Source organism: Taudactylus pleione, unplaced genomic scaffold (assembly GCF_031769625.1).
Source record: "Taudactylus pleione unplaced genomic scaffold, aTauple2 ptg000276l, whole genome shotgun sequence".
Classification (NCBI taxonomy): Eukaryota; Metazoa; Chordata; class Amphibia; order Anura; family Myobatrachidae; genus Taudactylus; species Taudactylus pleione.
In genome coordinates this window covers 1,172,594-1,460,951 of record NW_028284678.1, presented here as the reverse complement: position 1 = coordinate 1,460,951, position 288,358 = coordinate 1,172,594, and the positions used below count along the sequence as shown (strand labels likewise).

Below are 288,358 nucleotides of genomic sequence, written 5' to 3'. Positions count from 1 at the left end.
TGTAGTATAAGGGCTTCCTCTCTTTATAATGTGTGATTCAGCTAAGACAAGGAAACATGAACTTCTGCATTTAGTTCTTCTGCGATGTGACTGACCATCGATTCTGAGCATCATAAGTGAGGATGATGGATTCCCTTCAGATGATGTGCAGATATGAAGGACATATTTAAAGATCTTCACATTTAAAAGCTGAGTATTAACTTATTATTGATTCTTGTGACTTTCATGCTGTTTGGTCAATATCACTTATACAGTATGCACCAATAAATTGTATTTCTATATTTTTAATACTGAGTCTCAGAGTGTATTTACTAATTGACATAGAATCATATAATGACAAAGGATTACAATTGGCGTAGTCGTCAGGATGTCATTGTGCTGAAAGTTTGATCATTTTGGTGCAGTGTTGATGTTTGTTTTTGGCAATCTTTGGTATATGTTTTGCAATTTTCAAAAGTCTATGCAAAGTTGATAATTGCATTGTTCAGCGAAAGTAATAATGTATGAAAATATGTCTATCGGGGTAGATGGGCAGATTGAAATGATAATTCCATTGTTTTGTTGTGACACAGAACCACACAGGGGGCCTTATTCAGACCCGGTCGCAAGCGCTGAACGCTCGCAACCGGGTCGATGTTTGCCCACTGGGCATGCGCACGTCGGAGCCGGCTCCAACGTGCGCATGCACGAGACCCAGCTAGCGACGGGTGCTCCGTCGCTACGGGTCTTGCACCACTGGGGGCGAGCTGTTGATGGTGATTGACAGCTCGCCCCGTTTGGGAGGCGGGCAGGGGGGGTGGCCGGCCAAACGGAGGTGTTCCCGACGGAACGCTTGCAGTTTGAGGGCGGCCCCACTGACTTCAGCAATGATGTCAGTGGGGAGCTTCCTGCTCGATCAGAGCAAGAAGCTCCCTGGGGCTTGCGCTTGCCGAGGCCCAACCTTAGGGTCTCGTCGCAAACCCCAATGGTCGCGATGGTCCCGACCATCGCGACCGTCAACCTGGTCACTCGCTAGAGCTGTGGGTGGTAACCCACAGCTTAGCTAGTGACCAGGAGGCCGCACATCACACCACAAGCGGCCGCCCTCATACAGAGCGACCGCTTGTATCTAGCGATCAACTCTGAATGAGGGCCAGGATCTCCTTTATCAAGAGTGTGTTAGTTTGGTTAACCATGAGTTAAAGTGTAAATTGTTTTAGGAGCTGAAGTGCTTTAATTACTTGCAATGGATGTATAATTTTATAGGCACTCCAAAGAGACACAGAATTTAAGAATAATATCATGTTTGATTTTCAACAGGTGAAAGAGTTGCTATTACATTGAGAAATGAAGAATATAGAAAGCAGAAAGAAAAAGCATACTGATAGTAAGAATCTTATGCTGGGTACATGCTGGCCGATATATTGGGCAGTCAATTGATCGGCCAATATATTGTGCCCCCGTCAGCCAGTGTGTACAGACGTCTTTCACAGACATATCGCATTGGCTGTGCTGCACAACCAATGAACAGACATGTTGCAGACATATCTGTCCATCAGCAAGTGTGTGCGGGCGATCAGCTGATCGTCCATACACAGGGCCGCCAAGAGGGAGGGAGAGCCGTGAGTGGGTACTACTTATCCGGGTCCATCATAGCTCCCCATCCACAGCAGCACACATTGCTGTGTGCTGGGCTGCACTGGGAGACTGTCCGAGGCTGCTAAAGCAGCAGCCTGAGCAGTCTCCTATGCCAAAGGGGGGGAGGGATCATGCTGATCACGGCCCCCATTGGCTGTGCGCCTGGCTGAGGGGCACACAGCACCCCCTCCCCAGTGCAAAGCGCCACATCGCAAATGTGTTTCTTTTTCGAAGGGGGCATGGCCACGCCTCCTGCGGTTAGGCCGCGCACCCTACCCGCCTCCAGTCTGGCCCGACCCGCTGCTGCATGCAGATGACGGTCGTTCAGTGTGTATGAATGACCATCATCTGCAGATATATCTGCAGATCACTCGATCTGCAGATATATCGCTATAGTGTGTACCCACCTTTACTCAGTATGTTTGCTCTGACTGTGTGCAAACAACATTAGATGATAATAACAGAGTTGAAACTGAATTCTACTTACAGGACAATGAAGTTTTAGCAGAGAGAGAGGGGGGGTCCTGAAATACATAGACAAGAGTGTAAAGTTTCAGCATACCCAAATAGATGCAGCCCAGCAGATACAGATGGGGGAGACAATCCCTTCTCCCTTCCCCATTCAGACTCTCACAGACACAGAGTTAGGGGTTACAGTCCAAGCTGTGAGAAAAAAAATTATGAGAAGCAATTACACTGATAATAACAATGAATATGAGCCGGTGTGTGAACCCATATTGAATGATTTATCACAGACTTTTTTATTTCAAGTATCAGATGAATTGAAAAAATGTGAGCAAAATGTTAAAAAGCAAAATTGCAAGAGACCACAGTTAATGTTGCATGCAGATTTGGTTTCTGACAATATTCCATTGGTTTATGAGATGAACAGCTGTGCTTCCAAGATAAATGGGTTACCAGGAACTGTCCAGTTTGCAATGTGTTTAGAACTGAAGCAGAATCAGGAAGTGCATGAGAGTTTATTCAAAGGGGTGGTGCTAAGTGATGATGTCATGGGACTAGTATCACATTCTGTTCCTCCCATGGACCAGCCACGTCTCGATCCCGGCCTCTACCCCCAAAAACTGTAGCAAATTTTGCGTTTCGCTCCACAGAATAGGGGCTTTATCAAAAAGTCTTTGATAAAGCCCCTATTCTGTGGAGCGAAATGCGTCAGAGAATTGTCTGTGGACCCGCTGGGATAAGCTACATACCCACTCACCTTATTGCACTTGACGAGGAGAAACTGAGAAATTTGCTGCAGTTTTTGGAGATAGAGGCCAGGATCAAGATGATGCTGGAGCTCCATTCATCTGCTGTTTGCAATAATTGCATTGGGTCTCTCCCAGAAGTGTGCTTCCCCTCTTCTGCTAGTCTATCTACATTCATGTGGGCTTCTAAGCCCTCTGGGGAGATCATCATCTACATCTACTTGGTGATATGAAGCTCCACGGAGCTCTATACAATTAACTTTGTTATTTATTGTTTCCATTGAGCGCTCAGACACAATTGACTACATTCCTATCTGCAAGTGTGGACACGCTTATTATCCCTGTTCCCAACAGACTGGGTTCTTATATGACTGTATAAATCAGATCCACCTTTTTAAGTGTGCATATATTCACACATTAGACAGTCAGTTTTTAATTAGATTTATTGATTATATGTATTTGTTTTTTATATATATCATGACCGGTCATTTACGCTTTTTTTGATATGCATTTATATTAAATGTGTTTATTATCACCTATTCAGTGCATGATTCATTCCATACCGCTCTTTAATTTGGCAGATCATAGCGCAAAGATACACCCTCTAGTTTCCTCTTGTTACATCTTTTCAGGTGATTATTGTGCACCCACAGACACATTTTTTCTTTTGCTACTGCAAAATTATTATTTGGAATAGTTTAATATTTGTTTTTCATTTTTATAAAGCGCTGGGTTATAGATACTACCAAATACACTATTGGCCAAAGTCGCAAGTACTTTCCATAGGATACCATACAACTCACAAATATCCCAAGAATCGAGTTTTGAAACTTGCATGTGAAATGACCAAACACTCAACAAAATAGACTTTTCAAATAGACAACGTCCTGAGGTGAGCGTTTGCATGAGTTTGGATGTGTTTGCATGTGTTCACAGGTGTTTCAAGTTGCAATTAGTGGGAAAACAGTGATGATGGTTTTTAAAGGTGCTAAATCAGATGCATTGATTTGTGTGAAGCAAACATGGCAATATATACTACCATTGGTATTCATTGCATGTGGCTGGGATTTCATGACCTCCTGCACAAGGACCATGTTCTGCTCAAGAGAAAAATTCACTTTGTGCCCCATCTTGGTCTTGCCCCTCTGCCTGGGCACCTCATATTGCCTGTACTGCCCTATAGGGCTTCTTGAGATGCAACCTCCTCCACCTCACTCTCTCCCTGCCTTTCCTCTGCCCTGGAGATATTCATGACCCTGTCCTATACAAATGCGAAACAAATACGAAAAAAGAGACAAACTAAAACAAACCTCTTCTCCTACTACCCACACACATGCCACACACACACAAAACAAACTGACAGGACAAAAGAAAAAAAATCAAGAATGACAAAAAAAATTAGACAAACAGATATATGACAAGTAAATAAATAAGTACAAAACAATTTCCACATACCAACCAGCAATCTATTCCAGTAGCCAAAATCTCTCCTACACCACTAAACACACTCATCATTGACCATCTGCTACCTACAACCAACAAAACCCTCAAATGATGGGCTGTTTGTGGTGTTTTTATATGCTTAGTCAGTGTGTGCATGATGTGACTGCTTTAATCAGAACATGTTTCTAGGATGATGCATTCATTCTCCTGTGTGTTTTCTTAACACAACCATTCTCCTGTGTATTTTCTAAACAAAACTATTCTCCTGTGTGTTTTATATAATCACATCCATTCTCACACGTGTTTTATAAACACATCCATTCTCACGCATGTTTTGTCTAAAAACACGTTTGCATTCACGATCAAAAAACACAATTTTATAAAGCTCACTTCTTGATAAATTTGTGAGTTTGGAATGGGAAAAGGTTCGCGTGTTTGTGGGAACGTATTGGAGTTTAAACCCGCCTGAACACGATTCTTAGTAAATTTACCCCACTGACTGGGGGTTATTTTGTGCAGATTTTTTGCTTGGCAATGAAACAAAGATCCAAGTGTATTTCCTGGCAAAACCTTAGCAGTCAATGGTTTTGAAACAGCTGAAAGACACAAAGTTACCAATGGAAATGGCAGAGAAAATGAATGTGCATTACAAAGCTACACAGAAAAAGATTTTGATAAATAGTATATGTTACCCACAAGAAAGGAGATGCATTAAAGGTGTACCGCAGCCACTTGTTAAATTTAAATGGCCAGAGATACCAGAGCCATCTGTATTGGATTTCACTCTGAGCAAATCTCCAAGGTGGGAGGGTCAATTTGAAGATGTGGAGAAGGATGACTATGCCACATTGATAGATGAAGATCAAGTGTAGATTTCTGCTGCAGTGCTGCAACTATTTTTACAGACTGTCCAACATCAGACAGAAGCAAGCCAAGTCATTGCAAAGGCAAAAGGCACATTGAATCTTTGTGCCGAAAACTGGACAACTGTCAAGCCTAAACTGTATGTACTGTTGCTGACATGAGGCATACTGATAAACATGACTATAACTTGAATGGCACTCAAACAAAATAAATGAGTGCAAAACATGGTGTATGAGTCACCACAGAGACATCACTGATGGTGCCAGGATGCTGACACCATCAATGTACTGTATTGTCCAGTCATGAAACAGTTGAAGCTTCATTCTAGCAAGCTCACATCAAAGGGATTGCCTGTATTCAAACTGTGGTTAATGTTATGGAGAACTTTCGAGTTTGCCAGCAGTTTAAAATGTGGACTATCTTGTCTTACACTGAAAAAGGCCATATGAACTTTGAAATAAGAGCTGCACAAGTATGGCAATTTGAATTCATTGTTTGCATCAAGAAGATGGAAGAATATTGCTATATTGAATAGCTACAGAACACCATCATTTAGGAGTGAAGTTATATCAAGCAGAGTGATACAACATAAGAGACTATCCTGAAATTTTGACAAAGACTTAAAGACTTGTTGTTATTATTACAGTGATTCACAGATATTGCAGACAGCCAGCAATAATCATGCAGAAATAATTAAGTTCATTTTTGTGACACAAATATGATGTTGAAACAAAGTGCAAAATATAGAAATGTCTGCCTTAATTTCATAATATATTATTGAAAGTTTATTTATTTTTATATCACTTATCATTGTAAAGCAAATCCTTGGTAGTGCTGACGCATTTCCCGCTGACGCATTTCCCCACAGAGGTGTAATGGCTTCATCAGAGGTGAAAATCACTGCAGATCCCTATATAGGGTGATAGGATCCTACTAGGGAGGGATGCTTACCAGGTTTTGCCAACACAATAATTTTAACCTCATTAAAATGAAGCGGGGTTTCTATAGAAGTGAGAATATGAAGAAACGAAACTGGATCAGAACCTTTGTATACCCCTGCCTATACCTTCTAAAATCCTTCCTATAAACCTCTAAGAATAACGCTAATTTGCGTACGCAGTCTGACGGCAAATAAAGACAGGAGTGGTATCTGTGGTTCAAACTCATAAGTATTATTCAGGTAAAGGTACAGTCAGTTACACGCAATTGATACATACAAAATTTAGGCGTAAAAGGAAATATTACAGACCCAAGTACAGTATACATACACTGCGCCTCAGGACCCAGAGATAGACCTCAGAATAGAGACCCTCAGTTCATACAGCATTCAGCATGATCTCAAAAACCAGTATATGGGCACACATATTTATCCCCCTCAGACTAAAACAGGACAAAGGGGAAGTTTCTTGCTGATGTCATTGGTTCCCAGAGGAGAAGCATATGCTACAGCACATTTAACAGGCTGGTTCAAATAGACTCTCCCTGCCTCTAACAGAAGGGGATCTTTCTAGTAACGCCTTCTGTACAACAGTTAAACATTTTGTTGCGTGTAGGTTCTGCGATCCCTAACTTGAGATTGCATGATGCGATCTCTCCACCGATAAAACCGGAATGCTGTAAAAAGCGTACGCATCAGAACAAGACCAAACACAATTTGCTTATCATGTATAATACCTTAGTTATCAAAAACCTTTATTTCTCAGCATTGAAACTAACTTAACCGACTTAAATCATACATTTTGATGCTTATGGAACCTTATGTGTGAATATGGAATGTGTGGGTATTCAGGGTTTGATATAAGGACGCTAGTTAACTTGGGGCAGATGCGTGCGCATAAAGCTACTTTTACAGCGGTTTCATTCAAAGTCTTATGCATTCGCTAATATGCGACTAGTTAATAGCGCTCTTGTGGGTATGATTGTGTGTATGAGAAATTATGAAAGAAGCGATCACATAGTGCTAACATAAATATCGCCACATGTACTATACTGTGAGTTTACCTAAAATGGCGCTTAGGCGGCCATTCGCAAAATGGCATCTTGCGATCTCATTTCTAAAATGGAGTCTTGCGGCCATTCGCAAGATGGCATCGCTGCGATTAAATTTTAAACCGAACTTGTCACAGCCAATTATTCAGCTTCGACAAGTCCACCCTTTTATAGCAAACAACATGCTATCACAATTTGCTATTTAAATTTATTTTAGGCTTACATTTACATATTATTTAGTGTTATTATGGGATGGCACAAGGTGGTTCTTAGTCCATCAATAACTACTATTATACGCACACCGCGGATCTTGGAAGATCATGTGACAGGTGTGGGAATGCACCAGTCTTATAACAGCAGTCTTGAAGGGGAATTTGAGACTTTACATTGTCTGAGGTGTTCTATAAATAACATTTCAATAACATCTTCTATGCATGTCTAAATATTATACATTTAAATGATGGTACTTCCTAGCTCAGGGTTGTAATGTAGTTCTGTATCTACCTCAGTATATATATTATCATTTCTGACCACCATCATAGTTTCATTCTTTCGTTTTACTCTGTTTTTACATTTTCCACACTTCAACACAATAGGAACACACCGGACGTATATGTCAATTACTATGATGACAATCAGTATAAGGATCAAGAATTTGCCTATGCTGGCAATCACTTCCTGGACCCATTCCCCTAGACCTGAGAACCATTTCACTGGGTTCAGCCATGACACCCATCCTTCTATCTTTTTCCCAGCTTCAGCCACTGATGCGTTATGGTTCTTACGAAATTCCCACTTTAGCTGCAGAATCTCATCCATCTTCTGGTCTATCACCTCCTTAGGGTCGCTGGTATCATTGGTGACATAAGTGCAACATTTTACTCAAAATTGGGTGGCTAACGTTACGCAATACCCTCCAGTAACAGCAGTTAAATAATTCAACACTAGCCTGTGTTGCACTAGTTCTTTCTTGTATGCTTACAATTCTCTCCCTGTGTACCTGAATGTGTCATCGTACATCTTGGTGATATTATCAATTAATTTAGCAAGTTCCTGGATATATCTAAAATTTTATGTACCCCTAGCAATCCTAGTGGGATCCAGGGCGACTAAAACTTGGAAGCCAGTTGTCTCACTGATTAACTGAGCGGCTTTATGCATATCACCAGGTATCATATTTCTCTTGCCTCTGTGTTCATATTGTGTGTGAACACTTTGCCTACCATGCTGTGATAATCCTCTAAAGGATACCCTCCCCAGTACAGGTTATATTTGGGTTGGCACCATTGGATACAGTTCTCATCAACTAGGGACCCACAAAACTCACAAATACAGGAATCTTCAGATGATAAAATTCCACACCTTCCCCGAGTATCCGGAATGACAGCTCTCTTAACAATAACAGTACTAAGATTGGTCAGACACTCCCCTGATTGGCATTGCACTCCTCCTGATTCCACTCCATCAGCACTGCTCCCGTTTCCTCAATCGGTCCCCCATCACAGACACTGGATATTCCCGAACTGACCAGGATGGTGAACACTCTAAATGAGAATATGAGAATGAACACAGCAGGCCCGTCCATGTTAACAACAAGTCCTGCAAAATTTCTCTCGGTTCAGGTATCTCACTACGACCTTTTCAATCCTCCCGGAACAAGCTCGCGAGCGACAGGTCCACACTATCAGCCTTGTCTCCGCCTTGTTTCTCCACCGGTTGATTGACCTTTTTGCAGTGAGTGGAATGGACCCAGGTATCTCTCTCGGCCACCTTCAAAGATGTAGTACTCGTCAGCAGCACCTGGTATGGACCTTCCCACCGATCAGTCAAACAACCTGAACGCAAGAAATTTCTGATCATTACATATTCTCCTGGTTCAACATCATGACAGTTAGTTTCAGGCATATCATTAGACAACAATTTCAGTTTCTGCTACTGTTGCTTTAACTGCCTACTCATTGATATAAGATACTTTACAGTTACCTCGTTGTTACCCTTCAAGTCTTCCTGGGGACTTATAATCAAATGAGGTTGTCAGCCGAATAGTATTTCAAATCGGGACAGATTCAGAGGAAGTCTAGGAGTGGTCCTTATGCTATGCAGGACCAAAGGTAACGCTTTTGGCCATCCTAGTCCAGTTTCTGCCATAATTTTACTTAATTTATTTTTATTAGTCCAGTTCATTCTCTCCACCTTGGCACTTGCTTGCGGCGGTAGGGGGTATGAAGTCGGCTATTAATACCCATCAGCTTACACATATTTTGGAACACATCACCTGTGAAATGAGTATCCCTGTCACTCTGGATGATCTTAGGGATACCGTACCTGCATTCAAATTCCTGGAGTATTTTCTTGGAAGTAAATGCAGCAGTATTAGTGGCCACTGGGTAGGCCTCAACCCAGTTGGAAAATACATCTGTGCACACTAGTACATACTTAAGTTTCCTGAAGGTTGGTAATTGGATGAAATCAATTTGTATCACCTGGAAAGGTCCATCAGTAGGTGGAATGTGGGAAGGTTCGGTAGGGATCGCTTTCCCTATGTTCTTTCTCAAGTAGGTCAGACAGGACATTGCCATCTTCTCTGCTTGTGAAGAAAAACCTGGTGCGCACCAGTATGCCCTCACCAACTTGCACATACCCTGTTTACCTAGGTGAGTTAGACCGTGTGCTGCCTCAGCCAGGCTGGGGTAATATGCCTTGGGGGCTACTGGCTTACCATGTCCTCCCTCCAGAGCCCAGAGGACTCTGGCCCACATCCCTTGGACTTCCAAATGGATTTTTCCTGAATTGAACACAAACTTTGCATCTCAATTAATTTCAGCATATCAATGGTTTGGAATGACATAATTGTTTCAATTGTGGAAGACATTTTTAACCCTGCTGCCCATTTTGCAGCTTCATCAGCTCTGTTGTTGCCCAGTGACACCGGGTCATCCTCACATGTGTGGGCTTTGCATTTAATTACTCCCACTGCTTTAGGCAGTTGGATTGCTTCTAAAAGATGTTTTATATGTCGGGAATGTGCAACTGGTGTGCCTGTTGCTGTCATAAAATTTCTCAGACACCATAGAGCCCCAAAATCGTGCATCACCCCGAACGCGTACCTCGAGTCAGTGTAAATGTTAGCAGATTTGCCTGCTGCCAGTTCACTTGCTCTAGTCAGTGTTACTAACTCTGCCACCTGGGCTGAGTGAGGAGGACCGAGAGGTTTAGCTTCCATGATGTCTGTATCATTTACAACAGCATAACCTGTACATAATTCACCTGTGTCTGTTTGTCTATGACAGCTCCCATCCATATAGAAAGTTACATCCACATACTCTAAAGGTGTGTCTTGTATGTCAGGTCTAGCAGTAAAGGTCTGATTCAGATATGTCATACAATCGTGAGTATCATCATGTCTGCCGAACTCACCTCCTGCCAGCAACTTTTCTCCTTCCACCCTTTGTACATCATGTTGTACATATGGTAGGTATGTTGCTGGATTCAGCAACGTTTGACAGTAATATTTGCAGGAGCGATTAGAGCTAGTTCCCATTTGGTGAACCTAGCCAAGGAGATGTGTCTGGTTTGAGCTGAGTTCAACAGAGCAGATACAGCATGGGGAGTGTAGACAATCATATCATGGCCCAATACTACATTCTCACTTTTACTCACCAATAAAGCGGTAGCTGCTACACTTCTCAAACAGGTGTGGAGTGATCTTGCTACCGTCGCACTGTAGTATGCTACGGGCCTACTGGCATCACCATGTTTTTGTGTAAGGACACCTGCAGCACAACCATCAGCTTCCGTAGAATATAAATCAAAAGATTTTTCATAATCGGGTATTCCCAATGCAGGAGCTTTTGTCAGACTATCCTTAAGATTAAGAAAAGCCTGTTCTGATTCCTCAGTGTTTATGACGCGATCAGGCTTTGAGGAAGAGACTAGTTCCTGTAAAGGCAAGGCCAAAATATAAAAACCTGGGATCCACATTCGGCAGTATCCACACATTCCCAAGAAGGTACGAATTTGCTGTTGATTCTGTGGCAGTGTCATGTTTTGTAAGGCCTGGATTCTATCATTTGTAAGATGTCTTAACCCCTGGGTTAGGCAGTGTCCCAAATGTTTTACTCTGATTGGCACGGTTGTAACTTGTCCTTAGCCACTTTGTGTCCTGTATGCGAGAGATGAAGTAACAAAAGTTTAGTATCATTCAAACATGACATAAACGAGTCAGAACATAGCAATAAATCATCCACATATTGAATTAGAACTGATCCATTGGCAGGTTGAAAAGCTTGTAAACAATCATGCAATGCCTGGGAGAAAATACTGGGGCTGTCTATGAAACCTTGGGGCAATCGTGTCCATGTATATTGCACACCTCTGTATGTGAATGCGAATAGATACTGACAGTCAGGGTGGAGAGGCACAGAGAAGAAAGCAGAACAGAGGTCAATGACAGTGAAATGGGTTGCATTTGGTGGGATCTGCATCAGGATGACAGCTGGATTTGGCACAACAGGGAATTGGCTCTCTACTACCTTATTAACACCTCTAAGGTCTTGCACCAGCCTATAACCCCTCCCACCACTCTTCTTTACTGGAAAGATGGGACTGTTGGCTACACTAGCTGTACGAACTAAAATTCCCTGTTGCAATAATCGCTCAATTATTGGAAACACCCCTAGTTCTACTTCCTGTTTTAGTGGGTACTGGGGAATTTTTGGAGCTTGCCTACCGCCTTTTAAGTTTACCATTACTGGGCTTATGTTTGCCATTAATCCTGTGTCCTGTCCATCTTTTGTCCAAAAGGAATCTGGAATTTGGGACAACATTTCATCTACTTGTGATGGATTTTCTTTTAAAACGGTAGAGTGATACATTATCCTTTGAGGAGTGTCTAACATATCCCGCACCTCGTATGCCATTCTCTCTGGGATATCTAAAAATACACCATCAGGGGTGCAATATATAACACATCCCATCTTACATAACAAGTCTCTGCCCAGTAGGGTAGTAGGAGCCACAGCAGCCAGGAGAAAAGAATGCCTGGTATGCAATGGCCCAATAGTAACCTCTGTGGACTTTGTTAAAGGATAATGTTCCACTTTACCTGTTACACCCATTGTTGGTACTGACTCATTGGTCACCTGCAAATTAACGGGAGATTTTATCACCGACCTGGTCGCCCCTGTGTCTACAAGAAAAGGATATTCAGTACTAGCTACATCAACCATCAAGACTGGTTCTTCCCTAGTACTTCCCGTTAACCTGACTATCTGTAGACCACAGGTATGACCTCACCCCTAGCGTTGGCTAGCATTCTCCAATAAAGCATTTACGGCTACAATTGGAGCTGGTGTTTGCTGAACATTTGCTGGTCTCTGTGCATATCCCTTATGGGGGTATCCAGGTTTCCCTTGATGTGGGGTCCATACTCTTTTTACTGTACAGTTTCTACTTAAGTGTCCTGTTTGTTTACAATTAAAACATGTCCGTGATTCAGGTGAAAGCATGTGTTGTTGTGAAGTTTGAGCAGAGGGTAAAGGTGGTGGATATGGGTAAGGATAGGGAGGGTAAGGGTATTGTGGGGGGTAAGAAGTAGGTGGATATCCTGGGACCTGTGGTTGCATTGGGTTAGTGGGATAGAGTTGTGTTTGTTGTTGAGTGGGGTTAGTGAGAGAAACTTGTTCTGACATGAGTGTGTGTGCAAGTGCAAGCCTGTCTGTTGGCTGTGATGTTACCGTCATTCCCTCCAGAGCTTGTATACTGACAGCCATTAATTTTTCTCTCTGGGTCTCCCTCTTTTTTGAGATGTTTTTATCATGTTCTATGGCAGACTCTATGAGGTTATCTATTGTAAGTCCCCTCCAGCCAGGCTGTGAGGTCTGAACCCGAGTTTTTAAATTCTCTTTTAAACCGTCCATCAATATTGTGACTATCATTACCCTGTGGTGAATGCTATCTTTAATATCTTCTATCCCAGTGTACTGGGTGATAGCCTGCAGAGCCCGGTCGCAATAGTCTTCTGCAGTTTCACTCTCCATTTGTTTGATTGTGAAGATTTTGTTCCAGTTAACTACTACTGGAAAATATACACCCAATTGAGTCACAATGCGGGAAATGTTACCTTGGTTTACTTGGTCTGTTAAGGGAACGTCGCTATCCAATACACAATCCGTGATAAATTTTGTCATGTCGGTATTGCATGGTAGACAGGCCCTTAACACCACACGCCAATCTTTATTAGTGGGCTCATGAGAACTACCCAAATTTCTCAAAAATCTTTGACATTTGGCTAATTCCTTTTTTGGATCAGGGAAATCATTTATGATGGAATTTAGTTCTGCTCTTGTCCATGGACAATGCATTACTACTTCCCTCGTGGGCACTACACCGTTTGCATCTGCATTTCCATTCGGAACAGTTATTGTCCGAATGGGATGCAGACCTTCAGCGTTGCTACCTCTGACCTGGTTACCTGGCTGGGGGTTTAATCTGCTGCTGCTACGTATGGTATTAACAACTTCCTCAATGGGTGCAGAGTGTGTTAACACTTCCCTTGCTGTTACCAATGGAGATGGCGGCACCACCCGTGATTGTGGTGATGCAGCATCTGTCATCTGCACAGCATGGGAAATGGCAGACATTACAGTAGGCTCATCATCTACATCATAAACATTTTCTTTATGGTTACTTAAGAGGGGGTACAAATTACTTGTTACATTTTTATGGGTATTTTTGGTAACTGTACTTGCACCTCCATCCACATAAGGTGGGGGAGGTGAGCGTGAACTGCTGGCAATACTCTCCACTGCGCTACCTTGCCGCACGTGTGCGCCAATTTGCGGCTCGCCCGTATTGCAACTCAGTGTCGCGGATGTATTTTCTGGCAATGTGCTCGCAACGCTAGTTTGCATCGTTTGCACATTTTTAAGCCAAGCATCCCCTTCATGCTGCCATAGTTTTACACATTCAAAATACTTAATCTTTTTCTCTCTGGATCGCACCATACTGATGTGATCCTGGACATTGTTTAACACATTTTTGTCAAAACTACCAATTCTGGGAAATGGTCTAACACTCTTCCTCGTCATATTAAACCATAAATCACAATACCTTATTGCATAAGTACCATACTTAGTATGCATAATACAACGGGCCGATCCAATCGGAGCCTCCATTAGCAGCACATCATTGCCTAACATCTCTACTGTTTGCGTGGCTCCCATTCTGAGACAACTCCTATGCTTTTCAATAAAAATTTAAACTGGTGTCACAATCAAGATACTTTCACTTACCTGTGGATGATTTAAGTTGGCGGCGCCCACACACCTGGATAAGATTTAGTAAGGCAACTTCCACACCTAGATAAGATTTGAAACAGGCAACTTCCACACCCGGATAAGTTTTAGTAAGGCAACTTCCAAACCTATGAGAGTTTATATGTCGGCTGCTCTCACGCACCTCTATACAACAAAGACAACATGTACACCTGCTACTGTGTATAGAACGATAAAGCTGCTTACCGGGTGACTAGGCTAACCCTTGCACCTAGCCCTTAAGGATCATACGATACCCTTAACTTTGTTCAACAAGTATTCACTGTTACACACTTTTTTCCTGCGCAGAAAAATACACGTTTAACCCAGATATTGGTAATAGAAAAAAAATGTAAACCTCAATGGCTTTGTTCAAACACGTGGCAGCAGAACCGGAAGAGCGTATACGATATTGTGCGACCATCCGCATACACATTAATGCGACTACCACACAACCGTATAATGACTTTTTAACTGCGTATGCAAAAATGCGTTTTAGCTGCGTATGCAATACTGCGGCACCCCTCTAAACGCAAGGTTCTATCAACAGAGGAAAACAAACTTTTTCCTCTCTTGTCCCTGGATTCTAGTAAGCTTCCTTAATTCACACGGAGATGGATAGCGATCTTTCAACACAAAGCGGTTGCAGGCAAACCCTGCATGTGGGCACTCCACCCTTTGATGAAATATCGATGATCGTATGTACCGTGTGAGCAGGTAAGTGACTTCTTTACGAGCCCCCAACTAACGAAACTGGATCAGAACCTTTATATACCCCTGCCTATACCTTCTAAAATCCTTCCTATAAACCTCTAAGAATAACACTAATTTGCGTACGCAGTCTGACCGCAAATAAAGACAGGAGTGGAATCTGTGGTTCCAACGCACAAGTATTATTCAGGTAAAAGTACAGTCAGTTACACGCAATTGATAAATACACAATTTAGGCGTAAAAGGAAATATTACAGACCCAAGTACAGTATACATACGCTGTGCCTCTGGACCCAGAGATAGACCTCAGAATAGAGACCCTCAGTTCATACAGCATTCAGCATGGACTCAAAAACCAGTATACGGGCACACATATTTATCCCCCTCAGACTAAAACAGGAGAAAGGGGAAGTTTCTTGCTGATGTCATTGGTTCCCAGAGGAGAAGCATATGCTACAGCACATTTAACAGGCTGGTTCAAATAGACTCTCCCTGCCTCTAACAGCAGGGGAATCTTTCTAGTAACGCCTTCTGTACATTCCAACAGTTAAACATTTTGTTGCTTGCAGGTTCTGCGATCCATAACTTGAGTTGCATGATTCGATCTCTCCACCAATAATACCGGAATGCTGTAAAAAGCGTACACATCACAACAAGACCAAACACAATTTGCTTATCATGTATAATACCTTAGTTATCAAAAACCTTTATTTCTCAGCATTGAAACTAACTTAACCGACTTAAATCATACATTTTGATGCTTATGGAACCTTATGTGTGAATATGGAATGTGTGGGTATTCAGGGTTTGATATAAGGATGCTAGTTAACTTGGGGCAGATGCGTGCGCATAAAGCTACTTTTACAGCGGTTTATGCGACTAGTTAATAGCGCTCTTGTGGGTATGATTGTGTGTATGAGAAATGATGAAAGAAGCGATCGCATAGTGCTAACATAAATATCGCCACATGTAATATACAGTGAGTTTACCTAAAATGGCGCTTAGGTGGCCATTTGCAAAATGGCGTCTTGCGATCTCATTTCTAAAATGGAGTCTTGCGGCCATTCGCAAGATGGCGTCGCTGCGATTAAATTTTAAACCAAACTTGTCTCAGCCAATTATTCAGGTTTGTCAGATTATAAAGCTTTGTTAGGGTAGGAGTCAATTCGCCACTGAACAGCTTATAAAATTCATCTCCAAAGCCGTCAGGACCGGGACTCTTCCTAATTTGTAAAGATGTAATGGTTTTGAGAACCTCCTCCTAAGTGATGGGGTTGTCCCTCTCCTCCTGAGAAAGTCTGGGAAAATGGGACTCCTATAAAGAGGAATAACCTTCTTTATCATTATCCGGGCCTACAGTATACAAAGATTTGTAAAAATGCATAAATTCTGAACAAATAGTAGTTGGATCAGAGAGGATAGTACCAGAGCTATTTATGGCATCTACCCATGTCCGAGAGCAGGGTCCCTTAATGAGATTGCCAGTAACCTTCCTGATTTATTTCCCCACCTATGATACTTATTCCTTTGATAGTCATATATAGTCTGTGCCTGTTCTATAAGAAAGCTGTCATAGACTTGTTTAGCAGAAAGGTAGGCCTCTTCATAGGCTGGATTGTCATGCCGCTTGTAAGCACGATAAGCTGACATGAGCGTGGTGCTCAATTCTTGTAATCTGGAAGTGAATTGATTACGTTTTCAGTGAATATAAGACATAATATGACCTCTAAGGATGGCTTTGGAGGCCCCCAAAACAGTGGTGTATCCACCTCCTGCTCCAAATTGTCATTAACATAATTATGCCATGTTTGCCTAAGATGTAAAATAAAATCATTTGCATGGTTAAGGTATGCAGGGAAATGCCAACATTTAGAAAAACATTGAGGTAAATCTAATTGAATAGTCATAACTATAGGAGCATGATCAGATATAATAATGTTCTTGATGGAAGTGTGGGTGACTTTAGAAAAAAGGTGTCTGGATATGAAAAGGTATATGGGAATGAGTAGAATGTGGGTGGAATTAAAATAAATATTCCTTTTGGATGGTGTATATGGCAAAGATCTAACAGGGCAAGCATCTCCCCTAACAGATAGTTGAGGGGGAGTATGGTCTGTTACACTAACCAACTCCCACAGATGGAATCAATCATAGGGGTCAATTTACTAAGCAGTGTTAGGAGACACAGTGAAAAGTGATAAGGTACCAGCCAATCAGCTCCCAACTATCATCTCACAGGCTGTGTTTGAAAAATGACAGTTGGGAGCTGATTGGCTGGCACCTTATCACTTTCACTCTGTCTCCTAACACTGCTTAGTTAATAGACCACTCTGTGTCAAAATAGGGCCTCACCCCATCCCAGTGAGTGATTAAAGGGTCTCTATCAAGATTTTAAAATTGCCTTACATGCGACCTACAGTGCTGCCAGCAGAGGTGACATAAGCCAGGTTTGAAACCCATATCATGATTTGCCTGAAATAAAAGAAGAAAAATTGTAACATTCTTCCATACATATAGTTAAACTTAGATGTAATTACATTCTTAAAGGTTACACAAATTTTACATTCTTTACTTTTTTTAAGATACATAACAATAACAATTACAATTACATTACACTACATATGCCAGATACAAATGTGTCCACATACACCTTTCTGAAAATTGTGCCATGGCACTCAATTTGGCATGACATCAATTCTCATATGTTGTTGTGTCGTGCTGTCTGCAGTGCAGCAAAGGTGCAATTCATACTTTCACCACTGGGTGGCCAGTGTATCATGTAATGTAGCACTTAATAGTGTTCCACCTATGTAGGAAAGATACAGTAGTGGTCTCCTTTGGATTTTAATAGAGGGCAAATGAGGAGTGTTGAGTAGTGTTTATGTTAAGGTGCAATATGCATTTGCGGCTCAATCACTGTACTAGCCGCTGAAACTCTGTACTAGCACCAAAAAAACTGTCACTATGAAACTGTCATTAGTTCCTGAAAAGACATAGTTGAAGCTGGTTTAGTGGCTGAGACAGAATCAGTGTAAAATTAGCTTGGAGCGATGCCATCTTGCGAATGTAAACCAGACTCCATCTTAAAAATAAGAATCTGCACTATGCCATTTTGCGAATGGCCGTCCAATGCCATTTTAAGTTACAACTCACGAGCTAAGTACAGATGGCAATGTTTTTAGTAATCCTTTTAGAAGCCATGACAGGCCCATTCTGGGGACAACCTTGCATAGATAAATACCAAAACAACTAGAAAAACAGCCTCCTGAGAAAAGTAATTAGAAAAGACTATACATCAGGAACTGTGGGTGTTTTTGCATGTAAAGGGAGAGACCCCACATGTGGACAGGTGTAGCTGTGGCAATTGTAATATGGCCCAGACACTTGAATTTGACTGAATGAACAATGGTAAGAAATCTGCTTGAAAAGAACTGACACAGGTATCCTAATTAGGAAGAAAAAAGCTTTTAAACTCTCTGTCAGACAGGATGGCACCAGCAATCGGCGGGGGGTCTCCTCCCTGTTTGAGAGTGAAGCTCACTGCCCATAACACATTGCATTGCAGTTTAAAAATGTTAGTAAGGGATGATATATATATATATATGTGTGTATATATATATATATATATATATATAAAGCCATCCTATATAGAATCACATGCATAAACACCGCACATTATGCACAGTTGCTCTGTTAACATGTCGCACATTAGTGAATGTATAATACCCCGCATGCGAACACTGTTTATTAGCTTTGTGCATACGCATCTGCCCCAAGTTAACTAGCATCTTTTCCCAAACCCCTAATACTTACACACTGCACATTTATGTAAAAGGTTCCACAGCTTCAAAGTATAAGATTCAAGTTTTATCCATTTATTACTAAAGCTGTGAAATAAAGGATATTTGGTATCTAAGGTTTAATACATGATAAGTAAACCATGTTTGGTGTTGTACTGATCTGCACTTTCTCAACAGCTTCCTGGTATCATCAGTGAGAAGACCGCAACCCGCATTCTCAACTTATGAACAGCAGAGAGTAAAATGTAACTTTCTAAAATTAACAGCTTAGATTTGCATGCAGGGGGAATAGAGGAGACAATAGGCTGTCGGAGGCTGACCTGTGTCCATTTGAATCAACCTGTTAAATATCCTGTAACAGATGCACCCGCACTGGGAACCAATGAAACCATGCCAAACTTTTCTATTGTATAGTCTATTTCTGTAAGGGTTTATATATGTGTGTTCTGACCCCAATCTGGAGTCTTAATGCTGATGCTGTTGATGGAGGTTTCTTGTTCATGCCGGAATCTGGTCCCAGAGTGTGTGCGTATGTATAACTGTACCTTGGGGCTGTATAATTTCTTTGCGCTAAATTGTATTTAGATCACAGCATGTAACTATCTGAACTTTGCTTGAATAATAACCTTTGTGCATTTGGAAACACATTTTCTCAAAGTCTGAAAGCATTTATTTACTGTATGACTGCGTACGCAAATAGTGTCAATTTTAGAAGGTATAGGCAGGTTTTTAGAAGGTATAGGCAGGAGCGTATAGAGGTTTAAATTCAGTATCCTTAACAAATTCTGTACTTCCCATCCACCGGTATTGTAGTTCAGTGGTAAAGTCACTGCACATCACACTTGGCAGTTAGGGTTTGAATCCCAGTGTAAACATTTTTTTTTGCTCCAAAAATGAATTTATATTATTCAATAATATAATATCAATAATATTATTGTAATAACAATAAAACTTTTTAGAATAATATCATATTTCATTTAGAGGGTGTGAACACGGCAAGTGTGTGTAGTGATTTCTTAGTGTAGAAATATACCCTTGAAAATATGGCTCCATATTTCATATACTGAGCCATAAAATCACATTATAGATAAACATAGAAAATAATGTTTGTAAATATGGCTCCATATTTCATATACAGTACTGGTTCTAGATATACATTATAATTCAAAAACTGGCCATCAGTAATTTACAGTTTGTTCATGTCCTTTTTCAGAATAACCCTGCCCATTGTTTGCCTCAACACAGAGGGGGAGGGAGGAGGAATTAATTTGTAAAGGCTGCACATTTTACGCAGACAATAAATCAAGTTTTCATTAGCCCTCCCCCTGTGTTTTGTTACTACTCATTAATGTTGCCTTAGAGACACTTTTACACTTTCGGTCCCTCCCTTCCTCCCAAAACTGTACTCATTTTCCATGGTTATATTGTACATTCATTGACCAGTAATGTAGCTGGAAGCACAATGTTTTGTTTTCCACTTTGTTATTACAGTAAAGTATACACAGTATGTCAGTTGCTATATATATAGAAAGAGAGAGAGAGATGTGCGCCCACCCTCGTGTTTTGGTTTTGGATCTGGATCTCCCCTGGTTTTGGATCTGAATCTGGTTTTGGATTTTTTTCCTTGGTGTTTTGTGTTTTGGTTTTGGTTTTGGATCTGGATTTTTTCTTAAAATATCATAAAAACAGTTAAAAATCACAAAATGGGCCTGTTTTTGTTCCTACAGTATTATTAACCTCAATAACATTTATTTACAGTAATTTCCAATCAATTTTGACCACCTCACAATATTATTTTTTTCATCTAGTTAAGGCCAAAAGGTTGCATCCAGCTAGCTGGCTGACTAAGCTAAGTGACACAGTGGGCGGCACTAACATGTGGCAGTTCTGCTTCCAATTTCCAACACAGATACAGTGTGTTATACAGTGTGGGTTGGATACACCAATAGTGCACTTACTGTGACAGCAGTGTCGGAATAGCGGGGTTGCTGACGGTGTCCTCAGTACATGGAATGGCAGTGCTGTGGTGCTGGCAGTGTCCTCAGTGCAGGGTACAGGTGGTGTCAGCAGAGCGGGGGTGCCAGTGGTGTCTTAATTGCAGATTTGATGCCTGTGTCAGCAGTGTGGGGTTGCTGATGGTGTCCTCAGTACATGGGATTGCAGTGCTGGGGTGCTGGCAGTGTCCTCAGTGAAGGGTACCGGCAGTGTAGGCAGTGCAGGGGTGCCAGCGGTGTCTTCAGTGCAGGTTTGCTGGCTGTGTCGGCAGTGCAGGGGTTGCTGATGGTGTCCTCAGTACATGGAATGGCAGTTCTGCAGTGCTGGCAGTGTCCTCATCAGAGTGTCCTCGCCCATGGTGAGATTTTTCAACTACCTCCTCTTCAGACATAATATAATGACTAGATTTAAGGATATACTGATTAATGACAAATAAATATTTTATTTATTTATTTTATGGAAAAAATGTTCTGCCAGTCTGTGGACTGGTTTCTGTTAGGGGTGTGCATCGGGCATGTTTTGTGTTTTGGATTTGGATCTGGATCTTTCTTCTTGTTTTGGATCTGGATAGGTTTTGCCAAAACCACCCTTCCGTGTTTTGGGTTCTAGGTTTTGTGTTTTTTTGTTCCTACGCTATTATTAACCTCAATAGCATTAATTTCCACTCATTTCCAGTCTATTTTGAACAACTCACACCTCATAATATTGTTTTTAGGCTGAAAGGTTGCACCAAGGTAGCTGGATGACTATGCTAAGTGACACAAGTGGGTGGCACAAACACATGGCCCATCTAGGAGTGGCACTGCAGTGGCAGACAGGATGGCAGCTTGAAGAACTAGGCCCCAGAGAGTACATACTGCAAAGAAAAAAAAGAGGTGTAATATGGATTTGTCCTTGGGCCCTCCCACCCACCTTATGTTGAATAAACAGGACATGCACACTTTAACAAACCAATCATTTCAGCGCCAGGGTCTGCCACATGACTGTGGCTGAAATTATTGTTTTGTTTGGGCCCCCACAAAACAAGCTGGCAATTAATAATAATTAATATGTCCCTGCACAAACTGGCTCTACAGAGGCAAGTTGTCATCCTCATCCTCCTCATCCACCGATTTCTCACCCTCCTCAGTGTTGTGTACATCCTCATCCTCACAGAGTATTAATTCTTCCCCGCTGGAATCCACCACCACAGTTCCCTCTGTACTTTTTGGAGGCTGGTGTTCCTGGAAGAATTGATAATTCATTTTGATGAACATCATCTTCTCCACATTATGTGGAAGCGACCTTTCGCTGACAAGGTTCCCGGCTGCACTAAAAACTCTTTCGGAGTACACACTGGAGGGGGAGCAAATTAGGTAAAATAGAGCCAGTTTGTACAGTGGCCTCCAAATTGCCTCTTTTTCTTGCCAGTAGAGATACGGACTGTCTGACATGCCTACTTGGAGGCTGTCACTGATGTAATCCTCCACCATTCTGTCAATGGTGACAGTATCATATGCAGTGACAGTAGACATGTCATAAATTGTTGTCCTTCAGTCTGGACACGATGTCCAAACTTAGTCCTGCCTGCCCTGCATCACTGCCAGCAAGTTACTTAGGATATCTAAGTTGCTTCCTGGCAGCCCCAGTTGTGGGAGAAAATGAAGAAGGAGCTGTTGATGTGCCACGTTCCGCTTCAGCTGACAGTGTTTTCACCAGCAGGTCTTTGCACCTCTGCAGGCTTGTGTCCACCGGAAAGAGAGACACCACGTAGGCTTTAAATCTAGGATCGAGCACGGTGGCCAAAATGTAGTGGTCTGATTTCAACAGATTGACCACCCTCGAATCCTGGCAAAGCAAATGAAGGGCTTCATCCACAAGTCCAAGAATTGCTCCGTCTTAGCTCCTCCTTCACTTTCTCCAGCTGCTTCTGCAAAAGCCTGATGAGGGGAATGATCTGACTTAAGCTGGCAGTGTCTGAACTGACTTACGTGTGGCAAGTTCGAAGGGCTGGAGAACCTTGCACAACATGGAAATCATTCTCCACTGCGCTTGAGTCAGGTGCATACCCCTTCCTTTGCCTATGTCATAGGTGGATGTACAGGCTTGAATGGCATTTTGCTGCTCCTCCATCCTCTAAAGCATATAGAGGGTTGAGTTCCACCATGTCACAACCTCTTGCTTTAGGTGATGCCATGGCAAATTCAAGAGTGTTTGCTCGTGCTCCAGTGTTCAGCAATTCTTCGGGCCACCAAAAGCATCTCCTGCAAGCCCTTGTCGTTTATCAGACGTGCTGGAATTTGCCCAGATGTAATGCCCGCACAATATTGGTGGCGTTGTCAGATATCAGAAATCCCCAGGAGAGTCTAAGTGGGGTAAGCCATTGGGTGATGATTTCCCTCAGTTTCTCTAAGAGGTTGTCAGTGGTGTGCCTCTTACTGAAACCGGTGATACACAGCGTAGTCTGCCTTGTACGAGCTGGGGTTTCTGAGATGCTGCTACTGGTGACGCTGCTGTTGTTGCTGCATAAGGTGATACATCTACCCAGTGGGCTGTCACAGTCATATATTCCTCAGTCTGCCTTGTTCCACTTGTCCAGATATCCGTGATTAAGTGGACATTGGGTACAACCACATTTTTTAGGTCACTGAGGACACTTTTTCTGACATCTCTGTACATTCTCGGTATTGCCTGCCTAGTGAAGTGGAACCTAGATGGGATTTGGTACCAGGGACACACTACCTCCATCAATTGTCTAAATCCCACTGCACTAATGGTGGATACCGGACCCACGTCTAACAACAACATAGCAGTCAAGGCCTCAGTTATCCATTTTGCAACAGGATGACTGCTGGTGTACTTTATCCTCCTCACTAAGGACTGTTGGAAGGTCAATTGCTTAGTAAAAATAAGTAGTGGTGTTCCTACTTCATCCCTGGGATGATGAATGACTCCCAGCAGCAACAGCAGCAGCAGTAGGCATAGCAATGCAGGATCCTCCGGAGGAATCCCGGATAGGAGAGGAGTTAGTCATGCCAGTGAAATGGCCTGCAGGACTACTTCCGATCCTGACTGAGGAGGAAATTGACGAGGAGGGAGTTGACAGTGTGGTTTGCAGGCGCTTGGATACAACAGAACAAAGGGATTTAGGTGTCCCTGGACTTCATACGGTCTTAGCCACAGTTTCTGAACTTAACATTAACTTATGAATGCCCTGCAGGTGACGTATAAGGGAAGATGTTCCTAGGTGGTTAACGTCCCTACCCCTACTTATTCCACCTTTACATAAGCTACATATGACAAGACAGTAGTTGTCTGGATTTGGACTGAAATATTTCCAGACCAAAGAGGTAGAATTTTTGGTCTTCTGCCCAGGCATGATGATGACGGGCTTTTTCATGCCGCAGATAACAACTGTCTCCCCCGGTGCCTGATTTATTCAAACTACATCACCATCAGAATCCTCCTTGTCAACTTCCTCCTCAGCGCCAGCTACACCAATATCCTCATCCTGTTGTACTTCAATAGTGACATCTTCAATTTGAATATCAGCAACTGGACTGTGGGTGCTCCTTTCAGCACTCGCAGAGGGATTGCAAATGGTGGAAGGAGCTAGCTCTTCCCGTCTAGTGTTGGGAAGGTCAGGCATCGCAACCGCCACCACACTTGAACTCTCCTTGGGGATTTGTGCTATCTCCTTAGAATTGGAATGCACAGTTCTTTGCTGTGCTTTTGCCAGCTTAACTCGTTTCATTTTTCTAGTGGGAGGAGGAGGGCTTCCATCATCATGTGAAGCTGAACCACTAGTCATGAACAAAGGGAAGTACCTTAGCTGTTCCTTGCCACTCCGTGTCATAAATGGCATATTGGCAAGTTTACGTTTCTCCTCAGATGATTGAAAATTATTTTTTAAGGTAATTTTACTGAACTTTGGCTTTTTGGATTTTACATGCCCTCTACTATGACATTGGGCATCGGCCTTGGCAGTCGATGTTGATGGCACTTCATCGTCTATGTCATGATTAGTGGCAGCAGCTTCAGCACTAGGAGTAAGTGGTTCTTGATCTTGCTTTATTTTATCCTCCAAATTTTTGTCCTCCATTTATGTGATATTGATACGTGCTGCTAAGGTGCACACAAACACAGAAAAAAACACTTTATTTATTTGGGCACTTGGGGTTACACCGCCCTTCAACAGACCAGCCGGCTATTGACTTATGACACAGGTGCACGCTTGGCGCTGCTACTTTGTTGATGCACATGCGGCTAACGCGCACACAAACACAGAAAAATATACACTTTTTAAATGTTTTAATTTTTGGGGGCACTTTGGGGGTTACATCACCCTTCAACAGACCAACCGGCCCTTGTCTAATGACAAAGGGGCACGCTTGGCGCTGCTACTTTGTTGATGCATGTGCGGCTAATGCACACACAAACACAGAAAAAAATATATTATTTTTTTGCACTTGGGGGGAGCACCCCTGATGGACAGATCACACCCTGGACAACACTACAGCACCCCTTTAGGACTACAGTGACACAGGAGCCACTGAAGCCCCTCCTCTTCTATCTGCACACAGCTCCTATGGACAACACAGCCTTTATGGGACAACACAGCCCAGCCAGCCCCTCTGGACTTTGGACACAGCCCCTATGGACAACAGCAGCACCAGCACAGCAACCCCCACCCTCCATCTTCACTGTCCACAGCCGGAGTGAAAAATGGCGTCCTTTTATAGAATCCAAAACCCGCGAGAAACCGACAGCGCGAGGATGACATTTTGCCTAGTTCCGGGAACCGAGTCTGCTGGGAAAACCCGAGCCGGACTCTGTTCCAGGCTCGGATTGGGGGGGGTTCGTATTTCTAAAATCCGAACCCGCTTATGCCTAGTTTCTGTAGGCTTGTAATGTGTGGAAAGTGGCCACATATGTGAGTTCAATAGACTTAAATGCCAGAATTCATGCATCTTGCTGGGCTGAGACTAATCTATTGTTTGGCGAGTTATTCTGGCCAGTTTCCAGCGGCTTTACAACTCGCTGACTATTACATCCCATGAGTTGTATGCTTAACATTAGGAACATCTGTAGGGCATGAAGTGGCATGGAGAGAACGGTTGTGGCAAGATTCTGCCGACTTTGGCTATAGTGGCATTTTATTACATACTGCACCTGGAAATTCACTGGAATCACACCACTGTACTAACCCAGACCCTGTTACTTTTCCTCCAAAGTTACATATCCCTTGTTTTTATGGAAGCTGAGTTTGTCTCTTCGCTTACAAACAAGTTTATACAGGCAAGGTTATCCATGGTACAATCTAATGAGAAAGACTGAAAGGTTTGATGTTATATTTCATTCTCACACAACAGTTTTCCTATGTGCAGAGTTTGCCTGCAATAATGCTCTACATTCTTCATCGGGCAATTCTCCATTCTCTTACATATATGGTCAATACCCGAAAGTCACATCTTTTTCTGATACTGTACAGTCAGGTGTACCAGAAATAAGGAATGTCACGGGGTTTATTTATCAAGCAGTGAAAAATTTGGTGAAGTGGACCAGTGGAGAAGTTGCCCATGGCAACCAATCAGCTCCAACCTATTATTTCATAGACTGTACTTAATAAATGTTACTTCAAAGCTGATTGGTTGACATGGGCAATTTCTACACTGGTCCGCTTCACTAAGTTTTCACTGCTTGATAAATAAACAGAGCTTAAAGGACATTGGCCATGAGATGTACTAAGCTCCGGTAAGTGATACATTAGAAAGTGATAAACCACCAGCCACTCAGCTCTTAACTGTCATGTTACAGGCTGTGTTTGAAAAATGACAGTTAGGTGCTGATTGGTTGGTACTTTTTCTCTATCCTTTTTATCTCTCTCCAATGCTTAGTACATCTGCCCCTTTGAGAGGTGCTCATGTGACTCTCTCCAAGTAGACTATGCAATTTTTTTAACACAACTGTCAGATATGTACATTTAAATTGGTTGCAGAGTTTGGCTTTCAAAAAATAATTTTAGGTTGGAACAGCCATCTAACAAATTGGGAGTCAAGTTCATTGAGCCATTTAAGATGGTCAGAAAAATCAATGTTGTATGTTTCCAGTTAGGATTGTTATGGTTATTATTACAAATTCCCAGAACAATTCAATGTTCATTCCTGAAACCAGCCTTCCTTTCAAGTAAATCTCCTGCTAGAGGGATTCCCAAATTGCCAGGGGTGAGGGTAGATGGTTAACCTGAATATGAGATAGGTAGAATTCTATATTCTAAGATAGATCAGAGACAGCTTCTGATGCTTTGGAATTGGCATGACCAAGAGGAGAGGTTCTGGATCCCTGCGAGCAATATATGCTGACAGATTAAGAAAGGCATTCCTTATGGCTCACCCTCTAAAACATCTTCATTGGGGTCATTTGACACCAGCACAATAGAGGGGTAGGTGTAATGTTATTGTGCCTGTTGCCAAGTTACCAGAAAGTTAGGCAATCATTCTACAGGTCGTCACTTGTCAGCCACACTGATTAGTGCAGCTGTAGTCATTGGTGCAGGAGTATTTTCAATTGGGATCCTTCAGTATAAAAAAGCAGAAGGTGCCTCAGTTCAGAAGAAATTGCTGCAATTCTTTCCTGCTCTCGTATAAGCTTGTTTTTCTCTATTGAATTTTGTTCTTTGCTTGTCTTTGGATTTTGCTTATTTGCTTCTTGCCCTGACCTTTTGCTATTATCTCTGAAAATTGTATTACTTGTTCCATATACGGTTACTGTTTGTTTGTTATTTAATATCTGTTTAACCACATTATTATAGGGGCTAGATTTACTAAAGCTTCTAAAACAGACAAGTGGTGATGTTGCCCATAGCAACCAGATTATTGCTATCATTTCTATATTGTATTCTAGAAAATGATACACAAAAACTGATTAGTTGATATATTTTAGAAACTTTAGTAAATATAATCCCTAATGGATATATGGTGCTGTGCATTTTGCTGGATATCTGCATTCTGCACTCACTTTACTGGGGAGTTATATTTAAGATGTTTTTGTTACTGTATGTCTTGTCTAGTTAGGTCGCCGATTACCACTTGCAGTATATTTATCATAATATGCTTTAACTAACCTCGCTGAAGTCCTGGGGATAAGTGACTACCAAGTATTTTAAGAATGATAGGAAAAGTGACTGCTATAGGTGAAGTTATTGGTCCTGGTTATGAAAACTCATCAAATGTGATAAACTGTTTATGACAATCTGGAATGTAACTAGGGGTGTCCCACAGTCCTTATTTCTGGCTAGCAAGGTGCCTGGAACGACACCCTGCAGCCAATATTGCTGCGGCAGTGCCACCCATAGTATCCTTTGGACACTACAGACAAGAACCCTGCCATGTGTACAGCTGCACTACTACTTGCAGCATTGCCCCTTAAACTCCATAATGTCATGCTCAAAGGGGCCAGGGCAAACCCAGGGAGCTGTTAAAGCCTGCTATGGCCCTGATGGCAATAAAAATAAATGCTATGCAATCACAACAAAACACTACGTATCACCGTGTATACTTTTAATTACCTAAAATTACTTTACAGTTTTAGCATAAAAGACAGTCATGCAAATATTTCTAATAAAGTAAATTAAAAATGAAATAAACATAATATATTGATAGAAACCTATTTTAACAAAACAACCAAAGAATCCATTAGATTTTTATTAAACAAATTGATCCTGATAAGTGTATGAAATAAATCTCTAATAAGAATGAAACACTTATAAGTATGAACAAAAACACTAACCATGAACTCAGTCAGGACCTCGTATTAAATATATAACTTCGAGTTCATTAAAAAGCTGTGGGCTAGTAACAAAATAATAAATTATAAGGAAAGAGCAAACCAAAATTTGTTAAAATTGATGTTCTTAGTCAAACCTTCTGGAAATGGAATATTACAGTATATGAATAATCCATTAAGCTTCTCTCTTAGGGGTAAATTTACTAAGAATAGTGTCTGGTCCAAGATGAAACACTCACAGCATTGCTGAAACACGAGAGATTTTTGACAGCTGAAACACTCGAACTTACCAAGAATTGTGTTTTTCGATGGTTATGTGATCGTGCTTATACCTGAGTTCCCTGTGTCTGACTGCAGGCAAACTCACCCGAACATGGAGCCTGCACATATCAGTGAGGGAAGCAATCGGGAAGCCGACTGCCTAAATACCGGCAGCCGGCTTCCCGACTGTCATTTCCCGGTAAGGGTGAAATGCCAGGCATCTAGATGTAGACGCCCGCATTTCCCCGACACCTGGAGACCGGCGCCCGGCATCACGATCATAGTGATGCCGGGCGCCGCGAGCGGACAGCCGCGGGGGGGAGGGTTAGGTTTAGGGCTCCCGGGGGGGACTTAGGGTTAGGCACCCCCCCGGGAGGGTTAGGGTTAGGCTAGGGGAAGGGAGGGTTAGGGTTAGGCACCCCCGGGGGGGACTTAGGGTTAGGCACCCCCCCGGGGGACTTAGGTTTAGGCAGCGGGGAAGGGGGTGGTTAGGGTTAGGCACTTAGAGGGGGGATTAGGGTTAGGCACTTGGGGGGGAAGTTAGGGTTAGGCACCCCTAAGGAGGGTTAGGGTTAGGGGGGTTAGGTTAGGTTAGTCTATACTTACCTATCCACGATCGGGATTTCCAGCGCTGTCGGGCTTCCGCTGCTTCGAACTCTGCTCCTGTCGGGCTGCCGCTGATGGGAATCGAACCGCCGGCCGGCGGTATTTCATACCCATTCCATCAGTGAGATACGTGCAGGCTGCATGTGTGTATTTTGGGCCTGATTCAGAGCCGCTTGTAAGCGGCCGCTCGTCCATTCCGAGCGATGTTTGCCCAACTGCGCATGCGTACGGATCATAATACGCATGCACGAACCAGTCAGTGCGGCCGAAAATCATTTGTTCGCTAAATAGTGAATGCCTGCTATTATGAGTGACAGGAGGAGGCATATGTGGGTGTTAACAGGGGAAGGTGCTTGAAAACGGGGAGTGGAGATCAGAACACAGGTGTGCTTAAAGGTCAAAACGGGCGTTTTATGGGTGTACATAATTAATACAGCAGCGTCACTGACCACGTCACTGGGTTATTTTATAGTCAGAACTGCTCGCAAATTTGTGGTAGCAAAAACCATCCACAAGAATTGCGCGCAGTTCATACGCTGGTTGATGTACTCGATTAATCTAATAAATAGCGGACATGACGTAGGATGCGAGCGGCCAGGGGGCGTAGTTATCCAAAAAACGACCACAAGTTTTGTTCGCTCGTTCAGACATAGAGGTGTGAACAGACCGCAAAGAGCGAACGGTTCATTTGAATAGCCACCCCTTTTTTTGGAACGAATGACCACAAATTGCGACCGGCTCTGAATCAGGCCCTTTGTGTGAAAATATGTTAAAAAATAGAAAAAAAATGACATGGGGCTTCCCCCAAAATCCTAACTACGCCTGGGCTCCAGGAGCCAGCCCTGGTTCTAAAAATATGGGGGACAAAATGTGTAGGTTCCCCCATATTTTATGAACCAGCACTGGGTTCTGTGAGCCGGTCCTGGTTTTAAAAATATGGGGGGGAAATGGTGTGGCGGTCATCATATTTTCAAAACCAGCACCAGCAGGAGCGTATTAAGAAAGGAGGTGCATTCCTGTCCGGGGCCCCTCCACTCTCCCCGGAGGCCGGCAGCAGACTGACCGGCGACCGCAGCATCAGTAGACTCTGGGCACTAGTCTGTTCCCAGAGTTTACTGCGCATGCGCAGATAGCCGGGAAAATGGCACTGCCCATTTTCCCAGCAATGTTCTCGCTGCGCTTGCGTAAAACCCCAGAAAAATGGCCACGGCGGCCATTTTCTGGCATTTTGTGCAGGGCTGAGACACCTTATGCGGGACCTCGGAGAGTTAAGTATTAGATAATATGGGTGCAGGCTGTGCAGTGCGGGACCCTCTGTACCCAGGGGCCCATGTGTAACACTCACCCTGCACCCATTATAGATACGTCCCTGATGTAAAGTAACACTGCCGGGATTGGTGGTAATGTTAGGGTTCACGTGGCTTTTTGTAGCACTGGTAAATTGCTCCAGTAGATTTGGATCTTTGATTTGCACGTGTCCATTGTGATTATTGATGAATAGGCACCTTAGAGAAGAGCTGAAATGTATCTCCTCCTCTTATAGTAAGTTAAATGTGCTACATTCCTATTTAGAACAATTCTAAATCAGTTTTAACTTTAATATCAGTATTAGTAATTATATGATGATGGCAGTAAAACATAAGTGAGGTTATATGAACAGTATTTTAAAAGAAGAAAAGTTGTAAGTATTTAACTGGGTGGTCCTAATGTACTACAATCCATAGTAAACTGCATTAGCGTCCATCTCTGAATCCATAGCAGCCTATTGACATTTAATGCTAGGTATGTGAATTAGGAGTTTTCTTTGTTACAAAAGAAATATCAAGACTTTCAGCACTAACATGTGCTTCTGCTGACCTTGTGCTAGTAATTAGATTCATGAGTTAAAATAATTTCTCTAGAACACTTTCCTGAATATTCTCTCACAATAAGAATAGTTTAAGCATGTAGCTGATATGATTGGCATCTAGTATATTAGATATTCTATGCCTTTGTACAAAGACTCAAATTCAATCTTTTCAGTTATACTCAAAGTGCATTTGTTCTGTTATGATATGACGTTGTTCAGAGAAACATTTATACAGAATAATATCTTGCTTTCAGGAAAAGGTAACATTGGGCCAAGGTATTTTTTTTTAAAAAGACACAGGGCCTGATTCAGCAAGGATCGCTATTCTGCTAATACGCACGCAACACAGTTGCTAATATCAGCGGTGATATGCAAATGATTGCATTCACATTGCGATCGCAGCCTAACATAAGGACACCCACTTCCCCTTACTCACATCAGTTTACTTTAGCAACATAGCGAAATATTCAGTAACATCGAGTAACATCGGACCCATACACTCACTCGCACAAGTCCACACCTTAATCAGAACTTGATAACTTCCACACATGCTATGAGACCTCACACTGCGTATGGCATCGCAGTGGCTAATTTATGCACGCCCCTGCAACGGTGTGCGAACCAGGTGGCACGGCTGTATTTCCCCGACCACCCCCTATCACCACCCACAAATGGTGCTTCCTGTCAATCACTCTGCGAGGGATCTGCGTAGCCTCAGCGATCGCAGTCTCGATTGCAATAGTTAGTTCGCGCAATTGCCCTGCAATGCATACACATGTGCAGAACGCAACAATCGGCCGATTGCGTGCATATTAGCAACTGCGATAGTTGCTGAATCAGGCCCTCAATGGGGTATATTTACTAAAGATCGATTTTAATCGCTGTCGATGTTGTATTTCTGGGGCTAAATCACACTTTATTAATACTTAAAAAAAAAAAATCAAATATTGTCCCTGATTCAGACCCGGACGCAAGTGGCCGTTCGCACGTTCGGCGTACGTGCCGAAAAATGTAAATTCAAGCGCTCGCTCGGAATTTCGTACGCAGCTAATCTTCCGCCCCATAGTCTCCCAACCCCTCCTCTAGCTAACGAGCGAGCCAAATTGCGACCGTACATCTCCAATTTTGCTTGCAGGGAACGCTCGCACAAGTACAAACCGGAAGTGGGCCTGTCAGATTTCGATTACCTGGTCATTCATTCTGCATACCTACTTCAATCGTATCATGCCAATCAATATATCAATTAGCTTAATTGCTCTTCACATGTTTGCAAATCGTTTCTTTTTCTTTTTCAATAAACTTTACTCTTGTCCGTGTTTTTTTTTTCTCGCAGAATACGTACGGTTTAAACAATGGTTTACTTTATCCAAAATACATGTTTTAGCCAATTATCCTATTGTTTTCCGTGTTTTGTCTTACGCATATTTTACTTGTTTCATTTCTTTATTTAAATTAGCTAACGCATGTCACTGCATTAAGCCTATCATAACTCACATTAGATATTTTAGCCTGTAGAACACATGACTCATACACTAATCAATAGAATGGTTCCTGTTAATTTTCCAACTACATTAGCCAATCAAAATTATTATCTGGTCTTTATTAAAACTGATTTTTAAAAAATACAACATTGCCATCATGAGAGCCTCTGCGTTCACCAGGCGGGAGCTTCTGGTACTTACGGAGGTTATGGACCGGCGTATAACCAGCCAGCCTCCCCCCATCAGCAATAGAGAGAAGCGTTCCGCCTATGCGGAGGTTCGCCGCCGCCTGCGCTCCTTTGGCTCATGCTGACAGATCGGCCAGCTGGAGCGCAGGTGGTCCGATCTGCAACGCCGCACGCCACGCTTGCTGGCATGTTTTAGACAGCGTATAGCTGAAAGTAAGTCTATTTTTTTTTGGTTTCCTGTTTTTTTTTGCGGCCCAATCTGCGTGTGCATGTTTTCATTCTTGGCCTGTTTGTTTATTTAGTACATATCTGCGTGTGCATGTTTTCATTCTTGGCCTGTTTGTTTATTTAGTATATATCTGCGTGTGCATGTTTTCATTCTTGGCCTGTTTGTTTATTTAGTACATATCTGCGTGCGCATGTTTTCATTCTTGGCCTGTTTGTTTATTTAGTACATATCTGCGTGTGCATGTTTTCCGTTTTGCCTTTTTTTTTTTTTACGATTTTCTAAAGGAAAAAAATTAAACAAAAGTTAAATTGTTATCTATCATTTAGGGGCAGAGCGCAGACTACGCCGTCATCGCCAGTGATGACATCAGCCTCGTCCCCTATCCCCAACTCCCAGCCAATCCTCCTCTCCCAAACCTTCCCATAATTCACCCTCCACCCCAGCCTGGCCAGACCCGGACGCCCCTCCCTCTCGGATAATTCCCATCCCTCAAAATTCCCCCTCCCCTCAACCCCCCTCTCTCTTTTCATCACCCTCCCCTCCATCCACCCCTCTCTTTTACACACCCTCACCACCTTCCGAAATAACCCCTCCTACATCCGACCTGCATTGGCCTACCTCCGAGGAGGACGATGGTGGGGCTACAGGTCTAGGCGTCATTGTGAATGGTATGTTTCCCTTTTAAACTATGTTTTTTTTTATATTTTTGGATTTTGGGGGATGTTATCCTTTGCCTGTGCATTTTTCAATTTTTAGGTATTTCTAATGTTTGTTATATATATCTTTGTTTAAAAATGTCTATGATGTTTTCCCCTTACACATATCACACACGTCCAAACACTCATACTTGTATCTCTTGTTTACGCTACCAACAAATGTAGTTTTTGGGCGTACTTCTCCATTTTTTATAATTTTATTTTATGAGTCATTTTTTTAAATTTACTTTGGCAAAGAATTTTGGTTTTGATTTGTAATTTTTTTTTAAATTGTCACTTTTTTTAAAGTCCAATTTGCTTTTGAAGTTGTTTGGAAACAAAAATTAAGGTTTCATTTTATTAAGCATCACAATTTTTTAACCCACAGAGGACCAGAGGCGGCTGACGGAGTTAGCAGCTTGTGTGCATAGGCTGAGGGGCCATGTTATAGGCCTGCTGGTGGTCCTCGATCAGATGTCGGGTATCCTGCGCCATTAATTTTTTATTTTTACCCAGATTTTTTCATGTTTTAAAAAAAAATAAAAAAATTTTGGTTTAAAGTCTCATTCCTTCTCTGTAAATATTAGATTGTTTAACCTTACATAAGTCGACTATTGCAGCAAGTTTTTTAAAGTAATACATGCAAATACATGAGCTCGCCACCAGAGCGGTGGAGGCATCTGAATCGGCCTTTTAAAAGGCCAATACAGCGCTCCACCACTTGCCTGGTGGCTGTAAGTGTGGAATTAAAATCACTTTGTGGGCCTGGTGTGGGAGCCAAATAAGGAGTGAGCAGCCAGGGCGTGCAAGGGTAGCCACTGTCTCCTGTGAAAAAGAAGTTGCAAAATCAGGATCACCGTGTATCAAGCTTTGCATTAGTATCTAATAAAGGTCTCCACTTACCCAGAAGCCACGCATCACCAGCTTGTAGGTTGTTTAATTTATGCCAAATCCCTGATTGCCTGATGACGAATGAGTCATGTGTACTCCCGGGTAATTTTGCATTCAGGGACAGGATCTGGAGGGAGGCATCACATACCACCATTACATTCAGTGAGTGATAGTGTTTTTGGTTCCTAAAAATTGCCTCCAGCCGTGCTGGAGGCTGAAGTGGTATGTGAGTACCATCCACAACCCCTATGATGTGTGGGAAGCCAGCTATTTGGTAAAAATTGGCCTTGGCCACACTAAGGGAAGCCATATCCAAAGGAATTTTAATAAAATGATGGAGGTGCTTGAAAAGGGCCTCCATCACTGCCCTCAGGATCCTTGAAAAGGAGGATTGGGAGAATCCCGCAACTATTCCCACCGTGGTTTGGAAAGATTCTGAGGCACAGAAATGTAACACCGACATTAATTGCGTAAGTGGTGGTATTGCTGTAGGACTGTCAATTTGCCGCTCAAGATCACTCTCTATTAATGAGAGAGTGTCTATGATGATTTGTGGCGGAAGACGGTAGCGCCTTAACACCTCATCATCTGGCATTCCAAAAAGGGTGACACATGTTCTATATATCTGGGGCCTTGCACACCTACGATGCCTACGCCTGGGACGAGATTGAGGTTGGTCGGCTTCCGGCAGCATGGCCAAAATAATACGACCAACATCAACCTGAAATGGTAAGTAATGTAGTTAATGTATGTTGAAATTAAAATTAAAAAAAAAATACTTATCTTTCCGTTAAAATCCAAAGATGCTTACATGCCGGGGTATTGTCATGATTGCAACAACCTACATTTCAACATATAAAAATTAGTTTAGAATTTTGGGTGGTAATTTTGTATTCTTCAGAATGTAGAAAATGGGCAAAAATATAGGGGGGGAGCACACATTTCGAAAAATTGAAAACCTACATTGAGAGGACTTACAAAATTTGCAAATACAAATACCCCCAAAAAATTTGAACGAGAATAAGTTCGCATTTTTACAAGGGGGAAGAAGCAAACAAAAGTGCGCTAAATAGATCGCATTTTTAGAAGGGGGAAGAAGGAAACAAAAGTGCGGTAAATAGTTTGCTTTTTTACAAGGGGGAAGAAGGAAACAAAAGTGCGCTAAATAGATCGCATTTTTACAAGGGGGAAGAAGGAAACAAAAGTGCGCTAAATAGTTCGCATTTTAAGATCACAAAAAAACCCCCAAAAAACTTACTGAGTCCAAAATATGCGAAGAACAATACATGAACATTTTAAAATCCAGTTATAATCCAAACTTACCAATACACGATAAATAAGTCACAGTCCAAAAACTTAATTGGGGCACAGCCAAAAAAAAACTACAAAAAAAACAGATTTTAAGAAAAAAATCATCTATTTTGTAGATCCATAATTTAAACAAAGATGACGGGAAAAAACTTACTCCAAAAATAAACCACCAATAAAATAACCACACAAAAAAATGCGAACGGAAAATTTGAAAAATAAAGCGCCTCGAACCAACTCCAAAAAACCGCCTCCAAACACTACTCCCTCCAACAATACACTCCTAACCACGAAACCTCCAACAAACAACACCCGCCACCTCGACTAGAGTCGCCAAAATCCATAAATAGTGTTTAGTTTCCCGCTCAAATTAAGGACGGTTCATAGGAACGCACAATCAATGATGCGGTCGAATAATAAGGACGCATGTATAAATACGTCATGGAAAAACACAAACGGTCTGGTGTAGTTCAAGTTTTTACTTGCAAAATGGCTACAGACCAGCCAAACAATGGCCAAGAGGCGGCCGGTAAGTATTTCTCTCTTTTCTATTCAAGGATTATTTAGACCAGAATATAGTGAAAGATTGACATCTAAATTTTAATACATTTAATGTAAATAGGTGTTGAGGATGACATGGAAGAGGCTCCTGGGCCCAGTATTCCGGCCAAAGCTGGCAAAAAGAAAAGGCCGCCACAATTCACAAGAAAGGAGATGGAGGTTTTGATTCAGAAGTGTGTGGACATCCTGCCACTGGCAGACAGGAATATGGGTGTAAGCCAGAAGTGGAGAATGTGGGAGGAGATAGCCAATGCTGTCAATAGGGTGGGTGATTTTGTCCGTCTAAACCGGGATGTCAAACGCCGGTAAGTAAAAAAAAAAAAAAAAGAAAAAGTGGATACAGGGCCAAATAATGCAGGAATAATGCAAACTTTTTCACCCACAGATGGCAAGACTTCAAATATCGGCTGAAGCAAAAACTGTCTGACAGGGCTAGGCATGCAAGGGGGACAGGTGGGGGTCCCACCCCTGTGTCATTGGAGCTGACTGATTTGGAGGAGCTGGCACAGGGGTGTGTGCAGGCTGTGGAGGTGTTTGGCGTGTCCAACGTGGATACGGACATGCCAGACTTTGCGGCTCCTCATGTTGTCCCAGGTAAATGTTGTGATGTAACCAACTCTGAAATGTTTTTGAGACAATATGTAGATTCTAATGTGACTCTTTTCTCTTTTTTCTCACAGAGACACAGGCGGATGAGTCTGCTCCAGAGGGGAGCCTTGGCCACAGAATTTCTGCTGGCTCTGCAGGGGAGGAACCAGTACATCCTGCTGAGGACCCTGCAGAAGCCAGTCCAGGGCAATCCCCCTCACAGGCAGTGGCACTCCTCACATAACTCAATTTTAAATCGGATTACCATATGGAGATTCTGCAGAGGATGGCCGCCAGTCTGCTACGGGTGGCTGAGGCCCTGGAGCAAAATGCTGCGGCCAACGTGACCATTGGTCAGGCCCTGGCTGAAAATATCAGGGCCAACATCAGAATAGCCAATGCCCTGGAGCAGCTCGTTCGCCAGCACATGGTGGAGCCGACCTCCCTTCCTGCCGGAACATCAGGATCCTCCACCTCTGGCCCAACAACAGCCATTCCTCCAAATGTGCCTAGCCCTGTGCCTAGTCCAGAGGCCACAACATCTGCCTCTGGACAGGCCAGCCAGAGGACATCCCGGACCCGGTCTGGCGCCCACCCTACCCCAGCCAAACGGGGAAAAAAACGATGACAGCACTGACTACTTTTCCCACACTCCTTCTGTGCTTGCCCCATATTCCTTAAGGGCCAAAACTTCCCTCTCCTTTCTTGTGAATTGTTTTTAATGTGTTTTTTTAATTTTGCCAAAACTGGCAATATTTTTGGCATAATTCTTTCAGTTATTATTTGCTAACAATGACCAAAAACTTTATTTGCCAAATCCACATGAAATCTTAAAAAATGTGTTGATGAAATAAAAAAATTGAAAAATGTTCTCCATTGTATTGTGACATTATTTGAAAAATGGTTTAGAGCTAATCCTGGCCCACAAGCCAAAAACGAAATAAAAAAACAAAAAACAAAGGGTTAAAAAAAAAAGGTTTCTTTAAGGAACACTTTGAAATTAAAAAAAGGATGCAAATTCTCCAGGCCAAAGCAAAATGGTAAAATACACACAAACATGATGACATTATTGTTACAATAGCACAAAACCAAAAAAAATTGAAAAGAACTTTCCTAAAAATGTACTCTAATTGATTGTGTAATCCTGAAATTAGGTAGCTGAGATTTTCACCTGCGTACGGTTTTGTGCTAACCAAAAAAACTCTTTTCAAAACACATTACAAGCTGGTTTTCAATTCAAAGTTGATTGTTTTTCTGACAAGCCGTGATAAATCGATGAAACATCGAGGAGGCCTGGCCTCACTGCCGATGTCTGCACAGTGGTGTGATGTTCTTCTAGTACATACGTCTAAGGTCCTGATTCTGAGTCGCACTCACTGCCGATGTCTGCACAGTGGTGTGATGTTCTTCTAGTACATACGTCTAAGGTCCTGATTCTGAGTTGCACTCACTGCCGATGTCTGCACAGTGGTGTGATGTTCTTCTAGTACATACTGTATGTCTAAGGTCCTGATTCTGAGTCGCACTCACTGCCAATGTCAGGCATTGCGGTGTGATGTTCTTCTAGTACATATGTCTAAGGTCCTGATTCTGAGTCGCACTCAATGCTGATGTCTGCACAGTGGTGTGATGTTCTTCTAGTACATACGTCTAAGGTCCTGATTCTGAGTCGCACTCACTGCCGATGTCAGGCACAGTGGTGTGATGTTCTTCTAGTACATATGTCTAAGGTCCTGATTCTGAGTCGCACTCACTACCGATGTCAGGTACAGCGGTGTGATGTTCTTCTAGTACATACGTCTAAGGTCCTGATTCTGAGTCGCACTCACTGCCGATGTCTGCACAGTGGTGTGATGTTCTTCTAGTACATACGTCTAAAGGTCCTGATTCTGAGTCGCACTCACTGCCAATGTCAGGCACTGCGGTGTGATGTTCTTCTAGTACATATGTCTAAGGTCCTGATTCTGAGTCGCACTCACTGCCGATGTCTGCACAGTGGTGTGATGTTCTTCTAGTACATATGTCTAAGGTCCTGATTCTGAGTCACACTCACTGCCGATGTCTACACAGTGGTGTGATGTTCTTCTAGTACATATGTCTAAGGTCCTGATTCTGAGTCGCACTCACTGCCGAGGTCTGCACAGTGGTGTGATGTTCTTCTAGTAGATATGTCTAAGGTCCTGATTCTGAGTCGCACTCAATGCCGATGTCTGTACAGTGGTGTGATGTTCTTCTAGTACATACGTCTAAGGTCCTGATTCTGAGTCGCACTCACTGCCGATGTCAGGCACAGTGGTGTGATGTTCTTTTAGTACATATGTCTAAGGTCCTGATTCTGAGTCGCACTCACTACCGATGTCAGGTACAGCGGTGTGATGTTCTTCTAGTACATACGTCTAAGGTCCTGATTCTGAGTCGCACTCACTACCGATGTAAGGTACAGCGGTGTGATGTTCTTCTAGTACATATGTCTAAGGTCCTGATTCTGAGTCGCACTCACTGCCGATGTCTGCACAGTGGTGTGATGTTCTTCTAGTACATACGTCTAAGGTCCTGATTCTGAGTTTCACTCACTGCCGATATCTGCACAGTGGTGTGATGTTCTTCTAGTACATACGTCTAAGGTCCTGATTCTGAGTCGCACTCACTGCCGATGTCTGCACAGTGGTGTGATGTTCTTCTAGTACATATGTCTAAGGTCCTGATTCTGAGTCGCACTCAGTGGCGATGTCAGGCTCCGCGGTGTGATGTTCTTCTAGTACATATGTCTAAGGTCCTGATTCTGAGTCGCACTCAGTGGCGATGTCAGGCTCCGCTGTGTGATGTTCTTCTAGTACATATGTCTAAGGTCCTGATTCTGAGTCGCACTCACTGCCAATGTCAGGCTCCGCGGTGTGATGTTCTTCTAGTACATATGTCTAAGGTCCTGATTCTGAGTCACACTCACTGCCAATGTCAGGCACAGTGGTGTGATGTTCTTTTAGTACATACGTCTAAGGGCCTAATTCTGAGTCGCACTCACTGCCGATGTCTGCATAGTGGTGTGATGTTCTTCTATTATATATGTCTAAGGTCCTGATTCTGAGTCGCACTCACTGCCGATGTCAGGCACAGTGGTGTGATGTTCTACTAGTACATATGTCTAAGGTCCTGATTCTGAGTCGCACTCACTGCTGATGTCTGCACAGTGGTGTGATGTTCTTCTAGTACATATGTCTAAGGTCCTGATTCTGAGTCGCACTCAGTGGCGATGTCAGGCACAGCGGTGTGATGTTCTTCTAGTACATATGTCTAAGGTCCTGATTCTCAGTCATACTCACTGCCGATGTCTTCACAGTGGTGTGATGCTCTTCTAGTACATATGTATAAGGTCCTGATTCTGAGTCGCACTCAGTGCCAATGTCAGGTACAGCGGTGTGATGTTCTTCTAGTACATATGTCTAAGGTCCTGATTCTGAGTCGCACTCACTGCCAAAGTCAGGCTCCGTGGTGTGATGTTCTTCTAGTACATATGTCCAATGTCCTGATTCTGAGTCGCACTCAGTGGCGATGTCAGGCACAGCGGTTTGATGTTCTTCTAGTACATATGTCTAAGGTCCTGATTCTGAGTCACACTCACTGCCAATGTCAGGCTCCGCGGTGTGATGTTCTTCTAGTATATATGTCTAAGGTCCTGATTCTGAGTCGCACTCAGTGGCGATGTCAGGCACAGCGGTGTTATGTTCTTCTAGTACATATGTCTAAGGTCCTGATTCTGAGTCGCACTCACTGCCAATGTCAGGCACAGCGGTGTGATGTTCTTCTAGTACATACGTCTAAGGTCCTGATTCTGAGTCACACTCACTGCCTATGTCAGGCACAGCGGTGTGATGTTCTTCTAGTACATACGTCTAAGGTCCTGATTCTGAGTAGAGATGTGCGGTTCGGTTCTGCAGAAATCTGAATCCACCCGAATTTCTTGAATCCGGGTAAATCCGAGTTGCGGTTCTAATCTCCTGAGGAGGTCCAGGTAAATCCGGGTCGCGGTTCTGATCTTTTTGCAGTTTGGAATTCGGATTTTAAATCCGAATTTCAGGCTTTGGATTCATAAATAACATGATTTTAGCTGTTTTTAAAACTTTTTATCTATTTTTTATTGAAAAAATCCAGATACAAAACCAAAACCAAAACACTTTAGGGTGGTTTTGCAAAACCGAACCCAGATCCAAAACCTTGAAGTAGTTACAGATCCAAAACCAAAACATGGGGGTCGGCGCACATCCCTAATTCTGAGTCGCACTCACTGCCGATGTCAGACACAGCGGTGTGAAGTTCTTCTAGTACATATGTCTAAGGCAGTGGCGGGCTGGGCTGGGGGCAGGGTGCCATGTGCCCCCTGGGCCGCTGCACCATGTCTCTGTGACACAGGCTGCACCGCGTGCGTAGCGCAGACTGGACGGAGTTTGATCAGCGCTACACTGAATAACACACAGCCACCGACTCCGGCAGCTGTGTGTTTGTTTTGATCAGCAGCCAATGAGAGTCTGACAGACTCTCATTAGCTGCTGCTGCACCCACTGCAGGAGCCGCTCCATCTTCCAGCTCCCGCAGTGGGTAATGGGAGAGAAGTCATGATGTCATATGATGTCTCTCCCATAATGCAGAGCGGTGCGGCCCGGGAGGACAGACGGAGGAGCGGATAGCCACGGCGGGAGCGGTGATTTAGGTAAGTGGGTTTTTTTATCTTTTTTATTATGTGTGTCTACTGGGGGGGGGTGCTGGCACTACAAGGTGGAGACCACTACTTGGGGCACTACAAGGGGGGGGACTGCTACTACTGGGGGCACCACAAGGGGGGGTACTACTACTACTGGGGACTACTACTACTGGGGGCACTACAAGGGGGGGGACTACTACTACTGGGGGCACTACAAGGGGGGGACTACTACTAGGGACACTACAAGGGGGGGACTACTGCTACTGGGAGCTCTAAAAGGTGGGGGCTACTACTACTGGGGGCACTACAAGGGGGGGACTACTACTAGGGGCACTACAAGGGAAGGGGACTACTACTAGGGGTAGTGCATAGGGGGGAGGGGACTACCACTGCGGGCACTGCATCGAGGGACCACTGCTGGGGGCTCTATATGAAGGGCATAAGTGGGGGTACTGCATAGGGGGGAGACTACAACTGGGGCCACTATTTAAGGGGCACTGCATAAGGGTTACCACTATTGGGGGCACTGCATGGGGGGTGGACTGCTACTGGGGGCACTATATAAGGGGCACTGCATAGGGGGTACCACTATTGGGGGCACTATATAAGGGGCTTAATACTGGGGGCAAAAGGGGCACTACACAGGGGGAACCAATACTGGGGACACTATATAAGGGGCTTACTACTCAGGGCACAAGGTGCACTGCACAGGGGGGACCACTACTGGGGGCACTGTATAAGGGGCACTGCATAGGGGTATCACTACTGGGGGCACTACTGGAGTCCTGAATAAGAGTGTCCTCTCCTGGGGCACAGGGGGGAACTGCATATGGGCACTACAACAGGGGGCTGCCCTTAATCTTTATTTTTACTTAACATTAATCCCATATGGACCTGCCTCCTCCCTGGAACACTTGAGGGGGGGAAGCGCCGAAGCACGAACGTTCTTCAGGCACTCTGGCTACACGCTTCTCCTCTGCCAGGGCTGCCTGCATGCATTTGCCCCCAGGCTAAAAGTTGCCAGCCAGCCCCTGGTCTAAGGTCCTGATTCTCTGAGTTGCACTCACTGCCGATGTCTGCACAGCGGTGTGATGTTCTTCTAGTACATACGTCTAAGGTCCTGATTCTGAGTCACACTCACTGCCAATGTCAGGCACAGCGGTGTGATGTTCTTCTAGTACATATGCAGTGTTGGACTGGCCCGCAGGGGTACAGGGGAAAACCCTCGGTGGGCCCCACTGCCTAGGGGACCATCTCCTCCTCTAGGGACCAAGAGCCTGAGTCAGGCCCGTTCGCTAGGCTGGGCGTGCTAATGTCTTGCTAGCGATCGTGGGATTTGCATACTTTGCCTACTGACGGCTGCGTGCGAACGCATCCTAGCGATCTGGTCTGATTTGGGCCCCAGGTTCCAGACTCTGCATTTGAAATTGAATTATATATTATATGTTACATTTTCGTACGCAGCGCAGTTGTGAAAATATGCAAATGTCAGCAAAAATCACCTGAGCTTTAAGACGCCCACTGCTGCCTTCTCACCTGCGTGCGACTATGCATATCTATGTTACCATCGGTAACATCGAAGTACTTCAGCGGCCATCTTACCCTTGCGGCAGGTCTGACCTACTGCAGCCATGGGAGCTTTTCTGACACGCAGAGCTGCATAGGTATTCGCAGTGGCTAACTTATGCACGCCCATGTTACAGCATTTAAGCGGATAGGCACGTCTGCGTTTTTTTGACCACTCCCCATTACCACCCCCAAACGCTGCCAGTCTGTCACTCACTTGGCGATGGTTTCCTGTATGCATGCCTGATCGCAATGCAATCGCAGCGCATGCGCAGTGCATACACATGCGTAACGGCAAACAATCGCTCGATCTGCGAGAAAATTGCATTAGCGTCCATCTCTGAATCAGGCCCTAAGGTACACTTCCCCTCCTCTCCCTATGTCATGGCTCTTTGTGTATATTTGGAAGGCTTGTTGTTTTCCAGTCACTGAAGTACATAAGGGTTGCATTCCACCTGGTTACTACCTCTTGCTTCAGTTGGCGGAACTGTTCTTGCAGGTGCTGCAATCTTTTATATGTGATATACAGTATGAATGCAGAAAGAGCCCAGACATTTTTATGGGCAACAGACAGCTTGTACGGCATGCACCTGTTATTTAAAAAAAAAAAAAATCTGAACCACCAAGTTTGTTGTGTGCGCAGAACATGGTACATGTTCAATTTCCCTCAGTTGTAATGCTCATATAATGTTTCTTGCATTATCAGAAATGACAAATCCTGAGGAGAGTCTTAGCGGTGTAAGCCATTTTGCTTTCACATCTCTGAGTTTTTCCAATAAGTTGATACAGGAATGTTTCTTGGTTAAGTCTGTGATACAGAGACTAGCCTGCCTGTGAATGAGCTAGCTTTGTGTGTTAGATTCTACTGCTTCTGCTGAAGGAGATACACCTGCCCAGTGGCTGTCACAGTCATGTAATCTTTAGTTTGACCAGTACCATATCTGTAGTTAAGTGGACAATGAGTACATTGGCATTTTCTAGGTTAAGAATAAAGCATACTTGCCGACATTCAGCTCCCTCCTTCCGGGAGGGAGCTGAATGTCTGCGCACATCGGGGGCCTGGCTGGCTAATGACGTGGCATTGGCATTGTGATTCACGGGGGGGGGGGTAGGATGACAGGATTCAGCCCAAATTGCATCACTAGCACCCCCTCGCTGCGGGGGTTTCTATGAGTTAGTGGGGGGGCAGGCGGCAGCCAGGTGGTTTGCTTGCCTTTCCGGGGGGTCGGGAGCGGTACCCGATATTCGGGAGGCTGGTCAAATGTAATTAAGATGGTATTTGTTAGCAGGGACACAGGACCTCCATTAACTGTTTAAAAGGAGATGCATTGATGGAGGATATTGGATGCAGATGTAATGCTAGCATATGTGTCATGCAGAGTTTCCGACTTGTAGCTCCCTCCTTCCGGGAGGGAGCTGTCGGGCATCCTCAGCAGGGGGGCGTCTCCCATCAAAAGGGGGCGTGACCCGGACCATGACTATTCAATGGGGGCGGGGCATGGGTGTAACAACGTGATCGCATCATCGCGGCCCTGCCCCCTCTTCACAATGCCAAGATAAAAGGCAGTGTGAAGCAGGGGGCAGGGCCATGATGTCGCGAATCGCGTCATCGGGCCCCCCGCTGCCGGGGATAATACTGTATTCGCGGAGAAAGCCAGATGGATCACTGGGGATGGGAGACTTACCTACCTTTCCGGGGGGCCGGGATCGGCACCCGATTTTCGGGAGGCTCCCGACCAAATTGGGAGGGTAGGTAAGTATGGTGTCATGGCTTCAGTGATCTACTGTGCAACTGGATGGCAGCTTTCATACTTGCTTACTCTTGCAAAGGATTGTTTCACAGTCAATTGTTGTTTGAAACTACTAGTCTTTTTGGTCCCATTCTGTGATGATGATTCACCCCCAGCAGCAGCAGCCCTAGCATGGAAGGATTCTTTATTATTATTATTATAATAATTATTATTATTCATCAAAGGGTTCTGCAGCATCTAACAAAGTACATAAACAATTGAGCAGAACAAGAGAACAGTGACTTACAGTACAAGACCATGCAGGAAAAGAATATGGTATATAAACATTGCTGCAACAGCGGTCATAACACTCAAATAAGTAATACAGTGTCAGAGTCAAGGGTTAGGTTCCATAAGTAATAGTAAAAAAAAAGTAAAGCTCTTGTGAGAGCTTATTTTGTAAAGGGTAAGGGTAGACAAAAAGGGGTTACACAGATGGGGTCGGTGTTAGGATGAGAGATGGAAGGCTTTGATGAAGAAGTGACTCTTGAGAGCCCATTTGAAGTTATGCAGAGAGGTGGAGAGTCTAACAGGGAGATGTAGAGAATTTCAGAGGTAGAGATCAGCACGTGCATAATCTTAGAGGCGCTCGTGGAAAGAAGTAATCAGTTGGCAGAAGATTCGGCAGTCATTAGCAAAGTGCAGAGGGTGGACGAGAGTGTGAAGGGAACTAAAGTCAGAGATGTAACTGGTAGAGGAATGGTGAGGGATTTATAAATGAGTGTCAGAAGCTTGAATTGGGTTCTGAAAGAGAAGGGAGCCAGTGTAGGGCTTGTAGGAGAGGGAGATGAGCCGGGCAGCAGCATTGAGGACAGATTGGAGTGGAGAGAGGTGGGAGTCAGGGAGGCCTGATAGGATGGGGTTACAGTAGTTCAATCTGGAGATGACCAGTGAGTGGATGAGGATCTTGGCAGCATCAAGTGTGAGAAAGTGTCTGATTCTGGAAATATTTTCGAGATGGAAATGGCAGAACTGCGAAAGGTATACTGAAAGTGTGGTTTGAAGGTGAGAGAGTAGATAACTCCAAGACAGTGCACTTGGAGGCTAGAGGAGATGGTTGTGCCATCAATAGATAATGAAATTATGGGAAGTGAGATTATGCAGGAGGGTGGGAAGATGATCAATTCAGTCTTAGACTTATTAAGTTTAAGAAAGTTCTGGGACATCCAGGAAGAGATAGCAGAGAGACAGTTAGAGATATGAGTGAGGAGAGATTGGGAGAGGCAAGGTGAGTAGAGATAGATCTGAGTATCATCAGCATAGAGATAATATTGGAAGACATATAGCTCATAAGCTCACTTAAATAGTATGTATAGAGTGAGAATAGCAGAGGTCCAAGAACAGAACCTCGGGGGATCACTACTGCAAGTGGAAGTGTGGGAGAAGTAGAATCATGAGAAGATACAGAGAAGAAGCAGTCAGAGAGGAAGGAAGACAGCCAGAAGAGGGTAGTATCACAAAGGCCAAGGGATTAAAGGATAAAGCGTGATCCACAGTGTCAAAAGCAGCAGAGAGATTGAGAGGAATGAGCAGAGAGTAACGGAGCAGGAGATGACTTACTCATTGTAGTGTCTTCTCTCTGCAAAACTCTCCCGAGTAAGCAACCTGCACATATCAGTGAGATATGTGTAAGCTGCTTGTGTTGTATCTGTAAAAAAATGGGTTAAAAGTAAAAAAAAAAAAGACATAGGGCCCCCCCCCCCTAAAGCCTAACTAGCCCCAGGCTTGCCAGCCTGTCCTGGTCTCTAAAATTACGGGGAACAAAATGTGTAGGGTTCCACCATAATTTAGAAACCAACACCTGGCTACAGGACCAATCCTTGTTCTAAATTTTATATTTAAAACCTGACTGGCCCTGCAGCCTGGTGTTGGTTTCTAAATTACGGTGGAACCCTGTAATTTTAGAAAAAGGACAGGCTGGTTAGGTTTTTTTGGGGGGGGGACCCTATGTCATTTTTTTTCAGATATTTACATTTATTTTCTATATTTACAGGCAGAAACATACATGGATCACATGGATCTGTGTATGTTTCTGCCAAACACTCAGATCACAGGCAGGTGTATTTTTTTCACGAGTTTTTACAGGAGAGTTTTCGCATCTTATGAGAGTTTAGAAACTCTCTGCTTGTTAAATTCCAGAATACTATCTTCACCAGTGAAAAGGTTCTCGAGTTTTGCCGATGGTGAAGTGAAGAGAGTTTGCTAACTCACCAGTATTTTCCTGTAGCAAAGGAGATCTCTCTTCCGAGTTTGACATTAGTAAATTTGAGAGTGGGAAAAAATGCCCAAACTCTCCAGAGTTTGCAAACTCTCCCAAACTCTCAGCTTAGTAAATGTACCCCTTATTGTACCCTGATGGCATGCTAATTTTTTTTAAACACAGTGCTCCAGCCCACTCTCCCACACTCTCTCCCTCCACTCTCCTGTGTGAATTGGTGTCTGATTACAAGGGAGGGACTTTTATATGTAATACAAAACACGCGATACCCAACGCCGGGAAGATGACATTTTGCCTCGTTTTGGGATCCGAACTTGATGGGAAGCCCCGAGCCGGGGCTTGGATTCACTCGTGACCACTAAGTTTGGGTATGTTCGGATTTCAGTAAACCTAACTTGCACATCTTTAATTTAAGGGTTAAGACAAAAATCAGATTTGAATGAACAGTATTTTAGGAAGAAAATTAAAGTTGTAAGTATTAAACTGGGTGGTCCAAAAAGTTATTTAATCCATAGCAATCTATTGACATTTAATGCCAAGTATGTGATTAGCCTCTTTAAGATTTTTCTCTGTTACAAATCAAATATCACAAAGATTTTTATCACTAACATTTGCTGCTGGACTGGTAATTACATCCGTGAGTTAGGGTATAACGGTAGAAATTTAGTTTTAGTAGAACATTTTTCTTAATGTTCTCTAACAATAGGAACTAAATGATATGAATGACATCTGGTATATTATATATGCTACGTCTTTGTACAAGGACTCCTAGTCACTCTTTTCAGTTATTCACAAAGTGCATTTGTTCTGAAAGGATATGACAGTGTATAAAGGATATGACAGTGTATAAAGAAACATTTATATGGAATAATGTCCCTTGCTTGCAGGGAAAATGTAACAATAGATCAAAGCAACATTTCTAATGTGTTTACATGTTCTTAACTATGTGGTGCGCTATTCATGTGATGGTTGATAGTGGCGAGTGAGATGAGACCTTCAACTGAAATGAGGCCCCACTTGATACTTTTAAACAAAGGATATTAATTATTAGGTACTATGGCAGTGTTGGCCTTGACACTCCAGATGTTGTGGAACTATATATCCCAGCATGGCCTGCCACAGTTTTAGCATGCCCTAATAGCAAAACTGTAGCAGTGCATGCTGGGTTATGTAGTTCCATAACAGCTGGAGTGTCAAGGTTAGCCATCACTGTACTATGGAAAAGGGGGAGAGAGTGGGTGATGTCAAAGCTATTCTCAATCCAAATGTAATGGTTGGCAATGATTCTATTTTCTGTAACGGTCTATGGGCCTGATTCAGCTTGGATCGCAGTTGCTAATACGTGTGTACGCATTGCAGTGCGCAAGTACGAACCAGCCGCTGCTATCACAGTGGCTACGCAGACCCATTGCTGAGTGATTGATAGGAAGTGCTGTTTGTGGGTGGTAACGGGGGGGGGGGTTGTTGGGCAAACGCAGGCGTGTCAGTGCATTTCAACTGCGTTGTGGGGGCATGCATAAATTATCGACTGTGATACCAGACGCAGCCTGAGGACTCATAGCGTGCGCTGAGGTCTGACCTACCTTAACTGTGCATATGGGTCCGATGGTACTCAATGTTACAGATTGTTTCGCTATGTAAGTGTATAGATGTGAGTATGGGGAAGTGGGCGTCCTTATGTCAGGCTGCAATCGCAATGCGAAAGCAATCATTTGCTTATCACCACTGATATTAGCAACTGTGTTGAATGCGTATCAGCGAATAGTGGCCCTGATTCAGTGCCAGATGCTCTGACAGAGCGCTCGCCCACCCACAGATATAGCGAGCGGCCAGGAAGATGGTCGCGATGGTCAAGACCATCGCGACCATCGGGCTTGCGATGAGACCCGTGTGGTAGGGTCTCGTTGCCGCTAGCCCTGGAGTGCTTTTGGCTCTTATGATGTCAGTGGGGCCGGCCCCAGACGGTAGGCGTTCCCATGGGAATGCCTCTGTCTCGGCAGCCATGCCCCGGTACGCCCACCAAAGGGGGCGTGCTATCACTCACCATCGACAGCACGCCCCCTTTGGTACGAGACCCATAGCGACGGTTTGCCCGTCGCTATCCGGGTCTCGCACATGCGCACGACGGAGCTGGCTCCATCGTGCACATGCGCACTGGACCATCATCGACCCGCTTGCAAGCGCTCAGCGCTCATGAGCGGGTCTGAATCAGGCCCAGTGATCCTTGCTGAATCAGGCCCTATGTTATCGGTGAGTAAGGTTTGTAGGTCCTTTAAAAGTACAGATTATCAGGAATGAAGTAGGATACTCTGGGGTATATTTACCAAACTGCGGGTTTTTATAATAATAATAATAATAATAATAATAATAATAATAATAATTTTATTTATATAGTGCTTTTCTCCTAAAGGACTCAAAGTACTTTACATTTACAGTACAAAATACAAAATAAGCTTAAACAAGGGACATTAGTGAAATGCTTGGGTGAATAGGTGAGTCTTGAGTCTATTTTTGAAGGATTCTAGAGTGGAGGCCTCTCAAACTGTGCGGGGAAGTGAGTTCCAAAAGGTTGGAGCCACAAAACTGAAAGCTCGACCCCCAGACGAATTCCGTGAGATTCTAGGTACTGTTAATAGTCCTTCGTCAATGGATCGCAGTAATCGAGTGGGACAGTAAGGAATCAGAAGCTGTTTCAGGTACCCTGGGCAATGGTCATGAAGGGCTTTGTAAGTTATTAATCCAATCTTGAAAGCAATTCGCCATCTGACAGGCAGCCAGTGAAGGGAGTAGAGAATGGGTGTTATGTGGCTGGAACGGGGCTGGGTGGTTAATAGCCTGGCAGCTGCATTTTGTACCATCTGCAAGCGGTGTAATTTTAGAAGTGGAGATGTTGCCTATAGAAACCAATCAGATTCTAGCTATTATCTTCTACCACCATGATTTTTTTCCAAAAATTGGCAAAAAAAATAAAATCACATAATTTGTTTTGTTCCTATAGTATTATTAACCTCAATAACATGAATTTCCACTCATTTCCAGTCAATTTTGGCCACCTCACAGCTCACAATATTGTTTTCAATATTCAATTTTGTGACTGGGTGAGAGCTGTCATATTTGCTTCCACTTGCAAAGGATTGTTTCGCAGTCAGTTGTTTTTTTTAAAATAGTAGTCTTCACCATCCCCAGCATCAGCAGCTGCAGCAGGCCTAGCACTGATGGATTCTTTTGAGGAATCGTGGATAGGTAAGGCGTCACCTAGCCTTAGCAAATCAGATGCAGGACTACCTCTGATCATTACTGTGGATATTAAGGATAAAGGTGTTGGCAGTAGAGATTGCAGGTACTGGGATCTAGTTAAAGTTGAGATAAGGGAGCTAGCTGATGCAAACTACTCTATGCAATCGCAGCCCGCTCCCTCATCCAGCAAAGACAGCCCAATGAAATGAGTAACAGGAGAGGCCATGTGTGGGTGGTAACATGGGCAGGACACTAATAACGGGGATGTGAAGGTGCGAACGCAGGCGTGCCTCAGTGTTTCAATGCCGTTTTTAAGGCATACATAATTAACAGGCAGCGTCATAGTACGTCACATGCCTGTTTTTTACACTGAAGTTCTCACAGTGCTTGCGGTGGGGTAAGGCAACCACAAGCACTGCGTTTGCTAGCGATGGTGCTCGATGTACCAATGTTTTAATACACTTCCTGGAGATGACGTGCGCTAGTGGGTGTCTCAACATATGCTTATGGGTGTTTGCATACACAGAGCGATTGCTCGCACAGCCAAAGTGGGAGTGCTTATGCCTTGGCGAGCGAGCGCTTCCCATGTCGTCACTTTCTAAAATTTGCATACGCTGGATGCAAGCGATCTCATCTAACGAGCAGCTCTGAATCAGGGCCTTAGACTCTACTCAGGGATTTGTGACATTTCTGTTTCTGAACACACAGTTTGTTCTACTGCCTTAGTGGTTTTAATTTTTTAATACCTCTTTTACACAGAGTGATAAGGTCTTGAATCATCATGAGAGGCAGAGGAAGACGCCTCACTGACACTTGCAGAACCACCTATCATAAATAAAGGCCAAGGCTTCAGTATTTCCTTGCCACTGTGTGTGGTAAATGTTGGCAATTTTATGATTTCTGCACTACACTTTCCCTTTATTAGATGTGTTTTTTTTCTTTAGCACTGTATATTGTTTTATTTTAGATGCCCTGACTTAGACCCTCAAGAATTTTTAGTAGATGACGTTGAAGGACTAGCATCGTCATCATGACTGGCAGCAGCAGCTGCAGCAAAAGTATTTGGTTGCTCTTCTCTAAATTGAACGTTATCCATTATTCAATTTGCAGATCACTGCATTGCTTATATATGCACATAAATAAAGTGCACCAAATAGTACAAACAATACAATTATTTGATTTCTAGTTGCTGCTAATGTCAGGGGTACATTTACTAACATTCGTGTTGGTCCGAGATTGCAGTCTTGGGTGTAAATATCATTTTATTTGTATTGTTATTTATCCCATGCATGCGGTGTGTGCATCAATAAAACACATTTTTTGTCCATAATTTTTGGGTTTTTTGAATCCCATATAATCTCATTCCCAATTTTGGGAGTATGGTGTAAACAGCAGGGAAAGTACTACCAAGCAGGGAGAAGATGATAGAAACCTTTATATGAATATTACACATGAGCAGGGTATGGCCATGTTTGTGACGATACATGTGAATCTCACAAAGAAACCATTATATGTATCAAACAAATTTTACTATAGTGAGAGGGAGACGTTCCTATTGTTTCGGTTGAGTTTTTCAGTGATATGAAGGGAGATACAGGGCCTGATTCAGAGCCGGTCGCTATTTGCGGTCGTTCGTTCAAAAAAAAGGGGTGGCTATTCAAATGAACCGTTCGCTCTTTGCGGGTTGTTCACGCCTCTAGGTCTGAACGAGCGAACAAAACTTGCGGTCGTTTTTTGGGAAACTACGCCCCCTGGCCACTCGCATCCTACGTCATGTCCGCTATTTATTTGATTAATCGAGTACATCGACCAGGGTATGAGCTGCTCGCTATTCTTGTGGTTGGTTTTTGCTACCACAATTTTGCGAGCAGTTCTGGCTATAAAATAACCCAGTGAGGTGGTCAATGACGCTGCTGTTTTAATTATGCACACCTATAAAACGCCCGTTTTGACCTTTAAGCACGCCTGAGATCGGATCTCCACTCCCCGTTTTCAAGCACCTTCCCCTGTTACCACCCACATACGCCTCTTTCTGTCACTCAAATTATCAGGCATTCGCTATTTTGCGAGCACATGAATTTCGGCCGCACTGACTGGTTCGCGCATGCGTATAATGATCCGTACGCATGCGTAGTTGGGCAAACATCGCTCGGAGCGAACGAGCGGCCCCTTACGAGTGGCTCTGAATCAGGCCCACGGTCTTCACAAGAGATAAAGATGCCTTTACTTTATGTGTTCAATATACCAATTTCAAGTGTGAGTGCGGTATGCCCTTTCTCTTTACATATATATGACTGAAGACAGTACTTCTGTTACACACCTGTCTTGCATGTTTTCACACAGGGTGAAGTTTAATCAGGACTGAATGAAGCCATATTACACGTTACTTATATTCATGTTTGTCCCCATATATTGACGAGGAGAAAGAGAAAGAAACAGTCCTAAAGAGGAGGTGGAAGAAGAATTCCATAAAAATAACTTTTCTACTATTCTAAAGACTATATTGAGGGCCTGATTCAGAGCCGGATGCTCTAACCAGAGCGCTCGCTCTGAATCAGGGTCCTCCTACCTTAAAATGGAGTGGCCTCTTGGACGCTCGCATAGCTGTGGGTTACCACCCACAGCTTATGCGAGCGTCCTTGATGATGGTCGCGATGGTCAAGTGATTGACTTGGAGTGATTTTGGCTCTATCAGAGCCAAAATCACTCCCACTGACATCACTAGTGATGTCAGTGGGGCCGGACCCAGACGGTAGGCGTTCCCATGGGAACGCCTCCATCTGGCAGCCACGCCCCCGGTACGCCCACCAAAGGGGGCGTGCTGTCACTCACCATCGACAGCACGCCCCCTTTGGTGCGAGACCCATAACAACAGCTTGGCTGTCGCTATGCAGGTCTCGCGCATGCGCACGACAGAGCTCCCTCCGTAGTGCGCATGTGCATTAGGGCACCATCGACCCACTTGCGAGCATCCTGCGCTCGCGAGCGGTTCTGAATTAGGCCCTGAGATCTCTGTGGTCTGTCTTACACAATACATTTATGTTGAAGCACCTTTGAATTGAGTCATTCCCAATGTCTTATTATTTTCATTGAGTTAATGTGCATACACTCTAGACAATTCGCTCCATGAGCGATATCGTCTAATGTGTCCCCAGCAGTTGTGTGCTCAATGCCATTAGTGACATAATTCAGTGCCAGCATCCCCCCCCTCATCCCTGACCTTGCAGATGATATCATAAGGTTGCCCTGCAAGGACGGCCGATGACAAATATAGTCAATGACCAGCAGGAACACGCATCGCTGGTCGTTGATGGCGTACACACTGGCCGATATACTGAATGACTGAACGATAACAATATCGTTCAGTCATTCAAAATAACGGCAATTGTGTACGCGACTCTACTCTTTCACCCAGTGGGGACTCGGCAATGCCTGTAAGGCTTTGCAAAAGCTGGAAAGGCTGTTGCTGGGTCCCCATTACCGGCAATGGGGATCATATTGCTCTCGCCATCTCTAGATGGCATAAGCAGTAAAGTCACCAACAGTAATAAGCTAAAATTAATATTGAAAGAAGGACATAACCCCTTTAGCGTGTGTTAAAGGGGTTATATCTCATTTTATAATGAGGCCCATAGTTTCCCGGGGTTGGGTATGGGATGCCGGGCATTCGAGATCCTGGCGGTCAGAATCCCTATGCTGGCATCCCGACTAGGTTAGTATCCCTATGGCTGAAGGTAAGTATATCTAACCTAACCCCTATCCCTATCCTAAACCTAACCCACCTCCCCAGTGCCTTAACCTAACCTCCCCCACTAGTGTCTAAACTTAACCCTCCCTTCCCTGGTGCCTAAACCTAACCCTCTCCCCTTAGTGCCTAACCCTAACCCTCCCCCCAATTCTACTACTTAACTTCGGGATTCTGGCGTTCAGGATGCCAGCACCGGTATTCTAATGAGTACCTAGAAACTTCCCCTGACAGACTGGAGAGCAGACACCATTTTCTTAAGCCTCGTCCCAAAATGCCACAATTTGCAGGTTAAATGGGGGGAGGCAGAGCCAATATGACGTGATTCCATTAAAATCACATCATTTGGCTCCACCCCCTCCCAATTGACCAACAAATCATGGCATTTTGTTGCTAGGGGGAGGGACCTAATTATTTGGTGCCAGCCTGCCAGGTCCCATCCTTATCGGATCTACAACCCACAGCTACTGCAAGGTAAGTGTGTATAATGTATGTGTGACTTACAGTAGATGTGTGTGTGTGTAAGGTATGTATACATATATGCAGGGGAGTATCTATAATGGGTGTAGGGCAGGGCCTGACTGGTCATCGGGCACTTATGCATATGCCAGAAGGGCCGATGGCCTAATGACCGGCTCGAGAAGGGGAGAAGCAAAAGACCTCCACCCTCCACCCAACGGCTCCGAAATCATTAAGATTTCACGGAGCCAGAAGGGGTGGAAGCGTGTATGGGCAGGCGGCGGCTGTGCTGACCTGAAAAGAGACAGGGGCGGCCATCTTCCCAGTGATCTGCGCATGCTCAGAAAAGATGTCACTGGGTACAGTGCTCAGTGCTGCTGAGCCGCCATCAGAGAGGAGAGTGCCCAAATGGAGGCTGCACATGGGCCCCCTCCTCTCTTAATGTGTGTGTGTATGTATTATATATATATATGTATATATATATATATATATATATATAAAAAGCACTAATCCACGGCACTCACCATTCCTAGTTTTGGGGTGCAACATGGTATGTGACCACATTTTTTAAATAGAAATCACAGGGCTCTGCACTCACCATAATAACTAATAATAATAATAAACATAATAAACAGTGGGGTTTTGGTTCATGAATTGATCAATGCATTTAAGCTTGCAGCCCATCGTCACGGGACCCCACTTTACTGCAAGTCCCTACTCTATTGCTCAGAATTATAACATGGACATAGCCATCTCATTAGTGTTACACTCAGGTTATGCTATCAAGGTTTAAAGCTCACAGCAACTTTGCTTTTAAATGTGAGACAGTAACCAAGCACACCTGTTGCTAAGCACCTAGGAAAACAGCTGACACAAGTTAGATAACTAGTTAAGAGGGGTGCATGAGAAAATGTGATCACAAAAATGATTAATTATAAAAATTAATCATAATAAACAAAAAGCACTAATCCAAGGCACTCACCATTCCTAGTTTTGGGGTGCAACATGGTATGTAACCACATTGTCTCATGCACCCCTCTTAACTAGTTATCTAACTTGTGTCAGCTGTTTTCCTTGGTGCTTTGCAACAGGTGTGCTTGGTAACTGTCTCACATTTAAAAGCAAAGTTGCTGTGAGCTTTAAACCTTGATAGCATAACCTGAGTTTAACACTAATGTGATGGCAATGTCCATGTTATAATTCTGAGCAATACAGTAGGGACTTGCAGTAAAGTGGGGTCCCGTGACGATGGGCTGCAAGCTTAAATGCATTGATCAATTCATGAACCAAAACCCCACTGTTTATTATGTTTATTATTATTATTATTAGTTATTATGGTGAGTGCAGAGCCCCTGTGATTTATATATATATATATATATATATATATATATATACAGTATATATGTGTGTGTGTAAACGCCCCTGTAAAAAGTCTCCATTTGCCCCTGGGCTATTTTCCGCTAAATTCTCCATTGCTGGACCCTTGTTTGTGTGCAGGTCGATGGCTGGGCATGCGTAATTCAACTGCTGGGTCAGAAACCCGGAAGTCTCAGTATCGCTGGGACAGATGTTTATCACACAGCTGTCCCGGCAAGAAGATCTTCTCTTACATGCCTGAGAAGAAAAAAGCTGCATGTGGCAAGTGTGATTCATTTTTTTAATGTGCTGTGGTGCATGTTCAGTTGTGGTGAGACCGTTGGTGTGATATGGCGTCAGCACATTACTGATGCGCTATGGGATTAGCTGCAATCGCTGGAGCGGGGAGTTTTCTCTAGATGGCATTGCCTAATAGAAGACTTCGGGCTTCATTCAGAGCCGCTCGCTATTTGCGGTCGTTCGTTCCAAAACAAGGGGTGGCTATTCAAATGATCCGTTCGCTCATTGCGGTCTGTTCACGCCTCTAAGTCTGAACGAGCAAGCAAAACTTGCGGTTGTAATTTTGAAAAATACGCCCCCTGGCCGCTCGGAGATACGTCATCTCCGCTATTTATGTGATTAATCGAGTACATCGAACAGCGTATGAACTGCTCGCTATTCTTGTGGTTGGTTTTTCCTACCACTATATTGCGAGCAGTTCTGACTATCAAATAACCAAGTGACGTGGTCAATGATGCTGCTGTATTAATTATGCACACCCTTAAAACGCCCGTTTTGGCTTTAAGCATGCCTGCGTTCTGATCTCCACTCCCCGTTTTCAAGCACCTTCCCCTGTTACCACCCACATACGCCTCCTCCTGTCACTCATATTAGCAGGCATTCGCTATTTAGCGAGCACACGATTTTCGGCCATGGTTCGCGCATGCGTATTACAATCCGTACGCATGCGCAGTTGTGCGAACATCGCTCAGTGCGAACGAGCGGCCGCTCACGAGCGGCTCTGAATCAGGCCCTTTGGGCTTCGTTTTGGATAATTCCCCGAGAGTGAGCCAGTAGGATGCCTCCCCAAGGCTCGCGCATGTGCTGCCGACAACCGTGTATTCGCAGAAGGACTCCTGGGTTATAAACCCGGAAATCCTCATACCGCAAAGGAAGATCTATTCTTTGTGGTTTAATTGCAAATCTACATGTATATGGCGCTAAGAAATCAGGATGTATCGCATTCAAAATGCCATGCTTGGTACATCTCGCCCTTTTTCTTTTAAGTGATCTTCATCTGCATTATTCCTGTCTCTTTCACTCCTTTCTATTCCTTCCCTCTACACCTTGCCTCAGAAATGATAGCGTTTTTCGTTCAGCCCCCTTGCTGCCATCTTACTGTTTTCCCCGCTTCCCCCCTCTGGCATGTCTATTTTCCCCTCACCCCTTCTGTGTTATTTTCTTGTTTCTCCGTTCTGTCACTACTTATTTGGTTTCATTTACAGCTGATTCCCAGTCTCTCACTCCATACGGCTCTCATATCATCAGGAAGACTTGTTTATTTGCACTGCCTGGGGATGTGACACAAATCTGCTGTATGGATAGATACCACTGTAGTCACTGCAGAGAGTCTGTCTTGTATACTAGGGCCTCGGTAATGAATAACTCTATCTGGGGATTTAAAGACATGGATAGAAAGTGCAGCATGGAGTCACAGTCCCTAACTGAGATTACTCTATTTCTTTTCTGTTTTATGATAATACGCATCTCTATGTTGTACTGTTTTTCTACTCTATATTACTTGATTATTATTATTATTATTATTATTATTATTATTATTATCATCATTATTATTATTACTATTATTATTATTATCTTTTAATTTACAATCGACCACAAAGTTAGAGACTAAGGAGTATATTTACTAAAGTGAGAGTTTTTAGAAGTGCAAATGATGCCCATAGCAACCAATCAGATTCTACTTAACATTTAACTAGCTCCTTCTAATAGTTACAATCTGATTGGTTGCTATGGGCAACATCTCCACTTCTAAAAACTCTCACTTTCATAAATTTACCCCTAATACAGACAGTATGTTGACTCTATGGCAGGAATGGCCTACCCAGACCTCGAGATCCCCTAACAGTTAACATTGTCTAGACCACCTAGCTGGTGCATTCATCAGTGCCAGATTAAGGTCCACATGGGCCTGGAGATTAAATTTATGAAGGACCTATTGTGTGTCTTCTCCGGAGATATAATCAGCGCTAGCTCGCAACACTACATCCCCATACTATGGGCTCCAATTACTAATGAACAAAATACCAGCGGCAATTTTCATTTAGTATCACTGTGATACAAACAAAAATGGCACTAGTATTTATTAGAGATGAGCAGGTTCGGATCTCAGAGATCCGAACCCATCCGAACTTAGCGATCCGAGCTGAGATCCGAAAAATCGCGTGCCGCTCCCGGCCCCGCAGAAAGGCAGGCAAGTCTCCCAGCCCAAGCAACCCACCTGCATAAACCCCAGCAGCGGGGTGCCGATGATGTAATTTGCGCTGAATCGCGTCATCGTAGCCCTGCCCCCTGCATCACAATGCCATTAATCTTGGCATTGTGAAGAGAGGGTGGGGCCACGATGACGCAATCGCGCTGTCACTCCCTATGCCCTGCCCCCAATGATGTATCATTATTTGAGCCATGCCCCCTTTTCTCCCTGGGACACACCCCCTTTTTGTCACGAGACTCCCCCAGTGTGGTTGCACGACAGCTCCCTCCTGGAAGGAGGGAGCTAAATGTCGGCAACCCTGGTTTAAGGGGCTGGCTGCTGTTGTCACTTGTCAGGGGTTGGCTGCCTAATGTCCATACTGCATAGGGGCTGGATGGCTGTTGTCACTTGTTGTCATAGGGACAGGCTGGCTGGCTGTTGTCCACTCCATCCATACTAGGGCTAGGTGCTGTGCTGGGCTGTGCTGTGCCTGTTGTCCATAAGGGCTGTGGTACTCTATATACTAAGAGCTGTGCTGCAGACAGAAGAGGGGGGCTTCATTGGCTCCTGTGTCACTGCAGTCAATAAGGGGTGTTGCTGTGTTGTCAAGGGGGTGCTCTGTCCATCAGGGGTGCTCTTTACCCCCTGTATGTGTGCGTGCGTTAGCCACACTTATCAGCAACGTAGCTGTGTAGCTGCGCAGGGGTGCTGCCTGTGTCGTTTATCAAGGGGCTGGTGCCGCGTTCAGGGGTGCTCTCCCCCCAAGTGCAAAAATATATATTTTTTGTTTCTGTGTGTGTGTGCGCATTAGCCACACTTATCAGCAACGTAGGTGTGCAGGAGTGCTGCCTGTGTCTTTATCAAGGGGCTGCTGCCTCATTCAGGGGTGCTCTTCACCCCCAGTGTGAAGAAAATAAAAAATATTTTTTGTGTGTGCATGTTAGCCACACTTATCAGCAACGTAGGTGTGCAGGGGTGCTGCTTATGTCATTTATTAAAGGGCTGCTACCTGTTTCAGGGGCACTCTTCACCCCCAGTGTGAAAAAAATAAAAACAATTTTTTGTGTGTGCGTGTTAGCCACACTTATCAGCATCGTAGGTGCACAGGGGTGCTGCCTTTGTCATTTAACAAGGGGCTGGTGCCTTGCTCAGGGGTGCTCTCCACCCCAAGTGCAAAAAAAAGTGTTTTTTTTCTGTGTGTGCACATTAGTCACACTTTTCAGCAACGTAGCTGCACAGGAGTGCTGCCTGTGTCGTTTATCAAGGGGCTACTGCCTCGTTCAGGGGTGCTCTTCCCCAGTTTTAAAAATATATATATTTTTTTGTGGTTGTGTGCGTTAGCTGCAACTTAGCTGTGCTATTATTGCTTGGTGACACTGCTATAAGACCGCAGTGAGTATGGAGGACAGTCACATGACAGGAGAGCAGAATCCACATACCAGTCTTGTAGCTGCCGGCAGCAGTTATGATGACGATGCAAGGCCATCAACGTTATCTATGAAGGCCGATGCCCCAGTGCTTAAGTCAGGCCATGTATAATCAACTTTTACCCTGTTAAAGAAAAAAAAATCTGAAGCTAAGTCAGGTTTAGAGAAACAATAAATTGGCAATATGCCATTCACTACACAAAGTGGCAAAGAAATGATAAGGTCTTTTCCTTTATTTATGACTGGTGGTTCTAGTTGTGATGATTTAAGCCCTTCTGCTTGTAGGAGAGGTACAAAAAAATTAAAATTGTTAAGACGAGTAAGACACCGGACCAACTGTGTGCTCCGAAAAGTCACAGATCCCCAAGGATAGTCCAAGTGTGTCCATTGTTGCCATGTGTGAGCCTGACATTTCTAATACTGTACTTGAAGAAGATCTTCCTTCCACCATTTGTGTGCCCTCTGCACATGTGGGGATGAGCAGCACAAGTCAACATGCTGACATAGAAATCAAGGATGCTTCTGTGGAATTGCTTGAGGAGGATGAGGAGGATATTTATGTAGTTGGCGATAACAACAAGGATGATGAGGATGTTGATGCTGAGGATGTTTGTGTAAAAACTGTAAATCAGGCAACAGTTGTTGCACATGGTGGGAAAAATCCCATTGTTGCCATGCCAGGGCAAAGGACCAAAAAATCCACTTCTCATGTGTGGAATCATTTCCACCCAAATCTGGACAACCTTTGCCAAGCCATTTGTAACCATTGCCAAGTAATAGTGAGTAGAGGTAAGGACCTTAACCATCTTGGAATCTCCTCCCTGTTATGTTACTTGCAGCGCATTCATCAAATTGGAAAGGCTATAGAACTTTGGGGACAAAAAACTGAAGAACAATTAGTCCAGTGTCACCTAGCTGCTCCCTTCTATCTAGATCCAAACTCCTGCAATCTCCACCACCAACACCTGCATCATCATCAACATCCTCATTCGTGATCGGAAGTAGTCCTGCATCCAATATCAAGGACTGACTCCTCTCCTATCCGTTGTCCCTCAGAAGGATCCTAGAGTGTTACGCCTGCTGCTGCTGTTGCTATGAGTGGATCTTCATCCCAGAAGGGGACCAGGAAGAAGACCACTTTTAGTTGTTCAATTTCAAATAAACAATTGACTGTCACACAATCCTTTGCATTGGTGAACAAGTGCGACAGCAAACACCCAGCTGCACAGCGGATTACTGACGTTATAACAGCTATGCTGGTATTAGATGAGTCCAGTATCCGCCATTAATGCAGTGGGTTTTAGATAGTTAATGGAGGTCCTGTGTCCCCACTATCATGTCCCTTCTAGATTCCACTTTTCTAGAATAGCAATTCCCAGTCTGTACAAGGACATAAAAAAAACATTATTAATTTCCTCTGAATTACCATTGTGCCCACTGTCCACTTAACCACAGATATGTGGACAAGTGGGACAGGGTAAACTAAAGATTACAGGACTGTGACAGCCCACTGGGTAGGTGTATTGCCCCCAACAGCGCAAACAGCAGCAGCAGCATCTAACAAATGCTAGCTCATTCAGAGGCAGGCTACTCTGTGTATCACCGGTTTCAACTAAGAGGCATACCGCTGAGAACCTCTTAGAAAAACTCAGGGAAATCATTGCAAAATGGCTTACCCCACTTGGACTCTCCTCGGGATTTCTGATTTCTGACAATGCCACCAATAATGTGCGAGCATTACATCTTCAAACACATTCCATGTTTTGCTCACACAAGTAATTTGGTGGTGCAACATTTTAAAAAAAAATGTCAGGGACATGCAGGAGATGCTCTCGGTTGCCCGAAAGATTTCGGGACATTTTCAACATTCAGCAACTGTGCGTCAAAGATTGCAACACCAACAAGAACTGTTGAATTTGCCCTGCCATCAGCTGATACAAGAGGTAGTAACTAGGTGAAATTCTACCCTCTATATGCTTCAGCGGATGGAGGAGCAGAAAAAGGTCATCCAAAGCTACACTATGGCCTATGACATAGGGTAAGGAGCTGGAATGCACCTTAGTCAAGCGCAGTGGAGAATAATTTCCGTGTTGTGCAAGGTTCTCAAATCCTTTGAACTTGCCACATGAGTTAGTTCAGACACTGCCAGCTTGAGTCAGGTCATTCCTCTAATCAGACTTTTGCAAAAGCAGCTGGAGAAACTAAAGGAAGAACTGAAATGGAGTGATTCCGCTAAGTATGTCGGACTTGTAGATAAAGCCCTTCATTCGCTTCGGCAGGATCCAAGGGTCGTCAATCTCTTGAAATCAGATCACTATATTTTGGCAACCATACTTGAAACTAGGTTTAAGTCATACCTTGTGTCTTTCTTTCCAACAGACATAAATCTGAAAAGATGCAAAGAGCTGGTGGTGAAAAAATTGTCAGCTCAAGCGGAACGTGACACGTCATCATCTGCTCCTTCAGTTTCTACAGCTGCCAGGAAAAAACTAAATTTTCCTAAGAGACCCACTGCTGGTAGTGATACAGATCAGTCAGCAAAACCTAATGACATCTGGTTGGGTCTGAAAGAACTGGCTACAATGAGTGACATGTCTACCGTGACTTTGTCTGATACAGTCACCATTCAGAGAATGATGGATGATTATTTTAGGGATAGCATCCAAATAGGCATGTCACTCAGGCCCTGATTCAGAGGCGCTCGCTATTTGCTAGCGCTCGCTCTGAATCATGGCGGGCCATTTTTTTTTTCACCCACAGCTTTAGCGGGTGGCCTGGCGATGGTTGCAATTATTGTGACCATCGGGCTTGCGACGAGACCCTTGTGTTAGGGTCTCATCCACCACAAGCCCAAGTGAACTTCCTGCTCTAATTGAGCAGGAAGTTCACTACTGACAACACTGGTGATGTCAGTAGGGACACCCACAAATGGCAGGTGTTCCTTTAGGAACGCCTCTGTTTGTCCAGCCACCCCCTCTGCACACTTACAAAACTGGGTGAGCTGTCAATCACAATCGACAGCCGTCCCGTCTTGTAGTGAGTCCCACAGCGAGTGAAAATTCACTGGCTACGGGGCTCGCGTACGTGCAGTGTGCACGCTGCGCTTGTGCACTGCCTGGTCATCGACCCGCTTGTGAGCACTATGCGCTCGCGAGCTGGTCTGAATCAGGCCCTCAGTCCCTTCACTACTGGCAGGCAAAACAGGCAATTTGGAGTCCCTTCCACAAACTGGCTTTGCTGTACTTAAGTTGCCCACCCTCCAGTGTGTACTCTGAAAGATTTTTCAGCGCAGCCGGGAACCTGGTCAGTGATCGTCATAGGAGGTTACTTCCCCAAAATGTGGAAAAGATGTTCATCAAAATGAATTACAAATTCCATGAGGAAGACCTTTACCAGCACTTAAGTCCAAAAAATACAGAAGCATCTGTAATGGTGTAGTGTGAAGAGGAGGATGAACACACTGATGGGGATGACGATGATGATGCCGACATCTAATCTAATGTATTGTAAAGCCAGTTTGTGTATGGTATCATTGCCAACAAAGTCCAATGCGGATTGGCAGCTTGGTTTGTGGGGCATCCAAACAAACCAATCATTTCAGCCACAAGTGGCAGTCCCTGTCGCTGAAGAGATTGGTTTGTTAAACTGTGAATATTCTGTTTCATATATACAACATAAGGGTGGGTGGGAAGGTCCAAGGACAATTCCATCTTGCACCTTTTTCCTTTCCATTATGTGTTGTTTGGGGCATTGCTGGCTGACATTTTTAATGTTATGGTTTATGAATGTTCAAAAATTGTAATGGCCACAGACAGCATCTCCTGCATGCCCCTTTCATTTTTTTTAAAGAAAATTCTGAACCAACTGCTGCTTGTTGTGTCAACCCGGTGGCACAAGTCACACAACAGTGACATTCGGCAAAGAGTTCTCAGCCCTCAAGGCTGCTACACGGCCCAAAGGCCGCATCCTGCTTGATGGCTCAAAGGCCACATCCTTCTTCATGGCCCAAAGGCCACCTGTCATCACTCTTCACCAGCCCTCAAGGCTGTAACTGCCGCAACTTGCCAAGAGTTCCAGCCCTCAAGGCTGTTGCAAGACTAGTTCCTTCCTTGCTAATCATAAGCATAGCTCCTAATCATAGCTCTGTATTCCACTACTACTAGCCCGGAGGCTGCATCAACAATTAACTATCAACTATCAATTCTTCAGCCAGTGGCTGCACCATTTATCAAGTATCAACTCCTCTTACTTCAGCCAGTGGCTGCACCAATTATCAAGTATCAACTCTTCTTACTTCAGCCAGTGTCTGCGCCAACCATCATCACCACAGGCCTCAACTCTATTTATCACTCAGTTTTGATCCAGCTAGCTGGATGCAACCTTCTGAGCTGTGACGTGGTCAAAATTGAGTGGAAACGAGTGGCAAATAAATGTCATTGAGGTTAATAATACTGTAGGAACAAAAACAGGCCCATTTTATGTGATTTTAGCTGTTTTTATGATTTTCTTAAAAATCCAGATCCAAAACCAAAAACAATAAACAAAACATGGAGGAGAGGTTTTGGCAAAACCAATCCAGATCCAACACCTGGGGAGAGCCAAAACCAAAACATGAGGGTCGGCGCACATCTCTACTTACTAGAGATGACCCCTGTTTTGGTTTTGGCTTTAGTTCTACTTCATCATAATTTTTTAGTTTTGGAAAAACCACCCTCAAGTGTTTTGGTTCGGATTTGGTTCTGGTTCGGTTTTGGATTCCTTTGAAATCGATAAACATTGATAACAAATTGATAAATCACTAAAATCATGTAATTTGGACATGTTTACATGCAATCTAAACCCCGAGTTTGGTTTTTACACCCGAGTTCTGAACTTACAGCAGATGTGAGCCGGAACTCGGTTCTACTCGAGTCGAAACCCCAAAGTGATTCTGAACTGGGACTCGATTCGACTTGAAACCTCTAAGTTCAGCTGTGCTTGCTTTTCAGGAAATACTTACAGTGGGCCTGTATCAACTGTGTATATTAATGCCACCATATATGTAAATGTGTACTGTGCAGCAGGTGTGCGAAAATATGCAAATGTTGCAACCACCAGGATTTGTATTGAGACACCCACCAGCGGCAAATCCTGTTGATATGTGTGTACTATTCTGTGATATATAAAGCTATTAAATAGTAGACACATCAGCTGGATAGACGTAATCAGTAGCTTGGCTTTATTACAGGAAACCAGGTTTATACTCACAGTTATGTATACACCTGCAGCGGGGATGGAGCGGAGCATACAGCGGCTGTCCAGTCATGTATGTAGGACAGGGAACTTTTTTACCTTTTACCCCAAAATATATTTAGATACGTAGTGTAGTGTCCCCATAGTTATGACCCTGTAGTAGTGCCCCCATATAATGCCCCTGTAGTAGTGCCCCCATATAATGCCCTTGTAGTAGTGCCCCATATAATGCCCCTGTAGTAGTGCCCCCATAGTTATGACCCTACAGTAGTGGCCCCATATAATGCCCCTGTAGTAGTGCCCCCATATAATGCCCTTGTAGTAGTGCCCCATATAATGCCCATGTAGTAGTGCCCCCATAGTTATGCCCCTGTAGTAGTGCCCCATATAATGCCCCTGTAGTAGTGCCACCATAGTTATGACCCTACAGTAGTGCCCCCATAGTTATGCCCCTGTAGTAGTGTCCCCATATAATGCCCCTGTAGTAGTGCCCCCATATAATGCCCCTGTAGTGTCGCTTGTACAAAAAAAAAAAAACACGTCCTGTCCTCCCGGCTGCTCCTCGGAACTATGGGAGAGACATCATGACGTCTCTCCCATAGTGCGCATGGAGAGAGAAAGAAGCTGGAGTTCAGAAGAGAACTTCAGCCTCCGGCTGATGCGGCACTGCAGGGAAGGAGCCGGACGCCCGCTGGTAATAACATCTCAGTGGGCGTCCTGCTTAGAGCCTCCCTGCGGCACAGCCGGGCATGCATATGAATCATTCTATATTATAGAATGATTCATATGCATGCCCGGCTGTCCGTCCATTACCCCCAGGAATTACATTTTTACCCCATGTGGGGAAATTTACCCCTGTTCCCTGACCACTGATGTAGGCGGAATAGCGGGTAATGGCTGAGTGCTAATATCAGCCTTGCGTGCGGACTGCGTGCAGCTCTGAATCAAGCTCTATGGCTTTTTGTAAATGGATGTTGTATGGAGGGGACAGTATTTTAATTTTATTTTGCACAATATAAGCCTGAATTTAGTTATTTTAGCTCCTGTGTTTCTCCCAAAGGCAAATGAAAATCTGAAATGGAAAAGAAAATGCAGAAATCCTCAGCACTTCTGGTTTATCCGGAATCAATATTCCTCCATTTACATTCCTCGTTGGGAGATGCCACTCTCAATCAGTTTAGCAGAGTTTAGACAAACAGAGAAAAAGAGAGACATGCAATACATATCTAATGCAATCACAAGATCCATAATACAGGCACGTCTGATAATAACGTTTAAAGGCTTGTCAGTGTTCATCTCACAACCCAGACATGTAGCAATGTTGGTGCCTGTTATCTGGCTCACCAACAGTAGATAACTTATTCAGTCACTCAGGTTTTACATTCATTCCTCAATCTCTCTTGCAATTTAACTAAACACTTGGACTAAGTAACTAATTATATTGATGGTGAAAGGTAGGGATGGAACCGTGTATCACCGGACCCTCCCCCCCTCCCCAGCCTCCTCTCCCGTGTGGGCAAATGAGCTGAATGAGGGATTTTTCTACTGCGAGGCCTGTAGGGAAATGGGGGATTTGGAGCAACCCAACATTGCTGGCTCTCCCTCACCCCTGGGCTTTGCTAGTGGCCTTTTAGTAGTTTTGAATGGGATCTCTAAGAGCCTGTCTTGTAGTAATTGGCAGTCATTGAATCAAGAGAGGAAGACAGTAGTCATACCTTCCATAAGTCCCAAATTTGGTGAAACTGTCCTGATTTGTGAATTCCAAATTGGGCTGAGATAAAGAAAAAATGTGGGAGCAAAAGGGAGGAATATGGAGGAATGAAATGAATGTAGGAGATGTATAAACACATATTGGGCGTGCCGACAATATTGCACTTTTAAATGTTGGAAGTAATGTAGGGGTTACAGTAGAGAGATAGGAGCTCATTCAGAGTCGGTCGTAGCGGCCGCATGGTCGTAAGGGAAAAAGGGCCGGATATGCAAATGATGCACTCGCAAGTTGCGTACTTAAGATCGGATCGTTAGCTGTCTGACCAAGGGGAGGATGCGGCCGTAAGACAAAAAATACGCCCCATTCTCGTACGCATTACACGTCATGTCCGGGCATATAAGGATTAATCGAGACCATCAGGAACCATTGGAACTGGTCGTAGAGCTTAAGGTTGACCATACCCTCTCTTAAGCACTACAATCAGGTCAGTGAACAAACCACCCATGTCACGTGTGCCATGATACTACTTTGTTAATTATGCACTCCCATTAAACGCCGTTCGCATAATTAGGCACGCCTGCGTTTGGATCTCCACTCCCCCGTTTTCAAGCACCTTCCCCTGTTACCACCCACAAACGCCTCAATCTGTCACTCAAACTACCGACCTGGCTGTGTTCAAGGAGAGAGAAATTTCTGATCGTAGCAGCTAGATTGCGCACGCGCATTGCGAACTTTGCGCATGCGCAGTTTAGTGAACATCGGTGGCGTACAACTGTGCGGCCGCTACGACCGAGTCTGAATGAGGTCCATAGTGCTGTGTTGCAGCTCTTCAGTTGATGGAATTTGCCCTATATACAGCTTATATTATTTTATTATTAAAAAAGAAGGGGGCGAGAAGCAGGTGCGCACTATAAGCACTAAGCACCTAATTCAGAGTCGGTCGAAGCGGCCGTACGAACTCTACCGATCAAAAATACTGTCGGTCGTAGGGCTTCCGACACGTAAGTGGATTGCTAAAGTTGATTGACAGGAAAGGCCGTTTGTGAGAGTATACGTGGGTGGTGGTCTGGAAACGGAGGCGTTCTTCAGCGTTTCCAGGCGTTTTAGGGGAGTGCATAAATTACCTGCTTTGTCCGACCAAGAACTGCGGATGCATGAAAACGTCACTCTACGAACAGAATGATCGTCCAGGCTAAGGTAGGCAAGAAGCGTCCGTAAGCCACAACAGTACAATCGTTATTCTGATGTTCCCTGCGATGTTTCGATTTAGAACCACACAAACCAAGCAGCTAAGATTGCTGCATTGTAACTATTAACACTGTTAATTACCTTGTAACTCATTTCACTTGCGTGTGCATTAGGGAATTCCTAAACAAAATGTTTCTTAGTGCTTTTTAAACACTTTTTGGCTCAAACAGTTTTTAAAACATCTAGCATTGTGTTTTGCGTAGCACCCTTTTCAGATAGCATACTTTTTAAACCTTGTATACATTGATATAATTAAAGAAAGACATTTTTGGTGAAATATTTTTTTGTTTTATTTGAAATTTGCCTTTCAGCACACATAACATATTAATTCTGAATGCAAGATTTGCATATAATTAAAATAAATTTATAACCAATAATTTTTTTATAATTTGGTTAAAAAAAAAAAAAAAGAGCTTGAGACATTGGTGACCAGAAATATGGGGACTGGACAACAGGTGAGGGAGGAGATATCAAGGGCTACTTTCGTCATTTGGGACGGCTCAGAGGAAGAGGTAAGCTACGGACAGCCGACTGGCGTGCAAGACTCCGACTGGCCTGGCCAGAGGTAGATGGGATTTCCTCTGGCCTAGGCATAGGGCTCTCCATACTTGCGGGGGTGGCTGTTGGGCTGCCAGAGGTGGTGGTCCTGGGAGGAAGGGAGTCTCGCTCCATCATGGCAGGTGGGTTGGCCTGCTCCTGGGTATTGGCCAAATGAAGTAGGGCCCCAGCAATGGTCTGCAGGGCCACCGCCACCCTCACCAGAGTGGTCTCCATCCTCAGAAGAACACATCTTTGGGAGACCAACATGGTGAGGAGAGGCACTGCTCGGTCTGAAGGTTGCCCTGGAGTAGACTCCACAGGGTCCCCAGATGGAGTACTTGGATCCTCCCCTGCAGAGTCCCCATCTGTGCTGGACCCAGACCTGATCTCAGTAGCAGGCACTACCTCCACTGAGTCTGGAATATAAATTGAGAAATTTTAATTGTTTTTCCCCACCCAAAAAAAAAAAGACGTTTCATCATTATACTTTTTGCCTTACAAAATTAAATTGCCTTCTAGCACATGTGGAGCGTTGAAGTCGGCCATGTCAATGTCCATAGTGGACACGCCGACTATCTCCTCTTCCGTCACACATCCCTGAGCCAGCGTCTCCAACCTTGTCAAGGCCAGCTCCTCAGGGACGGGACCACCACCTGTCCCCGCAGCATGGTCCACCCTACTCCGTAGCTTCCTCTTCAGTTGGTATTTGAAATCCGTCCACCTGTCATTTTTTTTTTAGAAAAATGTATTGTTATTTTTTTTAAATAAGATCAAGCTGTGGCCTTCAGTACACTCACAATATCATTTTCTTACCGTTTTTTGACGACTTTCTGTGTTCTGTAGGTCGTCCCTACATCATTAACAGCCCTGGATATCTCCTCCCAAATCCTGTCTTTGGCTCCAGCCCCCATATTTCGGGGTGCATTGACTAGGTTGTCCATTGTCATGGTCACCAATGTCTCAAGCTTGATTGGGGAAAATGGAGGGTTTTGGGCCTTGGCCTTTGCCTACTTTGGCCCACCTCCTCCTCCTCTACTGCTGGACTTTGAATCCCTGCACCTTCAAAAATTGCAAAAATAGTAAAAAATTTTATCAATTGTATGGGAAAGTTAACCAGTTCTTGTGTTGTGTAAAAAATGTGATTGGAACTTACCTCGCTCAGTTGGCCTCTGCTCACCATGCTCCTCGCTTGCCATTCTGCTAACCTGTGAGAGAGCATGAAGAATACTGCTTCTGTAGAATTCTTTATAGATGTGAGCGCATCCCTAGATTGGCTACCCGTGCATCCTTATTTCCCTAACTACAAATGCACACCTTTCCTGCATTCCCTAATCGCTGCGTGGGTTGGGCTACATGTGAGCGCATCCCTGGATTGGTTACCCGTGCATTCTTATTTCCCTAACTACAAATGCACACCTTTCCTGCATTCCCTAATTGCTGCGTGGGTTGGGCTACATGTGAGTGCATCCCTGGATTGGTTACCCGTGCATCCTTATTTCCCTAACTACAAATGCACACCTTTTCTGCATGTTTCAATAATTGTGTTTTGGTTTCTTTATTTAAGGCAAAGCCAAATGTTCCCTTACTTGTGGGTTTTAGTTGGAGTGTTTGGTGGTGCAGGAGGTGTTGAATATCAGTAAAATATTTTGAATTTGATTGCCAGTTCGTTGTGTGTGTAGTTTGTGAGTTTGTTTGAATTTGATTGCCAGTTGGTTGTGTGTGTAGTTTGTGAGTTTGTTTGAATTTGATTGCCAGTTGGTTGTGTGTGTAGTTTGTGAGTTTGTTTGAATTTGATTGCCAGTTGGTTGTGTGTGTAGTTTGTGAGTTTGTTTGAATTTGATTGCCAGTTGGTTGTGTGTGTAGTTTGTGAGTTTGTTTGAATTTGATTGCCAGTTGGTTTTGTGTGTAGTTTGAGAGTTTGCTTGAATTTGATTGCCAGTTGGTTGTGTGTGTAGTTTGTGTGTTTGTTTTGTTCTTGTGTTTTTTTTGTGTTTGTTTTTTTGTTGTGTTTTTTTGTTGTGTTTTTTTGTGTGTTTGTTTTGTTGTTCTGTTTTTTTGTGTGTTTGTTTTGTTGTAGGGTTTTTTTGTGTGTTTGTTTTGTTCTTGTGTGTTTGTTTTTTTGTTGTTTTTTTGTGTTTTTGTTTTGTTGTTGGTTTTTTTGTGTTTGTTTTGTTCTTGTGTTTTTTTGTGTGGGTTTATTTTTTGGTGATTTTTTTTTTTGTTTATTTTTTGGTGGGTGGGTTTTTTTTGGGTTTAAGTCCTATTTTTTGGCGTTGGAGTTTAAAAACCACCGTTCGTTTTTGGGCTTGTTTCGGAGTTTTTTTTGTGGGTGGTTGTCCAACCTTTTGACTTCATAAATCCAACGTTATTTGACAAATCAAGTAAGTGTGCCAGCCTACTGCATTTTTATATTTTGTTTTGGTTTCATCAATCTGAATCTTCGTTTTTATTTTTTGGGGGAATCTAATATTTTTTAATCATATTTCTTAAAGGTGTTTTACACTCCTTTGTGGTCTGGAATCAGGTAAGTGTTTTTTTTTACAAACCTACACATTTTTTAAAATGTTTTTTTGTTTTTCTAAACCAAATTTTTAAAGAATATTTTAAATTGTTTTTTTTTTTTATTAATTTGGTACATTTAACAACACTTCATATTTGCAATTTTAAAAATTAAGCATGGGTTTAACCCTAAAAGTAGTAATATTGGTTTGTCATTTATATATATTTTTTTTGTTACATATCATTTTTAAAATGAACAACAAATACACATGTAGTGATTTCTGAAGATGGCACTGCCCGACCCTGTAAGAATATGCCCCATTATTATAAAGCTAAATACTTTTGCCCATATTTTCACAATACACTCTGAAGAACCAATTAAAAATTTACATTTAAGTTTACAGAGCGATGTTGGACAGCTAATAGTGGCCATGTTGACCCCCACCAACCTTCCTCAGCCTCCTCCTGGGCATAGGCATAGGAGGCGTGCAAGGGCCTAGATATATAGAACACGTGTCACCCTTTTTGGAATGCCTGATGATGTGGTTGTTTCCACTTATCGCCTGCCTCCTAATATAATAAAGAATGATCTAGAAAGTCAGATTAACATTCCTACAGCAATCTCACCACTTACACAGTTGTTGGTGGTGTTACATTTCTGTGCCTCAGGCTCCTTACAAACCACTGTGGGGCTGGTGGGTGGCCTCTCCCAGCCCTCATTTTCACGGATCCTGAGGCGTGTGGTAGATGCATTTTTTAATCATCTAGCACATTTTATTAGTATTCCTTTGGATCCAGAAGCCCTTGATGTGGTAAAGCAGAAGTTTTTTTAAATTGCAGGCTTTCCACACGTCATAGGGGTAGTGGATGGCACTCACTTAGCACTTCAGCCCTGTGCATGCAGGGAACAAATATATAGGAACCGCAAACATTACCATTCCCTAAATGTAATGGTGCTATGTGATGCCTCCCTCCAGATCCTCTCCCTGAATGCTAAATTCCCAGGCTGCAGCCATGATGCGTATGTGATCCAGCATTCAGGGATTTGGCCCAAATTAAGCACACTGCAAGCTGGTGATGCGTGGATTCTTGGTAAGTTAAAATCCACTATGTCTTTCTGGTAATAGTGTAAACAGGTTCTCATGGTAAATTTATATCTTTTGTTGTCCCATTTCTATCAGGTGACAGTGGATATCCTTGCACGCCCTGGGTGCTGACTCCTTATTTGACTCCCACACCAGGGCCACAAACTCACTATAATGCTGTGTTTACTGCCACAAGGCAGGTGGTGGAGCACTGTATCGGCCTTTTAAAGGGCCGGTTCCGGTGTCTCCATCACTCTGGTGGTGCACTCATGTACTCGCCGGATATGGTTTCTCGCATTGTGGTCCTGTGTGGGATTTTCCACAACATTGCAATAAGGAGTCGAGTACCCATGCAGCCAGAGGAGGCCTTGCCAGTGGAGGGCCCCCCGGAGGAAGGTGTTGTGATGCTGTCGGGGGGGGCCAGAGATTGTTTCTCGTTTTTTTAGGTATGCACATTTATTTATATTTTTAAAGAAAATACATATTTGCAAAATGTATTCTAATGTGTAGCATTTTCTATTGTTTTCTTTTCCAAACAACAAAATCACAACACTTTCAAAAACATGGATAAAAAATGGAACACATTGGCAATACCCTGTATGTTTTTGGACTACTAACACATTTTGCACGGATATCCCCAAACATGTTTAGTTAATTTGCCTTTTGATTTAGTAAATGTTATGTTTTCATTTGCATAATTTTTGTTTATTTTACTATACTTGTTTATGTTTGACTAAGCCAGATGTTTGCCCAAACCATGAGGACATTTGTTATGTGTGAATCTGTAATGTTTTTAATTTTAACATTAAAAGGCTGTGGCCAACATGTTTGTAATGTTACAAATGTTTTTAATGCTGCAAAATGTTTTTTTTTTTATGTTAAAATTTGTAAGCCATTTGGAGTTGTATAACTTATGCAAAACCATAATTGTAAAATAAACAACATTACTGCAAATTTTATTAAGGTTTACTAACACATGTTTTAAATTCTTACACTATGGAAAGGCACCCACCTTTGTTTCCCATATTTTTCACATGCAGAATTACACCCTTTAATGTGTTGCCAAAAAGAGGACAAATGTTGGAAAGAACACAACTTTATTTTTTTAATTTTATATGTATGAAAAATGTTACCAAAATAGAAAAATAAAAAACTACAAATCCTCCAAACGCTCCACGATTCTTTGTAGGCACATGTAGGCCTGCAGTAAGTAGGCAGGTGTATTGCGCAGCTCCTCCCTAATACCCCTTAGGATGTGGGTTAGATCTGTTGAAAAATTGTAAAAAATGCATAATAAATACTTCATTACAATTTGAAAGATTTTATCATTACACATTATTCAATGTACAAAAAAGTGTTTAAACACACTAATGTTACAGTGTGTTTGAAAGTAGCAGACACACAACTTTATTAATAGGTTTCTAGTTTTCTGTTGCTCCAAAAATGTAAAACCCTAACTATGTGGCATAATCCAAAAACCACTATGATGATGTTACAAATAATGGGAGGTGTATTCTTAAGTCATGATGGCCATATCCTTAAAACACAATGCACGTATTCACTTCTAGAATGTTGGTGATAAAGCAAAAACAAACATTTTTTTAGGGCCTAGAAAAAACATCACTTTGCCTAAGTACATTAGTACATTTTAAACACAGTGTACACAACATCAACAAGGGTAGTCTGGTTCCTAGCACCTTGGCAAGTTTGGTGACAGGTTTTTGGACATTGTAAAATACTAAACCAAATATAATCATTAGTTCCTCAAACTACCCAAAAATTTTAAAGTAGATTAAAATAAAAAATTGGGATGATAACAAAAAAAAAGGGCCAGACAATAAACATAATGTTGTAAGTCTGAAAAACAGCATTACTGCGCAATGATGTTAAACCCCATCCAGCATTTTTTAAGCAAATTTTAAAAAAAACATGGCTAACAACAACACCCCAAAAAATTTTTGCAAAAAAACCATACCCTGATAGTGATCAGACACAGCACCAGATGGTGCCGGCGAAGCTTCCGGGGAGGGTGAATATTCGGGAGTGGGGGGAATGGTGGAAGGGGAAATGGAGGCGGAAAGAACACAGGGAGGGGAGATTTGGGACATTTGGGATGAGTGGGCAGGGGAGGGAGGCAGACTTGGGGAGGATTGGAACAGGGAGGGAGGGTTACTGGGGGAGTATGGTGGTGGGGAGGGAGGGCTGGCTTGAGAGGCAGGTGAGGGCTGCACGTTCAAATTTGAACTTTGTAGACGCCATGCCCTTCTCTGTCTCCGCTGAGCTCCTAAAATGTAAACATAAAAACACAAACATAGTTTAGAAATTCAGATACACAATACAAGTACACATTCTGTACAATAGGGACAACATACAGGAGGGTTTTTGAACATTGACTAAAATAATTGGCAAAACAACATACATTTTAAACAGTCCACTAATTAATACTTATAAACAAACGCATACTTACGCAAATAATAAATGAATTTGGCGCCAGAACCTTAAAAAAATATATAAACTGCTGGTGTATTATGCAAATGCAGGTAAAAGCCAAGGCTTAAACCTAGGGCGTCGGCTCCTATGTCAATAGTTTGTAGTGTTGGTGAATACACTACCAATCAAATTAAGAAAGGGAGTTTATTGACTGTGGGCAACCAACCTGCTAGTAATGCATAGTGATATAAATAAATATATACAAAGTGCTAAGTGCAAACGTGCTTAAAAATCAACCTGAGCAAAGAATTAAAATCATAAAGTGCTTTGTGCTTCAAGCAGCCTAAACAAATGAAGTGCTTAGTGCAATATATTTGCTTTTAACAGCATAAACCAGTACAGTGAAAAGAGAAGGCTAATAGCATAAAAATAAATTTAATAGAATTTGACAAAAATAAAATGTACACAATAAAAATAGACACTGTGGTTCCTAATCAGGAGTGACCACCAGAGGCAATAAATAAGCGATAAAAAATAAAATCAATTTCAGAGGTAAAAGAAGAGTTTTAGCTTATCTGAAAAAATGGATTTGAGAGGGTCTGGATGAAGAAGTCAACGGACGAAACGCGTTGGGTCCTTACTATTTGCCCTTGAGACTTACATCCATAGGGCCCATTAGATGTGTGTACTGCAATGCAAGGACCCATACCAAATAAAATCACCTGGGGCAGGTAGGGGGAGTGCTAGCCCAAGAGAAGGGGTCTCACCCTCAAATGTACCTTAAATAAACACACAGGAAAAGGGAGGGGCTGGGCTGCATATCCTAATATTAAACATGATAATAGGTGCTACCGTGCTACAGCAAAAAAGAAGTGGGGGGAGAAGCACTATAAGCACTAAGAATTATTTTAACATAGCAGTGTGTGCTGTAAGAAATGCCTATGTCCCATTACAAAGCTATGGTAGGGTACACTATCATAACATCCCACCACTCCCACATCTGCTCCATCTCCTGTCACTATCTGAAGCTCAGTTAATTTTCACATTAGTATCAATCTGACACATTAGCCTGAATTCGATCTGCACCAGTGCGTATGTGTACTGTATGCTGTAACACTGCTCGTGCGTCTGTGTACCGTATGCTGCAACACTGCTCGGTGCGTCTGTGTACCGTATGCTGCAACACTGCTCGGTGCGTCTGTGTACCGTATGCTGCAACACTGCTCGGTGCGTCTGTGTACCGTATGCTGCAACACTGCTCGGTGCGTCTGTGTACCGTATGCTGTAACACTGCTCGGTGTGTCTGTGTACTGTCTGCTGTAAAACTGCTCGGTGCATCTGTGTACCATATGCTGTAACACTGCTCGGTGCGTCTGTGTACCGTATGCTGTAACACTGCTCAGTGTGTATATGTACTGTATGCTGTAACACTGCTTGGAGCGTCTGTGTACTGTATGCTGTAACACTGCTTGGTGCGTCTGTGTACTGTATGCTGTAACACTCCTCGGTGCATCTGTGTACTGTATGCTGTAACACTGCTCAATGCGTATGTGTACTGTATGCTGTAACACTGCTCGGTGCGTCTGTGTACTGTATGCTGTAACACTGGTCGGTGCTTCTGTAGACTTCACTATCGGACGCATCATCAAAACCTGCTCCAGCCCTATGGTGGATGCAGATTATAGGACTGAATACATGAACAAGTATGCATCTATGAACACAACCACTGTCAGCAACACGCTCGATATACTCCTATAAGACCCAAAATCTATGAGCATCTGATTAGCAAGCCCCGTTACCTCCCAGTCACCGCCCGGGAACAGCCCATACATTTCCAATACACCGGGTGTCTAAGGGCCTGATTCAGAGATGGGTACAAAGCCGATGTTTACACAGTTGAGCGATTATCACTAATCTGCACGTGCATCTTAGTCATTGCGCGCAGTAAGGATATTCGCAAAGTGATGAACAGAGAGAAACCATTTGTGTGAGGCAAAGAGATGGGGAGGTTGGAAACTCAAATGCAACCACGCTGCAACCGTTTTCTGGGCATGTCAGCCTGCGACTGCGATCTCGTGGGTGTTTTGCATAAAGGATCGACAGTAAGAAGGTTGATAGTCAATAGGTTGACACCAATTGGTCAACATGGACAAAAGGTCAACAGGGATAAAGAACGACTGGCAAAAGGTCGACAGGGCATAAAGGTTGACCGATTAAAATGGTCAACACGCATAAAGTCAACATTTTTTTCCTTATTTTAATCCTAATCCTAACCCTCCCTTTAGTCCAGGGATGGGGAACCTCAGGCCCGGGGGCCGTATAAGGCCCCTGGAATCATTTGGTGTGGCCCTCAGAGCATTTTTCTGCTAGCCTCACTTGGCTAGCAGTGTGCCTACAATAGCACCTGCAGCTAAAATCTATGCAGCAGTGCTGCCTGGAGCATCCTTAGGACGCTACAGACGATCACACCGCTGCCCTTACAGCTCCCGGAGCATCCTGAGTATGCTCTAGGCATTGTATTGTGATCACCGGCGATTGAGGCCCCGCCCCTGTGTGACATCACACAGAAGGGGCATCACCTGCACTAGGCCCACGAATAATGTTATATATATAGCAAAATGGCCATTGACAGAATAAAGGTTCCCCACCCCTGCTTTAGTCCCTAACCCTCCCCCTGGTGCCTAACCCTAACCCTCCCCTTAGTGCCTAACCATATCCCTCCCCCTGGTGCCTAACCCTCCCCCTAGTGCCTAACCCACCCCCTGATGCCTAACCATAACCCTCCTCCTAACCCTACCCTTCCTCCTAGTGCCTAACCCTAACCATCCCCCGGATGCCTAACCCTATCCCTCCCCCTAGTGCCTAACCCTAACCCTCCCCCTGATGCCTAACCGTAACCGTCCTCCTAACCGTAACCTTCCTCCTAGTGTCTAACCCTAACCCTCCGCCTGATACTTAACCCTAACCCTCCACCTAGTGCCTAACCCTAACCCTCCCTCTAGTGCCTAACCCTAACCCTGATGCCTAACCATAACCCTCCTCCTAGTGCCTAACCCTAGACCTCCCCTCTGGCAGTCTAATCCTAACTCTCCCTAAAGTGCCTAACCCTAACCTTAAAAATGTTGAAAAAACCTATAAAACATGTGTCAACCATGTTTGTGTTGACCATTTGAACCCGTTGATCTTTAACCATGTCGACCTTTTGCACTGTCGACCTATTGCACATCGACCATCGAGTGTCGACCCATTGACTGTCGATCTATTCATTGTTGACATATCAACCCCTGCAACATCTGCATATTTTCGCACAACCGATGTATAAAAAATTTTTTGCAGTTACTCCAGCATTATGGTACATCTCTGAATCAGGGCCTCTGTATGTAAAAAGGGCTTGATTCAGACATGTACACTAATGTAATCGCAGCTGCTTGGTGACAATACAGTATGCCAATAAATGCAGCCATCTGGAAATGTATTGAGACGCCCACTGGTGACTTCGCAGATCCATGCAAGTGCGTACAAACAGGCAATGGTGGTCGCAGATCCTTCGATAATCAACCATCTGGAGTAATCCTATGGTCACAAAGAATGGCCGGGGGAACGGAGACACTGGTGCCAAGTTTTTGGCATACGGGATAGCAGTAGTATGCTAAGACACACCCCAAAAACGTCTGCGACACCCCTGAATTTTTTCCACCACTACCTGTAACCGTCCCCAAATGGACAATAAATCCTCAAAGAAATCCTGACGGTGATCGGCAAGGCTAAGGTACCTTGACACGTGCACAGTGCGACCACAATACATGCGCAGGTGGCCGATAATCGCTCAACTGCATAAATATCGGTATTCTCTCCACATCTGAATCAGACCCAAAGTTAGGAAGCATGCGCTGTGTGACTCAGACACGTGTGCAGATGAAAAACATCACTTCACTGCATCTGACTCAGAATCAGGCCCTATATGTGGTGCCGTAGAAAGATGATAATAATTGGAGAAACTACCATACTGTCTAAGCAGTAACTTGTTTACCCTTGTAATGCTAACTGTATTCATCTAAAGTTCTCCAGTTTGCCACTAGTATCAGCGGCATGGTGAGTCCATCAATAAATAAGGGTCCCAGACATATAAACCAAGTAGTGAGCTAATGGTGTCCTTCCATAATTACCAGGAATTTCTACAAGAACTGATTAATGTTAAATCCAATCAAAATTAAAATGTAATGTTAAGTTCAGCTATGCGCACTTTATATGTGTTACTTTCCTTGCTACTTCTGTTTGCTCATTATCTGATCCCTGCCTCTGTGATGTATAATGGCTGATGGCTCTTCAATCAGAGAGGGACCCTGAACCCCGAGTACTGAGACCAGTATTGCTTGCCTGTTAAGGACAAGCTGTGACAGAGTAGCAGGAACCTAGTGCTTGGTGACTTTCTGTCGTAGGGATGACCATCAATGGGATAACCATCGATGTTCGATACCTTTTAAACATCAGGAGGGAACCATTGATGGCTGAAACATTGATGACCCCATGTGCAAACCATGGTCATGCTTGCACAGATCACGGCCGCTGTTTGACATTGGATCTCCATGGCTAATGATTACCATCGGTGGACATCCATGGAATGTAAAACCACTTACAATCGGTGTTGATGATTACTAACCATCGATGGTCTTTGGCCAGCCCTATTTTATAGGAGACTCATAGGAAGTGGGCTATACCTGGCATGGAGAATTTTGGATTCAGTATCTTTTTGTTTGAGTGTGATGAACAATTTAGCAACTCAACTTCAGTTTAACAGTAGGGCCCAGATTTATCGACGAGTGATATTCTTGTTATCACTTGTTACTAATCTTAAATGGTGCTCCAACCAATCAGCTCCTTATTGTAATTTTTCATCCACGTGACAGTTAGGAGCTGATTGGTTGGAGCACCATTTAAGATTAGTAACAAGTAATAATAAGAGTATCACTTGTGGATAAATCTGGGACTAAGGCCCTCATTCAGAGCCGTACGCTCTGAGCAGAGCGCACGCTCTGCATGAGGGCCGGGCTCCTTTTTCATGGAGCGTCCTCCTGGACGCTCGTATAGCTGTGGGTCACCACCCACAGGCTATACGAGCGTGCATTTTGATGGCCGCGATGGTCGTGACCATCGCGACCATCGAAATTGCGAGCCGGAGCCTGCGGTTGAGGTTTTCAACCGCAAGCTCCGGAGTGATTTTGGCTCTATCAGAGCCAAAATCACTCCCACTGACATCACTAGTGATGTCAGTGGGCCGGCTTCTGACGGGAGGCGTTCCCGTGGGAACGCCCCCGTCAGGGAGGCACGCCCCCGGCACGCCCACCAAAGGGGGCGTGCTGTCAATCAACATTGACAGCACGCCCCCTTTGATCGGACACAACGAGCGAAGGAAAGTCCTTCGCTCGTCGTGTCTGGCGCATGCGCACGACGGAGCTCCCTCCGTCGTGCGCATGCTCAGTGCAGACCATCGACCCACTTGCGAGCGTACAGCCGCTCGCGAGTGGGTCTGAATCAGGCCCTAAGGCCGGTACCCATGTACACGACGGACAATCTTACTGATGGTCAGGACTAATTTCATTTGCTCTGGACCATCCAAGATTCCCCATACATACTTCTTGCACACCATCTTCTTAAGCCCCGCCCCCTCACGGCAAAATGCTGCGATTTGCGGGTCAATCAGGAGGAGGCGGAGCCAATATAATGTGATTCCATTAGAACTCCCAATTGACCCAAGAATCGCCCCATTTTGTCCCTAAGGGGGGGCTAATGACATGGAGCCAGCCTGCCAGGTCCCATGCTTATCAGGTCTACATCCCGCAGATGCTGCAAGGTAAGTGTGTGTGTATGTAATGTTTGTGTGACACACAGTAGATGTGTGTGTAAGCTATGTGTGACATATGTATGTGTGTATATATATATATATATATATATATTAGGGGTGAGCGGGTTCGGATTTCTGAAATCCGAACCCCCCCGAGCCCCCCCGATCCGAGTCCGATCCGAGTCAGGCTCGACTTTTCCCGCCTGACTCGGATCTGAAATCGAGGCAAAACGTCATCATCCCGCCTTCCGAGTCTCGCGGGTTTTGGATCCTATATAAGGTACCCGCGTCGGCGCCATTTTCTCACTCGGCTGTGGACAGTGAAGAGGGAGGGTGGGAGTTAGGGCTGTGTAGTGTAGTGTAGTGTAGTGTAGTGCTGCTGTTGTCCACTACTTCAAAGTCCATAGGGGCTGGCTGTGTTGTGCTGCTGTTGTTAATAGGGGCTGTGTCCACTACTTCAAAGTCCATAGGGGCTGGCTGGACTGTGTTGTGCAGTCAGTTCTCCATAGGGGCTGTGTCCACTCCAAAGTCCTGTGCAGTGTCCCAGTCCTAAAGGAGTGCTGTAGTGTTGTCCAGGGGGTGCTCTGTCCATCAGGGGTGCTCCCCCCAAGTGCTAAAAAAATAATATATTTTCTGTGTTTGTGAATTGTGTGCGCAGTAGCCGCACGTGCATCAACAAAGTAGTGCCAAGCGTGCGCCTGTGTCATAAGTAAAGGGCCGGCTGGCTTGACCGTTAAAGGGTGCTGTAACCCCCGAAAGTACACTCCAGTCCAAACCAAAAAAAAATTATTTTCTGTGTTTGTGAATTGTGTGCGCAGTAGACGCACGTGCATCAACAAAGTAGTGCCAAGCGTGCGCCTGTGTCATAAGTAAAGGGCCGGCTGGCTTGACCGTTAAGGGTGCTGTAACCCCCGAAAGTACACTCCAGTCCAAACCAAAAAAAAAATTATTTTCTGTGTTTGTGAATTGTGTGCGCAGTAGCCGCACGTGCATCAACAAAGTAGTGCCAAGCGTGCGCCTGTGTCATAAGTAAAGGGCCGGCTGGCTTGACCGTTAAGGGTGCTGTAACCCCCGAAAGTACACTCCAGTCCAAACCAAAAAAAAAATTATTTTCTGTGTTTGTGAATTGTGTGCGCAGTAGCCGCACGTGCATCAACAAAGTAGTGCCAAGCGTGCGCCTGTGTCATAAGTAAAGGGCCGGCTGGCTTGACCGTTAAAGGGTGCTGTAACCCCCAAAGTACACTCCAGTCCAAACCAAAAAAAAAATTATTTTCTGTGTTTGTGAATTGTGTGCGCAGTAGCCGCACGTGCATCAACAAAGTAGTGCCAAGCGTGCGCCTGTGTCATAAGTAAAGGGCCGGCTGGCTTGACCGTTAAAGGGTGCTGTAACCCCCGAAAGTACACTCCAGTCCAAACCAAAAAAAAATTATTTTCTGTGTTTGTGAATTGTGTGCGCAGTAGCCGCACGTGCATCAACAAAGTAGTGCCAAGCGTGCACCTGTGTCATAAGTAAAGGGCCGGCTGGCTTGACCGTTAAGGGTGCTGTAACCCCCGAAAGTACACTCCAGTCTAAACCAAAAAAAAAATTATTTTCTGTGTTTGTGAATTGTGTGCGCAGTAGCCGCACGTGCATCAACAAAGTAGTGCCAAGCGTGCGCCTGTGTCATAAGTAAAGGGCCGGCTGGCTTGACCGTTAAAGGGTGCTGTAACCCCCAAAGTACACTCCAGTCCAAACCAAAAAAAAAATTATTTTCTGTGTTTGTGAATTGTGTGCGCAGTAGCCGCACGTGCATCAACAAAGTAGTGCCAAGCGTGCGCCTGTGTCATAAGTAAAGGGCCGGCTAGCTTGACCGTTAAAGGGTGCTGTAACCCCCGAAAGTACACTCCAGTCCAAACCAAAAAAAAATTATTTTCTGTGTTTGTGAATTGTGTGCGCAGTAGCCGCACGTGCATCATCAAAGTAGTGCCAAGCGTGCGCCTGTGTCATAAGTAAAGGGCCGGCTGGCTTGACCATTAAAGGGTGCTGTAACCCCCGAAAGTACACTCCAGTCCAAACCAAAAAAAAATTATTTTCTGTGTTTGTGAATTGTGTGCGCAGTAGCCGCACGTGCATCAACAAAGTAGTGCCAAGCGTGCGCCTGTGTCATAAGTAAAGGGCCGGCTGGCTTGACCGTTAAAGGGTGCTGTAACCCCCGAAAGTACACTCCAGTCCAAACCAAAAAAAAATTATTTTCTGTGTTTGTGAATTGTGTGCGCAGTAGCCGCACGTGCATCAACAAAGTAGTGCCAAGCGTGCGCCTGTGTCATAAGTAAAGGGCCGGCTGGCTTGACCGTTAAAGGGTGCTGTAACCCCCGAAAGTACACTCCAGTCCAAACCAAAAAAAAAATATTTTCTGTGTTTGTGAATTGTGTGCGCAGTAGCCGCACGTGCATCAACAAAGTAGTGCCAAGCGTGCGCCTGTGTCATAAGTAAAGGGCCGGCTGGCTTGACCGTTAAGGGTGCTGTAACCCCCGAAAGTACACTCCAGTCCAAACCAAAAAAAAATTATTTTCTGTGTTTGTGAATTGTGTGCGCAGTAGCCGCACGTGCATCAACAAAGTAGTGCCAAGCGTGCGCCTGTGTCATAAGTAAAGGGCCGGCTGACTTGACCGTTAAAGGGTGCTGTAACCCCCGAAAGTACACTCCAGTCCAAACCAAAAAAAAAATTATTTTCTGTGTTTGTGAATTGTGTGCGCAGTAGCCGCATGTGCATCAACAAAGTAGTGCCAAGCGTGCGCCTGTGTCATAAGTAAAGGGCCGGCTGGCTTGACAGTTAAAGGGTTCTGTAACCCCCAAAGTACACTCCAAAACAACAAAATATATATTTTCTGTGTTTGTGACTTGTGTGCACTGTGGCTGCACGTGCATCAACAAAGGAGCAGCGCCAAGCGTGCGCCTGTGTCCCATAAGTAAAGAGACGGCTGGCTCATTTCTTTAAGGGTGGTGTAACCCACAAAGTGCACTACTCTCCAGCAAAAATAAAAAAATATTTTCTGTGTTTGTGTGCGCTTTAGCCGCACGTATATATCAATATAACATAAATGGAGGACCAAACTTTCTCTGATAAAAATAAAATAGGGAAAGATCAAGAACCACTTCCTCCTAGTGCTGTTGCTGCTGCTGGGAGTTGTTCATCATCCCAGAGAGGAAGTAGGAACATCACTACTTTTACTAAACAATTGACCCTCCAACAGTCCCTAGTGATGAGGATGAAGTACGACAGCAGTCATCCTGAAGCAAAACGTATAACTGAGGCCTTGACTGCTATGTTGGTGTTAGACGTGCGTCCGGTATCCGCCATTAGTGCAGTGGGATTTAGACAATTGATGGAGGTAGTGTGTCCTCGGTTCCAAATCCCGTGTAGATTCCACCTGCATCCTCAAAGCAGCAGCGACAAGCGTGCGTCTGTCTGTTAAAGGGTGGTGACACCCTCAAAGTGTGCTACACAAACAATTAAAATATTGTTCTTTTTTTTTCTGTCTTTGTGAAATGTGTGGGCTGTAGCCGCACCTGCATCCTTAAAGCAGCAGCGACAAGCGTGCATCTGTCTGTTAAAGGGTGGTGACACCCTCAAAGTGTGCTACACAAACAATTAAAATATTGTTCTTTTTTTTTCTGTCTTTGTGAATTGTGTGGGCTGTAGCCGCACTTGCATCCTCAAAGCAGCAGCGACAAGCGTGCGTCTGTCTGTTAAAGGGTGTTGTAACTCTCAAAGTGCTCCAAAAAAAAAAAAAAATTTTTTATGTGTTTGTGACTTGTGTGCGATGTAGCCGCACTTGCATCCTCAAAGCAGCAGGGACAAGCGTGCGTCTGTCTGTTAAAGGGTGGTGACACCCTCAAAGTGTGCTACACAAACAATAAAAATATTCTTCTTCTTTTTTCTGTCTTTGTGAATTGTGTGGGCTGTAGCCGCACTTGCATCCTCAAAGCAGCAGCGACAAGCGTGCGTCTGTCTGTTAAAGGATTACATCGGTGACAGCATCCAAGTAGGCATGTCAGACAGTCCGTACCTGTACTGGCAGGAAAAAGAAGCAATTTGGAGGTCCCTGTACAAACTGGCTCTATTTTACCTGAGTTGCCCCCCCTCCAGTGTGTACTCCGAAAGAGTGTTTAGTGCAGCCGGGAACCTTGTCAGCGAAAGGCGTAGGAGGTTGCTTCCACAAAATGTGGAGAAGATGATGTTCATAAAATGAATTATCAACTCTTCCAGGCAGACCAGCCTCCTGAACATACAGAGGGACCTGTGGTTCCAGCAGGGACGAATTAATACTCTGTGAGGATGAGGATGTACACACTGAAGAGGGTGAGGAATCGGTGGATGAGGAGGATGAGGATGACATCTTGCCTCCGTAGAGCCAGTTTGTGCAGGGACAGATTAATTGCCAGCTTGTTTTGTGGGGGCCCAAACGAACCAATCATTTCAGCCACAGTTGTGTGGCAGACCCTGGCGCTGAAATGATTGGTTTGTTAAAGTGTGCATGTCCTGTTTATACAACATAAGGGTGGGTGGGAGGGCCCAAGGACAATTCCATCTTGCACCTCTTTTTTTTCTTTGCATTATGTACAGTTTGGGGCCTAGTTTTTCAAACTGCCATCCTGTCTGCCACTGCAGTTTCACGCCTAGATGGGTCACGTGTTTGTGCCACCCACTCGTGTCGCTTAGCATAGTCATCCAGCTACCTCGGTGCAACCTTTTGGACATAAAAACACTATTGTGAGGTGTGAGGTGTTCAGAATAGACTGGAAATGAGTGGAAATTAAGGTTATTGAGGTTAATAAGAGCATAGGAGCAGAAAAACCTACAAATTCTGTGATTTTAGCTGTTTTTATGCTTTTTTTCAAAAAAATACAGATCCAAAACACAAAACCCAGAACCCAAAACACGGAAGGGTGGTTTTGGCAAAACCAATCCAGATCCAAAACACGAAGAAAGATCCAGATCCAAAACCAAAACACAAAACACGAAAAGTGGCCGGTGCACACCCCTAATATATATATATATATGTGTGTGTACATGTATTATATATATATATATAGAGAGAGAGAGAGAGAGAGAGAGAGAGAGAGAGAGAGTATATATGTGTACAGTATGTGTGGAAACCCCCCTGTATAAATCCTGCGTTTGTCCCTGAACACTGTAACAAATTGTATTAGTATATAATAAATATTCTGACAATACTCACTCTTCACATCCTGTAAAGTAATCAAGACAGACAGGTAAACATTAAACGTGTATTTTTCTATCAAACCTTTATGCAAAGATAAATTAGTTTTTAACAATACATATCCATAGCAATACACTTTAATGTACATCAAAAAAGTACAATACAGAAGGACATTTATAGTCAAATCAATCATTCTTATTGCAAACAATGTCAAACATACCTAACATTTCTCCATATAAATTGGAAGAGAAATTGTCCATTTCCTCAATTGCATGGTAATTGAAGAGTTTCAACCAGCAAAATAAGCATAGATTTTTATTTTTTTTTATTTTATTATTTTTCTTAATGTACTGTAGCAAGACACGGATTCCAGTTTACTTATGAATCAAACATGAGTATTACAAAATTGTTCTTAAAATGTGCCTCAAGGGGGAGCCGTTAGTTCTTGTTGCTGCACCGAATGCTGATGCCGTCATTCCAAGCTGAAGCTTTAAAGTTTAGTGATCCAGAAAAAAAAGTCTGATACATTTTTCTTGCATTTTGGAGATAGGTGAAATCATTGTTTTGTTAGACCTCCATAGTTATATCGCTTCTTGGAGCTTTTGAAATCCACAAAGTAGACTGAGTAGGGCTGGTCTTTGAACGTTCTTTGCTATAAATGAAAAACAAATGTTGGGAACATTATACCATACTATACTAGTACTATAATATACAATATACTGTACTATACAATATATTGATATCATTAACAGCTACAATCCCGTATACAGTACTCTTTGATCTAAATGTGTACCTAACATGAAACTGATTCTAAGGGGTATATTTTCTAAAGTGCAGGTTTTTAGAAGTGCAGTTGTTGCCCATAGCAACCAATCAAATTCTACTTTGCATTTATCTAGCACCTTCTAGAAGATAATAGCAAGAATCTGATTGGTTGCTATGAGCAACATCTGCACTTCTAAAAGCCTGCACTTTAGTAATTATACCCTTTATTCTCGCTTTTCTAAAACACTCGATTAAATTGCATAATTCCTTTCTTCGCATCTCGCTCTACCTGCTCTACAGGTGTATAAAATAACCCCTTCTCGAATTAAATATCTTGGGCCCTCATTCAGAGCCACTTGCTAGCGGCAGTACGCTCGTTCCGAGCGATGTTCGCACATCTGCGCATGCGTACGGATCGTTATACGCATGCGCGAACCAGTCAGTGCGTCCGAAATTCATGTGCTCGCAATATAGCGAATGCCTGCTATTTTGAGTGACAGAATGAGGCGTATGTGGGTGGTAACAGGGGAAGGTGCTTGAAAATGGGGAGTGGAGATCCGAACGCAGGCGTGCTTAAAGGTCAAAACGGGCATTTTATGGGTGTGCATAATTAATACAGCAGCGTCATTGACCACGTCACTGGGTTATTTTATAGCCAGAACTGCTCGCAAGATTGTGGTAGCAAAAACCAACCACAAGAATAGCGAGCAGTTCATACGCTGGTCGATGTACTCGATTAATCTAATAAATAGCGGACATGACGTATGGTGCGTGCGGCCAGGGGGCGTTTTTAACAAATAAACGAGCGTATGTTTTGCTCGCTCATTCAGACTTAGAGGTGTGAACAGACTGCAATTTGCGAACTGATCATTTGAATAGCCACCCCTTGTTTTTGAACGAACGACCGCAAATAGCGAACGGCTCTGAATCAGGCCCTTGGTGTCCAAATTCCATCCTACCTCATGGATCTTTACAAATGTACCCCCGTCATCTCCAAGATTACACTTATTTTAGATAATTGGAAACTACTACCTTTATCTTTGTTAGAGAGAGCAGCAGTTTTAAAAAGTGTGATTTTCCCAAATGTTTTTTTACCTTATGCAGATGCTCTATGTCTCTCTACCCAAAGCAGATATCAAGTCACTGACGCGTTTCATGTCCTCTTTTCTATGGCAAGGAAAGAACCCCAGTATTGCCATGTCTGATCTCACTTTATATTCCTCTATGGGGCAATCCATCATTTGAGCCTACTCTCACTAACCCTGCATTCCTTGTTTTGCGGGAAAAAAGTTTATTTATTACCTCCAAGGTGTTTGACCTGGGGGGCAGATTACTTTCCATTTCTGACCTACGGCAACGCTACCATTTCCCATGATAACATTTTTACATGTATTTACAAATGAGGCATTATATGAATTCACTCCACCTGCTCTACCCTCCTCAACCCCTATAAACCTCATCTGTTCCCTTTTGCGATATAATTACAATATCCCTTATAAAACCAAACATTTATATAGCACATTTGTGAACGCCTCGCAAGTTATTCAATGGGGTAAGATATTATCACCATGGTATCACGATCTGCCGCCTTATCCTGGCAACTTATTTTAAACACTATTTTTCTACCTTACGCACTCTATAATCAGCATAACCTGCAAGAGGTCCGTATTCGGTTATTAAATAGAGCATATATAACACCAGCACAGCATAGACATACTGTATAGTTCCTTCTGAGACTGGCGAATGTCAAAAATGTCATATACAAAATGCTGGGTTCATGCATTGCTTCTGATACTGCCGACAAATTAGACGGTTCAGGAACAAGATGATGTCCTTTATAAAAAATATTTTTGGTTTACAATTGATTCCAGAACCACTAGCATGTCTTTGTTCCAACTTCAAATACTGGGATTTAGGCCCCCGAGGAGCTCTGGAGGTGCAGCCAAGTCAAGAGTCACAGTGCTCCATAGCCCAGAGCTCACTTATTGGGTCCTGCTGGCTTCTTCCCTCTCTGTCTGCTGTGCGGCTTTGGCTGCAAGTGGCCGCATCTCCCATAAGGACACTCATGCCGTCCTGTCTGAAATTTAAAGGGGAATGCGTGCCAAACGGGATGACACCTTCAGCGCCAAATTTGAATCACCTACCTATAACAGTGAGTCTCTGAGCACTGACAGGTGCCAGAGTATTAGGCTCCATTCCTCGTTGTTGCATCTGTTCCCTGAGAACCTCCTGAGCTTGTAATTAGTGAATTTCGGGTTCTGACCTTGGCTTTTCTGGGACCTGAAGCTGCCTACTCCCTGGTACCTTATTTCAGTGGCGGAACTAGAGTGGTGGGCCCAGGTGCAAGAATATGCTTTGGGGCCCCCCCACCCATTCCTGGCACCCCGCACCCCAACATTTTTTCACCACCCCTCACCCCCCCAGTAATTAAATCTAGTGTGTCTGTCCTGCTACCCAGCCTTATTTTTTCACCACCCATCCCTGCCCTCCAGTCATTAAATCCAGTCTGTCGAGCTCCAGCATGTCAGCCTCATTCTCCCCCCCAGCCCGAGCGTGTCTGCATGCCATGTCTGCTAACTGAAAGTTAGGAACATGGATGTCCACTATGAGAGGCATCCTGATAGAAGTGTGTACATGTTTAAAGACTATTCGTGACCGTAAATCTAGGGTATCTAGGGTATGGCAGATCATAGAAATAATGGAGAAGATGCACCATACAACCATTAATAATTATACATCATAAACAAGGTTTTTGGCATCAATTTGGACAAAGTTATGAGCTTACCCACCAGTGTCAAGGTAACCTCATCCGGAAAGTCCCTAACATTATGGGACAGCCAAACCACTCCAGGGCACCACAAATAAAAAAATTTAAAATAGCAGTGAACTGCTCTTGTTGGACTTCTTTGGGGCATCACCACTTAACACTTATTTTTAACACTTTATATCACTCTGTGTTTGTTTTTTATTTATGTTACATTTTCACACATTTATTTTTAATTTTTCTAACACTTCAAAAACTAAGCAGCCACTTACACTTACCTAACACTTACCTAACACTTCACTGCTATTTTTTTTAAATTTGTGTGGTGCCCTAGGGTGGTTTGGGGGTGCCCCAGACACGAACCCCCATGATGATAGGGACTTACCCGATGAGGTTACCATTATGCTGGTGGGTAAGCTAATAAATTTGTTCAAATTTATGCCAAAAACCTTGTATATGATTGATAGAGTTAACATTATGTTCTGTATGTCTGGCTGCCATCTTGTATTATCGGCAGCTATCTTGTACCATTTTGTGATAAATGTTATTCATAAACCTATTTCATTGTCAGCTACATGACTTGCAAAAAGACAAGAACTGTTTAGAAGTGTTTAAATACTTTCACTTACTTGCTAGCTATTTCAGTTGCAAGCGGTCGCACTGAATCAGGGTGGCCGCTTGCATCCTGAACGACCGCCTCCTTGTTGATCGCTAAGCTGTGAGTTAACACCCACAGCGCTAGCGACCGAAATGGGTGATGGTCGCGATGGTCAAGACCATCGCGACCATCGGGGCTTACGACCAGACCCTAAAGTTGGGTCTGGGCACTCGTAAGCCCCAGGGAGCTTCCTGCTCTGATCGAGCAGGAAGCTCCCCACTGACATCAGCAATGATGTCAGTGGGGCCGCCCCCAAACGGCAAGCGTTCCGGCGGGAACGCCTCCATTTGGGCAGGCACGCCTCCTGCCCACCTCCCAAATGGGGCGACCTGTCACTCATCATCGACAGCTCGCCCCGTCTGCTGCAAGAAACCTAGCGACGGAGCGTCCGGCGCTAGCCAGGTCTCGCGCATGCGCACGACGGAGCCAGCTCCGTCGTGCGCATGCCCAGTGGGGCAACATCGAGTCGGTTGCGAGCGCTCAGCGCTTGCGACCGACTCTGAATGACCCCCAATGTGTACATACCAAAGCCAGGCTGTGCACATCCAAGAACAATGCTGAATGTTTTCTGCTTCATGCTTATCTTATTGCTAGGCAGAACATCTAGTAGGTGGGGGTTGCAAGGGGGTTGAGAGGCTTTCACCAACTGTTACCAGAGTGCTATACAAATGTATGTGAAACTAATACACGTCAGACAATATTATAAACTACCCATTGCTGTGTGTGTTGCTTATTGCTCTCCGACCGGTCGTAAAAACAACTGATCCCTGATACATATACAGAACTCTCTTTGGGCCCGGTGAAACCCAGAGAACCAGATTCATCACGATGTATAATTATTAATGGTTGTTTGGTGCATCTTTCCCCCCCCCCTTTTTTCTATGTTGTAGTACTAAGTCTCAGCTAGGTAGCACATCCCATTAGAAAGAGATAGGGTATGCAGTCCAGGCCCCCTTCCCCTAAGATTATAGAAATACCATGGAGAGAGGTGATGGCTGGGAATGTAGACGCTGAAAAGAGACAGATTGACAAACCAATAGGCAAACGGCAGCTCCTGGGACAAAGTATATGGGGTGTTTTATGCAAGAAAGAACATTGTAAGAGAGGAGAGATGCCCTGATACCAATCATTTGTTAACTATACGTCTGCTCCACACTGACCTTTAGTGATTTCAAACCTGCATTTGAGCGGTCACCTATCTATGTAAATGACGCACTTTTTCTGGTGAAGAACAGGAATGTGCTAGACCTGGTGGTGTATAATAATATCCCCACAGATAGGGTTCAAGGAGTATTTACGTACAGTGTGTACCACATACATACACCTATCCTCAATTTTTGCCAAATAGCCCCATTTGGAGCTTTGCAATTAAGCCAGAGACTATTGTCACAAGATATGACTGTTATTCACATCACAAGATATGACTGTTATTCACATCACTAATGCAACAAACGTACAATGCACGACTACCCTGAAAACCACGCTGGCATTACATGTGTGTGACTCAGTCACTAATCTGGGTAGAGAGACAAAAGTCAGAGGTCCAATAAAAGTGACCCGCACCATGCATCATTATTTGCAACATAAAAACTAATTCTAAATACCAAGGGCAATGTAAAGAAATTTGTAAGCGGCTATGATGCAAATAAGAACAAAAATTCAGGAAAAAGTATGTAAGTACGATAATCACTACCCATGGCGAAGAGTCTAAGTGGTGCCAGCCATCTCATACCATGTGGCATAAAAAGGATAGGTGTCTATCTATCTATCTATCTATCTATCTAATTTCTATCTACAGTATCTATTTATCTATCTATCTATCTCATATCTATCTATCTAATATCTCTCTATCTCATATCTATCTACATATCTATCTCATATCTTTCGATCTATCTCATATCTATCTATCTATCTATATTATATCTATTTATCTATCTATCTCATATCTATCTATCTATCTATCTATCTAATATCTATCTATATCTATCTATCTATATATATTATATCTATCTATCTATCTAATATCTATCTCTAATCTATCTATCTATCTCATATATATCTAATATCTATCTATCTATCTATCTATCTATCTATCTATCTATCTATCTACCTATCTATCTCATATTTTTCGATCTATCTCATAGCTATCTATATTATATCTATCTATCTATCTATCTATCTCATATCTATCTATCTATTATATCTATTTATCTATCTATCTAATTTCTATCTACAGTATCTATTTATCTATCTATCTATCTATCTCATATCTATCTATCTAATATCTCTCTATCTCATATCTATCTACATATCTATCTCATATCTTTCGATCTATCTCATATCTATCTATCTATCTATATTATATCTATTTATCTATCTATCTCATATCTATCTATCTATCTATCTAATATCTATCTATATCTATCTATCTATATATATTATATCTATTTATCTATCTATCTATCTATCTAATATCTATCTCTAATCTATCTATCTATCTCATATCTATCTAATATCTATCTATCTATCTATCTATCTACCTATCTATCTCATATTTTTCGATCTATCTCATAGCTATCTATATTATATCTATCTATCTATCTATCTCATATCTATCTATCTATTATATCTATTTATCTATCTATCTCATATCTATCTAATATCTATCTATCTATCTATCTATCTATCTATGTCATATCTATCTACCTATCTATCTCATATATTTTGATCTATCTCATACCTATATCATATCTATCTATCTATCTATCTATCTCATATCTATCTTTCTATCCTATATCTATCTATATAATATCTATCTCATATCTATCTATCTCATATCTATCTATCTATCTATCTATCTTTCTATCTCATTCCTATCTCATATCTATCTATCTATCTTTCTATCTCATTCCTATCTCATATCTATCTATCTATCTCATATCTATCTATCTCATATCTATCTATATAATATCTATCTCATATCTATCTCTCATATCTATCTGTCTATCTATCTCATATCTATCTATCTATCTATCTATCTATCTATCTATCATTTATCCATCTAACTGTCATCCATCTATCTATAAATCTATAATTTATCCATAATCCATAATTTATCCATCTAATTGTCATCTATCTGTGGTACCCCAGACCTGGGTGTACTCACTCATGTTGGGACCTATACAGGGCCGCCAGAGTGAAAGGAGGGGGCCTGTGACGTGGGATGCACACGGACCCCCTCCTCTCTAAAGACACCACTGGTCCTATATAAAATATATAAACTGTAAATATAATGTGCACTGGGTATGTGGTGAGTCAGCACTAGTGGAAGCTGCAGCAGGTGGCTTAGGTGGACTGTTACTACAGTTACAGAGGATTTTTCCCCTGAGGTAACAGACAGAGCGGGAGCCCCCAGCGCAAGGGAGAGGAGCTGTGAGGCGCAGCACAAACCGCCAGGCACAGGGGTTCGAGAGAGTGGCAGAGCTCCAGGACTGCAGCATCCAGAGTGTCTATGAAGCATGAGCAGTGAAAATAGATCTCCCGTCCCCCTGGTTGTTACTGACAGCGGCTGCAGACGAATGCAGCACTGGGGAGGCTGGTGTCGGTTAGATAAACAGGAGCTGTCCATGGGGCTTAGGTGCAGCACAGAAGACGAACAGAGTGAGGTTAGTGATACCTACACCAATACCCTGTCCCACAGAAAGAGACAAATTGGTACACTAACTTTCTCCAAGTCAGACTAGGAGGGCTGAGAGATACTGTAATTCTGATTAGTTCAGATCTACAGCTGCAAGTGGGTGTGCACCATTAAAGTGTACACTTTCACCGAGCATCATGCTAACAGCCTGCCTCCATTTTCACTTAAGTTATTCTGCTAACTATTTACACTTAATTACCCATTGCCTTTACCAACAGCCATAAATACTGTTCCCCATTTATTAGACTGCTGGGGCCAGTTACAGTGTTCAGCAAAAGGATAAAACTTAAGCGCACCAATGAAAGGGGACTTTGCCAAAGAGTGTGAGCTCCATTCAGTGACTTACTGTACTATTTGTCTTAAGTGTTAGATTGTAATGGTTTATTAGGTTGCAGCAATAGAAATAGGACATAAAAAAAATCTAATCTATCTCACTATAAATCAATCATTTATCCATCTAATTGTTATCTATCTATCTATCTATCTATCTATAATTTATCCATCTGTCATCTATCTATCTATCTATAATTTATCTATCTGTCATCTATGTATCTATCTATTTATAATTTATCCATCTGTCATCTATCTATCTATCTATCTATCTATAATTTATCCATCTGTCATCTACCTATCTATCTATCTATCTATCTATATATAATTTATCCATCTGTCATCTATGTATCTATCTCATATCTATCTATCTATCTATCTATCTATCTATCTATAATTTATCCATCTGTCATCTATGTATCTATCTATCTATAATTTATCCATCTGTCATCTATGTATCTATCTATCTATAATTTATCCATCTGTCATCCATGTATCTATCTCATATCTATCTATAATTTATCCATCTGTCATCTATGTATCTATCTATCTAATATCTATCTATCTATCTATAATTTATCCATCTGTCATCTATCTATCTATCTATCTATTCATCTATCTATCTATAATTTATCCATCTGTCATCTAAGTATCAATCTATCTATCTATCTATCTATCTATCTATCTATCTATCTATAATTTATCCATCTGTCATCTATGTATCTATCTATCTATCTATCTATCTATCTATCTAATATCTATCTATCTATAATTTATCCATCTGTCATCTATGTATCTATCTATCTATAATTTATCCATCTGTCATCTATGTATCTATCCATCTATCTATAATTCATCCATCTGTCATCCATGTATCTATCTCATATCTCTCTATAATTTATCCATCTGTCATCTATGTATCTATCTATCTCATATCTATCTATCTATAATTTATCCATCTGTCATCTATCTATCAATCTATCTATCTATAATTTATCCATCTGTCATCTAAGTATCTATCTATCTATATATAATTTATCCATCTGTCATCTATGTATCTATCTATCTATAATTTATCCATCTGTCATCTATGTATCTATCTGTCTATAATTTATCCATCTGTCATCTATGTATCTATCCATCTATCTCATATCTATCTATCTATAATTTATTCATCTGTCATCTATCTATCTATCTATCCATCTATCTATAATTCATCCATCTGTCATCCATGTATCTATATCATATCTATCTATAATTTATCCATCTGTCATCTATGTATCTATCTATCTCATATCTATCTATCTATAATTTATCCATCTGTCATCTATCTATCTATAATTTATCCATCTGTCATCTAAGTATCTATATATCTATAACTTATCCATCTGTCATCTATGTATCTATCTATCTATTTATAATTTATCCATCTGTCCTCTATCTATCTATCTATAATTTATACATCTGTCATCTATGTATCTATCTATTAATAATTTATCCATCTGTCATCTATCTATCTATCTATAATTAATCCATCTGTCATCTATGTATCTATCTATCTATCATACTGTATCTATCTATAATTTATCCATCTGTCATCTATCTATCTCATATCTATCTATCTAACTATCTATAATTTATCCATTTGTCATCTATGTATATATCTATAATTTATCCGTCATCTATGTATCTATGTATCTATCTATCTATAATTTATCCATCTGTCATCTATCTATCTATAATTTATCCATCTGTCATCTATGTATCTATCTATCTATCTATTTATAATTTATCCATCTGTCATCTATCTATCTATAATGTATCCATCTGTCATCTATGTATCTGTCTATCTATCTATCTATCTATCTATCTATAATTTATCCATCTGTCTTCTATGTATCTATCTCTCATACTGTATCTATCTATAATTTATCCATCTGTCATCTATGTATCTATCTATCTATAACTTATCCATCTGTCATCTATGTATCTATACATCTATCTATAATTCATCCATCTGTCATCCATGTATCTATCTCATATCTATCTATAATTTATCCATCGGTCATCTATGTATCTATCTATCTCATATATATCTATCTATCTATAATTTATCCATTTGTCATCTATGTATATATCTATAATTTATCCGTCATCTATGTATCTATGTATCTATCTATCTATAATTTATCCATCTGTCATCTATCTATCTATCTATCTATATATAATTTATCCAACTGTCATCTATGTATCTATCTCATATCTATCTATCTATCTATCTATCTATCTATAATTTATCCATCTGTCATCTATGTATCTATCTATCTATAATTTATCCATCTGTCATCCATGTATCTATCTCATATCTATCTATAATTTATCCATCTGTCATGTATGTATCTATCTATCTCATATCTATCTATCTATCTATAATTTATCCATCTGTCATCTATCTATCTATTCATCTATCTATCTATAATTGATCCATCTGTCATCTAAGTATCTATCTATCTATCTATCTATCTATCTATAATTTATCCATCTGTCATCCATGTATCTATCTATCTAATATCTATCTATCTATAATTTATCCATCTGTCATCTATGTATCTATCTATCTATAATTTATCCATCTGTCATCTATGTATCTATACATCTATCTATAATTCATCCATCTGTCATCCATGTATCTATCTCATATCTATCTATAATTTATCCATCTGTCATCTATGTATCTATCTATCTCATATCTATCTATCTATAATTTATCCATCTGTCATCTATCTATCAATCTATCTATCTATCTATCTATCTATAATTTATGCATCTGTCATCTAAGTATCTATCTATCTATCTATCTATATATAATTTATCAATCTGTAATCTATGTATCTATCTATCTCATATCTATCTATCTATAATTTATCCATCTGTCATCTATGTATCTATCTGTCTATAATTTATCCATCTGTCATCTATGTATCTATCTATCTATCTATCTATCTATCTATCTCATATCTACCTATCTATAATTTATCCATCTGTCATCTATCTATCTATCTATCTATCTAACCATCTATCTATAATTCATCCATCTGTCATCCATGTATCTATATCATATCTATCTATAATTTATCCATGTGTCATCTATGTATCTATCTATCTCATATCTATCTATCTGTAATTTATCCATCTGTCATCTATGTATCTATCTATCTATTTATAATTTATCCATCTGTCCTCTATCTATCTATCTATCTATCTATAATTTATACATCTGTCATCTATGTATCTATCTTAATAATTTATCCATCTGTCATCTATCTATCTATCTATCTATAATTTATCCATCTGTCATCAATGTATCTATCTATCTATAATTTATCCATCTGTCATCTATGTATCTATCCATCTATCTATAATTCATCCATCTGTCATCCATGTATCTATCTCATATCTATCTATAATTTATCCATCTGTCATCTATGTATCTATCTATCTCATATCTATCTATCTATGATTTATCCATCAGTCATCTATCTATCAATCTATCTATCTATCTATCTATAATTTTTCCATCTGTCATCTAAGTATCTATCTATCTATCTATCTATCTATCTATATATAATTTATCCATCTGTCATCTATGTGTCTATCTATCTCATATCTATCTATCTATAATTTATCCATCTGTCATCTATGTATCTATCTGTCTATAATTTATCCATCTGTCATCTATGTATCTATCTATCTCATATCTATCTATCTATAATTTATCCATCTGTCATCTATCTATCTATCTATCTATCTCATATCTATCTATCCATCTATCTATCTATCTATAATTTAGCCATCTGTCATCTATCCACCTATCTATCTATAATTTATCCATATGTCATCTAAGTATCTATCTCATATCTATCTATCTATCTATCTATAATTTATCCATCTGTCATCTATGTATCTATCTATCTATCATTTATCCATCTGTCATATTTGTGTCTATCAATCTATCTATCTATCTATAATTTATACATCTGTCATCTATGTATCTATCTATCTATTAATAATTTATCCATCTGTCATCTATCTATCTATCTATCTATAATTAATCCATCTGTCATCTATGTATCTATCAGTCTATAATTTATCCATCTGTCTTCTATGTATCTATCTCTCATACTGTATCTATCTATAATTTATCCATCTGTCATCTATGTATCTATGTATCTATCTATCTATCTATCTATCTCATATCTATCTATCTATCTATCTATCTATCTATAATTTAACCATCTGTCATCTATGTATCTATCCATCTATCTATAATATATCCATCTGTCATTTATGTATCTATCTATCTCATATCTATCTATAATTTATCCATCGGTCATCTATGTATCTATCTATCTCATATATATCTATCTATCTATAATTTATCCATTTGTCATCTATGTATATATCTATAATTTATCCGTCATCTATGTATCTATGTATCTATCTATCTATAATTTATCCATCTGTCATCTATCTATCTATCTATCTATCTATATATAATTTATCCAACTGTCATCTATGTATCTATCTCATATCTATCTATCTATATATCTATCTATAATTTATCCATCTGTCATCTATGTATCTATCTATCTATAATTTATCCATCTGTCATCCATGTATCTATCTCATATCTATCTATAATTTATCCATCTGTCATGTATGTATCTATCTATCTCATATCTATCTATCTATCTATAATTTATCCATCTGTCATCTATCTATCTATTCATCTATCTATCTATAATTGATCCCTCTGTCATCTAAGTATCTATCTATCTATCTATCTATCTATAATTTATCCATCTGTCATCTATGTATCTATCTATCTAATATCTATCTATCTATAATTTATCCATCTGTCATCTATGTATATATCTATCTATAATTTATCCATCTGTCATCTATGTATCTATACATCTATCTATAATTCATCCATCTGTCATCCATGTATCTATCTCATATCTATCTATAATTTATCCATCTGTCATCTATGTATCTATCTATCTCATATCTATCTATCTATAATTTATCCATCTGTCATCTATCTATCAATCTATCTATCTATCTATCTATAATTTATGCATCTGTCATCTAAGTATCTATCTATCTATCTATCTATCTATATATAATTTATCAATCTGTAATCTATGTATCTATCTATCTCATATCTATCTATCTATAATTTATCCATCTGTCATCTATGTATCTATCTGTCTATAATTTATCCATCTGTCATCTATGTATCTATCTATCTATCTATCTATCTATCTCATATCTACCTATCTATAATTTATCCATCTGTCATCTATCTATCTATCTAACCATCTATCTATAATTCATCCAACTGTCATCCATGTATCTATATCATATCTATCTATAATTTATCCATGTGTCATCTATGTATCTATCTATCTCATATCTATCTATCTGTAATTTATCCATCTGTCATCTATGTATCTATCTATCTATTTATAATTTATCCATCTGTCCTCTATCTATCTATCTATCTATCTATCTATAATTTATACATCTGTCATCTATGTATCTATCTTAATAATTTATCCATCTGTCATCTATCTATCTATCTATAATGTATCCATCTGTCATCTATGTATCTATCTATCTATAATTTATCCATCTGTCATCTATGTATCTATCCATCTATCTATAATATATCCATCTGTCATCTATGTATCTATCTATCTCATATCTATCTATAATTTATCCATCGGTCATCTATGTATCTATCTATCTCATATATATCTATCTATCTATAATTTATCCATTTGTCATCTATGTATATATCTATAATTTATCCGTCATCTATGTATCTATGTATCTATCTATCTATAATTTATCCATCTGTCATCTATCTATCTATCTATCTATATATAATTTATCCAACTGTCATCTATGTATCTATCTCATATCTATCTATCTATCTATCTATCTATAATTTATCCATCTGTCATCTATGTATCTATCTATCTATAATTTATCCATCTGTCATCCATGTATCTATCTCATATCTATCTATAATTTATCCATCTGTCATGTATGTATCTATCTATCTCATATCTATCTATCTATCTATAATTTATCCATCTGTCATCTATCTATCTATTCATCTATCTATCTATAATTGATCCATCTGTCATCTAAGTATCTATCTATCTATCTATCTATAATTTATCCATCTGTCATCTATGTATCTATCTATCTAATATCTATCTATCTATAATTTATCCATCTGTCATCTATGTATCTATCTATCTATAATTTATCCATCTGTCATCTATGTATCTATACATCTATCTATAATTCATCCATCTGTCATCCATGTATCTATCTCATATCTATCTATAATTTATCCATCTGTCATCTATGTATCTATCTATCTCATATCTATCTATCTATAATTTATCCATCTGTCATCTATCTATCAATCTATCTATCTATCTATCTATCTATAATTTATGCATCTGTCATCTAAGTATCTATCTATCTATCTATCTATATATAATTTATCAATCTGTAATCTATGTATCTATCTATCTCATATCTATCTATCTATAATTTATCCATCTGTCATCTATGTATCTATCTGTCTATAATTTATCCATCTGTCATCTATGTATCTATCTATCTATCTATCTATCTATCTATCTATCTATCTATCTCATATCTACCTATCTATAATTTATCCATCTGTCATCTATCTATCTATCTATCTATCTAACCATCTATCTATAATTCACCCATCTGTCATCCATGTATCTATATCATATCTATCTATAATTTATCCATGTGTCATCTATGTATCTATCTATCTCATATCTATCTATCTGTAATTTATCCATCTGTCATCTATGTATCTATCTATCTATTTATAATTTATCCATCTGTCCTCTATCTATCTATCTATCTATCTATCTATCTATAATTTATACATCTGTCATCTATGTATCTATCTTAATAATTTATCCATCTGTCATCTATCTATCTATCTATCTATAATTTATCCATCTGTCATCTATGTATCTATCTATCTATAATTTATCCATCTGTCATCTATGTATCTATCCATCTATCTATAATTCATCCATCTGTCATCCATGTATCTATCTCATATCTATCTATAATTTATCCATCTGTCATCTATGTATCTATCTATCTCATATCTATCTATCTATAATTTATCCATCTGTCATCTATCTATCTATCTATCTATCTCATATCTATCTATCCATCTATCTATCTATCTATAATTTAGCCATCTGTCATCTATCCACCTATCTATCTATAATTTATCCATATGTCATCTAAGTATCTATCTCATATCTATCTATCTATCTATCTATAATTTATCCATCTGTCATCTATGTATCTATCTATCTATCATTTATCCATCTGTCATATTTGTGTCTATCAATCTATCTATCTATCTATAATTTATACATCTGTCATCTATGTATCTATCTATCTATTAATAATTTATCCATCTGTCATCTATCTATCTATCTATCTATAATTAATCCATCTGTCATCTATGTATCTATCAGTCTATAATTTATCCATCTGTCTTCTATGTATCTATCTCTCATACTGTATCTATCTATAATTTATCCATCTGTCATCTATGTATCTATGTATCTATCTATCTATCTATCTCATATCTATCTATCTATCTATCTATCTATAATTTAACCATCTGTCATCTATGTATCTATCCATCTATCTATAATATATCCATCTGTCATTTATGTATCTATCTATCTCATATCTATCTATAATTTATCCATCGGTCATCTATGTATCTATCTATCTCATATATATCTATCTATCTATAATTTATCCATTTGTCATCTATGTATATATCTATAATTTATCCGTCATCTATGTATCTATGTATCTATCTATCTATAATTTATCCATCTGTCATCTATCTATCTATCTATCTATATATAATTTATCCAACTGTCATCTATGTATCTATCTCATATCTATCTATCTATATATCTATCTATAATTTATCCATCTGTCATCTATGTATCTATCTATCTATAATTTATCCATCTGTCATCCATGTATCTATCTCATATCTATCTATAATTTATCCATCTGTCATGTATGTATCTATCTATCTCATATCTATCTATCTATCTATAATTTATCCATCTGTCATCTATCTATCTATTCATCTATCTATCTATAATTGATCCCTCTGTCATCTAAGTATCTATCTATCTATCTATCTATCTATAATTTATCCATCTGTCATCTATGTATCTATCTATCTAATATCTATCTATCTATAATTTATCCATCTGTCATCTATGTATATATCTATCTATAATTTATCCATCTGTCATCTATGTATCTATACATCTATCTATAATTCATCCATCTGTCATCCATGTATCTATCTCATATCTATCTATAATTTATCCATCTGTCATCTATGTATCTATCTATCTCATATCTATCTATCTATAATTTATCCATCTGTCATCTATCTATCAATCTATCTATCTATCTATCTATCTATAATTTATGCATCTGTCATCTAAGTATCTATCTATCTATCTATCTATCTATATATAATTTATCAATCTGTAATCTATGTATCTATCTATCTCATATCTATCTATCTATAATTTATCCATCTGTCATCTATGTATCTATCTGTCTATAATTTATCCATCTGTCATCTATGTATCTATCTATCTATCTATCTATCTATCTCATATCTACCTATCTATAATTTATCCATCTGTCATCTATCTATCTATCTAACCATCTATCTATAATTCATCCAACTGTCATCCATGTATCTATATCATATCTATCTATAATTTATCCATGTGTCATCTATGTATCTATCTATCTCATATCTATCTATCTGTAATTTATCCATCTGTCATCTATGTATCTATCTATCTATTTATAATTTATCCATCTGTCCTCTATCTATCTATCTATCTATCTATAATTTATACATCTGTCATCTATGTATCTATCTTAATAATTTATCCATCTGTCATCTATCTATCTATCTATAATGTATCCATCTGTCATCTATGTATCTATCTATCTATAATTTATCCATCTGTCATCTATGTATCTATCCATCTATCTATAATTCATCCATCTGTCATCCATGTATCTATCTCATATCTATCTATAATTTATCCATCTGTCATCTATGTATCTATCTATCTCATATCTATCTATCTATCTATGATTTATCCATCAGTCATCTATCTATCAATCTATCTATCTATCTATCTATCTATAATTTTTCCATCTGTCATCTAAGTATCTATCTATCTATCTATCTATATATAATTTATCCATCTGTCATCTATGTATCTATCTATCTCATATCTATCTATCTATAATTTATCCATCTGTCATCTATGTATCTATCTGTCTATAATTTATCCATCTGTCATCTATGTATCTATCTATCTCATATCTATCTATCTATAATTTATCCATCTGTCATCTATCTATCTATCTATCTATCTCATATCTATCTATCCATCTATCTATCTATCTATCTATAATTTAGCCATCTGTCATCTATCTACCTATCTATCTATAATTCATCCATATGTCATCTAAGTATCTATCTCATATCTATCTATCTATCTATAATTTATCCATCTGTCATCTATGTATCTATCTATCTATCATTTATCCATCTGTCATATTTGTGTCTATCTATCTATCTATCTATCTATCTATAATTTATACATCTGTCATCTATGTATCTATCTATCTATTAATAATTTATCCATCTGTCATCTATCTATCTATCTATAATTAATCCATCTGTCATCTATGTATCTATCAGTCTATCTAAAATTTATCCATCTGTCATCTATGTATCTATTTCTCATACTGTATCGATCTATAAATTATCCATCTGTCATCTATCTATCTCATATCTATCTATCTATCTATCTATCTATCTATAATTTATCCATTTGTTATCTATGTATATATCTATAATTTATCCGTAATCTATGTATCTATGTATCTATCTATCTATAATTTATCCATCTGTCATCTATCTATCTATACTTTATCCATCTGTCATCTATGTATCTATCTATCTATCTATCTATCTATTTATAATTTATCCATCTGTCATCTATCTATCTATCTATAATGTATCCATCGGTCATCTATCTATCTATCTATCTATCTATCTATAATTTATCCATCTGTCATCTATCTATCTATAATTTATCCATCTGTCATCTATGTATCTATCTATCTATCTATCTATCTATTTATAATTTATCCATCTGTCATCTATCTATCTATCTATAATTTATCCATCTGCCATCTATGTTTCAATCTATCTATCTATCTATCTCATATCTATCTATCTATCTATCTATCTATCTATCTATAATTTAACCATCTGTCATCTATGTATCTATCCATCTATCTATAATTTATCCATCTGTCATCTATGTATCTATCTATCTATCTATCTATCTCATATATATCTATCTATCTATACTTTATCCACCTGTCATCTATGTATCTATCTATACATTTATCTTTAATTTATCCATCTGTCATCTTTGTATCTATCTATCTATCTCATATCTATCTATAAATCTATCAATTATTAATCTGTCATCTATCTATAAATCTATAATTTATCCATCTGTCATCTATCTATCTATAATTTATCCATCTGTCATCTATGTATATATCTATCTATCTATCTATCTATAATTTATCCATCTGTCATCTAAGTATCTATCTATCTATCTATCTATCTATCTATCTCATATGTATCTATCTATCCATCTATCTATAATTTATCCATCTGTCATCTATCTATCTATCTCATATCTATCTATCTATCTATCTATCTATCTATCTATCATTTATCCACCTGTCATCTATGTATCTATTTATACATTTATCTATATTTTATCCATCTGTCATTTATGTATCTATCTATCTCATATCTATCTATCTATCTATCTATCTAAAAATCTATCAATTATTAATCTGTCATCTATCTATCTAGAAATCTATAATTTATCCATCTGTCATCTATCTATCTATCTATCTATCTATCTATAATTTATCCATCTGTCATCTATGTATCTATCTATCTATCTATAATTTATCCATCTGTCATCTATGTATCTATCTATCTCATATCTATCTATAATTTATCCATCTGTCATCTTTGTATCTATCTATCTCTCTATCTATCTCATATCTATCTATAAATCTATCAATTATTAATCTGTCATCTATCTATAAATCTATAATTTATCCATCTGTCATCAATCTATCTATAATTTATCCATCTGTCATCTATGTATCTATCTATCTATCTATCTATCCATCTGTCTATCTATAATTTATCCATCTGTCATCTAAGTATCTATCTATCTATCTATCTATCTATCTATCTCATATGTATCTATCTATCTATCCATCTATCTATAATTTATCCATCTGTCATCTATCTATCTATCTCATATCTATCTATCTATCAATTATCCACCTGTCATCTATGTATCTATTTATACATTTATAGATATGAGAGATAGATACATAGATGACAGATGGATAAATTATAGATAGATACATAGATGACACATGGATAAATTATAGATAGATATGAGATAGATACATAGATGACAGATGGATAAATTATAGATAGATAGATAGATAGATAGATAGATAGATAGATAGATACATAGATGACAGATGGATAAATTATAGATAGATAGATAGATAGATAGATGACAGATGGATAAATTATAGATTTCTAGATAGATAGATGACATATTAATAATTGATAGATTTAAAGATAGATAGATAGATAGATAGATAGATAAATAGATATGAGATAGATAGATACATAAATGACAGATGGATAAATTATAAATTATCCATCTGTCATCTATGTATCTATCTCTCATATCTATCTATAATTTATCCATCTGTCATCTATGTATCTATCTATCTATCTATCTATCTCATATCTATCTATCTATCTATCTATCTATCTATCTATCTATAATTTATCCATCTGTCATCTATCTATCTATAATTTATCCATCTGTCATCTATGTATCTATCTATCTATCTATCTATCTATCTATCTATCCATCTATATATAATTTATCCATCTGTCATCTATGTATCTATCTCATATCTATCTATAATTTATACATCTGTCATCTATCTATCTATCGATCTCATATCTATCTATCTATAATTTATCCATCTGTCATCTATGTATCTATCTATCTATCTCATATCTATCTATAAAATATCAATCTGTCATCTATATATCTATATATCTCATATCTATCTATCTATCTATCTATCTATCTATCTATCTATCTATAATTTAGCCATGTGTCATCTATCTACCTATCTATCTATAATTTATCCATGTGTCATCTAAGTATCTATCTCATATCTATCTATCTATAATTTATCCATCTGTCATCTATGTATCTATCTATCTATCATTTATCCATCTGTCATATATGTGTCTACCTATCTCATATCTATCTATCTATCATCTATCTATCTATCTATAATTTATCCATCTGTCAACTATGTATGTATGTATGTATGTATGTATGTATGTATCTATCTATCTATAAATCTATCAATTATCCATCTGTCATCTATCTCTCTATAAATGTATAATTTATCCATCTAACTGTCATCTATCTATCTATCTATCTATCTATCTATCTATAATTTATCCATCTGTCAACTATCTATCTATCTATCTATAATTTATCCATCTGTCATCTATCTATCCATCTATCTGTCTATCTATCCGATTGAGCATGCATTTCACTTGATGAAGACAAAACTGAAGGGAAAATGCCCTAAGAACAAGCAGGAACTAAATACATTTGCAGTAGAGGCCTGGCAGAGCATCACCAGGGATGAAACCCAGCGTCTGGTGATGTCTATGCGTTCCAGACTTCAGGCTGTAATTGCCTGCAAAGGATTTGCAACAAAGTATTAAAAAGTGAAAGTTAGATTTAGGATTGTTTCGTTTGTCCCATTACTTTTGGCCCCTTAAAAAGTGGGAGGCACACCGTTCACCTGATTTGGATGTAATTACCCTCAAATTAAATCTGAAAGTCTGCAGTTAAAGCACATCTTGTTTGTTTCATTTCAAAGCCATTGTGGTGGGGAATAGAGGCCAAAATATGAAAATTCTGTCAATGTCCCATATATTTATGCACCTGACTGTATCTATCTATAATTTATCCATCTATCTATCTATCTATCTATTTATTATCTATCTATAATTTATCCATCTGTCATCTATGTATCTATCTATCTCTCTATCCATCTATCTATAATTTATCCATCTGTCATCTATTTATCTATCTCATATCTATCTATCTATAAATCTATCAATTATTAATCTGTCATCTATCTATCTATCTATCTATCTATCTATCTATCTATCTTTCTATAAAACTATAATTTATCCATCTTACTGTTATCTATCTATCTATCTATCTATCTATCTATCTATCTATCTATCATTTATCCATCTGTCATCTATGTATGTATCTATCTATCACACTATAAATCAATCATTTATCCATCTATCTGTTATCTAGCTATCTATCTATCTATTTATCTATCTATAATTTATCCATCTGTCATCTATTTATCTATCAATCTTTCTATCTATCTCATACCTATATATCTATTTAGAAATCTATCATTTATCCATCTGTCATCTATCTATCTATAAATCTATAATTTATCCATCTAACTGTAATCTATCTATAAATCTATCATATATCCCTCTAACTGTCATCTATCTATCTATCTATCTATCTATAAATCTATAATTTATCCATCTAACTGTCATCTATCTGTCTATCTATAAATCTATCATTCAACCATCTAACTGTCATCTAAGTATCTATCTATCTATCTATCTATCTATCTATCTATCTATCTATCTATCTAATATGTATCTATCTATCCATCTATCTATAATTTATCCATCTGTCATCTATCTATCTATCTCATATCTATCTATCTATCTATCTATCTATCTATCATTTATCCACCTGTCATCTATGTATCTATTCATACATTTATCTATAATTTATCCATCTGTCATTTATGTATCTATCTATCTCATATCTATCTATCTATCTATAAATCTATCAATTATTAATCTGTCATCTATCTATCTAGAAATCTATAATTTATCCATCTGACATCTATCTATCTATATATCTATCTATAATTTATCCATCTGTCATCTATGTATCTATCTATCTATTTATAATTTATCCATCTGTCATCTATGTATCTATCTATCTCATATCTATCTATAATTTATCCATCTGTCATCTATGTATCTATCTATCTCATATATATCTATCTATCTATAATTTATCCATCTGTAATCTTTGTATCTATCTATCTATCTATCTATCTTTCTCATATCTATCTATAAATCTATCAATTATTAATCTGTCATCTATCTATAAATCTATAATTTATCCATCTGTCATCTATCTATCTATAATTTATCCATCTGTCATCTATGTATCTATCTATCTATCTATCTATCTATAATTTATCCATCTGTCATCTAAGTATCTATCTATCTATCTATCTCATATGTATCTATCTATCCATCTATCTATAATTTATCCATCTGTCATCTATCTATCTATCTCATATCTATCTATCTATCTATCTATCTATCTATCATTTATCCACCTGTCATCTATGTATCTATTTATACATTTATCTATAATTTATCCAGCTGTCATTTATGTATCTATCTATCTCATATCTATCTATCTATCTATCTATCTATCTATCTATCTATAAATCTATCAATTATTAATCTGTCATCTATCTATCTAGAAATCTATAATTTATCCATCTGTCATCTATCTATATATCTATCTATCTATAATTTATCCATTTGTCATCTATGTATCTATCTATCTATAATTTATCCATCTGTCATCTATGTATCTATCTATAATTTATCCATCTGTCATCTATGTATCTATCTCTCATATCTATCTATAATTTATCCATCTGTCATCTATGTATCTATCTATCTATCTATCTATCTCATATCTATCTATATATCTATCTATCTATCTATCTATAATTTATCCATCTGTCATCTATCTATCTATCTATAATTTATCCATCTGTCATCTATGTATCTATCTATCTATGTATCTATCCATCTATATATAATTTATCCATCTGTCATCTATGTATCTATCTCATATCTATCTATAATTTATCCATCTGTCATCTATCTATCTATCTCATATCTATCTATCTATAATTTATCCATCTGTCATCTATGTATCTATCTATCTCATATCTATCTATAAAATATCCATCTGTCATCTATATATCTATCTATCTATCTATCTCATATCTATCTATCTATCTATCTATCTATAATTTAGCCATCTGTCATCTATCTACCTATCTATCTATAATTTATCCATATGTCATCTAAGTATCTATCTCATATCTATCTATCTATCTATCTATCTATCTATCTATAATTTATCCATCTGTCATCTATGTATCTATCTATCTATCTATCATTTATCCATCTGTCATATATGTGTCTATCTATCTCATATCTATCTATCTATCTATCTATCATCTATCCATCTATCTATCTATCTATCTATCTATAATTTATCCATCTGTCAACTATGTATGTATGTATGTATGTATCTATGTATCTATCTATCTATCTATCTATCTATCTATAAATCTATCAATTATCCATCTATCATCTATCTATCTATAAATGTATAATTTATCCATCTAACTGTCATCTATCTATCTATCTATCTATCTATCTATAATTTATCCATCTGTCAACTATCTATCTATCTATCTATAATGTATCCATCTGTCATCTATCTATCCATCTATCTGTCTATCTCTCCGATTGAGCATGCATTTCACTTGATGAAGGCAAAACTGAAGGGAAAATGCCCTAAGAACAAGCAGGAACTAAATACATTTGCAGTAGAGGCCTGGCAGAGCATCACCAGGGATGAAACCCAGCGTTTGGTGATGTCTATGCGTTCCAGACTTCAGGCTGTAATTGCCTGCAAAGGATTTGCAACAAAGTATTAAAAAGTGAAAGTTAGATTTAGGATTGTTTCGTTTGTCCCATTACTTTTGGCCCCTTAAAAAGTGGGAGGCACACCGTTCACCTGATTTGGATGTAATTACCCTCAAATTAAATCTGAAAGTCTGCAGTTAAAGCACATCTTGTTTGTTTCATTTCAAAGCCATTGTGGTGGGGAATAGAGGCCAAAATATGAAAATTCTGTCAATGTCCCATATATTTATGCACCTGACTGTATCTATCTATAATTTATCCATCTATCTATCTATCTATCTATCTACCTATCTATCTATCTATCTATCTATCTATCTATCTATTTATTATCTATCTATAATTTATCCATCTGTCATCTATGTATCTATCTATCTTTCTATCTCTCTATCCATCTATCTATAATTTATCCATCTGTCATCTATTTATCTATCTCATATCTATCTATCTATAAATCTATCAATTATTAATCTGTCATCTATCTATCTATCTATCTATCTATCTATAAATCTATAATTTATCCATCTTACTGTTATCTATCTATTTATCTATCTATCTATCTATCTATCAATCTATCATTTATCCATCTGTCATCTATGTATGTATCTATCTATCACACTATAAATCAATCATTTATCCATCTATCTGTTATCTATCTATCTATCTATCTATCTATTTATCTATCTATAATTTATCCATCTGTCATCTATCTATCTATCTCATATCTATATATCTATTTAGAAATCTATCATTTATCCATCTGTCATCTATCTATCTATAAATCTATAATTTATCCATCTAACTGTAATCTATCTATAAATCTATCATTTTTCCCTCTAACTGTCATCTATCTATCTATCTATCTATCTATCTATCTATAAATCTATAATTTATCCATCTAACTGTCATCTATCTGTCTATCTATAAATCTATCATTCAACCATCTAACTGTCATCTATCTATCTATCTATATATATATCTATCTATCTGTGACGATTAACCACTTAACTGACAATTTTTTTGTCCAAAAACCGGTCCAAACTTGTCGGGTTTCTTTAAGAGTGAAGTAGGTCAAGAACACCTTTTTAAAACTTATCCAACACTATTTTGTAAAAAAATATATATATTTCTTTTAAACGCTGTGTACCATAAAAATGGCAATTTTTATGGTATATAATAGTGATGGCCATCGATAGAAACAATCGATGGTAACATCTATTGATACCACAGCTGCCGATATTTCGTTAACATCGGCAGCCATGGACAGTGAAGAGGAAGGGTGGGAGCTAGGGCTGGCTGGGCTGTGTTGTGCTGCTGTTGTCCATAGGGGCTGTGTCCACTCAGTCCATAGGGGCTGGCTGGGCTGTGTTGTGCTGCTGTCATAGGGGCTGGCTGGGCTGTGTTGTGCAGTCAGTTGTCCATAGGGGCTGTGTCCACTCCAAAGGCTATAGGGGCTGGCTGGACTGTGTTGTGCAGTGTCCCATAAAGTCTGTAGTCCTAAAGGGGTGCTGTAGTGTTGTCCAGGGGGTGATCTGTCCATCAAGGGTGCTCCACCAAAGTGCACTCCAGAAAAAAAAAAATGTTCTGTGTTTGTGAATTGTGTGCACAGTAGCCACACGTGCATCAACAAAGTAGCGCCAAGCGTGCGCCTGTGTCATAAATCAAGGGGCGCTGGCTTGTCCATTAAAGGGTGCTGTAACCCCCAAAGGGCACTCAAAAAAAAAAATTAATTTGTCTGTGTTTGTGAATTGTGTGCGCAGTAGCCGCACGTGCACCAACAAAGCAGCGCCAAGCGTGCACCTGTGTCATAAATCAAGGGCTGGCTGGCTGGCTCGTCTGTTAAAGGGTGGTGTAACCCCCAAAGTGCACTCCAAACAAATAAAAAAAAAATAGTTTCTGTGTTTGTGAATTGTGTGCGCTGTAGCCGCATGTGCATCAACAAAGGAGTAGCGCCAAGCGTGCGCCTGTGTCCCATAAGTAAAGGGCTGGCTGGCTCATCTCTTTAAGGGTGATGTAACCCCCAAAGTGCACTCAAACAAAAAAAAAATTATTTTTTGTGTTTGTGAATTGTGTGCACTGTGGCCGCACGTGCATCAACAAAGGAGCAGCGCAAGCGTGTGCCTGTGTCCCATAAGTCTGTTAAAGGGTGGTGTAACCCCCAAAGTGCGCTCCATAAAAAATAAACAATTCTTTTTTTTCTGTGTTTGTGTGCGAAATGTATGTGCAGTAGCCGCACAGGCATCAACACAGTAGCAGCGCCAAGCGTGCGCCTGTGTCATAAGTTAAGGGCCGGGTTGGACATTTGGTCCGGACTGAAGGACGTGCCAACAATTTCTGACATGTCTACTGTCACAGCATATGATACTGTCACCACTGACAGAATGGTGGAGGATTACATTGGTGACAGCATCCAAGTAGGGATGTCAGACAGGCCGTACCTGTACTGGCAGGAAAAAGAGGCAATTTGGAGGCCCCTGTACAAACTGGCTCTATTTTACCTGAGTTGCCCCCACTCCAGTGTGTACTCCGAAAGAGTGTTTAGTGCAGCCGGGAACCTTGTCAGTGAAAGGCGTAGGAGGTTGCTTCCACAAAATGTGGAGAAGATGATGTTCATAAAAATTAATTATCAACTCTTCCAGGGAGACCAGCCTCCAGAACGTACAGAGGGACCTGTGGTGGTGAATTCCAGCGGGGACGAATTAATACTCTGTGAGGATGAGGATGTACACAACACTGAAGAGGGTGAAGAATCGGTGGATGAGGAGGATGAGGACAACATCTTGCCTCCGTAGAGCCAGTTTGTGCAGGGACAGATTAATTGCCAGCTTGTTTTGTGGGGGCCCAAACGAACCAATCATTTCAGCCACAGTCGTGTGGCAGACCCTGGCGCTGAAATGATTGGTTTGTTAAAGTGTGCATGTCCTGTTTATACAACATAAGGATGGGTGGGAGGGCCCAAGGACAATTCCATCTTGCACCTCTTTTTTTTCTTTGCATTATATGTACTGTTTGAGGCCTAGTTTTTCAAACTGCCATCCTGTCTGCCACTGCAGTGTCACTCCTAGATGGGCCACGTGTTTGTGCCGCCCACTCGTGTCACTTAGCATAGTCATCCAGCTACCTTGGTGCAACCTTTTGGACTAAAAACAATATTGTGAGGTGTGAGGTGTTCAGAATAGACTGAAAATGAGTGGAAATAAATGTTATTGAGGTTAATAATAGCATAGGAGCAGAAAAACGCACAAATTCTGTGATTTTAGCTGTTTTTATGCTTTTTAAAAAAAAAATACTCAGCTAAAACACAAAACCCAGAACCCAAAACACGGAAGGCTGGTTTTGGCAAAACCAATCCAGATCCAAAACACGAAGAAAGATCCAGATCAAAAACACAAAACATGAAAAGTGGCCGGTGCACACCCCTAATATATATAAAAAAATTTTTTTTGAAGGCAGGGTATTGTCTGATGGGTGGACCTTGCTTGTGGGAGGGAGAGGACCACTGGCTGATCCGCTTGCAGTGTGGTGGGGGTGGCATCAGGCTGCCGCTCGCAGTGGGGCAGACTGAGGGAGCCTGACAGCACTGAGCATTGTGTTATTTATTTTCCCGGCGGCTGCTCTGACCTTTGTGGGGAGTCCTGCCGGGCTGCCACTTGTAGCAGAGCAGGGCAGGGCAGGGCAGGGGGATGGAGGGAGACTGACAGCGCTGAGCGCTCTGTTCTTTATTTTCTTGGCGGCTGCTCTGTTCTTTGCAGCCGCCGGGTGTGGGGAGTCCTGCTGGGCTGCTGCTCATAGCAGAGCAGGGCAGGGGGAGGGAGACTATGACAGCGCTGAAAGCGTGCTGTTAGGGTGTGGGAGCTGTGGGCACCGGGCTCTAGCAGGGCTGGGGTAGGCAGAGGAGGCACCGGGGATTATTGAAAAGTGCGGAGGGACCGGGAGGTCCTTCCTAGCTTGGCTGCTGCTAGAAGATCATCTTCCAGCAGCCGCCCACTGTGCTATTCTGACTGGTCGTATCAGATACGACCATGTCAGAGAAAGCCCAGTCTGGTATGGTTGTATCTGATACGACCATGCCAGGCAAGTGGTTAATCGGAAGAATAATCACCAGAAATGATATTTTGTGAACTATGAAGTCCTTTAATTGACCTGTGTGTGTCTAGAAGGGCTGAGGTATTACCCCACCTCTTTTGAAGTTAGGCATTCAAGGAAGAGGGTTTGATAATGATCTATGTCCTGTGATTTGAGGAGTGATATATAACTGTGTGTACTTTATTATTATAGTCTGTATACAAATGGATGGCTTGCAGATAACAAAAGAATGAATATCCCTCACAGTATGAGGTCATGGGTTAAGAACTAGCCCTCTTCCCTTTTATGACCCCTGTAGATCAGTGTCCTGGATCGAAAGCCCTAAAAACCAGACCTATGTTTACTTTAGTGCTATTCTAAAGATTTGTGTTATGTTATAGAAGTTGAGATAAGGATTCTGGTATTTACTAAAAGGTCTGGAAGGGGGAAGTTGAAGAGTGAGTTATATCATCACTTATCTTTAAAGCAGGAACCCTGTTAGTTTGGTCAGGTAAACCTGTATTGGAAATCTATTAATCTCAAACCCTGCTGACCTGATTGGGAGACCCTGTTAAGTATGAATAAAGAATTAGGGATGTATAAAAAAGGAATACCATCCAGCATTCAAGGTTCACTCCTTGGGGCTCAGACGGAAGTGCTGGGAGTGCATCAGGATATTCCTGTGGGTGAGATCCCCCACCCCATCAGCAGTGCTAAGAACTTTACTGTGAGTTGTCTAAGGAACTTATCTATCTATAAATGTATAATTTAGCCTTCTGTCTTCTATCTATCTATCTATAAATCTATAATTTATCCCTCTGTCACCTATCTATCTATCTATCTATCTATAAATCTATCATTTATCAATCTGTCATCTATGTATCTATCTGTCTATCTATAAATCTATAATTTATCCATCTAACTGTCATCTATCTATCATTTATCCATCTGTCATCTATCTATCTATAAATCTATCATTTATCCATCTAACTGTCATCTATCTATCTATCTATAAATCTATCATTTATCTATCTATCTATCTATCTCATATCTATCTATCTATCGATCTATAAATCTATCATTTATCCATCTAACTGTCATCTATCTATCTATCTATCTATCTATCATTTATCCATCTGTCATCTATCTATCTATAAATCTATCATTTATCCATTTAACTGTCATCTATCTATCTATCTAGAAATCTATCATTTATCTATCTATCTATTTATCTCATATCTATCTTATTATCTATATATTTATCATTTATCCATCTGTCATCTATCTATCTACAAATCTATCATTTATCCATCTAACTGTCATCTATCTATCTGTCTATCTATAAATCTATAATTTATCCATCTATCACCTATCTATCTATCTATCTATCTATCTATCTATCTATCTATCCTATATCATATCTAACTATTTGTAAATGTAAATTGGTCTTTTTTATATAAAGTTACTTTTATTTTAGGATTAATAATCCATTAACTTGTTTTAACTAATACAATACTATGAACTATTATATTTATTGTAATTAGACATTGCAGAATATTATTTTAATTGTTCTATGTTCCTTCTACATGATACTGAGATACAGTGCTGCCCTGTACTGCTCCTTTAAAATAGGGTTATATGGAGATACTCTTTGCTATTATTTAAATAAATTTCATCTTAAAATAGTAAATTACTTTTTTAAAGTTCCAATTCACGAGACGCCAGCTCCAATTCACTGCACTCACTTTCTATCAGCCATCTACAATCTTGAGTGAATGCTGAAGAATGTGCTTAAAAGTTACAATTCAGAGGTTATTTAGGGTCGGTGTAAAAAGTGGATACAAGGACTGTATGTTTGAAAACTGATAGCAACTTGGTACCGGCTATCTCTGTTCTGCAAGGTCCATCCATTCCCAAAAGGAGTCTGATTCAATAAACGTAAAAAAAGTGTAATTTCTACAGCTATGACATCCGCTTGGTGCACATTTAGGAAGAGTTCTGCTATAGTTTTTTCCTCTGTAACAGAGTATATCCCAGCAGTGGTGGTTGGTGGCAATACTACAGTATGCGCACATACTTCACTCATTACAATTGTCATATAAGAGTGATGTAGTTTTATTCCCCGCTGTCAGGATGCCGACACTCAGAATGCCGACTCTGAAATCCTGCCACCAGTCAGAATCCCGGAACCGGCTTTCTGGTGTTAAGTAGTGGGGTTAGGGGGAGGGGGATCGGGGTTAAGCACTAGGGGGAGGGTTAGGTTTAAACTGCGGGGAGGGAGGATTATGGGTAGGGATATCAATAGGGGTAGGATACTTACCGACAGGTGTCGGTATCCTAACCCTGTTGCGATGTCGGCGTCATTAAACACAACTCTGTTTTGTGAACAGATTTCTAACACTGCACATGACCTGTGGCCACCTATGAGCAACTAAAGGCAAATCAGATGGAATTAATTTGCATCTCTGTTCATTTCAATCACATATTGTATTTGCCTCCTTTTCATCATCACTGATACAACCGCCCTGTCAGTCCCTTGAAATAAGTTACCTAATTGCATTCTACTGTATTTGGTGACACTACTGTCCCGATTCAGAGGCGGATGCTAATGCAGTAACGGCTGCTAGTATTGTCGCAACCCCCACTGCAATCTTATGCTAATGTTGCAGCTGATGGGCTGTTTACTGAGACGCCCACTGGCTGCGGCTGTAATTTGCTGCTGTGCACAAATAGTCGCATCATGGAGCAAACATCGGCCGCACCATCGAGCAAACTTCGACCGCACCATCGGATATTAGAAAAACCCTATGGTAGCTTAGAATGTCCAACAGTACGTGGCCCAGGTGCCAGTGGAACTGCAACTTCCGACGTAGTCCCTGATACCAGCACGCCCGCCGGCAGAAAAACACCTCATGGTCACCGCCCATGCAATTTCGATCAGAGACCCCCAGGCGGTAACCAACCACTGCAAGCACAGCGCATCTCAGACGCATGTGCAGATTTAAAACACCGGCGTCCTCCTCTGAATCCGGCCCGCTGTCAGCACAGAAAGCAGATTACTTTGTACTGTACCAGACAGATGCTGGCCAAGTATTATTTATTGTGTGTTTTTTTATTTATTCTAACTATCTTGGATTACAGAGTATTCTAGTGTATTCTTTGTTCCTCTGCAACTAGCACTAGCATTGCTTCTTTTCACGTACTGTACTTTGGGGTGGTGGGTTGTTGGTGCACAATTGGTAATATTTTGTCTATGCCAGATTTAGGCGTGACACATTAAAATGTCATCCTATGATTGCGGGATGAGAATAAATGTCAGTGCCGTAACAAGCCAGCACTAAGTCCTGTGCTAGCCCCGCCCCTGATACCCATGACATTATTACGCTATGCCTAAAGACACTGCAGGTAGCAGTGCAGTATCACTAGTGGCTGCCGGATGCTGTTCCAAGCACCCTGCAAGCCACATGTAGGTGCCCTGGGGCAGCAACGGTGCAGCCCACAAACTCCTGCTGTCTGTGCTCACAACCCATAGTTACAGCCCAGGAATATATTCATCCTCATTATCCCTCTTAAGCTGACAATGACATTTCAGTACAACTCTCTCATCAAGCTTAAACTGCTGTGAATAGTCACTAACCCTGATATCAGACCCTCTACATTACCTGTTCCATTAGGTACAAAATGCTCTGTTCCTGGACTTCTTGGTTGCAGCCACCTGTGGTGAAACACCCTTCTCATCAATTAACTAGCTCACAATTAACTAACTAACACAGGTGACTGAAATCAAACTTATGTGGGAAGTCCAGGAGCAGAGCATTTTGTACCTGATGGAAGAGGTCATGTTGGAGGGTAGGCGATAGTAATGATGCTAAGACCCAACACATGGTCCTCAAGTTCTGCGTACTGTAAGGGGTAAATTTACTAAGAATCGAGAATGGTCGAGTTTAGTTTTTTTTTAATCTCGATTTGCATCGCCGAATCTCGGGGGATTTTCCCATTTTTCATCTCGCAAATTTACTAAGAAGTGAGTTTAGCTGAAAGTGAGATGGCCGATGGTGAAGCAGATCGAGATATCTCCAGCGAGTTGCAAGTGAAGATGAGATTACTGACCCGAGATTGCAGTATTTTCACTCTGCAAATCCCTCCCGAGCTAGCAGCCTGCACATACAGTATAAGTGAGATGTGCTGGCTGCTTGTGTGTTAAGACCTGTAAAAAACGGGCTAAATGTTATAAAAAAAATGACAGAGGGTCCGCTAAAGTTTAACCAGCCCCGGAATTGCCAGCCAGTCCTGGTACCTATAATTACTGGGTACAAAACGAGTAGGGTTCCACCGTAATTTAGGTACCAGCATAAGGCTGCAGGGCCAGTCCTGGTTTTAATTATAGGGGGGAAACAATTGCGTAGGGGTCCCCCTATAATTAAAACCAGCACCGGATCCTTTCTATCAGGGAGGTGATGCCACAGCCAGTGGAGCTCTTTCACCGGGCCCCCCGGTGAAAAGTACTTCAGAGTTTGCCCGATGGTGAGTTGATTTGAGTTTGCTATCTCACCCGAGAAATATCTCTCTAACTCACCCGACTTTGCCTTTAGTGAATTTGCAAGTTGAAAATCATGCCTAAACTCTCCTGAGATTGGCATCTCGACCAAACTCGATTCTTAGTAAGTTTACCCCTAGGTGTTACAAAATACCAATTAAATAAATAAATATTTTTTTTTATAAAAGGATGATAGAGATAATCAAGTTTTACTACCATCTGTCAAACCACATGAAGCCTACCCCCCAAGCCACACGGAGCACAACAACTACCCCCCGATCCCCCACTCCACCCCCGAAGCCACATGGAGCCCTACTGCCTCCATCCCCGCACCTGATTACTCACCTGTGTGATCCAATTCATGCAGACCTGCTTTATTGCTCCCTAGTCCAAAACATCTGCAACAGCTGAGCCCCCATCCGGGAACAGGTGCCACTGTGCACCTGTTCTCAGCAGGGTCACACCGACCCTGTGTGGTGGCCCCTCTGTGTGTAGGGGTCCCGGGGCTGCTCCTCCTGTCGCCTCCCCCACTCCTTAATCCAGCACCGACAATAGGTAATGACCTCAGCCATTCTGCTTTCTCTGGTCCTGATATTGGCTTGTGACCTTGCTTATCATACATTTTCCTGGCCTCTGATCTAATTTCCTGGAACATCAGACAGGACTATCTTGAAATGTAGGGCTCCATTTACTAAGGAGGTTGATGTGTGTTTTAAATTACCATTTACACTCGCTGCCTTTGTGATATTTTTCTTCTGATATTTATTAACCACCTGCTCGTCGACGAATGTTAGTGTAAATGTAGCCTGCCGCGGTGTTTGTCAGCGCTGACGAATGAAGGCGTCTCCCTGGCACAGTGTTTTTTATTCTGGTGCATGCGCTGTGCATCAGAGGGGACACCAGGCTGTCCGGCAATAGTAAGTGTATGTATATAATGGTTTTTTTTATTGTTTTTGCCTGTTGTTTTAATCAATCTTTGGGGATTTCTGTTTTTCTTACCGCTGTTCCTTCTTTTAGATGGGATGCCGTCCGCTCAGTTTGCCCGCACCGTATCCACCCTGCATACATGAAAGGACCTTTTTTGAATTGTCAAGAGGTGTTTACAATACAGAGCTGGATAGATTTTATGGTGGCTATTGTTATGTAATTGTGTGGGGGGCTGTGGTCGGGGATGGGGTGGTAAGTGATCACTGAAGATATGATGATAAGGTAAAGGCAGTTGGCTGGCGGCTGCTGCAGCCGGGACCATAGAGCTTGTCAGGGCACAATAACAGCATGGTGAAAATGAAATCAGCCAGCGAGCAGTAAATTGCAAATACCGCTCGTTGATAAATACAGTATGCAATACTTTATTGAAGGGGGTAAGAAAAAAATTAGCGCATCTGAAACTCAGCAGAAAACCAGCGCTACAGTGATTCATAAATACCAGAAAAGAGGAATAACATACCTAACGAGTCTTAAAACTGTTAAAACTCGTTAGTAAATGGAGCCCTGTGTCCTTCCTTGTGCCTGTTTGCCAGATTCCCTGATCTAGATATTGTCCAATAACAAAAGTGTAGAAATGGGTCACTGGATTTATCTATAAATATCTCAGTATATTAACCAAGAGCCAAAATTCTTACTTGGAAATGTTAATACCTTGTGTTACGGTCAAAATTGTGAAAGAGTCAAATCTACCTTTTATGCAACATTTGAAAACAGCAGGTTCCGAAGGCCACCAATATCAGCAGCAGCAATGGTATGGTAGGTATAATGACGTAGATTAAATTAGGCATTATTCCTAGAAGAACAGCAAATTAAAAACAAAGTATTAAAATTAACATGCCACAGTTTACCTTTCATATATAATGTTCTTTGCTTAAACAGCAATTGAATTATATTTACATCAGCATTTCAGAGTATTGATAATTAATGAACGATCGGCTGCTCTCAGAACCTTAATTACTACTTTGAAATACAGCACACGCTGCTGGTTTTCTTCAGCCTGACAACTATATTATGGGAATATTTACTGCATGCCGCTGGTCTTATTGGAAAATAAAGTAAGCATTCCGCCCTCACAAATGATTTTAGCTGAGTGGTTCCACGTTAATAGAAATAAATCACCTGTATCTGCCACAACTACACGAGACGAGTCCTCTGGCCGGCCTGTTGCAAATGGTATGTCAGTTGTCACAGGAGACAGTGGGTCTGTAAATCACAAGCAAAATGCATTATTATTATTATTATTATTATTATTATTATTATTAACATTATTATTATTATTATAATTATTACTATTATTATTATTGTTATTTTTTGTTTATTGTTGTTGTCTTTATTTTATTAATATAATTATTATTTTTATTACTATAATTGTTTTTTCATATATATTTTAATTCTTTCTGCAATGTTTAAGGTGATGTCAGCATGTAACTACAGCACATGCAGGGGCTTAGTGCACTTTTCTGAGGCCGATTCCGAAATTTACGATAATGTAATCGCAACTGCATTCTCTCACGGAACGCAGTTACATGCTAATACTCTCCAAACCATAGCCGAGCATATGGACGCCCACTGCTGCCTTCTCATATCCGTCCGATGTCCAACAGCGCAAACATCGGTAACATCGACGCACATCTGGCAGTCACACAGCATGTAAGGCAAGTCTGACCAGCCGCAAACACTGCAGCTCTCCTGACACATAGAGAGCTTTCATGCTGTGAAGGAGATAGCAAAGGCTAATTTATGCGCACCCATGAACCAGCGTTTAAACTGTCCGACAAGCCTGCATTTTTTTCTAACCACCTCCCATTGCCATCCCCAAACGCTGACTGCCTGTCATTCGCTTTGCAAATGGTTCCTCTGTACGAGTGTATGCGCAATTGCAAACAATTATTTAATCTGCATAAATTTCAGGTTTGCGACAATCTCTGAATCACGTCTAGAGACAGGAGAGCAGAAGCTCCGGTCTCCGGCCACACTCAATCCAGTGAGTGGCCGGAGACAGGGCCATAGCTAGGGTAGTGCGGCCAGTGCCATCGCACAGGGCAGGGGGCGCTGTTTGTGCCTGTCAAATTTCTGTTTATTATCATTCGTTCTTGTAGCTTCCTCTTATTTCATCCCCAGCATCTCCTGTCCTCTCCTATCTCTTCCCTGACCCTTCCCCATGAGGCAATTCCCCTTTTTTGGGTGCATTATGTCCCTTTGAAAAATGAGGGGGGCGCCAATGCTCTTTCTGGCACAGGGCACCAAAAAGTCTAGTTACGGCTCTGGCCGGAGAATGAAGTAACAGGGGGAAATGAGGAGAGGCATTTTAGGGTCTGGTAGCTTATGTCAGCCCCAGCCTGGTGCCACACAGAACTGGATTATCCATTATGCAAACCAGTCACCCAGTTAGGTTGTAGTGGGCATTGAGGGGCTCAGATTATATTTTCTTGTATCTATGTGTGGTTTTTTTTCTTAAAAAATAGGGGACAGGAGCAGTTCAAAAGCAAGTTGCTGGCTAGGGTCCCACGAGATCTGCAGGAGGGGGCTTCCTGGTTGGTGCAGAAGGAGGTGTGGGGGCGGCTGAAGTGGGCAAAGTGGGGGGGTGTGGATGCCGGCACGATCTCGTCATCGCGGCCCCAAACCCCACTTTATATTTCCGATATTACCAGCATTATAAAGCACTACGATGATGTTATTCTGTGTGAATCACGTCATGGCACCCCCAGACCGCCCACTTTTGCATGCAGGAGCAGGGGGCAGGCAGCCATTCCAGGGGACATGCCTACTTTTACGGGGGGGCCGGGAGCGGCACCTGATTTTCGGGAGGCTCCCAGCAGTCCCGGGACAGTAGGCAAGTATGATGTGTACATTTATTGTGATGTGCATGCAAATGGGTCCTCCTACACTGGGGCTTCAGATGTGCCAAAAAGATACTCTCGGCGCACCAGGTCTTGGTCGACTCGGCAACACCAGGGGGGTTGTGTAATAGGTTGCGAGCTGCAGCCGCTGCGGAAATTCCCGTGAGTCTTCCCATATTTTTAAACCAGCAATCAGTTTAAAAGCAAAATCAGCTTGGTTTTCCCTCTAAAATGATTGTCTCTTTAAAAATACAGGACGACTCGCAGGAGTTAATGTAGCGGCTGCAGCTCGCAGCCTATTGTATAAGCCCCCGAGCTTCTTTCTCGCTCAAAATGTGCATCTAATTCCAATAAATAAAACAACTGGAAGTGGCTAAAGTAGTCTGCTAGACTGCACTGATCAATTTGATGCGACATTCAGTCTGATTCTGTATACGAAGTGCTTACGATGCAGCAGGCACGGCTTTTTCTCACGCCACGTTTCAGTGTGCTTCGTGTCTCTAGTATAGTGTGAGGGGTGCTTCACTGCATCTGCGATGTGAAAAAGATGGGACGCTACACCTCTCGATGCAGCTCAGTCGCACCGGGTATCTCGTACTGTATACTGGCATATACTAAAATGTGAAGATAGGGGTGAATTGCCCATGCCACTTATTGCAGCGATAGTAAACTCCTATGTCCACATTGTAGGATGAAATACGGCAAATCTTTTCATTGGCAGGGTCTACTAGCGCCAATAGCATGGTGGTAGCCTTTAAAGAGATTTGTCAGCTTTCGCCGGTGAAAGTTACTCATGCAAAGACATAGTGCTTTTCTCAGGTTAGTAAATAAGCCCCAATTGTGGTGCCTTTTCATTCCTCCATTTCCCATGGACTTGTATGACCTTTGTTACATAAAAATCTGCCCAAAGTATCAGTGTAACATGCCCTGCCGACATTCATACATTCCACTTCTTCATTTCCTTTTACTCTATAGTAAAGCATATGTTTTCTACATGTGGTACTCATATGTCTAAGTACATAAGCAAACTGTGAAAATCCGAATACAAGAGATGTGCACGGTAACATTGCTTCATGTCTGGAAATCAAATTACAACAAAACAGAAGGGAACATATCAAAACCATGCACCATTATTATCTTCTACTAGATTATTTTCCCATCTTTATACACTACCATAAAAACGTCCTTTATAATTGAGTTATCCCCTTTGTCTGGTGTCTGGATAGTTGCCGTAAAACTGGAAGGCTTTATAGTTTCTTACCATAATCTGGCTCTGCTCTGTCTCCTAATTCTTTGTCTAGGATATTTTCTGTTAAAGAAAGGAAAATAGTCCAAGAGTTGTAGAAAACGTACTTATTTCTGTGTACTGCCAAATATATTGGATTACATTGTGCATGATACAGTAGGCAATAGCTTTGCTGATTTATGACTTTGCTAGGTACTGTATGCTAAATGTGCCTTAATTCTGCAGTAAAACTAAACACACAATGGTCATTCTGGACTCATTTTCCTATCTCGTATCCACAAGATGTAGAGGTGGAGTCCTAGAGGAATAGGTGGAAGGGGATTTTATGATGTGATTTGTACCAATGGGCGGACAATCATGCCATCAAGTCCCATCCACCACACCTCGCAGTGATTGGCAACGAGGAGTTGGCACGATTAATGTCATCCAGCCCATCTAGCAACATATAAAACACAGGGCGAATTTCCCTCTATGGATTACTGAAGGTCTCCCCCTAATCTCTCTGTCATTCCAAGAGAATAAACATCTATGACAATAAGTGGTTGGGTACAGAATGCCGGCGTTCAGGAGCCCGGTGGTCAGAATCCTGACGTTTGGCATCCTTACAGGGTTAGAATAAAGGCACCCGTCGGGTAAGTATCCTAATCCTCCCCCTCTCCCTACCCTAACCATCCCTCCTTACACCCTTACCCTAACCTTCCACCCTAGTGCCTAAACCTAACTCTCCCCTCCTAGTGCCTAACCCTCTCTCCAGTGCCTAACCCTAACCTCTAACGCTCCCCCTAACCCCACTACATACCATTGTAATGCAGGCACCAGGATTCTGACTAGTGTCGGGATTCCTGCACTGGCATTCTGAGTGCCGGCATCCCACACGCCGGTATTTCAACTGCATCCCGGCAAAAAGTGACCTAATCAAAAACATTTATTCCCCTCTGCATGACTAACGTTTATGTGTCTAAATGCATTGAAGGTAAATAGATGTAGAAGTATTGCTGTGCTTTATGCTTCAGTGGTGTCATTGGCTCCTAGTGACTTTGTGCTCATCTTTTTCATGTATATTGGTTCCATTATATGTAGGCAAAAAACACTCAAAACCTGTGTATCATGCTCTCTCTTTGGAGCTGATGCTGAATTGGATGCAGTGGAGTTCAAGCACGGAATCTGCGATTTGTCTTTCCCTACTGCGCATGCGTCTTTCTCTGAGATTTGGCTTTGTGCATTCCTCAGGTTAGCAGGCGGAAGTCGCATTTATCTCCGTCTGTGTGTGTACATCAGCGGCGGCAGGTTACTGTGAAAATGGCAGCAAGTGGGCAGGGAGAACTGGGCCGCATGGTAAAGCTCATTTCCACAGGAATTTCATAATCTGACTCCTTTTCAGACCGGTGATTTAGACCAAGCTTGGGGCTGGCGGAGATTCAGTCATTAATGATGATGGTTGTGTACACGGATGCTAACACGGTGGGTGGGATAGGCTTAGTGTATTCAGGCCCCCCAATCTGTTTTCATATGCAGCTGGGGCGTCTTTGTGTACAGTATGTGGTGGATTGGCGCATTCCTCTGGTCAGTCAGGTGTCCCTGCAACCCTCTGTAATGACAGTAGTGTATTCGCTGATTATAATCTTTCATTAGAATCAACCAGGGGCACCATAGGGGGGGGGGTACTACTTGCCCGGGCTTTTTGGAGATTCCTGCTACCCCCACTGGATTTGCCCCTGGCTGAAGGGCTAACAGCGCCCCCCTCTCCAGCACACAGCACCATAAATTATTTTTGTTTTTTCTAAGGGGGCATGACCACACTTCCAGCGGTGAGGACACCCCTCAAAAAATAACCGGGGCCTGGACCGGCTTTCTACAAGCCTGGAGTTATCAGATCAATCTTGTTAATCAGGACACATACAGATGTGTCCTCATATACATTTTCTTGAGAGGAGCCAAACAGTCCCCCAGACACGCCAAGCGCCTTTCTTGCTCAAAATGTGCATCTTATTCACATAAATAAAATAACTGGAAGTTACACTGATCATTTTGATGTGTGACATTTGTACATCTGTGTACGAATGAAGCTGCACACAAATTGCTAAGATGCAGCGGCCGAGTTTTTCTCACGCCAAATTCCCTTGTGCTTTACAGTATCTGCAGCAAACGTGCAAACAATGCTGAAAATGTAATGTACAAAAAAAGCAATGTACAAACATGTTGAAAAGTAATTCCTGTGCAGTTAAAGTCCCAGTCCTGCGTCTCTAGTACACTTTGGGCCTGATTCTTAGTCACATGCGAAAGCGCGAGCAGCAGCGACTATTGGTGGTCACCCGTCTGTTACATTATGCAAATGCCGCTATAAACTCCTCACTTTGTGCACATATGTTCGACCAACTGTGCGAGTTATGAGATGCCCTGTTTTAGCATTTATGCACACTATAATACTATAATACCGACTGTAAGGTTCTAGTACGCCACCATCGGTTGCATCAACGAAACTTACACAAGCCCCGTGACAGGTGCAGTGTTTTCGTATGATCACGGTCTCCTATGCTTGCAGCTGTGTGTCTGGGAACGCATCCGCTTGCATTGGCACAATTGTGGCACTCCCATAACACGCACACTGAACACACCACCTCCCAGTCATCTTAAATTACACAGTTCTCCTACTTGGGTGCTCCACATTCCTCTACAGCTGGTGCTAGCAATACAAATAAGACAACCTGCTTTTTATTAAACAACTCATCCAAAATTGATTATATGTTATTGTAATACCGTGCTATAGTTAGTATAGCTAAGCTATTAAAAATAATGCTTATGATGATATGGTATATAGAGCGCTAACAGATAAACTAGTACAATGTATCAGATAATGTAACTTATGCAATAAAAAGAAACATGTTGCGCAATACCTAGAAAATAAAAAGTGATTGTTAATTTATGTTTATAGCCTCTTTTGTCGATTTGGGCAGTTCCTGAGTCTTATACGGGGTTCCTATGTTATGCCAATAGTGTGCCTCTGCGGAATGGTAAGGACTCTAATCTATCTGATCTGAGGATCGCGGTGGCCGCTTGGAGGATGAAGCTGCAGTGATCGTATAGCTGCTCCGTGTATCTGCTCCGTGCCTCCGGTGAATTGAGGATTGTGGTGACCGCTTAGAGGGTGAAGCTGCGGTGTTCTTGTAGCTGCTCTGTGTGTCTGCTCCAATGCGTTTCAGGCTATTTGCCCTTTTTCAAGGATAAAGTGCTGACTGCATAGCTGCTTTATATAGGGTTTAAAACTTTTATTTAATTGTGCCATTAAAAAACGAGAAGTGATGTAACTTCCTAGTTAAAATAGTGGTAACCACATGTCATTCTTGCACCGGTCATTCAAAATATTCGGATGAATACAAAAAAGTGTATATAAAAAATTGTAAAACTTAGGTATTGCGCTAAAATCAAAAATTTATTTTAAGATTAAATTAATATTATAATAAATATATTATTTTGTTATGAATTTAAAACAGTTTTATTATATTTATTTATACTGAAGTAATTTAGAGGAATGCATTCATTTCTATATCGATATTTAATCCTTTTGGATGAAGGGTTTGCATATTGTAGATCCATTCAGTCTCCTTTCTTTTTAGAGCTTCTACAATATTCCCACCTCTCCAATTGTTTGTAATTTTTTGTATTCCTGCAAACTTCATTTCTTTAGGATTTTTATCATGACAGTCTAAAAAATGTTTTGATACACTGTGTGTCTGTAATCTTCTTTTAATATTATATATGTGCTCAGTGATTCTCGTTTTTAATTTCCTTTTAGTTTGTCCGATATATTGATATCCACATGTACATTCTATCATGTATATTATACCTTCCATTTCGCATGAAATTTTATTTTTAATTTGATATTCTTTTTTTGTGACATTTGATATGAATTTAGTAGTTGGTTTTGTTGTAGTTTTAGTTGTAGTTTTACAGGCTTTGCATTTAAGGCAATAGTAGCAAACCTTATTTCCTTTCTCTTTATTTAATAGATCAGGTTTAATGAAGCTTTTTACTAATTCTTGTTTTAAATTTCTTGATTATTGGTTTTTCTTGTATGACAGGTTTCAGTTCAATATCCAGCTGTAACATATGCCAGTGTTTTTTCAAGATGTTTTCAAATAGATAATGATGGCTATTATATTGAGTAATAAATGCTGTATTGAAATCTTTTCTATTATTTTTTTCTTTGTATTCTATCAGTTTTTTCCTATCCATATTCGTTATTTTTTCTATTTCTTTTCCATTGTAGTTTCATCATATACTCTTTGAGTAATTTGCTCTTCATCTGTTGGCTTTGGGCCTGATTCAGACTCGGTCGCAAGCGCTGAGCGCTTGCAACCGGGTCGATGGTGGCCCACAGCGCATGCGCATGACGGAGCCGGCTCTATCGTGCGCATGCGCGAGGCACAGCTAGCGATGGGCACTCTGTCGCTCCGGGTCTCGTACCAAAGGTGGCGAGCTGTCGATGTTGAGTGACAGCTCGCCCCATTTGGTGGGCGGGCCAGGGGGGTGACTGCCCAAATGGAGGCATTCCCATAAGAACACCTATCATTTGGGGGCGGCCCCACTGACATCAGGAGTGATGTCAGTGGAGAGATTCCGGCTCTGTTAGAGCCGAAATCTCTCTGGGGCTTGCGGCCATGAAACCCTACCACAAGGGTCTCGTCGCAAGCCCAATGGTCGCGATGGTCTTGACCATCGCGACCATCATCATGGCTGCTCGCTGTAGCTGTGGGTGGTAATCCTCAGCTATGCGAGCGGCCAGGAGGCCTTTCTAAAAAAAAAAAAAACCCGGGCCTGATTCCGAGCGAGCCCTCTGTCAAAGCGACCAGGTCTGAATCAGGCCCTTTATCCAGGAAATTTTCCCTCTGGGTACAGTTTCGTCTCAATCTTCTAAACTGTCCACCTGGGATGTTCTAAAGCCACTGCTTGTGGTGGTTGCTTGTTTGAGGAAGCATATTATTTCCACTCACTTTCTTAATATGATTCCTTGTGTGTATCCTGTTTTCCCATGTGAATATCTCTATATCCAGATATACGACCATTTCTTTACTTTCTGTGGAAGTGAACTCTAGTCCAAACGTGTTAGCGTCCATGTATTTGAAGAACTCCTGCAGAGTATCCTCAGGGCCATGCCAGATGAATAGTAGGTCATCTATGTATCTTCTCCAACAGATGATGTAGTTTGAAAATGGGTTGTTCCTCCAGATGTTTTCCTCCTCCCATCTAGCCACAAATAAATTTGCATAACTGGGTGCGAAGGAACAACCCATTGCTGTTCCTTTCGTCTGGTTGTAGAATATTCCTTTGTTCCAGAAACAATTATTAGTTAAAATGTACCCATTTTCAAACTACATCATCTGTTGGAGAAGTTGTACTAGTTTTTCTGTTAGCGCTCTATATACCATATCATCATAAGCTCATCCAAAAAGAATAATATCACAGCCCACATCCACTGCTGGGAATGTTTTCAAGGGCGTGATGGAAACAAATAAATCCTTTACTTAAAACAAAACTTGGGGTCCCTTTCTATCCTTTCAATATATATTTCAGCATACAGTATGAGGAAATATTTGGGTTGAATAAACACAAATCCAAGTGGGGAATACTATTCTTTCAAAATCCAGAAATGTCTTTATTTCTTAAATTCATTATGATATTCACTAAAAAGTTCAATAAAAAATACACTTAAAAGTTGAATCTCTGCTTTTCTCTCTTGGGGGCCCATTTATCAAAGTGTATTTGAAATAGACCTCTGCTGTGATCCCTCCATTGCCACTGGCAGCCGCCTCCCCCATAGGTTTCTATGGGGGATGCGATGCTGCCAAATTTACCAATATCAGGGATGCGATGTATTCCAGATATTGGCCCCGGCAGCTAACGCCATCTGAAGGTGGCGTTATATGCTGTAGCCTATGGGCTGCACTGCGCTATTAGCCGGTGGAGGGATCTGCTGGAACCCTCCTCAGCTATGGTGGATGTGTATGTGCAGTTCACGGGACTGCGCATGTGCACCACCCCCTGCAGTGGCTGGCAACTCTCCGGAGACATCGCAGGGACGGGCTCCTTTCGTAGCTCGTGTCCCTGCAAGTCCCGGATGATACATCCGGCCGAAGAGATCGCTTTTTGCAAAGTGATCAGGGGCGTTACTGGCATGCCCTGATCACTTTGCAAAAGCGATCCTTGATAAATGAGCCCCTTATACACAAAGCTCACAGTCATTCATAAAACAATCTGTGTCTTTCTTCCTATCAGCAAACAGAAGCAGGGCAGAGTATCGGACATCTGGAAGTATTCGGCTATAGAAAATAGAGCCGATATGATGTTTATTACCCGGGATCTCGGTTCCACTCTATTGCCACTTCACAAAGATACCGCCTGGCTGTAACTCTCCTTTGCTCTCTAAACAGGGCAGAAGCTGTAGTTGTAGGTTTTCTTGGTGTGATTAGAAACCACTGATCACACTGCTCTGAATGACCACCTTCACCTATTGCCGCTGACGTGTTTCAACCTCATTGGTCGTTATCAAGGCATTGGTGAATGCGGTCAGATGGTCTCTATCATTCTCCCAGATTTCCGGCACGTGCTGCCACCATCTTAGACGTATGTAACAAGTACTAACTCTTAAAACTATTTCTGACATTTAAACTATGTGGATTTAATACTAAAAGCATAAGAATATCTGATTTAGCATATATATGGCATGATGTCATAAACACCATCTATACATAGTATAAAATAAAGCCTCTGGTAGGCATCTGTCTGTTTGTTCGGGTTAATCTAGAGAACCACTGGATGGATTTTGATTCAGTTTTCACTAATCTATAGAGCATTTGTCGAGGAAGGTTTAAGTGTATGATACATTAATGTACAGTATGTCAAAAGGGAGCTGATAAGTGACAATTTTAGTGAAGCAAGTCAATGAAAAAAATGGACATCTTAGTACTTTCTTGGCTTATGCTGCCTAAACCGTTACAGATATATCACAACAAGGGACTTTATTATATACCATGTAGAGATTGATACGTATTATTCGGTTTCTCCAGAAAAATTGATGTAAGCCCTGTTTACTGATACAAATTTTCAGTTTATCCCATTTTTTTTTACCGTTCCTAAACTTCCTATTTCATATATGTGAAAAACGATTCTTTAATTTCAAGTGAGTCCAATTCCCGGTAAGAGTTGGCTTTGGCATGACAATACACAAAGTACAGGGACAGACAGTTTATGTGGCTGGAGTTCACCTAGGTGGAGACTGTTTTGCTCGTGGACAACATGAATGATGCCCTCCTTCTGAAGAAACTGGGAGCAAAAGTCCCGGAGAAACACGTTAAAGCACATGGGCTTTTGTTTTGATTCCTGCTGCTAAACCTAAGGCGGATTATTTGCTGTTGGTTACATCTTCTGCCTTCTGATTACCATCTGCACTTTGGAGGAATTGAACTGTGACACCTCACTACCTAAATAGCTGTATCACGGCGGTCGGCTATTGAGCTAATCTACTGAGCTCTGCCGCCTGTGTGCGGGATTTTCTAACGGAAATCGTTCAGCTGACATTTCATTCAGGCAAAAGTGAACTAATGGACCAGGCGGCCAACACATCGTGGCGCTGCCGCATCAAGGCGGCCCTACACCCACAGTGCCACACTTTTACCTCATTGCAGGGATATTTCTAGGAGTCTAAATGGAGACTGCAATAAAGTAGCTGATTTGGGCTGAGGTGAGCCACGGGACCAGACTGGGAATTATACCACGGCACCCTCTAATTCCTCCACTATACCCACAGCTCCTACCTTTATCACCCCCCCCTGTGTTGCACAAGTAGCGCTCTATAGGAATATTTAACCCAATCGGAGTGGACATTGCAGACCCTTTATCAAACTTTGTGAGACCTTATTTCTCTTTATCACTTATTTTTAAAACCTGGACTGACACATGTCAGAAATGTTAAATTGAAGAGAGTTTTTACAATCACTCTGTCTGTTTTAGCAGCTGTTTTTTATTTCTACAGTATATCCAGTAGGATTATTGTTATTCACTATACTGTTTAGCTTAACATTGTGGTTCATAAATTGTGTTTTTATATGTGAGCTCTGTTTGCTCACTATAAGAACTTACACCTGCTATTATTTGTACTGACTCGCTCGTTTCACAAACAACTCATAGCTTACTGTATTCAGTGCCAATTTTAGTATATGTCTTAGAAATAATATCTTCCCACCTCTCTTCTTTTCCTAGCCTGTCATCTGTCTTCTAATTCAGTTTAATTTAATATTCCATTTCTCCTCTTTTCCTCTGCTCAATAATAGTTTGGAAATTTTGCAGGCACATTTTCCTCCATTGTACTGTTACTTGCTTCTCTGCACTCATACTTTATTCCCACATCTAGTTTTCCTCCCCCTACCCAACTCTTCCACACCATTATCATGTGTACCTCCCCCTCCACTCACTGTCTACCGAATACTCTGCTCTACCCACTTTTTCCACCTATATAATTTTCCCCTTGTCTCCTCCACCTCCCCCTTCCTTTATCTCCCCTCCTCTGTCTTCTGTCCTCCCTCTCCTCTCCCACTAATACACTTTCATTCTCTTCTACCCCTCCTTTGTCCTACTACCCCACTGATAATCCTTCCTCCAAACCTCCTCTCCATGTCACCCCATACCACCCCCATCATATTAAACTCCCTCCCTGCCAACCACCTACAGGTTCCCTTCCCAGCACTGGTCCCTGCATAATCTCTCCACTACATTCATCTCGGCCACTCATATTAAACTCACCTTCTCGCTACAGCAACCCAAATAATCTAATTCACATCTCTCCCACAAACACTGTCCCTCTATCCTGTGCCCTCTGGAATGCCAGATCAGTATGTAACAAACTCGTACCCACCCATGACCTTTTCATCTCTAAAAACTTGCATCTCCTGGCCATTACTGAAACCTGGATTTCACCCTCTGACACCACTTCCCCTGCTGCTCTCTCCTCTGGGGGCCTCATCTTCTCTCATACCCCTCGACCTGGGGGTCGCCATGGTGGTGGGGTAGGGGTCCTTCTATCCCCCGGTTACTTCTACCAACTCCTACCCTCTGAACCATCTCTTACTTTCTCTACATTTGAGGTTCATGCTATACGCCTCTTCCAAACAGTTCACCTTAGAGTAGCTGTCATTTACCGTCCCCCTGGCCCTCCTTCCAAATTCATTGACAACTTCGCTTCCTGGCTTCCTCACTTTCTCTCCTCTGACCTTCCCTCTATTATCCTAGGTGACTTCAATATTCCTATTGATATCCCCACAGAAGCCCCTGCCTCCAAACTCCTCACCCTCATGTCTTCATTTGGTCTCTCCCAATGGACCTCCTCACCCTCCCATGTGAGTGGGCATTCGCTTGACCTGGTCTTCACTCACCGTTGTGATATTTCTGATTACTCCAATTGCCCATTCCCCCTCTCAGACCATCACCTTCTCTCTTTTAACCTATCCCTCTCTCCTTCCCTTCCTCTACCTCCTAAGGCCACTATCACTAAGCGTAACATTGACGCTATTGACACCATTTCGTTTTCATCCCAGCTTGACTCACTTCTCTCCCCTATCCTCTCTCTCTCCTGCCCTGAACAAGCCATTTCTCTATACAATACCTCCCTTACTTCTGCTCTGGAGTCTGTTGCTCTGGCGATCACTATTCACCCTCGCAGATTTACACCTCAACCCTGGCATTCCAAATGCACCAGATACCTGCAAAAGTGTTTGCGGACTGCCGAACGACAGTGGAGAAGATCACGCTCTAAGGCTGATTTTCTACATTTCAAATTTATGCTCTCAGCGTACAGTGCTGCCCTTTCCCTCTCTAAACAGTCATATTTCAAGAACCTCATCTCCTCTCAGTCCTCAAATCCCCAACGTCTCTTCACCACCTTCAACTCCCTCCTCCGCCCACCCCCTCCTCGCCTCCCCTCCCCTCCTCGCTCTCTGCCCTTGATTTTGCTACCTACTTTATATCTAAAATTGACTCCATACATCAGGACATCATATCCCACTAGTCCCCCTGCTATCCACCTCCTCTCTTCCCAGATCACCCCTCTCCTTCAATTTTACCGACTCTAACTTTCTTCTCCCTGTATCTGGAGAGGAAATCATGTCCCTCATCCAGTCCTCCCCCCCTTCCACCTCCCCCTTGACCCTATCCCTTCACATCTCCTCTGCTACCTCTCTCCTTCTGCCTGCTCCCATCTTGCCCACCTCTTTAATCTCTCCCTATCATCAGGCACTGTCCCGTCTGCATTCAAACATGCCCTTGTCTCCCCCATACTTAAAAAACCAACCCTTGATTCTAACACTCTCTCCAACTACCGTCCCATCTGTCTCCTCCCTTTTGCTTCCAAGCTCCTTGAGCGTGTTGTTTTCAAGCACCTTACCACCTTTCTTTCCTCCCACTCCCTCCTTGACCCTTTTCAGTCTGGCTTCCGTTCTCTCCACTCCACTGAAACTGCCCTCACAAAAGTCAGCAATGACCTCCTTGCTGCTAAATTCAAGGGCCACTACTCTCTGCTCATTCTTCTTGACCTTTCTGCTGCTTTTGACACTGTGGACCACCCTCTCCTTCTGCAAATCCATCACTCCCTTGGTCTGCGTGACACTGCCCTCTCCTGGCTATCCTCCTACCTCTCTGACCGATCCTTCTCTGTCTCCTCTCATGACTCCTCTTCTCCCCCACAGCCTCTTGCAGTGGGTGTTCCCCAAGGTTCTGTTCTTGGACCTCTCTTTTTCTCACTCTATACATCATCACTAGGTGAACTCATCAGCTCTTTTGACCTCCAATATCATCTCTATGCTGATGATACTCAGATCTACCTTTCCTCCCCTGACCTCTCTCCCTCTCTCCTCACTCGTGTCTCCAACTGTCTCTCTGCCATTTCTTCCTGGATGTCCCAGCGATTTCTTAAACTTAATATGTCTAAGACTGAGCTAATCATCTTCCCTCCCCCCTACATAACAACACTTCCCACCATTTCTTTATCAATTGATGGCACAACTATCTCCTCTAGCCCCAAAGTGCGCTGTCTTGGAGTTATCCTGGACTCCTCCCTCTCCTTCAAACCACATATCCAGAATCTCTCACAGTCCTGTCGCTTTCATCTTAAAAATATTTCCAAGATTAGACCCTTTCTCACCCAGGATGCCACTAAAACCCTCATACACTCATTGGTCATCTCCAGATTGGACTACTGTAACCTTCTCCTATCTGGCCTCCCCAAATCCCTTCTCTCCCCTCTCCAGTCTGTCCTCAATGCTGCTGCTCGGCTCATCTTCCTCTCAAAATGCTCTGCATCTGCCTCCCCTCTCCTACAAGCCCTCCACTGGCTCCCCTTCCCCTTTAGAACACAATTTAAGGTTCTCACACTCACTTAGACAGCCCTCAGCCATTCCTCTCCCATTTACATCTCTGATCTCATCTCCCTTCACTCTCCTGTCCGCCCTCTTCGTTCAACAAATGCACGCCGCCTCTCATGCCAATTGATTACTTCATCCCACTCCCGCCTCCAAGATTTTGCCCGCGCTGCTCCCCTCCTTTGGAACTCTCTCCCGCTTCCCATCAGACTCTCCACCTCTCTACAATCCTTCAAACGGGCTCTCAAGACCCACTATTTCATCAAAGCCTTCCAACTCTCATCTTAACTTGCTGCTACTCCTTCCTCCATGCCTACCCCATCTGTTTCACCCCTGTTTGTCTGTCCCACCCCCTTAGAATATAAGCTCCTATGAGTAGGGCCCTCTACCCTCTTGTGCATCTCCTTACTATACCTTCATCTACTTCTTACTCTCTACCAGGGCACCTAACACTTGATTGCTTTGCATTGTTGCTTATTTGGGTGTTATGGTCGTGAATGTAGCAATGTATATTATCCATGTCCTGTAATGTATTGTACTGTACTGTAAGTCACTGTAAATCAATCTATTTGTCTATGTACTTTGTAAGGCGCTGCGGAACACTTGTGGCGCCGTATAAATAAACGATAATAATAATAATAATAATAATAATAATAATAATGTGAGCGCTGTCCTTTGTGATGCCCGTAATATAGGTACTCCGGGTTTAAAACCCAGAAGTCCCTCTGGCGTCCTTCTGCGAATGCAGAGAAGGCCGCGGGCCACAGGGGGAGATGAGAGGGATCTCATTGGATCCCTCTCAAGGGGCGTCCCGATAAGAATCCCATAGGCTTTTTTTGGGTAATGCCACCTGAAGATGGCATTACCCATCAGGACGAAGCACCGGAATACATAGTATTCCGATGCTTTGTACATATGAAAAGTGCGGTAAAACCTCTAAAACTGCATTTCTGGAGGTTTTACCACATTTTGCACTTGAGTACATCCCACCCTTTATCTGATTTACATCCTATATTAATTTATCTAGAAAATATGGTTATAACCTTTCCTAAAAAATTGTTCTCTCATTTCTTAGGCCTGTTCTTTATGAACTACATTGTTGGCACAGTTACATTCAATTAATTTAAACTGACTCCTTTAATCTCTTAACCAATTTGGATGATGACTACTTTTAGCATCTATGTACAGTACGAGTTGCTATCTGTTTGCTTGCAAAAATTCCTAGTACATACCTTTCCATTTTAAATATATATTGTGGGGTCTTGAAAATTAAATTCTAACTTACTTACAGAATGTGAATTTTATTCCATAATATGATCTTTTATGTTTAGGCCTTCACAGAACTCAAGTTTTCTAAATTCCCCCTCCATACAAAAACCACATCATCTATATTCTGGATCCATACAACTACTAAAAACGAACTTTGGGCCTGATTCAGACCCGCTCGCAATTGATGGTCGGGCAGTGCACACACTGCGTGTGCGCGAGCCCCGGAGCGAGCGAGAAGTTACTCGCTCCGGGGCTTGCAACAAAACAGGGCAGCTGTCGATGTTGATCGACAGCTCGCCCCGTTTTGTAGGCGGGGAGGGGGATGGCTGGCCAAATGGAGGCGTTCCCAAAGGAATGCCTGCCATTTGGGGGCGGCCCTACTGACATCACATGTGATGTCAGTGGTTGAGCTTCCTGCCCTATTAGAGCAGGAAGCTCACTGGGGCTTGCGGGAACGAGACCCTACCACAAGGGTCTCATCGCAAGCGGCCAGGAGGTCGGTTCCAAAAAAAAAAAATGCCCTGATTCAGAGCGAGCGCTCTGAAAGAGCATCCATTTCAAACAGTTTGGGATCAGTTAGTCTTATTTGCACCAAGAAAACCTATAATTTCAGAATCTGCTCTATTTAGAGAGAGAAGGAGAGTTACAGTCGGCCAGGAATTTTGTGAAGCAGCACAAATAGAGTGGTTATGTGCACACAGTGGGCCTGATTCAGAGATGCACGCTATTGCAGCTGCGACTGCATCTTTTGCATCAGCGCAACTGTGTCTTTATGCTAATGCATCAGCCGATGGTATTCAACTATTCATACAGAGGCCCTGATTCAGAGCCGGACGCTCTGACACAGCGCTCGCTCTGAATCAGGGCCGTCCCTCCTACCTTTTGGAGCGGCCTCCTGGCTGATCGCATAGCTGTGGGTGACCACCCACAGCTATAGCGAGCGGCCAAAATGATGGTCGCAATGGTCAAGACCATCGCGACCATCAGACTTGCGATGAGACCCTTGTGGTAGGGTCTCGTTGCCGCATGCCCTGGAGTGCTTTTGGCTCTATCAGAGCCAAAAGCACTCCCACTTACATCACTAGTTATGTCAGTGGGGCCGGCCCAAGACGGTAGGCGTTCCCATGGGAATGCCTCCATCTGGGAACCCACGCCCCCGGCACGCCCACCAAAGGGGGTGTACTGTCAATCAACATCGACAGCACGCCCCCTTTGGTGCGAGATCCATAACGACGGCTTGGCCGACGTTATTCGGGTCTCACGCATGCGCACGATGGAGCCGCCTCCGTCGTGCGCATGTGCACTTGGGCAACATCGTCCTGCTTGCGAGCGGTCAGTGTGGGTCTGAATCAGGCCCAGAGACGCCCACTGTCAGCGCTGCATTAAGACGCATCATCGACCACACCATCAAATATTGATCTAGGACTATGGAGACGCATATTATCCATCAAATCATGGGCGCCGGTATCAGTTGCGGCAAAAGAAGCAGTCGCTGACTGCAACACACCTGAGACACACCCGCGCCTGGCTAGCCACCCCTCTGTTACTACCCAGTAACGCCCAATGAAATTGCCTCTCTCTGCATCCAAATTAATTTTGCAGCTCCTGGCAGTAATCATCGAAATGCGTGCGCAGTGCGACTTGGACATATGCGCAGACTAAAAACAGCCACTTGTGCGTGGCATCGACACTGCATCCACCTCTGAATGAGACCCAGTAACTGTAAAATGATATATCATTGGATAATACAGGGCAGTAAACTGACATACTGGGTTGGATGCAGACTAGAGACAAGGAATGGAGATCCTCCTGGACCCCTCTACGGTCTTTGACACTGTGGATCATCCTTTCCTACTGTGCACCCTTCAAACCATGGACATCACTGACACCGTCCTTTCTAGGTTCAACTCTTCCAGATGTGCCCTGGTACATCTTTGCTGCATATGCAGCAAATCGTGCCACATATAGCGCGAGGCGTGCGCCCATGAGTGGACATGGGCACTGCATTTGCTCTCGCGCCTCCATAGGATTGTATGGTGTGATCACAATGTGCACCATAGCATACTGTAGCATATTCTGCTTCGGGTAATCGCATGGCGCGATCCATGCACATGTTTGTAGCAGGATCGGCAAAGATGTAGCAGGTCACAGCTGTACCCCGCCAACCTCTCCTTCTCTGTACCTACCTCTGGATCCAAATCCCCATCATCCATCCTTCCCGTGGGCATCCCCCAGGGTTCTGTCCTTGGCCCTCTACTCTTCTCTCTGTACACCTCCTCGCTGGGTGAACTCATCAGTTCCTTTGGCCTCCAGTATCACCTCTGTGCTGATGACACTCAACTCTACATCTCCTCTACTAATCTCTCCCTGTCCCTTCTCTCTTGGGTGTCTAGTTCTCAAACTCAACATGGCCAAAACTGAACTCATGGTCTTCCCTCCATCTAGAGTCTCCATCTCTCCCGACCTCTATTATTGTCAACGACACCACTATTTCCTCTGTACCCCAACTCCGCTGCCTGGGAGTCATTCTTGACTTTTCCCTCTCCTTCACCCCCCACTCTCAATCTCTTGCCCTAGCCTGTCATTTCCAGCTCACCAACTTTGCTCGAATCAGATCTTTCCCCTTCCCCAAAACCATTGTCCACTCACTTATCATCTCTCGCCTTGACTACTGCAACCTTCTCAGCACTGGACTCCCCTGCTCCAGAGTGGAATACAAAAAGATGTTGTTATGCTCTTTTCAGCATTTTTGTAAGCTGGTGCCGGGATGTCAGCCCTGCAAGACTGATCTGAAAATCACCTGTTCTTGGTGCCAAACATAGGGCCTAATTCTGAGGCTGATGCATTGCAGATGTAGGACGCAGTTGAGCATTTTTTCTTCTGTGCATGTGTTAAAGTTGCATTGTGCATGCGTCCACAGTCCTTGCGCACAAAGTCGCAGTTGAGATGAAGAAATGTCTTGAAAATGTGCTGGGCATTCCTGTGTGGTGACAGGCAGGTGGCTAAGATGGTCTGTTTAATGAGCATGTCATGGGAATGTCGCACTGGTCACCCTGCAAGTTATAAACAAGCAGATCCTAAACTGAGTGCCGTAGAACACAAGGCCACCACGGTGCACACGTAGGCCCAATAGCAAGTTTGCAGAATGGGCAATGAACTTCCTATAGCCTTAGAGAGGCAGCATATGGTCATTTGCATAGCCTGCATCCTGACTGTGCAGTTGAATGTGTGGCCCCGCCCCCCTCCTCCACTTCCTGCCTTTTCCCCTCCTTTTTCCCCTTTGCGCATCTATCTTCAGACTCCAAGCTAAAGTCCGGTGTAATTATTTTTGTGCATATTGCTTCATAGTTCTTTCAATTTACTTTTGTATTATTCTTTCAAATAGCGACTTAGGGCCTTATTCAGCAGTGCACATTAGTACACTGCTGAACGCAGCATCCTGATGGTCGGGAATCTGCGCAGGCGCCGGGCCCATACTGTGCATGTGGAGTACAGGTCCTGCGTGATCGCACGCAGAGTGGAGGCAGGCTGTCAGTGATTGACAGTATGCTGACGTTTGTGGATGGCAGGGGGAAGCGATGGCCCCCGTTTCCCGAAACAGAAGTGTGTAGCCGCCGTTGGTGGGAAGGGAAGAGCTCAGGATCTCCATCGGCTGACAGAGATTTCCTGGCCTCTTTGTTGTATCTACGGCGGCTGGCTTGCATGACCCCATGGGTCACTCAGCCGGCCGATGGTATCGCAGATTATCCGATGCTGCGTCCTTGGACATAGCTCGGATAAGTAATGCAGCAGGATGTGTGACTGCTGCATTAACATAATTGCTTGTGTGCGGCTTTGCAATTCCGTCCACTTTTGAATCACCCCCTTAGTTTTTAGGACATCAATAAGTTAAATAATTGCGTAAAAATTAGCTTGTACCTGACCACTTAATAAACTGTTTGGGGTTTTTTTTGACCGAGGGGTGTGAGACTACGTGGGGCGTGAACTGAGGAGGTCTGAGAAAACCTGCAATAGTCTATTAAATTCATGTCTTTGTTGAATCAGGTCAGCTGATCACGGAGGTGGATTTAATGAAAACATCCTGCAGCAATGTTTCCAGACAACCAAGCTAGAAAAGGGAACATTTGTAGTTCGGAAGTATCGCTGCAGTACATTACTTTCATTAAACCTCTAAAGAAGACCCGCGAGTGCCTTTCGCTCATTTTTATTGATAAATGACAGTTTTGATTTGTTCCTGGGTTAAATTTCTGCTAAGAATGAAGTTAGGTCTCTTCATAAACTGATGTTTTTATGCTCTTTTCAGCAGTTTTGTAAGCTGGTGCCGGTCAGGGCCGTCTCTTCCATTGGGCTTCTTGGGCAGCTGCCCAAGGGCCCAAAGCTTCAAGGGGCCCGGCAGCCGCTTGGTATATATTTTAGATTTCTAAAAGTACTGCATCCCGCAGTGTTCCCCCCTCCGCGTGACGAGTACCATAAACTCCCACCACCCCCAACCCCCGTGTACCGCGTAGTCTGTGTGGCAGGGGATGTTCGGGAAGCCGGGCCACTCCCCGCTGGGCTGGCCTCCTCTCTCTTCAGTGGCCGCACTGACAGCTGTGCTTAAGGCACGGCTCTCTCTGTGTGCAGCTGCGGAGGCGAGGGCCGGAGGTGTCAGTCTGGGCACTTTGACTGACGGTACCTGGCACGCGCAGCGCAACCTCTATGGCCACCGCGTATGTCCCCGCCCCCTCCCGTTTTCTCTTGTGCTGGCTTGCAGCTGAAGTGCTGCGGGATCCCTGCTCCTACTCCATGCCGTCCACGTGGGGGTGAGCCTGTACTGCGGCGCTCAACCTAAAACAATGACCCAGCCAGCACAGGGCACTACATCGGGGCTGAAACTACCACTACCAAAGTGGGCTGCACATATCAGCCCTCCCCTTCCTGATTACCTGCTCCTTGCCTGAGTCACTGCCTTTTTTACAGGAGAATAGAAAAAACAGGTACCATGGGGGCACTCTGTGTATTGGGGGGAGGGGGTAACTCAGGGGCCCTTTGTGTATGGGGGTAATATGGAGCTGTTGTGTGTACTGGAGGTTAAATGGGGGTTCTGTGTGTACTGGGGGTATTTTGGGGGTACTATGTGTACTGGGGTAATAAAAAGGCGCTGTGTATACTGGGGGGTAATATGTATGTGCTATGTGTACTGCGGACTAGTGTGGTGGAGGACACTGTACACTGATAGGTAGTATGGGGGTGCTGTGTACTGAGGGATATTAGGGGAGGCACATATTGAGGGGTATTAGAAATGTTTTGGGCGATCCTGGGCGGTTATAGAAGGTTGGCTAATCAGACGCATATGTAGCACAGTATGGCGTGTTATTGGAGTGACACAGGCGTGCTGATGACAGTGGCTACGTACAGAGACACTGAGTTGCTCACACTAGAGGCCATACTCAGATGGATGATCTGCACCTAGCATAGGGCTGGTGCAAGTTTTAATTGTGTGATTGATGATTGGCATATACAGAAGCACAAAGCATGATTGCAGCATCTATAGACACTGACAGTGGTCGTCTCAGTCTTTGCACATTCGGGCACATGGATGTACACCAGGGAAGGGCATTGTAGTGGCATTAGCATAAAGTCGCAGATGCAGCAAGGAAAGCAGCAATTGCATCCCACTCAGAATCAGACCCTATGAGGAGGAAGTATCCCGCCCCTCCACAGACCCCGCCCCTTCTACAAACCCACCCCCATTAGGGCTGCTTCTAGAAATTTCCCAGGCTGGTTTCCCATCCCAATCCGCCCCTGCTGTGTGGTGTCCAGGACTGGAGGATCCGTCGTCCCGCCCCGTCTCAGCCTCCTCAAGAGACTCCTCTGCCAGCCACTGCCCCGGTGACTCCTGGCCACAGGCGCATGCACCCACCGCACTGCAATTGTAAGGGAATCAAATCACAGCACAATCCTATAATTATAATAACATGACAAAATCTCAGTATGACGGGGCTTATTGCTGCAATAATACCATATCATACTGTGATATGGTAGAATACCATATTATAGTATAATATGGTATTATTGTGAGAGACATGACTGCTCATACATGGCAGCCTATCTCCAGTGCTGCAGCTGCTATGGGAAATTGATATACATGTGTGGAAAAAAATTGCAGGTACATCACATGATTTGACTGCAACTCCAGGAGCAACCACCAGCGCTCCAGCGGCTGTGTTTTATATATAAGTCATTTTGGGTAGCTGTAGCCTATCAATTACCCAGACAGAGTACATTTTATTCCCATGAATGGGTGAGTAGGGGCCCAGATGCATTGCTTTGCCCAGGGCCCACACTGCTGTTAAGATAGCCCTGGTGCCGGTATGTCAGACTGATCTGAAAATCACCTGTGCTTGGTGCCAGACATAGGGCCTGATCCTGAGGCTGATGCATTGCAGATGTAGGACGCAGTTGAGCATTTTTTCTTCTGCGAATGTGTTAAGGTTACACTGTGCATGCGTCCATAGTCCTTGCACACAAAGGACCTCATTCAGAGGCGGTCTTTAGATGCAAGCGGTCGCTCTGAATCAGGGCGGCCGCTTGCATCCTTAACGACCGCCTCCTTGTCGATCGCTAAGCTGTGGGTTACCACCCACGGCTTAACGACCGACCAGGTTGATGGTCGCGATGGTGAACACCATTGCGACCATTGGGGCTTACGACCAGACCCTAAGGTTGGGTCTGGGCACTCGTAAGCCCCAGGGAGCTTCCTGCTATGAAAGAGCAGGAAACTCCCCACTGACATCACTGATGATAGGCGTTCGTTAAGGAACGCCTCCGTTTTGGAAACCACTCCCCCGGCCCGCCTACAAAACGGGGCGAGCTGTCGATCAACATCGACAGCCGCCCCTTTTGTAGAGAGCTCCGGAGCGACAGAGTTTCTCTGTCGCTACGGGGCTTGCACACGCGCAGTGCGGCCGCTGCGCATGCGCAGGGCTAACTATCGACCCGGTTGCGAGCACATCGGTGTTTGCAACCGGGTCTGAATGAGGTTCAAAGTCTCAGTTGCGATTAAGAAATGTCTTGAAAATGTGCTGGGCATTCCTGTGTGGTGACATGGAGCTGGCCAAGCAGATGCACAGAGATGGTCTGTTCAATGAGCATGTTATGGGAGTGTCGCGGCCATGTCGCTTTAGTGGTTGCAAACTCAAACGCTTAATCGCTTACATTGGGGGCCGTACTCTGACGGAAAACCTGTACCTAGCATGGGACTGGTGCAAGATTTGATGGTGTGACCGATGGAGGCATCTAAAGACGCACCAAACGGAATGTCAGCATCTAAAGACACACAAAGTGGGCATCTCATCCTTGCACATTCAGACGCATGGATGTGCACCAAAGGAAGGGCTTTTACTAGCTTTAGTATAAAGAGATAAACCACTCTGCGCACTGTCTCTCTGTAGCCTCTGGGCACTAGGACCCAGCGACCTCTGACCTAGCAAGTGCACTACTGGCGATGCACGGCTCCCCGTGTGTCTTTCTCCTTCCATCCTCCTGTGTATAGGACGTGCCCCTGAATATGCCACATAGAGAATCCAATTACCACTGTCACCACCGCAGTACATTGTATACATCCCGCTGCCGCCACTATATATCAGCTTACAGTGAGTGTGCACATTGGAGCACTACAATGCCCAGCATTACCCTATATGCTGCTGGCTGCAAGTGGATATCCTGCATCCCATACTTGTTGCATATTGCATTAACCCTGTGTTATTCTGAACCTGCCCTCTACTGGTTAATAAACTATTCCCTGGTAAATTTTATTTGCCATGTGCACTGACCTCCATCGCACACCGCTGCCACCAACCACCATCGTAGGATCTACCAATATAAAGTCGCAGACGTGACTATGGCTAAAGCAGTCTCAGCAGCCTGCAACTCAGTATCAGCCCCATAATGTCTGGCACTGCAGGAGGCAGGAGACACCTCCCCCTGGGGCTGCCTGTCCTGTGCGTGACTGGCAGGTGGTGCTTCCAATGGGAAGCCACCTCCAGTCACAGTGTAGCCAGTGTGCTCACAGACTGTACTGACTCACTGAAGTGGCTGATTTTACTGGGGGGCTGCAGCCCCACAGCCCCTAGGTAAAATCCGCCACTGCACATGGATATTGATTATTGCATACTTGGATTTCTTTGATACTGTTTTTGAGCATTGTTTGGACCTTCATTACTAACCTAAAATGTTCTCTTATTTTGTATTATATGTTGTAAAGTGCAGTAAATACACTCTGACAATGCTTTGATGCTGCTTTATTAGTCCACCCAGAAACACAGGCATCAACAATTCCTTTCAGGGCATTGAGAGCTCTATTGAACGTCTCATCCTGTCACTCCCTCTCCAGGGCTAAAGCTGGCCATACGCCTAAAGAATATCTTAGCTGCTTGGCGACACCATCCAAGGGGATAACACCAAAATAGCAGAACAGCTCTGCTATTTCATGTCAGCCCCTCAGATGGTGTCACCCGGTGCGGACCGCACTCCCCCTAGTGACGCCACTGGTTGGAAAGACAATCTTTAGTTGTATGCCCAGCTTAAGATCAAAGTAGACCGAGTTAGTTCTATTTATTCATTTAATTTACCCCTGTAGGATTTTATGATCATTTACAAATGTTTTGGTGCACCTGATGTACAATATAATCTGCTTAAGAAATGATAAGGTGAAAGGTGTCCTCATTGTTGTCCACCTCAGCAAAGTAAATTTTTGTTGATTATCAGTGAATATATAACTTGAAAGTCATCTGATTGATGACACTGAAATGGGGATCAGATATATTCCCATGTACAAATGTCATACAAACAACACTCACATATGCCTAGCTTCTCTCATTGCTGTATTATTATCCAGTAGTTAAAGTGCATGTACCGTACCAAGCATTTTCCCAATGCTGCACAGTCAGTACATGCAGGGGTGTAACTATAGGGGGTGTCTTTGCTATGGGGTCCGGAGGCATAATGGGCTTACCTCCCCTGCACCTAGTTCATACCAATTCAATCATATACAATTTATTATAATATTTTTTAAAGTCTCTTAAAGAGGTTCTGTGGCCCGATGCCACCTGGGTAGAGTAATTAATTCCTTTCTTTGTAGGAGTCCATGCAACCCAATGACAAATTGCATGGCTCCTCATCCTAACACAGTGCATGGTTTTGGGCCAGAAACTAAGATTTTTGCCCCCGTGAGCAAGGCAGTAATTTTGTGCCCCCCTTCCCTGATGGCAGCGCTGTGTCTCTCAAGGCCGGGCTGCGAGAGGTTGTCTGCTGGTCCCAGTGTGTGGCTCCAAACCCACACTTGCAGCAAATGATGGGTTAGAACTGCGCTCTGCTGTATGGGCAGATGGGATGTGAGATGTATTGTTTGTGTCGGGGTGCTGCACCTTCCTAAAAGCAGGAGTACCGGGTCCTGTGTGTAACGATATAATGGGGTAGAGGGTGCAGAGGGTGCGCTCGCCCTATGGGTGTAATGCTGGAGTAATAGTGTGTTGTGGTCTTTTGTGTTCGATGTTGTTTGTGGAGTGATGGGGTGTAGGGAGGGAAGGGGGTCTAATGGACTGGAGGTGGTGGGTGAGGAAATGAAGACAGAGGCAGAAATGGGGGCCAAAGGGTTTATTGGAAAAAAACAGTACTAATCCTGTTTGGTCCCAGGCACCCAGGTGGGGTGAGCGATCCACTTGGGTGTGTGTGTGGGTGGAGACTGGGGAGGTGAGTGGACCCTTTTAGGGGGCTCCTTTCCGTGCAGTTCAATAGACCGGCACGTTACCCAAGGAGGTAAAGAAGAAGGCAGAGCCCCTGCCGAAATGCGTTGGAGACCCCCCTACATTCTGACACCACAGCCAGCTTACACCAGAGCTCTTCATTCCTGCGGAGAACTCGGTCGAGCCTTGCTGCTTCCAGAACCCTCTCTACCCACCACCCGCAGGGCCGCACTGGGCATCACACCTAGCAAAGCCCTTCGCACCCCTCTTGATCACCACTCCACCTGCTAGACCCAGGTGACCATGCACCACCCCCTGGGAGCAACCAACACCAGCTCCACTCACAGCTGTTCGTCCAGCAGCAATCCCTAAGCGATCCACACCAGCAGGCACCCACCAGGCAGCGGGAACAGAACGCCAGCAACGCGGTGCACCAAGCCCCACAGTGCACCAGCAAGCCACTACCACACACAGAGCTTCCTCCAACCGCTGACACCGCAACAGCCATCCAACACCGCATCTGCAAAAGGAAACTAACACCAGCTACCAGCAGCCCAAGCCTTTTTCACCAACAAATCCTACCGGTAGGTAAGTGACTCCGAGACTTATACCCCTGCGCGGGACGCCGCCAGGGTGTACATCCACAACCGCCAGACCCGCTGCCAACCCACCACTCCCCTCCCCCCGAGACATCCTAAGACTGTTGACCAAAGGTCCAGCAGGGGTAACGTGCCGGTCTATTGAACTGCATGGAAAGGAGCCCCCTAAAAGGGTCCACTCACCTCCCCAGTCTCCACCCACACACACCCCCAAGTGGATCGCTCACCCCACCTGGGTGCCTGGGACCAAACAGGATTAGTACTGTTTTTTTCCAATAAACCCTTTGGCCCCCATTTCTGCCTCTGTCTTCATTTCCTCACCCACCACCTCCAGTCCATTAGACCCCCTTCCCTCCCTACACCCCATCACTCCACAAACAACATCGAACACAAAAGACCACAACACACTATTACTCCAGCATTACACCCATAGGGCGAGCGCACCCTCCGCACCCTCTACCCCACACTTGCAGCAACCTGGGCTCCCCTCAGCAGCCTCTCCTCTGTGCCCCCTCAAGTCCTGTGCCCCACTATCCCCCCCCCCTAAGTTGAGGCCCTGCATGGTGTCCACTTACTCACTGGAGGGCACTCCTCTCACACATCTGATTTCAAAGCAGCTATCAGTAGCTGCTACATTGGCTATCAGGGGCACTGTGGCATAATGTAAATTGGGTATACTGGCATAATGTAAATTGGGTACACTGGGTGGCATAATATGATCTGGTGGCAGCATTTGACATAATGTAAACTAGGATCACAGTGTGGCATAATGTAAACTGGGGACTCTACAATTTGCCATATTTTGAACTGGGGCACTGTGTGGCATAATGTGAACAGGAAGCACTACAATGTGGCATATTGTGATCCTGAGGCACTCTGTGGCCTAATGTGATCTGGCACACTGTGTAGCATAATGTGAACTAGGAGTACTATGTGGCATAATGTGAATTGGCTGCACTGTGTGGCACAATGTTATCTGAGGGCACTACAACATAGCATAATATGGACTGGTGGATACTGTGTGACATAATGTGAACTGGGGCACTGTGTGGCATAATGTAAACAGGAGGCACTACAATGTGGCATAATGTGATCCGGAGGCACGCTGTGGCATAATGTGAACTGGGGCACTGTGGGACATAATGTGAACTGGGGCACTGTGTGGCATAATGTGAACAGGAGGCACTAAAATGTGGCATAATGTGATCTGGAGGCAAGTTGTGGCATAATGTGAACTGGCACACTGTGTAGCATAATGTGAACTAGGAGCACTATGTGGCATAATGTGAACTGGCTGCACTGTTTGGCACAATGTTATCTAAGGTCACTACAACATAGCATAATATGGTATGGTGGAGACTGTGTGACATAATGTGAACTGGGGCACTGTGTGGCATAATGTGAACTGGGGCACTGTGTGGCATAATGTGAAGAGGAGGCACTACAATGTGGCATACTGTGATCTGGAGGCACGCTGTGGCATAATGTGAGGAGGCACTACAATGTGGCATAATGTGATCTGGAGGCACGCTGTGGCATAATGTGAACTGGGGCACTGTGTGACATAATGTGAACTGGGGCACTGTGTGGCATAATGTGAACAGGAGGCACTACAGTGTGGCATAATGTGATCCGGAGGCACGCTGTAGCATAATGTGAACTAGGAGCACTATGTGGCATAATGTGAACTGGCTGCACTGTGTGGCACAATGTTATCTAAGGGCACTACAACATAGCTTAATATGGTCTGGTGGAGACTGCGTAAGTTAATATGAACTGGGGCACTGTGTGGCATTATGTGAATTAGTTCACTACTATTCAGCTAAAATAAACAACTATGTAGTACTACTGTGAGGCATAAAATGAACTAGGGCTAGCTTACGTCACCCCTTACACTGCCCACTCCTCATATGATGCGTTTGTCTCCCCCTTCCCTCTAGATTAGGGAAGGGCAATAAGCGGCCCCCCAGCTGTTGTAGAACTACACATCCTAGCATGTTCTGCCACAGGTTTGCTATTTGGCTCTGCTAAACCTATTGCAAGGCATGCTGGGATATGTAGTTCAACAACAGCTGGAGGGCCGCTTATTGCCCACCACTGCTCTAGATTGTAAACTCCTGGGAGCAGAGTCTTCATCCCTCCTGTTCTCACAGCCTTTTTCTCTTGCACGCCATAGACACTCTACACTCCCAACTTGGCACTCTGCGACCTCACTAATGGGAACAGGTTTCAGCCTATTCCGAATTCTCCTCTTGCTTCCGTAGCTATGTGGTTTACTGGGAATTTTGATGTTAATCCTTATCTGTTCACTGTTTTGTACTGGTTACTGTATTGTACTGTTCTACCTTTGCTATCTTATAGTTTGCCCGATGTACCGCTCTGCGGACCACCTGTGGCGCCCTATATATGAAGTATAATAATATTATTAGAATATGGGGATTACAATGAACTAGGACACTATTATGGGGCGTACAATTAACTAGGGCACTACTATGGGGCTTAAAATGAACAACTGCTGAGGAGAGCATTCTAGAATCATTGGGGCCCCTCCAAAATGTGAGTACATATTACTAGATATTAGACAAAATGGAGACAACATTAAATGCAAGGACAAAAGGGCTTAGTTAGGGGAGGGGGGTTCCAGTTGCATAGAAATAAACCCAGAACCCTTCATTCCATTGCCAGAGCTTTCATTTGAATGGTTCCCACCCTTGGACCAACCACCTTACTGTAACCTGGCGCAGAATATCCTCCCTCTATGTCTGTTCCCTCTCTCTTCTCCTGAGTTCATAAACACTTGGGGTTCACACCATGTGACATGTGTGTCTTGTCATATGTGCAGGCAGCAAGAGAGGCAGATGGAAGAGTCTGCCCATGAAATGTACAGCACCAGGAACCAGATGGAAGAAGGATGGAGGTGTGAGCTAATAGTTTAATCACACCAACATTGTATCATACTGATTATATAAGGCCTATAACAATACAGCACTGTACTGCAACCAGCATCCCTTTATAGATACATTCAGTTTGCTACAATGGTCATGTGACAATGAAACTTCCTGTTGATGTAATATATAGATCCAACCTTTTCTTACATGGTACTGCCTAAGGTGATGCTTCATTACAAATGCAGCCTTGGAATGGGAATGGGAATGGGAGTGGGCTAGCAATTTAATGGTGGTGTAAATGTTGGGGTTATTCATTTAGTGGAGTGTAAGAATTATTAATGCATTGCTTGCTTAACAGCTGTTGATGTTAAACATAGTAGTGTTATTAATTAAAATTGGGGTGTCAGGACAATTCATTTAACTCAGGGATAATTTGGGAGCTATTAATAGAATGTGGTGCTAGGTTTGCAGTAAATAGTAATTATTTGATGTTGAGGCTATTTGGGGAGGGGGTGGTAAGTTTATTTAATTAATGTGAATATTGTTAATTTGGTTTCGGAGCTGGCTGTGGGGAGAAAAGGTTGTATTTATACAATGTGATTACCGTTGTATTAATGTTGAGGATGTTTTATGAGTAACACTCAGGTGGATGTAGTGAAATTTTCATTTGCTGTGTAATTTCGTGTTCTGTAGTGATTATCAAATAAACAAATACTGTAGATATGTTTCAGGGATATAAAGCATACTTGCAAGTTTATAGTAGCATTAATCGAGAAAATGTATAAATGTATAAATTAAAAAAAAAAAAGTACTGTGTAAGATAGCTCACTGACCTGGGGGGTATTTACATATAAAATTGTGCTTCATGTTACACCGGTCGTCATTCCACTGATACAGGTATGGTCCTCCTATTCCGGGATTAGCAGTCGGCTGATGGTACATAACAACACAAGCCTCACTACCACACGAAGGTTCGTCAGCATACCAGTTCCTATCAGAAACACATAAGGAGGTCAGCATTAGTACTTTTACATTTGAAACAGGATGATACCATTAAATGCAAGAGTTTAGCAGCCTGAGGATAGCTTCCATGGTTTGGTAATGTCTTTTGGATAATAAATTGGGCGCAAGATAGTCAAATGCAGCAGTGTAGCTCAGCACTGTTCATGTAAAACCTACATGATTAGAGAACAATATCCCGAAACTTGAAACCCCCCAAAACTTTCATTACTATAGTCATTTGTACAAATAATACAAGTGACAAACATGAAGGTTTTTCTAAATAAAGGAAGACTTTATTAGCCCAATGGTGCATAAGCGCTCAGGTAAGGGAAGGTCTGGCCTACTCTGTGTTGTTGATAGATGGGATAGAATATTAGTATGATGGACAAGCTGCTGTGAATGGGTACATATGGGGGCAAGGAACTAGGAGTTATGAATGTGATAAAGGCAATGGTTCCCAAACTGTGCGCCGCGGCCAGGGCCATAGAGAGCCTGGCTTGGCCCGGGTAAAGGAGGAGGCGTGGCCTAATCATGGGAGGCGTGGCCATGCCCCCTTGAAAAAAAGAGAAAAAATATCACTTTTGCAGCGCCATGTAGCAGCGCTGCGTACCGGGGAGGGGGGCACTGTAAGCCCCCAGCCCGATGCTAAGATGGGAGGGGCGCGATCAGTGTGATCGCTCCCCCCTAAGGCCATAGGAGACTGCTCCGACTGCTTCAGCAGCCGCGAGCAGTCTCACACGGCAGCCCAGCACAAGCTGTGTGCTGAGCTGCTGTGAGGGGGGGGGCGATGCCAGACCCAGGCCCTTCTGAGCCCCTCTAGCAAGCCCGGGCCCGGGTAAACTGTACCCGCTCCCCCCCTCTCGGCACCCATGGCCGCGGCACATGGGGGTGCCTCGGGACTAGGGATGTGCAGGCTCGGATAGGTTCGAGTTTGCACGTGGAGTTCGGATTTTTCCCTCCAAAAAAACGGAACTCAGAACGAGGCAAAACGTCATCTTACATGGACGAACATCATCATTCCTGGTCTTTTGTCCAGGAATGATGATGTTCGTCCATGTAAGATGACGTTTTGCCTCGTTCTGAGTTCCGTTTTTTTGGAGGGAAAAATCCGAACTCCACGTGCAAACTCGAACCTATCCGAGCCTGCACATCCCTACTCGGGACACTTGCAGGGGTGCCTCAGGTTGGTGGTCCAGCACCAAATCAAATTCTTTATGGTCAATGTAATTTAAATATGTGGACAAACAGAAGCACAAACCTGTCCACCATTATAAAACCAAACCTAAGGATGACAGGTGGGCACAATTTACTTCACTAAAAATGTTTCTGAATTTCTCAATAAGAAACTTTTGGCTTAGGGGTGCCATGAAACAATGCTGATGCACTAGGGCGCCACGATTCAAAAAAGTTTGGGAACCACTGCATTAAGGGTTTGGTTGGGTGGGAAATATCTTTCTCTTCACAGGTTGAATTCCCACTCAGCATCTTTTTGTTTTGTTATTGGTTTGTTACTTATGATTGTTCTGCTTAATTATTGCTTCTCAATATTTTGCCTATTGTATTGTGTTTTATCTGCCTGATAGAGAAGGTGCAGCTTGGCAGGAAAGCAATGCTCTCAATGCACAAGTGGTACAAGAGGTGATTGTGAGACACTTCCCCTTTGAAATGAGATAAGCTTGTCACCAATTGGGCACATTCCTCAGGGTAATGTCCAGACTGCCGAAATTAAGGGTTGGTGGGTTCTCCACAACTCAGGTTGCATCTGGGCTATATGGCTGCACCAATTTGGTTATATGGTGTTTTGGTTGAAGCTAATTGTCTGCAATGCTTTCTTGACCACCTATTCTTTTCCTACTGACTCCAAATAATAAATGCTGTGTGTACATCAACTCTCCATGCCTCAGTGTCTTATTTCAGATTGCTATGCCACCTTACTTACAGTACAGCAATTGCGTCAATACTTGAGCTTATAAGCTTCTGCGCCTAATGCTATCGTATGATTGGCACTCCCTCTATTATTCATGTCTGGAGTGGATCTAAGTAGTAATGTGCATAGTTCTGGTGGACTTTCCTTTATGTATGTGTATATATACACAAGAAACACCATAACTAAACTATTGCAAATGCAGTAAAGCAGTATCTATAGGATACATAGAAGGCCCTCTATTTTATTAAGCACTTCAGACTGGGATTAGAATGCGATAGCTGTGGTGGAGTTGGAGTCTGCTGGGGATCATCCACGTGCTCTGATTTCTTTCCACCAACTAAAACGTTTAGGTGAGTTCTTTGCTATTCTGTAGGGATGTCTGTTTCAGACACCTACTAATGATGAGGGTTGTGGACGTGGATGGATAAAACAGTGGTCAATGTGAATGTGCCCATGAAGCCTTAAGAATACCTGCATAGCATATCATACTACAACCCTTATGTACTAAGCCCTGGAAAGAGATCAAGTGGACAGAGATAAAGCACCAACCAATCAGCTCCTAACTGTAATTTTTCGAACACAGCCTGTAAAGTGACAGGAGCCGATGGGTTGGTACTTTATCTCCGTCCACTTTCTCTCTCTCCAAGGCTTAGTACATAAACATTAAAATCTGTCTGCTGCAGCCGTCCAGAGTTACGGCCCATTTTCGCGCACCTCAGAATCAGGCCCCTTATGTATAAAGCGGATATAAATACACCGGACAAAATAATATGGAATGCTGAAAGACAAGGTGGTATAAGTTCAACAAAGCAGGACGTGAACATGCGTGTAGATGGTGACACTAAAACTATTGGATGATCATTGTGAATGTCTGAGGTGTTGATACAATGCAAATTTGTTGACATATTGTTTTTTTTTGGGTGGGACCATGGGTCGTACATATGATGTGACTGAGTGCCAAAAGGGAGCCATTGTTTTTGGCCGTGAGCATGGCCATAGCCTGGAGGTGGCAGTGTTTGTTGGTGTGCCCTCGAAGACAGTGAGCAGTATACAACTACAGTGGAAAAAGCATGGACACCAAAAATCTCAATGGCGGAACAGTGGCCCGAAAGTCATTCGTGACAAATCAGGACTGCAGGCATTTAGGACGCCTAGCAACAGCCAATCGGTTCCAAACGCATCAGGAACTGCTCCAACAGTACAATGCCGGACCCAGCCAAACAGTATCAGAATGAACACTTTGGTGTGCACTGCATGGGTTAGGAAGTTTCAGTCATATAGTCCTGTTGCGTCCCAGGTTAACAACCATCCAAAAGAAACAGCCTCTGACATGGGCCAAACAGCATCATCACTGGACCATTGAACAGTGGAGAAGCATCATATGGTCTGATGAATCCAGATTTTGCTTATTTTCCAATGACGGCCACTTCAGAGTCATGAGAAAGGCTAGGGAAGCATTCCAACCAGACTGTGCCCAACAAGCTGTGCTGAAAGGAGGTGGAAGTGTCATGGTTTGGTGGTGTATTTCGAGTGCTGGAGCAGGTCCTTTGGTCGAGGTGTCCAATATCTTGAAAGCAGTGGACTATGTGATAATGTTGGATCATGCGGTTTTGATATTTGTCCAGTTTATGAAAGGCGAGGACCAGCTCATGGATCCACTGTTTCAGGATGATAATTGTACTGTCCATCACGCTAGTGGTTTGCAGAGCACCAGACTGATGTGCCACATCTCACATGACCCTCCAATTCACAAGATCTCAATGTAATTGAGAAAATTTGGGACATGTTGGAATGGGCTGTGAAGGAGAAACACAAACACCCTCTGAATTTGGCTGCATTGAAGGACCACTTGGTCATGGAATGGGCGCAATGTTATATGTATGTGATCAAGTCATATTGATAGCATGCCTCGGAAAATCCGAGCTGTCATTAAAGCAGGTGGTGACGTAACGCCATATTAACGTCTAATGTGAGCATTCCATGTTATTTTGTCCGGTGTGTTTTATTTCTCTTGTATAGATATTTCTGAAGAATAGAATCCTGTATATTCTGTGTTTTAGAGTGATAAATCAATAAAAAATAGCAATGATTGGAGAGTCATATAGTTGCATTCACTAACTATGCTCTTGTCAACTTTGAATGTTATGCTTTCAAAAAAAAAAAAGTATGTCTCCTAATTTAGCTGTAATATACCCATACAAAGCAAAAAATACCCATATTTAATAATGGTTGCACTATGAAGCTTATTTAGAAGTATATATTTGTCTTCATCATGCAGAAACAGCCGTCACAGGGGGGCTCTGTGGTTAATTCAATTTTTTTTTCAGTTAAGTTAAGCTTCACCTCTCCCAGCACCCTTCTGACAGCTGAGATTGTATTGGTAAATCACGGTGATAGGTGATCATCTATCACTTGAATAAGCGGTATTAAGATAAAAAAGCCATATATTGATAAACATGCCCCTAAATCTTCAAAATTATAGCTTTAACATTAAAAAATAGGGTTACCAGGCTGTACTAATAATAATAATAATTAAAAAAAACTATATATGGTTATTTATGCAAACTTTTATCTACTGTATAAAATGAACAATCTCTGAGTGTCTTTTAATTTCTTTATCATTGTCCAGTTATACATTGTAAAACTAAAAACATATTTTATTCAATTATGCTTAAAATAGACAAGTGTGTTTTGGATTATCTTTGAATATGCCATTATATTTCTCTCCTGAGTATATCCAGACATTCAATTATATTACTATCATATTATTGTACAATAATAATCTTAAACAAATTATGATTTTGTGCTGAATTAACTGAGACATTATTATGATGATTGAGATTTACTTGAACTGGGAGGTGCTCCCGTCAGCCCACTTGTAGAGTTCTGGACAAGCACTCGATGAAGCCGTAGATTCTAGGTTTCTTGAGAGCCCGATCCAAAAATCTCCATCCGATTTTCCAGAGCCTGAATTTGTGAGATTTTGCAGCATTCTTTCAATTAGTTTTTGCTCAGCTTCGCTTTCAATGCTTAAAAGATGTCCGCCTTCTCCGTCGCAGACTTGATGTGCCTGATGATAGCCGACTCGCGCTGTTAAGTCTTGAAAATAAGCAATCTTGTAACATGGATGCTTGTAGTCTGCATAGCAAACTTTACGACCTGTAATAAATAATAAATATGTAATAATAGTTAAATATTTATTATTATTATTATTATTATTAATTATTATTTATTATTATTATTAATAATAATAATAATAAATAAACAAATGCATTTTTTAAAATTAATCAAGATATATTGGTAATAGACCAAACACAGAATTCAGTTTGGCAATATTTCAGTTCTATTTTCATCCATATCCATACTGTAGGTTTTAGCCAACCACTTGCAAAAACTGATGTAATATGACTTTAATGTGCAGGATGCAGTGTTGTTTAACCACTAACCACTGTTTAACAGCAGTGTTTCCCAACTCCAGAGAAAGTGAATCTTCAGTGTTAATTCTCCGGGATCTGTTGCCTGTATTTAATATTGCGGATAATAGAATATAAACAGAGCTGACAGATTTCTTTTCTCTGTACCGCGCAGAGCTTTACATGTTCAAATCCCTCTTAAAGGATAACTACTATCTAAAACTGAAAATATTTTTTTTTCCTAAAGTTAATAATTTAGGATATTACTAATCTAGGGTCCAGCATTCTGTCTGAGCCCTCATTCTCCTGATGCCTGCCTTGGTATGGAATGGAGACATTGGCGGATCTGCCAGTTTGAGTGCAATGCTGGACCCCAGATACTGTAACTAATATTTTACTTTCATGTTTAGCTTATGGAATTTAGTTTTGATGGAATTAGCCTTCAACTAGCCGGTCATCAACAGTATGCTAGGAACCTACACTTCTAACTAGAGATGTGCGCCGACCCCCGTGTTTTGGTTTTGGTTTTGGATCTGGATCTCCCCTGGTTTTGGATCTGGATCCGATTTTGGATATTATTCCTTGGTGTATTGTTTTTCAGTTTTGGATCTGGATTTATTCTTAAAATATCATAAAAACAGCTAAAATCACATAAAATGGACCTGTTTTTGTTCCTACAGTATTATTAACCTCAATAACATTTATTTCCAGTAATTTCCAATAAATTTTGACCACCTCACAATATTATTTTTTTCATCTACTTAAGGCCAAAAGGTTGCATCCAGCTAGCTGGCTGACTAAGCTAAGCGACACAGTGGGCGACACTAACATGTGGCAGTTCAGCTTCCAAGTTCCAACATGGATACAGTGTGATTCAGCGTGGGTTGGATACACCAATAGTGCACTTACTGTGACAGCAGTGTTGGCAGTAAGTGTGCTGGCGGTGTCCTCAGTTCAAGAGTGCCAGTGGTATCCTCAATGCGGAAGTACCATCAGTGTTGGCAGTGTGGCGGTGTTGGCAGAGTGGGGGCCCTGGCAGTGTCCTGAGTGCATAGTTGCCGGCAATGTCGGCAGAGCGGGGTGCCAGCAGTGTTCTCAGTGCAGGAGTGCTGACAGTGTCGGCTGTGCAGGGATGCCCTCTGTGGGAGTAGCTGCAGTGTGGGGTCGCTGATGGAGTCCTCAATACATTGGGTAGTAGTGCAGGGGTGCTGGCAGGGTCCTTAGTGCAGGGTGTCGGCAAAGCAGGGGTACCAGTGGTGTCCTCAGTGCATGTGTGCTGACAGTGTCGGCAATGCAGGGGTGCCGGTGGTGTCCTCAGTGTGAGAGTGCCGGCAGTGTCGGCAGTGTGGGGTCGCTGACGGTTTCCTCAGTACATGGAATGGCAGTGTCCTCAGTGAAGGGTACCGGCGGTGTCGGCAGTGCGGGTGTGCCAGTGGTGTCTTTAGTGCTGGTGTGCTGGCTGTGTTGGCAGTGTGGGGGTTGCTGACGGTGTCCTCAGTACATGGAATGCCAGTGCTGCGGTGCTGGCAGTGTCCGCAGTGAAGGGTAGTGGTGGTGTCGGCATTGCAGGGGTGCTAGATGGGTCTTTAGTGCAGGTTTGCTGGCTGTGTTGGCAGTGCAGGGGTTGCTGATTGTGTCTTCAGTACATTGAATGGCATTGTTGCGGTGCTGGCAGTGTCCTCAGTGAAGGGTACCGGCGATGTCCTCAGTGCAGGTTTGCTGACTGTGGGGATCATTCAGACCAGCTCGCGAGCAAAGGACACTCGCGAGCGGGTCAATGTTGTGCGAATGCGCATGCGGACGACGGAGGGAGCTCCGTTGTGCGCATGCGCGAGACCCGGCGAGCGACGAGGAATACGTAGCTCGGGGTCTCTCACCAAAGGGGGCGTGCTGTCGATGGTGAGTGACAGCATGCTTTTGTGGGCATGCCGTGGGCGTGGCTGCCAGACGGAGGCGTTCCCATGGGAACGCCTACCGTCTGAAGCCGGCCCCACTGACATCAGTAATGATGTCAGTGGGAGTGATTTTGGCTTTGATAGAGCCAAAATCACTCCTGGGCTTGCGGCAGCGAGACCCTACCGCAGGGTCTCGTCGCAAGCCCGATGGTTGCGATGGTCTTGTCCATCGCGACCATCTTTTTGGCCGCTCGCATATGCTGTGGGTGGTCACCCACAGCTATGCGAGCGGCCAGGAGGTTGCTCCTTTTTCAGGTAGGAGGGCACTGATTCAGAGCTAGTGCTCTGGTCAGAACGTTCGGCTCTGAATCAGGCCCTGTGTCGGCAGTGCAGGGGTGTTCTCAATGCAGGGTGCCGGCGGTGTTGGCAGCAAGGGGAAGCCAGTGGTGTCAGCAGCGGGGCTGCTGGCGGTGTCAGCAAAGGGGGTGCCGACAGCTGGTGTGTCAGCAGCGGAGGGTGCCAGCCATGGGAACCAGCGCCATCTTTTTTTTCCCTGCATTCAATGGGCTTAACGCTGATTGGCTGAGAGCCGTGACAGACGGCTCTGTCAGCCAATCAGCACTTTGCCCACTGAAGGCAAAGGGATTTTTGAAAATGGCCACTCGAGGCAAAACCTCGAGATCCGACAGAGGATTACAAGGTTTTGCCTCAATTAGGGATCCGGGGGGAGGAGAGATCCGAGGGGCACCTCTGGTCGCCCCGGATCCCTGAAGTTCGGGTGGATCCGGTTCTCAGGGAACCGGACCTGCTCATCTCTTCTTCTAACTAGAGATAAGCGAATTCAGTTTCCTGGAAACCGAACCCACCTGAACTTATCGGTTCTGAGTAGATCCAGGTCCCGGCTTCTTGCCAGCTCCAGATCCAAAAACAGAGCAAAACACCATCCTCGCTGTATCGGATCTCCCATATTTGGATCCGGAGTGCAGACTGTCAGATCCAATCAGCAACCAGGGGCTTTGCCTTCTCAGCCAATGGACGCTCTCCCCATTGTTCTTTTAATGGGAGCTTCTCCCGGTTAGCGTTCATTCGTGTAGCGGTGACCATACAGTTCAATACAGTGTCTGGTGGACTCAAGCAATTTATTTTTTTCTTTTAAGTAGACCCTGAATGCCTAAATGGACTGAAGAGGACATGACACAAGGGGTAGTTGAGTATGATTTTTATTACATTGATCTAAGATACTACTAGACAAGAGGACAGAAAGGCTACAGGGAGTGAAGATAAATATTTATTGTGTGTGACTGTGTGAGAGTGAGTGCGTGTGTGAATGTTTAATAAAATAATACAATATTCGGTGTGTGTGTCTTGTCTTTTTTTTACTATTTCTTGCACAGGAGTACTACAGGCACCAGCAGGCCCCTAATACCCCGCATGCTGGTACTTGTGGTTCTCCAAGTACCAGTAAGCGGGGCTGGCTTGCTGAGGCCTGTAGTCCCCTGTAAAATAGTATTTTTTCTATCTTTTACACCATGAACCTGGCACCCACACCCAGCAGGGGTGCTAATCATACCCCCGGGCTATCAGCTTAGGCCTGTGGTGGACCTCTTTATTAGGGGGTCCCCACTTCCTGAGGAATCCCCGGCCTAGGCTGACTAGTAGGAGGTGCTGAATGCTTAAGCAGGGGATCAAGTGAAGAGTGTCCCCCTGCTGTGGCATTACACCCCGCTAGAAAGAGCCTGATGCTGTTAGTGTAAAATACGGGGGACCCCTACATCATTTTTCCTCTGTACTTTCACAACCAAGGCTGGCTCAGGAGCCCAGTGCTGGTTGTGTAAAATACGGGGGACACCCTACATTTTTGTTCCCCCATATTTTCACAACCAGGATGAGCTCAAAAAAGCCTGGTTGTGCTTTGGTTGTGCTTTTTTAAAATTTTTACCACTTTAATTTTTTTTTTTTTACACACACAGAAGCATTGCACAGATCACATCGATTTCTGCAGAATTTTGCAAACACGCTGTGAGGTGGTAAAAAATTTACTGAAAACTAATGGAAATTATTATTGAGGTTAATAATACTGTAGGAACAAAAACAGGCCCACATTATGTGATTTTAGCTGTTTTTGTCAAATTAAAAAAAAATAAAAATACAGATCCAAAAATAAAACACGGGAGATTGGTTTTGGCAAAACCAAAACACGATGATGATAGAACCAAATCCGAAACCAAAACACATGGGGTTTGCGCACATCTCTACTTCTGCCATATCAACTCCCACAGAGCTCAGGGCCTGATTCAGAGCCGCTCGCAAGCGGCCGCTCGTTCGCTCCGAGCGCTGTTCGCACAACTGCGCATGCGTATGGGTCGTAATGCGCATGCGCCAACCAGTCAGTGCAGTCGGAAATCGAGCGCTCGCAAAATAGCGAGTGCCTGCTAATTTGAGTGAGAGGATGAGGCGTTTGTGGGTGGTAACAGGGGAAGGTGCTTGAAAACGGGGAGTGGAGATCCGAACGCAGGCGTGCCAAACGGTCAAAACGGGCGTTTTAAGGGTGTGCATAATTAACAAAGCAGCGTCATCGACCACGTCACTTGGTTGTCTCTTAGCCTGAACTGTTCGCATGATTGCGGTAGGAAAATCCAACCACAAGCACTGCGAGCAGTTCAGACGCCTTTCGATGTACTCGATTAATCTAATAAATAGCGGAGATGACGTAGGATGCGAGCGGCCAGGGGGCGTCTTTACAAAATAGCGAGCGCATGTTTTGTTCGCTCGCTCAGACATAGAGGCGTCAACAGACCGCAAAGAGCGAGCGCTCAATTTAAATAGCCGGCCCCTTTTTCTGAACGAGTGAGCGCAAATAGCGTCCGGCTCTGAATCAGGCCCTCAGTTCTAATTCCATTGTTTGCAATATACTAAACATACATACACATGATGAGCCAGTCTGGAGCCATGGCCTAGGCTACCGCTGCAATGCAGATGACATATCCTCTGGGCCAGGCAGTGTTTTCTCCGTGAGGAACATAGCTAGAAGCAAGCACACTCAAAGTATCGGGAGCCATTTTCTATGCATCGCTCTCCTCTTAGCTCAATACTGTACAATATTTGTGGTCTATACAAAAACACCTATATCGACCACAGACAATACAAAATGATGCAAGACTACAAGCTAACCAGTCTCATCTGAGATTGTCCTAATGTAGGCACTGTACAACCACATGCATGTATGCATGTGCAACGTGTGTTGTAGGGCAATTGCTAAATAGTGATGGCTTCTTATGTTGCTGCACAAGGAGTGATATGCACAATATCACATGATGGCCAGAATCACCCCTTCCATGTAACAGCACAGTATAGTATAGTATAGTATAGTATAGTATAGTATAGTACAGAGCACTCAGCCATTGCACAAAGGGTATTATATCCCCCAGTGTACTGTACTACTCTGTTCTCTGTCCTAGCCACAAGTAGCAGAGATGGTGTTAGTTATTACACAGGGATGAATTCAAGGACAGTCCACCTAATACCAATATTGGCTATTATATGCCTGCTTCTTCCTGCTACAACTAATATAATTCTGTTATTTTGTGACCTTTGTAATTGTGCATTAGAAGCAATGCAGTGATGGACAGTCACTGACACCTAAGATGTAATGTCTGACAGCATGTATACAGAAAATGGGCAACTGCCAGGAATGAGACCCATCCGGAAACACGTAGGAGAGAAAACAAATATTATTTTGCAATTGATTTAATACTGTTGTAAAAGGTCCACTGGGAATAATATATCAGACCTACAATTACTGACTATTGATTCAGAAAGACTGCAGAAATAGACCTAATTAATTAGCCCAGTATGGCTGAGTTAATGTAATGATGCATCCACTTTCAGGCATGTCTTTTTAAAAATGACGTGTCCAGCACTCTTTAGAACTATGGGCCTAATTCAGCAGTGCACGCTAGTGCACTGCGGAACGCAAAGATGTTTGGGAATCTGCACAGGCGACAGACCTGTGCAGAACGGGTCTGTGAGCCCGCACATAAACTGTCAGCAGACTGTCAGTGATTGACAGTCTGCTGCCGATGTGGGGAGGGGGCAGCGATGTCCTCCGTTTCCCGAAACAGAGCCATGTTGCCGCCATTACGGAGGAGGGAAAAAGCCAGGATCTTCCCTGGTCTCTTCCTCTAAACTGCGGCGGCCAGCTGCGGGACTCCATGGGTGACAGCCGCCGCGGCCACGCTGGTTTCCCGGCATGGTGTCCACTGCAAGGCACTGGTGCAGTATCCGGGACAGTCTCTGAGTCTCGGCTCCTCAGGCGGGCAGTCACATGGTCGCGGGCGGTCACATGCTACGTGATGTCCGCGACAACAGAGTCCAGTCATGGAGGAGGAGCGCCACTGATGCTGATCGGCGCACAGCTCAGCGGCTCCTCTGTTTTCGAACTAACTACAGTTTGACACCACTGACTGAAGGACATGGAACGACCAGGACCCGGTTGATAATGCAGGAAGTGCCCCCTTCAGGGCTGGCGCCCGGCGGCAACTGACTCCATTGTCTCCGGGATTTCCTCCACTGACTGTAGCTCAAATGTATATTTCACTGTAAAAATAAAGCTGTCCAGTATTTGTAGGCTACATGCAAAAGCTTCCAGCGCAAATGTACTGAATACACTTGGGGGGCAATTCAGACCTGGATGCAAAGCAGCGCACTTTTGCTGCCATCAGGGGCAAGGCTTAAGGACGCCCTCTATGTCTTAGAGAGCGATGGCAGAGCGAACGCATGCCGGTCTAAAGACGCCCACTTTTCTTTCATAGCACACATCATCTGCAGAAAGTGTATGATTAATCAGTCACATCGAGAGCCATCAGAGCAGCACGCAGCGCTTGAGGTCGACCCTACCCCACCGCAAGCACTGCGATCACTGCAGGCTGAAATACAACCAAGTGACGTGTACAATGATGCATCCATGTTAATTATACACACCCATAAAACTCAGTTTTGACGCCCAGACACGCCTGCGTTCGCACCTCCTCTTCTCCGTTCACAAGCACCTTCCCCTGTTACCACCCACAAACGGCACTATCTGTCACTCAAAGTAGCGTCCACTCTGTGTACCTACGAGCGCACAATTTCCAAACGCAGTGAGTGTCTCGCGCATGTGCATATTGACGCATACGCATGCAGAGACGGGCGACTATGGGCCATAGCATGCGTTTGCGGTTTAGCGTCTGAGTCTAAATCAGGTCCTTAGTTCCCCCAGTTCCATTATGACCGCCCAACTGCCCTGTTGTTAATCTAGCACTGAAATAATAGCACTTAATGGTTACAACTCCTTGCAAATATCAGTGGACAGTGTTGGACTGGCCCACAGGGGTATAGGGGAAATCCCCGGTGGGCCCCACTGCCTGTGGGCACACCCCCTCCTCTAGGTGTCTGGTTTCAGACCCCAAATTATAAATTGTTACACTATTAGACAGTCAGTTACCTGGTGGAGCAGGACCACTGATTAACAAGGGTGCTTGGTTCACTTCTATAGAAACTACACCAAGTTTTGCCTAATGGTTAGCCAAGCATCTGTGGTGGTAGGCTACACCCCCTCTGGCAGATGACCACACCCCTTAAGCATGGGCCCTTACCACTGATTATCCCGGTGGGCCCCTCATGCTTCAGTCCAACACTGTCAGTGGATTTCTTTAAGATGTCAGATAACAGCAATTTGAACCAGCATCTGTACATGATTCTTAGATGTCTCAATGTAAATGCGATATACATAAATTAATTTGGTTGCTGTGTTACTTGATTGTGTTGTGAATTGCAAAAAGCATCTCTGATTTTCTGACAGTATGTGTTATGTCTGACAAACATTCAATTCTTTGATACCGTGCTGAGAATAGAAACTTTAACAAGAGGTTTCAGATATTAAGAAAGTGCCTTATACATTGCTGTGAGCGTTTAGCCACCAAGATCTATATGTCCTTCAGCTTCAAGAAAGACAGTACAGCAATGGCCAAGGATATGATATCTTTTTAGGGGATTTAGTGGCACAATTGTAATAATATAATGATAACTTCTTTTGTTCGGCTTTCATATTTTATTCATACAGAACTAGCAAAAATCAGCTTGTGCAAATATAGAAAAATATGTTCTATGAAAATATAAAAGATCTCTACAAAATGGGAATATTACAGCAAAACATAATACAACATCTAAACACTTGTGAAGGTGTTTATAGTGAAAGTATACTTTTAGACACTCCTGACACTTATGCTGAGACTAAGGGCAAAACTAAAAAGTCCCACTCACTAATGTAATAAACAAAATATACATTACAAAGATACAAGAAATTGGACTAAAATGGACAAACTTTATTTACCAATATTTTTTTTCTTCACATTTTTGAACATCTTTTCCCATTTTACCTATTAGTGAATATTTGTACATTTGACTGGAATCTTCTTGTATAGAGTTTCCTTCTCCTGCACATACAAGATATCCTCAGCTTTGAATTGTGTTGCTTTACAGTATATTATATTAAATATGATTATGTCATTTTAAATTCTGTGTAGTTTACCCTATGTCAGACAGTGGTTCCAAAACTCGGTCCTTAAAGCATCCTAACAGTCCAGGTTTTCAGGACATCCATGGTTGACCAAAGATGGTTAAATCAATTTGATTGAGGTACTAATTAAGTCACCTGTGTTTAAGTATGGATATACTTAAAACCTGGTCAGTTAGGGTGCCTTGAGTTTGGGAAGCACTGCCCTAGGCTAATATCCAGATTATTAAAGCAGATATTTAATATTCTCAGACTGCCCCTTTCTATACCATTGTTACAGCCTGTTGGTCACTTCTGCTTTGCAGGGAGACCACATGCAGTCCTGGTCATTAGTGGTGACCAGGCCAAGCTATGAGTATTGTTGCTGCCAGTTTATGTATTTATTAATTTTAATCAGGGAACTGGATTATATGAGTGAATGACTTTCATAGCATATTAATATTAAATGCAGTGCTATGACATCTACTGGTTAAACACAGTACTGCAAAATAAATTGAATAAATAAAAAGTAAAATGAAATGGGAAAAGTGATGCAATACTGTAATAACAAAAGTGATGCAGCATGGTACATTAACATAACGACAAAATGATGCACCATGGTACATTACCGTAATGGCAAAGTGATGCACCACGGTACATTACCGTAATGGCAAAGTGATGCAGCATGGTACATTAACATAACGACAAAATGATGCACCATGGTACATTACCGTTATAGACAAAGTGATGCACCACGGTACATTACCGTAATGGCAAAGTGATGCAGCATGGTACATTAACATAACGACAAAATGATGCACCATGGTACATTACCGTTATAGACAAAGTGATGCACCACGGTACATTACCGTAATGGCAAAGTGATGCACCATAGTACATTACTGTAATGGATAAGTGATGCACCGTGGAACATTACCGTAATGGCAAAGTGATGCACCGTGGTACATTACCGTTATAGACAAAGTGATGCACCATGGTACAGTACTGTAATGGCAAAGTGATGCACCATGGTACATTACCGTAATGGCAAAGTGATGCAGCATGGTACATTAACATAACGACAAAATGATGCACCATGGTACATTACCGTTATAGACAAAGTGATGCACCACGGTACATTACCGTAATGGCAAAGTGATGCACCATAGTACATTACTGTAATGGATAAGTGATGCACCGTGGAACATTACCGTAATGGCAAAGTGATGCACCGTGGTACATTACCGTTATAGACAAAGTGATGCACCATGGTACAGTACTGTAATGGCAAAGTGATGCACCATGGTACATTACCGTAATGGCAAAGTGATGCACCATGGTACATTGGTACATTACCGTAATGGCAAAGTGATGCACCATGGTACATTACCGTAATGGAAAAGTGATGCACCATGGTACATTACCATAATGACAAAGTGACGCACCATGGTACAGTACCATAATGGCAAAGTGATGCATTGTGGTACATTACCATAATGGCAAAGTGATGCACCATGGTACATAATGGCAAAGTGATGTGCCAGGTGACATGTTAACATTTCCTACAGCTGTAGTTCCAAAATTATCACAACATACTAACACAATTTACACAGAACACTTGGACCAACAAAAGTAATAATATACAGTCAGGTACATAAATATTGGGACAGTGACAGAATTTTAATATTTTGGACTCTATTCACCACCACAATGGCTTTGAAATGAAACAAACAAGATGTGCTTTAACTGCAGACTTTCACATTTAATTTGAGGGTAATTACATCCAAATCAGGTGAACGTTGTAGGAATTACAACGGTTTCTATATGTGCCTCCCACTTTTTAAGGGGCCAAAAGTAATGGGACACACTAAACAATCCTAAATCTAACTTTCACTTTTTAATACTTTGTTGCAAATCCTTTGCAGGCAATTACAGCCTGAAGTCTTGAACGCATAGACATCACCAGACGCTGGGTTTCATCCCTGGTGATGCTCTGCCAGGCCTCTACTGCAAATGTCTTCAGTTCCTGCTTGTTTTTGGGGCATTTTCCCTTCAGTTTTGTCTTCATCAAGTGAAATGCATGCTCAATCGGATTCAGGTCAGGGGATTGACTTGGCCATTGCATAACATTCCACTTTTTAGCATTAAAAAACTCTTTGGTTGCTTTTGCAGTATGCTTCGGGTCATTGTCCATCTGCACTGTGAAGCGCCGTCCAATGAGTTCTGAAGCATTTGACTGAATATGAGCATATAATATTGCCCGAAACACTTCAGAATTCATTCTGCTGCTTTTGTCAGCAGTCACATCATCAATAAATACAAGGGAACCAGTTCCATTGGCAGCCATACATGCCCACACCATGACACTACCACCACCATACTTCAATGATGAGATGGTATGTTTTGGATCATGAGCAGTTCCTTTCCTTCTCCATACTCTTCTCTTCCCATCACTCTGGTACAAGTTGATATTTGTCTCATCTGTCCATAGGATGTTGTTCCAGAACTGTAATGGCTTTTTTAGATGTTGTTTGGCAAACTCTAATCTGGTCTTCCTGTTTTTGTGGCTCACCAATGCTTTACATCTTGTGGTGAACCCTCTATATTCACGCTTGTGAAGTCTTCTCTTGATTGTTGACTTTGACACATATACACCTACCTCCTGGAGAGTGTTCTTGATTTGTCCAACTTTTGTGAAGGGATTTTTCTTCACCAGGGAAATAATTCTTCTGTCATCCACCACAGTTGTTTTCCGTGGTCTTCCGGGTCTTTTGGTGTTGCTGAGCTCTCCGGTACGTTCTTTCTTTTTAAGAATGTTCCAAACAGTTGAATTGGCCACACCTAATGTTTTTGCTATCTCTCTGATGGGTTTGTTTTTATTTTTCAGCCTAATGATGGCTTGCTTCACTGATAGTGACAGCTGTTTGGATCTCATATTGAGAGTCGACAGCAACTGATTCCAAATGCAAATGTCACACCTAGAATCAACTCCAGACCTTTTACTTGCTTAATTGATAATCAGATAACGAGGGAATAGCCCACACCTGTCCATGAAATAGCTTTTGCGTTGATAGTCCCATTACTTTTGGCCCCTTAAAAAGTGGGAGGCACATATAGAAACCATTGTAATTCCTATACCGTTCACCTGATTTGGATGTATTACCCTCAAATTAAATCTGAAAGTCTGCAGTTAAAGCACATCTTGTTTGTTTCATTTCAAAGCCATTGTGGTGGTGAATAGAGGCCAAAATATGAAAATTATTTCAATGTCCCAATATTTATGGACCTGACTGTAAATATTTCGAATAAACATATTTAGGGGTAAATTTACTAAAGTGAGAGTTTTTAGAAGGGAGTTTTAAAAGTGATGTTGCCCATAGCAACCAATCAGATTCTACTTAGCATTTAAATAGCACCTTCTAGAAGATGATAGCTAGAATCTGATTGGTTGCTATGGGCAACATCACTTTTAAAACTCACTTCTAAAAAGTCTCACTTTAGTAAATTTACCCCTTAGACTTTAAAAGTAGAATTCGGAAGTGTTTGGCAATTTCAGATCCCAAACCAAGTGGTGTGCTTATATATTTTTAACATTTGCCATGATTTTTGAATTAGCCCAAATCTCAATCCACCCCCTTTAGAAACGAGTAGTGGTTATTTTTCTCATACCCTTTGGCAGAGCATTAACTTTAATCATCCTCCCCCTTACTACTATAAGTCTCATAATTATTAACATTAATGCCATAAAAACTCAACAGTGATGAATTGTGATTATGTTCATTGGTAAAATGCCAGATTAGTGGCTGAGACAGACTATTTCAAATCAGTGTTGCAATTAAATTTAATACAGTGCTGGACACGTGCCTCTAAGCAGCACATTGATATCATCACGTGTAATATTTTCATTTAGTGCCATGTTAAAGTGCTGTAAGTACATGTGTTGGTTTCTGTATAGAATATCTATATACACAGTGAGTTGTGATGTTATTGCGTATATTAATTAGAGAATTCTGATATTATTAGTGCTCATAAGGAGAAGCTGCATATTATAAGGATACCTAATGCTAACTATTACAAATGTTAGACGCATATTTGTTGACATTCTGGCTGCGCCCTCCTGGAAGGGGCAGTCAGGTCGGCACAGAGGGGGAGTGTTATGCGGCATATGGGGTCGTGGTCGGGGACATTACCCAGCATTAGGGGTGGAGCAGGCAGTGACCACAAAATTGCATTATCATGGCTCTGAATTGTGTATTAAAGCTAGGTGTTGTTATGCATGCCTAGATTACCACATAACTCCTGCAGACCAATAATGTGTTCACCCGGTGCTAGGATGCCGCCAGGACTTAAATAAGGTTCTAAGAGTCAATGTGGAAAGTAGGCTGCACAAGAAATGGGCTGAGTTTGGAGCAGGGGAGAATTTAGGTCCAGAGAAAGATACTGTAGATTACCAAGCAGATGCAGGACTGGCAAAGACAAAGTGCAGGCAAAAATTACTACATGCAGTGACAAGTACAAATACAAGAATGGCTGGCAAAAACTGTCAGAAAACTACTAGAATACTGCAGCAGGGCAGGTAACTTCTGTCACGACAGCAGCTACAGTATAACCCAAGCTATAACCGACAATGTACCAAGGCCCTGACTGTGTTTTAACTACAGTATTCAGGGGTCCAGTCATCATCCTATATCCTATAAATAACGTATTTTTATGTAATTCACATAAAAATGGTATTTATAAGTGACAGTCCCGTAGATACGCAGCCATGATAATTTCCACACTCCCCTCCGTCACTCCCTCCTCCGGCATGCTGGTGCTGACGGGAGGTGTCTCCCTTCTGTTCCCCGTTGGCACTTGTAAGTAGAGATGTGCGCCGACCCTCGTGTTTTGGTTTTGGATCTGGATCTCCCCTGGTTTTGGATCTGAATCTGGTTTTGGATTTTGTTTCATTGGTGTTTTGTTTTTCAGTTTTGGTTTTGGATCTGAATTTTTTCTTAAAATATCATAAAAACAGCTAAAATCACAAATGGGCCTGTTTTTGTTCCTACAGTATTATTAACCTCAATAACATTTATTTCCAGTAATTTCCAATCAATTTTGACCACCTCACAATATTATTTTTTTCATCTACATAATGCAAAAGGTTGCATCCAGCTAGCTGGCTGACTAAGCTAAGCGACACAGTGGGCGGCACAAACATGTGACAGTTCAGCTTCCAAGTTCCAACATGGATACAGTGTGTTATACAGTGTGGGTTGGATACACCAATAGTGCACTTACTGTGACCACAGTGTCGGCAGTGCGGGGTGCTGGCGGTGTCCTCAATGCGGCAGTGCTGGCAGTGTGGCAATGTTCGCAGAGTGGGGGCCCTGGCAGTGTCCTGAGAGCATAGTGCCGGCAGTGTCGGCAGAGCGGGGGGTGCCAGCGGTGTCCTCAGTGCAGGAAAGCAGACAGTGTCGGCTGTGCAGGGATGCCCTCGATGTGGGAGTAGCGGCAGTGCGGGGTCGCTGACTGATTCCTCAATACGTGGGGCAGTAGTGCAGGGGTGCTGGCAGCGTCTTTAGTGTAAGGTGCTGGTGGTATCGGCAAAGCAGGGGTGCCAGTGGTGTCCTCAGTGCATGTGCGCCGACAGTGTTGGCAGTGCAGGGGTGCCGGTGGTATCGTCAATGCATGTGTGCCAGCAGTGTCGGCAGTGTGGGGTCGCTGACGGTGTCCTCAGCAGGGCAGGGGTGCCGGCAGTGTCCTCAGTGTGGGAGTCCTGATGGTGTCGGCAGTGCATGGCTGCTGATGGTGTCCAGCAGTGTCGGCAGCGGGGGGTGTCGGCAACGGGGGATGCTGTCAGTGGGATTCGGCAGCAGGGGGTTCCGGTGGTATCGGCAGCGGGGGGTGCCAGCGATGTCAGGCAGCGGGGGATGGGCGGCATCTTCCGCTTCCTGTGCCCATATTCAATGGCCTTAATGCTGATTGGCTGAGAGCTTTGACAATCAGTGTTAAGCCAGCTCAAAACAAAACCAGCGGATAGCGAGGTTTTGCCTCGGGAAAGGGATTCGGGGCAGGCAGCGAGATCCGATTTTGCCCTGTTAGCATCCCCGCCCCTCCCCCTTTCATGCCGGGTCTCGTGGGTGTGATGTCACAGGTCCATTACAGCTCTCTAGTCTAGAGCCACCTGCCCTGAGGATTCAGAGGATGGATGGAGACAGAGGCTACATATGCAGCACTGGCATTTACCACAAACATCATCTGAGAGAAAAGTTGTTTACTCTTAATAAACTAAGTATTTCTGTGACAGCACTGAGGACAGACAGTAATGACTGACGGGCTATGCACTCATACAGGCAGCATATACAGCTCTAACCAGTAACTCCAGGAATACCCTCACCTGACGACTACAGTCACCTAATACTGAATACTGTAATGAGCTTACTGGATGCTACTATTCAATCAACTCCATAGTAATGAATAAGTGCACCATGGTAGCATGGTCATTCGCATAGAGAGACCCATAATGGTTAATTAGAATGTGTGGGAAGGTAATTGAAAGTCATTGCTTCATGTAAATTGTATTGTCCTATACCCCTATTTCTGGCCATGTAGTGTGAGCCATTAGGGGAAACTTTTGGTGATAGTAATAATGAGAATAGATATAGAAGTATTTTACTGCTTAATTTTGGTAGATTAAATTGTATTTACTGTCATTTCTTGTGTATATTTTGGTATAATCTGGAATTTGTGTTTTAATGTTTAACAAACATATTACATTGATGCTGGCCTAACTGTATTTAAAGCTAACAGGGTTTATTACTTAGGAAGCGATCCAGTCAATTAAAACTGAATTTTCCTTTATAAACCTGTGTGATTCTTGGGTCTGGGGTTAGGTTACCTTCACCTCTCTGCCAAGGAAGAAAGAACCTGTTATGTTTGAAGGAACCTACCCGAAATACTGGATAACGAAGGTGGGTGTCACAATACGATGATGTGGAGGAGGAATGATGAATTTCTCCGGTAATTAGGTAGGACTCAATGAGAGCTCTAAACCTTATTATCTCCAATTTAGAACCCCAGAACAGGCCCCTTGCAATTCATTACACTGCAGCTGAGTATCTGCACATAGCGACAGTCCCCTTACAATTAATTACACTGCAGCTGATTAGCTGCACAGAGACAGGCCACTTGCATGTAATTATACTGCAGCAGAGCAGCTGCAGGTACAAATGAAGCATCCTGGCTGGACCAGCAGACAGTCTCGGTTGCCTAGCAACCATCAGGATGATCGGCCATTGCAGCTGGCGAGACACAGTGTACCGGTCGCTTGGCAACGACCAGGACCCACCGAACCTGTGAGCCACTACTGTGGCTCCTAACAGGTGTATGAGGACATATCTGTAACTCCCTGCAAGATGCTGGGTAAAATCAGCCAACAACAGTGTACTGAGGAGGACCTCACCAGTGCAGTAAGATGGCTATGGGACTGCAGTTCTTTCCCACCAACTACTCACAAAGCCAACAAGATAACTACATATGAAAACGGTGAGGGAGAGAAACCCAGGAAACAAAGATGAAGACCACAAGCCCACCGCCCACTATAAACCTGAGACACACCCAAGCTCTGCTACCACACAGTTAAAGGTTGATTTATCTGTCATCATACCAAAATCCAAAAATGTAAACCATGTTGTAAATAAAAAATTTTCACACAAGCTGTCCCAATCTTGGGGTTTAATAAGCTGCAGCATTATCGATTCCTGTTCCAACCTTTGCTATTCTTCATTGGTGTTGTTTCCTGTAGTTTCTGATGCTGGCAGTTACAGTCAGGTATCCAAGTGGCTTATGGTGACAAACTAGCAAAATAGATGTAGAGTAGGAGGAGTAGCAAACTATGGCAGTCAAATGAGTGACCAAGCAGCAACCCGGGATATTGTGCAATGTGAAAGGGCCCAGTTCAACCCAGGTAATGAGCAGGGTGGAACACAGATTCAACCCAGCTCGCGGTGCAGTGTGGATGGGTAACCTGGGTCGGTGCGACTCGGAAACCCATTCACAGCATGCCAAGCGCCAGCACAGCAACTGCCTTTGGTGACGTCATCGACCCGGCAGTAAGCCGGGTCAGGCCGCCAGTCCGAAAGAAGTGTCAGCCGGGTCGCACCAATAGTGGACGTAGAAAATCCTGCATGCGACCCAGCTTTGCGGTGTGAAAGGGGTATATGAGAGCTCATCAACGGTGTGGTAAAGCTTTCTCTGCGCTGTGATAAAAGGCTCTATTTATTAAAGCACTTATCATTGCAGTTAAACTCTGTATCGGCTGATGTCAGCATACAATGCATTCTTACACAGGTTACTCTAAAGCTTATTTAAAATAAAGACAATGGGCAGGATGCATCAATACCAAAAATATGGTCAAACCTCCGAAATTGGCATTTTCTGAGGTTTGACCGCATTCTCCATATGCATCAAGTTCCAGGAAGTGAAACTTTCCAGAGCTTGTATCCAATAGGCAATTCCACCTATATATCATTGGAGATTGTGTGCTCTCCTGTACTGGCAGGGAGAGCAACTCAAGACCTACAAAAAGACAGCCACTGCCACCGTTCTTTCCTGCACAAAATGCCAACAACTAAGAAAACGGAAATAAAGGGGATGGTGGACGTTACGTCCGAAGAAGAGACCTCCTAGTTCTGGAAACAATAATATGAAACACTAGGTCACACCTACAACATACACCAAACACACTGATAGGCCCATTCACAGTACATACTTCATTAGGGATGGCCATCAGTGGCTTGCCATCGTTGATAACTGTCAATGGTACAAAGATCATCTATGGTGAACCATTGATGCTTTGCACTACTCGATGGCCACCGCCGCCAGGTGTACGGCGGGCCAAGGGCCAAACAAAATTGGGAGGCGGGGATTAGCGTGCCTCCAGGGGGCGGCCCTAAGCTATGTGTTGGGAGAAGAAAAAAAAACATCGGTTTCCACTTTGCCATCGATGGCGGGGAACCATTGGCTCTCTGTCATTGATGGCAAAACCATCGGCCATCGCTAGTAAATCATTGATGTCGATGGCCATCCCTATACTACACTAGGCTAAGCCCGCTAACAATTTAACACCTGCTGCTAAATGTATGCCAACACATCCTAGAGATTTCATTTATTCAGGCTTATTAAATTCATTTTGCATTCTTTTTCATTGAAATGTCCAGGTCAGTCTGAGGGGATAGATGCAAAATAATAATATAATACTGAGAAGCCTAGTAGTTATTAATTATCTGATTTTAGACACAAAAATTATAATTTCTTATTAATGCTTGTCACGACAATAAGAGATTATGTCTAGATGGAATGTATTAAAATTCAGATGAAGGTCCATCCCTGCAATGTGTAAAATTAAAGTGATTGCTAATACGCTCTCTGCACATGCACTGACTTTAGATCACACTGTGAATGGCCATTGCTGTTGGGTAACTGTTGGGATCCGTAGTCCATATGCTACAATGACTAATGAAATCTGATGCTTGGTAAATTCAGCATTTAAGCAACAATCGAAAATGGGGGATTTCCGATATCTGTTACGCTCCTGTACACACATCCCAGGGATGCTTAATAATTGCAGGTACCCTAATGGGTGTTTTCAGGGGCTACCCCGCAAATATTCTTTGACAAATATGCCCCATAGTGTCAAACGAGATTTAATTTATTTTTCCAGCACAGGTTAGCAAAGTACAGAAAATATCTATATTTGTGGTATATACTTAAGCTTTCATTGCAGACTATCAGGCTTAATTTATCGAAACCCTCTGTTTTAGAATTCACATACAGTAACTGAAAATGTTAAAAATAAAAAGTGAGTTTTCTGCACCTATGTGTTAAGGGCCATTGTCCATCCGTGTATAAAATTTCTTTACTGTCAGAATTACTTTAACCAATAAACTGAGAAAAGATCTCTTGTGTATTATCAAATATAAATGATTTGGTTTTTGGACGTAGACCAAACCACTGTGCGGTCTTGAGAGAAATAAACTGGAAAATTTGATCTGAAAACAATGGAATCCTTATAACATCCCACAAATCAATTAGAATATTACATTTCCTTCTGGGAATTTCATTTATTACGTTACTGACATGTTAATAATTCTTTGTGCTTTCTGCCAAATATGTGGAGACGTGATTTTACATTTCTGGGATTCGATATTTAAATGAAAAGCAAGATAATATCTGAGATAAAAAGGTATTTCCACTGAGATGGTGTACACAGTGTAGCTGTAGTACTGAGTTTAGCTTGTATTTGTTATGGCGCCAGGGCCATAGACTGGGTGGAGCAGGTAGAATTCATGCTCCGGGCGCCTGGGCTAGTAGGGGGTGCCGTCTGGGTGCATTTAATGTTAGCAAACCCCCAGGGAAGGGAACTATCCCTAGTAGTTCCTGAACAGAATCAGATTATTCCCAGCTTATGTGTCATGTGACTGTTGCAGTCGCCGTCGACAAAAAAAAAATACAGTCAGCTCCCAGTCTGACATCAATGGCGGAAAACCATCTGGTCTCCACCATCGGTGGTAAACCATAGATGGTTGTTAGCCATCAATGGTTGATGGTCATCCATACAGCAATTCAGACTTTCTGCCTCTCTATCATTGGTGATTGAGCTGATCTCATCTCGCAAGACATGAGAAGTGTGTTATCCACTTCTCTGTCATTTTATGGTCAATGTTTCAGGCTCAAGTCAAGTAGAGCGGGTCTGGATCCAAAATAATTACAAAGATAAGTGTTCATGTTACCGTATTTTGACACTATATTTTCCTTTTCTTTGTTTCCACATAAAACATCTGGATAAGATAAGACTAAGGCCCAAATGTAATAGGCTACGATTTTCTGGTATAGACGCATTTCTGGTGATTTAAAGCGGCAAAAAGTTTTAAGGCAAAAACAACCTGGTCTTGTCTTAAAACTAATTGCTACTTTAAATCTAACAACTATATCACGTAAATTTCGTCGGACACAGCAAATTGATTCCAATTTAAACCCAAGTATTGCAGTCTTCCATTTCTTCTATTGGTGGGAGCAAGAGATCACAAATAAGCTAGTTCAAGGGATCTCAACTCCAGTCCTCAAGTACCACCAACAGGTCATGTTTTGTGGATATCTTTAATCATGCACAGGTGACAATCTATTGTGCTGGGTCAGTATTTTTCACACTTGCTTTCACAGAAACTCAAAACATGACCTGTTAGGAAAATTTGAGGGTTAAGGTTGAGAACCAGTTTATTGCGAGAGTTTACCGTTTCAATTTTTTTTTTGAATGCACAAACCATTTGCTACGTACAAACTTTATTTTAAATACTCTAATTACTACACTAGAGGGTGCTTTTCCTTTCATCTTCTTAGATGTATAAAACTACCTTCCAACATCTGCCCACTGTCAGTAAAAAACTTTGTGTGGATATAATAAAAGTATAGTCAAGTACATTAAGAAATTAACATTTTTATTTTACAACAATACAGTACCACCCACCATCTCAGATCTCTTCCCCCTTTGATAAATCTGATCCTTCAAAAGACATTGAATGATCGCACAGGAAAATGTTTTTATATTAAAAAAGGTACAATTACAAATAACAGTTTTTTCCCTCTCAACTCTTGCCCACAGTCCATTCTAAAAGCATTTTGGGTGTAAGTAATATATCCTTTCAAGGAAACAGTGAAAGGGGAAACAGTGACAGTGATCAAAAGGTTAATTTAGAATATTACTTTTAATATTCTAGTAGTGACATTAAATTATCTTATTCAAATTAAAAATAAAACAGTACGTTTTTTTAAGGAGTGTAATCTTATAATAGTTATAATACAGTAGTGATCTTGCTGACTGCAATTCTCATCATTAGATTAGGACAATCCAGGTATGAGTGATGTCACTGTGATTCAGCTTCAGATGTCAGGAACTGTTTAGTAGCTGCATTTAATCACATTAATTCATAAATTAATGGCAACAGTATAAATAACCATTTCAGAACAAGCAGCTCTATTGCATTTGCCTTTATATTTAGTACTGCAGTTTTATTATTTTGCCTGATCATTACAGACAGTGATATTATAATTTCATATAATGATGTCATAGCAGTTTGGTGATATAGACAGCATGGTATTTATGAATGACTATTACTTTATCTTTCACAAACTATTTTGGTTTTTGTTTAGCACCGTCATACGTCATCTACCATAATTATGTTTTTCTCAAATCTTAAAGCTTTCCATTGTTGTTCTCTTTTGCATCATCCAAATACCCTCTTGCCCCCAAAATGAACCCGAATTTATCTCTTACATTTCATTACTCTTACAGTATTTACAGCGCAGTAATAGGTCGGCAGTGCGCCCTGTGCCATCCCCGCCTGCTCAGAGCATGATGTCATGATGTTGCGCCGAGGGGATCTTCCCGACAGCATCGGGAAGATCTGAGCAGCTGTACAGGCTGCTGGGTATGTGTTTGATGTGGAACTCTGCTAATCAGATGCAGGTGCCATGGGACAGCAACAGTGCCACCCTCGGGGCCCCGTGCCCTGTGCGACGGCTCCGCTAGCTCACCGCTAGTTACAGCCCTGAGTATTGGCAGTCTTTTTATAAAAGAAAAAATATATACAGTCATTTATTTCTATTTTAATTGACACCCAAGATGCGTGCTCCAAATGAGCTAGTGCAGGGGACGGGTCTTTGAATCCTCTCCTGATGGAGAAAGACCTAATTTCCACCCAGCCTCCAGAGCTATAAGTTCCCTAAAGGGACTAGGGTCTTCAGCCTCCACATCACCCAAGCTAGGGAGAATCCTTTGCTCCCCAATCCCTGGAGACATCCAGAAAGAGTGAAGCATAGTTGTATTGAGCTATTGATTACACTGAATGTCTTCAGCTGTGTCCTACATTATATTAGATATCTTTGTTGAACAGTTTAGGGCTTATGTGGTCTACATGAGTGAATGGCCAGCCAGCAACAAATACAATACATGGAGGTGATGCGGATATCAAAAAGCAAACGGATCCAGAGGCAGATTAAGGTTTGCTGGGTGCCATGCACAGAGCAACTAACTTGTGGAGCCCCTACCAATAAAATTGTTAATATGATATATGCTTTTGATGATAAAAAGCATAATGTGTACAGTAATGCACCCAGCTTAATAAATGTGTTAAACACATTGTAGTCACCCCAGTTCACATTATGCTGCACAGAAACCCCATTTCACATATTTCATAGTGCCCCCATGATGTAGCTATGTGTGGGGGAACCACTGTGTGAAGGGGCCCCTGGGTGACCTCCCTGGTCGCCCAGTTGTTAATCCGGCACTGAATGGATCTATAGGGGTAAATTTACTAAGTGACAGTGTCAGTGGCGTCACAAGGAGGGTGCGGGCCGCTACTGGGCAGTGTTAACTTTCATTCATACTTGCCTACCTTATTAATTTCTTCTTAGGGAGAAGCCCGTAAAGAAGACACAAGTGGGCGGTGATGGGGGTGGGGCCGGACTATTTGCATCATCAAGCGCCACAACCTTGCGTCAAATTACCATGAATTGCACATATTTAAATAGGGGCGGGTCAAATGCCTCGATTACAATATAATTGTGTCATTATGCCCCTGAAGTTAAGGCTGTAATCCTTACTGTAACTGCATTGAAGAATAGCGTACCTAAAGAAAATGCAAAAATGTATACAGGATATTGATCAATAGAATGGAATCAACAAATATAAATGCCAAAACTATTTGAACGGTAATCCCAGAAAATGGCAAGATTAATCATTTTAAGCACTTCAACCAGAATACATTCCAATACTTTGTTTTTTATTTTATTCTCTAATTTTAGCCAGTAAATAAAATTTCCCAGTTTTTCTTATATTTATTTAATCTCACAAAACAATCACAAAAATGTTCAAATGATTAAAGTATAAAATAGAGATGTGCAGTTTGGTTTTCCTGAAATACAAACACACCCGAATTTTGGGGTCCCAACTTGAATCAAGTCCCAGTTCCGAATCACTTTGTGTGTACGAGTGGAACCGAGTCCCAGTTTGGGTCTTCTGTCAGTTTGGAACTCGAATTTAAAAACCGAACTCGGGTTTTGGATTCCATGTAAACATGTCCAAAATAGCTGATTTTATCAATTTTTTTTAGGGATTCAAAACTGAATTCAAAACCAAAACACTTGAGGGTTGTTTAGACAAAACCAAAAGATGATGATGAATTAGAACCAAAACCAAAACATGGGGGTCCACACACATCTCTAGATAAAACAAATTGTAGTGAATGTGCAAAACCCAATTGCTAATCTGTTTTCTGGCTCCCCGTAGTGCAGCATTCTAGGGATCAGAAAATCATGTGCTGATCTTCTCCAATGAGGGTTCAGCACAATCCCCTGGTGCACTCTTTGTATAGCCGGTGCCCAGTCTGCCTTCCTCATTTATGCTATAGGTGTTGGCTCAGCAACGACATTAGCAGACATCCATCCTTCTCCAACTCAAGATCTGGGCACTACTTTGCCTAATGCATTTTTTTTTCAAAAGTTTCTTTAAATGGCCAGCATTGGCAAGTGAGCCCCTTAGGGTCCACCGAGCCCTGGGCTCCTGCCTAGATCAACTACCTGGTAATCTGGCTGTGATTAAATTACAATTTTCACAGTTATCGTAATTTAGGAAGGACAGTCCCAATATAGGGGCTCTGGGGGTCATTCAGACCCACTCGCGAGCGGCAGTACGCTCGCAAGTGGGTCGATGTTCCCCACTGCGCATGCACACGATGGAGGGAGCTCCATCGTGCGCATGCACGAGACCCGGGGAGCGGCGGGCTTCCCATCACTCCGGGTCTCGCACCAAAGGGGGCGTGCTGTCGATGTTGATTGACAGCACGCCCCCTTTGGTGGGCGTGCCTGGGGCGTGCCTGCCAGACGGAGGCATTCCCATGGGAATGCCTACCGTCTGAAGCCGGCCCCACTGACATCACTAGTGATGTCAGTGGGAGTGATTTTGGCTCTGATAGAGCCAAAATCACTCCAGGGCTTGTGGCAGGGAGACCCTACCACAGGGTCTCCGTCGCAAGTCCGATGGTCGCGATGGTCAAGACCCACAGCTCTGGTCAGAGCGTCCGGCTCTGAATCAGGCCCTCTGTCCCTATCAGAACTGCTTTGCCTCAATTGGGTCAGAAGTTAGTAGGTAAGACCCGTTGACTGCAGATCTGCATACTAAGGGTGCATTGCAGCCCTGGACATGCCCCCTTCTCATGCTCACATTGGCCTCTGTACCAATTCACCCAGGGTAAATGCTGGGAGGTATGCAATTGGATAATTCTATTCAGTGCAGATAGCACACTGCAAATCTGCCTCATTATACAAATATATGTCAAATAGATATAGAAGCAGGTCATAAAGACACAGCAATGTAATAAAATGTATTAGGCTATAAAATCTAAAGGTAAAACACCCATTTAAAAATATTATGTCAAATAGTAGCAGAATGCATTTGGTTTCAGTGGACTTGTTAAACCGAGCACATTTAGCTACACTACTTACGGTCTTTCCTAAATCTATATACGAAGCAATATGACATAGCAGGAATGCATCTGGTCCAGGAATAAACCTCTCCCCAGCACTTATTTTTGTGCCAATTAATGTTAATATAGCAATAACAACCAGTTATGAGCTTCAGCATTTTTGCAAACGAGAGTGCCTTTCTCTCGCCAAGTATCAGTATCTGGGAATCATCTTCAACGTGTTATATGACAAAAGCTTCCTAGCCAAGAGTCTTAGTCATGGCAGTTTTTTACAGTAGCTTTTAAGTGGAAAAAATGTGCCATATCGTTGGCGCCCGTTCCATACTGTATATTACACATTGATCTCAGAAAATGGATTCTGCATTGTAATTTAGCTCCGTGTCCAATTACTACATTTTTATTTCATCTGGCCTCTTCAGATCCATCGCTAATGTCTCGCCAGCACATTAAATGTATTTTCTTTTTTTTAACTTTTTTGTTGCTAAAGCTATAATGAACTTTATGACTCAGCTCATTTGTGACAGACTTCTCACCAGAGGCTATTGTGTATGAAACGGGCAGACTTATCATGCTCCACGGAAGCAGGGGGTACGTTGTAAAATAAATGATTCAAGCTGATAGCATGGCTTCTTAAAGTTCGGTTGTACATTACCCCATGAAATTTAATGTGTAACACTACATTAATATAGGATTGAGCGCAGCTGTGACTAATCACCTCAGAAGAAAGTTAATGGCGGCTGGCGATGAGAATTTACATAAATGGAAATCCGAAATGTGTTGTTAGAAGTTAAGAAGTTAGATTAAAAACAGGAGGAGGCAGGTACAAAAAAAAACTAAAAACATCAAATGCATATAACTTTGTCAACATCAGCTACCAATGACGAACGCACACTGGAAAATAGTCACACTTTTATACTGTACGTTATATTTGTGGAAACTAGAGATTTGCAGTTTGGTTTTCATAAAATTAGAAAGCACCCGAACTTAGAGGTTCCAAGTCAAATCGAGTCCTAGTTTGGAATCACTTTTGGGTTCTGAGTCAAACCGAGTCCCGATTCGGTTCTGCAGTCAGTTCGGAACTCAGATTTAAAAACCAAACCCGGGATTTGGTTTGCATGAACGCAGGTCCAAAATAGCTGTTTTATCTATCTTTTATCAATTTGTATAAATTTTTTTTTATTGATTTGCAGCGTTTTTTAAAGAATCCAAAACCAAATCCAATCCAAAACACTTGAGGTTGGTTTTGCCAACCTCAAGTGTTTTCATAAAATAAGAATGCACCCGAACTTAGAGGTTCCAAGTCGAATCGAGTCCTAGTTCGGAATCACTTTTGGGTTCTGAGTCAAACCGAGTCCCGGTTCGGGTCTGCTGTCAGTTTGGAACTCAGATTTAAAAACCGAACTCGGGATTTGGTTTGCATGAAAACAGGTCCAAAATAGATGTTTTATCGATCTTTTATCAATTTGTATCAAATTTTTAAATCGATTTTCAGCGTTTTTTTTAAAGAATCCAAAACCAAATCCAATCCAAAATACTTGAGGTTGGTTTTGCCAAAACCAAAACAAATGCTGAATTAGAACCAAAATAAAACACGGGGGTCAGCACACATCTCTAATGGAAATGTCACGTAGGTCCAGCACTTACTGTGTATGCCAAGTAGAATAATGGAAAGCCAATTTCAACAAAAATCATAAATAGTTTTTTATTTTTTATTTTACCTGTGCCCCATGGATCTTTACATCTTTCTTTGTATGCTTACTTGGTGGTTGTCAGTAATTCTTAGAAATTTATTTTACACTTTAAAGATGTAATTTTTTTTTTATCCATACAGTATGTCAGTATGTGACATGTGACATTACTATATATGTTTGTAATCAACATAGGATTGTAGAGGTTTTGGATCTGGATTTGGTTTTGCAAACCACCTTCAAGTGATTAGGTTTTGGTTTTGTATCTGGATTTTTTAAATAAAAAATAAATAAAAAGTTTTAAAAACAGCAAAAATCATGTAATGTATGCAATCTAAAACCCGAAATTCAGATTTAAAATCCAAATTCCAAACCACAAAAAGATCAGAACCGCGATCCGGATTTACCCGGATCCAGGGACAGATTTACCATTAGGCAACAGAAGCGCTTTCCTAGGGCCCATCGGGTCCTAAGGGGCTCATGGCCCTGAAATTCAGCCCTGGAGATAACCTTTTACGCTGTGCTTGAACTGCTGACATCGGCGGGGAGAAAACACACGCACAGGCAGTATAGCTGTAGCACGGTTGGTGCCCTGCCTTTACTATGCGGGGGGAGGAGGACTCAGATGCAGAGTTTCAGCCTGGGCCCGGAGAATCACTGTCATCACTGCAGTGTGGCTCCAGTCCACTTCCTGCTCCTAACTTCCAATCAACCCTGCAAAAGTGAGTTCAACCAGTCTCCTTCTCCCAAGCCCCACACCCCCCGCCCGCAGTGTAGCCAGGCCATCCTCCACGCAGCATCTTGTTAGCCCACTCCAACAGCCCCTGCAGTCACAGTGAGTCCCTCTGCTCCAGTCCACCTGTTTGTCTCCCCTGGACAGCCTCCTCCATTGCAGTGCTTCCTCCCCAGTGTAGCCAGCCTCCGACGAACAACCCCCCGTGCAATTAAACACTACCTCCCCTGTGATGTCAGAACCTCATGGAAGACTTCCATTGCCCTGCATCATTCCACCCCCCAAGTGAGGTAAATGGGAGGATTACAATGGATAAGACCTATGACATCAAGGGCAGCAACATGACCCAGCACAGTCAGAGATGGCAGTTTGGGTAAGTTTAACTGAAAAAAAAAATGTTCTTACTTATAGTGTTAAATCATTCTCTCCCTCTCTCATTTTGTAGATGTTTCCTTTCTTTTCTGTTCCCCCACCATTTCCTGTCTCCCTCTGTTTCAGTCCACCTGTATGTCTCCCCTTCCTCTCGTCTCCCTCGGTTTCTCTCCCTCTCCTACTGTCCACCATCTCTGTTCATCTTCCATTCCTCTCGTCTCGCCAATCCCCTGTGTGTGTGTGTGTATATATATTACACACACCCCTTTCATACATATACATCTGTATGCACAGTTGGCTACAAATACATATTTATTATGGGATGATATATATATATATATATATATATATATATATATATATACTGTACCAGTCAAAATTTTGGACACACCTCCTCATTTATTGGTTTTTGTTTATTTAAATTATTTTCAATTTAGTAGATTAATACTGAAGACATCAAAACTATGAAAGAACACATATGGAATTATGTTGTAAACAAAAAAGTGTTAAACAAATCAAAATAGGTTTTATATTTTAGCTTCCTCAAAGTCGCCACCGTTTGCTTGGATGATAGCTTTGCACACTCTAGGCATTCTCTCAATCAGCTTCATGAGGGAGTCTCCTGGAATGGTTTTGAATTAACAGGTGTGCCTTGTCAAGAGTCAATCTGTGGAATTACTTGCCTTCTTAATGTGTTTGAGACCATCAGTTGTGTTGTGCAGAGGTAGGGTTAGTACACAGTGGACACCACTACTTGACTACTGTTGTAATCCATATTATGGCACCAACCACTCAACTCAGTAAAGAGAAATGACAGTCCATCATTACTTTAAGACATAAAGGTCAGTCGATATGGAAAATTTCAAGAACTTTGAATGCATCCTCCAGTGCATTTGCAAAAACCATCAAACGCTATGATGAAACTGGCTCTAATAAGGACCGCCCCAGGAAAGGAAGACCAAAAGTTACCTCTGCTGCAGAGTATAAGTTCATTAGAGTTACCAGCCTCCGAAACTGCTACTTATCAGCACCTCAGATTGGAGACCATATTAAGTCTTCACAGAGTTCAAGTAGCAGACAAATCTCAACATCAACTGTTCAGAGGACACTGTGTGAATCAGGCCTTCATGGTCGTATTGCTGTGAAGAAACCACTACTGAGGATGAACAACAAGAAGAAGAGAATTGCTTGGGCCAAGAAACACAAGGAATGGACATTAGACCAGTGGAAATCTCTACTTTGGTCTGATGAGTCCAAATTTGAGATTTTTGGTTCCAACCACCATGTCTTTGTGAGATGCAGAGAAGGTGAGCGAATGATTTCGGCATGTCTGGTTCCCACTGTGATGCATGAAGGAGGAGGTGTGTTGGTGTAGGGGTGCTTTGCTGGTGACAATGTTGGTGAGTTATTCAAAATTCAAGGCACACTTAACCAGCATGGCTACCACAGCATTCTGCAGCACCATGCCATCCCATCTGGTTTGCGCTTACTGGGACCATCATTTGTTTTTCAACAAGATAATAACCACAAACTCACCTCCAGGCTATGTAGGGGCTACTTGACCAAGAAGGAAAGTGATAAAGTGTTGCGTCAGATGACCTGGCCTCCACAATAACCCGACCTAAACCCAATTGAGCTGGCTTGGGATGGGTGGGACCGCAGATGAAGAAAAACCAGCCAACAAGTGCTCAGCACCTCTGGGAACTTCTTCAAGACTGTTGGAAAACCATTCCAGGAGACTACCTCATAAAGCTGATTGAGAGAATGCCAAGAGTGTGCAAAGCTGTCATCCAAGCAAAAGGGGGCTACTTTGAGGAATCTGAAATATAAAACACACACTTTTGTTTACAACATACAGTAATTCCATAGGTGCTCTTTCATAGTTTTGATTTCTTCCGTATTATCTACTATATTTTTTTGATGTCTTCAGTATTAATCTACTAGAGTTTTTGTGTATATATATATATATATATATATATATATAATTATGTGTGTGTATAATATGATGTGTGTATCTTGCTCCATCAACACCTACTGTTATTTATGCACAGGATTGTTTGGAAAAAAGGGGGCCTCAACCCAGTATCTTGCCTAGGGCCATCTGAGGTCTAAACCCGGCTCTGCCCGGATCTCCTCAGGAGATTAGAACCGTGACTCGGATTTACTCGGATTCACGAAATTCGGATGGATTCGGATTTCTGGAGAACCGAACCGCACATCTCTACTTCAGCTGATTTCTGATAGTTTTGAAGTAATTTGAAAATTACGTCCCCAGACATGCCAACTTTTGGAACCTGATAACAGTTTCACGAAGTCATGTCATTATATGCACGTATATGTTATTGCATGCATCCATCTATAAGTGGGCCTAACCATGTTTGTCTGTCATTCCACAGCAAAATATTAGATGTGCGGCAGATAAGACAATGGGATCTGATGTGACCCATTAGAACGGGTCAAAATAGTCAGTTGCCCATCAAAAATTGTTCAGGATCTGTGGTCTTTTTGGGGTGGTTATACAGTTAATGACGGTCAATTAGATCTGAAATAGCCTAATTGGCTATGACCATAGAAGTGTATACAAACAGTAGAGGTACAATTACAGTATATGCAATGCATGGATATTGAATGTACATGTTTTGTTATGCATAGTGTAATGATTGAAGTGAAGGGAACTTACATTCCTTTGTCCTACAGGTATCGGGCTTATGTGTCTACTTTTAAATGTTATGTAAGGAGTCATATAATGGCTGCTTGTGACTTTCCCAGTGAGGGCACAGAAATTGCCAATTATGTCACCAAAATTCACACATCTTGGCACTCACAACCAGCATTCTAATGAAACCCAAAATATTTAAGAGAATTTGTAAAAACAATTAAGATTACTCATGGACTACTGGCACTGCATGTAAAATAAGATTGCATTTGACATGCCCATGCGGTAGATAAAGAGCAGACCCTCCATTGACACCAAAGGATTACTTGCAGTGCACATAAATAAATGGAGCAGGCAGTGTTGGAAAACCACAAGACAGCACAGATATTCCCTATCACAAATACAAATTCTAGTAAGTATATTGTCAATGCAACCGATGGGTTCCATTTTCATACATTTGTACACACATACTAGAGGGAAAAAGTAGGACCTGCATGGGTTTAATGCCAGTGGGTTAAAATAGTACAACATAACTGAACTCTTGGAAGCACTTTCATAAGCAAATACAGGTGGGGGGAGTTTCCAGTTGCCCACAAACTCCCCTGCAGGCCGACTGAAGTCATGACTACAATAACTACATTGTATAATATGATTATACTAGAACTGCGGCCACAGCATGCAGTATATGGGACTTTGTGGAACTGAGGGCCTGATTCTAACCCGCACGCGAGCGCTATGCGCTCGCAAGCGGGTCGATAGTGGCCCAGTGTGCATGCGCACGATGGAGCCGGCTCCGTCGTGCGCATCCGGATAGGAGGCCGTTCTGAAAAAAACAGCACTATAAAATGAAGCATATGGAAACCTCCCTCTAGAAATCCTGCGTTTGTCTCTGACCTTCATTTAAACAAAATGAAATACACATATTATGGGCAAGTATGGGATTTTCACGGGGGAGGCAAATTATACGTCTGTGTCCCACTCTTTAACCTTTCTGTAGTCTATTCATATGCTGTAGTTTACAACTCAATGTAAGTGTCTACAAGGAACTAACAAGCACGGTGGCCTACCTGAAGCACATGAAATCACTAAATGGCAACATGATGTCATGATCAATCAGTATTAGCTGACCGTGATATAAGAGACCTTGTGGCAAAACATGATGACGGGATGAACAAATGGCCTGATAGATGGTTAAAATGCACGAGACCCGGATAGCGACGGCCAATCCGTCGCTCCAGGTCTTGTACCAAAGGGAGTGTGCTGTCGATGTTGAGTGACAGCATGCCCCCTTTGGTGGGCAGGCCGGGGGCGTGGCTGCCCAGACGGAGGCGTTCCCATGGGAACGCCTACCGTCTGGGGCCGGCCCTACTGATATCACAAGTGATGTCAGTGGGAGTGCTTTCGGCTCTGTTAGAGCCGAAAGCACTCTGGGGCTTGCGGCAACGAGACCCTACCACAAGGGTCTCGTCGCAAGTCCAATGGGAGCGATTGTCTTGACCATCACGACCATCATCATGGCCGCTCGCTATAGCTGTGGGTGGTCACCCACAGCTATGCGAGCGGCCAGGAGGCCGTTCTGAAAAAAACAAAGCCCGGCCCTGATTCAGAGTGAGCGCTCTGTCAGAGCATCCAGCTCTGAATCAGGGCCAGAGCACACTATTAGCGCAGCAAACAGACTATAAGTGCTTATTATGCCCCCTGCATGGGTTGGCTGCACTATAAAATGAAGCATATGGAAACCTCCCTCTAGAAATCCTGCGTTTGTCTCTGACCTTCATTTAAACAAAATGAAATACACATATTATGGGCAAGTATGGGATTTTCACGGGGGAGGCAAATTATACGTCTGTGTCCCACTCTTTAACCTTTCTGTAGTCTATTCATATGCTGTAGTTTACAACTCAATGTAAGTGTCTACAAGGAACTAACAAGCACGGTGGCCTACCTGAAGCACATGAAATCACTAAATGGCAACATGATGTCATGATCAATCAGTATTAGCTGACCGTGATATAAGAGACCTTGTGGCAAAACATGATGACGGGATGAACAAATGGCCTGATAGATGGTTAAAATGGGCTAGGGCAGTGGTTCCTAAGCTCAGTCCTTAAAACACCACAACAGTCCAGGTTATAAGGATATCCATTGTTGACAGTTTAAGCAAAATTACAGAGGTACTAATTAAGGGCCTGATTCAGACCCACTCGCGAGCGGCTGTCCGCTCGCAAGTGGGTCGATGGTGTGCACTGCGCATGCGCACGACGGAGGGAGCTCCGTCGTGCGCATGCGCGAGACGCGACGAGCGAAGGACTTTCCTTCGCTCGTTGTGTCTGATCAAAGGGGGCGTGCTGTCGATGTTGATTGACAGCACGCCCCCTTTGGTGGGCGTGCCGGGGGCATGCCTCCCAGACGGGGGCGTTCCCAAGGGAACGCCTACAGTCAGAAGCCGGCCCCACTGATCACTAGTGATGTCAGTGGGAGTGATTTTGGCTCGGATAGAGCCAAAATGACTCCGGGCCTTGCGGTTGAGAAACTCAACCGCAGGCTTCGGCTCGCAGTGGCGATGGTCGCGATGGTCAAGACCATCGCGACCATCATCCTGCACGCTCGTATATGCTGTGGGTGGTGACCCACAGCTATACGAGCGTCCAGGAGGACGCTCCATAATTATGGAGGTGGGCCCTGATTCAGAGCGAGCGCTCTGGTCAGAGCGTCCGGCTCTGAATCAGGGCCTAAGTCACTTGTGCCCAAGCATGGATATCCCTAAAACTTGGACTGCTAGGGTGCTTTGAGGACCAAGTTTGGCAACCAATGGGCAAGGGGAATAAGCTTTAATTATAAAGACAATTTTAAGTAGAACAAGTTTATTTTATTGTTAGTGGGGAAATTCTGGATCGGAGAAAACTATTTTGCCTTTAACCTCCCTTTTAGTGCCTGTGGTACTTTAATAAGGCAATCCCAACCATGTGAGACTCTGGATATGACATGTCTCATGCTGAACAGTATTACAGTGTGAGCTGAGGTGTGCTTGACAAGAATGTATACAGCAAACAATGTCAGCACCACACAGGGGTGATGGAAGAAGCAGGGAGTAATACATCATATCCTGAAAAGTAACATATATTTAATGGCGCTATAATAGGCACGTCCAATCTCTGCCGAGCGCTCAGTGGGGAGCCAGAAATTCTTAGAATATACTCAGCCCTGTCAGACGATTTCTAAATCATAAAGTAATTTATTCATAGTCGTCATACATGAAAACAAGAACAGATCCATTCACATTATTCAAATGCATTTGACAATAAGCTATTCCATTTAGGCTGACAGCAAATCTTAATAAGTCAGGAAAGCTACAGTTGTGTGCATTTGGTTGTCATGTTACAACTCTCTGTGTTCTCGGGTGTCTGGTTGTATTTTCCACATCTGAGCATTTAAAGAGGAACATTCAGCTGAGAACATTTTTTATTTTGATAACATTATGAAGCGCAAATCGGCTGCTCCGCAATGCACAAATAGCTGTTGCTTATTGACTTGATTTGCACAAATGCGCTTAGATTTCTGCCAAGGTGTGCACAGGGGCAGGTTAGAGTCAGGTGAGGCAGAGGCATTCCTAGCAATGCGCCACGTAGGTACACTGGTGTGTCTCAATTTACTTAGCGAGATTACGGTAATGAGGTAAAGGTTGATGCACTGCGGTCGTTCCAAACTCATTTTGCAAAATCTCAGAGCTGGATGAGACTGTGTCTAACTCTATACATTTAATGAGTCAAATCAGTTCCCATGCACAGATGCCAGTACGTCGGGTTCCCATGTAGCCAAAACCAGTCCTATGCAATGAGCATTATTTGCACCTTGCAACTTTGAATGCGAGCCACTATGATATTTTCATTCCCCCATAGAAGCAGCAGCCCGTGCACTGACAAGACAGGGACTGGTTTGCAGTAAAGGGGCCCTTGTGTTCTCACTGGAATGGTTTCCCTAATACTGAGGAACCAGCAAAGAATGACTATCACTAGGGCTGGCTGAGCATATGTAGGGGCGGGTAATACTACCCATTTTGTATTATTATTATTATTATTATTATTATATTATCTTTTTTTTTTAGCTTGGAGTTTTATTTTTAGGTACTGTAGCTCACCTCCAAATAGGTTTTAAATAGTTTTTAAATACCAATCCTATAGAGGTTTATTTTTAGCCTTACGTGTGTGTGCTTGTTGTTAAGCACACAAATGCTAACTATACCTTCATCTGTCTATATATATGAATATATAGATAGATAGATAGATAGATAGATAGATAGATAGATAGATAGATAGATAGATTTATATAGCCATATACAGGAGATGCCTGGCATTCACTGTTGTATTAAAGCAGCTCTGCGCATGCGCAAAACGCCGGAAAAATTGCAGTGGTGGCGTTTTTCCGCCATTTCGTACAGGGCTCAGACACTCGACGCAGGACCTCGGAGAGGTAAGCATTAGATAATATGGGTGTAGGGTGTGCGGTCTCTGCTCATCTTGAATGTCTGTCCTGTTGTTATCAAAGGCAGTGCACCAACCCCAAACCTGTATCAGTGACATGACGTTATCACCTTACAACTCGACAAGTTGGCGATAAATTTCAGTTGCTGATGTGCCCTTTAGACGCAGAACTATAATAACACTACGCACATCCATTTTTGACCATGTTTCCACCAGCCCTGCCATCTTACAACTGATGTTGGGACAGTCTAATGGCCATGAGGGGAAGCAGTGGTCTACCTGCCTGGCCTGGTGGGAAAAGAGAATGAAATAGAGCACATTACATACATGAGAGATCTTGTTACCTTACCGTACTTATTGGAGTTGCGGAATGCATCTTGCCAGTGATCGCATGCTTACCGACATTTAGTATTGTACAGTAGTAGCCATGATGATTTAAACAAAGGACAGCTTTTCCAATAAGAGCTGTCCTATGCGGTGTTGGGACTTCCGGGTTACTGACCCGGGAGTCCTTCTGCACATGGGCAGCTGTCAACCAGCGCATGTACGAGCCTGCAAGGAACCCAGGGAGGAATCCTATTGGATCCCTATCGGGACCAAGCTCTGGAAAGGTTCACTTTCCGTAACTTGGTGCATACAGGAAATGTGGTCATACCTCCGAAAACTGCATTCTCAGAGTTTTGATCACATTTTCCAGCATAGTGCATCCCGCCCACAGTCTCTGAAACATTACCAATAAACAGCTATATTTACTGAACTCTGCAAGTCTCTGAGTGCCGCCCTACAATGACATCTATACATGTGGGGTATTATACGCCTATAGGAAGGCACTGGAGCACTTTTCCAAATGATCAAGCCACAGTATTGCTGGATTCTACTATCCTACTGCTATATATATGCATATCCTCCAATTATAATCTCTGTTGCATCTAAGATTCCATTTTACTCTGCACTTTAATATGACACTTATATTGAGCATGTTTTGCAGAAAGTCCTCAGACTATAGCCATCTTTAGCATAAATTAAATATCAACTCATTATACTCGGGGGGTGCAGTAGCAGATATCTCTTTTTTCTATTGCAAAAACAATCTCCTTAGGATTCTAGGGGACTGTAAAATGTCAAAATGTAATAGAGTAAACTTGGCCACTTAGTCATTGTAGGCTGGATTTTTGCAATGTTTCTCTCTGGTAACTAATGTTTGCACATGTGTGGTATGTTGGCTGCGCAGGCGCATTGAGAAAGCTGGGTCAGAAAGCGCTTACTTTTTTCTCTTCGCAGACACAGGCTCTCATCGAAGCCCATGTACCTGTAAGAGATTTTTTAATAAATATCTCTTATAAAAATATGTCTTACTACTGTTATACAGTATCAGGAAAAAAATATGGGTCATAATACATTGGCCTCTTATAGTTTTTCAAAGTATTTCCCCTAAAACTTAATACTGTTTTACCCACATTGCCCTAGCAATCTCCTCTTTGTTAGTTTAGCTGTGCTCCCCGCAGTTACTGTAAGAGAAAATGATTGAAGATCATTTCTATGTATATGATATATTCCCCCTTTATTACCATGTGTAGCAGCTCTCCACACAGTGGCTTTAGAAGGAAATGCTGGATGACCATGTCTGTGTGTATGATATTCTAGCTGATGTATCCAGTTTCACCCGGTTAGACCTTAAAATCAGTGATGTCACAAGGCCACCTTCAGGTACTACCCCCGGGACTTGTTGATGGTCATTGTAAAGCAGACCTTGAGGAGGAACTGCAGCCTCTTGAACTCGAAGGGGTACTCTGATGGTATCAGTGGTATGCATAGTATGAGCACCCACTCCTCCAGAGCACAGCCGGTGAACACTGGCCTCGATGACGTTCCTGTGGAGGGCTTTTACTTGTGCCCTGGTGCCATTGCAGAGTTTGGGTGGGTTGAAGTTCTGCAGCAATATCACTGGAACCCCCACTTTGAAGATAAGTTAGTGGGCTGGGAGTTAAGAAACCACGGCGGTAGTGGACCGTGTCATCCTTTTGCACTACCGAGTCCACAGACCTGTACTGCATTTCTGCCCCTTCGATCGACTGAAGTAAAGCGCCATTAATGATGGGAGCCATGTCGTTGTTGGGGGTCAGAATGGCACACTTGCACAGCCAGTCCATGTACTTTTTTTGGATATTGGCAATATTAGGTTATATCCTAGCTGAGAGGACTGCTAGGGTCTTCACTACTGAGCCTAGACCTACAGGGATGGTCACCTTTCCCTCGAACTCTCTCCATCCCATATTTTGAGTAGGGGTTTGGAAAATTGCCCAGCAGTGACATCGCCCCTCAAGTGGACTCTCATGTTTTTCCTGAGAGAGCATTTCCAGATGAGGGGCCAAAAATGCCTTGACGCACGCCTTCTCCTCAGTACTACTGGTAGAGTCTGCTGGAAGTCTGCAGCTAGCAGCACGGTGACACCCACCATCACTCCGTCATTGCCACTGATGTCTTTGAGGGCTCTGCTCAGTGCCTCAAAACCCCCCTTGTGCGCCATGTTACTCTCGTCCCATACAATGAGCTTACAGTCCCACAGCACTTGAATCATGCTGCTTTGTCACCCAATCACCTTGGTTGAGAGGAAATTTTTTACCTCTTTCAAATAATCTCTGCTTAGTGGGTGCTTACGTCATGGAAGGAATTTACTCCCCAAGTTTCATGTTTCTGGGTCCAGGGGTTAAGGCTGGGTGTTAATGAGTCAGTCAGTCAAGACATTTGTTTTTAAATATTAAGACTATCAGAAAACAATGACATTGTTTTTTAATTTTCAGATGGCGAATACCCCCGCTTGTGGATCGCTACCCGCTCTTCCCTATGGGAAGAGGGTCCGGGTTGTGAGAAGGGATCCTTTAGGATCCCTCCGCCCCTGTCCAGCTCCTTCCACCGGACGTCGGGGCTCTTGTGTGCATGCATTACCTGTAGGTCTCGCATTCGCACTGCCGTCAGGAGCAGTGAAAAGATTCACTGCTCCGAAAAAGTAAAATCGCTGAAAAGTACTTCCCTGGTGTACATCCGTATGTGCAAGGATTGAGACTAGACTAGAGACGTTATTTCTGATCTCCTGAGATCAGGACAGTTACGAATTGCGGTTCTGTTCTACCCACTATTTGGAATTCAGATTTTGAATATGAATTTAGATTTTTGGATTGCAAAAATGACATGTTTTGAGCTGGTTTTAAAAATGTTTTATAATTTTTTTTTTTTAAAACCTAGATCCAAAACCAAAAACACGAAGATGAATCCAAAACCAAAACTAGGGTGGATAATCCTGGGATTGGGATCAGCAGAATCCTGGGATTTGGCCCCAAAATTACTGAGATTTTAATCCAATCCCAGGATTTCCGGACTAATCGGCGCATGCACGTCATGTGTTTTTTCTGCAGGGCAGTGCTAAGCACTCGGCTCAGGCATTGTCCATCTGTGCAGCTCTGCCTGGCACTGCGTGACATCAGAGGTCACGCAGCGCAAAGCAGCGCAGCCCCACCTCGCCCGTCCCCTTTCAGCTGCACCCTCAGCCATCCTCCTAAGTGGAGGAAGACGCAGTCATAGGTGCAGCCAGTGACTGAGTGGCGGCGGCTGCTGCTGCGTGGATTAGGCAATCCTCAGGCTTTAAAGGATCTTCTGCCATTGGCTCTGAGGAATGGGAGGAGGACTCGGAGGTTCGAAGTCCTGCTACTGGCACACCGTCCAGGCACCCAGCGCAGCCCCACACCATGTGACTGTGAAATAAATAATATTTTCATTGACTAACTCAACCCCGGGGACCTTGGGAATCTCGGGATTCAGCATTTTGCAATCTCGGGATTGAAAAAATTGGGACCCTAATCAAAATATGGGGGTCAGCGCACATCTCCTGTTGGGGCGCCCACTTTCGGCATCTGTAACATTTTAACACTGATTGGTGAATCTTTAGACGCACCATCGGTCGCAGCATCAATACCTGCATCAGCCCTATGGGCAGTTTCTCTGACCAAGTATGGTTTCCTATGTGAGCAGCCACTTTCACCGACACACTCGTGACCTTCCCATAACACGCCAATAACACATGCATCATTTTTAGTCATTTTTATCAAGCAATGCTCAGCCACATGAATATCGGCTTTGGGTGCAGCTCTGAACCAGGACCCAGCTGTGTGGAAAGCTTACTACCTTTCTGGTAGATGAGTAAAACTCCAAGGCCGAAGAACAGAAACCAGAGAGGAACTGAATTGATAAATGAGACAGCAAACAAATGGAATTCAGTAGTACGCTAAAAATCAATGGACGGATCAAAGTCAATCCTGAGACTCCCAGGTAATTAATCAGCAAGTGAGAGGCAGAAATACAGAAGGATAACTTACATTACAGGAGAACATTACACTGACTGAGCAGAATGTATGTAATCCATCTAAGTGATGTAGTAATCAGACTTCTATGGAATCAAAAACATTAACGATTTGATACATGGAAACTTGTCAAACACATGCCGGGTTTAATGAGTTGAGATGAGCAAACGAATTTGGCAAGTAGCAGAATTCATCACATTTGGATGTGAATATGAATCAATTTGGGAACTATAATTGCATTAAGTTTGTTATTTTGCAAGGCGGATTCGTGTAATTTCTAGTTAGTTGTTTTAAACAACCATTTAAAAAAAAAAAAAAACCTATATAACAATGAATATTGTACGTAGACATGACATGATATAATTTTAAATCCCAACCCATTTTGTAAATTACTTAATGTTTATACCAAATAATAAACACTAGAAGCAGAATAGACTTCTAGGTAAAGTGCTTTTAAATCAGTGCTTCACCCACTGGGAAAGAATTTGTGTCAGTAGCGCACAGGGCCGGCTTGAGGCATGTTCAACCAGTGCGGTCGAACAAAGGCGCCACCCCATAGAGGGCGCACCCCCTCCCAACCATCCCGATTTCAGCGGGACAGTCCCATTTTTCAGGCACTGCCCTGCTGTTTCAACCGTGGGTCCGAGTGTCCTGCGGGTGGTTGGGAGGTCCTGTACCCCACCCCTGCAGCTGTGAGGCGGTGCCGGACCCCGGAGAAGCTGAATGGATACCGCGCACATGCGCGTGGCATCCATTCAGTGCAAGGAGAGGGCTGGGGGCAGCCCAGCAGCTACTGAAGGAGTGCTGGGCTTGCCCCCAGCCTGACGTTAAATGGGAGGTGTGCCATACGGGCATGCTCCAAATCCGTCATTAAGGGGGTTGGCCTATCGTAATTAGGCCATGCCCCATTAAACTTATCTATAATAATGACACTGAGACAGGAATGGCAGTAAAAAAGGTTAGCGATTTATTGAAAAGATCACAAATAAAAGAACTGTATGGTGGCAAGAAAGGACGGGCAATAATCATTGCAGCCCAGCAATGCACCAATGTAAACACAAAACATGCATTGCGGGAGGAGTCCGCCCTATGGGTACTTACAACACACAACTAAAAGGGGTATCCAACTCAACCTTGCAACATAACAAATCACCCAGAAAGGTTTAATGCTGCCTCCCGGTGGGGTGGTTCAGACTTCAGACTTGAGTGCACCCAGAAACAAATCAACTGCACCCGAGCTGAATGACCTGCCGTTCTTTCCCGCCAACGGAAAATAGCCAAGAACCAATCGAAAACCTAATTAAAAAGCAGGCATGCTGGAGGGAAAATTCTTCACTAAGAGGCTTGTACCATATGACCACAAGCCTTAAATACTCTAACCTTTAAGCCCACCCACTAACACCCATGTGACCTCACACAAACCACCCATAGCCTTGCGGTATAACCCACGACAGGCATAGTCTGCCTTCTGTTCCTCATCTCCAGCCAGCCTCCTTCCTCAGCACAGAGAGCCTGATTCAGAGCCGCTAGCAAAAACAGCGCTCGCTCTGAATCAAGGCTTTTTTTAATTTTATTTTTTTTATTAAAACCAACCTCCTGGCCACTCACGTAGCTGTGGGTGACCACCCATAGCTTTTGCGAGCGGCCAGGTGATGGTCGCGATGGTTGCGTCCATCAGGCTTGCGATGAGACCCTTGTGGTAGGGTCTCGTTCCCACAAGCCCCAGTGAGCTTCCTGCTCTGATAGAGCAGGAAGCTCACTACTGACATCACTAGTGATGTCAGTAGGTCCACCCTCGAACGGCAGGCGTTCCTTCGGGAACGCCTCCGTTTGGCCAGCCACCCCGCCTACAAAACAGGGCGAGCTGTCGATCAACATCGACAGCCGCCCCGTTTGTAGCGAATCCCAGAGCGAGTGAATTTCTCACTCGCTCTGGGGCTTGCGCACGCACATTGTGAACGCCGCGCATGCGCAGTACTCTGCCATCGACCCGCTTGCGAGCGCATAGCGCTTGCGAGCGGGTCTGAATCAGGCCCAGAGTTCCTTTCCCTCACTAACCCCACATCTCATCTTGATCTCTTATAAATGCAAGGCTGTATGTGGAGGGAGGGGCTGGTCTCATAAACAATAAAAAATAAATAAATGAAAAGTTTGAAAAGGTTAGTAGGGGAGAGGCTGCAATTGTGGCCCAATAAAAGTTAAAGGTACAGTTCAGTATGTTGCAAGTCTGATATAGCGCAAGGTGGGAAATTGTTTGTCTTTTCAATTGTCGTATCCATATCCAGGGCCGTAACTATACTTTGGTTAGGGTTAGGGGTTAGGGTTAGGAGTCTCTGGGGCCCCCTATACAGAGCATAAGATTGCCTCCTCATTATCTATTGACCCAAGTGTCTGACTCCAACTTACCCAGTCATTGGTAGCAGTGCCACGCCTGTATGCAATGTCAGAGGGCGGCTGTGCGGCTGCAGCTGTGAAGGATCAAAAGGGAATCCTAACCAGAGCCACAAGTCACACAGATGAACTGCACACTGTGCACTATGCGAGCCCCTGTCACAGGGGGCTAACTAGAGAGCTTTAAGAAGTCTAATGGATGGACCCACTGCCAGCATGTCACAGTATCTCCTCATTATATTGTTCTCCCGATGATGCTGGCGCACTATGTTATGTTATGCCATACAGGGCCCATTCAGGCTATAGCACGCAGTAGTACCCCTTATACACATTATGCCATTCTGTAGTAGTGCCCCCTATACATTATGCCACACAGTAATGCCCCTTACACTACACAGTAATGCCCCTTACACATTATAGCACACAGTACTGCCCTTTACAGATTATGCCACTTGTAGTAGTGCCCCATATAACACATTATTTCACACAATAGTAGTGCCCCTTACACATGCCACACAGTAATCCCCCTAACATGCATGTTAGCTAACAGTGGGGTCCTTTTCAGGATCAGTGGAATGGGATTATAGGCGAGCACAATGCAAACAAATAAAGGCTGCTGGTGTACTTCAGGGTACAGTCTTCAACCCGGGCAATGCCGGGTATCCAAGCTAAGAGATAATTATGGCAGTGGAGGATTCAGCCATTACATGTTTATGTTCTCTGCTTCCCTGCTCTGATATCCTCCTGAGGTTCCCTGAGTAGGCAAGTGACAGGGCCACATGCCAACATCATGTATTCCCTCTGCATAGAGGTGCCATCCCAACTTGCTACCTGTTGCCATAAGTGATAGTTTTATTATGTGGAAAAGTAGGGACACTTGCATCGCTTTAAACATGCACAAGCCATTTTTTTGTAATTGTAACAAACCACATATTTTTTTGCTTGACGTCAGACAAGGGGGTACTTTCAATAAATAGGAAATAATTTGTATGCGAATATAGTGTGGACAGTGGTACCAATATAATATCTGCACTTGTCATGTGCAAAATAACAGACTGAGGGGTCTATTTACTAAGCTGTGTTAGGAGATAAAGTGAACTGTGATAAGGTATCAGCCAATCAGCTCCTAACTGTCATTTTTCAAACACAGCCTGTGACATGGCAGTTAGGAGCTGATTGGCTGGTACCTTATCACAGTTCACTTTATCTCCTAACACAGCTTAGTAAATAGACCCCTGAAAGACTACTTATTAAAGCCTCTTCTCTGTATTGGCCTACTTTCCTGGAATGCTCAGGAGACACCTCACATTTCGATGAGACCAGCTTTCCAGATCCTTTCCCGCTTTACAAATGTGATTCGCAGTGAATTGCATCATTGTGGGGCGAGGCCATGGTGTCTCATTTACCACAATTACACATCCACTGCATCTGGCGGGGAGATTTCAAATGTTGCCAAATTCAAATATTGTCCAGTAAGTGCCTCCTCCTGCCAGAACCAGCTGTATAAAATGCTATTCACAAAGGAAGACATCATTTAAAATCACATTGCGCCCCTGAATGTTATAAGGAAATACAGTCAGCAGATCAGACCCATACACACACTTATCAAGCTCTTTAACAAGCTGGGCCAGCCCCCCAGTTTCCCGGCACATGTGACATCATGATGTCATGAAGAGGGGGCAGGCCCAAGAAGTTGACTGCCGAGCACGTTCTAAGGTCATGGTCAGGAGGCTCTCCAAGCAGCGGTATGCCATTCCAGGCATCATGTATGCCAAAAACCCATCTTGGGGACAGTGGCAGCATTTGCACACCCCTAGTTACTGTCCTTCACTTATTTTATAAGCAAAACTGAAACATGATCAGTAAAGCTAAATAAAACTGTAAAGGTGTTATATTTTTATATTTAAATAAAAGACATACTTATAATTATGGTCATGGGAACATTTGGCTTCCGAGGGATTGATCTGAAAATGCCTCACATTCCAGTAACATTTTTCCCCTATCACCTCTACTCTGTGCCTAGGGATTGATTTCAAAATCTGAAATTTAAGATGATTTCCAGTGTGGCCTTACAAAGCACATGGGAACTGCATGATCTATCTATATTTAGACCTAATGGCAGGTTTGTGAGACAGTATCCTTTCCTTAGCGCTTTGTGTTGTTCCCTCTGCATATATAAGATCACAAGTGCACTTAATATGACAGATTATAGTAGACGATTTGCATGTAAATTGTCCCCTTATGGGTATTGTATTACCTCTTAAATGGTGATTACTTCACACAGTCCGTGCTAGGTGGTCATTATCTTGTTTTCCGGTATAAAAATAAAATAACATGTATTAAAGCTATACTGGCAATACTACTGATGCATGGAACAAGCTAAATGAAAATACATTATGCCACAAACACAACAGCTTATTTATGAGCAAGGTGGTTCCTATGGAGACTTTAAAGGGCTGATCTCTGATATTTAACCCAGTTTATATTAATCCTATGACTGACAATTTCTATTGGACTCCTTAGGGAATGTAGATCATTTTTGATACGGGAATGTAGATCATTTTTTTTTTATTATTATTTCTGAGATATTACCCGTTTTTAGGGGAGAACCCAAAAAATATTAAGTATCCCCAGAAATATCTGTTGCTGTCCTCCATTTTTGACTGCAACAGTGGTCCCATTTCTATGGGGGCTGCTAAACTGTCGAATTTAATAAGTTCCTCAATGCAAAGCCATCTGGAGGTTGACCGCCTATAGGCTACATTTTGCACAATTTACCAGGAGAGGGATAGATCCCTCCCCAGCAATGGCCACTCGCACATGTGCAATCTGATGACTATGCATGAGCATTCACGAAGAAAGGTCCTTAACCTGAAAGTAACCTGATTGCATTATAAATAACTTTACTTCCAATACATCTCAAAGACGTGCTTCAATATCCCTGCATTTTTTCATACATTCCGGTGATAATTAATTTTTTATTGATGTGATAAACGGCAATAATAAATTGTAATTATCATGTATGAGATTTCCCATGTATGAGAACACACATGGAGATAGGTCTGAGTGCTGGGAGCCAGTCTCACCCCCTACTCAATGTAACTCTCCCCTCACTACACTAAGCTTCAGTGTCCATAGATTCTTCAACCTGCATCACTATCTTCTCTTGTTGCTGACTCAGCTCCGATCTCGAAACATTACAGTGCACTTCCTGGTAACATGACACATCCAAAGTGTCCATCAGTGCTCAAGGCATGACCCCCATGCTCATAGGCATGCCTGTATTAGCTCTCTTTCTGTGCAGCTTACTGCCCGTGGTGTGGTCCCGCACCCAGCATTGCAAGCAGTGTCTGACTATAGAGAAGCGAGACTGAGCTGTTGCTGCCTCATCTACCTGCAGTCCCAGGAAGCAACACAAATCTGGTGAGTGTTAACTAAAAAAAATATTACAATAAACAAAGAAGATGTTTCTAAGTTATAAATATCTTCCTTGTATTAATCTAATCATTTTTATATCTAATCTCAGGAGTATGACAGGGGAGGCTCTGCCTACCCTGACTGCACGTCCCTGATGTATGAGAAGACCTCCCATGTAGTTCAGCTCCTCCCTTTCCTTGACCTACTCGTTGTAACTAGTGAGCAGGAGTCTTCATCACAATCCACTTCTATTGAATCTTTAACAATTATTAATTATTCTGCATGTGTAAGTAAATAGATTCACAATATAATACTATCTTACTGGTAATAGGTAATCAAAATAGGTTTATGATTTGAAATAATAGTAGACACATTGAATACTGTATAAATTGCAATGTTATAATTTGTTCAACTTGGGCCATATTTATCAATTATTGGGTTCTACACCAGATAATTTCATATTGCTGCTTACTGTGGTAATGTGTTTGCAATTTGCTTGAATGCGCATGCTCTCTTTTTTTCCTGCGCACTGTAAGAAATTACAATGTAAAACTGCGATATGTAGAGGAAATAAAGATTGCGTCTCGAAAATGATTACGCAATATATATAGCAGTTTTCCCATAGCTACTTTCGCTCTTAACTGCTGATACATTTCTGCAAAAGATAAATATGCAATGCAAAATTAGGCCATGGGGAGATCATCTCATTCTTTGTGCTAAAAATGATACACTATATTCTGTATTATTTCAGGTTTGTGACTAATGTAAATGTATGAGACACAGCGCATACTGCTATTTTTAAGGTACTTAACTGGATTGTGTTTGGTCAGAATGGATTGCGTGTAGACTTACGACAATATGCAATGCTACACAGAAGTCATTCATTGTACACGGTTTATAATGAACAGAGGGCCTGATTCAGACCCACTCGCGAGCGGCTGTCTGCTCGCAAGTGGGTCGATGTTATGGACTGAGCATGCGCACGACGGAGGGAGCTCCGTCGTGCGCATGCGCCAGACGCGACGAGCAAAGGAAAGTCCTTCGCTCGTTGTGTCCGATCAAAGGGGGCGTGCTGTCAATGTTGATTGACAGCACGCCCCCTTTGGTGGGCGTGACGGGGGCGTGCTTCCCTGACGGGGGCGTTCCCACGGGAACGCCTCCCGTCAGAAGCCGGCCCACTGACATCACTAGTGATGTCAGTGGGAGTGATTTTGGCTCTGATAGAGCCAAAATCACTCCGGAGCTTGCGGTTGAAAACCTCAACCGCAGGCTCCGGCTCGCAATTTCGATGGTCGCGATGGTCTCGACCATCGCGGCCATCACAATGCACGCTCGTATAGCCTGTGGGTGGTGACCCACAGCTATACGAGCGTCCAGGAGGACGCTCCATGAAAATGGAGCCCGGCCCTCATTCAGAGCGTGCGCTCTGCTCAGAGCGTACGGCTCTGAATGAGGGCCAGAATCAGTAGTAATAATCCCTCAGAATGTTTTAGATGTTCTTGTTGTTGAAGATGGAGAGGGCTACTGTGAAGACCCCATGTTGGAAGCTCAGGAAGGTTTCACTAAATGACCAAGATAGCCACCAAACCAAGTACTGTGCATGCATGATGCAAACTTGTTCACTATGTTGGAGAGCCACAGTGGGAGACACAAGTCTTCTACTTAGCTCTGTGAGGTCTGAGTGCTTACCAATTACACCCTGCTTTACAGATAGCCTGCACCGGTACCCGTATACACTCACTGGCTGCTGAGGTGTATGACACCCCACCCCACTTCGCTCCAATCCAGATAACAAGTGTGTATAACTGTGAGTATGGCTGTACTGCATATACCATCAATACACACTCCACTAGTTAACCGCTGTACACTAACTCTGCCACACCAAACTGTAAACACATATTCCAACAGAATATGGGCCCAGGCATACAAGTTCACAGGCCCCAAGTAACTAGAGGCAGCATACAAATGTCATCTTAGGCACATGCAAAGCACAGACTGCTACTGTATCATTCAGAACACATAGTGAAGATAGCACATAGTGTTTCCAGTAGAGTGTGTCAGTAGAGAAGCTAGTTAGACCACAGAGGCTGCAAAAATAGGTCTGTAAGAAGCATGCACACAGGAGCTACATCCATTATAGATTTTAGTAAGCTTAATGATGCAGAAAATTACACTACATGGAAGTTTGCTACAGAAATGCAACTAACGAGTGGAGGGTTGTGAAAAGTTATAGTAGATCCTGATGACAGTCCAAACCCAGAAAATGTAAAGAGAGCAATGAGCACTATTGAGTTAAGTGTGTAGCAACATGTGTACTCTATCATACATGGGGAGATATTAGCAAAGGACATGTGAACAGCAATGTAGCCAGTGAACTGAGATGGTGGTCTCATGAGAAGAATTAATCTGAGACGTGTACTATACAATACCAGGTTATGTGAATGCAGCAGTAAGAGTGACTACATTGACACAATTATGACAAAACACAAATTGTGAAGTGTATATCAATGCGCTATAGCAGCCAACAGATCAAATAACTTATGACGTTGATCCCACAACCTCAAACAACCTTCTAAACACAAATAAGGTTATTGGTATCTGCCGGCGCTCTAATGATGTAACACACTCCACTGGTGGCATGATTGAGGAAAATTAAAGTGACTGGAAGTCTGGCTATCTATGAACAGAGGCCCTGATTCAGAGCCGGATGCTTTGACCAGAGCGCTCGCTCTGAATCAGGGCCGTCCTATTTAAATTTGGAGCGGACTTTTGGACGCTCGCACAGCTGTGGGTTACCACCCACAGCTAATGCGAGCATCCATGATGATGACCATCGCGACCATCGGGCTTGCGACGAGACCCTGTGGTAGAGTCTCGCTGCCGCAAGACCTGGAGTGATTTCGGCTCTATCAGAGCCAAAATCACTCCCACTGACATCACTAGTGATGTCAGTGGGGCCGGCCCCAGACGGTAGGCGTTCCCATGGGAACGCCTCCGTCTGGCAGCACCGCCCCTGGCAAGCCCACCAAAGGGGGCGTGCTGTCACTCACCATTGACAGCATGCCCCCTTTGGTGCGAGACCTGGAGCGACAGCTTGGCTGTCGCTATCCGGGTCTCGCGCATGCGCACGACGGAGCTCCCTCTGTCGTGCGCATGCGCATTTGGGTACCATCGACCCGCTTGCAAGCGTCCTGCGCTCGTGAGTGGGTCTCAATGAGACCCAGAGGATTCACATTTACTGAAGGATAAGACATTATGATCTAAAAAGGACTACATATTATATACTATATCCATCTTTTCAATCCATTGCATTTTATTGTTGAATCATTAGAGCGCCAGCAGATACCAATACCTTATTTGTGTTTAGATTGACAAAATTATGTCCGCTTGCTACAGTGATACTACAAAACTTGACACCTCAGTTTGACTTCTTAGTTGTGGCGTTGAAGCAAAACAGTAAAGTTAACCACAGACACAGTAACAGCAAAGTTACTACACACTCCAGTCCCGACAGCACAGCAGCGCTGCTAGCTACACTAGAGAGGACACAGTATATATGTTGCTCCGGTTCCCACCCTAGCCACACCCCGATCCCACACCCCGACCCATACCCCGCCAACTGTGCTGCAGGGTTTTTTGTGCAAATCATATAAATAGTTTTTGCCATCGAATACTTTTGATGTGATGGTTAGTTACAATCGCATTGAAAGTTTCATTGGTGTAAGTCCAGTCATCATTTGATGCTGGGCATCCATTGTCCATCCATACTCCGGGGAGGCAAGGAACTGAATCGTTTTCACCAAAAACCACCTTAATTGCCAACATATGTGTCACAAAACTGTGCCTTCATCTGATTATAAAATATCTGAATTTGTGTTAAATTTTCAAAAATGTAAGCGCCCGCTGGGGATAGTAAAAATTGTCCGACTGAGCTGAAATTTTGCACACGAGTTGCTGTTATGGACCCACAACTTTTCTGAACTATAGGAATTTCAAACTAGCAATTTGTTTTATTTTGAAAAACAAAGTCACGCAAAACCAGCTTGGACAGGAGGAAGAGTATGTGTTTAAGTGTAGTGGTTCCCACCATAGACTTCAATGGAGCATTCCCACCATTGAACTCTATGGGGGAAAGTCTGACAGGCAATCTGACCGCTTAGAGCCAATCAGTTTGCAGCCTCTACGGAGATGCCTACTGATTGGCTGGCGGCTCCTATAATGACCGGAGTCACACGGGTCCAGGCCACTCGCGCAGAGGAAGGGTATGTGTAAACACATATCCTCCTGCTTTCCAAGCTGAATTTTGTGTGACTTTTTTTTAACTCTGTGAATGCCTTTTTACAGGTGCCGTCGATTCTACTGGACAAGGGGACGAGAATGGTTTAAGGGATTATAGGTGATTATGCGTGAATGTGAGTGTGAATGTACAGATGGATCCAGTTACATTGTGGCTGATCGCACAATAAAGCTACTCATGCATCAAGCCATGCGATTCCCGTGACCTCCTAGGATTGTAACTAGGGATGTCAGAACAATGCCGCCGCTCAGAGGGCAAGCTGAGGGGCAGCACTCTCGTTGCCCCAGTGGTACCTGTATTTGGTTTGCAGGTTGCCCGGAAAAGCATAGTGTAATCTGGAGAGCTGCCTGATGTACCTTTAGATTGCACCAAGCTCTTAGAGTCCTGCTCCCTGTCCTTTCTTCATGACATCACATGTGTGGTCGGGCAGAAGACCCTGTAATGGCACTGCATCCCAGTTACCTCTGTAGTAATAGTAACTAATCAACCCATCACCTCTGCAGTACCACGTTGTTTCTTCTCCCCTCTGCAGTAATCTATCACTCTGTGCCAACATATTTCCCTCCAGCCAGCAAACGGCAGGACATCCTACCCTTCAACGGGATCCAGTCAGTATCCCGACAGTCTAAGCGCCGTGGAACTCCGACCACTGTCAGAATCCCGGTGCTGGAATCCCGACCGCCGGCATCCCAACACTAAGTACTGCAGTTAGAGGGAGGGTTAAGGTTAAGCACTTGGGGGAAGAGTTATGTTTAGGCATTAAGTGGGGAGGGTTAGGTTTAGGATGTAGGGAGGAGGTTATGTTTAGGCATTAAGTGGGGAGGGTTAGGTTTAGGATGCAGGGAGGAGGTTATGTTTAGGCACTAAGAGGGGTGGTTAGGTTCAGGCACCGGGGAGGGAGGGTTAGGGTAGGGAGAGGGTTAGGATACCTACCGACAAGTGTTGGTATCCTAACCCTGTTGGGATGCCGTCATTGGGATTCTGACCGCCGGGTTCCTGAGTGCCAGCATCCCATACCAAACCCCCTCCAACATGACCCGTTCCATCAAGTACAAAATGCTCTGCTCCTGGACTTCCCACCTAATTTATGATTGCAATCATCTGTGTTGAACTAATTAATTGATGAGACAGATGTTTCAACACAGGTGTCTACAATCATAAATTAAGAAGGAAGTCCAGGAGGGGAGCATTTTGTACCTAATGGAACAGGTCAGGGGCGACTTAAGAGAGGAGGGGGCCCGTGTGTAATCACCGTGCGGGGCCCCCTCCTCTGTCCCTGGTGGCTGGCAGCCGACTGACGCGGCTGGCCAGCCACCGGAGTCTTAGTAGACTCCGGGCACTAGAATGTGCCCGGAGTCTACTGCGCATGCGCAGAACACTGGGAAAATGGCCGCGGCGGCCATTTTCTGGTGTTCTGAGCAGTGCTGAGACCCGACGCGGGACCATGGACGGGTAAGTAAAAATACAAAAATGGGTGCAGTGTGTGCGGTGCAGGGCCCCCCTGGACCCGGGGCCCGTGTGCCCTGCACACATTGCACCCATTATAGATACGCCACTGGAACAGGTCATGATGGAGGGTCTGCAGCATCCCACCCCTCCCTTATATTGACACAACCTTTGTAGCAGCACAATCCCCTGCACTTTATTTAGTTGCCCTGTCAGACAGTGATTCTTAGGCCCCTACTCCTCAAAATGTGGTATTAACGATGATTTTTTTATTACTCACTATTATGGCCATAAAAAAAATACTTTTAAAAATCACTTATACCTGAACTTTATCAAGAAAATATTGCCACGGTGGGTGAGTGATATTCAGCTGCCCCAATGGAACTGGCCTAGAGTGGTAAGGGTTAAAATACCATTTTGCTGCTTTGTTATCTCTCGGATGCGCAAAAAAATTTAAAAAATGCGTTAAAATAAAAATAGCTAAAAAGATATTTTAAAAGTGTAAACATATATAGTGAATTAATAGATTATTCAATTAATAAAACAATTTTTAAATTATTTTCTTCTGTTGTTGCCAAGCCGAGATCGCGATAATAGAATAAATATTGTGGCAATACCATTGGTGGAGAAAACCAGCAAATCTGGCAATGATAGCAGGGCTATTACTCTTGGGAAGTCTTTCTTACAAAGTGGAAAAAAAGCCAGTTTCCACCAGTAAAAGGGCTGACTCCCGTGTCTCACTGATAACAAATCTGAGTGAAGCTTATTCAATCCGATTTACTGCCAGACTGACATCATTGACAAATGGCCAGGTCTCACAGTGGGTGCAACTTTGCCTTACACTATTTAATAGTTTGCCACAAACACATAATTAATCAGATATATTTTAATTCCTACAATTGCTATTTGCCAGTGTTCACCGCTTTCGCTACTGTATAAAATAAATTACATTTTGCCCATATTAATTTAAAAAAAACACATGCTATTTTAATATCTTGTTTTTTTTATCTAGTAGCACATTACAATTCTCTACTCCTGGAAATTACTGGTGACTAGTCAAATAAAACAGAGCAAATAAAGTTGAATACATTACGACTACCTAAGCCTGTGGGCAGGGATCTTATATAAATCAGTGTAAAAGCCTGCAGGCATTTATTGGATAAGAAGTTGGCAGCCTTGCTCGCTTCACCAATCATTATTATTGTGTCTATCTATAAATTCCAATATTATACATGAAAAAAAATGGTTGCAAATCATTAATTTGCTATTTACAAAATAAAAAACCTGCACCTACACAGGAGATGAAGCAGTATATCGTACTATTTGCTATGCATGTTTAATAACTCATTGGGAACTTTCAAACTAATCATATTTTAATACTCTGTACAATAATGTCATATATGTATACTGAACTAATTTAGTAGTTTCAGCTATGGTTTTTTTTTATAATGAACTCCAAAGGAAGGAGGAAAAGTGATAGAAGAGACACAAGATTAGAGAATAGAGAACATAAATTATATGGATGATTGTGGGAACAGTAATTTTATGTAAAATACAAGCCTGAGAGATGAATGAATCTCCCAAGGTTCGGAATGATTTGCCATATTAGGCCCAACCGTTTGAATTTTTTTTTTGTTTATTAAACTTACAAACAAAAAAACAAAAAATTTTAAAATATGTTTTGAGGGCATAAAACGTCATATTTGTATGCGCATTTGTTCATTTTGTTGTATTTGTTTATAATTTATTACCCTCTAATGCCTTAAAGTTAAACATTAAATTTGTTTTTAGTAACAACAATACAATAAGTCTAGTACCAATCATTATGCACATATAAGAGATCATACAATTAAAACACTAACTGCTACAGTATTTCCAAGCTTTCCCATATGATTTAATTATAACTGAAAAAATTGTATTTGGTGAAATGTGCATATATTTGTGTGTGTAAGCAGTATATATATATATATATATATATATATATATATGTTTTCAGCACTTTATGCTGGTGTCTTCTACACACGGGACCTGATTCAGAGGTGGGAGCTAATATTGTAGTGGCTGTGATTTTATTCGGTTTCTTCGCTGTGTCACTAGGTAAATTGTTAGTGTCAGCCTTCCCCTCATGTAATTGCGAGCACCAGAGATTGCAAGCCCTGAGATGCCCACTTTCATTGTCCGTGGACAGTGGAAATCTACCACTGAACTTAAACACTTCACCATTGGTACACCATCGTGATGACCACTGATACTTACGATGCCCAATGGATGGCGCAGTGTCTCCTTCTGAATTTTCGCAAATTATCGACTCTAGTTGTGGCTCTGCATTTGAGAACGCAGCCGTGATCACTGACAAACCCTTAACATGCCCATAAGACGGCCTTTTTTGTGTTCACTTCAGACCAACTCCCAGACATCTCATGGGAACACCTATGGCTTTCCACCACCAGCACAAATGGGAGCGATCCCATACATAACAGTGGTCTCTGTGTGAACTCAGTGGTACGTATGCACCATAGGGGCTACTTGGACTTTACACACATGCACAGTAGGAAAAAATTTGCTCAGCTGCGTATACAGCATAGCTTAAGCTAAAAGGTACTCTAAATACTGATAATTTGAATAATTATGGCATTGTTTAGCGACATTACTCTAGAAATTGTTGGGAGTGCAAGTCAGAACATAACTACCTATCAAGGATTTGGGAAGAATTATGTCACCACTTAGAGATTGTGAGAATGTAGCAATCTTTATTGAAGTGGGGCCATGCAGGATTAGACAATGTTTGGAAATACGAGTATTTTAAGCTGGAGAGTTATATCGGGTAGCAAAATCACAGAAGCTGATAATTACACATGGGTAGCAATGTCACAGTAGCTGTTGATTACACACTAGTGGCACAAACAGTGCAGATGACAAGGCTGAAGTAGCTGGATATTCTGGTAATATCTGCAAATAAGCTGTGCTTGTTATACAGTATTGCCAGGTCAGGGTTTCAGGAAACATGGAAATACATTTTCAGTCCATAATTATTGGGGTTTCCTGGGTTTCAAAATACAAGCACAGGTGCAGCTTGCTAATGACTGCAGAATGCAGAATAGTTGCTGTTTTGCTGGATAGAATGAATACAGATACAGCAGCACCTTTCATGGGATACAGTACTGCAATCAAGAAGGTCCATAGTTACAAAGACCAAGTGGTCTGTGTTTTGTATTTGTGCTTTCTTGCAATTTTCCATTGGATTTACTAAAGACATATATGATTGAAATCCGCAGGCAAAACCTGAGCAAAGTGAAGTGAAAACTTGTTTGTAGCAATGTACACATTTGGTGTTGATACTCCCCAGTATCAACCGGAATTTATTTGGTTTCCCACAATTGTACTCACTGCAGAGATGAAGGCAATTGTGAACATTACAAAACACCCCATGCCTTCCCTGATGCAAGTGTATGGAGGAGTATGGGGGCAAGCTAGGAGGAGTAATGTAGAGAGAAGTTACAGTATGTGCTATTTGATCACATTCATTTTTTAAATCAAATGAATGCCATGGGAACAGTCAAGGTGCCTGGAATCATCAATCTGGCCACTTCAGACAATATTAGGACCAGGAATGGTCCTGAGAGACCCAAAACCAGATAGTATTTTCACATTTATTTTCCTAAACACAAGAACCAAAAGAATGGTGCATTAAATAGAGACCTAGATCTGGAGTGATACATACACCAAGATACATTCTACAGTAAATGAACAATATAACATTTAAGAGTAATGTACATAGATGCACTGCAAACAGGTGTATTACTGCTGCATATATACGTGGATTTGCGCAATGTACAGATGCTTCTTGTTGCACAATTTGGTGATATGTGTGTACTATTTTGTGATGTACACAAGAGATAAATAGTAGACACCAGCTTTATTTGAGGCACATCAAACAGGAGCTTGGGTTTATTGCAGTGCACAGATTGTACAGCTGTACTCACAGTAGCTCCAGTAGGTAACAAAGATAGTGCGGAGCATACAGCGGACCAGCTGGTCGTGCATGGATAGCATCAACATGCAGGATATTGTAGGTTCACCCGCGCAGCTGAGCACTACACACTCATGTAGTACTGTGGCGCTCAAACACAGTACTAAGATGGCACTGCACATGTACAGAAGACCTAACGGTGGCCTTCTTGGTAAAGGACAGATGCTTCATTAAAAGAGCATCAAGTAGAGATAGTAGTAGCACCCTCCATATACCAACAAAATTAGTGTTTTCATCTTATATTTCCTTTACCATTAATCTCAACTGAAACTCTCTGACACATGAAATTGACACCACACTTTGCATGTTCAGAACTTGCCCTGATGTTTATAGTTTAATATATCTTGCCCTTGCTGTTCTTATTGTTGGAGAGGATGATCGCTGCGGGTGGGTGGTGGGTTGGGGGCGCTAATGTGAATGTAATGTGATTGTGCAGCATAGTAATGCGAGCTGGACTGCCCTATACTATACTAAGATGTATGTTACTAAAAATATAGTGTTAAATGCAAAAATGTACATGCAAACGGTGCAACTTTGCATTCAATTATTAGGCTCTTAGCTTTCTAACTACATAAAACACTGGGCCTGATTCAGACACGGTCGCTAGCAAGTGTCCGCTCGCTGCTGCTGATGTTCGCTAAACTGCGCATGCGTATGCATCACAGTGCACAAACTACTCATAGCAATCGGGACCCGCTCGCTCGCCCTGCAAAGACAGCCCAGTGTAATGAGTGACAGGAGAGGCCGTTTGTGGGTGGTAACAGGGACAGTCCAGTGAAAACGGTTGAGTGAAGGTGCAAACGCAGGTGTGCCTGAGTGTCTCAACGCCGTTTCAGAGGCGTGCATAATTAACAGGCAGCGTCATAGTACACGTCACCAGCCTTTTTATTACACTGAAGTCCTCGCAGTGCTTGCGGTAGGGTAGAGGCAACCACAAGAACTGCTATCGCTTCCGATGGTCCTCGATGTACCAATGTTTTAATACACTTCCTGGAGATGACTTGCGCTAGTGGGCGTCTCTCCATATGCTAATGGGTTTCTCCATGCACAAAGTGATCGCTCGCCAAGACATAGTGGACGTACTTATGCCTTGCCGTGTGATCGCATGTCTTGACGTCACTTAGCTGAATTTGCATACGCAGGGAGCGAGCGGCCGCATCTAGCGAACGTGTCTGAATCAGGCCCACAGTTCATTAGGAATAGCCACAATCAAGTGTTTTGTTTTCATTTTGTGAATACAAATAGAATGTGAGCCTGATTCAGCAGGGGATGGAATTGCAAAGCCGCACAAGAGAGGCTTTGTAATTTCGTCCTGCTAAAATGCAAATACTGCAGGAGGCGTCTGAAGTGAAGAGACGCCTCCTGTCAGAATCTGCGATCCCAGCCTGGGAACACCATCGCGACCATCGGTTGTGTGGCAGAGGGCAGCTGAGTAAAGCCTCAGCTTTCAAAGGCTGGCCAGCTCACGAGGCCAGGAAGTCTGCATCCATGAACGCAGATTCTGGCCTCGTCCCTCCTGGAAAACTATGGCGATGCCTCCGTTTCTGGGAACGCCAACCATCCCCGCCCCACAAATGCCTCGGCTCTCGCAGGACCCATTCAGCACATGCCGTGTAGGGATGCTATACATCCCAGTTTTCACGGGATCGTACCATTTTTTGTGCATCTGTCCCAGAGTCCAGTCAACTGTGTTTGGGAGGCACAAATGTCCCTGTTTACAGTGGAGCCGAGGCCAGGCAATGGTGGGTGGAAGTGAAGTTGGTGGGGAAGGCTTTAGAGGTCGGAAGTGAATCCGGTGGGGAGGGCAATGGAAGTCGGAAGAGTAGTTGGTAGGGAGGGAACTTGAGGGTGTAAAAAAAGCTTTCCATGTGGCTCCTCACTGCCCATCCTCATGGTATCATCTGAGGAGTCCGTTGCAATCCACTACTTCCTGATGTGCGGCAATTGCACATGGGGGGCCTGCTACATAGTGTGACTGGCCCTGCTCACAGTCCCATCCTTGTGCCTCCCATGAGTCGCTATGCAACCAGCAATTAGCCCTCTCCACTCCGGCCCCCCATTGCCAGCTCTGTAGCCTAATCCTCCAGGTCCCTGCTGCTATATCCGTCTGCTCGGTGATGATGCTTAAGCTCGGGTAGGAATGCTATACAGTACATCCTAGTTTTCCCGGGATCATACCTTTTTTTGTGCATCCGTCCCAGGGTCACGACAACTGTGTTCAGGATGCACATAGGTCCCAGTTTACGGTGGAGTTGGGACTGGACACTGGAAGGCAGAAGTGAAACAGATGTGGAGGCCACTGGAGTTTGGAAGAGAAGCCGGTGGGCATAACACTGGAAGGTGAAAAAGAAGGCCTACCACATGCCCACCCTCATGGTATCTTCTGAGGAGTCGACCATAACACAACCCTCAGCACCTACAATCAGCGCTCTACGCTCCAGCCCCCGCTGCCAGCTGTGTTCCTTAGACAATGCACGCTGCATCCTCCAGGACATGCATTCTACAGCTAGGCTCTACTCTGCTCAGCTGTGATGCTCAAGCTTAAGTCCTGTGACTACTCAGACCCCAACACCCTGTTAGACAACCATCTTTGAGTCACACAAACAAGATCGGCTGCCTCTCTCTGAACACCCCATGAACAAGTAAGACAACTCATTCCCCGGGGACTGCACTCAGTTTCTACGTACTTGCAAACTTAATTCCTGGACCCCTGTATGTACTATCTACCAGCTCTCACCATTCCTGAATGCTCTGTCCCTGTACTACGTGATCCTGCTCTCTCCCTCACGCCCTGCCGTTGACTTCCACCTTTGATTGTGCTTGAATTGTTTTTCCTGCTTGCTGCTTTGTACTTACAGTATCTACTGCCGTATTTACCGCTTCTACAACATGACATTACTTACTATTATTTACTGCCTTATTTATAGCTTACTACCTGTACTTACAAGTCTCCCTCACTTCCCGACCAGCTTGCCCCTGAGTACCACCTCTGATTATGTTCGAATTGTATTATTTATTGCTGTATTTTCTGCCTTCTGCTTATCGCTTTTTCTTCTATTATATAGATATCATCACCATGTCTCCTCACTCCCGCCCAAAACCCATCCTCACCCCCTGCTCAGTAGACACATTTTTTAATGAACAAGCATATAGGGCCTGATTCAGCAGCATACGCAATTGCAACTATGTACGCAGATTGGCCGATTGTTCAGCACTGCAATTACGCACGCACATAAGGACCAATCGCAGAGTGAGTGACAGGCCATGAGCGTTTGGGGGTAGTGACAGGGAAGGGGTTGGAGAAACACGTGTGTCTGTCCATTTGAACACAGTTGTAGGGGCGTGCATAAATTAACCACTTCGATTGCATATGAAGCTTGAGTACTCACTGTGTGTGAAGAGACTTGCAGTTTCTGTGACTGATCAGATCTGCTGTAATTGTGTGTGATGGGCCGATGTGCTTTGAAGGTACCAATGTATACGCAGGACTGCGAGGTATTACAGATGTGAGAAAGCAGCAGTGGGCGTCTCTATGCTGGCTGAGCTGTGGAAGGCATTAGCATAATTTCGCAGCTGCATTCGTTATTGCGATTCATACTGAATCAGGCCCATAATCAGGATAAATTAGGAACTTTAAATGTACTTTAAATATCCAAAAAGCCTGTATTTGCCTTGAAGGCAATATAATTCCCATATTATGGGGTTTATGTAGTAGGGTGCTGTGCAGGTCGACTGCGCCAGCGGGAACCCTGAAAATGTGTGCCAGTTTAAATTTTTTTAAATATAACAACCCTAAACCCGGGTTACAGTAAAAGTATCTCATTGCCATTCAGGAGCACCCACTTTTCATGACTCATCATTGTGAGCCTGTAACAAAATGTCCACTTCTATTGACTCACACATTTGGGTCGACCTGGGAATAATCCAGGGACCAAGGTGCAGTGTGAAAGGGGTTTTGGAGCTGTGACCTGGGTTCAACCCGTGTTCAATAACCCGGGAAACAGCAGGGTTGAAAGGTGGTGAGATATGGTATGGAGTTGACTGGGCATAACATAGAAATAAATAAGTACAAAGGGTTCTTGCAACAATGCCGATATTTACGCAGTTGAGCACTTATCTGCCGACTACACATGCGTTTTTGCCGCAATGCGCATGCGCGGCGACTGAATTGCGATCAAATATGATTACGGTTGTAGTGAGGATTTATTCACAAGTGATTGACAGACAGAGGCCGTTTTGTGGGAAGTAACAAGGAGTGACAGCAAAAACGCGGACGTGTCATGACCGCTTTCATGGCGCGCATATTCTTACATCAGCGATCCCATATGCAGAAAATATGGTGCCATCATCTCAGTTCCTGCGGCCATTCTGAGTGACCATAGGGTAACTCAGATGGTCGAATATCGAAGTATTTGTATGCTATATGCTTGGATCTGGGAAGCTGCTGGTGGCCGTCTCTATACATTTCCAGGCGGAGAGATGCATTACGGGATAGCAGCTGTGATTGCATTAGCATATATATATCTGAATCAGGCCCATAATGAATGTGCTTTCCCAAATCTCATCCGGTATCAGTGGTTCTAAGGATGCTCAGCTCCTAGAGGAGTGGGAGACTGCACACTATATTAGTCCCTATAACACCCCCCATCTGGTATGGACTACAGTAAAAAAACAAAAAACACCCTAACCCTGCCTGTAGCTACTGAAATATAATTAAAATACATCTATGGACCAAAATGGTCCAGAGCAAAGAAATAGCCCTCAGCCTAAAGCTGGTTCTCTGAGCTGGGTCCCCATATGTATAGTACTTAAGCTACTGAATAGGCTGAGTCAAGGTAATACTAGTAAATAATATAATAATAATAATAGTGAAGTTGTGGAAGAGCCACCAGTCTAATGCATTACTTTTGCTGGGCCCCACCTCTCCAGGTATATTACACTGCTAACTCTACAACCCCTAGATTACAAAGTGGTTGCATTAGATATACCCAAGGGATCAGTATGAATCCTGACGCTAGAACACCGGCAGTGAAGATCCCGACAGGTAAGTATTTTTTTCTATTTACTAACCTAACCCCTCCCCTAACTCTCCCTTAGTGGCGCCTAACCCTAACCTCCCCTCAAGTGCCTAACCCTAACCTCCCCTCAAGTGCCTAACCCTAACCTCCCCTCAAGTGCCTAACCCTAACCTCCCCTCAAGTGCCTAACCCTAACCTCCCCTCAAGTGCCTAAACCTAACCCCCCCTGTAAGTGCCTAAACCTATCCCCCCTTCCCCGCAGCCTAAACCTAAGTCTCCCAGGGGGGTGTCTAACCCTAACCCCCCCTTCCACTAGCCTAACCCTCCCGTGGTGGTGTCTATCCCTAAGTCCCCCCCGTAGCCCCTAACCCTACCCTCCACCCCCCCCCCCCACGACTGTCCGCACCTTGCTTACTGTCGATCGGTATGCCGGGCGTCGGACTCCCGGCGTAGGTAAAATGACAGGCTTCGTGATCTCGACACCTGTCATTAGACCCCTGCCGGGATTAGACAGTCGGGAAGCCGGTGGTCGGCACTTCCTGACTGAATCCCATTCCCAACACTGAAGGTAAGAGAATTCTAGGACTGTCATCATACATATAGTGAATTGTACCACCGCAAACATTTCATTGTGAGAATATACTGTGGTCTAAATTGGACTTTTAATTGTACCATCGAGTCCTATTACTATGCTGAACAGCAACGAGATGTCAGCTCTCTTCAAGTCAACATCACCCTGTTTAGTCAGACAGTTTATTGATTTCTAACCGTAAACCAGTATTTGTCCACTTTATTGCCGTTTAGTAAGAATACACCACTGTGGATTATTTATTTCTAATTTACAAGACTGAGATATATTCTCTGTAAGAAAGTAGGGAGATCAGAAAAGAGGGACCGTTCCTTAGGAGCATTCTTTGAAATAGCGAAAACAAAAAGTGAAGTGTACCGATTTCTTCCATAGGTGCTGCTAAGGAAGGCCAGATGTTCACAACTAATATATCCAATGACAGCAAGTGTGTTTTTTGAGGTAATACAGTATCAACTATCCCAGTTAGTGCTGTTAATGGGAGAATGAAGAGTTACTTGCAATCTCTTGTCTCCAAGTTCCTCCCTCCAGATACGATATATACGATAAAAAAAATGTTCCCTCACCGCGGTGGACCACAAAAAGGGAGAGCATACAACAATGTGTTTAATCACACATATAACCTGGGAAATATATAATCTCATGTGTTCCTCTTGGGTTGGTAATGTGAAGAGGATGTAGTCAGGAAGCCGACGGTCTAAATGCCGACCACCGGCTTCCCAACTGTCAAATCCCGGCAAGGTACTAATGACAGGCATCGAAAACCCAACACCTGTCATTAGACCTACGCCGGGAGGTCGACACCCGGCATACCGAACGAAGATAAGCCAGGCGTGGACAGCCACAGGGGGAGGGCTCCCGGGAGGACTTTGGGTTAGGCACCCCCCCCCCCTGGGAGGGTTAGGTCTAGGCTAGGGGAAGTGGGGTTACGGTAAGGATCCCCCGGGGGGAGGTTAGGGTTAGGCACCCCCCGGGAGACTTAGGTTTAGGCTGTGGGGACGGGGGGGTTAGGTTTAGGCACTTAGAGGGGGTTAGGGTTAGGCACTTGGGGGGAGGATAGGGTTAGGCACCCCTAAGGGAGGGTTAGGGTTAGGGGGGAAAATAGGGTTAGTTATACTTACCTTATTAGCTATCGGGATCTTCACCCCTGCCGCCCTTCCGCTGTTGGGTTTTGCGGCCAGCGGTATTACCTACTACACCCATGTGAAGGCATAGCAGTCTTTGGTTTCTAGTAGAAGTGATGATTCCAAAGAAAGCACTTAGGGCTTGATTCAGAGGTGTGCGCCATTTGAACGCTATGCCGACATTCATGTATTTGAGTGATTATTTGTCACTGTGCATGCGCAAAAAGTTCCGAAAACCCCTATGGAGCATGCATTACTCAGAGTATATGCACATAGGTGCTATTGCGATTGTAACAGACAGTATCAGATATGGGCGGCAAAGTGATGGGCAAACCTGGGTAGTGGCTGGGAGGTGTATCTCATGGGCGTGCTATGGGAGTGTCAGTGAAATCGTCTGCATTCTCAGACGCAGAGCCACAGTCACAGAGGTCCTGTACAGATGGAGAAACTGTCATAGGGCTGGTGCACGTTTTGATGGTGCACGCAATGGTGGCATGTTATGGATCACCGACGGTGTAACAGCGAGATGAGCCAATGAAAGTGAACGTTTCAGTGCTTGCTTATTCAGACGCAGGCTACAACACCAGGGGGAGGCTGATACTAAGATTAGCATTTTATCGCAGCCGGGACTCCAGCAAAATCTGTCCACCCATGAATCAGGCCCTTAATATAAACATACAGTATATTTATGTACCTATGGGCTGCAGGGTTGTAACCCTCCCAGTAAAATCCACCACCCCCTGAGAGCCAGTCAGAGTCACTGGCAGTGGCTTCCCATTGAAAGCACTATCTGCTAGTCACACAAAGGACAGGCAGTCCCAGAGGGATGTGTTCTCTCTCCCTCCCTGCAGTAGATGCATTCCCTAGAAGCCGGTGTTTGTGCGCATTTGCAGGTCCCAACAACTGTCAGATCCATTATTCATGTACAATGGACGTGGCAGGTGCCGGGACAGAGGTGGAACGCCGGGATAGACGGTACGCAGAACGGCAGCATCCATCACCGAACAGGGTAGTACCCGCCACTGGTCAGGACAAGTTTTGGGGAAAAATAACCTGATTCTTAAATGCGCATACACAGGAGTGTCGTGGGCATGTATCTAAAGCTCAAAGTGATCCTAAGTCGGGCATGCGGGGTAGGGAACCTGTTGCTGACGGATCTCTTGCACCTAGCATGGAGCTGGTGCAAGTGCTGATACTGATGATGATGTTTGAGACAGCTCGTGTAAAAATCAATGGGCAACACAGGTTTCAGCTGGCAGACGTACAAATCCCAGGACTAGCCCTGTGGAATCTCACAGTAGCATAAGGTAGTAAATCAGACTTCGGTGGCTGCCGCAGCCACTTTGTGTGTGACTCAGAATGAGCCCCATAGGCTGAGCTCAGTGAGGGAGTGTCAGCAGAACTGCAGGCTATGCAGGGTTGGACATGCAGTAAGTAGGATTACATCTGTTTCCAGGCGTAGGCTGGTGCGAGTACACAGTGATGACCAGTGGCGTATTTTGCCAAGGGGCTGCGAGGCTGCAGCCCCCCAGTAAAATCCACCACCTCAGTGTAGTCAGTGCAGTCCGTGACTGCACTGACTACACTGTATGGCTGGCAGTGGCTTCCTATTGGAAGCGCTACCTGCCAGTCATATACTCAAGCAGTCTCAAGGGGAGGTGTCTCCTCCCCCTGGGATTGCCAGTCCAGGCTGCTATTAGCCTTTCCGCCAGCCCTAACCGGCTCCTAGAGGCTGCAGATGATGCAGCCCTTTGGATGCCAGTGGCATGCGCGTCTCCCCGCCTCTAGTGCGCATGCATTGGTCCCGGCACCTGACAGACTGATTGCGCAGGCACCGGGACCCGGCCAGGAGGAGTGGGTGAGTTTTTGCACCCTCCCTCCCATTTTCAGCGGCGGCAGCTCCCCTCATCTAAGAGGGTAGGAGCCGCCGCTGGTGATGACTATGACTAATGTCAAACCAAGAGTACGGATGGGGGGCAGGTGCACCGCAAAATGTGTGCACTTTGCATATGGGGGAATATACACATGGGATGTGGCAGCACATACTGCTGATAGCATTTCAACGTTTATCTCACCCTTTTATAACATCACACAGCACAGCAATAACAACACACTGTAAACGGCATAAATATTGCTGCATTCAAATTAGACAGCGGGCAGACAGTTTTGAACCAAAAGAGACAAATCCAAAACAAAGTGGGACATGGAATGATATCACACATACTGTAAAACATCTATGAAGTTCGCCAAGCATAAAGCCCTATTCTACAATCACACTTCGCGCTAAAGGTGCTTACGGCTTTGTAATAGAGGAGTAAAAGGTTTTGCAATTGTGCATATAAATAGCAACTGTCTAAAAAAAAAAAAACAGAAAACAGAATGCAGTAAGCAGAAGTCATTAAGGTATAATGGCTATGATTAATACACTGGTTGTTAAATGGTGGATAATAAGATTAGCTTGCATCTTTCCTGCCCACTATATACTTAAAGTAATTGCATCTCTACAAAGTGCATTATCATCACTTCTTGCTCTTCATGATGTCATGGTATATCACTGCAGCCGAGGTAGGAAAATACAGCAGATTTACATTTGCAGCCAACAGCTGTCTGCGGGAGGCATCTAAAACTGTCTATCTAGAAATACAGGATTTATTCACTCTCTGTATATTAATTAGGGATGTGCGTCGGACCATTTTTGCTGGATTTGGATTTGGTTCTAATTCATCGTCCGGCTTTGGATTTGGATTTGCCAAACTGCGGTGACTGGCTTTGGATTTGGATTTGGATTTTTTTTAGAAAAATTTACAAAAAAAGCTAAAATCACATAAATTGGTCTTTTCTTTCTTCCTAGAGTCAATTTAGAATACCTCATAGCTTATAATATTGTTTTCAACATTATTGGCCAAAGGTTGTAGTGAGCTGACTGGTTACTAAGCGACAAAGCAGCGGCACAACGACACAGACACCACAGTATAAAGCACATCTATGACTGAAATGAAAAGTAGTGCACCCACCCAGTGGGGTACGGCGAGCAGAATCACAGTACTTGTTTACAAAGTGGGCTACGGCCCAAGGAGTCACAGTGCACAATCTTATTCACATTACACCGCACATAGTGCCCCTGATTCACATTACACCATAAAGTAGTGTCTATTATTTATGTTACGACACACAGTAGTGCCCCTTTTACACAATGCCCACAGTAGAGACCCTTTTACACAATGCCCACAGTAATGCCCCTTATACAATGCCCACAGTAGTAGTGCCACTTATACAATGCCCACAGCAATTGTGTCCCTTACACGATGCCCCCAGCAGTAGTGTCCCTTACACAATGCCCCCAGCAGTGGTGTCCCTTACACAATGCCCCCCAGTAGTGGTGCCCCCTATGCAGACCCCATAGTAGTAGGGCCCCCTATGCAGTGCCCCCAGTAGTAGTATGCCCCCCAGTAGTATGCCCCCCATTAGCAGGCCCCCAGTAATATGCCTCCCAGTAGTATGCCCCCCCAGTAGTATCCCCCCCATTAGCAGGCCCCCCCAGTAGTATGCCCCCCATTAGCAGTCCCCCAGTAGTATGCCCCCTATTAGCTGGCCCCCAGTAGTATGCCCCTCCAGTAGTATGCCACCATAAGCAGGCCCCCATTAGCAGGCCCTCCCAGTAGTATGCACCCCCAGTAGTATGCCCCCCAGTAGTATGGCCCCCATTAGCAGGCCCCCTCAGTAGTAGGCCCCCCCAGTAGTAGGCCCCCCAAGTAGCAGGCCCCCTGTAGTATGCCCCCCCCAGTAGCAGGCTCCCTGTAGAATCCCCCCCCAGTAGTAGGCCCCTCCATTAGCAGGCCCCCTGTAGTATGCCCCCCCAGTAGTAGGCCCCCTGTAGTATGCCCCCCCCAGTATTAGGCCCCTCCATTAGCAGGCCCCCTGTAGTATGCCCCCCCAGTAGTAGGCCCCCCAGTAGCAGGCCCCCTGTAGTATGCCCCCCAGTAGTAGGCCCCCCAGTAGCAGGCCCCCTGTAGTATGCCCCCCCAGTGGTAGGCCCCTCCATTAGCAGGCCCCCATACACACATAAAAAAAAACAACTTACCTGTATCCCCGCTCCAGACGCCGTCCGCTCTGCTGCCACGCGACGAGGAGGGAGCCGGAAGACGGAGCTCTTGAGTGAGCTCCAGCCGGCTCCCTCCGTGCAGCAGCCAATGAGAGTCTGTGTGACTCTCATTGGCTGTTGTAACAAACACACAGCTGCCGCTGGCGGCTGTGTGTTTGTTCTGTGTAGGGCAGACCGCTATCACAGCGGTCTGCCCTACACTCGAGGAGCCCTGATGTCGGATTCTCTAGCAAGAAATGTGCAGGCTCGGTTCTACTCGGTTCCGTTCGGGTGTTTTTACCGAATCTTATTGGCTATCCAAAACTCGTGACAGCTGATACCCAATAAGATTCGGTAAAAACACCCGAACGGAACCGAGTAGAACCGAACCCACTCACCCCTAGCAAGAATCCGACATCAGGCGGCCGCCGTTCGGCCCCGAACGGGGATCCGAGTGAGGCGGGGAACACCCAAACAGGATCCCCTATGTTCGGAGCGGTTCGGATTCCACAGAATCCAAACCGCTCATCTCTAATATTAATAAAGAAGACAAATACCGTAGGTGCAATTTGTACAGTACATGTACACACACAGGGCCCAGTACATGTAAATACTTACAGATGGGAGGAACAGAAAACAAGGAGCAAATTAACACTGCAAGTGGGGCAGATTTAGAGAATTACGGGTATTTTTATCAAAGTTCGATTTTGCATTCGATTTTATGTTCAATTTAGCTCACCTAAACTCGAATCAAATAAATGTAGAAATCCCTGTAAAAAATCCCACAATTACTGAAATTCGATTTTGGAAGCCTTTTCTAAATCGAATTCGATTTGGTTCAATTTTGAATAGTTATTTTGCATGCCTATGTCAAAATCAAACACAAAATAGAACTTCAAGTCCCCAAAATAATAGACCTGCTTCATGCTAGAATTTTTAGCATTACCAGGTGTGAATTACCTCAGTAATTAGATCAGTAATTAGTGTGAATTAGATCAGTGAGATCTGTGCATGCTTCTGTGTGTAAAAAGGTTGTAAAGTGTTTAAAAACAAAAATGACGTGCCCCCCCCTAAAAGCACAACCAGCACCAGGCTTTTCTAAGTTATAAAATTACAGGGGACAAAAGATGTAGGGGTCCCACGTATTTTGCACAACCAGCACTGGGCTGGTTTTGGAAATACAGAGGACAAAAGAGGGGGGGGGTAAATTTACTAAAGTGAGAGCTTTTAGAAGTGAGTTTTAGAAGTGATGTTGCTCATAGCAACCAATCTGAATCTTCTATTGGTTGTTTTTCTTCTTACTGTAGATTCATACTGTAGTTGCTGCTGGGAAGGTTTCACCTATCCGGGTGCCTTGATTAAGCAATGAGATTTACTTTCTCTTTCTATGGTTCAACCAACGACACATATTGCTTACATTGTCTTGTGGCCCCCACAGAGCCCTGATCTCAACATCATAGAGTCTGTCTGGGATTACATGAACAGACAGAAGGATTTGAGCAAGCCTACTTCCACAGAAGATCTGTGTTTACTTCTCCAAGATGTTTGGAACAACCTCCCTGCTAAACTCCTTCATAAACTGTGTGCAAGTGTACCTAGAAGAATTGATGCTGTTTTGAAGGTAAAGGGTGGTCACACCAAATATTGGTTTGATTTAGATGTCTCTTCTGTTCATTCACTTTGCATTTGGTAAAAGAGAGAGAGAGAATTCACACACACTTCACACACACACTTTTGCATAGTTTGTGTTCTCTCTCTCTCTCTCTCTCTCTCCCTTGGTGGAACCATGCAGCATTGCTGAAGGGGCAGATGTAACATGTGCAAAGATTTGGTAGGTGGGGGGTGTCGAAACTGAAATCTAACTAGAAGTGTAAAAATAAAACTGTCCAGTTATTGTGGGTTACTGTACTTGCAAAAGCAGCCGGTATTTACCCTGCATGCAAAAATAATAAATGTATTTGCACCCCTTGCATTGCAACATGGATTGTTCTAGATACAAAGTAACAATTTTTATTTATTTTGCGTCCGTGTGTATTTATTTTGCCTTTAGTTACTTTCTGTGACTTTATGCAAATACAGCTACAAGCCTTTCCCTGGTGAACATCCGTCCGTATGACTGTGTGCAAAGGCTGAGATGCCCACTTCGAGCATCTACAGACACTGTAAAGGGGCCTATCCATTAGCAGATAAAATGAACAATATATTGTCAAATCGTTCATTATATCTGTTAATGAATAGGCACTGAACGATGACAGATGCGCACTCCCGCGGCCGATAAATCACATCTATCATCTCTCCAACATGTTGGTCAATTATCGCATATAGCTGTACGATATTAGCAATATCATGCAGTTTATATGCGGTGAACGACTAACAATATTAGTAGCAGAGAAAAAAATCCATTCCCTGAATGATGTCATGCGATATCGTTCATCGTTCGCCAAAATCTGTCATGTACAGGATAGATATCGTTCAGCACAGCCACCAGAATTTTCAAGGGATATCTTTTGTCTTTCATCGCTCAGAAATACATCTGCTAATGGATAGGTCCCTTAATTGTGCTAGGTGCATCTTTAAATGCCACCACCGCTTGTGCCATTAAAACTTGCAGCAGACCTATGGCAGGTGCAGAATTATCCATCTGAGTATGGCCTCCAATGTGATTCAATGCCAGTGTATGCAAACAGTTCAATGACACGCCCATGACAATCCCATAACACGCCCATAAGACGGCCAACCACGTGCATCTGAATGGCCACCTCCCAGTCGCTGCCCAGGAACACCCAGTGCACTTTCAATGACTCTGAAATGTGTCTGAAATTGCAACTGCGGCACTGTACGAATATAATTAGGATAAATGAGCAGTGCAAGTTAGACACATGCGTAGTAATGAAAAATCACTCAGCTACATACATCAGCCCAGCTTGTGACAGAATCAGACGCTGAACGGCATGGTGATGGACCGACAATGCAGTCAGCTGGAAGCGTAAATACACGTTTTCGGGCACCTCTTTTGCACCAGCAATTGTGATATGAAAGTACTCGTTCTGATAAATGCTAGAAGTAATTGTAAGAAACTGACATCTCTGCATCAGGGGATGGAGTTATAATCCCGGCTGTCGGGATGCCGGCGCTCAGATGCCGGTGCTGGAATCGCGACTGCCGGCAACCCGATGGTAAGTAGTGGGGTTAGGGCTAGGGGGAGGGTTAGGGTTAGACATTAGGGGAGGAGGGTTAGGGTTAGGCTCTGGGGGGGGGTTTGTTTAGGCATTAGGGGGGGAATTAGGTGTAGGGGGAGGGGAGGGAGAGTTAGAGTTAGGATAATTACCGACAGGTGTCAGTATCCTAACCCTGTCAGGTGATCAACCCCTGCATCACCCCCTTAAGGCATATATATCAAAATAATTTTGCAGGAAAAAACAACTGTTTACGGGGCATATCTGCAAATATTAAGTATACCCTGGATGTATAAAGGGTGACTCGCCATTTAAAATGGCAAAAGTAACCTCTATAGATGTCTATGGGGATGCTAAATTGTGAAATTTACTAAGCTCCGGAATACAAAGCTTTCTGGAACTTGGCCCTGGTACCGACGAATGACAGTGGAGGAAATCGCGCTCTAAGGCTGACTTCCTCTGTTTCAAATTTATGCTCTGATCCTACAGTGCTGCCTCTCTAAACAGTCATATTTCAAGAACCTAATTTCCTCCCAGTCCTTTAACCTGCAGCGTCTCTTCAACACTTTTAACTCCCACCTCTGTCCACCGCCCCCTCACCCCACCCTCCACACTCTCTGCCCTTGACTTTGCCACAATCTTTACATCTAAAATTTAATCTATATGTCAGGACATCATGTCCCACCAAATCCCAGCACTCCAACCCCTCCTTTCCCTGATCATTTCTCCCCCATCCATCTCACCAACTCTGACATCTTTCTCCCCTGTATCAAGAGAGGAAGTCATGGCCCACATTCGGTCCTCCCCCCCTTTCACCTCCCCCCTTGACACTCTCCCCTCCCACCTCCTCCACTACCTCCCCCCTTCTGCCTGCTCCCATCTTGCCTACCTCCTTAATCTCTCCCTCTCATCAGGCATTGTCCCTTCTGCATTCAAGCATGCCCTTGTCTCCCCCTTTCTTAAAAAACCTATCCTTGGTCCTAACACTCTCTCTAACTACTGACCCATGTCTCTCCCCCCTTTTGCCTCCAAGCTCTGTGAGCATATTGTCTACAACTGCCTTACCACCTTTCTTTCCTCCCACTCCCTGCTTGACCCATTTCAGTCTGGCTTCCGTTCTCTCCACTCTGCTGAAACTACCCTTACAAGCAATGACCTCCTTGCTGCCAAAATTCAAGGGTCACTATTCTCTGTTCATTCTCCATGACCTCTTTGCTGCTTTTGTCACTGTGGACCACCCTCACCTCATGCAGATCCTTCACTCGCTAGGTCTACGTGATACTGCCCTTTCCTGGCTGTCCTCCTACTTCTCTGACCATTTCTTCTCTGTCTTCTCTCTTCCTCGCATGTCTCCTCTTCCCCCCAGTTTCCATTAACAGTAGGTGCTCACCAAGGTTCTGTTCTTGGACCTCTCCTATTCTCCCTCTATATATCTTCTTTAGGCGAACTCATCAGTTCTTTTGGCCTCCAATATCATCTCTATGCTGATGATACTCAGATCTACCTTTCCTCCCCTGACCTCTCCCCCTCTCCCCTCACTCGTATCTTAAACTGCTTCTCTGCTATCTCTTCCTGGATGTCCCAGCATTTTCTTAAACTTAACATATCTAAGACTGAGCTGATCATCTTCCCACCCTCCCGCATAACCTCACTTCTCACAATTTCATTATCTATTAACAGCACAACTCCTCTAGCCCCCAAATGTGCTGTCTTGGAGTTATCCTTGACTCCTTGCTCTCCTTCAAACCACACATTCAGTATCTCTCACAGTCCTGCTGATTCCATCTCAAAAATATTTCCAGGATCAGACCCTTTCTCTATCTGGAGGCAACTAAGACCCCATTCCACTCACTTGTCATCTCCAGATTGGACTATTGTAACCTCCTCTTATCTGGCCTCCATGACTCCCACCTCCCTCCACTCCAATCTGTCCTTAATGCTGCTGCTCGGCTCATCTTCCTCGCCAAACATTCTGCATCGGCCTCCTCTTTCCTACAAGCCCTACCCTGGATCCCCTTCCCCTTCAGAACCCAATTGAAGGTTCTTACACTCATAAAGCCCTCACCCAATCCTCTCCCATTTACATTTCTGACCTCATCTCACTTCACACTCCTGCCCACCCACTTCGCTACCAAATGCACGCCGCCTCTCTTGCCAACTGATTACTTCCTCCCACTGCCACCTTCAAGATTTTGCCCATGGTGCTCCCTCTCCTTAGCAGACTCTCCATCTCTCTACAAATCTTCAAATGGGCTCTCAAGACTCACTACTCCATCAAAGCCATCCAGCTCTCATCCTAACCTGCTGCTCCATGCTTCTTCCTCACTGTCTACTCCAACTGTGTCAACCCTGTCTGTCTTCCCCTCACCTTTACAATGTAAGTTCTCATGAGCAGGACCCTCTTCCCTCATGTGCTTCTCCTTCCCTCACTCATACAATCGTCTACTCCAAACTCCCCACAAGGGTACCTAACACTTGGTTGCTGACGCCCTGCTGCTTTTTTGAGTGTTATGATCGCTATTGCAGCAATGTTTATAAACTGTCTTTGTCCTACTGTAAATTGTTTTGTACTGTAAGTTGCTGTTTTCATGTTTGCTCATTTGCTTATGTACTTTGTGAGGCGCTGCAGAACCCTTGTGGCGTCATATAAAGGATAATAATAATAATGTTAGCTAACGATATCGTCAGTTACCCTTAAGATCGCTCCCCATCAGCCTGTACTGGTGCATGTGCAGCCGATGCTTGCGTACAGTATGCGCATTTGGCTCGCTGGGTCCGTACCCGGAAGTAATATGATTGTAGTAGCTATCAGTTTTCTTCTAACTCTTCGTTGGAAAAGGCTTTTATCGGAGCCCATGCCCCGGGAAGAGACATTTGGTGAATTTCATATTTTTAGCATTTTTTTATTGTCACGATATGCAGCAATAAGAAATAACATTTTATTGGGAAAAATTCCCAGCATTGGTAAATATGCCTCTCGGCAACCTCATCAAGCTGCAATAACAATTGATTGGATGATTCTCAGCATGTTAACCAACAGTTTAAGGGGTATATTTACTAAAGTGTGGGTTTTTAGAAGTGGAGTTGTTGCCCATAGCAACCAATCAGACTCTATCTATTATGTATCTAGAACCTTCTAGAAGATAATAACTAGAATCTGATTGGTTGCTTTGGGCAACAACTCCACTTCTAAAATCCTGCACTTTAGTAAATATACCCCTAATAGTCTACTTCCCATAACTACACCACAGACTTTGACACAGGAAGAAAAAATTCATGAAGGATTTGAAAGTCCTTAAAAATCTAGTCTGATCCACTATTTCCAGACAGAAGAGCTGGTTTACTAACATTGCATTTCGGTGCAAAATGTGCATTAAAACCACACTTGCCTACTCTGCCGGGATGGCCGGGAGTTTCCCGAAAATCGGGTGTCGCTCCCGGCCCCCCAAAAAAGTAGGCAAGTCTCCCAGAAAGGCCAACCCCACCCCACCCAATTAGCGAGCAAAAGTGGTCGGTCCAGGGGTCGATGATGCAATCGCACCAGCACGCCCCCGCACCGCACCACTTAAGACACCCCCACTCCTCCTGCTGCACCAACCTGGCAGGGGGCTACCAGAAAGTCGGTAAGTAAAAAATAAACCTCAGGAACCAATCATTACTTAGCATTTATCTAACTTGTGTGAGACAATGCCTGCTAATATTTCATTGGTTTCAGGTTAGAATATGAGCTGTAGAGAGAACAGGCCAGGTAACATGTATTGTACACTGTATACAGTGGATGGCTTTGGGAATAAATTAAATATGACTTTTAACTGTGAGGGAGAAAAACATTGCACCTTAACAGGTTCATGAAGTTTCAAATTTGATAAATCCTAAGTGCATTGTGGGGCAAAATATTTTAATGAGCTTCAAATTGAGCTTCTTGGAACCTGTGAAGTTAGGAGTGAATCACTCTTTGGCCACAGAGCCTTTTACCCGGCAAATTGGATAGATTTTTACATGTCCTCACAGGGAATCGGTATGACATACCGCTGGACCTAAGCCCGGCGGATGAAATACCGACACCGGAAGTCCGGCAGATGAAGATCCCGACGGCACCTGGTAAGTATCCTAACCCTCCACTCTCCCCCTTCCTAACTCTATCCCTCCCTTAGGGGTGCCTAACCCTAACCTCCCCCCTAGTGCCTAACCCTAACCTCCCTCCAGGGTTACCTAAACCTAATCCTCCCGCCCTGCTCCCTAAACCTAACCGTCCAGGGGTGTGCCTAACCCTAACCTCCCCCCGGGAGTGCCTGACCCTAATCCCCACTTCCCCTAGCCTAATCCTAACCCTCCCAGGGGGGTGTCTATCCCTAAGTTCCCCCAGGAGTCCCTAAACCAAACTACCCACGGCTAACAGGTCCCGACGCTCGGCTTACCTATGTCCGGTATGCCGGGCATCGGGATTTCGGCGTGGGGCTGATAATAGGCATCGGTATTTAGACGCCTATCATTAGTCTCATGCCAGGTTTTCACAGTCGGGAAGCTGGCGGACGGCATTTAAACCGCCAGCCTCCTGACTACATACCCCTCACAGCTGCCATGATTGGTAATAAGAAAATACTTAAAAAAATATGCTCAAACACTATTAAACTTACTTTAATAAATACTTGGCCTGATTCAGAGCCACACAACAATCCGCACGTAATACCGATATTCACGTACAGTAGTTAAGCAATTTTTTGCAAAAGCGCATGTGTAAAATTTTCTGAAAACACCTACGGCGCATGAGTTACGCAGAGCGTGCGCTCTAGGCGGCTGTGCGATTGGGACAGACGGTATCATATGTAGTGAAAAAGTGATGGGCGGTGACTGGGAGATGGCTACTAGTGCACGCAATAATGGTCCATGCAGTGGGCGTGTTATTGGGAGTGTTATGGGCGTGCCTATGCAAGTAGCTGCGTTCACAGCCGCAATCATAAGAGGTCGTGGTCAAAAAGCGAAAATGCACCTGCCGAAGAGCTTGTCCAAGTTTCGATGGTGGGACCAACGGTGGCGAACTTTGAATTGGGTTCTGAAGGGGAACGGTGCGCCAATTGGTATTATAGCATGCACAAGGCGTCTCAGTACTTGCACATTTGACCATATGGATGTACACAAGAGAAGGAGTTTATAGCGGCATTTGCATAAACTCACGGACGGGTGACCGCCAATAGACGCTTATGTGTGCGGTTTTGCATATGACTCAGAATAAGCCTCACTGTTCTATTTCTTCATTTAATGCAGCTAGATTATACCACCCTGGCTGTCTAGTTCAATATTGATGAGACTACAATGTACTGTAGGAGATTTGGATAGATGCAAAATACTGTATACAGAAAACATGTATGTGATCTATTAGGTACTTTAAGGGAGATAACTGCATCAGTAAAAGTAGGAGACCCAGGTAATATATTAGTCTAGACTTTTTCCAATAATGTAATAATCCATAAAACAAGGGGTAAATTTACTAAAGTGAGAGTTTTTAGTAGTGAGTTTTAGAAGAGATGTTGCCCATAGCAACCAATCAGATTCTAGCTATTGTCTTCTAGAAGGTGCTAGTTAAATGTTAAGTAGAATCTGATTGGTTGCTATGGGCAACAGCTCTTCTAAAATCCACTTCTAAAAACTCTCACTTTAGTAAATTTACCCCTGAATGTTGTTAGGTTACACTTGCATATGAAGGCAGCTGAATGATTTAGAAGGATAAGACGGGATTGCAATTTTCTTACATACTGTAGAATCACTTTTTTTTTGTAATCCAATTATTTTACTGCATAGAACAAGTACTGCACTGATGAGTCACAAGGTGTTGCCTATTCACAAACTGGGATGTAGCCACTAATCCAGCTGTCGGGAATCCGTACACCAGTCAGAATCCCATTGCTGGCATCCTGACTGCCGGCATCCAAATGGTAAGTAGTGGGGTTAGAGGGAGGGTTAGGTTTAGGCACTAGGGGGAGGGTTAGGCACTAGGGGGAGGGTTATGGTTAGGCACTAAGGGGAGGGTTAGGCACTAGGGGGAGGGTTAGGGTTAGGCACTAAGGGGAGGGTTAGGCACTAGGGGGAGGGTTAGGGTTAGGCACTAGGGGGAGGGTTAGAGACTAGGGGGAGTGTTAGGCACTAGGCACTAACAGTTAGGGTTAGGCACTAGGGGGAGGGTTAGGCACTAGGGGGAGTGTTAGGGTTAGGCACTAAGGGGAGGGTTAGGCACTAGGGGGAGGGTTAGGGTTAGGCACTAGGGGGATGGTTAGAGACTAGGGGGAGTGTTAGGCACTAGGCACTAACAGTTAGGGTTAGGCACTAGGGGGAGGGATAGGCACTAGGGGGTGGGTTAGGGTTAGGCACTAGGGAGAGGGTTAGGCACTAGGGGGAGGGTTAGGGTTAGGCACTAGGGGGAGGGTTAGGCACTAGGGGGAGGGTTAGGGTTAGGATACCTACCGACAGATGTCGGTAACCTAACCCTGTCGGAATGCCAACGTCAGGGATCTCAATCGCCAGTATCCTGTACCCAACCCCACAAACCATATGTTGAAATCTAATAACACATATATGAAAAGAAAACATTTTCTAGGTAAATTAAGTTATTAAAAATTCATTCAACAATGTAAATGCCAATGAAACTCATTTCCATTCTATGCGCATGGAGTCCTGTAATCTCTGCTAATACTTTACTTCAAACTGAAAGGTGGTCTAGGTGCCTGGTAATGAATATTAGTGTCTCATAAATAGTATGTATACAGAAGCATATCCAGAGGAGTGTGTGCTGTAAACACTGGACCTGATGTAGATTTGAATCTAAAAGCAAATTGCATCTTTCCCCCCCACAATATGCTCTTTCTATTAAGTGTGTATGTGCGTCAGTGTGTGATGGATGCCGTCTGACCTGGCAACTTTGCCACATTTACCACTTACATCTCCCTGTGCCAAGGGTGCCAGCACAGGGGTTGGAGGGGGTCTGTAGAACACCAAAATACACTGTCGACATAAAATTTGCTACCTATATACAGTTTGCCACAACTCTGATTCTGCATAGATAGCAAAATGCAGGTTTATTTTCCTGATGAACTTAGACACAAATAATGTCCAATATGACTATATCATATGCAGAAGGGAAACCGGGATGTGTTTGTTATGTGGCGTGCCTTCTATACATCCTATCCATACTGCTGACTTTCAGTTGCTCCTCTCTGAGCGGCCGCAAAACGAATTAGAACGCAGAAAGAGGCAATTTCAGTGGGAGTTCCCGAGAGGCAGCAGGAGGAGTAACCAACTAGATACAGATGTGTTGTGGTCAGTGACTGCGGCTTTTGCTACAGTTGCACTGATTTTGGTTGCCATTGTCAGACGTACAGTATAATTTATGCCTCCATAAGGCTGATGCAATGATCAATGGTGCATCTCATAATACGCACAGTGGCGGCTTAGCACCAGGGACTCCGAGAGGACGGTTAGAGGCATACATGCCTACTGTCAACTCCCTCATTCCGGGGGGGGGGGTGTAGGGGGGGGCGCGCGGGGGGGGGGGAATGCTTCATTGGGGTGGAGCAGGGGGTGTGACCGCACATCGTGACCCCGCCCCCTCTTTACAATGTCGACATAAATGGCACTGTGAAGCAGGGGACGGGGCCACGGTGACGCGATTCAACACCTGTGGGGGTTTCTATTGTTAGCACAGGGGTGAGTGGACGGGTCGGCGGGTGGCTTGCCTGCCTTTTTGGGGGACCGGGAGTGGTACCCGATTTTTGGGAGGCTCCTGGCAGAATCAGGAGGGTAGGCAAGTCTGGGTAGAGGGTACTAATTACTGGTGCCCTGGCTTGTTGGAGGGGCCTGGTATGGGCGGTCTGTCTGCCCCCTGAGTATACTTACCTTACTTTGCAAGCGGGTCCCTCTTCCCAAAGATGTCACTGAGAAGATGGCGACGCACAGTAAGAGAAAATACCCTGACATTGTGCCAGAGTCTTTGCTCCCTAGTGCACATGCGCTATCTTCCCAAATATCACTGGGAAGATGGCGTCGCCGATGAGGAGTGAGCCGCTTGCTGGAGCAAGGTAAGATGCTGATGTGGGGAGGAGAAATCGGACTGATCACCTCCCCTGGATCTGCCCCAGGCTAAGGGGCAAACAGCGCCCCTTTGTGCAGCTTTCAGGTGCCTCACATACTATTTTATTCATACATTTTTTTGTAGAGGGCCCCACAATTAGATCTTGCTCCCACAGTACACAGGCCCGGGCTCAGCTTTTTAAGGCCCTGCAGCTGGTGAGCATCTCTTTACAAATGCCATCGCCTTCGGCATTAGCATAAAGGCACAGACACACTGCGTAAAGAGACGCAGTTGAGGCTGCATTAAGCATCCACCTATGAATCAGGCCCAGAATGTGATCAGGGAATTTTCAGGGCTGCAGTAAATACATGGGCCTGGCTTCACAATTGGGCAACTGTAGCTGCAATTCTGGCTTACTTATTTATGCTACCGTATTCTGCTACAAACAAATACATATTTTTGTTGAAAAAATATAATATTTTGTTGAATAATAAATATATACTGTATCATGTAACTGATAAACAGATCACTATTCTACCCAGGTAGTTGACAATATGGTGAATACACTACAATAATGAGAAATCACTGTTCAGTATTAAAAAAGATGCAATTTGAATAATGTGAAGAGCTGCAGGTACCTGTATGTTAGGAGGATGCCTGCAACTGTGCATACTGTATTATGCAATGTGAGTATTCTTCATAACCTAAACAAGCAGAGTAAGATACACTAAAACTGTAAGACTTGCCACTAGCACACCTTACTCTGGCGGCATTTAATCTAAATATATTAAAGTGGGGATTTCCCATTGTTTTTTTTAACATCAGACCATTGCAAATCCCACTTTATAAACAAATGTAATATACTGTTTATTATTCATTTGATTCAAGAGCCTGTAGTATTACAAGGTGGCATGAGCATGCTGGAACCTTTAATGCAAAAGATGGCATTAGCAGCTGTAGCCTATGGGCCAGGGGCATTTCTAGAGAGGAGGGGGCCCGTGTGCACTCTCCGACACGGGCCACCTCCTCTCCGCCCGGCGGCCGGCAGCGCACTGAGCTGTGCGCGGCCAGCTCCGGAGTTATAGACTCTGGGCACTAGAGTGTGCCCAGAATATATAGTGTATGCACAGGTCACCGGGAAAATGGCAGCGGCAGCCATTTTCCCTGTACTGCGCATGCGCAAACGACGGGAAAATGGCCACCGCGGCCATTATCCAGTTGTTTTACAGCGCCGGACCCCCGCGCTGACGTGGGACTCCGGAGAGGTAAGTAAGATTATGGGTGCAGGGTGTGCGGTGCAGGCCCCCCCCGGACCCAGGGGCCCATGTTCCCCGCACACCCTGCACCCATTATAGATACGCCCCTGCTATGGGCTATTGATTGCTGAATTTTCCTGGAGAACTCTCAACAATGGCCGCCACACATGTGCGGTCAGCACACTACACATGCGCAGTTTTTCTGCAGCATCCCGATAGAGAAATGAAGTGATTGCATCGGACATTAGCGTCTGCTGTATGACTGGACAGGTGGGAGAGGGGGGGAACGGAGAAGTGTACTTTAGGCAAAGAAGAGTAAGGGTTTGTTTGTGTAATTGTGAACAGATACACAAAGACGTAGATACGCCTATCAAAGCCTAAGCAACTGGGGAAGACTGAGTTCGGGTGTTGTTGAGGAGGAGCTGTTGCAGAAGGTAATTGCTGCTGAGGGCTATTGGCGCAGTCGCTGATGAAAATGATGGTTGTCTGCACTAGCTTACAGCTTCTGATTGGCTGATTGTGGAAATGGAATCACCTCTGAAGCTACCCTAGACTGAGCACATTGGGTCAAAGCAGTGCCCAGGCACACCTTTATGTTCCACTCCACCTCCATGTTTCCCAGCAACTTTACCTGTACCCACCAGCATTACGATGATGAGAGTGGTACAGAATGACTCACAAGAAGTATCAACGCAGTGGTACCTTCCACTTCACATGTCACCCTAATTATCTCCATACCTGGAGGTGCAGAGGACATATCATTGAGTTACACAGTACATGTTCTATATTAAAAACACCATCCATCACTATTTTGCGGAATATCACGGGTTTACTTCTTTGGGGTATAATATGGTGATAGGTTAGTGAGGATACAGTGGTGGGGGAATTGATATGATAATAGGGGGAGATTGGGTGGGGCATGATATCAGGGGTGATTGGGGGCACATGACAATAAAGGGGGTTGATGACAATCATATAGTGCTTGATACGTGCCCAGGTGGCACCTAGAATCCCTCTCTAGATTTCCCTGGGTACATACCCTAATGAAATGTGCTGTGCATGCCAATGGAAGCTGAAAGGTCAATTTTTGATTGATAGTGCATACGTTCAAATGCTTTTGTGGGTGCACAGTATTTTAGTTAGTTTTTTTTATGTTCCCAAGAAGGATATTTATATCTGCTCTATTGAAGATTTTTTTTTTAATTCAAACATATAAACTTTGCAGAAGCACGCACCTGCTCTTGTTACGTGAGCGTTTTTTACGTCTGCATTATTTTCCTGCAAATGAGGTCCTAAGGGTAGAGCATATTTGTTTATCTAGTATTGAGAAGAACCAATCTTCAGATTTAGGGGTATACTTACTAAAGATTTATAGAAGTGGAGGTGTTGGCCATAACAACCAATCAGATTCTAATTATCATTTATCTAGCACCTTTTAGAAGATAATAGCTAGAATCTGATTGGCTGCTATGGGCAACATCTCCACTTCTATAAACCTGCACTTTAGTAAATATACCCCTTATACTGCTTTTATACCTAAATTCTGGGTCTGACCCGAAGGTTGGAACAGGGTTTCAAAACAGATCAGACCCGGAATTTAGCCGGCGCCTACTCAGGATATTCCCGAGTCAGCGCCGTTCACACCGGAGCCGGGTCTGCAGTGACCCGGCTCTTCCAGCGTGGAAGTGGACGCTTGGAGATGACGACATCTCCAAGCGCCACTGAAGCCGGCCAATCGGCCGGCATGTGGCGCTCTCCAGGTCATCGTGATCCGGATCGCGCCGTTTACACGGCAGGGTTTCACGGGTCATTCCGATGTTAAACCCTGCAAGTTACCTGGGTTGGATTGCCGGGTCACTCCACCCGGGAATCCAACCCTCCCCTTTTATACCATGGAGCTACCCGGGTTAACCCTGCAATAACCCGGGTTTTAGCTCTGGCGTAAAAGGGGTATTAGTAACAGTTCCATGCATCTGGATTTAGGCCCTCATTCAGAGCCGTACGCTCTGAGCAGAGCGCACGCTCTGAATGAGGGCCGCCCTCCATTAAAATGGAGCGTCCTCCTGGACGCTCGTATAGCTGTGGGTCACCACCCACAGCCTATACGAGCGTGCAGTTTGATGGCCGCGATGGTCGTGACCATCGCGACCATCAAAACTGCGAGCCGGAGCCTGCGGTTGAGGTTTTCAACCGCAAGCTCCGGAGTGATTTTGGCTCTATCAGAGCCAAAATCACTCCCACTGACATCACTAGTGATGTCAGTGGGCCGGCTTCTGATGGGAGGCGTTCCCTTAGGAACACCCCCGTCAGGGAGGCACGCCCCCGGCACGCCCACCAAAGGGGGCGTGCTGTCAATCAACATCGACAGCACGCCCCCTTTGATCAGACACAACGAGCGAAGGAAAGTCCTTCGCTCGTCGCGTCTGGCGCATGTGCATGACGGAGCTCCCTCCGTCGTGCGCATGCTCAGTGCAGAACATCGACCCACTTGCGAGCGGACAGCCGCTCGCGAGTGGGTCTGAATCAGGGCCTTAGTCCCTTGCCTGAAGCTCAATACTTTTATATTTGTGATATGATACACGCAGCATTTTGGAGATCAAATATATGCAAATGTATACTTGATTTTGTAATATTTATACAATCTTCATTCTTCATCTGCTGCAGATTCACATGTCAAAAGGCATGCAGGAACTTGTAGTTCTACAACAGTAAGAAAGCGACAGAGTGCCTATCTCTGCTGCACAAGCTTCCCAGGCAACAAACTCTATTATATGACTCTCAGTAATTCATGTGTACCTGTAATACATTCTGTCAATTAAAACATAATGGCCAATTCTTTGAGTAGCAAAAGAAAAATGTCCCATGGAAAACAAAAAAGGAATTTTATTTTTGGTCTAATTACTGTGGACTCCCCCAAAAATTGCACATCAGTTTAACTAGTTATAGCTATAGAATAATTTATTATATTCGGAATGTACAGGTAATTGCAGTGCTGGCCTCAGTAATTTGGCAATATTTTACTATGGCTCTGCAGAAACGAGATTTTGGCTAATAATTCACTTCATTTAAAATGATGGCCAGTGGATCATTACAATACCTCACTTTTACCTATACATTATGCATAGAACTACATGGACTTGCCAAATATATTTTAAAATTGGAGCTGACATCACTTGACAGTTCTGCTGTGTTCTGCAGTTTATTAATTAAGTAATTTACCTCTGTAAATCTCATATGGCCAATCTATGCGACCAGTGCTCTATAAAACACAAACTTGTATCAACTTCCAAAAGTGGAAGAGTTCCATCTAGATTCATTTTGTTACTTTGCATTAGGCTAATGGTGCATACACACGGTCCAACTTAAAAGAACAATATAAATGATAACGATATCGTTATCGTTTGATCATTTATATCGTTCTTTTTTTCAACTCCTTCCATGCCCGCGCATCCGCCAAACGATGGTCGATGCGCGGGCATGGAAGGTTGATATCTACCATCGCCCGTGCATGCAGGCCAACCTGGTCGATATCGACCAGGTTAGCCAGTTTGTTCTAGGGACGCACGATCATTGATCGCGGGATCGTTAAGTCGTTAGGGGGTTGGTGCATGTGCTGGATGTTCGATATCTGATCGTTGTCTGATCGACCCGTGTGTACGGGCCATTACACATCAGCTGTACCAATTGTTACATTACTTTAAGTGGATATGAATTTTCTTTGGAAATATGACAATCATGCCATCCTCTAGACCAGTGTTTCCCAAACTCTGCTATTACAGTCCAGTTTTTAAGGAATATCCATGCTTCAGTCCAGATGGTTAAATCAAATGAACTGAGGTACTAATTAAGTCACCTGTGCTCAAGCATGGTTATCCTTAAAACCCGGACTGTGATGGGTGAGTTTGGGAAACTCTGTTCTAGACTACAAGCTCTTTTGCCCAGGGTTTTCAGAGTTGGTTATATACTGTATGCTTGTTTGTTTATTTAGTTAAATATTTCAATACAGTACTATTAAATGTAGCTACTGTGTAACTTATTTATGTGCATGCTTTTAAATGATTAAACATGAGTTTCCATGACTTTGATAGGTCACATATTGAAATATTCATTTATTTTCATTTGAGTCTTATTTTTGCAGGGATTTTTTATGTAATTTGTGATAAAGTAATGAATTAACACTTGCCCGTCATACCATTATACCATGTTAGATTGCAAGACAAAGATTGTCTCTTCTCATATTTGAGGGAGATGTACCAAGCCTTGGAGATAGATAAAGTACCAACCAATCAGCTTCTAACTGTCACTTTACAGCGTGTTTGAAAAATGACAGTTATTGTAGGAGCCGATTGGTTGTTACTTCATCTCTCTCCAATGTATCTCTCTCCAAGGCTTGGTACATCTCCCCCATAATAACGTAATTCTCTACTTTCCTTGTACCTGTGACAAAATAGCACAGGTTAAACCAAAGCAACTCTATAGCACACTTTTGTATTGTTATTATGACTCCACGCTTCACCTAGTGGAGTAACTTGTGAATAGGGACCCCAAACAGGATCCCAGACTTGGGGGTCCCTCGACTGTTCATATATGCAATACATTATATTGTCCCAGAACAATGATACACCGATTGTGATTCCAAAACAATTATACAGTAATTGGGGTCCAAGAGCAATTGCACTCTGACGTTTAGGGTCTCAGCTAAAAGATATTTGACCACGACTAACCTAAGATCATGAAACTACAGTAATAGTTTTTGACTTTTATTACCTATTATCACTCTTTTTCTGTAACTAATTAATATAAGGGAGAGTGCTCATCAGAAAATAAAAGCACAGTCGATATCAGCCTGCTGTCAGCAGAATCCCGGATCAATATTTATCTCAGCAAATTAGTGATTGATTTACCTTTTTTTTCCTATAAGTATCATCTTTGTAATAATCATGTTTCACATTAAGAAATCTATTTTCATGGACTAATGGAACAATGGAATAATATACAGTCATCTGAAACCGCCTGGTAATATGTTTTGTTTAAAAAAGTTATACATATACATATATTTATAGGCACACAGACACATTCATTGACAATTATCACATTATTTTAAAAAAAAATTTTACCCAGAAATAACAGCAGATTTTCCTTTGTAACCCAGAAGCTTTGATCCAACTCATGCAACATCACTGTTCAAAGTTTTCAGAGCACAACCCACAATGCTGTCACACTACTCACCACTCACGACACGTGTGTCTGAATAGCTGTGCCCCCATACCATGGTAACAAGCAGCACCAGGAACATGTTTGAGCACAGTACTGGGTGCATGATAATATAAACCTCCAAAAATATATAAAAAAAAAAAATGAGATGTCACAGCCAAAAAGGGAGAAAACTAAAATAACCAAAATTGGGCTAAATAAGTGGTAGGGTAGCAGACCCTGCTCTCCTGAGTTCTGATCCTGTTGGAAGTGAAAGAGTCTTGTTCACATCCCTCCTCTTTAAAGCTTGTGTTCACTTGCTGTCGTAAGTCATGTTAAGCTCAGCCTGCTCTCTAATGAGCAATGCTTCTGAGTGCCTCAAGATTCTGCAGTAACCAGCTCCATCCCTGTGCTATTGATTTCTGTCCATTCCATTCTGTAGCAGCCAATCCCAAAGCTTCTGGTTTATGTAACAGACCAGTAACAGGTCACTGCAAACCATAGATTTGGAGCACTCACTGCCAGAAACTAATCCATTGCCAGAAACTATAGTGATTCTTCAGTGTGTGGTTTTTTTCTGCGAAATAAGAAATTTATTTGACTAAAATGCCTCCCTGCAATTATTTTACTTCATTACATTAGCAGGAGAGAACGATCATTTGCAATAAGTTAGACAGCAGAGTGTTTTCTATTGTCTTTTATTTTCAATAGTATTGCATTCTGCACACAATTAAGCTATTTTATTAGGAACACAAATGATAATTGGGGAGATCATTAGATTGAGTGCCAAAGTAACTTTGTTTGGCTGGTGTAATATGTCATTTTAGGTCAGGTGACATCAGCCATCTTGGTCCTCCCAGGAGTGCTTCAGAGCCAACTGGACCTAGGGTTTTCAAGTATAAAACTGCATACTGCATTGATAAAGGGAAGAACCAGAATCACCTCCTAGATCAATCTTGCTGTTGCAGACATACAGAAAAGCTGTTACTCAGCTATTTCTAGCACTGCACAAGCACTTTCATAGATACTTGCAGATCCTTATGATTTGTGGACTTTCCAGAGCCAAATACAAATGAAATCACATTTTTCTACATAAAATAATTAGCATTCAAGTCTAATTTTCCATAAATATTAAAACTAAACTAGCCCCAACTCCTACCCTATCCCTAGCTCTTCACGCCAATGTAACAACCCAATTTGTAAAAAAAAAAAAAAAAAGCTGTAAACTCCAGTCTGACCCTACCCTAAAACCTAGGTGAGACCCTGACTCTAACCCTAATGATCTTGTTAATAAAATGGATTAATGGATTTCATATGTCAGCCTGGACTAGAGTAGGGGCAATGGGAGTGTGTTACTGTATGTACACGTCCTGTGGATTCTGAGTGGATTACTGATGACAAGTCAGTTTTATCCCAGTCTTCAAGGCTTTTCCGCTTACTCAGCTACGCCATCCAGAGGTCAATTAAATTACAGTAGACATTTTTGCTGTAATTCTATTCTTTTCGGCACCCCTATTACAATAGCACTGAATTCCATCACACACAACTCTCTATTGTAATAAATAATAATGCCAGTAATAATTCACTTGATCTCTGGGTCTCCTGTGAAGAATTGGACAGAATGGGAATGAAGAGTGCATATTGATAATTATCTATTGGGGATAATTATGATATTGTTCATTGTGATGATCAAGAACAATACTGCCCTGTATTGGCATATAGTCAGCCTCTGCTTCCAGAGTCTGATCTCCTGTCTCCACTCAAGTTTGTGTACAGAACCTGCTCTCCAGATACTGACAATGCTGATATATATTTTTAGTGGCCATCTTGGTTACCACTTCCACTCACTGTAGACTTCTGTTGGTACCTACAGTATACCTGTAAGCTTCCGTTTGATGATCCATTCCCGATTACAGCTTTCTGAAACGGAATATGTGGTTTACATCAGTGCCTTTAACATTATTGTTTATCTGTTGCATTCTTTCTGTGTTCACCCTGACCATCCCTGTTTACCATCTCTCTTGACATTTTTGCCTGTACTTTGATTACACAATTGACTCACAAATTAATACTATACTTTATGATATACTGTGTGATCATCAATCATGGGAATAGCCGGTTTGGCAAATCTCTCCTTGGACTCCCACTTCTGTAGTGTGATGGCTCATCTCCACAGGGATTCCAATGACTACCTGCCTGGATCCTGGAACCCTTACAGAAGGGCTCTAGTTGATGGCTGATTTTAGGCTTATGTTATCATTAACAACTACCTCATATCTTATAACTATGTGGTTGTGGACCAAACCTTTGTTTTTATTTTTTAAATATAATGCGCTGGGAAACACAAAAACTCTTAGAGGGGGCGTAATCTGCCCCATGGGCTACCAGTTGCACTTCAATATTCTAAAATATTATTATAACTGGAGATGTCTCTTTTTTGATGCTGAAATTGTGGTCAATGAGATATAACTACTGATATATTTCAAGGTAATAAGATATGGGAAAGTAATCAGTGCAGGGAAGGTTACACTAGGTAAGGCCTTTGTGTTGCCAAACTGTAGACAGAAGATGACAATACAGTATGTCAATTACACCGGCACTTGTTTTTAATAACTAGTGCTGCTATTGGTGCCTGAATCTATGTTTCTTCTACGCTTAAAATATACATATTTGTTGTTTTTTCTATTCTCCTGTATAATTTGTACCCATCTTGTAACCAGTAGCTGTGTAAAGATGAATTGAACCTGAAACTCTACTGGTTAATGTATTGCAGGATTTAAAAAAAAAATATTTCCTTGTATGTATAAAAATAGTTAGTAGTCTCCATGATGATTTTGTAATCATTTTAGTGCTAATATATATACCAGGTGGCCCCTCATGTATTCTTATCTGGTGAATTTGAATCCTATGAGGATCAGGACTGTTATTTGGATTTTCCTCACAGCCTGTGGATTGTGGACCCTCATTAGGGATATATCCAGTGTGAACTAGAGATTTCAGACAAACTTTTAAATGACAGACATTCGGCCTGATGGGGGTGAAATCTTGAGGCATTTGAGAGCTGTGTCTATGAGTCAGGCAGTGAACTGTTTCCTTAGATTAGTTACAAATGGGGTACAGGACTGTGCCCTTGACTGCAGCTTCTTCTTCAAGACGGGATGTAATTATAAGCCTGCCGGCCGCGATGCCGCCGTCTTCAATAACTACACTAAAATCCCGACAAGGGACCTAACCAGTGGTGTAACTAGGGTATTTGGAGCCCAGGGCAAATTTGAAAAGGGAGCCCGCCCCCCCCATTTGCGCGTGCCTCCGGCGCGCGCGGCAAAAAAATGGGCGTGGTCACTTTAAAATGGGGCGTGTCAACATGACACACCCCTTTATTTTCAAACTGATCATTCCTATCCATATGCACCTTAACCCCAGTAGTACCCCTTATACAGTACCCCCAGTATGCAGTTGTGGTCCCTCTCATGCAGGCCCATAGTAGTGCCCCTTATACAGGATCCCCAGTAGTGGTCCCTCTTATACAGCCCCCAATTAGTTCCCCTTACTCCCCCAGTAGCAGTCCCCACAATGCAGTGCGCCCAGTAGCGGTATCCCCTTATGCAGTGCCCTTTTATATAGTGCCCCCAGCAGTAGTCCCCCCCATGCAGTTTTCCCAGTAGTGGTCCCCTTATGCAGGCACCCTGTAGTGATGCCCCCTATCTAGTGCCCCCTGTAGTGGTCCCCGCAGTGCCCCTAGCAGTAAGCCCTTTATATAGTGCCCCCAGCAGTAGTATCCCCCCCTCCCATGCAGTGCCCCCAGTAGTGGTCCCCCTGATGCAGGCTCCCAGTAGTGACCCCCCCCCTATCCAGTGGTCCCTGTGGCGGCCCTTCCTATTATTGCCCCCAGTAGTGGTCCCCCGAGTGCAGTGCCTCTAGTAATACTAGGCCCCTTTTAGAATGCCCCCAGTGGTAGTCCCCCCCCCAAGTAGTAGTCCCCAGTAGAGTAGCCCCCCACCCAGTATAGGTCCTCCCAATGGCACCCCCAGTAGAGGTCCCCCCCAGTAGTAGCCAACCCCTTCCCCCGTTGTGCAGAGAGGTTTAAAAATAAATAAATATATATAAAAATATAATTACCTGATTCCACGCTGCTCCTGCACCTGTCCGCGATGCGCTCCCGCCCTCCAGTCCGCCCGGGCTGGCGCGCTCAGCATTATGGGACTGACGTCATGACGTCATGACGTCATGACGTCAGTCCCATTACCCACTGCAGGAGCCGGACGGAAGCACGGCTTTTGCAGTGGGTGCTGCAGCAGACAATGAGAGTCTATCTGACTCTCATTGGCTGCTGTTTAACACACGCATCGCCGCCAGCGCTGGCGGCGATGCGTGTGTTATGCACAGCCTGAGCCCGCCTCCTGGCGCTATTGGGCAAGTGCTCAGGGGGAGGGAACGGGCTCAGGCGTGCAGCACAGGACCGGCGCTGGAAGCCTAGCGCCGGTCCTGTGTAAATGTGTAGCGCTGACCGCACTCATTGCGGTCGGCGCTACACTGGCTATCTAGGGCGGGCGGGCCGGTCCGTGGCCGGCGGCGCCCCCCCGCGCCGCCGGTCCAACAGCGCCCAGGGCACGAACCCCGCTCGCCCTGCCCTAGTTACGCCACTGGACCTAACATAAGCGTCAAAATACCGACGCCTATCTTAATCCCGACATCGGAATGCCGATGGACGTCAGACCGAACGAGGTAAGACCGGGACGCCATTAGCGTTAGCCACGGATGGGAGAGTTAGGTTTAGGGAGCGGGGTTAGGGTTAGGTTTTTTGGGGGGGAGGTAAGGGTTAGGCATCCCTAGAGGGGAGGTCAGGGTTAAGCACCCCAAGGGGGGAGGGTTAGGCACACTGGGGGGGTGTTAGGGTTAGGCACTAAGGGGCAGGGCTGCCATCAGAAATTGTGGGGCCTGGTACTGACGAAGCACACTGGACCCCCCCCCCTGTGTAAGACAGTGACGACTTGCGGGACTAGTGGGGAGACGCACAGGGCAGGGAAGTTTGGCTGGACTAGGAGGGGACAGGGAAGGCTGGCTGGACTAAGGGGAGGCTCAGGGCAGAGGGGGGGACAGGGTAGGCAGGCCTGGCTGGACGGGGGGGGGTCAGACAGGGATGGCTGGCTGATTAGGGGGGAGATGCACAGGGCAGAGAGGGCTGTCTGAACTGGGGGGTGGGGCATGGCAGGGAAGGCTGTCTAGACTAGAAGAGGTACAGGGAAGACTGGCTGGACTAGCTGGGGAGGCTCAGGGCAGAGAGGGGGGGACAGGGTAGGGAGGGCTGGCTGGAACAGGAGGGGGAGCACAGGGCAAGATCAGGCACTATGTAGTACCTGGATTGTGCTTCTTCAGTTTGCGCGCTGATGGCATATCAGGATCACTCAGGCACTGTGACTGGAACTGTGCACTGCTGCTGCACCCTCCGGCATTTCACACATGGTGCCGGGCCCGAGCCAATCAAAGTTTGCAGACCGGCAGCCAATCAGGAGTGTCCGGTAGCTTTGATTGGATGGCGCCGGGCGCGAGCCAATCACAGCTCGCGGATCGGCAGCCAATCAGGAGCGGACACTCCCGATTGGCTGCCGGTCCGCGAGCTTCGGCTGGCTCGCGGATGGCGCCATATTTGTTATTGTAATACATCAGGCACTGTCAGGCTCAGGCATTATATCAGTACTCCATGGCTGCCGGTGCAGCACAGCAGCCATCCAGGCCCCCCTCTGTCTCTGCTCTCTCCAGGCCCGGGACTTGAGGTCCGGCGGTCCCCCCCTGATGGCGGCCCTGCTAAAGGGGGAGGGTTAGGTTTAGACACAAAGGGGGGGTTAGATTTAGGCACTAACGGGGAAGGTTAGGGTGCGGGTTGGGGAGGGTTAGGCTACAAGAAGGGAGGGTTAGGAGGGGAAGGGGGGAGGGAAAGTATACTTACCTGACCCATGTCGGGATGCCAACCATCAGGAGGATGCCGCTGTCGGTATTCTGACAGGAGGCATCCCGACAGCCGGCATTACATACCCATTCCTTCAAGACATCCCCTCCCTTATTCATTTCTGTTTTGCTTTTTCATGGTGCTGGGAGTGAGCGTCAGACTAGAAATGACGCCGTGCTAGCAATGGATTTCTAGAGGGGGGTTTCCAAATGCTTGATTTTAAAGCAAGTGTGTCCAGTCCATAAAGAGGGCATACTCAGCACTTAACCAGCTATTATATACATCATACGAAGTATAGTGTATGTAATAACCCTGACATATACAGGACCAATGATCACAGTATTATATGCAGAAGAAGGGACATCCTGTCTGAGCTAAATGTGTTTATTTCAGATATGGGCTCAATTCCACATCATTTGAGCAAGTTGGGGAATCTGAGGGAGCAGCAAAAGTACCTTTTTGCTGCTCTGGACATATATGTACAGATTCAAATCCTGACGCCAGAAGACCGGCAGCAGTGAGGATCCCGACAGGAGATTTAGGTACGTAAAACTAACCCTGTCCCACCCTAACCATAACTCTCCGTTAGGGATGCCTAACCCTAACCTCCCCCCTATGGCAGTCAGAAAGCTGGCGGTTGGCATTTCGACCGTCGACTTACTGACTGCGTACCATTAGGAGTCAGCCCCTGCATGTATCTTTAACAAGCTGGAGGCTGCAGAGTGCACATTAACAAATTACAGTGAATGGGTATGTAATGCCGGCTGTCGGGATGCCTCCTGTCAGAATTCCAACAGTGGCATCCCGATGGTTGGTATCCCGACAGGGGTCGGGTAAGTATACTTACCCTCCCACTTCCCCTCATTCATAACCCTCCCTTCTTGTAGCCTAACCCTCCCCACCGCGCACCCTAACCCTCCCCGTTAGTGCCTAAACCTAACCCTCCCAGAGGGGTGCCTAACCCTAACCCCCCCGGGGGTGCCTAACCAGTGGCGTATCTATAATGGGTGCAACGTGTGCGAGTCCCGGGGGGCCCCTCACCGCACACACTGCACCCATTTTTTTTTAAACTTACCTGTCTGTGGTCCCGCGTAAGGTCTCAGCACTGCTCAGAACACCGGAAAATGGCCGCCGCGGCCATTTTCTGGCATTCTGCGCATGCGCAGTAGATTTCGGGCACACTCTAGTTCCCGGAGTCTACTAAGGCTCCGGTGACTGGCTAGCCGCATCAGTCAGCTGCCAGCCACCAGGGAGAGAGGAGAGGGCCATGCACGGTGAGTGCACACGGGCCCCCTCCTCTTTTAAGGCGCCCCTGTGCCTAACCCTAACCCCCCTTCCCCTAGCCTAACCCTAACCCTCCCAGAGGGGTGCTTAACCCTAAGTGCCCCCCGGGAGCCCCTAACCTAACCCTCCCCCATGGTGACTCTCCGTGCCCGCCGCCCGCTTACCTTCGTTCGGTATGCCAGGCGTCGGGCTCCTGGCATAGGGATAATGATAGTCATCGGGATTTTGACGCCTATCATTAGACCTCTGCTGGGATTAGACAGTCGGGAAGCCGGCGGTCAGCATTTCGACCATCGGCTTCCGGAATGCATCCCCTTTGTGCCCATTTTAACTCTGCAAAAAATGCTTGTGTTCTGAAAACTGTGCAAGACAAATAAGAGCTTGTGTGAGTCTGGATTGCTTCATGAATTTGCATTTACATTTAGTGATCGAATAGATGTAAATAGAGTTTTCAGGGTTTCCCATTTGTCTAAGAGACATGAGTCATACGCGCACGCAGGGGTGGTTTCTGAGTACCTAGAAACCCCCCCTGCCCGTTGCTCCATCTAACCACACCCTCCCTCCAGCTGCTGCAGGGAGGCTCCATTTGCTGGGTGCCTGCTGAGATTTTGTTGCCAGTGGGCGCCAGGCTTCTACCCCGCAGCATTAGCCCTAGGCTGGAGCTCACTCCTGAGCTCCGGCTTCTGGCTCCCGCAGTGAGCACTATGGGAGAGATGTGATGACGTCTTGCCTCTAGATCCGAAGAGTGGGCAGACCAGACGGCAGAGGACGCAGGAGCGGGCCTTAAGGTAAGTATTGTGTTTGTATTTTTGATTGTATTTTTTATTAGAGATGAGCGGTTCGGATTCTGTGGAATCCGAACCGCTCCGAACATTGGAGATCGGAGTCCACCCGAACCCTGTTCGTGTGTTCACCGCCTGACTCGGATCCCCGTTCGGGGCCGAACGGCGGCCGCCTGATGTAGGATTCTCACTAGAGAATCCGACATCAGGGCTCCTATTGTGTAGGGCAGAGCGCTAGCGCTCTGCCCTACACAGAACAAACACACAGCCGCCAGCGGCAGCTGTGTGTTTGTTACAGCAGCCAATGAGAGTCACACAGACTCTCATTGGCTGCTGCACGGAGGGAGCCGGCTGGAGCTCACACATGAGCTCCGTCTTCCGGCTCCCTCCTCAGCGTGTGACAGCAGAGCGGACGGCGCGGGAGCGGGGATAAAGGTACGTTTTTTGTTTTTTTTTTACCTGTGTAAGGGCCGGGGGCTCTACTGGGGGGCACAGCTACTGGGGGGGTCTGCTACTGGGGGGTGCGTGGGGGGCCATACTACTGGGGGGACCTGCTACTGGGGGGTCTATACTACTGGGGGGGCTGCTACTGGGGGCCATACTACTGAGGGACCTGCTACTGGGCGGGGCTACTACTGGGGGGGCCTGCTACTGGGGGGGCCATGCTACTGGGGGGGCATACTACTGGGGGGGTATACTACTGGGGGGGCTGCTACTGGGGGCTATACTACTGGGGGGGCATACTACTGGGGGGGGCTGCTACTGAGAGGGCTATACTACTGGGGGGGGGGTCTGCTACTGGGGGGACATACTACTGGGGGGGGCCTACTACTGGGGGGCTGCTAATGGGGGGCATACTACTGGAAGGGCATACTACTGGGGGGGCCTGATACTGGGGGGGCCTGCTACTGGGGCAGCCTACTACTGGGGGGGACAATCTACTGGGGGGGCCTACTACTGGGGGGGCTGCTAATGGGGGGTATACTACTGGGAGGGCATACTACTGGGGGGCCTGCTAATGGGGGGCATACTACTGGGGGGGCCTGCTAATGGGGGGCATACTACTGGGGGGGCATACTACTGGGGGGCATTCTACTGGGGGCACTGCATAGGGGACCCTACTACTAAGGGGACTGCATAGGGGGCACCACTGCTGGGGGCATTGTGTAAGGGACACCACTACTGTGGGCATTGTGTAAAAGGGGCACTATTGTGGGCATTGTGTAAAAGGGTCACTGCTGTGTGGCAATGTGTCATAGATGTGCTTTATACTGTGGTGTCTGTGTCGTTGTGCCGCTGCTTTGTCACTTAGTAGCCAGTCAGCTCACTGCAACCTTTGGCCAATAATGTTGAAAACAATATTATACGCTGTGAGGTGGTCTAAATTGACTGGAAATTAATGTTATTGAGGTTAATAATACTCTAGGAAGAAAAAAAACACCAATTAATGTGATTTTAGCTTTTTTTGTAAATTTTTGTAATAAAATCCAAATCCAAAGCCAAAGCCAGTCACCGCAGTTTGGCAAATCCAAATCCAAAGCCGGATGACGAATTAGAACCAAATCTAAATCCAAATCCGGCAAAAATGGTCCGGCGCACATCCCTATTTTTTATAGAGGCACTACCACTGGGGGCACTGCTATAGAGGGCATTAACACTGGGGGCACTACTAATGGGGGCATTACTAATGGGTGCATTACTACTGGGGTCATTACTATAGGGGGCATTACCACTGTGGGAATTACTACTGGGGGCATTACCACTCAGAGCACTACTAATGGGTGCATTACTATAAGGGGCATTACTATTGGGGACACTACTACAGGGGGCACTATTACTGGGGGCATTACTACAGGGTTATTTACTACTGGGGGCACTACAACTGGGTTAATTACTAATGGCACTACTAGTGGGGGCACTACTACTGGGGGCATTACCACGGGGGGCACTACTAATGGGGGCATTACTATGGGGGGCACAACTACTGGGGACACTACTACAGGGGGCACTACTAGTGGGGCACTATTACAGGAGGCATTACCGCAGGGTGTATTACTAATGGGGGCACTACTCATGGGTGAATTATTGCTGAGGGCACTACTAATGGGGGCATTGCATAGGGGGCACTGCATAAGGGGCACCACTACTGGGGGCACTGCATAGGGGGTACCACTACTGTTGATATTGTGTAAGGGGCACCACAGCTGTGGGCATTGTATAAGGGGCACTACTACTGTGGACATTGTTTAAGGGGCACTAATGTGGATATTGTGTAAAAGGGACACAACTGTGTGTCATAACATGAATAAGGGACTACTGTGTGGTGTAAATTGCTCTGGTAGTTTAAATTTTGTTCGTACATACTGTTGCACATTGTCCATAAGCAAGTTTTATGCCCAGATGCCTTGTTATTTATAATATTTGTTGTTATTTATATTAAAACACTTGAAGTTCACAATAAAGTGTATGTTGCAGGTTAATGGCCCCAATACATCAGCAATATGAAAAACACAATTGAACAACTTGAAGATTTATTGCTCGATTTTAGGATTTTCCAATCTAGCAATCTGCGCCCATACATTACAGATCTTTTTCAGTGATTTGCAGATGATTTTCAGCAAACACAGATCTGCCAATCTTGAAAGGCCCATCATTTTACTAGTAACGGTCTGCAAATCTGCTGGTCATCTCCATACACTAGCAATCTACAGCCCCAATCCATCTGTGAAATTCAACATGTTGGAAAATCTGATTTATCAATTCCAATCACTTTTTGGTTGCAATCTGCGATCGGTGAACCCCATACATTGCAGATTTTTATACACAATCATCTGCAAATTGCAGAATTGCCACAATTGATTGCTGATGTATGGGGGGCCTTTATTCTGATCAGACTTTTTTGTTGTTGGTTCTGTAACCAATTATTTTGAAATCCTCTTTTCAAAATCCTGCGTTTGCCACTGTGAGGGGTTATTTATGAAGACCTATTTGCAGAAAATCCTCTGAAAACTACCCCCAGATGTATTAAGAGTGTACTTGTAATGACCGTTTTGTACATGTGCAATTGGATTGCGGCGCATCGGCATTTGATCTGCCGGATTGGAACCCGGAAAAAAAGTGATCATATATTGCAATTGCTTTACTTTTCACACTTTTCAAGGAGTCCGTGATCCCGCACGTTCTTGCTGCGATATGTTATAATTATCACGGCTAAAATGTACAAAGATCTCACATCTACAGCTCACCAGAACAACTGGTCTCAAGTACATTTGGGGATAACACTCAATATAATATGTGGTCTGTTTGTCTAAATAGTTCTAAAAATGGATATCATGTGCTTGCTATAACACTAGCTCTAACACGTAATCCATATATTTTGTTTGAAAAGACATTTGCACACAACACATATGCTCCCTATATACATTCAAATGCAGGGACGGAAATGTCTACAAAGATCCATAGCCAACCCAGCCACATGTAATGTGGAGTAGAGACCAATGCATTACACTCTCATATTTATCTTATCATCTGTAGAATAACCAGGGACAAAGAAAAAATGTATCTGTGTCCTTAATTCGCTGATATCTGATAAAAAAATGCGAAAGTGAACCTTCAACACATTCAATCGTCATCATTATATCAGTTTTCTGTAAGGTCCCATAAAATTCTGCAGTGCCGGGCAGTCAGAGTTAGAAATCATATAAATCACATGTAAAAAAGAAAAAACTACAGATGAGGTTGGCAAAATAGGTGAAGGAATGAGATAAAAGGTACTTTTATCTCATTCCTTGCTCATGAGAGGAGAGGGCCAGGCTGAAGCAATAGGAGCTAGGTGGACTTCGAGTAAAGATGGGCCTTGAGCTATTAGATATGCAGAGGGGTAGTATAGGCTATAGTGCATAGGTGATTTTGAGAGAGAGCTTGTAGGATTAAAGGTTTGAGTGGAGTCTGGCCAGAAGTACTATGGAGTTTCCATGAGTGGTAAACAGTACGTGAGTAATCATGGAAGTGAGAGAGTGTGAAGCTTGAAAGGAATTGTTGAGAAAAATGTGAAGTGAACTTTTTACAGTTGTAAAAAATCATTAGCCACTGTAGTAAAGGCAGTCTCAGTGGATTATAGAGAGTGGAAGCCCAACTGCAGACAGTTGATGGGAGTGAGCAGAGAGTAAGTGAGTCAGACAGTTGTACATGAGCCAAGTAGTTTATAACAAATTGGATGAGAGGAGAGGTAGTAGCTGGAGAAAAAGGTAGGGTCCAGAGATGGTTTCATGATGTTAGGGAGATGATTGCATGTTTGAAGATTAAACAGGTTGAAATTGTGAGCAAGATGCAGGCAATATTCCATGAGGGGGTGGGGTGGAAGATATGGGAAAGAGCACAATCAAGAAGATAAATTGTGGATTAAGAAGAAGAGGGAACTAAGAAGACCTTTTCTGCCACTGGAGAAGAAGATGTGAGGGTGGATTGATGCATGGAGAAAAATATGGGGGAAGGGTGAATTTGTCTAAAGGAGATTTCTTGAAGATGGTTTCAGTTTTGCTTTTGAAGTATGGGTGAAGTCATGATTAGTGTGACAGGAATAAGAGAGTTATGTGATTGGACAGATAAACAAATTGACAGTGTCAAAGAGCCAACAGCACTAAATGGCATGGTGGATTGGGTGGACATTACAAATCTGGAGAAGGTTTGCTTGGAGAGAGAGAGGGGGCAGTATAGTAAGAAGACAGGATACATTTGTAATGTAGGACTGGAATGAGACTTTCACAACTGGGATTCAGCTGTATGGAAGCAACTTTGCAAGTCAAGTGTCTGTTTGAGTGCCAGGGTTGAGGATTGGGTTGTTGGAGATGATATGTCATCTAGGCCTGCACAGTGTATAGTGCAGAATAATAATAGTACAGTATTAGTGTTGGACAAGGTAGAAGGAGGAGAGATGAGTAGTTAAATTGAGTTTGAGAAGAGTGTCGGGTCAAGGCTGCTTTAGTGTTGGTGTGTGCACAGATTTGGATGCAGATGATGGTGCAAGAGGGAAGATAAGGTAGAAGAAGAGGAGGTTCTGGGGGGTTATTTGCTCAATGACAGAGTTTGAGAAACTAAATATGTCACAAAAATGGGAAATCCAAGGTCTAGAGAGTGTCCATTGTGATGGATGGGTGTTAATTTTCACTGGGAGAGACCATAAGAGGAAGCAACACTGAGGAGGTTTAAAGCAACATTGCCTGGAGGACATAAAACTGCACCTCTCCATGGCCTCTAATGACTACAATCCGCATTTCAAATGCAGATTGTAGTTTCATAATTGCACCATTGTGAATTTAGGAATTATTATGAGAATGTATCAAAGTTCTCAAGCAGGGACAGAGCTTGTGAGAAAGCTCTGTGTCAGCGAATCCCCACAGCACAATTCTCACTGTATTGTTGGGAAATAATTCAGTCAGAGTGCCTCCGTGATATTATAGCAGGGTTCCCACCCGGTAGTTTTTTACAATTGCCCCTTAGTAAATTTCAAGCAGATCGCATTTCCCATTACAAGTAGGGGTATGTGATCAGCTTGCTAAAGAAAAGCGCATTAAAGGGTTTGGAGTCGTTTTTCATAATAACTGCTCCAATTATATACATTTCAGTGAAACTAAAGTAATGTGAAAAGGATGTAAAAACACCCTTTTTCACTTTATTTTAGTAAAAAAAAGTTTGATACATAGAGCCCTAGGGGTAAACTTACTAAAGTTCAGTTTTGCCTTTGAGTGATTTGGCATTCGATTTGCATTTGATTTTGCATTTGGGTATTTACTAAAGGCCAGATCGAATGTAAAATTTAAAAACGAATTTTACTCAAATCGAACATTGGAAAAACATTGGTACTTTTACATAGTCCAACACACAAATCCTTTTTTTTACTATCATTCAATTTGAAATCAAACACAAAATCAAATGAAAATCGAACTTCAAATCCCCAACTGAATAGACTTGCTTCATGCTTTCGATATGAGTATGAGCAGGTCGGATTGACACAGATACATGCATACATCAGTGAGATGCATGCATGTATCTTATTGTAAAAAGCTAAGAAAGAGTTCAATTTTGAAACAAAATGAAATGTGGTCCCACCTAAAACAGAACCAGTCCCAGACTTTTCATAGCCAGTCCTCATTGTCTAAATACAGGGAAAAAATTGTGTAGGGTTCCAATGTACTTAGCACAACCAGCACTGGGCTCTGAGCCAGTCCTGGTTCTGGAATTACAGTGGAAAAAATTGCATAGGGTCCCCCTTTAATCTCCAGGACCAGCACCAGACCCTTTCTAGTGGGGGCTGATGCCACAGCCATGGGAGCCCTATCACCAGGCCCCCCAGCCACAGCATCAGCCCTGACCACTAGTCAGCCCAGGCCATGGATCCCTGGGGAGTTGGGGACACCTCCAATAAAGGGGTCCCCCTTTCCAGGGCACCTCAAGCCTAGGCTGATAGCCCAGGGCTATCCCTGCCACCCCTGGACGGTGGGTGGCGGGTTCATAGTGTAAGTATAGTGCATTTGAAAAAGTATTAAATATTTTCTTTTGCTGTGGTCCTAGCAAGCCTACCCCACATGCTGGTACATGGAGAACCACAAGAACCAGCATTCAGGGCATTATGGGCCCGCTGGTACCTGTAGATCACCTGTAAAGAAATGTTTAAATAAACACAAGACACACACCATGAAAATAAAGTTTTAATACATACATACACACTCACACATACTCAACTACATTACCTGGGCTTGTCTGCTTCCCCCTGTAGGCATCCATGGTCTTCTTAAAATAAATAAACAAATAAAATCACTAGAAAGTGTCTGGTGCTGGTTCTGGAGATTACAGGGGAACTCTATGCAATTTTTTCCCCTGTAATACCAGAACCAGGACTGAATCAGAGCTCAGTGCTGGTTGTGCTAAGTGTAGGGGGAACCCTACGCAATTTTCCCCCTGTACTTAGATAACCAGGACTGGCTATGAAAAGTCCGGGGCTGGTTCTGTTTTAGGGGGGACCCCATGTCATTTAAAAAAAAATGACTGTTTCTAAACTTGTTGCAGTCAGATACATGCATGCATCTCACTGATGTATGCATGTATCTGTGTGAAAACGAACTGATCACGCTGAAAGTGAAAGCATGAAGCAGTTCTATTCAGTCGGGGATTTGCAGTTCGGTTTGAAGTGGGATTTGCTGTTCGATTTGTACATGAACATGCCAAATCGAACAGCAAATCACTGTTCAAAACCGAACCAAATCGAATTAGAGTTAGAAAATGCTTCTAAAATAGAATGTCAGTAAATGAGGGTTTTGAAGAGGGATTTGTACTTTCGATTTGATTCGGTTTGAGGTCAGCTAAATCGCACATCAAAACGAAAGTAAAATCGAAACTTTGTAAATTTACCCCCATGTGTCCTTGTACAACTCATGCACTGTATTATGCAAAAACAGACCTTTTATTAATGTGTAAAGAAAAGAAAATCTGACCGCGCTGCCTATGCAAAATAAACTCTGCTGACGTTATCATAAGATACAGGGTCTTCCCCTCCATTTTGAGTAAAAAAATTTTGTATAATAGGCGCCAAGTTGGTAACAGTTTTTAATATATATATTATTTTATGTATTTTTATATATATATATATATATATATATATTATAGTTTTAAAAAAATATATATAGAGAGAGAGAGAGACCTTTTTCAATGTGTTATCACTACTTCCCATTCCCTTCTTTGTGATTCCTGCTGCTCTTATCCTCTCCACTAATTCTCTCCTTTATATTAAATTGTCCCATAATCTTCAAATATCTAACATCCCCCAAAATATGTACTTCCTTGTGGGAGCGTATCATGTTGTTTTAGCTATTTTCTTTACCGATTTCCCCTCTCCCACACAATACTAACAGTGCTCTATGCTGTGTTTATTTCTCCTATGCCGTTCCTAATCAGCTGGATTGTATCAATCAGATTGTAAAGCTAACAGTCTGACCTCTCACATTGCCTTCCCTCTCTTCTGTACAACAATAGGACTTGGCTGGCAGCCAGGACTCATTTTTTCGTTTTTGCTTTTTACAACAAAAGATGTGGTGTCTACAGAAGAAGTACCCTTTAGTGCTGCAGTGACGGTGACCAGTGCTGTTTTATTACAATAAAAGGTGGGCTGGTCATCTTTTTGTCATCATTGTTGAATTTTAATTTAAAAAAGTGATTGGATACTGTATTTCCTTTAGATCTTATATTGTTATAACTTCCCATGAAGGTAGTATAACAGTAAGTATAGCGATTAGGTTATGAACATGGGTGGGGGTTAAGGTTGTTAATTCTTTTCTATATATTATTTAAATGCTTCTAGAAGACAGTCAGGCTGGCCCACTGCATGTGTGGCTGTGCAGTTCAAGATATGACAACTTTGTTTCCCTCACACTACAACAGCAACATGGTTTAAGCACAATACTGTATCATGTTGGCAGATTCACCTCAGCCCTGCACCTCATTGAACAAGTTACAGGATAGTCTACAAGCTGCAAGTACTCAGCAAGGCAATTAACACTACCAGCTGGCCTGAGTGGTAGAGGTGTGTGGCCACCAAAGGGAGAATGGCTATGCCTCCTTATTCAGTAAAGAGGCGGAATGTGCAACAGGGAACCTGGTCATAGATTTGAGAGGAGCGAGGTTACATCTCCACAACACTCCTGGGTCCAAACAGAGGCCCAAATAATCCATACCCGCTCCCCTCTCTTGGAATCTATGCCATTCCGGAATGTAGATTGTCCTTGGCAATGAGGATCTGTAGGCCACTGGATACACTGACCATGACAGATTTTTTCCAGGGTTCCATGCCATAAGCTGATTCAGCACACCCCAACATCACCAAATATTGAGCATTCTCCTGGCTATTCCAGAACAGTGGGTATATACTGTATGCTGTACTTTTCTGTTATAGTCTCCATGTCTGTCTTGGGATTACAAGCTCCATCATGTCCTGGCATCCACGATCCCCTGGGACTTGTAGCACACCATAGCAAAGAGAGGTATTAAGTACAGACACAACCCATAGATACAGCAGGGAAGAAGGGCGTAGGACCATGACTGACATTCAAGTCACAGGCACAAGTGCCTCAGCCACCCTTTATCTCCTATAGGACTCTATTTGTTATCATTATTTTTACTAAAATAAAGTGATTATTTTAGTTTCACCTAAAGTTACTGAAGGGCAATTGGAGTTGAATTCATAAAATTCTACTCCAAGCACTAATTATCACTTATTTTTAGTAAGCATATCACATTTCCCATAATTGTAATGGGAAATGTGATCTGGCCAAAGTTACTAAAAATAAATTGTGAAAAAATACTAGGGAAAGCCCTGTGATAATAACGCCAACTGGAGGTGGCGTTATCCAGGGTATTCCCCGGTTATCGGACTCCTACTCCACTATAACAGGCAGAGCAGAGCCCGGAGCCGGCCCCAGTGATCAGCTGTGTGGTCTAAACAGACCACACGCTGTACAGTGTAAAAAAAAGAAATAAAATTAGTAAAAAAAAAACTTACCTGAGTCCAGGGCCAGTGATCGGTGCTTTGGTGATGGCCTCTCTCCAGTCAGCTGGTCTCCCATCCTGCACTGGGGCCCGGTCGTCACCTCAGTTGTATCGTAACTACAGTACCAGAAGCGGCAGTCTATAATTGTGCGCATGCGCGGGATTGCAATCCCGTGTATGTGCACAAATTAGCAAACTGGCCAGTCTCTAGGGACTTCTTCAGCTGCAGCCCCTAGAAGCTGGTATGAACTGCCGTAATATCAGGGGAGTGGCTTCCTATTGGAAGCACTTTCTCTGCTATCTGTCATGACCAGGGTTTCCCGGCATAGGGGACGAAGGGTATTACCTGTGAGGGCACTGTGGGAGGTGTTCCACAGACACTGTGTCATTCTGGCTGGGGTAAACCTGGAGGTGTTTCCATTCCGATCTGGTATGGGCGCCGCCATCTTGCTTCTGGTCATGTGACTTAGTTGCTCCAATCCTGGTGTATCACATGCTCTCTCCAACCCTTCACGATCCTGCTCTGAGTACTTAAGGGAGTTCAGAACTCCCCATAGTTGCCAGTGCAACGTGTTTCACTGCGCATGCTGTGAGAGAGTTCCTGTGCTCCTGAGACCTGTCTGTTCCCTGCTCGCCTGTGCTCTTGCTGGATCCCAGCTTCCAAGCAGCCTGCATTGCTCTGCCTGCTCCCAGTCTCCTGCTGGAACCACCCTGCACCTTCTATTAACCCTCTCCCTACCTAAAGACCTGAGTGTGCAGTTAACACTGTCCCTACACTGCCTCCAGTTACCTAGCTCTCTGCAGCTATCCAGTTTCTACACTGAGCCATCTCAGTACTACTCATCAGTTAACCAACTGCTTGTATTATTCAACTACTCCATAACCTCTCTGGATTTCATCTCACCAGTATCAATTTGAAACCTGATATCCTGCCTGCTGTCTCGCAGTAACCATTTGGATTACAAAGACTTTTTATTATTTCTGTCACTACCTGGATATTACCCACTCTTGCTTCACTTCAGTTTCAAGTCATCACCTACCTATCTATATTTAGGACTTTATATTAACAGTGTACATGTCTTCAAGTTCACCCATAAAAAATAACACTTTTTAGTTTAAGTCTGTTCAGGTGTCTGCTCCTGTTACTACCCCGGTCCACAACAAACTCAGGACCTCATTCAGAGCCGGACGCTATTTGTGATCGCTCGTTCAGAAAAAGGGGCTGGCTATTTAAATTGAACGCTCGCTCTTTGCGGTCTGTTGATGCCTCTATGTCTGAGCGAGCATCCGAAACATGCGCTCGCTATTTTGTAAAGACGCCCCTTGGCCATTCGCATCATACGTCATCTCCGCTATTTATTTGATTACTCGAGTACATCGAAAGGCATATGAACTGCTCGCTATTCTTGTGGTAGCATGTTCCTACTGCAATCATGCGAGCAGTTCAGGCTAAAAGACAACCAAGTGACGTGGTCGATGATGCTGCTTTGTTAATTATGCACACCCTTAAAATGCCCATTTTGACTGTTTGGCACGCCTGCGTTCGGATCTCCACTCCCCGTTTTCAAGCACCTTCCCCTGTTACCACCCACAAACGCCTCATCCTGTCACTCAAATTAGCAGGCACTCGCTATTTTGCGAGCACACGATTTCCGACCGCACTGACTGCTTTGCGCATGCACATTACGTCCCATACGCATGCGCAGATGTGCAAACATCGCTCAGAGCGAACGAGCGGCCGCTTACGAGCTTCTCTGAATCAGGTCCTCAGATCTTAACACTATCGCAGTCTGGACTGGCAGCCCATGGGGATAAAACTCCTCCCCATGGGACTGCCTCTTTGGCTGTGATTAGCAGGGAGCACTTCCAATGGGAACTCACTGCCACTGCTAGGCAGTTCCTGTGGTTGGCAGATTATAATGGGGGGGCTGCACCTTCTAGGTAAAATACTGATAACAACATAAATAGCCACTCATGGTGTACCAGTGATGCTATGTTGCTACTTTTGTCACAGAGGAATTTTTATGACATATGTACAAAGTCGCAGATTAAGCCTAACAAAATGTGGCCGGAGGAATAACAGTGAGTTACCGTAGTCGCACACAGATATACAAGTACCACAATCCCCATTGGTCAGTGTATGCTAGCAATGTAGTTTCGTAGCTGCTTGTCATTCTAGTGAAGTGAATAAGATGCAAATTTGGTGGAAAGAAAGAAGTCGCAGTGACCATTGCATGCCAAATGGGGCTATAGGGCGCCTATAAGCCAAAGGTGTCTTAGGAGCATCTGTGTAGGGGATTACTGAGTTGGACACATTTCAAGCTTACTACATTATGGTAATAATGCCACATTCCTCCTTTATATACTAAAAATCTGCACGACTGCATGTGGAAGCCAGTCCTGCCCACTGTTCTTACGTCCTTTGCCATAGTTGTCTACAGTAGTATCTGGAATTACACCAGCTCCATCCTGCGTGCAAAAGAACCAGCTGGAACAGGCACGCTGAGAATGAGCATGGAATATTACCGAAGAGTTCTGTATGATCGTATGGTTGCCACTCAATTACCTCCCAATCAATCCATTCTCATTAGCAGTTGCCATCCATGTGTGAATACCCGTTTCAAAGCATGCACAGAAGCCAATTTCTTTCTTTGGCACATGCTTAGTATGCTGAAATCCATGAGATCTGACTTGCAAGCATCTCAGAATAAGCAACATTAGTGACTGCCACCCACCTTAATCTAATTACCCTACAATGGTACATAGGGCATAATGGTGGAAGGCGTGCGCTCCTGCTCTGCCTCCTCCCAGTACCCTGATAAGGTAGGCTGACTCGGCGGTCACTAGGACCTGCTGGAGTCAATTAGACAGGCCAGACCTCTGACTTGGGCGTCTGTACTCCCTGGCATTCCATGGGGATGGTCAGACATAGACCATAAGAGCCGCAATACCAAACAGCAAGTACTGTACACTATATCACCACCACTAGTGTCTAAGGCACCAGTACTACCATCCACAGGGCCGGCTCTTGGGGTGTTCGATAAGTGCGGTCGAACAGGGGCACCACCCCATAGAGGGTGCATCCCGATTTCAGCGGGACAGCACTGTCCCGCTGTTCCACCCGTGGGCTGAAGTGGCCCGCTGGTGGTCTGTCGGGAGTTTGGGTACCCACACCCGGACCCTGGAGGCTGAATGGATGCTGTGCGCATGCGCGCGGCATCCATTCAGTGGTGGGAGAGGGCTGGTGGAAGCCCAGCTAGTGGATCTGAAAACGAGGCAAAACTTTATCATGCCGCCTTCCGGGTCTCGCGGGTTTTCGATTCTATATAAGGTACACGCGTTGGCGGCCATTTTCTCACTTGGCTGTGGACAATGAAGATGGAGGGTGGGAGTTAGGGCTGGCTGTCCACTCCTCCAAAGTCCATAGGGGCTGGCTGTATTGTGCTGTGCTGCTGTTGTCCATAGGGGCTGTGTCCACTCCACCAAAGTCCATAGGGGCTGGCTGGGCTGTGTTGTGTAGTCAGTTGTCCATAGGGGCTGTGTTCACTCCAAAGTCCTGTGCAGTGTCCCAGTCCTAAAGGGGTGCTGTAGTGTTGTCCAGGGGGTGCTCTGTCCATCAGTAGTGCTCCCCGCAAGTGCAAAATAAAAATATATTTTTTCTGTGTTTGTGAATTGTGTGTGCAGTAGCCGCACATGCATCAACAAAGTAGCGCCAAGCGTGCACCTGTGTCATAATATAAAGGGCCAGCTGGCTCATCCGTTAAAGGGTGCTGTAACCCCCAAAGTACACTCAAAAAAATATTTTTTTTTCTGTGTTTCTGAATTGTGTGCACTGTACGTGCATCCTCAAAGCAGCAGCGCCAAGCGTGCTTCTGTCTGTTAAAGGGTGGTGTAACCCCCAAAGTGCGCTCCAACAAAAATAAAATAATCTTCTTTTTTTCTGTGTTTGTGTGTATGCGCAGTGGCCGCACTTGCATCCTCAAAGCAGTAGCGCTAAGCGTGCGTCTGTATGTTAAAGGGTGGTGTAACCCCCAAAGTGCGCTCCACAAAAAATAAACAATTCTTTTTTTTCTGTCTTTGTGAATTGTGTGCACAGTAGCCACACGTGCATCAACAAAGTAGCGCCAAGCGTGCGCCTGTGTCATAACTAAAGGGCCGGCTGGCTCATCTGTTACAGGGTGGTGTAACCCCCAAAGTGCACTCAAAACAAAATAAAAAAATATTTTCTGTGTTTGTGAATTGTGTGCACTGTGGCTGCACGTGCATCAACAAAGGACCAGTGCCAAGCGTGCGCCTGTGTCCCATAAGTCTGTTAAAAGGTGGTGTAACTCCCAAAGTGCACTCCACAAAAAATAAACAATTCTTTTTTTTCTGTGTTTGTGTGCGAAATGTATGCGCAGTAGCCGCACGTGCATCAGCACAGCAGCAGCGCCAAGCGTGCACCTGTGTCATAAGTCAAGGGCCGGTTTGGACATCTGGTCCGGACTGAAGGACATGCCAACAATTTCTGACATGTCTACTGTCACTGCATATGATACTGTCACCACTGACAGAGGTGGAGGAATAATTTTCTGTGTTTGTGAATTGTGTGCACTGTGGCTGCACGTGCATCAACAAAGGAGCAGCGCCAAGCGCACCTGTGTCATCATAAGGCCGGCTGGCTTGTCCATTAAAGAATGCTGTAACCCCCAAAGTGCACTCCACAAAAAATAAAAAATTCTTCTTTTTTTTCTATCTTTGAATTGTGTGGGCTGTAGCCGCACCTGCATCCTCAAAGCAGCAGCGACAAGCATGCGTCTGTCTGTTAAAGGGTGGTGTAACCCCCAAAGTGCGCTCCACAAAAAATAAAAAATATTTTTTTTTCTGTTTTTGTGAATTGTGTGGGCTGTAGCCGCACCTGCATCCTCAAAGCAGCAGCGACAAGCGTGCGTCTGTCTGTTAAAGGGTGGTGTAACCCCCAAAGTGCGCTCAACAAAAAATAAAAAATTCTTCTTTTTTTTCCTGTCTTTGTGAATTGTGTGGGCTGTAGCTGCACCTGCATCCTCAAAGCAGCAGTGACAAGCGTGCGTCTGTCTGTTAAAGGGTGGTGTAACTCCCAAAGTGCACTCCAACAAAAATAAAACATTTTCTTCTGTGTTTGTGAATTGTGTGCACTGTACGTACATCTACAAAGGAGCAGCGCCAAGCGTGCGCCTGTGTTCCATAAGTCTGTTAAAGGGTGGTGTAACCCCCAAAGTGAACTCCACAAAAAATTATGGGTGAGCGGATTCGGTTCTACTCGGTTCCGCTCGGATTTAAAAACCGAATCTTATTGGGTATCAGCTGTCACGAGTTTTGGATAGCCAAGAAGATTCGTCTTTTAAATCCGAACGGAACCAAGTAGAACCGAATACGCTCAACCCTACAAAAAATAAACAATTATTTTTTTTCTGTGTTTGTGTGCGAAATGTATGCGCAGTAGCCGCACGTGCATCAACACAGCAGCAGCAGCGCCAAGCGTGCGCCTGTGTCATAAGTCAAGGGCCAGTTTGGACATCTGGTCCAGACTGAAGAACGTGCCAACAATTTCTGACAAGTCTACTGTCACTGCATATGATACTGTCACCATTGACAGAATGGTGGAGGGTTACATCGGTGACAGCATCCAAGTAAGCATGTCAGACAGTCCGTACCTGTACTGGCAGGAAAAAGAGGCAATTTGGAGGCCCCTGTACAAACTGGCTCTATTTTACCTGAGTTGCCCCCACTCCAGTGTGTACTCCGAAAGAGTGTTTAGTGCAGCCGGGAACCTTGTCAGCGAATGGCGTAGGAGGTTGCTTCCACAAAATGTGGAGAAGATGATGTTCATAAAAATGAATTATCAACTCTTCCAGGGAGACCAGCCTCCAGAACATACAGAGGGACCTGCGGTGGTGGATTCCAGCGGGGATGAATTAATACTCTGAGGATGAGGATGTACACAACACTGAAGAGGGTGAGGAATCGGTGGATGAGGAGAATTAGTATGACATCTTGCCTCTGTAGAGCCAGTTTGTGCAGGGACAGATTCATTGCCAGCTTGTTTTGTGGGGGCCCAAACGAACCAATCATTTTAGCCACAGTCGTGTGGCAGACCCTGGCGCTGAAATGTTTGGTTTGTTAAAGTGTGCATGTCCTGTTTATACAACATAAGGGTGGGTGGGAGGGCCCAAGGACAATTCCATCTTGCACCTCTTTTTTTTCTTTGCATTATGTACTGTTTGGGGCCTAGTTTTTCAAACTGCCACCCTGTCTGCCACTGCAGTGTCACTCCTAGATGGGCCACATGTTTGTGCCGCCCACTCGTGTCACTTAGCATAGTCATCCAGCTACCTCGGTGCAACCTTTTGGACATAAAAACACTATTGTGAGGTGTGAGGTGTTCAGAATAGACTGGAAATGAGTGGAAATTAAGGTTATTGAGGTTAATAATAGCATAGGAGCAGAAAAACCCACAAAATCTGTTATTTTAGCTATTTTTATGCTTTTTTTTTTTCAAAAAAATACAGATGCAAAACACAAAACCCAGAACCCAAAACACGGAAGGGTGGTTTTGGCAAAACCAATCCAGATCCAAAACACGAAGAAAGATCCAGATCCAAAACCAAAACACAAAACACGAAAAGTGGCCGGTGCACACCCCTAATTTTTACATATTACTTCCTCATTTCACTCATAAATCCTCATCCAATATGTTTCCTGTTCCATTTTTTTAATAATATGAGGTTAATCTTTTCCCATGGCATCTCTTCTTACTTCTTCTTCTTCAACTTAATATTTCTATTTCCTTTTAACTGTCAAGTACTTACACCTAATTTTTACAATGAGGTTAACAGACTACGTTCTGCTTCAGCTGCTTCCGTCTTTTTATCCCCTACATGATGGCTAACAGATGTCAGCTATTTAATAGAGACAACATTATAGCAAGAGAGCGTATATACATCAATAGGGATATTGATTAAGTAGTGTTTGCTTAAGTACCTCTATAAAAATCCAAATATAGGCGTGCACTTGTTTCATGGAATTAGACCTCTGCCACATTTTCATTGCCCAATGATAATAAATAATTATTTATATCACATTCTAGCTATACCTTATAATGAAAAATAATGAAAAAAAAATATGTAGAACCTCCATATCCATGTGTTTATTGGTGAATTGTTCCAGCAGCTAAAGGGTTAATTGATGTTAGTGAATAGCTCTTATAGGGCCTGACTCAGAGAAGGACGCTGCTGCATCCGCTCTTGCGTCTGTGGCCCAGATTCCCAGCTGCGTGCAAATGCTAGTATCAGTCTGCCCCTGGTGTAATAGCCTGCACCTGAATGAGCATGATATGCGCCACTGCTCCTTAAGCCGTGACTAAGAGGATGTGGTCTGGACGAAGAAGGGGCGAGGGCCTCCACTCATTTCTTCCAAACTCTGCCTCCTGAGTGACTGGGACTCGGTGCTGTGGGGGAGGCGGTCCTGATCTTGCAACCGAGGATGATGCCTCGATCTTGTGACCGTCCCCAGCACAGAAATCTGGGCAGGGTGGATAGGACCAGACACCCCTGCCCCTGCTTACAATGTTCCAGTCATCTCACAACCTGAGCGGAGCCAGCTGTGATGTTCTGGTATGGGTCCCAGTCCCCAGCAGTAAGTAAACTATGTTTTGTAGTACACTGTATCTATCACAGTATGTAACTGAGTGGCTCTACCTGCCAGCTACCTCACTTTTGAGCCAGCCATTCATTTCCGTTGTGGGCCCAGCGTCCCCTAGTACCACCATCATTTTCCTTCCTCTGGACAATGAACCCTCTTTTAATTAATTCAACCTATACTACTGGGACTGGAAGCATATTGATGGTAGTTTATTAAAATGGGACCATATAGATTACAGCTCCCTCTAGTTATGGTGACCCACTTCCTCCCCTGTCACCCTCTGCCTCTGCAGTCACCCCCGGCCATTTACTGCCTCTCCATGCCTCCTCTTGCCACCCTCAGCTCCCCCTGCCACCCACTGAAACCCTCTGCTTCCCCTTTCACCCACAGCCTCTTGCTGCCACCCAGTGCCTCTTCCTGCCTCCCTCTGTCACCCACTGCCTCTTCCTGTTACAAACAGCCTCCCCATCATCCACTGCCTCCCTAGTCACTCTCTGCCATTCACTGCCTATACCTGCCACCCACTGCCTCTCCCAACTACCCTCTGTCTTCCTCTTTCCACCCTCTGTCTCCACATTGATCATTGCCCCTTGCTGCCACCCTCTGCCACTTTCTGCCTCCTCCTCTCACCCACTACCTACCTCTGCCTGCCCCAGCCACACACTTTCACACCCAGTGCCCCAATGCCTCCACTGTCATCCACTGTATCCCCAAGTCACCCCCTGCCAACCACTGCTTAACCCTGCCACCCTCTGCTCCCCCTTGCCACCCTCTGCCTTCCCAGTCACACAATGCCTCTCACTGCCACCCTGAGTCTCTCCATGCCACCTTTCTGCCTCTCCCCATCACCATCTGCCTCTCCTCATCACCCAATGCCTCTATCCATGGGGCAGAGGGGGGGCCCAAAGTATATTTTTGCACCTGGACCCAACACTCACAAGATTCGCCACTGCATCTGAACATGCATTGGCAATGCAGCCGCGTTCACTGACACCCCTGAGAAACTCCTAAAACACGTCCATGAGTAAGAATTTTTTTAAGTTTACTTCAGGACACCTCCCAGTCCCTACACTTTGACGCCCCATTTCTCATACCGTCTGTCCTGATCACAACAGCATATTTTTTGCTCACGCTCTGTGTAACGCATGGGTTGTTGGGTTTTCCAGAACTTTTCACTCATGCAAATAGTCGCTCAACTACGTGAACATCGGTAATGTGCGTGAATTGTGTGCACCTCTGAATAAGAACCATAGCTGCTTTCGTTAATAAACAACAGCATAATGATCACTATGGGTCTGAATTGGGATGGGAAGTAACTACGCAGTAAAACAAAGCAGCATTCTGCGTTCCACTTTCATTTAGCAACTTTTACAGAGGCCAATCAGTGTCAGGCAAGCACAAGTTATTGGCGGCATGCACACATAATGCCACAGATATGCTTCTTTGATGCTCCCAAAAACCCTTTTGCAAAGATATGTGCTGATCATTATTATTATATTTAATTTATAAAGTGCCATAAAGGTTCCATAACACTGTATATATGGGAAAGAACACACAAGTAGCATATGTACAAACTGATACAATTTCAGAAATTAATATATTTGCAGAAACCTACAAACCCTTCAACCATTCTTATCACTGCCTCTCCAGCCTTATTTCATCCAATGCTCACTTTCTCCTTAATTACCACTTCTCACTCTCTTCTTCATGCTTTCTCTGGTGTTGCTTCCATTCTCTCTAATGCCTTCCAACTCTTCCATCTTCTGGAATGCCATCCCTTGCTCTTTCAGCCTTTAGTCTTTAAGTATGCCCTTAAAACTCAACTTTTCATTCATACTTACTACCCCTCGTCCATTCAGTCTAACCCTTGCTCTCCTCTACTCCTCCCATCTCCGTTACATCCCATTGTTTCCTCTACATAATTATGCGATCTGTGCACTGTGATTATTACTGTAAGTATATATATTAATTTCTGAAATTATATCAGTTTGTACATGGGAACCAAATGAGACTGGGAGCAGCAGAGGAAGAGCAATGAGAGAGGAAGATGAGGAAGGCAGCAGAGTTATAAGGATAAACTGAAGATGGCTGAAGTTGGGAGATTGAAAGGCCAGGTAGCAGAAAATAACTATAGGCTAAACAAGTAAACAAGAGATGATGACAAAAGAATGAAAATGTTAATTAAAAAGGATTGATCCCAGACATATTATGGAGATGGAAATTCAGGATTTGTAGAGACTAAGGACCTCATTCAGAGTCAGTCATTGCGGCCGCACGGTCGTACGGGAAAAGGGGCCGGATATGCAAATGATGCACTCGCATGTTGCGTCCCTAAGTTTGGGTCGTTAGCTGGCCGACCAAGGGGAGGAAGCGGCGGATGACAAAAAATACGCCCCCTTCTCGTACGCATTACACGTCATCTCCGGCCATATAAGGATTAATCGCGAGCATCGGGAACCATCGGAACTGGTCGTAGAGCTTAAGGTTGACCATACCCTCTCTTAAGCTCTATGATCATGTCACTGTAAAAACCTCCCATGTCACGTGTGCCATGACACTACTTTGTTAATTATGCACTCCCATAAAACGCCGTTCGCATAATTAGGCACGCCTGCGTTCGGATCTCAACTCAAGCACCTTCCCCTGTTACCACCCACAAACGCCTCATTCTGTCACTCAAACTAACGACTTGGCTGTGTTCAAGGAGAGAGAAATTTCTGATCATAAGAGCTAGTTTGCGCACGCGCATTGCGAACTTTACGCATGCGCAGTTTAGCGAACATCGGTGGCGTACGACCATGCGGCCACAACGACCGACTCTGAATGAGGTCCTAAATGTGGGGACAGAAAGAGATACTGGCATCAAGAAAAACAGCATATTTAGGAAACAGAGTAGAGGAAGGTGTTTTTAACAGAGAAGGGGAGTAGAGGTAGATGGAAAGATTTAGAAATACTTAAGCAAGCATTGTGACAGCCAAGAGGTGATGATTGACAGACAGGAGATTACTGATGGGAGAGATCAGGATAGGAAAGGAAAATTTGGGTATCCAGGTGGTATTGAAGGCCACAGGAAATAATGAGCTCACCAAGGGACAAGGTGTAAAGGGAGAAAATGAAGACGACAAGGACAAAACCTTGAGGGGTACCAAAGGGTAGAGAAGAGGAGTAGAGGTGGACGTCTATGTGGAGACAGGGAAGGAGTGGTTGGACAAGTAGAACGTGAACCATTAGAACAGTGAGTCATGCAGACTAATTTATGGAGTATGTGCAGGAGGGGGGTTCAGCTTTGTCAAATGCTACATGAGGTTTAGGAAGATAAGAATACTTGGATTTGGCCACGCAGAGGTCATCAGTAAGCTTGGTGAGGTGTTTTGGTGAAATAAGGTGACCAAAAACAAGATTGAAGTGAGTGTAAAGAGGGAGTATGAAGAGTGGAAAGAGGTGAGGTGGATGTGTGAACCCTGCACAAGGAGCTTGGAGGTAAAGGGGGCAAGAGAAATTGGTCAATGAACTTATAGTGAGGAGGGGTTAAAAGAGGGTTTCTTAAGAGTGAAGGAGAACAGGGCATGTTTGAAGGATGAAGGGAAAGTGCCAGAAGTGGGACTGGAGAAAATGAGGAGACAGAGTCAAGTGAAGGGTGAAAAGGAAGAAAGAAAGGCACAAACCTGGGAGGAACGAAGACAAAAGAGCATACTTATCAACATTGTTTTCTACAAAGAAAAATATAAAAACAGGGTTTTGATACCCTTTACACATTATTTTAGAATCCCCTAAATGTATCAATGGGCCATTGGAAGAGAAATCGCAAATTTCTTCTTCAAGCCCATTTTTTTTAGTAAGAATATTGCATTTCCCATACTTGTAATAGGAATTGTGGTGAGCTCAAATTTACTAAAATCTAATTGTGAAAAAATAACAGGGGAAGCATTGCAATAATAACGCCACCTGGAGATGGCGTTATTAGGGTTTTCCCCTTTTTCACCTCAAGAGCTGCTCTGACAGGCATAGCTTGTCTCCTTAGCCATGTTATCTCTTGGCACTCTGCCCCTGGAGTAAAGAAATGGGTGGCTATTGAGAACTCCTTGTATCAGGGAGGTGTGCTTAGTACTTTGGTTTGGACTCCCTCGGTGTACTCAGCTCCTACTCAGCTGACCTCGGTGTACTCAGCTCCTACTATTCAGGAATGCCTCGGCCTCCCTTCCTCATGTCTGTGTCAGGATCTTCAAATTGTTATTTAATTCGCTCTCAAACTAAATCTTCCACATTGCACTTGCCTCATTTCAGCACCTTTTTTTATATTCAATTGGAAGAAAGGGGAACATTTAGAGAATTATAACTCTGTTTTGGGTCCTGATCATCCTCCATGGCAACCGAGTGAACTTTTATGGGAATTAGACCTTGCCATGCCCTTAGATGATGACCAGTGGGATGACATTAGGTTGCGTATAGCAATCCGCGAAACCACCCACAAAGTTTATACCCGCTGGCATTTAGTTCCCATCAAACTTTACGCTATTTTCCCTGTCACATCCAAAATCTTTTGGAGACTCTGTGGAGAAGAAGGCACGTTCTTCCATGTATGGTGGGTTTGCCCCACTAGTCGCCTCTTTCGGAACCATGTCAGGCCCTCAGTACTGGATTTACCCTGGAACCTGTGATAGCCTTATTGGATACCCCACTAACTGGTGTTTCCAAAGTAACTACATTGCCTCAATGGAATATATTACTATTTTACAAAATATCACGACTGCTAAGTATCACACGATTTGGTCTCCAAGGTTCCAATCTCAGGCTCTCTCTACTCCTGGACTCCTTTGATTTCCCTGTCCTGTTCCCCCCCTTCCCCTTCCTCCCTTTTTAGTTGTTCTCCTTTCCTTTACTTATTTCCTTACTATGGTTTATTTTATTGTTGTTTTGCTTTTTATTTTTAATAATACAAAAATCCTGGAGTGACGTTTAGGCTACAACAATTGATCTACCTTCGGTGTTGGCTTGTATAATTATGTTAAGCCATCATGATGGTTTTTTTCACAAAAATACTTGTATTATTACTGTCCATTTGCTTTTGTCATTAAGTACGATATGTCTATGTCTCCACACATTACTTCCTTTTATGCTGTTTGGTATTCTGTAATAAAAAAAAAAAAAAACCCTTATTCTCAACAATAACTTTATACTCGGTTGCTATTATTTCTCTCTTCACATCCACTGGGCCTGATTCAGAGATGTACGCACTGCCGATGTTTACGCAGTTAAGCGATAATCGGTTTTCTGCTCTTGCGTCTGAGTCCTACTGAGCATGCACCAAGTTACATTACCGTTGTCACTCAGTTTTATTCACAAAGTGATTGACAGACAGGGACCATTTGTGGGCGGCAATGGGGGGGAGGTGGCGACTCAAACATGTGCATGTCACGACCGTTTTCTGGGCTCCAGCGTCTCAGTTCCTATGCTTATTCTGTGCGACCATAGGTTTATGCAGAAATCCAATAATTGACTGATCTGCCACTGATGCTACGTCTTTGTACGCTGTTTTTAAATTTGCAAAACCGCCAGTGATCATCTCATTGCATATCTCGGTGGCTGCTACATTTGCATATATTCGCACAGCCGCTGCGTATAAATTCGCAACTGCGGCAGCTTTAGTGTCCATCTTTGAATCAGTCCCATTGACTTGTTGCTGATCCATTTCCTCCCTCCACAGCACTAATCTGTTGCTAATCTGATTCTTATTCCATTTATACTCTCCTGTTAGTCCAAATCTCCCTCCATCCTCCATGGTTGATCCATTCCTCCTTTCATCCCCAGTCACCTGTTGCTGATCCGATCGCTCTTCCACCAACAATTACTGAATTCTATCCATTTCCTCCCTCCTCCCCTGGTCACCTGTTGCTAATCCAATTCCTCCTTCCATCCCAGTCACCTGTTGCTGGTCCTGATTTTTTTTGTATACACTGCTGCCACATAGCTGATTGGCGGCTTTGGCAAAACGTTGATTGGGGTATATACCCCTATGTCTCCAAGGGATGTAGTCAACATCCTGCCATGCAGGATGCCAACGAGTGAAATACCGGCGCCGAAATCCTGACAGCATCGGGATCCCGGCACCAGAATCCCAACCGCCAGCATCCCGAAGGTAAGTATCGGGCGTTAGGGGAAAGGTTAGGGTGCAAAGTTAGGGTTAGGCATTAGGGGGAGGGTTAGGCTTAGGCCCTAGAAAGGAGGGTTAGGTTTAGGGTGTGGGGAGGGGGAGGTTAGGTTTAGGCACTAGAGGGGGAAGTTAGGTTTATGCACCGGGGAGGGAGTGTTAGGTTTAGGGAGCGGGGAGGGGGATGTTAGGTTTAGGCACTAGTGGGGTAGGTTAGGGTTAGGCACCGGGGAGGGAGGGTTAGGGGTAAGGGTTAGTCTTACCATCTGTCCTTATATGTGTCGGGATTCTGACTGGGGGATGCCGTTGTCGGTATTCTGACCAGCGGCATCCCGACCACTGGGATTTCATACCCGACCCATCTCCAGGATTGATCCAAAAATTACAATGTCCCAGGCATTGAGATGGAACTGTCAGAAAGATCCATCTTCAATGTCCATATCTAGTTCTGTGCAATATGCACTCCTATGCAGCCTTGAGACTGGCTGGTCAGCCTCCTCCAATTTTAAACTCCTATTTATGTTACCTTTTCTGCAGGTATTAGATCTGTAAAGGATTCTAACACTATCTCCTGCAATTATCCTGTCGACTGCTTATTGATGATGTTACAGTGTCTGATTCAGATGTGCACACTTTCGCGTTCAAGCCTTCAATGTTTTCAGTCTGTGCATGCATCCGAGTCACTGCATATGCGTTCCGATAGTTACCGCTCTGAGGCGCAAATCCAAATTGCACACACAGAGATTGATTGTCAGTGGGCATTCCTGGGAAGTTTCGGGAAGAGTGGCTAGCCGGACGCAGGTGTGTTCGGTCAACAACTGCTTCTAAAGGTTCAGTTTGTAAAAATTACACCTGCCATAGTGCTGGTACAGTCTTCGATGTTGCTACAGATTGTGCTACGATGGTACGTTTTACTATGCGCGGCCTCGGAATACTGTTGCAGAATCGGTTGCAACATTTGCGTAAAGACGCAGGCACCTCTGCATCATGTCCATGGTATTTAGTGCTTCATGTAATGGCCAATGGGATTGGTTGTTTACTGCCGCAATCATTGCACACAGGGCCTGATTCAGCAAGGAACGCACAGGAGAAAACACACGCACTTGGCCAATGTTTTAGCACTGCACATGTGTAAGCATCGCAATGCGCGTGCGCGAACCAGCCAGTGTGATCGGTTTAGGGTATGCAGACTACATGCAGTGTGTACGCAGATCCTTCTGAAATTTATTGACAGGAAGTGCAGTGGTGACGGGGTGTGGTCAGGCGAATGCAGGCGTGCCAGTGTGTTGGGACGCCATTATAGGGGCGTGCATAATTAAGACAGTGCGGCGGCATACGCAGCAATACCGTAAGTTCTACACAGGAAGTGGCCAAAATCCTCCGGTAGCTCAGGTCAACCACTAATATGCTAATGGGTCAGATGGTTCTCGATGTTACCGATGTTTACGCTATCTTGCGTACTGATCAGGCTTTGAGTAAAGGGAGATGGGCGGCTTAATATGCCACTGGGCATCTGTTTCTTGTGCTGCAGTCTCCATGCATATACGTTGATTAGCATATTCTCGCAGCGGACGGGTGCGTGCATTCTCTCTTGTGCGCTCCTTGCTGAATCAGGCCTACAGAGCTGTCGGATATCAGTACAAGCTGCCTTGCCCGTTAGAACTTCATTTTGAAAATCTACAAAACAAATTAAAAATAGTAACTACAAAGAGTAGGGAATGTCACCAAAATAAAACAAAAACACCAAAACATATCATGGCCAAATATTAGCTTATTTACCGTTATTAAAGTATAACAAATCACTGAAATAATGTAACGCATTTCCTCTCATTAGGGTAATCTATCAACCGTTTGCCAGACATTTCAGTCATCGTTCTGTCTTGTTCATAATTTAATTTTATTTTTAAACTATAAGCACTGTACAAAATTATTGTCTAAATGTGATTATATGGAACACACTGTTATAGCCAGAGGGATATTCGGTGCTTTGTAATTTATGAGCTGTACAATCTAAAATATAATTATCATCTGTCACTAATTTTGTGAGATGAGTCCCCTAAAATATGAACGCTACACCAGTGAGTGATTTGTATCTGGGAAAAACTGCAATCTCTCATCGTTTCTGCATCTCAAAACTTAGTAAGGTTCTTATAGAAGATGCATTAAAGTAAAATTAATATATGCACAACGTATTCGATTATCAGGAAACCTTTTTTTTTTGGCCTCAGAGGATGAGTGGGGGAGTAATTGGCACACTAACACTGAGCTTTTAACTGTAAGTGGATGGCTCTAGTCTGACTGCGTATGGAAGAGGCCGAATATCATTAGCATCTGACAGCTGATCAATGACCTGTGTGAAATTAGTATGTGGCCCCCATCCAAAATTATTGAACTAGTCATCATACTGTGGAATTGCAAGTTAATCACTGTTATGGTTTATACATGTTACTGTAGTTTATGTGCCAGGGCTCTGATTCTGTGTCGCACATAAAGTGGCAGTAGTTGCGGGCAGCCCCGGAAGCCTGATTTACTACTTTACGCAAATGTGAGTATCCGTCCAACTGATGCGGGGGATCATGCGTCAGCAAGCATAAAGCTGTGCTGCCCATTGATTTTATGCCGGCCGCCGCAACCGTCACCATCAGTATCAGCATGAGCGCTAGCCCAATGCTAGGTGCAAGAGATCCATCAGAAACATACTTCCCTTCTCATGTCGACATGAGAATGTCTCCATAGTTGAAATGTGGACATGCTTAGCATGTCGACATTGACCATGTTGACAATCGTCATGCCTACATGGTGGACATGTCAACATGACAGAATGTCGACCTAACCTCCCTGGTAGCCCAGCGGTTACTTAACTGGCCGTGGCAGCAGCAGAGTCCTCAGCATCTCCTTCCGGGTCCCGGCCGTCATATGACCATCAGTTCCGGTGGAGCAATTTGATGCGCTGTCATTCCGGTAAGTATACCTGCAGTATCCCTAACACTAACTTTAACTCTAACCCTCCCTTTAGTTCCTAACCCTAACCTTCCCCTGCAGCCTAGCCTTATCCCTCCCAGTGATGCCTAATCCTAAGCAACGACATTCTGAAAATGTTGATGTTTCACATGGCAACATTTCAGATGTCGACATTAAGAACATCTCAACATTCTGATGTCGACCTGTGCCTATGGACAATTTGAACTATGTCGAAATACTAGTTTCGACTTTGTGGTGTTGACATGGTCAATCTTGACCATGTAACTGGGTGCCCTCAGAGCTTTTGATACATGCCCATGACACTCCCACATGTTAGGGAGGTTAAGTGCGATCGCTTTGCCACCGCCCTGTTCCCGCTCTGAAACGCCCAATTTTATAGAAAGACAGATTCAGCCGACCCAGTATAGGAATGACATATGCAGAGAAGTGTAAATTCCCATCTGTCTGCCATTTGCTACCATAAACAGAGATCCATGCAACTCAGAACAGTCCCCAGATTTGTACTGTAACCAGACTTTTAAAAAAAAAATACTTTCCGAATGCTTATTAAAGTGAAGTTACGCTTTTATGGGGGATTATGGGTCACTGACACTCATTTTTGTTTTCGTTTTTTCATTTGCTAATTGTGTCAGAACGCAAAGTGAGTGCACATCTAGAACAAGATACAAGTGCATAACGAGCCTCATCTAGCATTAGTTAGTAGCACATAATGATGTGGAAGGTAAAAAGGTCCTGAGTTAATTTGCATTGAATACTGCTTCTGGTTACAGGAAATACCGCACAGTTATACTGGATAGTAGCGATTTTGTAAAGTAAACGTTATTAACACATGACCAGTTATGAAGAGCAGCACAATTCTCCAAAAAAAAAAGAAGGATATGAAAGATAATTATATTAGTGTATACACCCGCGCACGCAGGGGGGGTTTCCGAGTCCCTGGAAACCCCCCCTGTTCGACCCGGCGAGCAGCGCTGCTTAAAACATTTTTTTTTTTTTTTCAGGAAGACTGTGACACTGTCTGGGCTGGCTGTAGGGGGAGCTGCAGCGCGCAAGCCCCTCCCAGCCAGTTCCCAGGCAGGCACCGTGACTCCACTCAGCGCCGCTGTGGACTGTCTGCCGCAACTCCGTACCTGCAGAGTTCGGCGCCGGGCGGCGGCCGTAAGATGTAAGTGACCCGGCCGCCGAATTGTCAATCCTGCGGCCAGTATGTGTCGTGGGAGCGCCGGGGATCTTGCGGGCGGGCCGGCGGCGGGGGCTTGGAGCCCGAGTATTAATCGGACTCCCAGCCCCCGCCACCCGCCCGCTCCCCCCCCCCTGGCACTGCCATATAATTACACTGCCAGACTGTCTGCTGTACTGCTGCTGTGGGGGGCGGGCTGGGAGTCCCAGTATTTTTTTTTTGTGTGACTGCAACCGCTGCCAGGTGCCATCTATTGCTGGGTGGGGGGGGTAGGGTAGGCACTGCCATATTCCACTGCCGGTCTGCTATACTGCTGCTGTGGGGGGGGTGGAGGGCGGGCTGGGAGTCACAGTTTTTTTTTTTTTCTGACTGCAGCCAGGTGCCATCTATTGCTGGGGGGGGGGGGTAGGGTAGGCACTGCCATATTCCACTGCCAGACTGCTATACTGCTGCTGTGGGGGGTGGGCTGGGAGTCCCAGTTCTTTTTTTTTTTTGTGACTGCAGCCAGGTGCCATATTATTCTACTGCAGGGGGGGGGGGGTAGGTAGGGTGACGGGGGCTGGGAGTCCCAGTATTTTTTATTTTTTTAATGCAGCCAGGTGCCGTATTATTCTACTGCTGGGGGGGCGGGCGGGCGATTATTTGGAAACCCCCCTTTCAAAATCCTGCGTTTGCCACTGGTATAGGATATGTCTGGAGAAATATACAATATATATTAAATGTGATCCTATGTAAACCATAACATAATTACTGTAGCTTTAAGCTTTATTTCATTAGGGGAAAAAATGATTTCTTAAACCCTGGTTTGTCAGGTGGCTTTCTCTTGGTTGTCTGGAAACTGCAGACAAGCAGTATATTGGGCAATGATTTTAATGCCAGGTTCAAACTACGGGGTAAATGTAATAGCCTGTGTGATGTAGGTAATCCCTAAAAGAAAGTGTCTGCACTTACAAATTGCTTTCAGTGGTGGATTTGCTCCGCTTATTATACATTTGCCTAGACCTGGTGGTTTACGGATATTTTGCGGATGCATTGGATACATTGAACACTGTCACTTTGTAACAAAATCTTTTTGGATACTTTGAATCGTGGATACAATCTATTTAAAGTTTCCTACGGATTTAGGAGCAAGTGACTGATATATCCACTCAGCTTTTATATAGTTTATGGCACTTATTTCTATGCACTAATTAATTGACACAACTAGGTTGTTATTTTAAACACAATTTTTATTGTCTAACATATGTTGTGGTTTATAGGTATACAAATTGTTATTAAAGTAATATAATTGATTATCACATGCATCTTTATTCAGTGCTACCAGTATAGTAAGTGGTAATTGTGTGTCACCTAGGTGCTCACTTCTACTAGTTTTCTTTGATACAAGTGTCACATCAAATTAATCAGTACAGTCTCATGAAACAGTTCTGCACATTATGATGCACAATAACTGTGCATTAATTCCCAACGATCGCACACCTAATGCTTAGTCTACTTCCAACTGTTATCAAAACCTCATCTCAAAGCCACAGCTGTATCACTCCACAAGTGTAAACAATAACATCTCTCACAGAGACACTGCTCACAGAAAAGCAGCACATCCCTGCTTCACTGACAGAAAGATTAAAAAAGAAATGCCCAAATTATTTCATATAGTAACTCAACAGACCTCACATCAATTCTCACCAAAGAATTTGAGTTGGACTTACCTGAGCAGCCACTTCAGAATCCAGTGCAGCAAACAATGGGTAAACCTGCCACCCTTGACCCTGAAAAAGCATAAGAACTTCCTGCCAAAACAGAAAGCCTACACAACACCAGGCCCGCACCCCCCCTTGTGACGCCACTGGGCCAGGGTAAGGAGATAATATCAGGAATCACCGGTCTATAGAAAGAGGTTGGGGCAAAAATTACGCAAATTGCATAATTTTAGTGCTGCATCCTCCCCACTGGCCCAGAATGATGGGGTGAAGCCTAATGATGTGAGGGTCTGGTCACACCCCTTAAAGTGGTATACTAGAGATGGCTAGTGAGTGAGTGTCTCAACACACTGACTCGAATCATTCAGATGAGTGAATGAATCGAGTCACTCAGTGTTTGGTGAGTCGAGACACCCAGCTCTCCTAGCCTCTCTGTCAATGGTAGCTAGTGAATGGCAGCTCCGCCCCCTACACTGCTGATCCAACCTGATCATACTTCTGTGCACTGTCAGATCAGCAGTGTAAGGGGCGGAGCTGTCAGCGACTCACTCTGAGTCATGCAGCTACTGCCAGGGTTCAGGGCAGTGCACTGACTCCCCTGAGTCAGTGCAGAGGCTTGAGCTGGCCTGGGGGGGCGGAGCTGTCAGTGATTCACTGAATCGCAAAGCTACAGCCAGGGCTCAGGGGAGTTCACTGACTCAAGAAAGTCAGTGAGACCCCTGAGCTGTAGTGCTGGGCTGCGGGGGGGCAGAGCTGTCAGCGACTCACTCTGAGTCGCTGGCTCCCCTGCTGGCTCCAGTGCTGCTCTCTCTAAAGAGTTGTGTCTCGAGACACTTCACTGAGTTGAGCCATGAGGCTCAACTCAGTGCAGTGAATCGATCTGCCCATCCCTATGGTATACTGCATCTCTTCTCCGGGCTTCTCCCGCAGAGGAGACTTTAAATGTAGTCAAATATGGCTCATCCCCAATTCTGAAAAAAAAAGTGTATTGATCAAATTATTAGGCTGTTCACAGTGGCACATAGTGTTTCAGGAGATTAGTGCACTGATATTGTGGAAGTCAGTGACCTGCTTATTTGTGTGATTATGTTAGTGAGGACCGGGCTACAGCATGTGACGGGGGCAGGGTTGTGATGTGGGTAGGGGAATGGTTGCAGGAAGGAGCTAAATATGTCCCTTTTCCATAACAATACAGTATTAAACTAGTGCAATAAGAATAAGAATATGGTAAGGAACACATCTCTGTATGAGACAAGCTTCATGCATCCAATGTCTTTATGTACTGTACATTTACCTATCCAGCATGCTCACAGCCATCATGGTAAAATGATTAGATGGTCTGTAGACCCCCCTTTACCATTCAGATTTCCTTTGCCTTTACGTGAGTAACCCCTGAATATGAGGGGATGAATCAGATCAATTTGTACAGTATGGTGTTTTGTGTTACTAAACATTATTATATTCACTGTATTATTTTAGTTTTAAGGATTTGAATTTCTACTATGTTTAAGATACCGTAATATATTTCTCTTTGCATATTGTCCATTACAGATGGCACGCAGCAGTAGTAGTATAGTAAGACTTGCTTGAAGAGATTTTATTGCGCTCATCCAAAGTTGCAGGCACAGGTCACAGCAAAGCCATCAATTCTGCACTCCTGCTATAAAATAAAAACTATACAGAGCAATGTGTTCTCTTCTATCATTATTTACATAAAGAGTATCTTTCCTGGCATGGGCTCTTGGCATTCCTAACATGCTTTCATTTTAAGGAGATTAAAATAGGTAAATGGCGTACAGTATGGTACAGTAGGTCACTTCCCCCAAATTGCTCATTGTAATTGCTAATTCACGGCTCTCTTTACTATTCATTGGCAACCGGAACAAAATAAGCTTGAAAATGGAAATAATGGAAGCAAACTGAATAAGAAGTGTTATGCTGCATACACACGTAAAGATTTACTGTCCAACCATCCAACTAGTTGATTGGTTGGAATGAAAATCTGGTAACGTATGGAAGTAAATGATGATCTGCAATTTGCTCCCAAATGCCAGAACACAGATGAAAATAGTCATCAGACAAGTTTGTTAAATGTTTGATCTAAACAATTTGTTCAAACAACAGTTTTTGTCCATTTTCCGGCGTTTGGGAGCACATTGCTGATTGTCATTTGCTTTCATACCTTACCAGATTTTCATTCCAACCAATCAACTAGTTGGATGGTTGGACAGAAAATATTTACATGTGTACCCAGTCTTTATGACTAGCCCATCTACAAGGCTTCTAATTCTGGCCTGAATACATTCAGGAAAACATAGGACATAAGCCCTCATTCAGACCCGCTCGCAAGTGCTATGCGCTCTCAAGCGGGTCGATGGTGGAGCACTGCGCGCGTGTGCGCAAGCCCCATAGCGAGTGAGAAATTCACTCGCTCAGGGGCTCGCTACAAATCGGGCGTCTGCTGATGTTGATCAACAGCTCACCCCATTTTGTAGGCAGGGAGGGGGGGTGGCTGGACAAACGGAGGCGTTCCTGAAGGAACGCCTGCCGTTTGTGGGCGGCCCTACTGACAGAGCAGGAAGTTCACTGGGGCTTGCGGCAGACGAGACCCTACCACAAGGGTCTCATCGCAAGCCCGATGGTCGCGACCATCGCGACCATCACCTGGCTGCTCGCAGCTTAGCAAGCGGCCAGGAGGCCGGCTAAAAAAAAAAAAAACGGCCGCCCTCATTCAGAGCGAGCACTCGCTTTTTGCGAGCGGCTCTGAATGAGGTCCATAGACTATGACAGAAGGAAAGGACATACAGATCCAACTAGTCTACTTTTGTAATGTGTTCTGTGTGAGTTGGGGGGACGGGTTTGGTACGGGATCCCAGCAGTCTGGATGCCGGTGGTCAGTATGCAGAATCCTGACACCTGAAGGTAAGTAGCCTAACCCTAACCCCTAACCATAAGCCACCTTTCCTGCAGCCTAATCCTAACCCCCCCTCCCGCAGCCAATCCCTAACCCCCCTGCAGCCTATTCCTTACCCTCCCCCCCCGCAGCCTAACCCTAACCTTCCCTCTTGTGCCTAACCCCCCCTCCCGCAGCCAATCCCTAACCCCCCCCACCCGCAGCCTAACCCTAACCTTCCCTCTTGTGCCTAACCCTCCCTCTAACACTAATACTTATTCACAGGATTCTGGCACCAGGATTCTGACTGCTGTCGGGATTCTGGCACTGATATTCTGAACGCCAGCATCCCGAAATAACAATAACCGCTAACATGAGGAACTGAAACAAACTCATCCTATTGTCTATGGCACTTCAAAGCATACTGGCTGTGGCTGACTTTTACTTTTGGGACCTCGCCGCTCTGTGATCTTCCCAGTGGAAAAAACAGGTGGCATAACAAGGCGATAAGTCCACCCCCACGAAGTTGGGACAGAGTGCAACATGCAGCAGTGGTCACACAACATTAAGGGTCCCGTTACACCTTTGAGTAGTAATGTTACATCACATTGGATTCCCTATGATGTCATTAGCTTACCTGCCACTGGTATGCATAGGATTGAAGGGGTGTATTAGACTTTACCACTGGCTTGTGGTATTTTAGTATTTCCTAGTGAACCCCAGTGACATTGAATAGATGTACTAATTCTGCACTCAGTGGACCTTGTAGAGGGAGTATGTTTGTAATCTGTACCAGAGTAAACATTTGACATTCAGGATGCTTAGAAGCTAGGATTGGCGTCAGAGGTAAAGCAAACTGTGAAACCAAGAAGTAATCGTTAGAAGCAGCCGGGTAGCACTGGAGGTTGTCTCGGACACACAGGCAGCTTTCTTCTCCCCTGGGCTGTCTTAGAAGGCTACAATTCACACTCCTCTCCATGGGCTCACCAGCTTTAAAATAACTCCCTTGCCACTTCGCCTTTGCCGCAGACAGTTCTAACTCAGAGGTGACTATGGCGGTGATTAAAAGGTGGACGCAATTGCAGTAGCGGCTGCGACTGCGTCTTTATGCTAATGCCACGGCCGATGGCTATCTTATTGAGATGACCAATGGATGCAGTGTGAATCTGCCAATGTGTGTACAAAGAAACACTATCGGCACACCATCAGATGCAGCATTGGACATTGCACCTGTCTGTACGGAATGTTCGAGTGACCACCAGTTTAGGTGCAAATGTATTTTTAAACGCAGTCACTGATAATGACCTGACTTAGCCACCTCCCAGTTATTGGCCAGAAATGGCCATTGAAATGGCATGGATCTCCATGTAATTCTGTTCTGTGTCTCCTGGCAGTAAACAGCGGGATGCATGTGCAGAGGTATAACATCAGGCGCTTGGTTCCAATGCTTTACCTGCATACACCTCTGAATCCTTCCCTATCTGTGCTCTAGGGATGAGCGGGGTCGGATTTCTAAAATCCGAGCCCCCCGGATCCGAGCCGGATTCGAGTCAGGTTCAAGTTTTCCCGCCTGACTCGGATCTGAAATCAAGGCAAAACGTCATCATCCCACTGTTGGATTCTCGCGGGTTTTGGATTCTATAAAAGGTTCCCGCATCTGTGCCATTTTTCACTTCGGCTGTGGACAGTGAAGAGGGAGGGTGGGAGTTGTGCTGCTGTTGTCGTCCATAGGGGCTGGCTGGGCTGTGTTGTGCAGTCTGTTTTCCATAGGGGCTGTGTCCACTCCAAGTCCATAGGGGCTGGCTGGGCGGTGTTGTGCAGTGTCCCATAAAGGCTGTATTCCTACAGGGGTGCTGTCCAGGGGATGCTCTATCCAACAGGGGTGCTCCCCCCAAGTGCCAAAAAAAAGAATATTTTTCTGTTTGTGTGCACTGTAGCCACACGTGCATCAACAAAGTAGCGCTAATGTACGCCTGTGTCATAAGTAAAGGGCCGGCTGGCTCGTCTGTTGAAGGGTGGTGTAACTCCCAAAGTGTAAATATTTTACTGTGTTTGTGAATGTGTGCGCTGTCAGGCCCGCTGAGAGCCGCGGCGGGCCCGGGTAATAGGGGGCGTGGCCTAATTGCAGGAGGTGTGGAAATGCTCCCTTCCCGGAAAAAAAAAAAGATCTGCTTCGCGGATGTGCGCGCGCGCTGGGGAGGGGGGCGCTCTGGGCCCCCTCAGCCCTGCTCAAAGCCAGGGGGGGTGCGATCAGTGTGATCGCTCCCCCCCACAGGCATAGGAGACTGCTGTGTGCTGGGCTGCTGTGAGGGAGGGGGAGCGGCGCTGGACCCGGGCCCCCACCGGACCCCTCAGGAAGCCCGGGCCCCGGTAATCTGTACCCGCTCCCTTTCGCCATTCAGCGACTGCGTGCCGAAGACTGGAGCGTCAGCAAACACTCTTGAACTGAACTTGCCCTGCCGTAACCTGCAGATGAGGTTGTGATGCGGTGGAACTCAACCCTCTATATGCTTCAGAGGATGGAGGAGCAGCAAAAGGCCATTCAAGCCTATACATCCACCTATGACATAGGCAAAGGAGGGGGTATGCACCTGACTCAAGTGCAGTGGAGAATGATTTCCCTGTTGTGCAAGGTTCTCCAGCCCTTTGAACTTGCCACACATGAAGTCAGTTCAGACACTGCCAGCTTGAGTCAGGTCATTCCCCTGATCAGGCTTTTGCAGAAGCAGCTGGAGAAAGTGAAGTAGGAGCTAAGACGGAGTGAATCCGCTCGGTATGTGGGACTTGTGGATGAAGCCCTTTATTCGCTTTGCCAGGATTCGAGGGTGGTCAATCTGTTGAAATCAGACCACTACATTTTGGCCACCGTGCTCGATCCTAGGTTTAAAGCCTATGTGGTGTCTCTCTTTCCGGCCGACACAAGCCTGCAGAGGTGCAAAGACCTGCTGGTGAAAACACTGTCAGCTGAAGTGGAACGTGACACGTCAACAGCTCCTTCTTCATTTTCTCCCGCAACTGGGGCTGCCAGGAAACAACTTAGGTATCCTAAGCAACCCGCTGGCAGTGATGCAGGGCAGACAGGACCAAGTTTGGACATCTGGTCTGGACTGAAGGACCTGGCAACAATTTCTGACATTTCTACTGTCACTGCATATGATGCTGTCACCATTGACAGAATGGTGGAGGATTACATTGGTGACAGCATCCAAGTAGGCATGTCAGACAGTCCATACCTGTACTGGCAGGAAAAAGAGGCAATTTGGAGGCCCCTGTACAAACTGCCTCTATTTTACCTAAGTTGCCCCCCCCCTCCAGTGTATACTCCGAAAGAGTGTTTAGTGCAGCCGTGAACCTTGTCAGCGAAAGGAGTAGGAGGCTGCTTCCACAAAATGTGGAGAAGATGATGGTCATCAAAATGAATTATCAATTCTTCCAGGGAGACCATCCTCCAGAAAGTACATAGGGACCTGTGGTGGTGGATTCCAGCGGGGATGAATTAATACTCTGTGAGGATGAGGATGTACATAACACTCAAGAGGGTGAGGAATCGGTGTATGAGGAGGATGAGGACGACATCTTGCCTCCGTAGAGCCAGTTTGTGCAGGGACAGATTAATTGCCAGCTTGCTTTGTGGTGGCCCAAACGAGCCAATCATTTCAGCCACAGTTGTGTGGCAGACCCTGGCGCTGAAATGATTGGTTTGTTAAAGTGTGCATGTCCTGATTATACAACATAAGGGTGAGTGGGAGGGCCCAAGGACAATTCCATCTTGCACCTCTTTTTTTCTTTAAATTATGTACTGTTTGGGGCCTAGTTTTTCAAACTGATGGGCCACGTGTTTCGCTTAGCATAGTCATCCAGCTACCTCGGTGCAACCTTTTGGCCTAAAACCAATATTGTGAGGTGTGATGTGTTCATAATAGACTGGAAATGAGTGGAGATTAATGTTATTGAGGTTAATAATAACATAGGAACAGAAAATCCCACAAATTCTGTGATTTTAGCTGTTTTTATGCTTTTTTTAAAAAAAAAATCATTTCGAAAAACACAAAACTCAGAACACAGAAGGGTGGTTTTGGCAAAACCAATCCAAGTCCAAAACACGAAGAAATAGCCAGATCCAAAACCAAAACACGAAAAGTGGCCGGTGCACACCCCTAATATATATACATATATATATACAGTATATATAGCCTAGCATCCGATATCTAGCTACATTATTTGAGAGCTACAGTAGTTATTTGATCATTACTGAAAAGAACAAAAGGGGTCTTGCAAAATACATAATGCTTTCATTTATCCTGTTACTGATTTACCTCTGATAACTGTGAGGGAAAATTAAAAATATTAGCATTTATATGTTTCATTCTTTAAAGCTATAAATAAGTAATTTTATTTTACTATCTAGTGAATCAATTCCCCCATATAAAAATACTTTCTGCAATTAAACTTTATTGTGCAAAAAATAGGAGTGGTGCATAGATTAATTTTTCAATTTACATTTGGTGATAATCATGCCCCATTCATATAACTGCCATCAATCACATGCATTATCATAAATATGAGTAAAAAGTATAGAACACGAAGTGTTTTTGTAATTACAATTTGAAAATGCACCTGTTTCTTGTATTCTAAATTTAACCCAAATGTAACATAAAGGGAAGAAGTAATTTTGAGAGACAGCGCAACAGAAGGGAAACAATTAGTAAAGCAAAACAACTACCTCGATTTAAATGCCACTGACAAATTTTCCCTGACAGGTCAATTCATGTTGTCATTTAATTACAAAACTGAGGTTTGTTTGTTACCAAGGAGGGAGCCAGTCTCGAAAATCAACAATTACATGTAATGGTTAAGTGGAAAGTGTCTGAGAAACAGGTTGATGATTTATTTCAATGCTATAGTGGGAACTAACAAGCACACTTACAGATAAAGAACATTTATATGAGATGAACAGCGCACTGGAGAATGTTGAAATGGAGAACATGGAACTTGCTGTGATGTCGCCAAAGACATCAGGAAACTGGTCTGTTATTCTACTGTGTGTGGCCTCAGTAAATCCATGATGCCCAATAATAATCCAATCATTTGGATTATTATAGGGTATAAATGAAAATGTGGTTGATAGATGACTGCTATGAATGTGACACCAACAGCCACCGGTAAGTGATCCATCTGCTCATCCCCGACTGTCAGCCAGCCAATCTTGTCCAATACAACCACCCATGTGTCTCTGCAAAGTGGTCAGTTATCCTCTAACTACTGTAGCTCTAGAATCATTTTAAATGTTGCTGTCTTTCTTGCCAGCAGTCATCCACCCAGTATAAGGTATGTCTAAAAAATTGATGAATGATCCCTTTTAACATCTAGGGCAGGATGCACTATGCTGAAAACTGCGGTCAAATCTCTGACCACAATTACCGTATGCACCAAGCCCCAGAAAGCAAAACTTTCTGGAGCTTGTTCCTAATAGAAGCCTATGGGCTTCTTATTTGAGTTTTCCCTGAAAGGGATCCAATAGGATCCCTCCCAGGATTCCCTGCGGCTCACGTATGTGCTGGCCGACGGCCACGCATGTGCAGAAGGACTTCCAGCCCATAAGCTTGGAAGTCCCCACACTGCAAAGGGCAGCTCTTATCGGGAGAGCTGTCCTTTGCTCAGGGCCAACCAACATAAATCTTGGGGCCTGGTACACTGATATCTCTGGGAATCCCCTCAAACCCCCTCGAACACTTCTCCAAACATCCCTCCCCCACATGTGCCAATCATGTATCGCCAAATACACGACACTATAATATAAAAGCCATAAGTTAGTTGGCAGGTGAGCTTTAAACCAATGTGATTGTAGTTACCAGGTTTTCAGAATCATGACTGACAGTGTAGGACCTGCAGAGAAATGGGGGTCTCATGAAGTGGGCTGCAGGCTTAAATGCATTGATCAATCCATGAGGCAAAACCCCATTATTCATGTATTATGGTGAGTAAGTTATGATGGTGAGTACTGAGTTTTGTGTTTTATTTATTTCATTAATGTGGTCACATGCCATTTTGCACCCAAGGCCTGGGAATGCAGATTTTGCACACCAAATCTGGGAGTGGCGGTTTTCCTGCTGGGCTCAGGGCTGCTCCTCCGCTGCTGAAGGAGACAGGGAAGGGCAGTGTCAGCATCATGACGTCGTAACATCTGCACCACTGGGACTGGACCAAGTGACAGGGTAACTGGGAAGGAGGAGGTTATTGCTGCCTGTTAATTAATCTTTTAGTTACTTGGCAGACGGGCAAAGCGGGCAGATTAAAAAGTATTAATAGGTTCGGCAGCTCTGGTTTTGTGTCCCTGGTGCTCGGGGCCACTCTGACCCTCATGGCCCGGTACGGTGTCCCCTTTGTCTCCACCTGTCGTCGGGCATGCGTTTGTTTATATCTTCATGTGTACGTCGTTACTAAATTCCGGTATGCATATGATCCTAGGTGGGATGCATTACATCCAAAATGCGATGATGGATACACCCCGCCCCTAGGGAGATATATATCAAACCTGAGAGAGATAAAGTGGAAAATTGCCCATAGCAACAATCAGCTTCTAACTGTCATTTTATAGACTAGACTGTGTTAGATAAATGATAGCTAGAAGGTGATTGGTTGCTATGGGAACTTCTCCACTGTAGAATGATTAGCCTGTCGAGAATCATCAGTGCACATGATAACAGCACAAATAATAATTATGCAACCAACTTTTCTCTAATTATTTCTATGGATTCTCCACATGAGCATCACAGAAAGTGTTGAAGCTGTCAGAATGTTGTACTTGCTTATAGCAGACAGTTACCAGCATGTTCTCAAAGCCTCCCAACAGCACAATACCTTAAGGATCCATTGTATTGTTAACCCCTGTGAGTGCTACAGTGAATTTCAAAATGGTCATGGAGCTACAGCTTGTCAGTACACGTGCACAGGACCGTCGTCAGGGGGGGGGGGAGCTGCCATGACTGGAGTCTCGGGCCCGGACACTCGGCAGAAAGGGGTGGCCTGCTTGCTCCTACGCCCACCGCACTACTCCCTAGAGTGAAAGTGGGGCCAACTTCTACTGCCTGCTGGCCCGCACTACCCCTTTAATTGAAAAAAGGAAGGTCCGCTGCAACCGGCATGCCGCGCTGACTACTACTCGTTATGTTCATGTTGTAATAGGCATTCTGTTAGACTATAAATTAACTTTTGTTTTAAATTTCCTCAGCTGGTTAAGCCAGAGGTTCCCAAACACGGTCCTCAAGGCTCCCCAACAGTGCAGGTTTTAGAGATATCCATGGTTGAGCACAAGTGGTTAAATTAAATTGACTGAGATACTAATTAAGTCACCTGTGCTTAACCATGGATATCTCTAAAACCTGGACTGTTGGAGAGTCTTAAGGACCGCCTCTGGGAACCTCTGGGTTAAGCCTTTAATTGAATTGACCTTTCGCTAATATTTAAAATAGTTGGTGGGATGCACGACGCATTGTATTCGGGATGCGATAAATCCCGCCGCTCTTTGCATGCATGCCGGCATTGGTAATGTCGGTATGCATGACGAACACCGCAAAGGGCCGTTCTCTCGGTAAGATAGGCCCTTTGCGATGGAAGGACTTTCAGGTCTATGACCCAGAAGCCCCTCTGGTGTCCTTCTGCACATGCACTCTCCCATTAGAAGTGCTGTAAAAAATATTGGCTGCGCGCTCAAAAACAATAATATGGTCCCATGAAAAGATTTAATACAATATGAACATTATTATGTCTATTAAACATTCAACATATCAGCATATTCTGTCACAAAATAATACAAAAGTATAAAAAAGTTCATCCAGTTCTAGGTAAACAGTATTTCACTTTGTAGCAATCTATGTTGCAGTCAGAAAAGTGTGACTGTTCAAACAATAAAATATAAAATATAAAAGGAACCAATAAAAGTCTCCGTATGGTGGAACAAAGGATTGTCTAATATTTATAAAGCTTGATTTTTGTATCCGTCTTTAAGGTGCAGTAATAAAAAAATGAGAGATTGTCTTGTATACAGGCTACTCACTACTGGTTATAAGCTGCAGTTTATAATTATTTAATGGCTTTGTGATGGTGGACATCTTGTTTGGTCAGTCTTGACAAAGGCTCTCCTGGAGTCGAAACGTCGACGAGATTACATATATGGATTAAATTGAATTTTTTTGGAAATGCTTCTGCTGAAAATTTGTGAAGTCTGGTGAGTGCTCTCCCATGTAACTACAATATATATAGTCAGGTCCATAAATATTGGGACATTGACAGAATTTTCATATTTTGGCCTCTATTCACCACCACAATTAATTTGAAATGAAACAAACAAGCTGTGATTTAACTGCAGACTTTCAGATTTAATTTGAGGGTAATTACATCCAAATCAGGTGAACGGTGTAGGAATTACAACGGTTTCTATATGTGCCTCCCACTTTTAAGGGGCCAAAAGTAATGGGACAAACTAAACAATCCTAAATCTAACTTTCACTTTTTAATACTTTGTTGCAAATCCTTAGCAGGCAATTACAGCCTGAAGTCTGGAACGCATAGACATCATCAGACGCTGGGTTTCATCCCTGGTGATGCTCTGCCAGGCCTCTACTGCAAATGTCTTCAGTTCCTGCTTGCTCTTAGGGCATTTTCCCTTCAGTTTTGTCTTCATAAAGTGAAATGCATGCTTAATCGGATTCAGGTCAGGGGATTGACTTGGCTATTGCATAACATTCCACTTTTTAGCCTTAAAAAACTCTTTGGTTGCTTTTGCAGTTTGCTTTGGGTCATTGTCCATCGGCACTGTGAAGCGCCGTCCAATGAGTTCTGAAGCATTTGACTGAATAGGAGCATATAATATTGCCCGAAACACTTCAGAATTTATTCTGCTGCTTTTGTCAGCAGTCACATCATCAATAAATACAAGGGAACCAGTTCCATTGGCAGCCATACATGCCTACGCCATGACACTACCACCACCATGCTTCACTGATGAGGTAGTATGTTCTGGATCATGAGCAGTTCCTTTCCTTCTCTTCTCTTCCCATCACTCTGGTACAAGTTGATCTTTGTCTCATCTGTCCATAGGATGTTATTCCAGCACTGTAATGGCTTTTTTAGATGTTGTTTGGCAAACTCTAATCTGGTTTTCCTGTTTTTGTGGCTCATCAATGGTTTGCATCTTGTGGTGAACCCTCTATATTCACTCTTGTGAAGTCTTCTCTTGATTATTGACTTTGACACATATACATCTACCTCCTGGAGAGTGTTCTTGATTTGGCCAACTGTTGTGAAGGGGTTTTTCTTCACCAGGGAAATAATTATTTTATCATCCACCACAGTTGTTTTCCGTGGTCTTCCGGGTCTTTTGGTGTTGCTGAGCTCTCCAGTGAGTTCTTTCTTTTAAAGAATGTTCCAAACAGTTGATTTGGC

The 288,358-nt window shown here is 43.5% G+C and overlaps 1 protein-coding gene across 2 annotated transcripts; it reads right to left on the bottom strand.

Annotated features, from left to right (window-relative positions):
• Window positions 1–86,336: 86,336 nt before the first annotated feature.
• On the bottom strand, window positions 86,337–239,140 carry CHODL (chondrolectin). Of its 2 annotated transcripts, XM_088481680.1 has the most exons (7): window positions 238,839–239,140; window positions 155,926–156,238; window positions 150,984–151,141; window positions 124,280–124,327; window positions 121,298–121,381; window positions 120,869–120,971; window positions 86,337–86,793 (listed from the first exon to the last, which is right to left on the bottom strand). In XM_088481680.1, exons 1-7 carry the CDS (start codon window positions 238,927–238,929, stop codon window positions 86,709–86,711), a joined length of 882 nt encoding a protein of 293 aa, XP_088337806.1. In that variant the 5' UTR covers window positions 238,930–239,140; the 3' UTR covers window positions 86,337–86,708. The 2 variants fall into 2 exon arrangements, with proteins under 2 accessions (XP_088337806.1, XP_088337807.1); XM_088481681.1 differs by lacking the exon at window positions 124,280–124,327.
• Between the last annotated feature and the right edge of the window lie 49,218 nt (window positions 239,141–288,358).

Bases quoted from the DNA above. Each gene is read 5' to 3' on its own strand.
- CHODL (XM_088481680.1), bottom strand. From the start codon at position 238,929: ATGCACCCAGTACTGTGCTCAAACATGTTCCTGGTGCTGCTTGTTACC. The intron at 151,142-155,925 runs GTAAATCTCAAT...TGTTTCTGATAG, and splicing joins GGGAGCACCTCCCAGTTCAA to GAACTGGTATGCTGACGAAC. The intron at 124,328-150,983 runs GTCAGTGAGCTA...TTTCTTTAACAG, and splicing joins TATATGTAAATACCCCCCAG to AAAATATCCTAGACAAAGAA.